Raw genomic sequence first — 274548 nt, 5'->3', positions numbered from 1 at the left:
CACTACCCTCCAGGGAGTATGGTTGGTGTTGATCTTGGGCTCTAATAAAAGGAATTTATAATTAAAATGCCGTCTATTTAATTATGCCAGCTAAATTATTTCAGCATTCATTATTAGCTCCTTTGTAACTTAGCTACACAGGAGTGCGGTCAGTATACAAGAAAGGGAATCGGCAATTTAACCATCTCGGAGCCCATCACTGTATGGTAGTGTGTGTATGGTGGCATGGAGACGTGCTCATCAGTAAGGGCAAAGCATTAGTAGGCTTGCCACTACTTAGCCACTACGAAACGCCGAGTGAATCAGGCCGATTTGAGCGTGATTATGATTGAGTCTAGCACATAATTAGTAGCAAACGCATGACAAACTAGCACTACACAAACGACAGGCTAAAAAGTCTAACCCTATTGGTCATTAACTAAACATGACACCTCTGAGAAAAGCTCGTTTGGTGTTATTTCATTCGGCTTTGTGGCAGATTATGCTAGAGAATATATGGAATAATTTATTGAAATCGCTATGAAACAACCATTTCCATTATGATCATTTAATTATTAATTTTTTTATGTATAAGACCCTAAGTAAAGATTTATGTTGATACTCAACCAAGGAAATCTCATACACATACTCATGGCGTAAAACTAATCGAACTCATAAAAATATCTCCTGAAGAAGATTTCCCTGCCTCAGCGGCCGGCAAAGTACGGCTCTTTGTTGTAAATAATGCACTCCATGCTAACCTTTCGGAAAGTATGACACAAATTTTAGATGCATTTGGGCCACATTGCTGTTTTCATGAGAATAGCCCAATGAATTCTACAAATTCTTGTAATTTTCCTAGAAATAAGCTTGTGCCATATGCCGAAACATATGTATATAAAATATATGCTTTCTATGCCATTTTTTATTATTTATTTGGCATTGGCCGCATCATCAATAAAAATGGATCAATCAAGTAGATTGATTATATCAAGTAAAAACTAAAATTGCTTTTGTTTGACTCTGTAATAAATTCTTGATTTTGGAAACAATTTTTTTTTTAAATTTATATGAAAAAATCATTTACTTTGACCCTTTAAAAGTTATTGTTTATGTAAGTAATGAAGTGGTTTCAATAAACCAACAATCGATCGGTTTCGTTAAGTTTAAGTTGACAGTGGTTAAGTTGCAGGGGCACTCAAGTTTATAAGTAGAAGATGCGAAAAATAAAATCCTACTTTTTCGCACTTTAGAAACGAAAAGTGTAACTAACATATATAAACAGCATCCAAACCAGGAAAGATTCCGAGATCCCTGAGTTTGAACATTCATTCATTGAGTATATTCATTATATTTGACTCTTTGTTCCGGGAAGTTTATTGACCACTACCTTCAATATTTTCGTATTCATTACAAACCAAAATACTGCGCCTGGAATAAAAAGAAAATAATACACCAAATAATCCTTGTAATAAGCTTTTTTGGTATTAGAATAGAATTCACAATAACATTATTCACCCATCCCTACAAATAGTGGAAGAATATTGTACAAATTCTACCTACACTGTAAATCATTTCCAGCGTTAAAGGTATATTTTTCCACTACACCAAACAAACCTATAGATCTTCCAAAATCCTCGAAATGCTGCCCAATGCTGCTACATAAATAATATCCTTCGAATGCTGCCTGAAAAGCAATTCGCTATTTCACAAAGCAAATAGTGTTTCCGCACGCGGCCCTCTTTCGAGCGCGAAGACAAATGTGACATGGGGCCAACTGATTGTTTGCAAATCCCGCAGAAAAAACATCTGAGATCTTCCAGCAGGTGTTGGTGTAATTCGGTTTATAGCCCTTCATGCAATGCTGTTGTTTTGTTCCTGTTTTAATACTGGCAATTTCATCTTGAATGCTACTGTTTCGCAACAAAAGCACAAGCGGGACGGACTAGTGTCAGGTGCATTTAATGCATTGCTCGATGTATATCTTAATTTTATGACAAATTTGATTCTTATGTTTTATATTACCATTTCGAAATGCTAAACCATACTAATGGAAATCACATTACGTTACACATGTGCTTTAGATGCAATCACACCTGCAAAGCATAAGCAAAGCACTAAATTTCCCTTCAATCGAGCATCAAAATCCATCGGGTGTCGAATGTGAAATTCGATATTACGCTTAAAATTTAATAAGCTGCGACACTTTCTCATATCACCCACAACTCACAACAGCCCGTTCGATCGATCATGAGCAGTCGGGACAAAAATCGATACTATTCCACAACCACAAACTGTGAGTGATAGGGCTTTTTGCGCCGCGCCGGTGATGAATATCGGGCCCGATTAGCACGGCAAAACCCGTAACCGCAACCTCGCACTGTCTGGGCTTTCGGCAAATATTGAACCATTACAACCGGTCGCCAAAAAGACCTACACCGATACCGAGGGAGGACAAATTGCTCTACCGATGGTTGATGAATTTGCTATTTTAATTACAAAATTTCGTTTGCGGTATATTCGGGCACAGCTGCACACGATATTTGTTTTTCAATAATTTACAAGCTTTATCATGAAAATCTCGCAATGCGTTCAAACTTTCTCAAAAGAATCTCATCAGTTCAGTGAATATGGCTTCTTTAAAGTAGCCATTTTAAAGTAGCTTTGTTTTGCACAGCATTGGCTGTATCTTTTGATTCTAGGCAATTCTCCGGCATGTTAGACCTTCAGTCTTTACTGTATCGATTTAAACAAAAAACCCACACACACGATTCCATTCCGTTTCCCAGAATCAACATCAACAACTCAACTCAAAGATCACTTACTTCGGGTGCTGAAATTGGGACGAACAAAAAGGAGAGTTTCACCATATCAATGCCCATCATGCTACGGTACTTCAAATGTTGGAGAAGATTGACGCAAAAGAATTCTTTTGGGCATCTTTCACTTCTTGTGTGAGCGTTATAATCGGGACCGTTCGTAACAACGATTTTTATATTCCTGGAATTTGGATTTTTTGGTGATGGAGCTCGTTCAAATCAATGGTTTGTTGGCGAACAAGATATTGGAAATTGAAAACAATTTGTATTATTGAGATTGAGATTTACTTTTTCAATATGGCGTAATGTTGGACTTCATATTCTATATCCAGATTTTTTATCTAGTTTCAATATCTCACCAACACAAGCCCGTTTTGTAGCTTTAGCTTCCAATAGAATGACGTTTCGTGGACTTTTCTAATCACACCGTAAGCCTTTCATTTCCTTTATTGTACTTATTCTCACCGGAATTTATTCATCGTGAAGTTGTCTTTATGCGCCCATACAGCAAATGTAGGCCATACATAAATAACCTCGGTAAAAGATCTTTGTACAACCGTCCTACAAAACGTTTCGGAAAAGCTCGATCAGTTCAAGCAATAGCAAAGAAAACAAAAAAAAAGACACCGCCATTTTCATCTCTTGATGAAACCGATGTTGCTCCCCTTTAGGGAACTTTCACATCTTTCCGACAAGACCAACCAACCTTCAAAGGGTATGATTCTTACAGTCAACAGCACGGCCGTGCCGCGAGACGTGAGAAGAATGAACAGCTTGGAGAACGTAAAGAACAAGAACAAAACCCACACCAACCCTATACAACTAAGAGCCCTCGGAGGCCCTATGGTACGGCAACGGCATTAATGATTTCTGCATGGTACACTATTTATCACACAAATCTCATTTGCTCGTTTCACTAATATGATTGATCATAAAAAAAAAAAAACACAGCAGAGCGGCTTCTGTGTTAATGATATTTTATGATTACTCACACCATCAGTGAGTGCAGTGCCACCACCGATGGCGAGTTGGGAAAACTTACATAATGAAGTTGCAGTAATTATTCCTTGGATCTGGTTGAATACGTACTTCAAGGAATAGGTGTTGGGAAAGCGTATAATAGAGTCATAAGTAGGAAAATTAAACATGAAATGTTTTGTTATTTGATGATACTATTTATAACATTTTTGAAAGCGGAGTTTTGATAAAAACATACGCTTAATAGTTCGAGTGAATAATATGAAGAGACTCCTGAGAGTTTTCTTTGTCTAATTATTAAATATTCAAATCGGTTCAATAATTGATTTTTTGATGCCCAAAGTTTTAAAATGCTTTTGTTTAGTTAAATTCCTCAAATTTTACTCACAAAACTAGACAAGTAACGGACGAGCAAACAGGCACAGTATTGACTTCATTAGAAAGTTCTCCCTAATTCCTAGGAATAGCAATTTCGTGGTTCTGAGCTAAATCTTAAACCTAACGTTGTACAGTATTCCAATCTCAACCATGCGATCGATAACAGCTTAGCAGACAAACAAAGTTTAATATACAGCTTGACCCATGACCCATGACCACGAAAGATATTATGCCAAGTGAGAGAAAATTTTACAGAAAATTCAACAGTCAACATCGTAGGAAAGTTTTAAAAAGTGATGTTGGAAATTGATTTTCAAGGTTTTATCAAGATTTTTCAAATTTTATATTTATTTCATGTAGTTATTGGGTTTGACTATGTTTTTTTTATTTCCGTATTTTTTATATTAAACAAGAAAAAAAACTTGGGGCGGCCCGGTGGTGCATGTGAAAAACGGCGCCCGTCCACACGGTAGGAGCGGGTTCAAATCCCATCCGGACCGTCCCCCGTAGCATGGACTGACTATCCTGCTACGTAGTAAAATAAGTCTTCATACTGCCAGGCCGTTCTAACCGAGCAAAAGAGAAAAGAAAAAAACTTGGGGGCCGCCTCAAGTGGTGTGATAAACGGCGTCGATTCTACACGACAGGACCGGAGCTCAAATCCCATTCGGACCTTTCTCAGGAGCAAAAACTACCCGGCTTCGTGGCAAAAAGAAGGCTTGATACGGCCTAGCCGTTTTTAAGAAGCAAAAAATGGAAAAGAAAATTCTTCTTGGAATATATTTCTGAAGAAAAAGCTCAGCATGAAATAGAGTTTTTATTAATTCATTTTATTAAACATTTTTCCCCTGAACACAAAGCTCAAATTAATTCATCTTTTGTTTTAAACGGCGTTTCTTTGTTGGCTCTTTTTTGCTACCGAGTAAGGCATTGAAATGAATTTAAAGGTAATTTCACATAATATAGAAAGAAAGAAAAAACTCAACACCCGGGTCGGCTTTATTTTGTCTTCCAATTTTCTCCGTCCGTCGGAGACGACGTTGCTTTTCACCATGCAACCATATTTCCATGGCCAATCCTTCCTAAGCCTCACGAAGGGAAAGCCAAATGCCATCACCAAATACATACCACCAGCAGCTCGCCGTGTTACCCGCTGGTAAGCACCTTCACAAAAAACGCCCAACATTGGTAGGAAGCTGCACGAACGTACTTCACTTTTCGGTTGTTCAGCCCTTACGGAGGGTAAATCGAACGGGTACACCGAATCGGGAACAAGCGCGTGTAAGTTCAACTTCAAGCTCTCAGCAGGCGACCATCATCATCCGTACCCCTTTTCGGTCGGCTTTCTTTTCTGCTTGCTGCTGCAAGTTCTGCTTCTTATCCACGTCGACGTGAGTGCCGGTTCGAGCAGCACTAATCCTTTTGTTGATTTCTTCGGAAGGTATGAGTGCTCTTACATGTAATGTCAATAATAAACGTCGATGCTTCAATCGTTCCGGGGCACGGTTGACTGTGCGCATATAATGGGTTTTCCATTTTTTTTGGTCCCTCCTTCTGTGACAATATTGACGGTAGTAATTTAGTTTGTGCAACGTTTCGTTGTCCGTCTTCTTACGTATGTTCTGCGTTTTGTGGCAGTTTTCCTTTTCGTATTCGGGAATGGTTTGATTTGACATTTTTCCTTAAATGGTGCACACAAGCGGACAAAATGTAAATGCAGTTCAAATTGAATAATAACCCTTATTGAAGAAAGGAGACCTAATTTTTAACATAAAACTAAAAAAGAATCTCCAAAAGGAATATTTTGTAAATTAATTTAATGCAAAACATTTTCCATTTTCTCTCTCCCTTAAGCAACTACGATATCGCATTTAAATCTGTATTCCATTATAAACATAAAACATCGAACAGAAGCGGCAACTATATCAGCAGTCCGTTAAAATATTGACTCTTCACTTCACTCGTGCACCGGTTTTACAAGTAAGAGAAATAAAAATAAAAGACCTCATTATGCGCTTCGTTATTACTCTCCTACGTAAGCAGATCAATTATCGTCCCACTCCACAAACGGTCTGCTACCGCTTGCTGTTTGCGTTGCGATTTTATGTCGACCATTTTGCATTCCCATAATGGCGCACACTAATACCGCTCGTTCGCCATTTGCCAGGAAGCTTAAAAGGATCATTTCCACTGTCAATGACGTTGGCGCGCATACCGATCGGATTATTATTAACCTACGGAATGACAACTTTCACCTCCTCTTCGACTGTTTTCACCTGACTAACAAATGGGTATTCAAATTATGAAGCTCCAATTGTTTCCGCGTTCAATACAAGCGAACAGTAATAAACCGTGCGCGTTTGTTAACGCCTGTGTCGGTGTTTTTATTTTCCATCGCTTTCTTTTTTATTTTACTGGTTCACTCGCAAAGGACACGCCATTTTCTAGCGGGGTCACGTTTATCAATCACGTGCCGGCTCGCCATTCATCAGTGGAAAACGTGCTGCAATGTGGCATAATGATCGGCCGTGAATCACCTTGTAATCTGGAACCCCCCCAAGCCTTATGCCGAAGTAGATCCAATTATTTACAAACTGACCATCTATTATGCATTAGCGCCAGCATCAGCTTGTTGATTCAAACATGATCCGCCGGTTCGAAAGAACTTTGGTTTAGCACAACGGACAAGCACGGACTGTTGGCTAGATGGGCTGTGAATTCGAGTCACGTTTTCGGGTGTTTCGTTTCGAGAGCGAAAACAAATCAAATTGGACGCCGGGGAAACGAATAGGTGAACGGTTAGCCTATCTTTTCGTATGGTTCGTGCGACACTTTGCCACCGAACAAATGATGACGATGCTGTTTGTAGCAAAACAACTGTTTGATAATGGACGAAGAAAACTTTCGATAAGTAACAGGTCATCTTGTTTGTACGACCTGTCTGGGAAATTTCAATCGGTCCGTTTCAAAACAACTTACATTTGATGAGACAATTGGAACATACATTGCTTCGGTGAAACTAAAGCTTTGCATGTGCAATGAATTGAGATGCAAAAGGGGAATACAAATTTTTTCTATGTATTTTCTTCCTAAATAATTTGTCATTTTGTTGATAAAGTTTTATTGATGTCAAGTTTTAATTTTATGTTTATGATGGGCATTTATCTAATTTTATGCTTTTGAATTAATGGACTATTGAGAGAGGGTAATTATTTTTCAAGTAATGTTTTGCAAATCACAATAAGCCCACATTAAATATAGTTAAATATCTGATATCTATCGAAATTTCTCATGCAAAAGGAGTGATTATTATCTTGAAAATTCTTTTGAACATTTTAAAACTAATGTAACTTCTCCTGGTACAATTTCATTTAATTTAATCTGTAATAATTGCACATCAAAACGGTTTTACAATATTTGTATTAACTTACAACATATTCATAACTGAAATCAATGAAGTAGAGAATATCCCAGAAGAAAGGAAAGAGATAGACAACAAGTAATAAATAAAAAAGAATTTAAATACTTATTTTAAAATACAAATCTTTAAAAAATAAAATGTATAAGATGGAAATCACATGATTAAACAACTAAGAAAATATTAAAAATATGATGATTATTTAAGAGAGAAAAGGGAAACGAGACAACTGCGAAAGGATGGCAGGGTAAAACTAAAATACAAAATTCCGAAACATACGAAGTACGGCTCTACGAATTTGGTTCTACTAGCGTGGGCTTGGACGTTTTTTCATTTTATATTAAAATAATGTAAACTACGGTATCAAAAATGTAATATTTGAACTATCGTGTCAGTCGTAGTGATGTGTGATTGTTATTGTGTTGTGTTATTGTGCGACTATTATTTCACTATCAATTTCAGCTTAGATAACTCGAAAAAGTTTCTTTTCAAAGTGCCATTTAACTCTGTTGTCATGATTCTTTACGACGCCTCGCTGATCAAAGAGTTATGAAAGAGAAATTTAAGTCACTGTTTCAGTGTTTTTCTTTTCATTAATGTGAGTCGCTTAGTTGGAAATATTTCACATTGGTGAGTTATTATTCCAATCTCCAGTGAGTCCGATGATGCGACAAAATAATGGTACCACAATATAAGAAGATATCAACCTTAATAAACAACTCAATAAATTTTCAGCACAATCCGACCATATTTGCTAAATTTAAGTTTGAGAAGAGGAATAATAAATTGATACAATATTTACGTAGTAAATCTACAAACAAACCCAAACTAATGCTATTGGAAGTCTTGGAATTGGAATGTTTTCTGAGAACAGTGCGTAGAACATTCGTTTATGAACATTTCGATATTAAATACCAAGAAGTTTCATGATTTGCTAGGCATTGCTTCATATTGACGATGAACTATTCGTAAATTTCGTAAAACATAAAAGTTATTTGTAGAGAGTTACGTCATCCGAAAGGCTTCCAATAGTTAGAATCGTTGTTAACTATAATTATGAAAATCATAAAAAAAGTTTCGTAGAAACACAGAAACAAATATTTTCACTACTTTGAAGTTACGTTTCCCTAGACCTGAATGTTAACACATCATCAAACGGAAATTGTACAACGCCGAACAAGTATGAAATTCCGAAGATTAAAGTTACGCGATAAACAACTGCCAAACAAACCAACGCCGGTGCATTCTTCGCATGCAACAACTATGTAATAATACGACACAGTCACCTTAATTGAGTTGGCCCCAATCGGTCTCGACGGCATCCCATGCCGCGTAAGAAAGTTTTAGTTCCAAACCTTACCCCTTTCCCATCCTTGCATTTATACCTCCATTTCCAAAAAAATGTCGAACCATCAAACCATCTCTAGAAAGAAGGTCAATCTGTCCTCTCTCTTCAACCATGTTGTGCGGAACAAAAGCGATGAACGGAAACGTTCCACAGATTACATCCGCATTTCGGGTTGACCATCAAGTATCCAAACATTGCTACCATTCTCGCCAACATTTCCCGTTTCTCCCGGACACAAACACACACACACACACACACACACCTAACGAACTGACCGCAGGAAATGCATTCAGGAAACGTAATCCGTAAGCATCATTTTTGCTCGAATTGTTCCCGCTCGGTCACATCGGTCGTCCGCTTTTTCCTTGCGCCACTATTTGTGAAAATGATTGCTATTGCTATCCCGACCGCTCCCTGCACTGTGCAGGGAGCCCATTCTTTCCGCGAATCAGCTCATGTTAAACTTGCTGAAAATATTCGCATAAATGTCGTTGCAGCCTCGTTGCATCCCCCGGTACACGGCACGAGAACACCGAATGGTCGAACAATTTCCGACCAACTACACCACAAAACCTGCTTACACTAGCAGTACAGTACGCGCACCCGAACTCACCGAAACTTCGCCCGTCAAACCTTCGCCCATTACGACCCAATGAAAGGCGGGGGTAGGAGTTTAGGGGTGGTTAAGGTTTAAAGGATTCGAAGGACCTTTCTACACCCAACCCTGCGGGGTGAATATGCATCCGGCACGAGCATGTGTAATCCTTTTCCAGCGCTACGTAAACAATGACAAAATGGGAGGGTGGGTGTGGAAGGATTCACCGGAACCGTAGACACGATGACCGGGTCGGTCGGTGGAACCCTTTCGTAAAGTTGAGTGGAGGACTTGTTTTTTTGCTTTTCATTTCACTTTCCAGTTGTTTGTTTGGCCACGCTACATGTCCCTTTTTGACGTGCAATAAGATGGCGATGGCAACAGCAAAGACAAAAAAAAAACGAACAAACTCTTCACCATCATTCGCGATACGACCGATGCTGCTCCTAGGCTGGGGTTTTTCAAATGGGTGATTTCTCTTTTGCTATTTCGTGTTAGATAACGCGCGTGGCTGCCTGGCTGTGGCATCAGTTTTGCATCTTGCCTTTTGCACGAGCGTCGATGATCAAACAATGCACCGATGGTACCTGTTTCCTGGACAATGAACAGCATGTCAAATGGATTATGATGAGCCCCGGGATACATGACTCGGGCGTGTAACGAACTTGTGAGATATTGCAATTGTATTCTTTTGTAATCTGCATATCGTTGCCGCACGTGCATGACGATTCTATAAGGATGCAGAAGAATTATTTGCTCCAGATAAGCGTCTTTTCAAAGACATTTGTAATCTTACAGCCATTTTTGTAGACATTCCTTAAGAAAGCGTTATCCTTGAACTTTATGAAATATTTTATTGTACATGAACAAAACTGGTCTTTATTCTTCATTGTATAACGAGCATCGCATTTGGTACTGCTTTTATTAATTTCAAAAATAGTTTTGATAAATTTATTTAAAATCTCCAGCTTTACTGTTAAGCAACTTTTCAAATCATTTACATTATGATGAATAATATAACGGACTAAATTTTTGAAAAAAAAACAGTACCAATTTATTTATTTTCAATCCTTATGTATGTGATAAACGCCGCCGATCACACGGCAGGACTGGGGATCAAATCCCATCCGGACCGTCTCCCCGTAGCATGGACTGACTATCCTGCTATGTGGTAAAATAAGTCTTGATACGGCCAGGCCGTCCTAATCGAGCAAAAAAAACCCTAAGACCGGTCCAAATGCCGTCAAGTTAAAACAACTAAACATATAACACAAATATAAGTTTTTTTAGAAGAATCGTTAACAAACATTCAAACAAAATATTTTGTATCTGTGAATCGGCATATATCAACAAAGTTCCTAGTATCTCGGGGAATAACTATTATGTTAGCTATAACATTCAATAGTTCTACCATAAACTGATAAATAACAGAAACGAAATTGTTGTCAGATACTTGAACAATCTCGCGGGTTTTGGACGATTTTTTTTTCGTGGTTTAGACGGTGAAATAGTTACCGCTGGTGGTTGTGGTTGTGCGTCGAACAAGGACCATTATTTATTTGTCCCTCTATTTCCAAGTTTGTCCCTCTATTTTCCCCTGCAGATCCACCACTAACAACTTACACTTAACAAAATCAATTGCCTATCAGTTTATGGTACAGAGTGCAATACTTGTGTCAACAATACTTTTGGGGAAAAAAACAATTCATGCTATAATATTTCTTTGCCACTTAGGGGGTAGGTGAGCCAGAAGTACGATTTTGACTGAGTATGATTTCTTTGCGACTCATTTGTATACACTGATGAGTCCTTGTAAAATTTGACTCGAATGAAAGTCCCATTTGAATGCCAAATCTCACGAAGATTCTCATAGTGAAGATTAGTTTTTTTTTATTTTCGCGAATGATAAGGTGGAAATTGAAGCCATTTTCATAGGTCTTATTTTGCTTTTGAAGGGTAATATTGGAATTATTTACATTTTTTTATACCGAAGAAAGAAAAAAAATTCGTAGTATACGTAGCAAAAATACACAATAATTTTCGCAATTTGGTAAAGTGATCAGTGTAAACAAAACAAAGTTACAAAAAGTAAGTAAATCTGTACTTAAAGCACTTTTACTGTAAAACGAATAAGTTGCAACACTATATTAAACAAAGCGATAGTATACAAATTTATGACTCCACTATAAAAAGTAATGTTGTAGTTGTTTTCGTGTAACATGTACGAAATGTTCAACTGACGTGATAGAATTCCTCTCAACTTTCAAAATAAAATGAAGCTGTTTCACTCCTTCGATTTTTAATAGAAGATAACCAATTCGTTTCTGTAACACCCTGTTCATTCTCATCCACATTCCACCAAAATAGGTGACGAAGTATCAGCAACGGCTAATCAAATCAGATAACTTCGTAACGCTTCCGTTCATGTTCGCAACTGTCATATGCAAAGTATCGCATGAAATGAAGAGAAAATTCCACAGCTTTTTTTTCTACATTGCCTCAACCACATCATCTAGCCACAACACAAAGGACACTTTCGGTATTTCATTTATTCAGTCGATTGGACAGTCAGGCCCTCATGTAGTTTGGGGCCTCTACCGTTGCTTGTTTGTGTGAAGTTAAGCAACGACTGAATATGCAATCGTTTACAGACCAAAACCAATGTCTACATTATGCTCGGTTTATCTTTAACTACTAGTACGCTAGCTGCTAGGCATCGTGTATCGTATACCAACGACTCGTCCCACGCCTAGCCAGAAGGCAAGACTCGCTACATTTCGCCAACCCAATCCGAACACTACGCATTTATTTGTGGTGATACTTTTCTTTTATGGAACTCAATTTTACCCACCAACTACTCTGCTCTTGTTTCGAACTCATTTTCCGCACCCTTAGTTTCATTGCGCGCGGTCCTATATTGGTATAGAGCGCGATCTCTGGTACGATTTACCCATTGCCTCCTCAACCATTATTACCTCCGATACGATATGACATGCCTTTCCGTTTCGCCACGGAGGGGATTACGACGATGTACAACGATCCGGTTCCGGTTCGGTAGTGGCGAGACACTAGCTTGGCAAACAACCACAAAAAAATCAACCAAGGGACACCCGGAGTTGTTCCTTTCTCAAGGAAGGAACGCTTGTCATTCATCAGGAGCCGGGCTTTGGAAAAGAGGGGAGGGGGTAGAAAAGAAAGAAACCACCACCCAGTGTTGTGGTGGGTGGTAAAAAAATGTAAGCAACAAAAATGTTGCCAACATTCCAAACACACGCATCGACCCCTCCACACGGGAAAGGAAACGACAGTTTGCTCATTGGCCGCTTCCCACTATGGTGTTGGCGTCACTCGGTCCGGCATAATCCCGAAAGCGCAATTCATAGTGAATTTATAAGGGCTGGATTTATTATCACTTTGCGAACCGCTGGAATGGTCGCATAAATTTTCCATTTTACCAACCAAACCCGTCGTGTACTTCCCGGTTTCTTCCTGCGGGAATGCTGGAATGGTGGTTTTTGGTGAATGGGTGTTAAACGGAAAAGAAACATTTCAAAACAGCACCATTTTCCTTCTGTTCTATGCTTCCGTGTAAAGTTTTAAACAAAACAACTAGTACAATGGTAGAAGGTAACATCATTGGCGAGTAAAAGATACATCTGCTACATTTCTTCGTAACATGCTATAATTTAATTAAAACAAGTGTTAGTTTTCCTTTTCTGAAAGCTTTCTTATATTTTGCTTTTGATGCATCATGTTTTTTTTTGTGCACAAATAAACTTTTTCGCAAAAGAAATAGAGAGATCATTTTGAGAAAAACTTAACGAAAGTAAAACATGTATTTTTTATTAGATTCAGCACATTATGTCAGCATATAAAGAATCGAGCTTTCATGTTCAAACAGCTTACACTAATTCATTTTATTAAAACAGTGATGTAATGTTCACTCAAAAACATGTAAAGAACATTTTCTTTTAATTTAAATACTCATGTAATTTTTAGTTAAACCAGGTTGAAAATTTAATTGCTGCTTAATTAAATTAGCTAAATAAGTTAATATTGAAATTAGTTACGGAAACTAAAACTACGTTTCATATATCTCATGCAGCTAACCGTACAATTTTATTGTTCAAAACATATTTTAAGAAACAAAATTTGAGAGAAAAAATTGATCAAAATATTAATTGTATAACAAATTTTGGTGGCTACAACGATGGTGTATGTGATAAACGGCGCCGGTCCACACGCATGGACTGACTATCATGCTACGTGCTCAAATAAGTCTTGATACGGCCAGACCATTCTCAAGAAGTAAAATAAAAAAAATTAAACCAATAATTTCTATTCTTTTTCTATCTATTCTTTACGAAAAGAAAAAGACGAAAAGCTAAGAGAAAAAATGCAGTAAATAATTAGAAAATTGAATTTCTATGAAATATTTTTGCAAAACATTAAATTTATAGCGGAATGTTGCTAATTGAAAGAATTGTTTGAAAATCTTGTTTGTGAAATTCATTTTTATTTCAATTTTGACACCTAATAAAATCTCTATTAAACTAATATAACATTGTTTTGTTTTGTTCTATAATAAAGCAACTGGTTTGTAGTAAGAAACAGGTATTTTAAAAACATTTGGAAAAGTATTAATCGTTTAATTTACATTAGCAAAGTATTCTATATAAATAGATAAGTGTATAGTTTATACAATTTTTAAATTTACAAACTAAGTTGGCAATAAAATATAAAAAAAGATATTTCTTTTAGTCACATTCTTCCGGATACAAAACAAACCGTGTAATGTAATGTACAATTTAATACATTTTTTATTCTATAGATATACATAGAAATAGAATTCCAATTGCCTTAAGCATTGATGCAACTGACCACTAAAACAGATCCAACAAAAACACCAAACCATGCAGCAATAATCAACGAAACTCTTCCAATATGTCAAGCTTTGAGCTTCGTCCCACCAGCTAATTGAATAAACAGGATCAAATCAAAGGATCAACAAAGAAAAAAGAAGCAATAAATTGCTTTAAGCGATTTTGCCTTTCCGTCAATAATCATCACAGCAATTGCTTTTGTGATCTTTACCACAAAAATACAGCTGTTAATGCAGCTTTTGCTGATTGGAACAATGGCATTAAAGAGAGGAAGAACAAAAACTATTCTTCACCCTGCAGGCTATCGGCGAGGGTGATGAGCTTTCACTTTGATGTGTAAATATTTGATAATCAGATTACATTCGCTTTCCCAATGTCTTCAATCAATGACCAAGACATAAATCAATATTGAATGAAGTTTATTGATTGCCAAAGTTGCATTTATGAACAGCTTTTTTTCTGATGCTGATTGCCGTAAAATAGATCGCTCTCGAAAGGGTAAAATATGAAACTACTCAGAAACAAAAAAAAACCAAAACCACAAATAAACCCTTTTTTCCTCCGTTCTTGAAGTGCTCCCTTGATACATTCTAACCAATCGTATCGTTTTCTCTACTCTTTATGTTTCCTCTTGACACAAAATCCAATAATCTGTCCCGAAAAACCGATCGGTAGCGTGGTTTCCATCAACGGAAAAACAGCAAATCACCCGGAGCGAAACAGAAATACGTATGACTTTGCGTCACACGGGCTTTTTCGATTTAATTTTTCACCCTTCATTCTGTTCCCTGTAATTGAAGGTATAACATCTCCCATACGCACACTGCCATCTTGGTACCTTTCCTTATCCATTTCGTTTCGGGATTTTTATTCTTTTTTTTTGCGACACCAAAGTTACACGATCGGGGGCCGAAAGCAATTTCGACACAACATTCTCTTGCTCGCATTCCACCGACAATGGTTCCACCGGATGAGGAAAGGAGTTAGGCCGGATGCGTTACCACGCAAAGCAAGGGAAAGGCACAAAAAAGACCCACCGGACCGGAAGAAAGCAAATGCCACTGGGAGTAACCAAAAGAAGAAAAAACGCCACCGATGATGGTAACGCGCGAACGTGCCACATGAGATGGTCTCAAGGGGACCAAACATTGGACCGGGCGGTCTAACATTCCTAGCGGACTTTTCCATGTGGCGCCCCGAGGGGATTTGAAACCAGTGACGGATTGCTTTCTTCTGCGGACGCTTTCTGCCTTTCGAAAGTGGCAATCGTTGGAATTACTCTTTTTTTGTAGTTCTCCCTTACTTATCAGACCGCCATTTTGTGTGCCCCATTCTACACCTCCCATCACTCTATCTACTACAGTTTTTTTACTAGTTTTTTCTTTCTTTCTTTCCACATCCACGGGTATATCAACACCACATCAACTCACTTTGTAACCGTTACGCCTGCCATGAAGTTTGTGGCGATTTGCCTTTACCGAAAGCAAAACTTCCGCCGAAACCGGCTGGCAAAAAACAAGCGCAACGTGTACGGATAGCTATAATTTTTATTCCGTAATAGCTATCTTCAGCCATCATTACGTTAATGTGTCCGACAAGCCATTCATTAAATAAAAAGATATGTTATTCAGCGCTGTTACTATCTCTGCACTGTGATATGAATACGAGATTTATGCTTTGCTGTGTACACAACATCTGCATGTTGGCTTTTTGGTGTATTTCTGTTCTTCCTTGTTGGGAAAATTATTATTTATGTATGTTGAGCAGCCTTCTGCTCAAAAAGTTTAACAGTCTTCTGCTAAAAAAAAACAAAAACAGTAAGTTATTATACTAACAACAAAATGCGCATAAAGTTTCATTTCCGTTTATGAATTTTAAAATTTTAAAATTCTCTCATCTTTCAGCATTTTCCGATAATATGTTCGTGAAATATTTTTATTCCATGTATATGTCATGAAATTACATGAAATTAATGATAGATAACTATTTGAAGCAATAATAAAAAATATTAAAAATAAATAGTAAGAAAATAACATAATTCGCGGTGATTGTTTAGGTCTTAAAAGCCTTTTAAAGAGAAAATTAAAAACAAAAGTTTATTTAAAATTTATTTTTCACAATAATGATTATATTACTTGAAGAATAGTATAACTTTAATAAACAAAACTTCATTCTAAATATTCAAAACTAAAGTTGGACACGAATGGACGTTAGACTGTTCACAGCTAAAACTAAAGTCAGTCAGAAATCCTTCCACTGTTACTGTATATTAATCCATGTCCTAAAGACCCAATAACACGCCACGCTCCAACTCCCAAACGTCTAACGTCACTAACAAACGGTAGCGCGATAGCGGCACTGTTGGCTAACAACGCCACAAGATGTCAACCTTAATTCAAAATAAGGACTTATTACTCGACCGCCTTAAGTGTGTCATCAGGCTTCGCTATCGCTAAAACCAATCATCATCGGGCCGAGCCGATGTACGATGGCACGAACCTGAATAATGATTAATTGCTACAGTGCTTCACCCACTCGACCCGTCATGGTGGCTTAAGGTGGCATGCAACCACCGGCCGACACTCGCTACGTATCTCACTTTTGAACGTCGCTCGATAAAGATGAACCACCGCCATGTCTTTACCATCTTTACACACGGCACATGTTTTCTACACCGAAGGCACTACACAATCCTTCTCGCTCTCTTCCTGTGTTAGGTTCAGGGTTTTTGCCATCCGTTCCGTAATACACCAGGTCGACCGTAGACATGTAGCTAAATCACGATGGGAAGTAGCCGCCAGCAGCGGCTAGAATGATTAAGTGTTGCATATTCCAGATAGACAGCATACGTCTCCTTCCCTATCTCTGACCCTCTCCACATATCGTGTGTCAACGGGAACGGACTTCTAAGAACAGGTGCCCGAGCTACGATTATCGTCTGTTTGAGGAAGAGTGGACAACTTCCGTCTTCCTGCTAGTTTGATCAGCAGTATGATTCTTAAGCAACACTAAAGAAGAGCATCTTTAGCTGCTACGGCAAGCAACAAACCATTGATTGCACATGAACAGTGCCACGTGAGCTAACGACGTTTGTGAAACACTGGAGCACATTTTCCGCAGCAGAATAATTATGCGTTGCTACATAAACTATTAATACTCGGTTTAGTTTGCTTTGTACATCATACAACTTTAATATGTTTTGTGTCCAACAAGCAGTTATATGTGATATGTTTAAAAAAAATCAATCTGAAATCGAATTCACCATAATTACTGGCTTCAAATTCAGCTTATAACAAATTAATGCAGGGTTTTTAGCTAGAGTACGATCTCATGAGTATAAACGCGCAAACCGTCACATTTTGACAGCCAGACGATAATTGTTTTGAACAGATTTTTTTTTACAAGTTTTATGTACTTAAACATAATTTAAAAAAAACTTCTTATCTAAATAGTCTAAGCAAACATCGTTTAAGTATCATAATGTACTCACAACATCGTACTTCACTGAAGCCGACATACAGTATTATGGTAAAATGTGCCTGAATTATGATATCATGTGGTTCTATTTGATTATGTTTGATGACATTTCCTTTGTTATCTAAGGCCGTTTGAATGTAATGTGCTGGGATTATTTTAAAAGTCGTTTGCATTCTCATATCATCTCAAAATACCTAAAATGGCATTTTCCTAAGCAGAAATACATTTTTATATTTCTTTTAATACACATTTTGACAGCCCACTACGCTGTAGATATTCTACAAGAAACAATAGTATCAAAAAGCACTGTACAATATAAATAATGGAAACACGATTGTTACTTGAATTTTTTAAATGAAAAATAAAATTCTTCTATAAAGAGTAATTTGTACTTCATCGCAGTTTTATACTCCCATTGCGAAACCCAAAGCAATGAGACGCTCGTTTTGAACCATCTTTCCGAGAACTTCCCATTCATGCTCCAACCGGTCCAGTTGAGCATCATTTTATAAGGACAATTTTCATTAAAACAATAAACCTAACGCCTTTAAGCAAAACCATAATTGAAAAATATTCCCATTTTCTGCACATTGTTTCTTGTCTGCCTTCACACACACACACACATCAAGAGGCTGCTGCTGTTACAATACACCCACATGCCGTACTCGTTGCGTTTGCAAGACCGTGCGCCCCACAAAATCTGGTGCCCCAGTCGTGTTTTTTTTTTTGGTGGCAAAATTATTTACATTTCAAATCAACCATCACGTCGACCGTGTGTTTACCTACCGGTCTGTTCCACCCTCTAAACGGCCAGCAAACGTTCTCAAAACGTTTAATTTGTGTAGTAAAGAAGAAAATATTGAAAATGTACACATCAACGCAGTCACGGTGGAAAAGAAAACTCGCTGGGAATAAGTTTTTGGCACAGCAAACGGCAAACAACAAGTCTCATTTTGCAGATGGCGTCACGTGTTTTTTAGCTTTTGAAGTTTGGACATGGACATGGCGTTAGGCGTAGGGATAGAAAAATGAAACCACCCTCCCCGGGGAGAGGACATTCAACAAATCGTTACTCCCAGTCCTAGTGATTTGTTTGATGATGGTAATGATGGCGATGATGAGGATAGTAATGATGGTTGGAGATATTTAAATCCTCAACAGACATCGTTAGCAAGGTCGTTCTTGCTATAGTTTGGGTTTAAAGTTGGTTTTAAATTTGCTACAAACAATATAGAGTGTTCCAGCAACTAGAAGCACGATACATCGAGTATGTGACCTACATCAAGCTGAAGTAGTTGAGTCGCATAAAAAATGGAACCGGAACTGAATGTTTTTATTCACATCGGGAGTCTTTTCGGCACTCACTAAAATGGCCATATGATTCAAAGTAGTAGATTCTGTCTTGCAGTCGAAATATCCAAAGTTTTGATAGACAAGAATAACAACGGCATATGTTCGCTTAATGTATTTCTTTCCCGATTTAAATACATCGAACGAAGTAAAGTGAGAACGAAATAAAAACGGTGACACTCGATCGATATGACACTGGGTTCTAAAGCGATACAACGCATACGTACAGCTTTGGTCGTGTTGAAACGACTTTTTCAAACTGGAATCACCCATTTCCGGCTGTCAAACTATGTAGCAGCCCCTTTTGGAATTCCCTTTCTGTCATAATATTGCTGCCCGGTTGTACGAAAGAGAATCATAACGATTTTCCTATAATTTGGCAACCGTCGTATGATGGCAGAATTGTTATTTTTAAGCGAGAAATGGTTGAAATTGATGCTTCTGCTACCATTCCTTAACCCGCCGGGCGCCCACCGCACAGAATGGGAAACGCAATTTTCACGCCCAATTTCCCACCCATCAACGAACACGAGGAAGCGGGGCAATTACACTCACCGTACCGAGACGGCGGTCACGTTTACGTTTGTTTAAATAATCGTATGTCAACTCGTAACGTTACGAACGTTACCATGCACACATCCATGCGTACACAGACGCGTGCACGGTTGACAGCTTCCGCTTGCGACCACCCATCGCTTATTTGGTAGGGAAATTGAATCGATTTTAACCACAGCTCAGTGTTTAAATTTTTTCGCGCATTTTTCTTCCCACTTTTTGCTCCTTCACACACTTCATTCATGTGTCACTTCCTCTCACTTTTTCGCTCTCTTTTTTTTTCTTGTCAATTTAGAAGCTTCCAATGCTTTTTGGTCCCATTTGCGTAATGGGTCGTAAAGCTTGTGTTTGGGGAATTAAATTTTCATCAAGCTCGCATGCTTCGTGGGATGTACATTTTTTTTTCAAACTGCATACGTTACAAGCCGATTGCTGATTTTGCAGTTGGAACGATCATTGATGGGTTGTAAATTATTTCACTGTAAATTGAATGACATATAAAAGCTTTTTACAATTATTGAAGTAATGGGATTGCAGTAAAGCAACAATTATATATAATTTTTTTTTTATATTAAAACAATAAATTGATGAAATTCACATAAAAATAAAAATAAACGCCCTTGTATCAACAAAATAAATGCTTGCTAATGACAGAACCAATCGTAACAGCTCGACTGATCCAACGGGCCTAAAACACCTAACTCACCTAAACCTGAAACCATTTTACCCGGTAACGCCTGGTGTTGCGGGCTTGCTGGCTTCGACAGATGTCCACTGCATAACTTACCGGTATTACCGTACCAATCACAATCAGAGTGAAAACAACGCCTACGGTACGGAAAAATGCATCAGGTCACGTACACCCGTACCGGTATACCGCATGAATAATGTACATTCAACTCAATTTGTACCATCGATTCTCATGTTGGAAGTGGGCCTGTGTCATGTGTTGCTGGTATTCGCATTCCTGCTAACAGTCAATAAATATTTAACCAACACACCAGTGAAAAACAATTAGACGAAAGCACACAGTTTCCTTTTAAAACATGCAACAGCTACTAATCGGAGTGTGTGTGTTTGTGTCGACATAAAGACACAAATGGAACTAGAAAGTAAACGGACCATAGTGTCACTTTTTGTGTTAGAATGAATAACAAATGTAAACAGTAACACTAGAACAGCAACTTCACTAGGCAGGCTCAAATCAACATTTTTGTTTCAGTCTTGATTAAAGCAGTGATATTGAAATATTTAAGATAGAAATATTCTCTTAATGTAGAGAATTTAAACACATGGTTATTTAATGCCACCATCTGAAAGTTGATGGAGACGCCTGGTGGATGTTGGAGACGCCTGGTTGTTGATGGAGACGCCTGGTTGTTGATGGAGACGCCTGGTTATTAATGAATATTCAAACCTCAGAAAATGCTTTTTTAACTCTTATGTATCATTTACAATTTTATGCATAGTCTACTTCATTTTCTAAAAATACACTTTGATAAAAGATTGCTCTTAAATTTAAGTTGCTTTCTTCCATGCGTATGAAGAGGACTTTACACAAAAGGGAAAAAAATGTTTTCAAATGCATGTCAAAAGCATCAACACCATTGCAAAACTAAGTTTGTGATGAACGGTATTTGCTCTCCTTTTTTTTAATTTTATTTTCCTTATTGAATTTGTTAACCAATTATTCACAATACCATTCAAACCAACAATGAATATTTATCGTTCGTACCGCAACATGTTTTCCCTTTGTGTCGTTACGCATCTCATCCTGACGCAAACATTATATTCCAATCATGTTTAACTTTAACTTTACTGCTCTACTGTGCCTTCCACCATAAAGTACCGTAAACATAACCGAACCAAAACCGGCACGAACGAACGGTCAACATAAATAAACCGTAAATGTCATCCTGTCGCTTGTGCAAAACGTTCGCCAAAGATTGTTCGATGAAAATCAGCCCACAAGAGCAATCCGGAACCCATCTTTGGACCACACCTTCAACGGTTGTGATGCCTCCAGGGCAAAAAGTGATCCCCGGTACAGAAAGTCGGCAAAACGAGAAGACATTGCTCGTGATAAATTATCAACTGCGGCCCTGAACTCGAGACATGGGAACTCGGGTGGCTCAATCGAACTCGGGGCAGTGTATCGGAGCACAAATTAAACCTTCCGCTCGCACATGCAGTCGGTCAGAAATTATTGGCATTCTCAACTTTTCCTCAAGTTTTTTTTTCTTTTTTTTGCCAACCGCTCCATGACAAACACGATAAAATGCTAGAGATGAGTTGAAATGGTACTGAAGCAACAGCAGAAAATAAATTTTCCTCATCTTCATTTTCTGCTACCTGTTCGTCATCGTTCAGCAACTCATTTTAGTTCTCGTCTTTCTTCTAATGGTTCTATTTTCTAAGCTTTTTTTTGTTGCTTTCGTGGACCCTTTTGCGGTTCGATAACTGTGATTCTTGCTGATGCCTTTTTTCCGCTACAATTGAACAAATAATTGATCTTTGCTTTGCTCGAATGGTTCATGTTTCCACCCTCACGAGTGGCGAGGTTGCACAGTGAAACATATTTCCATCAAAACCACCAGCTTCTGCTTCTGTCGCTAATGATGACGTATAAAAATCGTTGGCAACTGGAGAGTTTTCTCCCGGGGGTGTCACTCCGATGAGGTACCATTAAATCAGCTGCAGCACGATGAACAATTTTATGTTCATCCATCGTGGCACACTTCACGATTGCCGCCTGGGTACGATCTTTGCACTGATGTAATTAACCGTTTGAAGAATGCTTACGATATTCGTTGAGGCGCTACGTACCGCTTCGTTCGCCCGACCAAAATACTAAAAGCACATTTGCTGTAATACGATTTTAATGGCACCATAAAACACATTATGACACAGATTATCCCGTACCACCCCTTTTTCTTACCTCCTAACCTAACCCAAGGCCACCCCCCTTTACTAGCCAACCTTTTGTTCGTACGATTTTCTTTTATTCCTTTGCTTCCACTTTACTTTCCGCAGCAGTTCCTTCAATCCATTGCTTCGTGTTTCACTGCAGAATAAAACAACCTGAGAACATCTTTTGCCCTATAGATTGTAGCAACAGATATCCTTTTTTTCCCACTCCGTAAGGCCACCAACGAAACTGTACGCCACGGCTATTAAGTTCCAGTAGCCTCCCACAGACGACTGATAGAATGTTTAAACCGCCTCCCTTTAAGCTGGCGGCCATCCGTTATGCGGGTGGACAATATTTTACTTGCTTGTCGCCAACGACAGCAAAAGCTTTTGTAACCGATTTTGTAACCTCGGCACGGTACATTACTTCTAGCCCGCCTACCGCCAAAAGTTACAGCGGAAATGAATCGACTGTCATTAAAATTTGCACTCCGAGCTTCCGTAAACATTTAGCGAGCGTATTAAAATTGAACTCATCAATTTGGAAAGGCGATTTTTTTCTTTCCTTTTTTGTGAGAAGCTGTATTCAACAGTTCCGATCCGATGGAACGCTATTGTTTCATTCAAAATGTCACAGAAATGTTTACACGCAAACGCATACCCTCTTTTTGGGTGAAGTTGCTTTGATCTTTTGAGCACTTTTTCGCTGCTGCCTAGCGCCATTTTACAACAGCTGCTTGTACTCCGAAAAAAATATGGAAAGAGAAAAGGTCAAAGTGTATCGTTTTTGATAAGGTTCTATCAAACGAAAGCAACTTCAATTGGCTGATTTGCTTGTCTGGCAATCGATAAAATTTTTATTCATGTTTTAAAAGAGTTGTATTTATTGACTTCGGTTACATTTGATGGTGATAAATGAAAAATCTGTTCAAAAGTTACAAAGATTGTGAATGGGTTCTTTAAAGAAAACATTCACTCTATTTTTATCGGCGAGCTAAAAGTACTAGGTGGTGCTAGAACTGATGACCTTGGACCTACATGTCGAGTTTTATACGTTCTACAATATAGCAGTCTTTGTATTGGCACTTTGATTGTCTTTTCACACTTATGTACAAGAAGTTGTGGACTTCAAAGGTACGAGATGCATCATCCCATTGCGAATACTTTTTATCATTTCAGATATTAAAACCATTCAAGTTGAAAGTTCTCTTTCATCTATTTCTCTTTTTTCAGTTCTACTTGATAGCAAAAGTAACTTTTCACATCATCAGCGTAAACAACATTCTGGATCGATGCATAAAATATGATTACTAAGAAATTTAACTTCAAGTCTAAGGTCAACAACAAGCTAAGTTTGGCTCGTTGGGCTCTATCATACCTTCAAATTCGTTCTTTTTAGGCTTTTGTTAGGCTTGTTGCTAGTTTCCCACGAAAACTGAAAAACCCAATTAGCTTGTGAAGTTATTTTAAGATTGTTTTCCTAGTGAAAGTTTCGTATTCGATACGTATCACAACAAAGTTATCATTTTTCTAGGTTAGATCATGTTTTCCATCTTAAACAGTTTCTAAATTCTTACTCCAAAAGTAACTTACTTTAGACAAAGAGCATATAGCTAAAGATTTCTTTGTTTTTGTATGTAAAATCTTAACGAAATTACCCTGATATCATCGATTAATATAGCAGCAGATCAAAAGTTTCTCGTAGAAACAAAAGAAAACCTTGCGCACGATTCAACATTTAAGCTTTCTAAGATATGTATGCTGGACCCGATGTTTCTGTTGTTTACTTTCCACGCTCCTTAATTATTTAATTAATATTTAAATAAGTTCATTTTACATTTTACATAATATATTTTTTAATTAAATACCTTGTGAAAATTATACACTGCAGCCTTTTGAGGCTGACAATGCCGTTAAATACCGTAATAATTAAATATATAGTAAATAAATAAACTAAATCGTTCAATGAATGACAGAAGCTCATGCGAAAATTTTTCGTTAACTGATTAAGTATTTCAAACAAAAATAGTATACATTTTCATGATTTAACACTAGAACTACTTAGCGTTTTAAGCGTTTTTCGTTCTTTTTTTTAACAATTTTAAACATGTTTAAACATTTTCGAAGAGTTAGAGTATGTTTTGTTGTTTATTGAAGATCTTACTATGGAATATATAAAAGTCATGTTTCAATTGGCTTACGATTGTTTAGCCCTAAAGAAGAAATGTAGGCTTTTAAATTAAATGTTGCTTCTTTTTTTTCGGCCCCAAGTATCAAATTCATAAGCCACGGTTTCTTGCTCATCCTTTTTTTAAGTGAAGAAATGCAAGCAATAATCAAAACATTTTACCTTGTACTAACAAACATATCAGCTTAACACCCGCTAAACCCACACGAATTGAGGTGATAATTTTTCACTCAATCATGCATGGTAATAGCTTTTCCTTTCCGCTTACTCATACACACAAACACACATGCTCGACCAACCATAGACGGTTTTGATTTACCAATTTTCCGATGCCGTCTTGCTGGTAAAAAAAACCACCGAAAGAGCATTTATACCACACCCGACAAAAAAGCTCCTCATTCTCGATGATCTCAACATTTTTGGAGCAATATCTCATTTTTTTTTCAATTGCTCGTTCGTTACACCTCTTGGAACGGTCTTGATGTTTCATCTTTCCTTCGTAGATATCTTTTTTATTTTGTTTTGTGACAAAAAAAGCTTGTTTGCAAGAATCGAATTTTTTCTCCCTCAAATTGCTCTTCAAAGTACAGAATGTAAATATCGTAATGTCGTGAATGTCTTGAAGTAAAAGAAAAAAAACCAGAAAAGAAAACTCCCAAACCAACCTCTTGCACACATTAGCCCTCGTGTTATCTTGTGTGTGCGTGCCTGTGTTGGTGGCTAATGCGGGCTGCTGGATTAAAGCAAACGGCGTGTGAAACCCCTTCAGGAAGTAACGCTGTGGAAAGGCTTTTTCTCTGTGCAAAGTGTATGCAAGGAATCAGAAAAGTAGCAACAAAAAAAACCCGGTAAGCAGCATTAGGCATTGTTCGACGTGTTTCCGACGGCTTGAATCGTGTGTACGAGTTGGATGCTTTTAACGTTAATACTTTCGCTTTGCTAGAACTTTCTTCAACACACATCCCAAACAAAACGGAGAAAAGTTTGCGTGGGTTTCAGTGACACCGGTACAGCTTATTCGGTGTGCCTTTCCTTTCCATTGCATATTATATCTTCCCTGAGAAGCACCAAGTTGGAGGACCAGAAATTCTCACCTCATCTTCAACAAGCTCTAGAAGCCCTGTATTATACTACCAACAAAAAACCACTACACACACACAAAGATACACAGGAAATCCTCAATCTACAGCATGTTCACATGTTCGCCAATTATGTACGCGTTCCCACCGAGCTAATGCATAACAACACCGTGCTAATGTCTACGGGATCATGTCGGTACTTTGTCGGTACGAAACTTTCCTCACAAGTCGTTGAGCTTCGCGTATGCTTTTGCCCTCCTTTGTGCCGTTGTCCTGCTGCACAAAGAGAGGACAAACAAGGAGCGGAAAAAAACAAACTGCACTTCACCGTGCAACACTACTACTCACTGCTGCAAGACCAACTTATGCTAGTTATGCTTACCGCCAGAAGAGAAGTTAATGTGATAATACGTTATGCGGAGTCAACCGCACACACCACACAATTAAATGGCGGTACAATGCGGCCCGGAGGCATACGGCAGTCGAATGCGGTACCGAGCCTCAAACCAAAACGAGAGCGCGCATTCTACCGCCCAGGCCACAGCTGCAATTGGGATGGGGCATTCAGCCGCATTGGCCGGTGCGGAATGGTTTTGGGCCACAAGGCAAAAAAAAACTCAAATTCCCTTTTCCTCAACATCAGGTAACAGATAAGCGAACAAAGTGAAAAGATTTTGTTCATGTTTTTTCCTCTCCTTTATACTTTTTCGTTTTGCTTGCCACTCTCGCAGCTTTCGGCCTAAAGCCCTGGTGAAGTGCTTCAACCATTGTGAGAAGCGATCTATGGGGCGAAGGAAGTAAGTCTTGAGCTCACACAAAAGGATGGATCTCCGTACCGTGGAAAATTTGCCGAAAAGATATTTTACTGAGTATATTAGGGCTATGAAACGATACGATGAAGGGCGGCTTTATTTCGTTTGGTGAGATTTCAATTTAAATCTCAATTGCCTGGTGTCTCTTTCGCATCGTAGGACAATGATGGTTTTAATTATGTTGAACAATGATTTTTACTGCGCGATGGCACAGTAATTGCATGAAATATTTAAACTAATTTTTTTGATTTATATACAATTTTTAAAATTTCTAAGATTAATTCTGCAGAGAACATAGTTTAACTATTTAAGAAATTCCAGTGAAGTAGACAAGTCGGATCAAATGCCTTGGGATTGTCCTTGACCTAGAGCGTGGGGAAGTACTCTCTGCTATCAATTAATGGAGCTCCCATTCCGTTTGTCTAAGGGTTTTTTTTTTATTCCGCCTGGCCGCATTGCTATGTATAAGGACTTTAAAGATCGAAATTCCTCAAAGTCCGTGTACCTCAGTGTCGTCCACTCTGTGCTGCATCTACAATTTTGAAATCTTCAAATCAACGTCTAACAAATAGATTGAAGTTTTCTCAATGCAGACTCTCCCTTTATGCTACAGTTTTGTTTCTTTTGGAAACTTGGTACTTGGCGACTAACATCCACTTAATGCAAACTCGTTGCGATGGACGTAGTTTAACCCTTGGATCTATTGTTGGGAATTTCCCGTCGACGGACTTACTCTGAATCTAGAGATCCTTTAACCACAATGTCTACTATTTTCAATCAAAGATATTTTCTCTTGTTCCTTTTCCATATTTCCATATTCCATTGAAATTTGTTCAAAATCCTCGACTGGTAACCGGAAGACATCGACTGATATGTACTATTCTGTGCAATAAACAATTTCTTTGACGCGTGACGTTTGAGATCGAATGTCACCTTATTTATTGCACAGAATAGTATATGAAGTGTAGACATAAAGCCATTCCTGCGATCATTGATGTCCATCGAATGTAATATATAAATTAATAATACATAATAATAATAAATCCTTTTTGTTGGGAACAATTCAATATACAGGAAAATCCCTTGACACATTAATTCACGATCTGTGGGGAGATCAGGTATGAATTACCTTAGAGTGATGTTAGAATTTTGATGTGATGTTAGATGTTAGAAGGGCGAACACTACACTCTACACCAGGGGTCGGCAAAGTCTGGCCCGTGGGTCAAATCCGGCCCCTTAGACGATTTAATCCGGCCCGCGAGAATTATGTTGTACGATATCAGGGTACTTTTAGTCCTGTGAATCCAAATCAAGACCAACTACTGTTTGTCGTGTCTATCTAATTTTTTTTTAAATCATCTAATCTCTTAAGTAGTAAACCCTGTATCCACATGTTTCAAGATTGGTTTCAAGTATTTGGGACGCAGTTTTAGGTTAATTTGTACTGCCTGACGCTTTTGGTGAAATCTCTGCCGACCACCGCTCTACACAAAATGTCAACACCCAAAAAACAACCCTCACATTAGCTAGAAAATTGACCACCATCCCACTTGGATCACGAAAAAATACGCAGCAATAAGGCCGAGAATACCCAAGATAAGGTTTCACGATTTCGGAGAAGGAAATGTCGCACAACTAGCGTGAATTGGATCCTATTTTAAGTCTCCAATAGTTATTAGCAATACAGCCTAAACATTCTATACGAATACGAAGAATAAAAATTCAATCAGAATGATTGTGTTTCCCACAAATTAAGCAATTTCTCTGCATATTTTAAGGTTTAGAATTCTTTTAAAGAAATTCTCGTACAAAGAGGAAGGCACAACGGATCATGCAGGAGAAAACATTTCTCGAGTGCAGAAATAAAATCTGCATAGATGTGCTTATGCAACTTCTCGCATCTCTCGTTTTGGGAAAGGGAAAAGAAAAAACATATTTTCGCCAGTAGGTCAATATCATTGATGCATTGCACCAATTTTCTATGTCAAGTAGTTGAAATTGTACAGCCACCGTACAAGTGGAGTGAGAGAGAGAGAGAGATAGAAAATGCATCCAAATCGACATGATTGCATTAAGCATATGCACAGATTGAAATACTGATCAAAAACCCGGCTCCAAGTGAGGCTCACTCGCTTCGAAAACGAAGCCAAAAAAAAAGTACAGAAAAAAGCCTCGAAACAAATTTTTGGAATTTTAATTTTATCAGCAAACCTCACCAGCAACTCCGAATGATGATCAAGCCAACTGTTATATACATTTATGCAAATCGATTTTGTCATTCCCTCTAATACCCGCGCTAACCGAACCAGCCGCCTAAAATGCTCAATCATTTAAACTCGAAAATGTAATCCATCAGTCGAAAGGATTGAAAAGCTGCAATCACTAATTCAAACTCCATTCTTTATCTACAACTATTATCTCTATCGTGGTGTGAGATAACCGTACAGAACAAAAAATCCCTCAGAGCACAAAGACTCCAGTACCACGACAAGCCGGCCAGTCGACCTTATCGCGTCGAACACAACGTGAACGTGAATAATCCAACAGTCCAACGGTCACCGTCCAACAAAAGCGAACCCATAATCGTTACAATTTATCACCGATCAACTTCTATGAAATGGGAGTTAGATTCTTTCTAGCTTTTTTTTTTATTTTATTTGTTCCTATTGCCCTACCCAACCGGTTACCCGAGCCTCCCGGTAAATCGTAATCTTCCTCAACCCACTCGACCGTTCAAAGCTTCAAAACCCCCATTGAAAGCGTCAAAGTTATTTTAAATTCAATTATCAACCACAGCCTCAACCAAACAGCACACACACACATCCACTACCTTGTCCCACAGCTGCCAGCGAGCAACAAAGGAGAAAATTGCAACCGTGTGAAAGGAATGAAAACTGAAATAAACGAGATCAGAAAATATTTACCCAAAGCGAAAGCAAAACAAAAAATCAAATCAATCCGGAAACGCACCCAGCGGACCGTGCCATGACCGGAAAGCGGACTATTAAAAATGTATGGTGAAAATTTTATTTCGTAGCCGGAAAATATTTATCTTACTGTGCCTTTTTGGTGATCCGATTTGCACGGGAACAGGAACGTGCGACAGTGATTTGATCATTAGAAGCTTATATGTTTACTTATATGTTTATCAGCGATGTATTAGGAAAGTTAGATTTGTAAAACTTCTTTGATATCCATAGATTTGATAACATATTCTAATTAAAATATTCCTTCTTGGTGTTACAATACAAATTAAGATGCAGACCTATCGCGTTAATCATGTTATATATCAGTCAAAATGGTACAGAAAAAATAAAATCTAATCACGTCACATCAGACTTAGAGATGTAACGCGAAAAGGGGATTTTAGGTTCTTATCTCGTCAGCTTTAATCACTTATCTCGTCCTTTTCAATATTGGAATTTCAGTATACTATAAATATACTACAATTATACTACAAACTTAAGTATACTATAATTATAAGTTCAGGTTTCGGTTATTTGCCATGATGTCCATCTTTTTTTAATGTCCAAGATATTCAGAATTCTCAACTCCAAATAATAAAAATGCTTTCGCTTTACAAAGAGAAAGATATATCTAGAAAGTAAATGGGTGGTTTCACTGTTTTTCGTCCCAAAACGACCAACTTTTGTCCATTTCAATTTCACAAACGAACCATCAAATCTTTTCAAACTTCACAAGAAGAGGCTAACTTCCAGCATCACGCGTTTAACGGAACCGCAAGTTGGCGAATTATTTACAGCAAAAGATAAGATGCTGTGCCGTTTACTACAAATCAAATCTGTTCGATAAGAAACCAAAAACCACTTCCGGCCGGGATGTGCTTTAAGCTGCACGCTCTAAGTCAACAAGAGCGCGCTTTGTGTCGTTACTTTTGCTACAAAACACGAATCCAATCTTCACTAGCATTGCCAAGGATTCGGAAGCCAAAATGCTTACCACCAGCAAAAACCACTCCCAATAAAAAAAAAAGTAGAAAGCAAAGAAAACAACGACCCAACGAACGTTTCTTCATGCTTAGGCAAAGCACTCAATAGCAAACAATTTCCTCCTTATCGATATTTATTTATTAGCAAAAGACACACCGCGAAGAAGTGGAAGCAAGCTGGACCGAAAAAAGGGAAAGCGGTCCAATACGGTGGTGGAACAAACACAAATAAACAAACGAATGAACCAGGAGCCAGAGCGATAAGATGGCTACGTTTGGTTCATTGCTTTGCCAACAAAATCACCCCTCCCCAAAATGTGTGGAACGAAAGCGAAAACCCATCTATTCTTTCGGGGAATGGGTTGGTAAAATTTTCCTCCAGATAAAAATCAAGAATCGAATCCGAACGAATACATCCATCAATTAGCAGCGTCCATCAAGCTCGTATAGGCTACCTGAACCGGAAGGGCTGAATGGTTCACGAATGATTATCGCGGAATACTAATCGTGCCGCTAATTTGCTGCCGATTCATTCGTCCGTTCAGGTCGAGGAAAATTGAATCAAATCATTACAATTATAGGTTTTAGCTTTAGCAGCATCTGAGCTCGATGCTCCAATCTGAACCTATCTGAACCTCTCCGTTGAGCATAATTAATTCTGTGTAAACGAACAACTGCGAGTGCACTAAGGCAAAACTTTAAACCACTCACTCTGCACACGGTGCCATTACTTCGATCACGATCGGGTACGATCCGGTACGTACGGGACCAAAAGTTCGTTCTTATCACTTTGCCGCCAATCGACGGAAGCGGCCGAAAGCACATCGAGCGATCGAATTAAACTTTGGCCGTGCGAAAATCATGCCTTCGCTAGAAAACTTTTGCACCTGTGCGCTTTTAATTTTTCCAGCAAATGGGGCAAAGGCACACTGGTGGGGAAGGTGGGAAAACTTTCAAACTTGATTCGACGTATTTTTTCTTACCCGGCTTCTTCTTTTTCCGGCTTCCTTCCGGCACTAGTGTGGCTCTAGTTTTCAATTCTACACGAAGCTAATAAGAACTGGCCGAAACTTGAGCTACCCTGGGTACCGGGTTTCGAGGTTTGGTGCACGCAAAACTCGGCAACGTGTGTAGCTTTGGGATTTTGGTGAAATTAAATTCGTTTCGATGTGCTGCAATTGCACAGGTGCTACGTACGAGTGATGATGCTGTGCGAACACACATCTAGTTCGAACTTTCGCTCAAAAGCTCGTATAGCTCAAACTTCCAAACACGACCGTGTGTAGTACCGCTAATCCATCCATCCGTTTGCGGATCCACCGTGACAGGTGTTGACAACCCCAAAAAGGACTAATGATGACGCACACATGGGAAAGTTTTCTATGCCCGCATCGCACTCGGTTACCGGTAGCAAACGGGAATCCTTGGTAGCAAACGAAAATCCCTTCGATGCGGCAGAAGGGAAGCTCCCCACTTAACGGAGCTTAGCTGTTCCACAAAAACCGTGGCAGAAAAACCGATAACCCGATAGCGAATGTTTGAACAAAAGCCTAATTTAGACTGAGCACAAAGCGAGATCGATGCGATATGATCTAATGTAATGAAAAGTTTAAGCTCGACTCCCGTTTACCCAATGGGCTGATTTAAACTTGGTTTTCACCAACGACGGTGGTGATGGTTAAGCTGGTACAATTCATTGGCACAGCCACAAGATAACCAACTCTGTCTGGGCGTTTGTTCGATTTTTGTGCTGCGACAGCAACGCAAACATTTACGTTCGCAGGGAAAGTACATTATAAGTGAGCTATTTCTAGTTTCATTTATAGGAAGTTTTAGGTAAAGTGCTAACTCGGTATAATTTGTTTCCTACTGCTGAACTTACAACATAGAAATTTATAGTCAACTCTAGAACTGACGTATCTTTTATTGGTTATTACTAAATGATTGTAAAGAAGTGTTAACCAAACAGCGGTAAAATCGTTGCATCCGAAAATTTATTAAGATTAGAAATAATAGGATGGCCCGGTGGTGTATGTGATACACGGCGTCGGTTCCACACGACAGGACTGGCCATCAAATCCCACCAAGGCCGTCACGCCGTAGGAAAGACTAACTATTCGCCTTCGTGGGAAAAATAAGTCTAAGAAACCAGAAATGTATGGCATGTCCTAAGAGGTCGTTAACCCAAGAAAAAGAAGAGGAAGAAGAAGCAATTAATCAAAAAATAATGCTTATACCGATATATTGGTCACGAAGAGCGAATTTCATTTTCAAAAAAAATAATATTTTGAATTATATTTCATTATTTAAACAAAAGAACACAGTAAAGAAGCATTAAAGTAAAAAGTCTGAAATAATGTATAAATTATATCAAGCTAGGGTCTATAGGACATAAATACTCTATCATTCCTTATATAAAATTAATATGAGCAAAATTTGCAAATAAACAAACTATTTTGGGCAAAAATAATCATCTCCGAAGAAATTATGTTATTATTAAGTCTCTAAAAATTGTTAAAGTTGTTAATACAGTTTTTGTTTGAAATATTACAAAAAGTAATATGCTCGGAGTATTTGTTTTTATTAAACCAATAATTCTTATCACGCAAATAATCCCTACTTTACGCGAATTTCAATAAAAGAATAAATGCAATTTTACCTTTTTTGCTTCCAAACATTTCGCTCGATTAAACTTAGGTGTGTTTGTAAGTAATTTATCAACTTTTTTTAATTATGGATTTATTGTGAAACATTCTTATCCAATTTATATTCAAATGATTTTCCATTCAAAAATAACCATTTATTTTTTCAGAACATTCTAGGTAAAATTCCAGATCAAAACATCAAAACATTCCGAGAAGAAAACTCGGCATCGTTCAAAACAAGTCATAGTAAAATGTTGTCGAGTCTAGAGTATTAAAACGGGTGAGGCAGAATTTATCATCCACATATTCTGTCTCAAAAATTTCCTGAAGCAAACGACAATCTGACAGGCCTCGGCCGAATTTTTCTCATAACAGAATACCCGCTTCCTGCACTTGACATACTTTGACTTATGACTTTTCAGTTTAAAACTTGCCATAATGTTGCTCTAAGAAATAAACGAAGCCGATAAAAATATACAACAATAACTGTAACCTGTAAGCCCCAACCTATTAATACATCAGATGAAAACTGATACGATTAACACAGATCATCATAATTGTCCGTCATTTACCAAAAGCGCCAACTTTTGAAAAATTGTTCAAAGTTCCTCGTTGCTCGTGTAATAAAAAATACTATCGTGTAATAAAAAGTAGTATCCCTTTGATGTGCTATTTTCCATTGATTTTTTGGAATTATTTTAAAAAAATCCATTTCCAATAAAGCATGACGCTTCAATTGAAAACATAAACGAATGGAATTCGAAACCACGAAACTCGTTCATAACAAAACAACACAAAAATGTTTCATGCTGAATTTTATAATATCAGCAGATTTTACCGTACAAAAACGTAATTCATTTTTAACGCAATTTGCAGAAACACCATCCCCACCCACAGCCGTCAAAGAGTTTAATGAACTCCGCTTGCATTCATAAATTTCATCAAAATAACTCACAACAAGGTACGGTGTGTAAAACTGATTTATTACTACATCATACAGCCATGAGTAGGCTGTTAAAATAAATCGTTCCACGAAGCAGAAAAAAAACCAGCAAGAAGCGTAACAAACTTAAAATACACACCCTGCCGCGCTCGCGCACAGGATATAAATTAGAAATGATCCTTTCCAGAAACATCCCTATCCCGTGATATTCTCTCTGTTCGGTCCTCACAGTCCCCGAGAAAAAAAAAGCTCGAGGCGATCGTAACCCACGGGTACCAAAAAGCATCTCCACAGATGGCAGATACGTAATGCTTAACGTTTGACGTTAAGCACAAGAAGCATCCTTCTTGTGCGCTGTAAAATAAATACAAACCCGTGTGTATACCCTGCTAATGTCAAGCGTCAAGGTACAATTGGTAGAATAAAAATGCGAAGCAAAAAATGTAAAGAACTGTAACCACCATGGAACGCTACTTTTGCATACACTGCTCTAGTACCTGACCTTCCCCCGAGCACGGGCACAACGAGCGAAAATATTTAACCGAAGACAACACACGAAACCCTCACGGTGGAATGTTAATGTCATGCTTCGAGGCTAAATGGTGCTAGAGAAAGTGATGTACCAAACCCCACCCAGAAGGAAGAAAGCAAAAAAGAAAAGAAAGTAGGAAAATAATAGCAAGCAAGTGGTACCGAGATCCCTTTTTTTGGGCTGAAGCATTAAGACATCGTGGAGGTCTTAAGACATCTCGTCCGAAAGGGTAAAAGGTATCTTCTCATTGGGGGTGGATCGGGTTTTTTTGCTGTTCTTCTTCTACTGAAGCTTACCATCGTTGACGATGGTAATAATTCACTACGTGAATCGAGATATCGTGCGTCAGGAGACTGATAACTTGGCTATTTGGTGTACTCCTTGAGAAAAGGGAATTGTTCTTATGCATAGAGTTAAAATTCAATTTCTGTTGAGGGCTTAGTGATTTTTTTCGCTTCGATCTTCACCCTTCTCGGTACTTAATGATCTTCTTCTTTCACCCTATATATAACAAATCGCTAATGTAACGCTCGATCGACGACGTTTTTTTAAAGCAATACTAAAAACATGACTGTACCTCCTCGTGCAAGACAAAAAAGCCCGAAATTATACGCCTATTTCTGGTGAGTGACAGGCAGAAAAAGAAGAAATAGAAATCTAATTTTTCTCATCCACATGGAAGGTGAATAAGCATTAGTTGTGGTTAATCTAGCCGGACGTTACTCCTCAAGTCGATGAAAAATCGTATAAAGTGGTAATAATTAATAAAGTAAGCATTATTCAGGTTCAGGAAAAGGATTAAGCCAAGACAAAAACTCATTTATCCAAGAGCCACAGTGTAACAGCAGCCTAATAATACTGACTTGATGTTGACAACTTATTGTATCGTACAGTTCAAGGACATGCCGGAAGGCATTTGGGAATTACGAAGAGTACAACCTTCCCGAACGACGCTGTGGACAATGTTCAATACAAATCAATGTACGCCGCAAGGATATCTTTCTAACCGCACTGCAATGTGACTTCATATTTACACTCTTCTTAAAGTTGCCGACAATCGATCGACAGTGGGGAGGTTGAAAGATTGAAGGTGAGAGATGAACAGTCCGAGAAGTTGTTTCTACAAGCAGGAGCCACCATCAAATTGACCCAAATATTCCAGGAACAACAGCAAAACACCTTTCTCCAGTATCATGTATTGCATTCCTACGGAAAAGTTAGGTTCTGGGCAATTAGGCTAAGTACACCGTCGTACCACGATGCATCTTCATGAAGAACCTGAACCGTGGAAGGGTACATCAACCGCCGATGGAACAACATTAGTCATTTGCTGTATCGATTTCGACACCAGCAAGAGCTTCAAGCATCATACAAAATATTAGTGTTGTGCTTATTGAATCTTTTGAAAAGTGTCATTCATATGAATCTTCAGTAAAAAGTCATTCAAACCATGAGCCAACTCCCAGAATATTATTCAATTTTCATAAATTCAAATAAATACTGAAAGATTCATAAATCCTTTATTATTCGTCGCCAACAAACTTTATTATAAAAAGCTGACCGAGGTACGGATGGGGGAAGGGGGCTCTTATTCCAAAAGTGACGACAGGGGAAGGTGGGTGACCACCACATAAATCGTCAGGCTGTTCCGAAACTCTAACGCTTCATAATTCAATTTAATTACAAAGATTCAGAGTCATTCATTTAGTTCAAGAATTCGTTCAGACTCACCCAACACAACACAATATGCTTCATATAGGACCAAGGTTTATAGTTGAAGGTGGCATCCAAGAAAGACTAATAATAATTTTCGGTGCGATCAAATAAAACAGACATCGTCAAACATCATTCGTACTTTCAAATTTGCAATAATTCCTTAGGTTTTGTGTACTTAAACTGCTTTCGTTCCCAGAGTTTGCATCGGGTCATTAACTAGTAGTCTTAATAAATTTTCCTTTCACTAGTAACCGTAGGCTACCGAAAACGATGAAAAAGTGTGTTCGCAAATGGACTTACCTTTTCGCTAACCTCCTGACTGGCTTCCAAAATACAGCGGTAAATCCGAGCCTCGATATCAAGGCCAAAACATCAAACTCACAAAGCCACTCGTCGTCGGGCCCTGCGGGATGTGAAGAAATCCGTCTCGACCGCCTACATTAACATCGATGCTGCATTATCCATCGATTGATTTTCAATGTACCGAAAACAACTCACAACTTTCATAACCACCACTAGGACCACCTCACACTGCCACTGCTGTGTCGCGGTTCGGTTTCTGCTTTAACTCTCCCAAACGCAACAGTGGGAAAAAGAAAGTCTTTCCCCCAAAGAAACTTTCCTCCCAGAAACCAATTCCGAAACACCACTTTTGTAGCAGCACAGGATCAAAAGCCGTGAATGTATGCTGATGATTTTTTTCGTGTTAATGTACCACCTTTCCTTATTAATGCCACCTCATTTACTGTGCGGATTGCAGACCCATCCAATCGTTAGCGCTGCGCAGGATGGCTCGACGTTATATGCCACACAATCACTTCACTCTTTTTTCCACAAACACTTTGTTACTTTCCTTTTTAACTACGATTCACTCTCCAACCCCACCATCACACGGGGGGAGTTGATAGCTTCAATCACTATTCAACAGAACTTTCTAAGCGGACGTTTTATAAGGGCTTAGACGATCTGGCAATACACAAACACACACACACAGTTTCACATCAATCACATTAAGCGCACGAAATGCGCTAACGCATAACACACTACAACACTACAACCCGAACCGATATTCACTGTCGCACACGGAATAAGGGAAAATATTTACAATCAACCACCGAACGGTAAACTACATTTGCATTTTAGGACATTATTTATACATTCACTGCTTCATTAAAACCTTCCGATCGAATGTGTGTGTGTGCGTCGGCAAAACTCCTACCCCCCCCCCCCCCCCCCCCCCCCCCCCTAGTCCGCGATCGGTGGGAGATGTAATCTAGAAGGCAAATATTTTTCCCACCTGGCAATGGTATAGATTGGGGATGGAAAACAGCCGGTCGATCCCATCTCACAACCACGCGCCATCTCTGCAGGGAATTCTTCCCAAAAATCTGCCAACTACCCGGGTACGGGAGACGAGAAGCCACCGAACAAACCACAACCCAAGGCAGGCAGTACATTGTTAGTAGCCTAGTTGGTAGTTGCTACTGTTTTTTGGTGCTGCTGCTGCTGCCGGCAGTTTGTACGGTTTCTACGTCATCAGTCTCGCCCACCCTTACGCGTGGCTTGCAGAAGGGCGCTTTGTCAACTCTGAAGCTTTCTTCATCTAACGATTATTATCCTGTTGAATAATTTAAAAGCACCGAGCACTACTACACAATTCAATAGCAAGAGAGAGAGAGAGAGAGAGATCACCTCACAAAACGGTGGCCCTCTTCATCCGTTGGACCGTTTTTGGCCCTTTGTGTCCAGCTTTACTAACAAAGTTAAGACCCGCATCCAAATCAGCTTCCCCCATACACACACACGTGCACATACACGTCACGACCTGCGTTTGTTTCACTTATATTCCCTTTTTCCCAACCCCACACCATACAAACTTCAACAAATCTCCCCATAGTGTAAGGTACCAGGCGCCTCCATGGAACTATCTTCTTCCAAAAAAAAAAATCACTACACCCATGTTTTGTCACGTTTTGCCAGCACATCTCACAAAACGTGCGTATAACGTCACCGCGTAGATGATCCGTCGATGCACGTCAAATAGAAACAATAAACTCTTTAAAAAGAAAACAAAAAAAAACCGCACCACAAACGAACCTTTCTGTATGTTTGTCGCGACAACAAACTACGGCACGCGTCTAATGCACGTCCTGTTCGCTAACGGCGCGTAACGGTTTTTGGCCACAAGTGTGTGCGAATACACCGTGCATGTGCCGCCGCGATAAAGGCGAAAAGGGGGCCCAAGGTTTCGTGGGCTTTGGACCACCGCACCGAGTACACCACCGATCCGATACGATTCACGTCCCGACGAGTACTGAATGTGCGCTGCCGTGCACTGCTACCGTTTGCTGCTGCCGCTTCAAACTTCGATATGAGAGTCATCCCGTGCAGCAACACGCTTCCCGTATTTTTTTTTCTTTTTAGTAGGAGGAAGCTGGAAGCAGAACGGCACGAACGATACAGAACGGACATCGATCGTTTCAAGCAGCGTTTGGAAGCAATGTTTGTAAGAGGTTGGAACTCCCGAAAATGCGAATTCTTCTGCATTTGATTCGTCCTGGTTTCGTAGTACACCAGCACCAGTACAACCGGTGTATATGTGTTCATTCGTGCGGTGAGTTCCGAACGGATGAACACCGTATAACACTCATAGCATACGGTCCGGTTCGGGTTTTGGGTGTCTCAGCTGCTGCTGCTGCTACTGCTGCTGTATGTGTGTTTTTGGGAAGAGGCAAATAGACCCATGTCTACCTCCCTCTGACCTGTTGATTCTGATTATCTGCTTCTATTTATCTTATCTTCAGCGCGACGACAATGCACTAGGTAGCGTAAAGGATCGAGGCCACATGGTAAACTGTAACCGTCCGCCGTGTGTCGTGTGTACGAGTGGTATTGTTTGAATTTGGCTTCCCGAAAGTGTGTGGGTGTGTGTGTGTGTGCATACACCCTTTTGCTAATAGTACACTGTTTACTGCGGGGCACTGGTATCATTCCACTCGTTAAATGTTCTATTTGTTGGGTAAAAGACTGAAAGAAAGAAGAAAAAAAAACGATGAGCAAACACACACTCAAGATCAGTATGAGGCGAGAAAGTAATGAAATATATTCTATTATATCCTTGGAATAAATAATCATTCCGGGCGAACTGTTTTATGAACTATGAGTTACAAATATAAAATAAGCTTTTTAGACGCGGTATAATAAAAGTTAAGAAAGTAGATTATTTTACCTTCCTTTGAACTGTAAATATCAAAAGTAATTATTAATATTTTGCCTTAACTTAAAAACTTTTCATTGTTTCTTATTTTACCTATTATTTTCTACATCAGTTAGTTGGTAAAATTCAATTAAAATAACTTTTATTAACATTTTTACAATTTACATTCTAAGAATGTATTGTATTTTCTATCAACTGTTACTCGGAATATAAACCTTTTTTTCTAGTTTTTCGTCATTGTTAATTTTTTTTTCCATATTCGTGGAGGTATTTAGCCTGACCGTTCTTCAGCTATGAAAAATTTAGATAAAATTAAATTTGAATTTATTAATAATTTTCAGATATTGATATTTCGTGTCCCATGTTATTGTTGTTTGTTAGGCTTCCTTAAATGAGTAAATTAAAAAATATTTCACTCAAAAGAATTGTTCCATTGCATGGGTAGTATTTTACCTTTTTTCGTAGAACAAAAATTGATTGAAAAGAAATTATATTTAACTAACTTCTTATTGCAGTACGCGAAACTACGATACTCTTTATCATTCTTGCAAGATTGAAAATTTAATAAATGTTTTATGTATCCGATGTTGTCCGATCGCTACTGATCACATTTTCTCCATTTTTCATTATCGTTATCTCTTCTGCATCGTTATCACAACTCACCAACACAATTATCTTTGGCGAAATTTCTGTTTCTCAACTTCTCTTATCCTTTTGCAAAGACAAAGACGAAGACTATCTTCGCTCCCTTCGCTCAAAACTCATTCTCATATACTCGAAGATTAATGTTATAAATATATTCCTTAAACCATGGACGCATGGGCGCAAAATTTTGTTTATTATTGTTAATGACTCTTGAGAAAATAAAACATATTTTCCAAAAATTGGAATAATAATCTATCCTGGATACTACAACCCAATAAATATTTAAGCATTGACTTCAATAGACGATATTTTAGCCTTAAACAATTCCTTTTTTTATTTTTCATTGAGGCAGCTATATAAAACAGGTTTAAAAAATATTCTAGCTTAATATAGCCGTTTAGACATATAATTTAAAAATTAATTTAAGTACCCTAAATCTTATTAAGGTACTATTAGTGAGCTTTTTTTTATTCAACAATCATATTTCGAGATAAGCTGGTACCAATTTATAATGGCTGCCAGACGTTTTCGTGAAAAATACTAGGTGCTTAACTGATACTTTATATGCCCATTATTTATTGTGGTCCTGTTCAAAACCTAAAAGCACCGAAACGATCCTGTAAAGTTGCTTACTTAAATTTCTCTTTATAACCACAGATAAACAATTGTTATTTGTCACCAATCTATCGCAAATTATACGGCCAATGATTTAGAAGAAAGCAAAACAAGTTCCACTTTGATGCGCTATGATAAATTCTTTGCGGTGAATGAAACTATTTTCTGCCCCGCTTAAGAATAACTCACTGACATTGATCTTCACACCTACCTGAGTAGTGGGTGTAGGGTGAGGAGGGGGGGTGGCAAATTTATTCCCATGCCAGTTAACAAAAACGCTGTCACCACGATACCTTCTGTCATTCCGATGGATCAACAAACGTTATGAATGTTTTGTTTTCAACCAAATATTTTACCCCCAAACAACCAGAGTCCGCACATACACACAGCGATCGTAACCCTCTCAATCTCTCTTGTCATAATCGAGAAAAAAATGGCAAAGAGCACCCAGCGGTGCGTAACAAAGCCGTCGACAACATGGTTAGAATGGTTCTTGGTCGGAACGGACCTTATTTAACGCACATCATCAGTCTTGAAGTGCCACACCGAGCACACCATACATGCCAAGCTATATTTAGTGCACCAGCGTCAAACACGTCCGTGCGAGCGTAGAAGAGAGAGAGTTGAAGAGAGTAAGATTTTTTTTTAAATTATAACTCATGCTAATATTTCAGCTCAGTTTGCTTATGTGTGTACCGGTAGGATCATGGGATCGGGTGGCAGATCATAGGCCACCCAGACCCCAGTCCAGTATCGAGATCGCGCTCGACAGTGTCAGTCAGGGTGTTGAGAAAAATTCGCTTAAGGTAGTGTCAATGCGCCGTGTAAGGACTTAAGCGCAACAACAAGTGGAAAGCTTTTTCCGGGGCGAAGATTTACTGGCCTATTACACAATGCCACCAATTCATTCGAGTTTCATTGTCGAGGGCTGTTAATGAAGTCTCGTTAAGTTGCAGCAACTGTCCCTAAAGGATATCACCTTGTTTGTCCTCAATTAAGCATAACCGTCTAGAGTGAATTCTACTGTATATAAGTCTGTGTGTGTGTTAATTTGTTTTCTGTTTTAGTGTCCCTTTAGTCCCTTCATAGTTATCAAACCTTAACGGTGCTCTTACATACATCTCAACTTCAGGTCGTCCCTCTTACGTAACGCCATCTTGTTGACCCTTTTGTGTTTCTGTCTCCAAACGTCGGAGGACACTTTATCATACCTTTGTGTTTAAAAAAGATCGTTAAAGTGACAGCAAACAGTGTGAAATCCGCAGCGGCAGTTCGATAAGCCTAGAATGATGCAAACCCCGGGATACAGTTACTGTGCCAGCGCCATCCGTTCATACCGGTGCAAGATGAATCTAATTATATGTCAATTAATTAATTACACCACACTTACAGGCAGCAAACAAACCCGGTGAACGTGTGAAAACCACCCCAGCTGGTCAGTGCTCGTACCGGAGTAAGTGTTTAAATGGATGCACTACTATCGCGCCTGGTGGGTGGATAATTTGCAAGTGTCGTGCTGTATCGTAGTAACGCCACGTGACTTACGGTTTCGGTTTCGGGAGTTGTGGAGTTGTGAATTCCGTCGAGTGCATTTTCGGGAGTGTATCGCTAGGTGAAGAAAAGGCAATTTTCGTGACGTTTAATACCAATTTAATAACGTGGTGTTGGGTGAATTTGTACGCCTGTTTGTGTGTGTGTGTGTGTTTTTGGGTGGTTCGCATATATGCCGTTTGGGATGGAAACGAACCAACGTGAACATTATGTGACCATGTGAAATAATTGCTCACGGACCAGTGCCACGGGATCAACAGTAATCACCAAGCGGATCCGTCCGTTGACGCAACCATCCGCATCATCATCGCGGTCCTAGCAAAGGGTCGGCCAACATAGCCGCTCTTTTATTATATTTAACACCTGCCAGCTGCCAAATGAGCACGTGATGCTGATTATACTGCTTTGCATTTTTGGTGAGTTACATCGACCTAATCCGCGCAGTTGTCGTTTTTTTGCGGGGAAGGAAGAAATTAAAAATAGCTTCCACACAAAACAAGGCAATACGCTTGTTCCGGGCCACTGTATGATCAATTGTGATAAAAGCATAATGTTTTTTTTTACACGAGACGATTACTGTAGTGTGATCCGTTGTTGTCGTGTGTGATAAGAAATGGTATGCTGAAACCTTCACCTCATCGGGTTGGATTGACGAATGGTTCAGTGATTTCCTTGCTCGATAACGTTAGCGCAATTCACTGCAGGTAACACATCACTCAAACCGAACGACAACTCGTTAATCGCTATAATTGGCGGAGACAAATGGTGATCAGCCTACTGGGAAATGATAACATCGACTAAAAAACGACAGTCGGTGTTAATCACGACCTGGAACTGATCAATCAAACCAGCGTTCCTAGACCACTGGTTTCCTTTATGAATCATGTGACTGAATGAAGTGTTTTTGACAATGTCTAAGAAATTTAGTAAAACTCTGAAATTTTGAATTTGATCAATTGGTCACTTTTTTAACTCGGTCTTAACAAAGTATGATGTCAATATTGAGAAAATCTGATAGGTAAACATAATCAGGAAAATCAAAATATTGTCGGCTTGTTTGGTAGCCAGATGCTAGAAGCTTGAGAAAGAGATGGTAAACAAATTCATTAACTAATTACAAATTATGGTGTTAAAGTTCAAAGAGTGTACTCTACCTCATACGATGACGCAAAAAGTAAACATGTTTTACTGATTGTCAAGTTTTACAAAACAGTTCTGCCCATTATTAATTTCCGGATTCTCGCGATCACAAATTTTCCGCGCGTTTACTTTCGATCGACTTAAGTTGCCCGGTGTTTGCGTACGAAGCAAACAAATCGTGCACCCTGCTAACTACGCTAACCCACTTGTCGTACGATTCCGGAACATTTTCCACTGTCCGGAAGCCAGCAGCAAAAATTGAACTGCCGAAAACCGTCAGGTCATTTTCCACTGCATGGAATCCAGCTGCGAAAAATGAACCGGCAAGCACAACACACAATAAAGACGATCACACGGTTCAAGCACTGAACCCTCGCGGAACACTTGCCACTGCGTAGTGGCCAGATGAAGCAAACACAACACGCAACACGGAAAACACCACTGGAAAAAGGAATTATTGCGCGGCCGATAACAGTAATTCGTTTTTGTATATTAGACTCGGACCGCGAAAACACGTGAAACTATTGTAAACATTTACTGTTGTGACATTCTGTCATGGGGAGGGTAGTATGTTCGCCCAAGTACTGCACTCTGTATCATAAACCAATACGCGATCGTTTTCGTTAAGTTTAAGTTGGAGCTGCAGGGGCGCTCAAACTTATAAATAGAGAGACAAATAAATAATCCTCTTTCTTCGACGTCCATCCATCAGCGGTAGTTATTTCAAAAGCATACGAACCAGGAAAGGAAATCGTTCGAAGTTCGGAATATTTTTCATAAGGATATTTCAACTGCTGCCCAATGCTCCGAATAATCCTTCAATGCAGTAAAAACAATCAGGCATGAATTAGAGAATCGCTATCATGATTTGCCACCAAATGTTTAACCTAAACCTCAATAGATCTTATCCCCATGGAATAATTTATATAAGGAGCAGTTGAAAAAAACACCATTAGCGTTCCCAGTACAACAAAAGCCCAGTTAAAAGATAAAATTAAAACAAATTTTGAAGAAATTTGCAGATCATTGAAGATTTGTAAGATCAGGAAACAAGATTGCTCCTTTTCCTCCCTGTATGTGTTAGTTTCCTTTTGTAAAATATCTTAAAAAGATAAACAGTTTCTAAGCTGTAATTAAATTATTCTTGCGGTTTGTAATGTTATTTTTTTATGATTTAATTTTTTTGCCATAGTGTTGCCATTTGTTCGGTATTTAAGTAGTGCTAATTTCAAAATATTATATTTGACTTATATTTTATTTGGGTAGTACACTTAAGGCATTTGTGTCATATTTACTATGTCAAAATGTATACTAAAATGGCTTCAATTGTGACTTTTACAATTTCCTGCAATGGGATTAAAAATTTAATATCTTCTTTGGCAACTTTAAACCATTAAGCAAATTACAATCGTACACTTAATAGACTTTGCGTAGTAATAATCCAGAAAATGAAATTTGCCCTTTATCCACGCAATTCCACTTAACTGGATAGAGCTGAATCCCGATGAACAGGGATAATCGATGTTGCAGTATAATTTAAGCATTCCAAGAATTTCGAAATAGTAATATTTAAACTATAATAAACCAGAAACAGGAGCCAGTGAGTTTTAATGATGGCTTGCAAGCATCAAATGAAAAATAAACTTTTGTTTTTAAATCGATTTAATTGATTATGTTTTATGTTGCATCAATATGAAATTATCGGTAATATGGCAACGCTCACAAACTGTAATTAAATAATTAAATACTACTATGAAAACAAAAAAAAACAAACTACACTCAACAATGTACAACACAATCACGAAATTATAAAGCAAATTATATGCTGCGTAGGGTGTAACCGATCACGTACCAAAAATCACACTTTTTAATTAGCAAAATTACAAGCCCATTTTCACACCTTACCACGCCACCAAGGCCACCAACATACGCAACAGAAACAGCATAAAAAAAGGAAACCCAACATCGAAACAAACACCATTCGAGCTCGACTGCACTCATTAAATCAATCAGTGCTACTATCTCGCACTGTACCTTTTCTGCCGAAATCCCTTTCTCACCCTCGTTATGTGGTTTTTGTGTGCAGTAAATTTATGTACAAAGCGACATAGGCCACATAAATCTGTTCACACACGTGTTCTCCAGTGAGATGCAACCACCCCCAAACCTACAGATGCAAACGCCCCAAAGCGCCAGAATGCGTTTAATCGCATCACGTGGTAGAAACGAACCGGTTCCATTACGAGCCAATTTTGGGTTCTTAACATGATTCAACCACTTTAACACACAGGAACACATTTCCCTTTCCCGAGAAGGCCAATAAAAATGAAACACCCAACACTTCGTCCGGGTGAAAGGTTCGCCCACGAAGGGGAAGTTATTTTCGATTGTGATTTTACAAAAACGTGACTTAATCATCGGGTTTTACTACTATCGAAAGCTTTTCTTTTGCGAACAATAATAAAATAAAAAGCCAACAAACACATGAAAGCAAGGATATACACCCATGGGAGATTTGACCATTCCGAAAGGGTGAGATCACACATTCGCCCCGGTGTTATGATTGGATCCCAATTTTTCACCTATTACCTTTCACTCACACTTTCTCGCTTGCTCACTCGTAGTAGAAATCGACAATAAAATCCCACACCAAAATTAAACAGCTCAGCACGTAGCACAATTTCAAGCACAAAAGCATTTACGCTTTAAGTTTTAACGCACCTCCACTTAACGGACACTTGTCGGACAGGTTTTCCTGTAAACAATGCTGCGAAAATAAATGTCCTATCTTACGTCGAAAAATGTGAAAAACATTTCTCAGAATTATGCAAACCGCACAAAGTTTGGAAAGTCCTGTCAGAAGGTTACGCGAACGGTTTTTTTTGTTTGTTAAAGCCATGTTAAGTTGAACAAAACAAAATCTAAACTATTTCTCACAAACAAGCCGCCACTCTTAAAACACATTCAATCAAAGCTGACCTGTTGGTATTTGCGCGGTCATACTTTTCATTAGCAAGGCGGAAAATCAAACAGCGTAAGGAAGGATAAAAAAAAGCCGAAACAAAACGCATAACAAACCATTTAATTTGGTTTCACACCACCAGTAGGTGGATATTGTTTGGCTTTGCTTTGAATAACATCGCTAGACCGGGTCCGGGATCATACATGGCTATGGGTTGTTTGTTTGCAGGCCTGTTTACGATCACGACCGGGCACATTTCGAGGACACGATATTTTTTTGGCGAAACCTTACACGAACCGATCCACCGGTCTACCTATTTCTGGTTAAGAATTTTTGCAAATTTCGCATGAATTTTAAACTGCATGACACCCCCAGGAGAGGAGGAAGGACAAGGGGGTTGAAAGGACTACATTTCGATCCGATACAATTACGAACACCATCACCGACAGTTGCCCACAGGAGGGACAGTCGTCACCGCCGGCTAGTGAAGATTAATGATGCGCGTACCGGGAGCTACGAGTGTGTAGCTTTCGCCAAAGGAGACGCCAAAAAACCTGACCCCGTGGACACGACCGACCGAGCGAATGATGACGTTCGGTGGTCTTGAGAATGGTACCGAAAATAACAATTAAAAAAAAAATTACAAACCACCCGATATATCATTAGGTGGCGTAAGGTGTGAGTCTGTGTCACGCACGGTCCGTAGCATCATGTAGCATCAATGATCACCCACTTAAACTTTGCCCGTAAATCATGTGCGATATTTATACTTCTATAAAAGTGTATATCATATCAGACTAGAAACAAATGTTTTCCGCTCCTGCGGTTGATCGTGTATGCCCCTTCATGCATCGTACAGCTTTGCGATGGCTTAAGCCAACTATGACGCATACACTTTTTCATATGATTGACGTTGGCGCTACGTATACGCGACTGCATGCGGCGGAACGAGTCTATGTCCCTGATTAATTTCACAAGCCTACACATGAAGAGTAATCGAATAAACAAAAACAGGATAACTGAGGAAAGTAATTCCATTATTGATTCAAATAGTTTAAATAAATTGAAAACATTTTTGATTAAATAAGTTTTTGGTGATTTTTGAATTCTCTGAACGACTTTTTAGCTATTTTTACTCGCATGACTAGAGGAGCTCCAATATGATTATCTCGCTTCAGTCAAACGTCTTAAAATGATTGATTTGAAATTGAAAAATTGTCTACCATAAACCATGTATTACTAAATGCCATGTATTTAGTAAACAGTTAAACAGACATCAAACATCAATACCAAATTTTAACATGTATTAAAATTTGGTTTGGAATTTTAACATGTGCCATTAAATATTCGTTACCTATTTATCCATTAAATATATATTTTTTCGCTTAAAGCGGCCTGGCCGTATCAAAACTTATTTTACCACGTAACAGGATAGTCAGTCCATGCTACGGGGGGACGGTCCGGATGGGATTTGAACCCGGTCCTGCCGTGTGGACGGGCGCCGTATATCACATGCACCACTGGGCCCGCCCCATCCGTTAAATATTAAGCTTTTATTTTCACGTTTCAAGACTACGCCTAGTTCTTTAATTTTGTTTTAAATTTGTTTTAAATGTTAGTTTATGCTCTTATTTTCTTTTGATTTACTGAATTTGATTTAATAGATTAAGCGAATTAAATTAATACGAATTAAAGAATTGAGTATTTTTCATGAAGGATCAAGAGTTTCTTCATCTATGGTCTTCTTGATGTTTAGTCTCCTTGCTTGACCCAAATTTGGAAAAAATAATTAGTTTTTTATTTTTTTTATTACGGCCTGGTATTGATAAAAAAAAATAAAAAAAAAATAAAAATAATCAGTTAATATTACAAAAAAAAAATACTTAAGACATTTTGAGAAGTCATCATTTTTTAGTTAATTTATCATTTGCCATAAATTAGTTCTAGTCCTAAACTTGTCCCTAGAGGAAAGAACACAGAGCAGAATGAAGTTTGACTAACCAAGATACAATATTATAAGAAGGGAGAGGCACAAACAAACAATTACCGAAAATACAAGTAGATTGATAGAAAAGAAAAAAAAGATGGACAAATTAAAAAGGATTAGTAGATGAAAGACGAGTTCCGAAAGATGATAAGGAAATAGAAAAGTCAAAACAAACAACTGAACAATCAAACTGGAGAAAGCAAGCAAGTAGTGAGCCGTTATCAATCGGAATCTTCAATTGGTTATGTCGTTGATATTAGAGAACTGTATTTATTATTTACCTATACAGATAAATATAACTCATAATAAACGATTCCCTTCCAGTCTCGCAAAATACACAGAACAGCTTTGTGAACCTTTTTTCGAGCGAATCGTAGGGTTTTTTTTAAATATATTTATTATCATTTTTAAGTTAGTTTATGTTTACACTTTTGTATGTTACACTAACCTTTTCACTTACCAAACAGACACATTTTTTAAATTAATATTTAGGTAATTCTTTTCAAACACACAAAAGAAATGCAACAATTCCGGTTGACATGATTTTTTATAATCCCATCATTTGAAGAAAAGCAAATAAAATACAACCCGATAATTCAACATAATTAGCACCGGCTAATTGGTAATGAATTTCATAAAGACCTCGGAAAAAAAACTGTGGAACTTAACCTTTACCGCAAAAAGACATTACACGATTATAATTTCTGCAACACGCCAGCCATTCAAGCGAACGGGTATCGAGCCTTTAACAGCACGCCCGTAACCTCAATTAATCGCCCTCGGTGCCCAATGTCACGCAGTAAACTCCACTTTTGTTTCCCCAAGGCACAAGACCTCCCGCCATTTGGGTACGGTGAAACATCCGGTCGCTATTGTTTCGATACAAACACACCAATGGCTTTAATTAATTTACTTTAACCCTGTAACCGGCGATATCTTTGGCCGTGCGGTAAAGTCCTCACGGTCGGAATCTGCACAAATCCTACCCAATCCATGGTGGGAGGCCTAACCGAACCCAACGGGGGGAAGAAAATGGATCGCAATAAATTTGTCCATACGCACGCAACTAAAAACCGCACGCACCGCGGGACGGTCGGTGACAGTTTCATGACTATTGCCACACCGGCCGGTCCAAGACGTGTGGGTAAACACCACGGGCTCCTCGGGCCTCATCGCGCAATGGGTTGCGTTTTGCGTGAGTACACCGGTATGTTTAACCCCATCGACCCACATCAATAAAAAGCACGGTGGTATCAGGATGTGTCGTTCCGTCTGTTGGTTTTTGGACGTACGTCTGATACACCTTGGTGAAACGTGTCCTGAAGATGTTGGGCGGGAGTTACGTTCCGTGCGAATACGGTATCAAAAGATGCCAGATGGAAATGGTGCTCGAAAACAAAAAGTGAGATTTGTCGCATAATGATTTTGAGGAGTTGGAGACTTTAAGCCCTAGAAAAGACTTTAATACTTCAAATTGAATGATGATTTAAATGATTGCATTGAACGAAATGCTCTCCTGGTTGATTTCTAAACCTAAAGGAGTCGTTTATGATTGCTACGAACCTAACAAATTCTTTATCTATAATAAATATAAGCACCAAGAAACGTTTGTTTGATCAAAGTCAATGTTTCCGGGCTCATTTACCCGGAATCTGACGCCTTTTTGATATGCTTGAACTATTTTGTAATGAAAAGGTTTTACTGCATCTCAACTTTCAGAAGTAATTTCTGTTTTGAGTTCAGAACCATTGTCTCAAGAAGTGTTTCATCATAATCATTTATCGTCATTTAGACATTGGAAACGATGCACGTCTTTGATACCTAACGCGAACGTTATCAGATGTTATTAAACTGTTACGAATTACGCAAGACACGGAATGAACTTCGTTTTACCATAAGGGATCTCAGTATCTAGATTTGTTAATGTTCACTGAAACTTGGTAAGATGACTCCATGGAGCATACGCGTAGCTTTGATGCTTTTCTCTGATTACACATTTAACCGTTTTGTCTATAATTTAAATCCTGTTTATATACTCTGCCAGTCTAATCTTTTCGAGAATATGCTCACCAACTTACATTAACCTGGATCGTTTATAGTATTCTACGATATCAACCACATTCCATCGGGTCAAAGCGTTTCTCTGCCAGTTTTAAAGGAATTATCTGTGCGAAAAACGTACGGGTTCATTTAATCAAACCATCGGATCTTAGATGAAATAACCCTCAAAGGTTAGTGAGCCTAACCATCGAGATTAAATTCGACCGTTTTAAATAAATTCAAACGATTAAAAAAATCAATAGCTACCTCTTATACGCGGATTCTTACGTAAGTGAGTTTAAAAATTTGTTAGCTCAACGATTTTATAGCACAAAATTTAAGCAAATATGTTAAAATTTGGTGGATAATTTCTTCAAATACAAACAAATAAATTTTTACATTATTTGTGTAAATGTTCTCCTTAAAAAAACGCGTCAAAAAGAAGGTTTCCTTACGAGAAAAGAGTGAAGTTGATTCTATAAATGATAATTTGAAAAGGAACTGCACCTCGAAGTCGACATACTCTGCGGTCCCCTATACACTATTAAAGTAATAATTATCACGGTGATTGCATCTGAAACACTCTGTCCAGCGAAGCACCACAACTTCTCAACTATCGAAGTATGTTATCCTAAAACTTGTGAGGATCAAATTAAATGCCAACAATTAATTCCTAGCTTCAAGCCTTTAATCAATAAAAATGTACAATTTGTACAGCGATATTGGGATTGGAATATTTCCAGATAAGTCCATAGATCAGTACCCCTCACTGTAATTCATTCATCCAATATAATTGGTGGGATAAACTAGAAGTATTATACTATGAGATGGTGGAACAATGAAATGGAACATTTTCCAAAGGAAACAAAAAAAATTAGAAACTTCAAAAAGACGATCTTGCACATTTTTATTGGGCGAGATGTGTGAAATTCATTACTTCAACATTCTTCTAAAAACAACAGTTAAAAATTCATGCCTTTCCCCAATTTATTGGTAAGCAATTAATAATAATTCTTTCAAGATGATCTAAAGAATAAATAAGCGAGATCACTTAAAAAATAGAACTTTTAAAAGGCATATTCGCTTCTTAATTTACACTTCAACTCCGCGGTATATATTGGACATCTTGACCATCTTAATTGTAAAACTTCTAATGTAGTTAATTATTTTGTCACCTTCAGGACATATTCCACCACTGTGAAATGATGCCAATCAAACACACCAGATCGAGATGAAATTCCGCCACTTGGTGACAGTTTTAACGGTGTGTCTGGTTATCATATTTCCCACCAATTCCATTAGCGTTAAAACTAACGAGCTGTGAACGAATCACTTCACCGACATCGTGATGAGACACGTATGTATAGAATCGGAAATCTTTCTGTCGCAACAAGCTTTACCCGTTGACAATGCTTGTTAACCAACAGGAAGAAAGAAAGTGTGGAAATGATCCAACAATGCACGAAATTTCACACTAAATAAAAATAGAACTTTACGATAGAGTTTTTTTTTGCTTCGCCTTTTTTTCGTTTTTTTGTACAACGTACCTATACTACTTTTTCATACAGTTCACATACTTTCATACACTGCAGTAAATATGCTGCAAAATAAAGCGCACGTTTTGTGGGCCCGGGGCCGTTTGAGAAAATGAGGGACACATCACACACTGATTACACGAATCAAACGACGGTCCATCTTAAAATAGACACCGCCCATTAGACCTTCTCGATCAAACGGGACTCGATGCCTTAAGACGGCGGCTACACACAAACGCACCACACCTAACGGAAGAAAACCACAACAAACGAGCCAAATGGTTAATGTGCGTAAAATATGCGTCTACCAGTACCGCCCTTTGTCTTCGTCCGCCACACGGCACACGGTTCGCCTTGATGATGTTTCGGTAATTGGTTCTATCCGATGACCGGGAAGACCGACTGCCAACGACATTCCGCTGGCAAGATGGATGAGACCAGCCATTGTGTGCCGTACGGTTGTACGGTTGTAAACTATGCCTTCGTCTTACTTTTTAAGGTACGGCACAGACCGGTGCGAGTTAACACGCCATTAAGACGCACGGGACCGTCAAATTAAACAACGAACCACGTTCAACGTTCCCTCCCGTACCACCGATCTACCGATCTTCGGGACTCTTGCGTACACCTGAGTGCAGTTTTCTTGCTCTGCGTCTTGCTGCTATGCGCAGGTCTTGTTCTCTTTGGTGAGCTCAGTGCTAAAAGTCAAATGTTTAATCTCGCTAGTTGCCATCACCCCATTATTCTTGCCGCAGTCGACCTGCTTGTTTCGTCGGCTAAGATCACTGGATGGATTGGTTGTATCATGGGTACTTATCAAACGGAAGAGACTGCGAGCGGTCTCTCTTCAAGCGAGTTAGCACAACCATACGACATACAATTGCGGATTGAAGTACTTCGGTCCAGCGTTGGCGCACCTGCTCACTTGTAAGTGGTGTAGGAAAGGTTGATGAATACTAGGCCAGAGATTTGGCACACGAATATAGGGTGTGTCAACAAACATTTTACACTAGTTATTCTTTTTCTTTACATATTTTCGATTGTTTTTTTTTGGTAAAACTTGAATCGAAATTTAAATAAAATGTTAAAATAGAGAATAATTTCTTTAACTGTTCCTTCCAAATAATTAAAATTAAATTTCTTACATTTCTGTGTCCCTTTTTTCTGAATATCATTTTCTAAGTTTACAAATTATTGGACTTCAGAGCATCAAAATTGGTAAATAATAAATAATAATTGAGGAGAAAATTAAATTAAATAAATTTATTTTCAATTAAATTCAATTATTTCATGGAAACAAGAATAACTGTAGCGAATAGATGAACTTAAAAGTAAAAGCATCAAAATTTTAAAGTGCTCTTAAACTCTTCTTCTTCGTGTGTGTGTGTGTGTGTGTGTGTGTGTGTGTGTGTGTGTGTGTGTGTGTGTGTGTGTGTGTGTGTGTGTGTGTGTGTGTGTGTGTGTGTGTGTGTGTGTGTGTGTGTGTGTGTGTGTGTGTGTGTGTGTGTGTGTGTGTGTGTGTGTGTGTGTGTGTGTGTGTGTGTGTGTGTGTGTGTGTGTGTGTGTGTGTGTGTGTGTGTGTGTGTGTGTGTGTGTGTGTCTGTGTGTGTGTGTGTGTGTGTGTGTGTGTGTGTGTGTGTGTGTGTGTGTGTGTGTGTGTGTGTGGTTATATCCTCCTTTGTTGGGTGTACTCTCCGTTCGCCCATCCATATTCAGAGGTCACTCCAAGAGCTTTCGACATCCAAGAGTTACATTGGTGGCTACGAATTTGTGGCTTTCCTAAACGCTTATTTAGATTCTTTTATTTCAAAATTCTAATATTTCTAATAATCAGTTTGGCCGTTCTTCCATCTTTATCTTTAGAATGTTTTTTCTAAGTTTTCAACAGGAATAGCCCTAGTGGCGGATTGTGCTTTTTACATTAGAATAGCATGTGTCTCAAGCGATCTCAGGCTCTTTGCAGAGGCTACAGTTCACACCTTCGACAATTCCCATCCTATGTAGCCAGCATTCGGCAAGGTCATGTACTGCTAAAATGCTATTAAATCTATGTCCTAGTGTAATGATATGGTCTTCAAATTTGATTGAAATTCTTCAAATTTCCCGTCCGTTTTTAGGACATGTCCCGATATCAACTTTTTACGTCTTCTATCATTCTATAAATAAAGCATTCTCCATTCTAATGTTATTTTTTATAGCATTTTAGGCGTAGATATTCCTCTTTCGTAGTCCTCTTTTGGCTAGTTGATCAGCAGTTTCATTACTTAAGTGGTCTGGAATCCGATGGTTCAGTGATTTTTTCTAATTTTAATACGTATAATTCTTTTCAACTCTACAACTCGATGAGTCAACTGAAACCTAAATATCATAATACGAAGAAAGCAAATAAAGCAAATAATTGGTTAAACTGATCATCAAAAAAGAATAATTTGGTCTAATTTGGAAAATAATTCTTCTCTTATATTTCTGAAGAACGACAAGATCAGCTTAATCTAGGACACAATTAACATTGACTGCGAGAAACTTCCTTCTCCGAATTGCGCAAAGCTGTAAATATTCTGAGTTACCCTGTGTTTTGTGCCAAAAATTCATCAAAATTTCTCTGGATGTACCTTACACTAATAATAATCTCGTTTGTAATCTAACCACAACGTAGCGAAACTAATGCTCTTAACCTGTCTGTTACCTTCTCTTCTTCCCCCGTTTGTCAGGTTCGACCAGTGCCTGGTACGAAACCGGCCCATGGAGTACCTCCACCCGGCGCTATTACGCCACCCAGGACCATCCATCCCAGCGACAATGGACCGAACCGTACTTTGACCTCAGCGTTTCCCGCAACGTAACGGTGCGGGAAGGTGAAACGGCATTCCTTACGTGTCGGGTGGAAAATCTGGCCAAGTACAGCATCTCCTGGGTGCGGCACCATGATCTCCACATACTGGCCATCAACGCGGACACGTTCACGTCGGACGAACGGTTTCAGGCACTGTACAACGACCAAACCGAGGAGTGGACGCTAAAGATAAGGAGAACGCGCCGGAAGGACACCGGTATCTATGAGTGCCAGATATCGACCATGCCGGTGAAGAGTTTGCAGCTGTATCTGATTGTTCTCGGTAGGTGTGCTTTGTGGAGGTTGGGGTTACTAAACAGGGGTACAATGATGGATCATCACGCTACACTAATGCGCCAATCGACTGTATGATTTCCAGTAATTATAACTCTCCCACCAATTTGGTTTTATTTAATTACCTTGCAAACGAAGCGTTTTTGGGGGTCACCAAATGGTACCGTGCATGGAACTGGTGTAAATTGAATCAGTTCGTGACGATTCCGGATGTGGACTATGCTTTGTCCCGCGGGAGGATCGTACAAGATTCATAAATAAACTTAACAATCACACTAAATCACACAAAAAACTGGGACTCACTGGAACAGGATATATGTAGCAGGCACCGGCACATAAATAGACAAACCACAGGGCGCCAGACTTCCTCCAGCCGGAACCACAAATGTGCAAATGGGGAAATGAATTCCCAAAACCCCCGGTTCACTTTTCATCCATATTGTGGGGGAAAACCCCTTTTCGAACTAGTTGGTGATTGGTGACCGTTTTGCGCGATTTCGTAAAAACACCACATCGAAATGGTTGTACATTTTTGGAAGTAAAATTCTTCACCCAAAGCACGTATCCCGCACACGACCACCGACGATGTACAACTGAAACGTGCATCATCATCCATCACACATCGGTACGGAACGGTTGGCTAAATGTTCGTTTTATTGCAAACAATCAGCTGGAGCTATTTGGTGTGCCGCTTCCACTCATCAGATGGGTGTGTGTGTAGTGCTGTGGTCACAAAATCACACATTATACTCGCTGAGCCCTTCGTTGGTGTTCGCGCAGTGTTCATCGATAAACACCAGAACATCAAGATTGTTGAAAAAAATAAAATAAACGTTGAAATAAACAAACGCCCTCGTACGGCGAGCCCGCAATGCATCTTAATGCGTTTGTGGAAGCCAATTTTAGCAAACCTGCACTGGAATGGAATTTACTTGGTTCAATCAGGCTTAAGCTTGTGATTAGTCATTATTCAAGACGCAGGTCAATACCACAGAAAGTATTCATATGGTTTGATAATAGTTTTCGAACGAAATTGGTTTAATCAACTTTAGTTATATTATTAGAATAATCATTGAATCACATCATTTGTGGGTTTAATCAACTGCTGTGTTCTTGTTACAAGCGCCTGGAAGTATGCAATACGATTCATTTCTTAAATTATCCAACAATAAATATAAAACAATAAAAGTAGCTAACTGATCCGGAATCATAAAGAGAAAAAAATGGTTCTTAAATATAAAACATGTTTTTTTAGCAAACATTGCATACTTGCAGGTGTTTTGAATCCATTACAAACTATTCGCATATGGATGAAATACGGCCCGGCTGAAGCTTTTCGGGGAAGAAAATAATAATTAATACAAAAAATTTGAACAAACAACATGTTCTAATATCGACCAAAAATGATTTACTAAATATTTGTAAAAAAAACTAAAATATCTGACAAACAATTACTCAAAAATGAGTATTTTATAAGGATTCGCAGGAAAAGATAAAGTGAATAATACAGAGAAAAAAATCTTTTTAAAAATTTATTTATAATTCATTATTACGGCAGTTAGCCGTAATGTTGTATGCCCCAATTTTCAGTCTCAAAAATTTCAAAATTGTTGATAAAAATATTAGTTATATTAAAAAAAATAGATTCTTTTTTTTGGAAATTAAAAATTAGCTTAAATTATTTGATAAAAACTTCCACTGGTAAGTGAAGGTCGTGTTAAAAAGCATCTTCTCTAAATATTTATACTATTAAATTTATCAGTTTATCTAAAATTAAGTAAAATAAAATATATTCATATTACTTAGAAATCATTTTCACCTTCCTGGTAGAATGCCATTGCCGATCCCTGCAATAGCCGGTTAGGCAAACATATTTGCTAAGTAAATAGTAAACATTCCAGTGCTCTTGGTTGACTTTCTTGCATTCAGTTTTGAGTAGAGGTGACACAATCTTTCTGCAAACATTGTGCAACTAGCCAATCTGCTACTGTTGTGTGAGATGTTTTATTTTTATATCAATAATTCAGGCAACAGAGATGCCGGCGCTGCCATTCATAGAAATAGCATTGAATTTATTCCAAATTCTTAACATCAAAACAACATTGTAAAGATCCAATTATTTCTGTTACGAAGCGAATGTTAAATAATCGATAGAAGATACATTTCCAAATGTAACAAGCTTTCTCCGTTTACGTAGTTTATGATGAAAGTTAATTAAACATACCAACATTCCGGTCATTTCTTCCGCAACCGAGTAGCTTATTTTTGGAGAACGAGAAATGATTGGTATATTCTATCAAGCCACACTATTTCCACCATTTAATACGCTAATTGACGTCAGTTCTCAGCAGGAGGGAAGAATTTAAACCGAGTAACAGAATAGCGACGACCGCCTACAATAATTCTCGCGGCGTCAAAATGTCGCTATGCTCTAATTTTAACAATCAGCATTAGACTGGATAGGGCGTTGAAATGTGCGATATTTCAACAAGTTCTTTGTGTAAGCATTTGAAATGTCGTATCAAATCGAAACCAAAAAACTACACAACAGCTCAATCAACCCAGGATAGGATAGGACATACACTGGCGAAGCAACAAAACCACTTAACGGTGGCAAGTTTCGTCGCTCATATTACAACCGCTGGTGACATTTATTTTGACTCTCACAGCTTTATAAATGTGATGTTCTGACTTATTAAACGGTTAATTTACATCACCGTTGACACATGGGACCAAAGCCGGAACGTGGGTTAAGTAAAACAGAAACAGAAGTCTATACTCTACCCGAAACACCCACCCATTCGGAATGTCTGTGTCCGTCACGTTGTTTGGTACGCATTTCGGAAGTTCCAACCATCTCGGAATGGTTGGTCCAATAAATTATGGCTCATTTAATATTTCACCATGCCAATCTGGTCTTTCAAGCATTCAAGGTTTGTTTTTTTTCTTGCAAACTTCTTCCATCTCCATCCACTCACGGTACCAGGGCCACGGTTGGGTAAAGTGTGCCACTTTCACCAGTATTTAATTTATATTTAATTTCCATAATTTAGACAACTAATGACCTGGTGGTTGACATACGACCAGAAAACCGTGGCCCCGTATACTGGAGCTAATGCTACAATGATGATCGATCATTCCGTGCCACCAGAAAAGCGAAAGAAAGCCGGCTATCGTAAATCTCTCGTTCTTTTGCTTCGCAGATGAATCGCAGCTAGTCAGACGACAGGACGACATACTTTACGACATTCCACCATCCTCCGGAGAGCATTTGGAGGGTCAAAAGGTGGGAGACGCCTACAACCGGATGTACGCGGATCGAGTCAATGGTATTGGTGCTGCCGGTGACCCGTCGGAGTTTATCGATTAATACCGTACCGGTGCTTAGATTATCTCTTTCTAGCGACCACTACACAAATCCTCGAGGGTACGATCGTGTACGGGTACAAAGGACAGAATGTCAATCTTACCTGCATCGTCAATCACAACTACGACCGGCGACCGAGCCATATCGTGTGGTACCATCAAAAGGACGTACGTATACGCCGAACGATGCCGACGGTAGTGTTTTTGGCATAACCAGCGCTGACCATTATGTTACAGATCGTTGCCTACGAGTCGCTACGGAAGCGTGGACGATCCTCCCTGAACAGCATCACCTCGCATCATCTGATACGGAACGCCGAGTTTGATGACGCTGGAAACTACACCTGCGCCCCGGAGCTGTATGCAAGTGCCAGTACGATTGTACACATCCTAGACGGTAGGTTTGACACCGGCGCCATCGCACGTGTCTATTTTTATCCGGGCCGCATTTATTTGCTATTGCAGGTGAAGAAGCGCAAGAGTCCAACAGCTCCAACCGCAGACGGATGAATGTAGTGATGATGTTGCTTTGCGGAACGCTTGTAGTGCTGAGCACACTATACAATCATCGCGATAGGATGAGTTAATACACTGCAAATAATGGTGTGACAATATCATTGTACATAATGTAAATAAAAGACGAAATATCTTCTCGAACCTTTTTTACTTTCAAACTTTGTTAGTATGACTATTACGGTAAGTAGAGTTTGATATCAACGAGATAAGGTTACATAGTGCATCGTTTGGGTGTTTTATTAGGATAATTTTTCCTCATACGTGTTGGTTTTATCGTGACGTATGGTACCCAAAAAAAAGGGAGTTTTTTCATTAATTTGCGTTTCATACATTTTTTTAAAGAATGTGCGCTACAAAGCCAAGAACATGGTTTAAAAAAAATTATTTACCATAAACAGTAAGAAAATTGCAATATATTAGCTATGCCTTCCGTTTCAAACTGTTACAAATGATTAGGCGCCTCCTTCATGTATTCTAGCGTGAAACATGTGTTTACTTTTGAAACGCATATTCAGATTTTTTTAAATAATCTTCGAAGCACCACCCCATTCAAAGCTACTACACACTCGTTTAGAAGTCATTTTGATAGTAAATTACAAGGTAATAAGCTATAGAAATAAAACAAAAATGGGACAAATAATTCCGAGTTCGATTTTGAAGTTCTACCATGCTTCGAGCATGGTGATATTTCCGTTACAAATGTACCCAATTTGAATATGCTCATTCGCACGGATAATCGGGCATTGAAGATCCCGGTTGAAGGAAGGGAAATCCTGTCACTCGATTGTCAATTTACTTATGCTTCGTATACACGTTACAGTAGGATGGCGTAATATGATTCGTTTTTTCGAACGGCAAATAAGAAATACGAAAAAGAATCGATAGTTTTAGTACTCCTTTTTGCCATATGTTATACAGGAATGCAATAAACTGACATAAATTATTGTTAAAAGCTACTAAACTCACAAAAAATCATGTTTCATTTTCATCCGGACAAATTTGACGTGAATGTTTGTAAACGCTCATTATGGGAGTGTAAACGTGCCTTAATGTATGCTATTTTTTGCAATTTCTGATTAGTTCAGTCGGAAAATGTCGGACGAAGTAGCAAAAGCGCAGGCAGCCGATGCCGCTGCAAACGATACCATTTTCGGGAAAATTCTTCGTAAGGAAATCCAGGCCAAGTTTATCTACGAAGATGACAAGGTAAGTGGACATAATGTCCTTTCATTGGTATACCATTTGGTATTGATCTTTCGTCTCACCTGTTCCTTCTCTGCAGTGCGTTGCATTTAACGATGTTTGCCCGCAAGCACCGGTACACTTCCTCGTAATCCCGCGGAAGCCCATTTCGCAACTTTCCAAAGCCTCGGAAGAAGATGGAGCACTGCTCGGACACATGATGCTGGTCGGTAAGAAGGTAGCAGTGGAGCAAGGACTAGAGGAGGGTTACCGTGTCGTTATCAACGACGGTAAGAACGGTGCACAGTCCGTTTATCATCTACATTTGCATTTCCTGGGCGGACGTCAGATGCAGTGGCCTCCCGGGTAATGTGTCGCGCATTTGTTACGGTTACATCGGATGCATGAATAAAATGGCAACGGAGTGGTTACGTTGAATAGCATTATAACATTTATTTACATCACGATAAGCTTTCAGTCACAGGATTAGCGTTGAGATAAGTGAATGTAGGATTTTGTGCTGTAGATTGCAGTGTGGGAAACGTGCCAAATGGCCCAGCCATGCTGGACGTGTAGTTCGTGGCATATTTTCGCCCCGTATCTCTGCTGTGATACTTTCGCTCAATCACTTTGTCGAAAAACCTTGCAAGTTTCACTGAATCGGTTGTGCCTGCAGCCAACGACCGAGCTTCGTGACAGTTGAGACATATTTCGTCCGCTCCACACTGCTCCGCTATCCCGCCAGCAGACGTGCGATTTACGATCTTTTGCTTATGGCTCTCATCCAACACATCCAGCTTCGTTCCGATCACCAGTATTGGTATCTGACAATGTTTAAACTAATCAATCATTTACGTTACTTTTGAGCATCGATCCTGAACCGTAATGGGTTTGCGCGTGGATTCAAGGTTTACCTGCGTCGAGCCTAGAAACTGTTCCGGATCCATGTCTATCGTATCGCCACCCTTAAGCGCATCCTTTCCATCTTTGTTTAGAATTTCCCCCAGCCATCGTTGTAAATTTTCCTGGCTTTTCCTGTTGGTCAGATCGTGCACGAGAATGATGCCATGCGTTGGGTTGTAAAAGACGCTGCGGGTGTTTTTGTGACTGATAGAACCACCCACATCCCACAGCTCGACGAAGAACGTGTTCTGTGCCGGTGTGCCTTCTTTATATTCGTGTAATTTCACCTCCACGGAGCAGCCCACCGTCCAGCCGGGTGACGTGAGCGGTTCATTGTTAGCGATCAGATGTGTAAGCGATGTTTTGCCGACTCCTGAAGCGAAAGTAATGGGTACAGAAAGCAAAAACGTTAGCACTATACATAACTATGTTTCGTACACTGCAATGTCTGTACATTTTTAACAAATATTCGCACATTTTACGATTTAAAAAGTTCATAATTTTGCATTCATATGCAGTTGTCAAAAAACCAATAACAAACAACCAGTGATGCTAGCACACCGGCATGCGGTTGAACAAACTCAGCGCTCTCTCTCTCTGTCTTGCTGGCAACACTGCCACCATCGAAATGCCAATTTTCAATATGGCGCACCGTGCCGCGGCACGGTTCCAGTTCGGTTAGCCAAAAAGCACTAATTTTGTCACGGTTGCACAGCACCGGGAACTACCAAATACTATACAATAGGTGCGTAATGTAACCCATTACCGGAATCACCAACTACTAGCACGCGAACTTTGTCGATAGCCGCCATACAGTGAAGTGAAAAATCGTACAAGCGCCGAACCTAGCCTTCGTGAAAACGAACAACAAACTGAGCGAGAAGCACACACAGTCATCCCGACGCTAGCCCAATATTTGACAGGTGTGTCAGAGTGTGAGTGTGCGTACGTTGATGCGTAGCATGGTAGTTGTGTGGTGCGCATTGCTGAGCGAAAATGAGCGAGAGCGAGATTGAGAGAAATCGTTTGTTTACATTTTGTTTGTACCGTTGATCGATCCTACAGTTTGTCTACAGTGCATTTTTTGCAATACATATTTGAATAAATTTTAAAACAAACTCTTTAATTTGACTATAATTATGATAACTTTTTTAAAGGAATTGAAATTTATCTTGTAAAGTCCTTTTTCTTTAATGTGAAATCGACAGCACAGAACACCCTCGAAAAAGTTTCATAATTTAATGCTCTTTTTCGATGTCGATTTAATTTGTTTCTCATTGTTCTTTTGTTTATCAGATCAAATCACGCAAAACTATTAGCAAAATGGGAGACACACGGTATGTTACCGAGATACCGAGCAGTCTCAAACAGCTGGCCCGATTCGTAGTACGAGGGTTTTACACGATCGAGGATGCACTCGTGATTGATATGCTGGTCCGGAATCCCTGCATGAAAGAGGACGACATTTGTGAACTGTTAAAGTTTGAGCGTAAAATGCTACGCGCCCGAATAGCCATTCTACGCAATGATAAATTTCTACAAGTACGGCTAAAAATGGAAACCGGTCCGGATGGGAAAGCACAGAAGGTAAACTATTACTTCATCAACTACAAAACGTTCGTGAACGTGGTAAAGTACAAGCTCGATCACATGCGCAAACGGATGGAAACGGAAGAGCGGGATGCGACCAGCAGAGCGAGCTTTAAATGTTCTAACTGCAAAAAGACGTTTACGGATCTTGAGGCCGATCAACTGTTTGATTTCACAACGAGCGAGTTCCGCTGCACGTACTGTGGCAATGCGGTAGATGAAGATAGTTCCGCACTGCCAAAAAAAGATTCAAGACTGCTACTAGCAAAGTTCAACGAGCAGCTGCAACCTCTGTACGACCTGTTACGGCAGGTGGAGGGTATCAAGCTTGCACCGGAAATACTGGAACCAGAACCGGTAGACATAGACACCATACGCGGGTAAGCTAAAATCACGAGTTTAGGAGTTTTATTACCATACATAACTTACGGTGTCGTATTTTTAACGTAATTGTCTTACAGAATCGCAAAACCATCCACCAAAGTGCCCACGGAACAGTGGTCCGGCGAAGCCACACGATCCAGTGGGTTTGTCGTTGAGGAAACGCGGGTAGACATTACGATCGGTGATGGCGATACGCTCGACACGGCTACGCAGCGTAAAGACCGGCCCGTATGGATGACCGAATCGACCGTTATTTCGAATGACATGGACGACAATTCGGTCGATGCTATCCTGGAGAAAGCTGCCTTTACCTCTACCCAACCTCAATCGATCGGCAGTAGCAGTACCGGCACGAACAGTACAACCACTAATGTCATGTCGACCCGCAGCAGAAAGGATGCGGACGACATTATGTCGGTATTGTTGCAGCACGAAAAGCAGAGCGCCAACAACGCGGCTAATGAAGCAGTGCGCGGTCTGGGACAGAACAACGATGGTAACTCGAGTGATACTAGCGACGATGATAGGGATATCGAAAATGCGGAAATACCGGACATCGAACATGTGGAATCGGTATCCGAGGACGACATGCCTTCGGTATACGTAGCAGGAAAGCCATATCCGTTGGATGAAATTGATGACAAGCTGATAGCGGACATGACGCCACAGGAAAAGGAAACCTACATACAGGTGTACCAAGACCACTTCAGTCACATTTATGATTAATGATTAGACTCATCAAAACAAATAAATGTTAAATTTGAAAACTAGCGCATTAAAACAAAAAAAGAAGGTTGCGCTGTACATGTTCACTACATTCGCGCCATTCCGCTCGCCTTTTATTTTTTAAATTCTAGAATGACATTTACGATGCGTTTTCAGCCAAACTGTCATTCGATTTAAGTACGCAGCCGAACATACTTCTGCTCCGAGTTTGTTTACGAAATTTGTAGCCTAAACGCAAGTGAATTTAGTTTCTCAAAAACAAATTATGTCTCTGGTGGCTTACGAGTACAGTAGCGACGAATCTTCGGATAATGAAGAACCGGAGGAAGTGAAACAAACAGTGGTTAAACACAATGGAACTCCAACCGTCCCCAACAAAACCGAACAAAGCTTACCCGAGCCCGACGTTACCGAAGCGCCAACGAATCATCTGCATCTTCCAGCACCCAAAAGCCTGAACGATCTCAGTGTAGTGGAGGAGGATGACGAATTTCTACACAAAAAGGCAATTCCGGCTAACATTCCACTACCGCAGCCACCGTCCGCTTTGAGCATGCCCGCGAAACCCAAGGTGCGCAATGGAAAAGTACAAATTACCATCCCCTCGATGAAGGACTTCTTGGACGGGGACGATGAGCAGAATACGAAGAAAGAAAAGCCGATCATAGGAGCTGCACTTCCCAAAAAGGCAAATAATCTTCTAAGTATGCTACCGAAACCAAAAACAGCGCTTTTTAACTCAAAACCGATGGGAACAGCATCCGCTTCCGGCAGCTCATCTTCCGGTCCCGCTACAAGCGCCAGCTTTAGCAAACGTCTCGTACCGGACTCTGTTGCTAATCGTCCCCGTAATGTACCCATGAGTGCGACCAAATCCAACAACCGTACATCCACCGACCCGAGCACAAGAACCCTCAAAGCTGCCGCACCATCGACGCAAGCCGACAACAGTGATGAGGACGATGACGGAGACGACCAGATGGTGGATTTCTTCTCCTTCAACAAAGTGGATGAACTGCCAACGGTCAGTACGAATGAAATCACTGCAATGGTTGCTAAAAAGGCTGCCAAAATAGCGGAGAACGTGCGAAAGTATGCCGAAACGGACGAACAATCGGAAGCCAGCGTATCTGCTACATTCGACAGCGGAAATGATGAGGCGCTAACTCACCAGACAGCTACCGCCTCGGAAGATTTGGCTAGCGAGACGGCTCTGTCCGCCCTTATCGGTGGCAATCGTGCTAAGCGGGCCCGTATCGAGGAGGTCGATCTGATCGAAATCACATCGTCCGATATCGTGCCATCGAAAGAGGACTTTTTGCGACGGCAACTGCAGGATGAAACGGGATATGTACCGACCGGACATTTGGTGGGTGATTGGACGTGTACCAGCAAACGAAAATCGCACATTACACAGCTAGCAAGCAAGGCTCAGGCTAATGCACAAGAGCTGGAAGCCATGTGGGCCGCGAACCGACAGTCCCGGAGGCAAACTCAAAGCAAATACGGGTTTTGAGAATTGTTTTCTATTATTATTAATCAGTAAAATAAATTAAAGTGTATACTCAACTGTTTGTAGCACTTTGTGTTAATCACTTAGTTTGTTTATTGACAAATTGATGAATACTGGATCGGTTAAGAATGGGCGATTTATTAACACGGTCACAAGCAATTGCGTTAAAAATGTAGTAAATTATAATAGTAAGACATCATCTCGTAGAAAATAAGGATCCAAAATTACACTACTTTAGCTTAACCTAATCGTACTCTTCAGAACGATCTTACAAACGTGAGAGAATGTCATCCGAGTTATACAAATGAACACACACAAATAGCATTACATAGATGTATAGCTTTAATATTTCTGAAACTGAACCATAACCCCCCCGGTTACGATAGCAGATCGAACAAAGTCGAAACATAATTTCGCCTGCCCTTTTCTATTTATTTCCATGGATTTTCATTACGAAATTTAAATCTTTTCTCCCGTTTCACGTGCGACGTCGACACTACGTTGACTCCGGCAAACGCTTCATACACAAATATTATTTACGAGGGACTACAATCCAGGCGCGACCGTCCACCCCGATCGTATTCGTCCTGTTCGCGCAAATCATCTACGGCGTCGTCCATGTTAAGATGGGCGACGGAACGGCGACGGTACGAAAGCGTAGGAAAGAAGCGCGAAAGATGTGACGATCGCAGGCCAAAATCGTTTCGATAACTATTCCGCATGTGAAGGTTGCGTCGCACGTACCGCTTCAGATCGTGCGAGTCGAAGATCGGTGCCGTCTGTTCATCGTTCAGCCCCTTAGGAACCCAAATTTTGATATCATAGTCCACACCGGAGCTGGCCAGTATCGGAAATTCCGGGTGCGGCTCGAGACAATTTACTACCTCGTTGGAATTGCTTCGCAGCCAGTTGACGATGGTTTGGCTGCTCTTTTCCCACATGTAAATCGATCCACAGTCGCTACCAGAAACCACGTACTCCGAATGAGGTCCAAAGAAATTTACACCCTTAATCGTTTTTACGTTGCTGGGTGTGGAAAAGGATTCCAGAGAATAAAATCGTGCCGAAAGGAATTAAATCAATCTGCATCATAATTACCTGTGGCCCTTGAACCGTATCGATGTGTCCAATGGTCCGTCTGCTGAATTCAGTTTAAAAAGGTGAATATCGCCTTCGCTATAGCTGGCAAGAATCTCCGACCCATCATGGTTGTATACAGCGCATGTAATGCTCGACATGAGTCTCTATTGTTAAACAAACAAAACAACAAAATTAGCATTAGCCTGCCGCAAAAAAAATGTGAAAAATTATACAATCTTGCTTACTCTTTCCGCTGGTTCCCCTACGACCAACATTCTCTTCGGCTGTTGCGCACGCCGTAGATCGTACACTCGTACTGCCGTTCCGTTACCGGCAACACAAAACTCCGAATCGTACGGATGGGTCGCAATACTGTACAACCGCTTGCCGACATCGACCACCGTCTGGACCTTACCCTGGCGCATATCGCACAGGCGCACCGATTCATCCTCACCGGCCATTAGAAACACGTGTTCGTTGCGTGCCGGTATCGCCACCTTATGGATCGCCTGCGACGATCGAAAGATTTGCTTCGTGGTGGAATGACCCGACGGTAAAACGATCGTGTGGCGCACAAATCCATCGCGCCCGGTCGATATGATCTCGATATCGCTATCCCGATATCCCTCGCAAACCATAAACTTGGTCTGGAAGACGTTGCTCTTGTGTCCGCTGCGTATAGACTTCAGCAGCTTCTTCGATTCCCAGTTCCACAGGTTGATGCGTAGATCATCCGAACCGCTGGCCAACAATTTGCCGGATGGGTGAAAGTTTAAGCAATTAACACAGCCCCGGTGATGTGTCAGTCTGTGCATCAGTCCCAACCGTTTCACCAAGTTTACCGAACCGTAGGCACGTTTTTGGAATTGGCTCGGATCGTATTTTCCCACCGTGTTGGGCATCTTGTGGAACCGTACACCATGCTGCCGCTGGTATATTTCGCGAACTATGTTCCACTGGCATCTGATAAGGGGGTGAAGAAAATATAAAATGAAATTTCAAACAAAATTGCGCTCTCAACGTGCGAGCGTACTTTACAGAGGCGGTCTTAAGACAGTCGAGACTGTCCACATTCATTTCATCTCGCATAATCGAACTCGGAACATAATCGAACTCGGAACCGCTTGAGCTGAAACAAAAGAAGATTGCGTGAGTTCAAACTGTGGCGATTGATGAGCAAATAAAATTGCAATCTCTCTACTTACTGTCCGTAAGAAACGGAACTTTCCGAGCTGGACGTCAATGTAGATGTAGAGGAGGACGTGTTGGACGATGAGTCACTCTCAGACCCGTTTTCTGCATCGTACGGAAAATTCCCATTTGCTTCCTCCTCTTCCTCGTCATCAATTTCCGCTACGTCGATGCTATCTATGCTGTCCTCGTTGCTCTCGTATCCACGGAAAACGTTCGGAACAAACAGCTGCGCTATATCGTTAACAATCTGGGTTGCGAAGGAATGATGGAAGGAAAAAGAATAGAAAAGAATACCCATCAATACAAGTACATTTTACAGGCAATGAATTACCATTCACTAACCTGATTCCTTATGCGATTGGATCGCGATGAATCAATCGGATCCCTAACGGCAGGATTTTCATCAACCGGCTCATTTTCCGGCACGTTTTCATCTGCACCGTTCCGTGCCCGATCATGCCGATTAGTCAAACGGCGCACATTACGGCGCAATCTTTCGACCGATCGTTCTAGATTTTGTATAAACGCATCGTCCGCCCGGTCTTCTTCGCTTTCGTTGCTTGCATCCCCGTGTTCACTGCGCGGTCGACGTCTGGGTGAATTGGCAGCATCCAGCATCATAGCACCGACATCAACCGCTTGATCCGGTTGTTCACCAGCGGTCTCATCAATGGGCCCATCATTTGGACTTAAAGAAAGAAATATCATTTTTTTATTGTAAACATACTACCCTACGTGGTGACGTGGATCGGGAAGATTACCTTTGTGAGGGACAGTTTTGGATCGGTACCGCGGAAGTGGATGCAATATTGCCGGATGACGTTGATGCACCGGACGACGACGACGTTGAAGGTTGCTGCAGGTCTTCGGTTTTAACCTTCTTTCGTGGACTGCTGTCTTCGCCTTCATTATCGCTACTTTTGGCCGAATCTTCATCCATTGTTCCTGTGTAGTCGCCTACTTGATATATAACTGATGGTTAATCGAATAAAACACCCCGTCGAAAGCATACAAACATTTGCCGGGTTACTTTGTATGCCCCAGTAGCTCGGTGTTCATAGTTTTGCTATCGACACCAAGGTAAGTGGCGTAGAACGAAGCTGGCAAAATAGTTTTGCATGCGAAGTGATACAAACCTGTTTAGATGCGGTCGAATTTATGGCCCGCAGGTATGTTACGGACCACGGATGAAATTGAACTATCTATGATCGCTTTCAACTCTAAAATACACGTTTAAACAGGAAAATAAACTCAGCAAATTATTATTACGCACAAAAATGTTGTTGATTCGATTGCTGAAGAACTGACACATTCCCTGTGTTGCTGACATTTGTATTTTCCAGAGCTGCCGCATCATGGTAAAATATTTTATCACAAGTTGAAATTTATTTGAAATAATTAAAAAACAGCCATTAAATGCATTGGTTTACACTGATAAAAACCTTATCGGTAGATGTTATTAATTATTGTCCCCATTTCAAAGATCGACTGGAGCAGTTTTGAAAATATGGTATAATTTAACCACATGTGTAACCATTATGCAGCGCGATTTGTTTGGAAAGATTTGAAATGCCATCTGTCATCAGGCCGTAAACACATTTCGCGAGCTGGTTTCCCACATGTTTAGCCTGAAATAAATATCCAAATCAATTCACGATGGATTCTCTGCTTGAAACATTGAAACAGCCCAATGGTAAGTGCGTGATAATATCCTTTTCTTTACTGTTTACTTAAATCTTTCCATTGCTTGCAGCCCCTGAACCATCCGGCCGGTTCATTGCACATTTGCTTAAAACTGAGCTGAACGTACTACTGGAGTCTGCCACTTTTAACGATGTCCTCTCCGACAAAATACACCAAACGGATGCTACAAATGAGGAACTGCTACATCTGGCCATTGGTAGCTTAGTCGCATTTTTGCAGTACAATTTTCTCGGTCCACGAGAAAAACACAACCAATCAGCGTTGCAAACCTCCGACAGCCGTGCGCAACTTATATCGGACGGAGAAGAACTGAACGTAAATGTAGTGCGTGCCGATTGTTTATTGGTTTGCAAGAGGATATTTGACCGCTTGCTTCATGAAGATATTGAGCCGAACAAATCCACCCCATCCGGATATTGCTTGCGGCTCTGGTATCAGCGGTATTTGCTACTACATCAGCGATGCATTGATGACCTTACGCATGACCTGTACGAACGATTCAATGCAAACGTGGTTGCACTCGAGACGGCCCTTTCTACAGCTGAGCAGGCGATAAAAGTCGAAATTTATCTAGAAATTATGTTTGGATTCGTTCAATTCAAGCGCATTACCAAGTTGGAACAATGGCTGCAGAAGCTTGAAACGCTTTCGAATGTAAAGCTTTCGGTGGAGGGAGTATTAGGTGTGCGCACAAAGTTTCAACAGACTCCACTGCCCCAGCTGACGCTGCGGCTGGAAGGTGTCAGCGAATTGGGGTTGCCGGATGCCATGGAAACACACGGGTACATGAAATTACCACCGATTCTGAAGCTGGAAGATGAAGTACGTCTGGAAAAGGTTAAATTTTTGAATGACCACGAGAACGAAGACCTCCAGCTGCCTGCACTGGTGCAGAACATAGTGCTTGGGAAGTTGTAAGTATAGTTTTTGTTTTTGCATGAAAACGAATAATTTTGTGTGTATGTTTCGTTTTTTTCTCCATTAGATACTTCCTGTACGTTACACAGCCAAAAGAACAATTGACGTTGGAAGAGATACAACCCTACATTACTTCGCTCGTGTATCAACGGTTCGGACCTTGGGCAACACGTGTGGCCACCCTCTTCATGAATGCTTCGATAGAAGCCACTCACAAGCGCACTGTCGACCGGTCTTTGCGACAGATTGAGGAACTAATACAACAGTTCTATGCTCCCGATTATGAAACAGCCATTCCAATCGCCGATCGTCTCCCACTTGTATTTAGCTCTTGGCCCATTTCCTACTGGCAGATGAAGGAAAAGCTAGCCGATGTGATGGTTAGTCTCGGTATGATTAAGGGCGCACTTGCCATATATGAAGAGGTGCAAAGCTGGGAAAATGTGATCGAGTGCCACACCATACTGGAGATGCGTCATCTTGCTGCGATCGTCATAAAAGAGCTGATAGAACGCAATGGGCCCACGGTGCGATTGTACTGTATGCTCGGAGATGCCACGGATGATGTCGAATGCTATCGACAGGCTTGGGATTTATCCAACGGAACAAGCGCCAGCGCACAAAGGCACTGGGGTAATTACTACTTCGTGCGCAAAGATTATGCATCAGCGATCGAGCATCTGCGACGATCGATTGAAATCAACTGTCTGCAGGAACCGACATTGCTACGGCTGGGATATGCAGCACTTCAGCTCGAGCGCTGGCAAGAGGCTGCCTATGCCTATCGGTTGTATACGTCCTTCGAGAATCACGGGTTCGAACCGTGGAACAATCTCGCCAAAGCGTACATCATGCTTGGGGAAAAGCCCCGGGCGCATAAAGTGCTGCAGGAAGCGCTCAAGTGTAACTTCAGCAACTGGAAGGTTTGGGAAAACTATCTGCTTGTCTGTGTCGATACGCGTAATTTTGCTGACGCACTAAATGCTTACGAACAGCTGCTAACGCTGAAGGATCGCTACTACGATAAGGAAGTGCTGGAAATCATTGTACGAGCGATCTTGTTGGGTGACCAGGATGCCGATGGAACGTCATGCAGCCGGTTGAAGCAGAAAGCACTTAATTTGCTTGCACACGCCTGTGCTCAGCAGCCCAACAATGGCTACCTGTACGAGTTGGCCGCAGAGTTGGAAGATGCGGATTTGTTGAAACGCTGCCACAAGCTACAGAACGCCTACCGAGCATACACGCAATCGAACAGCCAGTGGTCGAAAGCACCTGAAAGCTGTTCCACCGTGGTGAACCTGTGCGTGGACCTTTGCGAGCGTAGCTTGAAGGCGTTCGTGGATGGTAAAGCTGATGGAACGCGACTTGTACCGTTACGGGCCCAACTTGGCTCCGCCCGGTTAACTGGACAGGCGTGCTTACGTTCGGCCAACGCTGAAGCTTGGCCTGTGTGTGCCGAACCGCTGAATAAGCTGCAGGACTTGGTTGACAAGCTTACGATCGAGCTGAAACAAGCAATGGATGCTTAAAGAATGTGTGTGTGTGTTCTTCTTTTAATCGCTAAGCGAGCAACAGTTTGATTTAGTTTTACTTTTGATTTTCCGCCACAAAAGGACTTTATTTAATGTAAGTTCAGGTTGGTAGTAATCAACACACGCACGGTCTGATCGAACGATCCGCACACAGCCAAACCTTGTCGATCGGGGCTCCAGTCAAACGTGTGTACAGGTTGCGTGGAAAGAGTGGTAGCATGAAGCATCTCCAACGATCCGGCTACACCTTGCTCTTCTCCATCGGCTAATGTTTTGGTTCGTTTCTCCGGATAGTGACTAAAATGGGTATGCAAATAAATATTGTGTCGAATTGCCTTATCAACCCGCTGGATGGTGTATGTGTGTGTGTGGTCTACTTACTAAAGCCATATGCGAACGTTTCCTGATCCACCTCCGGTGACAAAAATATCCCTATTCTGTGGCAGATGCTTCACAGTCCAAACGGTCGATTTGGCTCCACTGATCACACCATTCGTACCGAGCGATTGGCCAACGGTTTTCTCCCTCACCGAGGCGAATCCTTTCTCCGAATGTTGCGTCCGCATATCGTACACGAACAAGCCACCCTCCAGCGTGCTTACGGCCAGCTTGTTCATGCGTATATCCTTCCGATCGAACTCAACCGAACAGATACCATTCTTGACGTTCGTTTCCCAGCGTAGTTTCAAGTTGCGCAGGTCGATCAGCTTCAGGTCACCGTTATCGTACCCGGAGCAAACTAATCGTTCCACCGGATTGTACGAATCTCCAAACCCAACCGCCCAACAGTCGCGTCGTTCGTCCAGATTCCTGCTCGCCGGACATATGTTCGCCACCGGATCGTTCGGTTGCCTTGGATCCCATACCTTCACCGTACCGTCACGCCCACCTGTAACGATTTCCGGCGCTCCACAGTTTACCGTCGAACCACCGATTGCATCGAGTGTGTTGATGATTCCTTCATGAGCGTTTACCTCATACACGGGCGCATCAAGCCGGTCCAGATCGTAAATCGTTAACTTGCCAGCAAAATCACCGACCGCAAGAAGCTCGGTACGAAGCTTGGATGCACCGAACGAGCAACATTTGATCGACTTATCCTTTTCCGTCTCTCTGACTAGATCGAGTGTGCCACGGTTTAGTTCGTAAATTTGCACTGTTCCCGTGCCTTTCGGTTTCGAACCAACTACCACGAACTTGGCTGTACAGGGAATCCATTTCACGTCGTACACCGAATAGTTGAGCGATTTTTCTATGTGCGATATCATCTGAACGGAATCCATGGCTGCGAGGCAATGGTGCAGTTCATGCTAGCTGGACGTAGAACGACGAAAGATCTAGAAAAAAGTAAGATGTACCTTTTTTTGGTGAAAATATCAAACGCAGTTAGCTACCGGTAACCGTCGTTGCTAGGATTTGTAAATAAACACACGTTTGAACGTGGTAGTGATGCACAGTGAGCGTTTTGTTGGTCACATTCTGGGACGTATGCAAGCGGAGTATACACGACTATGGATGCGTAGCAGAATAAAACAAGATGTTTTTCCGCTTTTCCGATGTTTTACACGATCAAAATGTACCGTAAAACATGATCAATAAAAATCATTACTGTAATAACTTTTTTAGAATATATTCCAATGGACATTTCGTAAAAATATCCCACATGTCTCGGTTCTTTCTCGCGAATGTATTGCGCACACGTGTAAACACAGCTTTCAGCTTTATCTAACCTGCATCTCAGTTGCCGCTGAACACGGTCAAACATCGTTCTATGCACATACACATTCTTGTTCCGTCAGTTGGTTGGAAAGGACGTACCGCAGCAAAGCTGTTCTCATTCGTGTTTCAAAGTGAAGGTTTCCGTGTGAATTCTAGTGACCGCCAGAAAGCAAACGTGACCGAATTAAGGATTTCAAACATCCTCGCAACACTTCGGCTTCTGTTCGTACGAAATCGTGCGTGGAAAAGTGATCATTTTCCGCCGATAGCACGCTGCGTGCACTATCGTATTACACCGTTTCATACACTCACACCTATAACCACCGCTGTTAACAAACATTTCTTCTCGAAAGGACGAGCTGCTCCTAGTCAGCAACTATTCCGGTGCATCGAGCAGAAAGTGGTGTTGTGTGCGATATAAAGTTCCGGTCGTCGCGCGAGTTTGGATACCGGAATTAGTTCATGGTTAGTTACATCAATAATTGTAGTGTTTTATAATATCATTGCTAATATAACGAGTTTTCAGGAAAAGGATCATATCTAGATGTTGTTTCTGTGTAGGTTGCTTTTGCTAGTTTCGTTCATTTTCGTGGTCGCGTTGTGAGGTCGCATGCTTTGCGGTCGATTCGTTCTCTACACACCGTCTTCATTTTTCTTTTCACGCAGTTATTTGCTTCACGTTGAAATTTCCTTATTTTTAGAATTGCTTCTCAACAAGCGCGAGCGAGCGGAAAATGATGGTGAAACGCAGTTTTAAAGAATACCTACCTATTTTCCCCGGATTTGTGTTCGTGCTGTGTGATCTGTGTGGAGTGCAAGTGTTGCTGCTGTTTTTGAGGCTCTTTTTCGGTAAAGAAAAACAAGCGAAGACGTTCCATGACCAGAGGCAACGCGTTTACTAGCGAGTCCTTTTGGAGGAAAAGGAATCGTCTAGCGCCTACTTGAATGTGCGTGTAGTTGGAACCATAACCTCGCTTTTCTTCTTGCACGGCAGCATACTTTGATTGTAGACGAATGTAGAAGTGGAGAGTTGGCGTTATGTGCAACGTTTCCGTAGAATATGATGGCACATGTTTATTGAAAGTCCGTTTAAATCTAGTTCTTACTCCATCGTACAAATTTGGTAGTGATATGTAGTGCTGTGTGTAATAATATCGTAAGTGTGTAATTACATAATCAGCACACACGCGAGTGGCGCTTACATTTTTCCGGCAGGAAACATCTTCCTCAGCACAGGAGTTCTTTGTTGAGAGACGTGTGGAAAGCGGATGCCATTATGGTTCCTATTTTCATTCCGGCAAATCATTATATTACATGAAGCTTTCCAACTGCTAGAAGTCCCGCAAATTTTCCACTTCCAGCGGTCGATTTTTTCCAGTCACGAGACCAATTTTCCGCTATCAGTAGTGCGTGCGTATTGGCGAGTGGTTTTGTGTGTTCGTGCTCCTGTGACGTCTGTGGAGTGTTGTTGTTATTTTTTTTCTCCCCCTCCCAAATCAATCGATATTTCCTTCCTGCTTCGCGAGTTGGAAGCAGAAAACGTTTGCTTCCACCACATGGTTGCTTCCGCGCGACAATCCGCACAGAATGGCAAATGGAAAGTTGTTTCGCGGACGTGCTTCAGCCGGCAATTTTCCTCTCAACCCAGGGTTTGCCCTTGAAGAGACTCCCGCGAAGGCAACCCGATCGATAATTAAGGGTAAAGGGGATTTGGTATGATATTCATACTGGGAATATACTGGGAGAGTTGAAGGGTTTATTGGTTTTGTGCGTGTGTAAGTGCATACGTCCTATGCAGAACAACAACAGAAAAGAGGGTGTTGGTAAAAGGGCAACGCCGGAATCTCTGTCCCGTGGGACGCGAAAGAGGTTTCTCTTTTCGCCACAAAGGAATACAAACATTATGGAATGTTCTAGAAGTTTTTATAGAGTGTCATACGGAAATTTTTGTGAGTATTCAATGTAATTTTGGATAATCCTAAGTTTAAACATTAAAAAGTTTGCGAACATTTCAACGCAACATTAAAGATATGTCTTTTGAGTAAAAGTACACTTTTCATAAGATGTTTTTCGGTTATTCTCTCTCAATTTGTGAGAGGATCTGTTTGGTGGAGTTGTGAAATTTACAACATCCACGCTTTCATGTATTCCTCTGTAGACGAATCCAATGCTTACTATGTTGCTGCTCACGTGTCAGGATGTCAGGACTTTTATTTTTGTTTTTTGATAAGAAATCAGCTGTTGAACTTTATTTAGCTTTGCATGGTGGGAGTTTCTGTATTTTTCTGCCAAACATTGCAATTTGAAGAGACGGAAATAATCTTCCAGCCACAATTCCAAATAATTACAACCGATGGAATTATTTGGTTTTGGTACTGTTAGAACATGGAATTTGATGATGTACAGAAGAGGTGATATAGATAGGTCATGCCTCTCATCTTTATGATAAGTTAGGAAAAATTACATGTTAGCTATTTTGTATGCATCCGTACTTCCCTGACGGTCTTTTCTCTGTTACGCACGGTAAAGATAAAGACGGTAAAGATATTGTGCCATAGAAAAGAAAGCGATTTGCGTCATTAATAGATAACTTGAGACATTCACTCAAATTGACACGTATTTTGAGAATATCGCTTGAGATATGGCCCTAAGGATATCTTAATTGATGAATATTGAAAATGATCCTTACAGCCAAATGTCTTGTCCTTCTGATATTGTTTTATCTCATATTTCGTTTTTATCTTGGGTTTCGATTAGCAATATCTCTCTCCAAATTGCATTTTTGCTGCACCTATAGACATTAGGTACCGACAATGGTTACTGAACTGATCAAAAATGGAGTTGCAACATTAGAAGAGATAGTTAGAAACTATTAACAGCTTCTTCTGAAATGGGAAATCAACCACTGATCAGTTCTTCACCAGAACTGGCAGAATTTGGAAGAGTTAGAGGGTCAACCAGTCCAATATTCTCAGCTCTCCGTTAACTTCAAGGCCAGTACAACGCTCCTCGTCAAGCTGATCAACGTCACATACCACGAGGATTGAAAATTCTCAGGGCCTTTTGCTGCCTCCATTGGGTCTGGAAAATATAATTATGGATCTACTCTTCGACATAGCGACTTGGAGATACTGGCATTCGCTGATGGAAATAGACATAATTAGTTTACGGTTCTTTTATGCTCTGACGGTTTGAATCACTCTTACGGCAGTCCCACATCTCCTAACAGTTGTCTTCTTCTTTTGTGGCACTACAACCTCAAGAGGTCTTGGATCTACCATTTCTAGCATTCCTTTGACTTTATTTACCTATCCGTAGCAGTGTAGTCAGTCCTGCATACGTTCTGGATGAGATTTGATACACGGTTCTGTCTTGGAGGATCACTGGAGCGATCGTCGTAGTGGTTGTAGCGCCGAATAATAGAAAAAAGTCAGAAAAAAGCAGTATTCATACCGAACATCAGTGGCTGTTAAAGCTGTAAGACATTTGATATGTAAACATATTCTAGACAACCTGTGAAAGGCAAAAATTAAAGAATAAACAAAACAGCGATTATAGCTCTTATTCGCGCAGACTCAGCAATGTATGCATACTTTACGATCGTCGCCTTATATGCAGTGTGTAAGTTACTTTGAAGATGTAATAAATCTTTTAACCGCCCATAGTCTTCATCACTCTACCCCACTGCGCGATTGTCCACCATGAACAGGTTCGATAGAGAGGGAATATTTTGCATGCGAAAAGCAATAAACAAAATTACGAGCAAAAACTTGTATTCTTCAAATCACAATGTGCAAAAGACATAGACAAGAGCAGAGTCCAATCGTCTTTATATTTCTTCCCCTGTTCTGCCTTGTCTGTGGACAAGTTCCTAAGCTTTTAATTGTACAGCATGACCGCCAGCTAACCTTGACATGGCGCTGAGTGGCTGCAGGACAATAGTTATTCCCTTGATGTCCTCCTTGAGGCCAACATCTTGAGAAGAGCTGCGTGCACGTTACAAAAACGTGAACAGAATCATGAAACAGTCACAGCATGTGTTGCAATGTTGGCAATGTTAGAGAAAATGTGCCCCCAGCTGGCTGAGCAGTAAGGTTTTTTGGAATTTTCGATTTATTTTATGCCTTTTTGTTGAATTTTTCCATACCTTTAGTTTTCTTTTTTTGTGTCACCGAAGGAAGCGATCGATTGGCAAAGGGCCAATAATGAAATTGTGCCAATGTGTGTATGTTGCTACGCTGTGCCAATCCGGAGGTTAACGAACTTCAGAAGCCAAACAGTGTTATGTTTGTTGCGTCGCGTATTAAGATTTGATGTCTCGTCTGAGTCTGGGTGCGATATAAATTATTCCGACGTCGTCTACCGACCGACCGAACGGTGCGCGATTTATTGATCCAACGGGCAGACAGGTGTAACTAGGTTTAAGTGTTTAGCTAAATGCTTGATTATATGAAATGTTGGTATGTCTGGAAAGCTGTGAGTTAGTAACGTTATGCAAATTGTTTGAACTCACTTGTCTATAACGGTCGAAAGCAGGGAAGCGTTCCAATGTCATATCAATTATCCTAACGCAGTCACATGCAGCTGAGTATGGGAAAGAATTGATTATTTGATTGCCAGTACCGACAAGAATGAGATGATAAAGAAAATTGTCAAAAATTTAGATCCGTGCGATAAATTTACGACTTCTCGCAATTGGACAAAGATGTATATTAGGTTGGACTGCGCTGGCCTGCCATATTCAATGCTAAATGTCTTTGGATCTTCATTTGGTAAGGCAATTTAATGCTTCTTGTGAGCGTTTTAATGGTTTTTTTAACAAAATGTTAATTTACAATAACTGTTTTATTTTCTTTGTAGGTTGATCCAGCTATTCGCTTGAGTAATTGTAGTTCACATAATTTCCTATCGTAAATACCGCACAATTGTTACTTCTGACATGAATCCACCTCGCGGAACATCATTCAGAATCTACGCAGTTTGAATTATCACATGGCGCGCACTGCTGACGATAGTAGTAGTATTACGTGCCTTTCCAATGCACTATCGATGTCGTTTTGTCCCGAGTACTACGGAATGAAAATTGCATAAGTTTGTGCAAACAAATCTGTTAGTCGTATAGATATCATTCCGCCCAACCTACATCACCCTGCCATACGTGTATCGTACACGTCGCACGTTTGTGATAGAGCTATACGCGAGTTCAATTTACCATCCATGACCAAGGCGAGAAACGACACAATTTGCGAAGCGGGGACATTCCTCGTGTACCGGAGATGCACGTTACAGGAAGGAAGGGCGCATAGGAGTTGATTAAACCCGATTCCATCAAGCGTGACGGTTGTGGATGCGCAATTGGAGATAGAAAATAAGTTACATCGTTTAGGAATATTTTTGGATCGATAGAAGGAAAATAGTGAACGTACTAAAATTCGAGTATAACTCAACGATGGCACACTATTATCGTGGTAGCGAACTATCAAACTTAGGACAGATTTTTTCTTCGTAATATTTTCACATGGTTATGAAATATCAGCTCGTTTTGCAAATGTGGAATGTTTTCGAATTGAGCAATTAACAGACACGTGCGAAATTTACGTACCATATCTGACCTAGTTGAAAATCGATAATTTTTATGACGATCGCGATCACTTCCCAAATTCACAAATATTCAAGACTATTCTTGGGTATATTGATGCTATTCTATTACTATAGAAGGCATATACTTTTGTATTTTATCGCACCTGCCCTTTCTTCGGGCTTGGAGATACAGGTTCTGTGTTAACACTATTGAAGCGAAACAAAAAATGATGTTTTGTGAGGAAGCTTCTCGCTTCTTTTGCACTTTAAAATTCCTCTCGTGGCGAAATGACAAACGCATCAGTTGAACCGTTTATGCTGCCGTATGTAATGTCGCTCGTACGCCGGGGTCGAACTGGTTGAACCGGCTTCTTTGCCGGCCGGCCGGCACTTTTCGCTCCTTTCGCCGTTGAGCGTGCCAGAATTGAGACTTGTCTAGACGAGAAATACTGTGCGACTAGCCATTGCAATGGCCTTCTGGCTACTGACGTGTCGCGGCAGTATTAGGCGTGGATGTTACTTAAAATAGAGAATTCAAATCATCATCACCATGTATTGCACATGTAGAAGATGCGGTAAAATCACTTTTACGAGGAAAAAGAGCACTCATCTTCACTTCATCTCGTCGTGGTCTAATTCTGATGATTTGTCTGCATTTCCTCCTCTCACCGCAGGTGTGTAGACCGGTTTTTCTTGAGGTGAGTGAAGAAGCGCGTTGCTTCTAGCCGGTCGCCCGTTGAACAACTTCGTTCTGACTTTCCAGGGTGTTGGGAAGTTCAACGGCCATGCAACGAAGGTTATCGCACAGTTATTTACCATGTGCGAAGGTTGAAGAAAATTGATGAATCAGGTATTATTTTCTTGTTCTCTGTACTTGCTATGATTTCAAATAGTCTCATAAAATTCAACAAAATTAAATGTAAATTGGATTCTGATATTGAGAAGTTCAAACTGATGTTAACATCAAATGTATTTCACGCGTACCACGACTAGACCAGTGCATCAACCACGGGTATAGTCTCGTGCTTCTCACGATCGCATTGCCCACCCGACTGACCGACCTGCACGATTTGTGCTGCTTAGCGGCTGATCAGTAGTGACGCTGCAATGGCAAACCGGTCGGCGACGTTCTCTCTTTCTCTCGGGCCACTTATCGGCCCCGCCGACGGATCGAGCGGTCGTGATAATAGAATCCCCAGCTCTCGCGTACGCGCCGGAATACGACGATGCGGTTGCTCAAGATGTAGCACGCATTCGACACCATTGTTCACTGGCAACACTCGAACTTGACGGTTGTGTTCGCTCTTCTGACGCTGTTCGCGAGTACACACGTGTGATTCTATACGGACTCCGGTTTATGCTCCTCTGTTTCTGCCAGAGCTAAAGGTTTAGTGTAGCGTTTAATTCCGGTTGTCTCTTTTGCAAGTAAGTGTGAACGGCAGTGTGTATAAGAGAAATTGGATCATGTCCGGTGTGTGGTTAAGTTGTGGTCTAAAAATCTCCTTCGTAAGCGCTTCTCGCGCTCAGGATCACTTCCCTTTCACGATTCCAAATTGAAGAATGATTCTCCAAGACCTACGCTAATTGGAAGACCTTCAGAAGTGATCTACCGAGAAAAATGGAAAACGAGGAATGAGAGCACATGTGTGTTTGTTTCGCGGACGGAAATAGATTTCGTTAGCCCGTGAGGGTGAATTATTCGAACAGTCGTGCTGAGTGAAGTCGTCACGAAACTTTGCTTATGAAGGGTGTTGCGTGCAGGAAGACACATGCATATCCCCAATGAGGAGCTATCGGAACGTTGGTTCTGTAATAGATTCTCTCTCGGTAGTTGGTAGTTGTATTGACGCTGATGGTTGTAATTTTATCCCCCCTTTGGTATGTATCGCACGTTTTGCACATTTTTAACCACTGTACGCGTGAATTGCGTCGATGAACGGTTGACGAATGCGCAGCAACTCGTTGGAACCGGCCGGCTTATGGTTGGATGCGCTGGACTTTGGTCCCCACCCTTGTTGAGCGGTACCAATAAAAGTTACACTGTGAGCGTAACTACATCATGTATGGCGTCTTTGGCAGTATGATTGTGAAATATCTGATAGCAGATCATTGTTTTATATGTTGCCAATACTTTAATGTTGCTCTAGTAAATAAAGTAGTGAATAACTACTGAGAATAATAGTTAACCATTGCTATCCAACAAACTTTGCCCTACGAATTGGTTTCATGCATGACTAAGGGCAATACCACGACAGCACGAGATGTTGTCGCGCTATTTTCTTATCAAAAATGCTTTACTTGCCTACCGTGGTTGGTCTGTTGATGCAATTGGTTTTTGTGGGATGTGTGTATGTGTGGGTCAGGGTTGAAATTGTGCTGCACATACAATACGTCGTGTAGAAGAAAAAGACAAACAAACCATCGTACGAATGCGTTAAAGTGATTGTGAATGTGTGTGAGTGTATGTATTAATCGTATTTTCCCTACCATGGGACGGTAGGGTTGCAGAGGAAAGAACGAAACATGATATCATTGCGATAAATTTAATACTTTTATTACGCCATTTGTTAGCCTTCATGCACCGCGTCGTATCAGTGCAGGAAGGGAAGGAAGAAGAGCGGGGATGTGTTTAAAATATGTTTGGAATTTTCCATTAGGGTTGAGAGGTAATTTATCAAAGCACAATTCAGCAACTATAAACCGCATTGTAATGATATTATGCTTCTTGAAAGTGAATATGAGCGAAAACACGCAATGTATTAAATACTGTCGATCGACTACCTTTCACTGCGAATAGAGAGTTAGAGACGATCTTACGTTTATTGACACAAGTATTGACGTTGCTAAAATAACATTATTTAGCACGCTAGAGCATGCCGTTAGTTGGAGTACCATTTTCTAACGGCAAAACGGTGAATGCAGTTATGCAGTTTTCCAAGCGTGTCGCCACGTAGGTCTGCACGTTTTGTTTATTGGGTTCGCATATGTGGTTGGTCGCATTGTGCTGTTTGCTTGGCTGCTGTAGAAATGTAAATAATTGCTTACTATTTAGACTTTCTTCCTTTTGCCGGCGAGTATAGTGAAGTGCTGTTTAAATAAATGCCCTGAAGTAGCGTCTACATTCTCTGCACCACGCTTTATAACGAGAAATAAACACATTTCAATAAAAAATATTTATTACTGTTTTGCGCGTTACACAATGTATGGAATGCAAAATTAATTTATTAAAACTTTAAACCTTTAAAAGCGTATTAAACTATGTTTTGTTGCAAGCTGTGAATGTTGATCTTTTATAAGCGATGATTGTGTCACCGTTCAAATACTCAAACCAGTATGTTTATAGTAGTTATTTCAATTTTTCTTTCGCTCCCACGACGTCCCTTAGTTTATCAGCAGTTCCGTACGTTGATTGGCGGTAAACTTCCGCCTTCGCTCTGCTAGCCCTTTGAGAGTAAACCCTCTAAATGCAAGTCTTACTAAACGTTGCACGAGCTGAGCGCCATTCGGATCCTTATCGGCACGTGCTTCTTTCAATGCCACTGATGGCGCTGTTACAGCTGACCCGTGAAAGAAGGGAATAATTACGCGCGGTGTCGATGATAACCTCCCCAACAAGTACCCTCTCGAGCACAGGATCCTGCTGTCGTCCGAGAATAGCACGATCGAATCTGGGGCAAAGTACCTTTTCCTCGTACGTTTAGCGCACTTGGTCACTTAATCGGATCAACTTCGCTGGCTGGTTCAGTGCCAGCGAATGCTCTGAACCATTGGTCAGACCGGAGCTAATGATCCTGCTAATGAGCCATTAATTTCACTTACGGAAAGGGACAATATTTTGTGGGGTGATTTATTTGAACTTTCATTTGTCACTCCCGGAATGCATGATCCAGAGTTCTGGATGGGTCATCGTGGCTTAATTGATGACTAGAGTTATTTAAGGAAGGTTAAATCTAAATTTTTAATGAGCGTTTTGTTCTTGTTTTTATTTCTTTATTTCAGCATACAACGCATTAATCTCGAGCATCTATCATCTTACTCAACATCCTCAGTCTTCCGTTAGTTACTGCTGTGGTGTAGTCTCATAGTCACAATACTGTGCTTGGACATAGTGTATGTTCGATAGACTTCGTAGTGTACTTGAAGCTCAGTATATCAAGTGTACCATTGTACCTAGTACATCAGTCTGTTGAACTGTCAGTGTCGTGTTCTGTTAGTGTCAGTAGAGTATACTAAGAATATCTTCGTCATAAACATTATAAAAAACATTTAACCAATTAGTGTAAGTGAAATTTGTTGGTATTTCAAGTGCATCGAGAACTGTAGCGCATTATAGTTGTGCGGTTCTAGTGTGTCAGTGAATTGAATTTGCATCAGAATAGTGATTGAACGTTATTGAAACAAGTCGCTTAAAGCACTATTCGTACACATTTAATCTAACTTGCCGTTTAGAATGGCCCCACCCAACAATGAGTGTACGTATGAAGTAATCAACAATGTCGCCGTTTCGGATGAGCTGGCCCAACGATCTACCGAAAGCGACGAGATGCCCAAGATGCAGATGGACTGGGATACTCCCGCCGCTCAAGGGCTTTACGATCCACAGAACGAGCACGAAGCCTGTGGCGTTGGATTCATTGTGTCGATCGAAGGAAAACCGAACCATAAGGTATGTTGTGACTCGATCAATACTAACACCTTTTTATTTTGTTTTTCCACACTCATACCTCATTCTCGTACCTTCTTCTTCGTCTTTTTCTCAGATCTTACGCGATGCTCAAACTCTTGCCATACGCATGAACCATCGAGGTGCGTGCGCCTGTGATAACGATACCGGCGATGGTGCAGGTGTTTGCACTTCGATTCCTCATCAGCTGTATGCCAAGGAGCTGTAAGTATTTGTTATTTGATGGCGCCACACGCGTCGCTCCGATCTTTAAGCTTCGCTTGTGTTCTCGTCAGTAGTGCAGTACGCCAAACAGTAGTTAGATGGTAATTCATGTACAGCGTCTTCCAACCGACATCCGTCGCGACTTATTGCGTCGTATGCGGTGCACAGTGTTGTGAATTCCTGTCCCATGTTAGTCAGGGTTGTACAAGTATGATGCGGAATTTATTTGTCTCTTGCGCAATGACCCGGTCACGTTCCATCCATACCGGTTTGAGTGGGATTTTAGAACGAGGGGAATTTTTATTACCTCGTGTGAAGTTTTTGCCAAGCTGGATAAGGAATTTTGTCATCTCTTGGAGGAGAATATAGGTTTACTCGAGCACCGACAGTTGGAAGCACTTTGTGCAGATTGTATCTTGTCTGCTTGAAAAGGGGTTCGATTGTCCTTGTACAGGATGATTAAATCATTACATGCTGCGTTAATTAAGTTTACTACTTTAACCTTGAATGTTTGTATGTGTCAACTGTCATCAGTGGATTCTTGCTCCAATTACACCGGTATCTTGTAGACAGAGTTCCTTAATGGAGTTCCTCTTCCATACGACCGGTTTTTCTGTATGTTCCGTCGTGCTATGCGAATTCTGAACCACATCAGAAAATGTTAAAACAAATGTTCGCTAAGCCCACCACTTTTATTTAATTTATTCTTTACTGGTGGCAACTACTATACTCCTACAGCCGTCATTTTACAAGCGATGACAGTCCTTAGCTGACGATAAACTCCGATAGTAAAGCCGCATTCAACTAATTCGATGTCGTTCGCCTTCTAATGACATTGCTCTGAGTATTTAGTAGCAAAACCACCATCAACTTAGCGATGCAATTAATTTTATCCATGATTCGCACTTAATCAGTGGTGTTGTCCTCATACTCTTTTCATCTCGTCTGTGCTACGTACAGCATCCTCTCTATTTCTCCGCTGTGCCCCACTAATACATGGCCGTCGGTCATTCGATAGGATTTAATTCGATTAAATGTTAATATGATACCGGCATATTGTGGATCCTTGGTTGGCAGTATCGAAGGTTCCTAATAATTTAGGTTTGCTGATTATTATCGCACGTGCTCTGTCTATTGATGGGGTCGGGCATGTTACTTTGGGTTTTGTTTTTGTCTCATTCAAATCCTGAAGGATGCTTGTGTGACTATGTATATACACCGAAAGTAGTCAACTGACGCAAGTTGACTTTTCATCCGTGGGTTGAAACGAATTTTGTGTATTTTCTAGCTGTGTGACATTGATGAATATTGCAAAGAATGCGCTGCGTGGTTCGGGTTTGCTTCCGGTTGAAGGTTACGAACCGTTTTAACTCGAGCTAATGAAGACGAGTGAACCATTTTATTTTTAATTTTAAAAAGTTTCAAAAAAATCAACGAAACTTATGGTTAAATAACCTTCTGTTGATATCCTATGTTTTGATAAGATTTTTCTGCTAATCAGTGTGGATTTTTTTGTTTCATTTTATTTTTATCCCTTTTGTCCAATCGTTTTCTCACATGGTAGGTCGACAAATAATGTCGTTAAACTTAAATCGTTCGTATCACGCCAAGGTTCAAGGATTTTGTTTTCGTAGCGTCAAAACAAATATCATTGTGTTTGCAAAAAAAATCTTATTTTTAAATCGTGCACAGATGGATTTTCAGGATGAAATAAGAAAAAATAACACGTGCCCCTGTTGGCTAACATGTTTTCGCATTAAAAAGTGTTTTGTTTACTAAGTGATGGGAGATGGGCGTAGATAAATGGACAAAATAAAAGGTAGAAATATACATAGGTAGTATAATTTCCAAAAAATCATTTGAGTTGTATTGCATTATGCTCGATAGAGCTTACGATAATCATCGCAATCATAATTGGACTAGACAGACAGAAACTTGATAAGCAAAAAAAGGTTTTGACAGATTGTGCCTAATAAGATGGACTTCATCTATAGCCTGACGTCGGTACCATTTAAGTGGTCAAACCAAAATGGGCAAATGATTGATTGATAAGAACGTGATAGATTTGTCTCGGTTTGAACAAGCGTCTGTTGATTGTTTTGCTTATTGGTTTGTCTGTTGTGCAAATAGACTAAACGGAAGAAAACAACGCAATAAAAATAGGAAAGCAATCGCAGCTCGATTTAAAACGACTCAGATGGAAAAATTAACAAATTTGAAGCAATATTGCATCATTCGACGTAGGAAATGTAACCAACCAATAATAAATAGTTCACAATAGCCATTAGACACTAGACGCATTACAGTAGAAGTTCTCTTTTCTTCTTAACCATCTGCCATTTGGTGTTTCTAGTGTTCTTTCTATTGCAGATCACTGCCAACATGGAAATCACTTGATTCGACCAAATCTTGCCATTAATTAGAACGAAATGTTTTTAATGGTACTTTGCTCCCTCTAGAGCACGTGCCAAGAGATGCCAGTCGGCATCATTTCATTGCTTCAATTGGCAGTGCGCGCACAGTCGGAAATAGAAGCTTGAGCCAATGTGTTTTTTTTCTTCTTCAATTGCTCACAGCAGCACATTTTTTGTTGTTTTGAAGTTAAATCAACGAATAATACTTTAATCAGCAGATGATCAAGCCTTTCTAAGATTGTGGTGTATTACATCTTTCCTAGACGCAAAACAACAACCACAACGGATGGTTGTGTGGGTACACGTTTTGCAGACACAAGACGATCACGTTCAGCTGACGGCGCACGGTTTTAAGACTAAATATTTTTAACTATAATTACCTTTCGCCCCTCGACAAATGTGCGGAACCATCTATTCTATAATCCTTGCAAGAAGGAAAACGCAAGAGGGTGTGTGGGGTGTAATCAACTGTCCAACCCGCGAGGGGTTGGGTGTCGTGTTTTTCAACGATTTTTTTTGCTGCCGAGTGAAGTTATTTTTCGTTTTCATCATTCCTAGCGGATTTCAAATGTTATGTTGTTATTTTCATCTTTTGCATGGTGTGTTTTGAACAAATAATTACTACCCGTTGCTCGATCGCCCACATGTTCTAAATGACATGCTTTGTGGTTGTGTGTTTGTGTATTATTTATTTAACTTCTAACACGTTTACGGTTCACACGTTTTCATACGTTTCACATGAGTTTATTTAAAACACGCTACCGCAACACTTTTAGTGACGAGATATTGTTTTTTTCAGTTAGAAGGAAGATTTTATCAATTAAAATGTACATTTTGAACAGAAACGGAAATTTTTAAAAAGTTTGTTTATCATTTAGGTTTAAGTAAAGACAAATAGAAAAGGAATTCTAGAATATAAACGCTTTGTAGTTTTTTTCGCTGCCTTTGCGTTCTACCTACAACGATCATGTTTTTAGAATTGTGTGAAATATATAACCAAATAATACAATAGAAACACACAAATTAAACGCGTCCCCGTAGAGAGGTGGTTTTGAGTATGTTCTGCCATACATTGGACGAAAACACACCACCTCCCAATGAAGCCCCTTTCCGCCGAGTTTATGAATGCACGAGCAGCCAACTGCCTGAGCACACAGAGGACGGCAATCAGAATCACGCACGTAGCGCGTGATCGCGCATTTGCGTCTTCCCGATGTCGCAGTTTTTTTTATTGTTATTACCCGGTGTCGCTCAAACCGAATCTCTATTGCTGCCGCCGGTCGGGCTAATTTCTTATCGTCGGCGGCGCGAGATCTCTTGGGCTTTCGGGCATATGAATGAAAACGAATGAAAGTATATCAAGAACGCAAATGAAGATCGCTTGATGTTTAATTTTTGTGTTTTGTTTTTTACTCGTCACTCACTATATGTAAAGTAGGGTGCAATTTCTGAGGTGCAGATAGGTGCAATCCAAAAAAAGTATAACCAACTTTTTTAATGTCACATTACAATTACAGTTGACATTTTGTGTGTCGGTAGACATGTTGAAATCATTCCCACAAATTCTTGCAAACAAAGTAATATTCGTTCGCATATTCAAAATAACTTTGTTAGTCCAGAAGAACAGGTTCATAATTGTTACGTCCATGTTGTTAGCACTTCTACGCAGATAAAAGCTGTTTTTCGTCCATCGTCAAGGAGATGTCATCGTTGGGGGTGTCGATTTTGGTGCGACATGTCACAACATTTAATTTTCGGAGCAACGAATCGTTTGCCTCTTTCACAATATTGCAAGACGAAAAAGCAATACAACAGAGTGTAGGATGATGCTGACGACAATACGAGGGTCGTTAGTCTGAGATGTTTCTATTGCACTTTGGTGCGCATTAGCATGTGCAGGCAAGTTCCCGAGATACGCAGTTCTCTATATCTTGATATACGCGGATTCATGGATATGCGTGAATTTATAGCACAATGTGCATCCAGTTAAGTTTACAATGGTTGATAATGACTTCTAATTCCAAGCAATATACCTATTTATTGTAATTTTTGTAAATTCCACACTCGAAATGTTGAATACATTGTGAGCAAAGAAGAAAGTCGACTCTCTACATTTAATGTATAAATTGCGAAATTGCGAAGGGATACGATAAACGCGGATCTCCACAGATCTCCTTGGTTCACTATTATAGTATATATTGGGTATATAGGATTATACATGAAACAATGAACTGCTATAAATCACTTCAATTTTTTATAAAAGGTATTCTGTAACAAATGAGCTATGTAAATATCTGCGTATTTGTATTTGTGTAGATTGAAAATAGCTGTTCTTTGTTTACTAAAATCATTCTTACGACTCGGCATGCATAATTATATGACGCACGTAATTTCACAACCGATCGTTAATTGGCAGCATATTTTGCTGGGAATGGTCTAGTAGAATTCACTCCAGACACTCTGTTACATTAACGCAAGGTGTCAATTGCTTGAAACAACGCGCTCTTCCGTCAGCCATTGATTAGCATACTCGATTTCCAACGAGAGACATATTGCGGCCTCGTCGTTTATTTTGGCGGATGATGGTATGCAAGCCTGAGTTTTCATTGTAGTTTTCTCGTCAAAGGCACTTGGTGCCGCTGATGGGCCCATACCCGTACACCTACTCCATGAGAAAGGAAGGACAAGGTCATTCCAATGTCGTCCGCCTAGACTATCGGTAACGAAGGCAATCTACATGTGTCGTACAGTGCCGACTGCACAGTAGCGGCAGATACTGGTGATAATGATCACTTCACTCGATAACGAAATGATCACGAGAGAATGTATCAATTCCTGCACGCCACTTGCTTGTGATCTTTCTCCACAGTGAAGTTTTTGCTTGGGTCCCAATTATAACTTCACTGTTTTTAATCTAGAGTAAGATGTTGGGTCGCCAAACATGAGTGTGTCAAGTGATTCATGCTCCAAATTCCAATTCGAAAAATACTTCGGAAGAAAAACAACATCGAATCTCCCGTTTCAGGATCCTATTTCAAGAGATTTCAAGTTCACGCATCAAAGTCGTGCAAGAAAGTAGACAAGAGGTTTCCTTGGGGAGAGAGTGTAACAACAAAAAAAAGCATCCAACGCAATAGTGTCGTAACCAGCAGCAGTGATTATGATAAGAGAACGGGGGAACGAGCTGAATGAAATGCCGCTTGTCTTTAACCGCTCGGAACCGGTGCTCGGATGACCCGTTCAGCTACATAGAAACGGTTTTATTGTTGGCTAATTATTTTGATAAATTTCAACATAGCTTGAGGCGAGGCGTGTAAGATTACCAGTATCAGCGGAAATTCGATGGAAGATCGGTTAAGTTGATTCATAGAAAAAAGGGTTCAAAATTCCGGTGAATTCTGGCCGTAAGTGAATTGTGACACACATTTCAAATATTTGATTAATTTCTGAAAAGGGTAGGAATATAAAAATTTTAAATATATGATATTGTATGTTCGGTTGTTCGAAACGTTCGTCGTCTTCAAGTTGAAATCTCCAGTTTTGGCATAGTACCCTGTACAATTTGTACAACTTATTTATCGTAAATTTGCAAAGTTACTTTCGGTTTGGTCTTGAATATCTCGAGGAGATCTTCGAATGTAAATACAGTGTATTAGTAAGAGAATAATACCTTACCAACGAACTGTCTCACAGATAGAAGAAGACTTCATTTCTCAATAAATAGTACAGATATTCCATTCCATGTTACCCTTTATTATATGAGTGCGACACGTAGACCGGCTTCCTAACCTCAGAATTTTTATTTCTTCAAAGAAATATTACTCTCAAACATCATGTTCATCGAGTTAATGTACAAATAAATTGCATGTCTTAGCTATCTCATAGTATCTCCTTCGGAAAATGAGATAAAGTAATTGGAAATTTTCAAAAAGATAACTTCATCAACGTACATGAAATGGTGGTTACGTGTTTCAGAACACAAAAGGCTGACAAAAATGTAAAATATGACCGTGACACATCAGAGATTACATTCGTTTGTAAAGGAAGGGTGTGTGTTCGGGTGCAGATTGTTTCATTTCACGTACAAGTTAAACGTGTGATGCATATGATGAGCTGTACATTACTGTACCATTGGTGCAAAGAGAAAGAGGGTGGTCATTTGCGTCAATTGTTATGCATTTGTTCAGTCTCTCATGTGGTGCTTTTGTAAATACAACAGATCAATAACAACTTGTACTTTAACAGTTGATAACTATGATGCAAGCTGCATAGATAGAGAGACTGCATTTGCTCAAGAAGAACTAATCGCCGATGAACATTTCATGACGTCAGTAGCACATTGTTTTTGATTATTTTCATAGATTCCCGATGGTGTGACTGTTATCATAAAGAAAGCTTGAAGACTATATTTTTTCTCCAATGTTCAATAATGAAAATTGTATGAAATGAATCGAACTAATTCTATATTTACGTTTATCGTTTGCGTTTTATTGCAACAGGGCTTCTCAAGGCATCGATCTTCCCGCGTTTGGCCGTTACGCGACGGGTATCTTCTATCTGGACAAGACATCGCACGAGGAAGCAGAAAAGGAGTTTAACTCCCTGGCCGAAAGCCTCGGAATACAGGTGATCTACTGGCGTAATGTTCCCACCAATCAGGAGGCAGTCGGTGCAGTAGCACGCAAAAGTGAACCATTATCCCGTCAGGTGTTCGTTACTGCCGACGTGGACGAGGAAACGTTTAAGCGACATGTAAGTAAAGCTAGTATAATTGATAAGATCTAGCGCAATGTACTAAGGGTCATTTTGTTTTTTTTTTCTCTCTCGATAGGTCTTCATTTTGCGCAAGCGTGCCACGCACGAGCTGCAGCGCCCAGGCCGTCGGTTCTACATTTGCTCACTTTCGCCGAAAACGATCGTTTACAAAGGTCTGTTCACGTCGGACCAGCTGTGGGAGTACTATCTTGATTTGAAGAATCCCGATTTTCTCACCTATCTGGCACTGGTGCACACACGCTTCAGCACCAACACTTTCCCGTCCTGGGAGCGGGCTCATCCGTTGCGTGTGTTGGCTCACAATGGTGAAATCAATACGCTCCGTGGTAATGTGAACCTGATGAAGGCTCGCGAAGGTGTTATGAAGAGTGAGCAATACGGTGACGAGCTGAAGAAGCTCTATCCGGTTGTCGAGCCCAACCTATCCGATTCCGGTTCGTGTGACTGCGTGCTTGAATTTTTGACTCAAGTTGGAAATCGATCGCTTCCGGAAGTAAGCTAACACCGCCGAATTAAAGTGCGATGGATGTTTTATGTGTGTTTTTCTTTGTTGTTACTCTGTTATAGGCTGTCATGACGATGGTACCGGAAGCATGGCAGAACGATCGTACCATGTCGCAGGAAAAGCGTGACTTCTATCACTGGTCAGCGTGTGTGATGGAACCGTGGGACGGTCCAGCACTGATATCCTTTACCGACGGGCGTTACATCGGTGCCATTCTTGATCGTAATGGTTTGCGTCCGTCCCGCTTTTACGTGACCAGGGACAACCTGCTCATCATGGCTTCGGAAGTCGGCGTTTACGACGTAGATCCCAAAGATGTTACGCTAAAGGTAGAATCATTGTGTACTTATGCGGTTTTTCTTTTTGTAGATTCGTTTAAAACATGCTCTCATAAATACAAATCGAATAAAGCCTCCACCATCATCACCACCACCACCATCTCCACACACACGCGCCAAACAATCGTACCCATACCACCGTCAAGCGACTGAAGCTCCCTGAGAAGAGGAATACCCGACTGATGTGGACCGGAGAAGTTCATATCAACGGCGGAATGTAACAACTGACTCCGGGGGATAGTTTGACGCCATCGAATCATTTTTTCAACGATTGTTATCGGTTTCATCACCATCGATTACAGCGATGAGCATAATAGTGAGCAAAAATGTCCAAGAATGGCACTAACCGAAAAAGTGATAATTGGCCTTCGAAACAGAGACATAGTAACAAATTATGCAACGTACCATGGACACTGTTATCCAAACATGGACGTCTAATACGCTCAGAGCCACATAGAACCAAAAAAAAAAGTATTTTCCATAGACAACCCAAATGGGGAAAGGAAATAATACTGCGAATGTGCGTAAATACTTCCGTGTGTGTGGAAAACGAACGGGGTGGATGTATGTGTGGCTGGGTTCTCTCGCGCTCGTCTCTGTTCCCTGGTGGTATCCGGTGGATTCCAAGTCTTCCAAAGTCCCGTTTAGTCGTTGGGAATGTCCCGGGACAAGTGAGCGGTAATGCTTCTCACCCGTTAGCTCTTAAGGCATTTTTCATTTCTAGTCTTGTATGTTTTTTCTCTTCTTCTTATTATTCAAGTTAACCAAGTTTCGTCCGAGATCGTCACTATCGCGTTTCCTTCCTTCATCTTCGTACCGTCTGTTGCGCGCATACAATCGCATACACACACAAAACAAAACACATAATAGCGCTATAGGAACCAAAAAACACGTTCACAGTGCAAAGCAAAACATCCATCATTAAAAGAGATTGCGTGTGTCGCTAATACTCGTCTAGCCAGCCATTCATTTGATTCGAAGGAAAAAAAACAGTAGTGTCAGGATCACCATCATGCAAAAAAAACAAAGGCAATATTCTGCTTCCGTTACCTTTTCGATATGCAAACTGATGCTTCCTTTTTTTCTAAAGAAATAGTCAACAACTGTTCTAATCATACCAATGTTTCCCTATTCTTTTCCCTTGAAAAATCGCATCGCATACGACTCTCTCTATCTCCTACTTACTGCTCAATTCCACGTGCACAATTGGCATCCTCGATGTCAACGACGGCGGCTGACGTTAACGGGTTCCCGAATTGTAACGCTAAACACACATTTGCTGGATTTCACGTAAATTGAAAATAATTTAATAACCTCAAACAATTGCAACACTTTCGAACAAATCTTACCACCGTCCAATTCGTTTCGATGGTGTAAATTCGGACGAAATGTTGTGATGGTCGTATGATCGGTGTGTGAATCCTTGTGAATGCGCGTTCATCGTCTAATATATACAGAGCCGCTTGAAGCCGGGTCGTATGCTGCTGGTGGACACGGAGCAGAAGGCGCTTATTCAGGACATCGAGCTGAAATCGGAAATTGCCAAGTCTCGCCCGCATAGCGAATGGCTGAAGCAACAGGTAGGCACAAATATGCGGCTTACTTTTACGGGGTTTTTTGTGTACTTTCAGTGCGGTGCACGAAGGGGAATTGTCTAGGAAGCATCTTACGGATGACGGCTGGCTACGAAAGAAAATACGTTTTTTAAATGTTTGTTAAGCATAGGCGTGTTATTTTTATTCAACCCAGGACGTATTACCAAGAGAAAACCATGCAGTTCAGCTTTAGTTGCTGTTTCTTATTGTATCATTTAAACACGTCAATTTTTCATTTTGTATCCTAGTATTAATTCATAGTTCTGGATCATTGTGTGGTAATTAGCATCAACTAACATTGTGTCATTCATGCTCACGAATTGGGTTTTTCATGTTCCGTCGAAAATCTTCTTCCTCTGATAAGTGACATAACCATTTTCATGGAAACAATTCGGCACTCTTACTAATCTGTAAAACTTATTTTCTTTTCTCTTTCTCTCTCTTTCTCTCTGCGTCGTTTGGCGACTTACAAATATTCTTCATCCCTCGCAAAAAAAAACTGTACTTGCCCACCTTATTATCAATCGACTGTAATTGGTGATTTATTTGTGTATTGATTATCTTGTCGTCGTTTGTTTGTTTATGTTTGTTTGATGATCATTTCTGTGGTTTTTTTTGGTACTTTTACTTTTGAAACCTTTTGCACATCGATTCACACATAAATTCATGTCATCAATAAACATTAATGCGGGATACGTTCGGTTATGTTAACAATAATGGTCACTTATCACAACCATCTCTCCTTCATGTAATTTTATTATTGAATGCCAATGCAACAAATTCGAATGCAAATGCTCTACACAACTATGAAAATTAAACAATCGTCGCCTTTGCAACAATCATCACGACACTATAGATGGTAAGTGGATTATAAAACAATCAGTAATAGCCCTTCGTGATTACTGAGTGTGCTCGACGTGCAACTTAATTATGCTTTATGCTTTTTAAATGGGCTTTTTATTATTATTTCGCATTTGGTTGGCTGCTGTATACATTTTACCCGTATCAGTCCGGGATCATTCGTCGCTTCTTAATTATGATAGAGTATAACAAGAAAGTTCCAAATGAACGTTTGCTTCGCTATTTTTGCTATGTTTATGTTTGATTCGTTTAATTTTGCATGTTTTTATTGTTTGTTGCATTATTCTTAAATGTTTTTTTTTTGTTAAAAGTTGGATAGCAATTGTTTGTGTTAAATTAAAATATATGCTTTAGTAATGTAAGCGCTAGTTTTATGTATAAAAATGTGTGTTCTATTTATTAAACCTTCTGTTTTTAAATACCACTTTTTTCTAGGTTTTCTAATTCCTGGCTGTGTTCAGTGTGTTTTGCTTTTGTTGTATTACACTGTTGCTACCTCAGTCGAACGTGATTGTTTAATGTAAATGTAAATCACTTCTTTCAGATCACAATGGATGAAATTCGTCGCGAATCAGTCACAAAAACAAATGGAACTGCCGACACCAACGGCAATGGTGACAATCAGTTGGTAGAGAAGAAAGGAATTCTGGATCCACGTCTGCAGCTGTATGGCTACACAACGGAGACAATTCATATGCTGCTGTTGCCGATGATCAAGAACAAGAAGGAAGCGTTGGGTTCAATGGGTAACGATGCGCCGCTTGCTTGTCTGTCGGCCTTCCAACCATTACCGTACGAATACTTCAAGCAACTGTTTGCGCAGGTTACCAACCCACCGATCGATCCATTCCGGTAAATTAGAATGTTTGAAATCCCTCCAGCAAATTGTACATTATTCTTTGCTTGTGATCTTTTCAGTGAAAAAATCATCATGTCCCTACAATGTCCGGTCGGACCAGAGGCAAACCTACTAGTGGCCTCACCCTCGCAGGTACATCGCATCTGGTTGGATAATCCGATCCTAAGCATTCCGGATGCTGACGTTCTGAAACGGAACCAGCATCGCGGATGGAAAACTAAGGTTCTCGATATTACATTCCCAGCGAACGAGGGTCCACCGGGTTACATAAACGGGTTGCGACGCATCTGTACCGAGGCGTACACGGCTGCCCAGAATGGTTACCAGCTGCTGGTGCTGTCGGATCGTAACGCGTGTGCCGAACGGGCACCAATCTCGTCCCTGCTTGCCCTCGGTGCGGTCCATCATCATCTCATCGAAACGCGCCAGCGTATGAAGGTGGGCCTGATCGTGGAGACGGCAGAAGCGCGAGAGGTGCACCATATCTGCGTCCTGCTTGGCTACGGTGCCGACGCAATCTGTCCCTATCTCGTATTCGAGATGGCAGGAGCGCTACGCGACGAATGTGTGCTAGATCCTGCCCTAACCGATGATGCGATTTATCGTGCATATGCAACGGCTGTCGAGACCGGAATTTTGAAGGTGATGGCCAAAATGGGTATTTCGACGCTGCAATCGTACAAAGGTGCGCAGATCTTCGAGGCGGTCGGTATGGGTGCCGATGTGATCGATTTGTGCTTCCGTGGTACGCAGTCGCGCATTGGCGGTGTAACGCTGGAGGTTTTGGCACGCGAAGGTCTCGAACGTCACGAGCTAGTGCACGGCACAAACCATACCGACGCAAAGATCCTGCGCAATCCCGGTCAATTCCATTGGCGTGCTGGTGGAGAAGGTCATATCAACGAGCCGGGTGCGATTGCGGCACTTCAGGAAGCAGCCGTCAATGAAAGCAAGGGTGCGTACGGTACGTTCCGCGATACGACCATGCGCAGTGTGCAGTTGTGTACGCTTCGTGGTCAGCTGGAGTTTGTGAAGGGACGTCCGCGCGTCGAGCTGTCTGAAGTGGAGCCAGCCAGCGAGATTGTAAAACGATTTGCCACGGGTGCAATGAGTTTTGGTAGTATCTCGCTGGAAGCGCACGCCACCTTGGCGATCTCAATGAATCGCATCGGCGGCAAAAGCAACACAGGTGAAGGTGGTGAGAATGCTGACCGTTATATGAATCAGGATCCGCAGCATAATCGTCGATCGGCCATCAAGCAGGTTGCGTCGGGTCGATTCGGTGTAACGGCTGCGTACGTGGCAAATGCCGACGATCTGCAGATTAAGATGGCTCAGGGCGCAAAGCCAGGCGAGGGTGGAGAGTTACCCGGATACAAGGTGTCGCAGGATATTGCAGACACGCGCCACTCGGTACCGGGTGTGGGTTTGATTTCACCACCACCGCATCACGACATTTACTCGATTGAGGATCTGGCCGAGTTGATTTACGATCTAAAGTGTGCCAATCCCAAGGCACGTATCAGCGTGAAGCTTGTGTCAGAGGTGGGAGTTGGTGTGGTTGCTTCCGGCGTTGCGAAGGGCAAAGCGGAACATATCGTTATCTCTGGCCATGATGGTGGTACTGGTGCTAGCAGCTGGACCGGTATTAAATCGGCTGGTTTACCGTGGGAGTTGGGAATTGCCGAAACACATCAGGTGCTGGTGCTGAATGACCTTCGTTCCAGGTAAGATAGAACTAATAACTGTACAGTCTTTTCGAGTATAAATGATTAATTGGGAACCATTTCCAGGGGTCATTTTGTTTGTAGAACTGACCTATATGATAAAGTAAAAAAGATTCCACATCTACTTGTACATATTCCACTTCAACTTGAAAGGAATTTAGAAATGGCTTCAAATTTACCACTGGAATTCGAAAAGACTGTACATATATCACAGTAAATGTGTCGTAAGAAATGTATATTATCTTTCTTACTTCCATTTTTCCAGAGTGGTCGTTCAGGCTGATGGACAGTTGCGTACCGGTTTCGACGTCGTTGTAGCAGCATTGCTCGGTGCCGACGAGTTTGGCTTCAGTACGGCACCATTGATCGTGATGGGATGTACGATGATGCGCAAGTGTCATTTGAACACTTGCCCAGTTGGCATTGCAACTCAAGATCCTGTGCTGCGGGCCAAATTCGCTGGCAAGCCGGAACACGTGATCAATTACTTCTTCATGCTTGCAGAGGAAATTCGCGAAATCATGGCCAATCTGGGTCTGCGCCGCTTCCAAGAGCTGATAGGTCGTACGGATCTGCTGAAGGTGCGCGAAACCGTATCGCACAAGGCATCACTGCTCGACCTGCAGATGTTGCTGAAGAGTGCGTTGGATTTGCGTCCCGGTACGAACATCGTGGGTGGATCTTTGCGGCAGGACTTTGTGCTGGAGAAGCGTGCCGATAACGAGCTGATTAATCGCTCGATGGGTGTCATTGAGGGCACCGAGACACACAAAACGATTGACATGAGGATCAACAATGAGGAGCGTGCGTTCTCCAGTACGCTTAGCTATGAGATCGCACGACGTTACGGCGACGCGGGTCTACCGGAAGGGCGCTCGATCAACATCAACCTGACCGGATCGGCCGGTCAAAGTTTCGGTGCGTTCCTTGTGAAGGGTGTCAAAATGACCCTGCAAGGTGACTCAAACGATTACGTCGGTAAAAGCCTTTCCGGAGGTACGATTGTAATTCGACCACCGGAGGGCACTACCTTCGAATCGCACTTGAACGTGATCGTGGGCAATGTGTGTCTGTACGGCGCTACCTCGGGCCGTGCTTTCTTCCGCGGTATTGCGGCCGAACGATTCTGTGTGCGCAACTCGGGAGTAACGGCCGTGGTGGAGGGCGTCGGTGATCACGGTTGCGAGTACATGACGGGCGGTATGGTGGTCATTTTGGGACTGACCGGGCGTAACTTTGCTGCCGGCATGTCAGGTGGAATCGCGTACGTACTTGACGTGGATGGAACCTTCCGTTCGAAGGTGAATCCGGGCATGGTAGAGCTGCTAGGACTCGAGCTGGATGAAGATCGCCAAACGGTAAAGGATTTGCTGCAGGAGTTCGTCAACGAGACCGGGTCTGAGGTGGCGAAGGAGTTACTCTCAAAGTGGCCCGAACCATGCCAACAGTTTGTGAAAGTATTCCCGCACGAGTATCAGAAGGCACTGAATGCTTTGAAGGAGAAAACGGTGGCCAAGGCCATCACAGCCAACGGGCATTCGAAGGAACCGCAGGTAAAGGATATCGAGGAATCGATTCAGGATGGACAGCTGGCAAAGAAGAAACTCGACCAGGTGCTGGACAAGACGCGTGGTTTCATAAAGTATAAGCGCGAAACTTCCGTTTACCGCAACGCAGCCGAACGTCAGCAGGACTGGAAGGAGGTGTTCAATTTTCCGCACGTACGCTCGCACCTGAAGGTGCAGGCTGCGCGTTGTATGGAGTGTGGCGTACCATTCTGTCAGTCGAACTCGCACGGTTGCCCGCTCGGAAACATCATACCGAAGTGGAACGATCTGGTGTTCAATGGTAATTGGCGCGAGGCCATTAATCAGCTGCTGCAGACGAACAACTTCCCCGAGTTTACGGGCCGTGTCTGTCCGGCTCCGTGCGAAGGTGCCTGTGTGCTCGGCATCTCCGAGCCGGCCGTCACTATTAAAAACATCGAGTGTGCGATCATCGACCATGCGTTCGAGCAGGGTTGGATAACGCCACAGATACCAAGCATGCGCACCGGCAAACGTGTAGCAGTCGTGGGTTCGGGTCCTGCAGGTTTGGCAGCTGCACAGCAGCTTAATAAGGCCGGTCATCAGGTGACGGTGTTTGAGCGTAATGATCGTCCCGGTGGTTTGCTACAGTACGGTATTCCCACGATGAAGCTATCAAAGGCGGTTGTACAGCGTCGTCTTGATTTGATGACGGCGGAAGGTATCGAGTTCCGCTGCAACGTACACATCGGGCGTGATGTGATGGGTTCGCAGCTAGAGCAGGAATACGATGCCGTTCTGTTTACGACCGGTGCTACCTGGCCCCGTGATTTGAACCTGCCGAACCGTGAGTTGAAGGGTATTCACTTTGCGATGGAGTTCCTGGAAGCGAGCCAAAAGAAATTGAACGGTGCACGACCGGATTGGATTTCTGCCGAAGGCAAGGATGTGATCGTGATCGGTGGTGGTGACACCGGGTGCGATTGTATCGCAACCTCGTTGCGTCAGGGAGCTAAAACGATCACCACATTTGAGATTTTACCTATTCCATCGGAGAAGCGTGCCCAGGATAACCCCTGGCCACAATGGCCTCGCATTTTCCGGTATGTATTCTTAGGTTGGGCTGATTTAAGATCTTGATTGTATTAACATTCTAAACGATTTTTTTTATATTTCTCTAGTGTCGACTATGGTCATGAAGAAGTGCGTGTGAAATGGGGCAAAGATCCTCGCCAGTATTCAACCACAACGAAGGAGTTTGTCAGCGATGGCAATGGAAACATTAAGGGCGTTAACACGATCCAGGTTGAATGGACGAAAACGCCCACCGGTCAGTGGAGCATGAAGGAGGTGCCTGGATCGGAGAAATACTATCCTGCCGATTTGATCCTGCTGGCCATGGGTTTCTTGGGTCCGGAGAAACAAGCACCTACTGAGATGAGTACGTGAAAGACCGACCATGCGTGTATGACGAAGAAAGTAATTTTTATCTTTTCTTTAGATCTGGAACTGGACGGACGAGGAAACATTAAAACCTCCGTCGGAATGTATGGTACGGCCAATCCAAAGGTTTTCGCTGCCGGTGACTGTCGTAGAGGCCAATCGCTCGTCGTATGGGCCATTACCGAAGGACGTCAAGCTGCTAGACAGATCGATACGTATCTGATGGGCAAACCGAGCGCCCTTCCTGGTCCGGGCGGTGTCATCGATACCACCCGATCACCGATCGCTGTTAACGCCTAAACGAAACGCAACGAAGCGAACGCGTTTCGTCAAACGTGGGGAAGTGTACGTGCGATTAACCCAACAGCCCAACAACAAGAGAACGAATCATGAACAATGCAAGGAAGAGGAACTCCTTTAACCAGGAGGCTTTCTACTTGATCACTTTTGTGACTCGGTTACTTAGAAATGAGCCTAGTGTGGCATATTTATTACGATGCAACGAGTGACATTTATTTCTTACTTGTTACTGTCGGCTGCGCCTTCCGATGGCTTTCGCTTCTATTCTTTGCGGCGTGCTCAGGCAGTAGCAGAAGCGGCCAAGCACGTTGAAATATGTTCCGAGATAAGTATGATACTGCGCACAATGGTCTGTAATAGTAAGGATAGCAAAGGAACAGCTTGTACTTGTAATGGTTTAAAGTACCAAGTATCTTTTATTACAGTTGTATCGTTCTGTGAAAGAGGGAGGAGTAAAGAACAACAAAGAGTGCAAGCAAGGGAAATGGCGGTGACGGCGAACCAGACGCGCACATTATCAAAGAAATTATTATAAAACGAAAGTGAGACATGGAATTACTTTCTGACTTCGTCATTCCTGTGCTTTATATATATACACATACACACACGCAGCTTAGCGAATGCATTGCAACACTGTTCAGTTTCTGTGCAAATCGTGCATTTTTTTGTTTATAACATGCATCCTAGTGTACAGGTTGTTTTTTATCCAGCCAATAGTTCGTCCGTCACCGCCCGTATCGATATCGTAGCGACCGCCCGTAAAGAGTGCATTTTAAGGAATAATTTGCGTTCCTAACACATCAAACGATACCATATTTAAATAGGCAAAAACAAAACAGGCAAAAGCGAACATAGTCGTAGAATGAAATCGAATCCACCCATGTCAAAACCTGCTAACCATGAAATGGTGAGATGCTTGATCTTAGTGTTTTGTTGTTTAGGTTTAGGCAAAGCGACGGGTCTACAGACAGAAGAGTTGTAATGTCTCTGGTTAATAAGCAAGTGAAATGTGGGGATTAATTTATTTCTATTTTCTTCATTACATAGCACATCGGTGCACTTAAGCACTATTATAGCCATGGCGAGAAGTGTACGTCAGTGTGAACACGTGTTCTCGCTTAGCTCGCGCCATGTTCAAAGAAACAGTTCACACTCCAATCGCAACATGACGCATATCATGCAGATTGGTGTGTTTGATGCGCTCGAGATATGTAATTCAGTGCACGAGATGTAAGGAAATGTTATTGTATTAAGGGAAGGAAGTGTCGATTTTTACTCGAGAACAAATTGTTCATATTTTGTTGTTGTTTGTTTTACTTTTACCTTTAAGTGGGGGTGAGACTGTCCAACGGTGATGGCAGCGATAAAATATTTAAGCTAAGCTTTTAGGCGCGCTAGTTTAAAAATGAGTGCCGTATCCCGTTTTTGTACCATCCGAGATCTGTGTTATAGGTTGCTTAGTGCGCGTTAAAATAATATCAAAATACTAGAGAATGTTAATGCCGTTTTTGTTGTTTTTTTGGACAAAATATTTTCCGTTTTCTACAGCCCCTACACGAATTTTTTTCGAAAGCTAGTCTAGAAAATATACTATATTTCTTTTTTTTCTATTTTGTTTTTATTTCGTTCACGATCTGTGATCATTACCATACAATTTATCACAACCATACACGATCGAGGAGGAAATGAATCTTTAACACAACGCACCGTAAATCTTACCTCAACTATACCTGTGTGTATCTTGTAACCCAGTACCACCCTTCCGGTATGAATCGGAAATTTAAAACTATATCAATTTGTGAGTTCCAAGGCACCATTCATTCTATGACATTCGTGAAAGATTAATGCATCTACCGTAGTGTATGAAAACACCCGTGGGAAAAAAACCATCCGGCAAGGCCGGCACATATATATCCGGCCTTTTGAAGTCAATTAGACAAATTATATAGACACACACACACACGTCCGTTTGTATTGTAGTCACTTTCATTCAGGACGTTTCGTTTCATCGGATCGCCTAAGAACGTTACGAACGTGTTGCACTGAACAACTGATCCCAATCATAAAGGAATGCAAATCTTCCAGTTAATGGTTTTGACCATCTTCTTCATGCTCAGCTCAAGCTGTGGGTGTGCTTTTGACTAAATCATTCACTCTCGGGCACGCACGGGAATAAAGACATCCGCAGACGAGTAAAGCGTGAAGAAACACATGTGTTACGAGTCGAGAAATTCAAATCCCGAAGGGATATTAGCGGTACCAATGTGGACGTGTTATGACAATAATTAGCGTGGAAAAGGATAAGATTGAATATATTACTAAGCGATTGGTGGGGTATTAAAAGGGGTGGGGAAACTAATCGTAAACAAATAAATAGCATCACACAAATATAAGCAACTATGAAGAAATAAAAAATGTTCCGTTTACTAAACTTTGCCAAGCCAAACAAACTAGAGAACAACACCGTAGCAAAATGTTCATAATCCTTAATGTTTGTTGGAAAGACAACTTTCACCACCCATTAACCGATGTGTCTATTTACCAAAATACTGCATAAAACAATTAAAACGTCGATGCAACAGTGGAGACGGAAAACATGAAAAACAAAAATATTATGCTTACAACCTTAAACACATCTCAAATGAAACATTGTTTCAATAGTTGGTTTTTACAACAAAAAAAGACGACAGAAATCCCTATTTTATCATGCAAAACATGCACTCTCGATAGAGAAAAAAAACTATGTTATAACATTGTATGCCATGCATGAAGAAAATAATGATGGAAAATTTAAAACAAAAGCAAAAGAGTCAAATATGAACTTCTAATTGTTGAAAAGAAACGAAACGGAAACCATCGATGAAGCAAAACTGGAAAATAAACAAAATTTCAATATTTGTGAGGTGAAATGAACAACAAAAAGAGGAGATCTCATCATCCATTTCATGCGATGTGAAATCACAATCATAATGGGGGAAAAATAGTTGTGCAGAAGGCGCATGGTTATACTTATATACATATATATATTATACAATTTACATCGTTGTTAGTATTTGTCCGGAGAATGCTGCATCAACTGCGCTTATGAGATATACACACAAAACCACAAATGCTTAACGTATTAAATGCTTATACAGTTCTTGTAATGCTTATCATATTTACAACTACAACAGTGAGTATGAAAACTCACCACGCAGTAAACAATTACATGGTTTTTGGCGTAAAACAAAGCGCCTTGCATAATCTCTTTCGATTGCATCAATGCGTATCAATTTAATGTAAAATGACAACATTAATTTTAAAAGTGTTTATAACTGTAACAATACCATGTTTTCCAAACTTCGCATTCATTCGTTCAGGCGAAAAGATCTTCACAAAATGATGCTTCCAAATGCAAAACAAAAAAAATCGTTAATATCAAAATATTTTAAATGATTATAAAGCACAGCATATACTGTTGTTGAATTGTTCTAAAAACTGTGACCGCTTTGAAACTGGTTGGCAAAAACAAAGACACTTATGGCATGTTTGTTCCATTTGCAAAAATGTACACATACATATAAACTATATACACGAAGCTGTAACGTATCTTACAATCCTGTTCAATAAATGTAGAAAAAGAAAAAGGGCAGAAGTTTAATGTTTGCTGTCCAAAGAAAAAATAGTTCGGTAGCGCCCGTGTTTCTTCCCTATCAAGTAGGCATTGAAGTAGCAGAAGTAGGCATTGAAGATCATTTCATCCTTTTTGTACTTCACTAGTTGCTCAGATACTGCTCAGTAGGCTTGCCATCGTTGCAGACATCGAAGAAGTCGATCAAATTACGTTTTAATAATTGTGCAGTGGTAGTCCGTCATGGCATCGTTGGGTTCCAATCGCTTCAAACAGCACAAGACTAAAAAAGTTACGAAACGCACATCATCCAATCCGCTCAATAATCTGCCACAGCATCAAATAACCGAACTGTGTGAATTGTTTCGTCTAATCGACACGAACAACAAAGGTGTGATTGAGAGGGAGGATGTACGCACCATGCTGACCCTGTGGAATGATAGTGCACCGACAGAGAAACAACTAGACGGGATGCTAAGTGATGCCTGCGGTGTCGGGCTTAACCAAACGCTCTTCCTTACATTGTTTGCGCAGAGGCTGAAGGAAGTAGATACACCGGAAACAATCAAAAACGCCTTCCAATGTATAGACATCGAGAACATGGGAACGGTGAATGCCCAAGAATTGCGGGATTTGCTAGTCACGAAAGGTGAGCATCGTTTAACGGATACGGAAGTGGACGAAATCTTCTCCCGGATGACGTTCAAAGATGGTCGGTTGGAGTATGATGCTTTCACGAGGATGTTCCAGAATTGCCAGAATAACAGCTAGACAAAGTTGCTGCGCTTCAAACTCAATAATAAAAGAAGTTCAAATTCAAGAGTTGCGTCTCATTAATCACAAAGTTCACTCACTGTTTCAAGTTCAAATTGCGCCGAAAAGTGGGTGAAACAGTTTTTGCACTCTGCTCAAATCTGAGCAAATTGCCAAGTGTTTTGAGGTCGGTAGTGCGAATCTGCTAACACTCGGTTTGGAACAGCGTCCAGCGAACCGTAAAACACTTGTGTGCCCGGTTTCACCCGGTTTCGAAAAACGCACTCGCACATGAGTTCGGGTGCGCGAGGGCTACTGTTTATCTACTCGTGTGATTGAGATTTATTTAAACACAGCTTTATTTTTTTTTCTCCCCAATTTTCATCATTTCCTTTATATGCCGGTACCATCGTTACGCACCGTAACGCTGCCTTTCCCCCTGCAGGGAAACCGAATGCATATTCATTGGGACATTGGGTCGGTTAAAGATGCTGCCGAGATGCGACTAGCGGGTATGAGCATTACTAATAGCGCAGCAATGGATGCGGGGGCAATTTCGTTTCCGACTGGCATTGAAAAGAAAACGAAAGCGCAACGAACCGCAAGATCAATGAAGGTGTTATGGATAAAACGCGGGGTAGATAGACGCGGTGTACCGCATGGAAGAAAGTAAAACGTTACGGATCTGTAGAAAGGTGCGCGCGACAAGATGAATCAACACGCTTTTTTCAAGAAAAAGCAAATTCGGTATGTGAAATGCTGGGCTTTCTTGTGATAAAAATGTTGCGTTTGTTCCAGTATTACAAATTAGAAGCTGCTTATTGAACCAGCAAAATTCCATTCTGCAGATAAGCGGAAACTTCCGCATGTGAAGCCTAGTAAAAGATAAATTGCTTAATGATAGTATCATCGATCAACGCAACAGCCCAATAATCATTAAACCCTATGCACAACGACTTTTAGTAGCTAGCTTCCGCATGATCAGCAACATCATCTCGCGGCTGTGTTTAGCTTCCGATCACGGTGCAATGCAGTTTTGCAGTGTGTCCCTTCCTGCATGATAGGTGAGTTAAATTTGTTTCCACTTTCACTACTCAAACAGCTGTGAGCGAACTACGACTTCTTGCCGGTACGTTGCGTTGCGTTGAGTTCTGCAATTGCACAACGTCACGAAAGGTGGAAAAGTGATGGGAATAGGAGACAATCTCACATCTCACGAAATGTTTTTGCTAGATCTCGTTTTTTTATAACGTAAAATGTTAAAGAATTCGTTAGAATTAGTCATATGTTGGTAAGTTTACACAACAGTAAACATATGAAACGTTCGTAATTTGTAAAATCAAAACCAAAGCTCAGCAAGAGTCACAAACCTGCTTAGGAATTACGTCCAGGAACGCATGGCACAGAAAATCGAATTTCTACTTCCCAATAGTGTTTCGTCAAAAAATTATCAGAATCTTTAAAAATTAAAAATATTTTTAAAGAAGGTATTCAAATCCAGCACTTGCCCAATCAGATTTTGAAATGATCAAAAATGAATATTAAAATGAATTGCGTTTAAAATTTGGTGAATTGGGTTTTGAATGCAAAATTTTGTCAATAATTTTCCAATAAAAAAAACACTCTAGAGAATTACTGTTAAATTATGCAAACAATATCTGAAAAAACATTTTCAGGAAATCGACATACAGGCCTCCAAGAAGTACTGGGCACCGATTTGCAAAACTCGTCTAAAAACTCGTTTGAGAAAAACTCGTCTAAGCATTGAGAATCTGCTTTTCCGCCTGGAGGGAACTTTATTCTTTGGACTGTAACTTGATATTTTTACCAAATATTCCCAAAAATTGAAGCTTTGAGAAAATGTAATAAAAATATGCATTTTTCCTCTCCTAATATCAACAACTTATCGATCTTCCACCAACAGAACCAGCCATTTCCATTTCGCTCTTTGGACGTTCGAGATAATAACAACAACAAAAAACCCCGATCTTCAAGTATTAGTAGTAGGTATTGCATAAATAAAAGCTAATCCACCCTTTCCACCCAAGCGCCGGGAAAGCAGCGAAAACAGCACCCCAAAAGCAACATAACAAAAACAAACCTTTATTTCGGTTGTTGTCGTTGCGCACGTGCAATGGTGGTGGGAATTCAGATTGGGCTCTCCCACCACACCGAAAATGCAAACCAAAAAAAAAAAACACTTCGTTGGTTGCAAAAGTGAAAAGTGAAATGCGAACAGCACACGAGGCCACGCTTGTATGGAGAACCCCAAGACGATCGTGTGGGTCGTGTGTGGATCGGTGAAGTCATCGCTGTCCTGGATGGTGGTTTGTTGGTGGGGAGAATTGTAGCGTTTGCTCCGGCGCCGGTATTACCACATGGCGGCCGATACCGGAATTGACTCCAGCGCAGTCGATGCTCGGGAACGGTGAAGTCAACATGCGATCGGTATCCGGTCACGAAGTGGCTGCACGAAAGTGGGTTAGTGTGATCAAGTCGGAAGGTAGGATGCGTCGTGCGGTACCGCTGGTGGTGCAGTGTTTGTTGCTGCTGATCGTAACCGATCGTGCCAGTGCTATCAGCTATCGGAAGGATACGGGGTAAGTAAATGTTAGACAGACGAGAGGAAATACATCGGTGGAACAGCTGGTAGACTGTGATGTAACGCAATGTTTCCGCTTAGATTCGTAACGGATGGTATGGATCAGTTCGTGTTCCGGGAACCTTCGGCGAGTGCGAGAGATCCTCCCTCCGGTGAACAGTTTACACCCATGTACACACACATCAACCCACAGGTGAAGCGTTCCGGAAGGGTCCGTTTCAGTGACAATCCCGACACCGCACCGTTTAACGGTGGCGTGAAGAATAATTTCTTCGGAACAGGATCCGTAGCTAGCGGAGGTTCATCACCAGCTGGATCACCATTTGTACACCGCGATCGTGACAGTGATCAGTTCTATACGGTCGGTGCCTCGATACAGTTTGCGGGTAGTGGTGGCGATACAATCACACCGCCACCACCGATCGCTCCGGTAAACAGTCAGCAGAAACCGAAACGAAAGAAGAACAAGTACAAGTATGTAGCGAATGATAAGATCTACAATGCGGGCGATGGTTCGGAACAGGGTCAGTTTTCTCCGTACGCTACCTACGGAGAATCACAGCGATATTCTTACCCGCTGCAAGGCAACTATCTGACACCGAATGGAGCACGTCCGCAGGGTGCACAGTATGATCCAACTATGATAAACTATCCTGAGCTACAGAAGCAACAGTATCCGTTTAGCATTGGAACACAATTCCCCGGCAGTAACTATTACAACAGCCAGCAACAGACAGTGCCCGGTGGGGGAACTGGTCCTTACAATCCTTACCAGTACCAATACCCAGGAACTTACGCATCAGATTCACCGTACACCAACAATCCTTATCAACAAGGATTCTACCCACCACAACCACAACAACAAATACCCAGTTCTTCAGGTTTTGGACAACCGCCCAACGCACAAAGTATTCTCGGAGTGCTGCAAAGTATCTTCAATTTTGCCCCAGGTACATTCGGTTCGCTCACACCCGCCCCAACACGTCCCCCCGGTACTGCGTTCTCAAATCCCCAAGGACCCGCTAGTAGTTTTGGTGGCGTTGGTGGACAGTTACGACAAGCGTTAGATAACATTTCCGAAAATGATGAACTACAGTGCGTTCCGAAGCTGGTCTGCATGATGTCTCGCAGTTCCAGTGGGCAAGGATTTAGTAGCTATGTGAACAGGGGTCTACTGTCCACGTAAGTAGTATACTCACGGGTTTTGTTGTCGCACCGAGCTATATCCAGTTGTGATCTACTCTTCTTTGCAGCATTCTCAGTGCCGTTCCGGACAGCTCACCATGGTTAAAGTTTTCGCGGGCAGCACTGCTGGGTTATGGAATCGGAGCAAACAGCTGCGATGCTTACTATCCCAAGTGTCCGAAGGATGAGATGGAGATTCTCTACTACTTGAACAATCATCGGGGTGGATTTTTCCGGTTCTTTAGTAACGGTGAACAAGGTCAACAGCAGCAGCAGCAGCAATATGGGTAGATACCTCTACAAAACAAAAGGAATCATTGAATGTTTAGTGATGAAACCAAACTAAAAAAACAAATGACCGCAAGACCGTACGACTACAATAATGTGCCAATCAACGGGTTGAGATAGGACAAAAGCTTCCGTTGTTTGTTCGCTCTCGTCTGTTCCATACGCAATCTTATTTATTGTTCGGCACTAGCACGAAATACATGTGTCCCTGTTTATGTACATACCTACCAGAAAGCATGTAAAGAAGGTGCTGCAGTTTTTTTTTTTTATTTAGAGAGTGTTACCCAAATCTAGTGTAACTAATGTGGCGCCTACTGTTGTGGGAAAGTGATTTAAAGTGGAAACGCTTGGCTGTGGGAAAGTTGGGCTACTTTGTTATCACACACGCTGCTGCAGTCCACATTTCAACGCTAGCAAGCAAGTGGCGGGAAAAGCGTTCGATTGTGTTTTCGCACAAACCATTCACACATGTTTATGCAATCGATTAACGATGTGTTTTTTAAATCTTCTATTTAACTGCGCGATATTTTCAATAATGAACCCACTGTGTCGGTAAAAATGGTTGTTAAAAATATTGAAACAATAAATTTAAATTAAAAATGATCTTAAAAAAAATTAATCATTGACTGTTGTTAAATTACAATAATTTCATAAGACCATTCATCAGCCAAAAAATTTCGCTTTGCATATATCTGCAGCACCAATGGGCACTTTCGCAACAAGAGTTCAAGCTACCATTTCGGGATTCCCGGTTGTCGTTGGTGAAGCAACGACAGCCAAAAATCGTACACAACACAATCTGAAGCTCACCTGCGGAGGTGGACACACCGAGGGTTGTTTACTTTCATCGACCTCATCTTAGCGGTAACAGTCCCGCGGTTAACTCTACTCGTTTCGCTGTACACCTGAGATGATGATGACGCATCTCTCCTTCCACGCGGTCGCTCTTATTGCCTTCACGGACATGAGTTATTCAATCCGAGCGGACGTAATAGTGGTAGCGCTAGTGCTCTTCCGAAATGCGCTAACAGGGATGTATCGGTTCCGAAAGATGGACTTATCACACCCAGGCGTGGGGGATGGATGTTTTCTGCATGATCTTTCCTACTATCGACGAATTGTGTCTAACCAATCCTATCGAATCGTGTTCAACCTCAACCGAAAAACACAGGACAATAATGTGTATCATTATTGGAGCCAATCAGCTAGCACGGGTATCATCGGGCAAAGGTTGTTACTGTTTGTGCAATACATATTGGCCAACCGTGAAGCTGGATCTGGGTGAGCTTATTAGATGAAGGAAATGTGTATTACTTCCTACAGCCGGCGGAATCGGTGGGCAACAGGTGAGCAAGACCGTAAACATGGAAGATAATAAAAATCAATTACATGACGTACCCCGGGAACCGGATAATAATGTTGAGCATTGGTCGAACTGTGACTTAAGTGTTGTTTGGTAAGGGAAGTTATAAAGTGTTTCTACTATTGTGCGTGGTGTGAAAACGGTTGACGATAACTTGTCGATTCGATTCATTGCCTTTGATTGGTTTCGTTATTATTGGCAGTGGTGGAAGATCTAAAACAAAAGGAAAATAGATAAATTAAGAGAAATAATTATATATTTAATGCAATAAAAATAATATATCCTTAACATAAATTGAAGCTTGTTTTCACAACACGCTGTTTTCCTTCACATTCATTATTGATACACGTTGTCCGTTAGGTTTCTCCGGGTTAACGGATAGCTCTTATTGCGCATGTGTCCTCCAGCATCCAAAGGAATCGGGATAAACACAGTACACAGTATAAAAGGAGCGGATAGTACGCTTTCTTGCCTTCATTTGGGCACGTGAATTTTAACGAAATAGTTCTTTGCTACACCTTCTGATCCATAAAACTTTTAAGTAAGTGAGCTATACGATCATTAGTGCTGTGTTGTACAAAATCTTCTCTACTTATCGTAGAAGCATACGGTGAGATGTGAGCGCTACAAGCCATAACAACAGCAGGGCCCGATTCCTTCTCTCAATGACAACAACGGAAGGACCGAGTGGTATTTCTTCAAATGAAATACAAACAAACGCACCGAAAATCAACCACCCGGAAGATGCTAAAACGGGCAGTGTTTTCCGCGGGTTAAACTCGCTCCTTCGCAGCGCTACCGGACATGACGCACAATGCTTTACATCCTTCGATGCGTTTGTTCATCGATGCATGTACCGTCGAGTCGATGGGGCTGCTCTCGGGGTAGCACGGGCCCTTTTCGGACTGGCCATGCTAATCGACATACCAGAGGAACGGGCTGGTGGTGATTTGGATCTTCGCTGGGGTGAACCCCGCGACTGCCGGTTTCCGCTAATCCATTCGATGGAACCACCACCATCGCTACCGAAAATGGGTATCATTTACGGGTTGATGTGGGCCGGTGCGTTAGGCATTATGCTTGGATATCGCTTCCGTACATCCGCTGCCATCTTCACCGGGACGTATTGGTACATTTTTCTGCTGGATAAAAGCGCCTGGAACAATCACAGCTACCTGTACGGGTTGCTCGGGACAATATTCCTGTTCACCGATGCGAACCGATGCTGGTAAGGTGGAAGTCTAGGATCATAAGGGGAATCTTCCACTAAAACACTTCTTTCCCTTATTGCAGGTCCATTGATGCATTGCAAACCGCGTCCGAAGAGCAAACGGTTCCTTTTTGGAATTATTTCATTCTCAAGTTTCAGTTCTTTGTGCTCTACTTTGTGGCCGGATTAAAAAAGCTATGCCGTGAATGGCTATCTGGATATGCAATGACTAATCTAAGCTATCATTGGGTGTTTTTCCCATTCCGTGCTTTGCTCGGACCAAAGCTTACCGATCTACTAATTGTCCATTGGTTTGGATGCATCTTCGATACGACGGTTGTGTTTTTCCTGATATACGGCCCTACGCGCAGGGTGGCCACCCTTTTCGCAAGTGCATTTCATCTGATGAATTCTAGGCTCTTCCACATCGGTATGTTTCCGTGGGTCTGTCTATCCCAACTGCCTCTTTATTACAGTTTTAGCTGGCCTCGAAGCATTCTATTTGCGAACAATGCTCAAATATCTTTAAAGAATGAACATACGCAAGAGGAAAGCTGGGAACGGGTAGGACATCCTGAAAACAAAAGAAAACATAACCATCATCGTCGTAAGTGGACAATGGTGACCATGTTGGCGTACTGTTCACTGCAACTCTTTCTACCCTATTCGCACTTCCTCACCAAAGGGTACAATAATTGGACAAATGGTTTGTACGGTTACTCGTGGGATATGATGGTACACGCTTGGGACACCATCATGATTGGCATCCGGGTCGTGGATCGTCAGAACCCGGAACGCGTACATTATGTCGAACCGTTCGCTTTTACCGATAACGATCGTTGGACGAAACATGCCGATATGGCCGTCCAATTTGCACGATGCATCGAACGAAACATTCAGCAGGAAGCGCCAAAGATATGGACCACAGCAACTGGCCCGAGTTCGATTGGAGTACCGGCACATCCAAACGTTTCCATCTATTTCGACATTTGGTGCAGCATGAATGGACGATTTCAGCAGCGTATATTCAACCCAAATGTGGACATTCTGCAAGCACCGTGGTCTCCGTTCGAACCGGTCGAATGGGTTCTTCCCTTGCTGCATCAATTCAGCGCACTGCGCGATACGCTCATACGTCGTAAAACGGATGAAGTTCTTGGCTGGAGTAATCATTCGGATGTATTGTTCATTGCCGACTTTCCCGGTCTAACGTTACGCAACTACGTTGGAGAAGATCTGTACAATGTTTCACTGACCGTCCTGCAGGGTACTGTTCGGTATGAAGCATCTCTGGATGAAGACGTTCCGAAAAGTTCCGAAATCCTCCATACCGGACAAAGTGCATCACTTCCAGCGGGTACCTTCCATGCAATTGAAACGATCGGTGGGAAACCATCCTGTTATATGTACACGTACGTAAACCGCACCAAGGAGCTGGAGGCTAGTCGGAATGGGGCAGATGCGATATCAAACCCCCCGGCTATGCTTCCGCTCGGTGACGAGTTGCTGCATCGTTGGGAGAACTTTGTTCGCTTTCTGCAACATGTTGGCAATTCGTTGCTTTATGAGCTGTACGGTGTACCGATGCCAAGACGCCTGAAGGAACTGTTTGCTGATGGTTAGTGCATAAGAAAGACGTTGTGTAATATGTGTTGTGAAAATGGACGAGATAACGATGTGATTTTGTTTTGCAATTATTTCATACACCGCGAATGCTTCAAATAATAAACCTTAAAAATTATGATTAAACAACGTTCGATGTATTTTTGACTCTAAAACAAATTACTAGATTAACTATTAGTGGCGCCAATGTACTTACGTGAGGCAATTTTTACTGATTTTCTAGTAACATTTTCAAACACAAACAATTCTGCCAGTTCTCGTGTTGACACTTATCGTTTTCCTGTCAAAGCAGCTCTCGCGAGCGATGTTTGCAAATTATGCTGTCAGTGCGAAACGTCAGCTGAAAAATGGCCGCGCTGCTGCAAGTCGTATCAAAACAAGCTCCCCATTTGAACCGCAGCCTGTTGGAAGGTGTACGACTTTCGTTTAAAAATCATCATCCGCTGTGTGAAAACTATTGCCGGCTTCACTCACGGGTAAGTGTGGTACGATTTTATCTGTTCACGTACGTTTTATTCCAACCTGCTTGAAGCAGGCGTTCAGGGAACCACCTGTCCACGGTACTCTCGCGTAGTGCGTAATCCCGTGCTGCTCCAAGTCGCGCATGATAGTGTGTCCGGGAGGCTGGCGGTGGCTGGTAGAGAGTGAATCGATACGGGATGTGCAATGATTTGTAAATTAAATTCCCTCTTCCAAACCTTCCCACCTGTGACTGATAGTTGATCTGTGTACAATTTCAGCCGTGATTCATCTTTTCGCTCTCTGCCAACCATCGCCACCAACACTGCACGTACCCGATAAAACAGATAAGCAGCCAAAACCACGCTCTTATCAGAAGGAACGCGAAAAAAGAGCTTCAAAAACTGCCTCAGGGTCAAGGCCAAATATTACGTCCGTGTGGATGCAAACAGCTGCCGGCTTACATAACGCCAGACGCAATGACAGCTGACGGAATGACCTCGATACGCAGCGCAGGAAGAAAAGGCGCAAAACATCCCAAAGAATGTGTGGACCATATAGCACTGTTTCGGTGGCTAAAACGATTGGGATGGAGGAATGAAACGGTACTAAGAATAGCCAGCTTTGAAAACACGGGCAAAGGATTGTACTCACGGAAGGCACTAGAAAACGGAGACTGCCTCATAGAGCTGCCGTACGATGCCATGATTGGCCTAAATGTTCTCGAACAAGATGATGATTTCCGCAACATGTTCGATGAAACAGCTATTCAAGAGAGTGCTCTATCCCTGGAAAAGCTTCCCTTTCAGTCTTTGCTTGCATTTTATTTGTGTGTAACAAAGTGCTCTCGTTGGGACGCCTATCTTCAATCACTTCCAACCAACTTCACGAATCCTTACTTTTGTACAAAGCAAGAATTGGTCCATCTATCAGAAGTATTGCTACAAAGAATGGTGGAGCAAAATGGTCAGATAAAAAGCGGTTTGGAGAGAATTCAATCCGTCCTACGGCCCGAATGGAAGCTAACTGTAGAGATGGAAAAATTTAAATGGGCTTATTTTGTTATAAACACACGCAGCGTTTTCCTCGATCCTATGGCAGTTAAAATGATCAACAGCTTTCTACCGTCCGGATCGCTGTTTGAAAATTTCCTAGCAGATGAACCTTCCATGGCACTGGCACCGTTTCTGGACTTTTTCAACCATCAAAGTGGTACGAAAACGAACAGCGAACTATCACTATCGATCGCACAAATACGCGATCGATTACTAAACGAAAAGCCGCTAGAGTTATGCTACAAACTTCACACCGACATGCCATACCGACCCGGTAGACAAATTTTCATAAGCTACGGTACACACAACAACACCAAATTGTTGCTCGAATATGGATTTTTCATTCCCTCAAATCCGGACGACTTCGTGGAGCTTACGATCGGTACGATTAATGCTTTCATCAAGCACGATCCGGAATTGCGCTGTTTACGCTTGCCGCGCGAAAAGTATCGCTTTCTGGCCGATCATCATCTGGACGAACAGTTGTTTTTCGTTGCGGACGATCTGCTCAGCCACAACCTAGCCGTCTGCCTGACGGTACTGTTCGTAGAGCGTAACATTCACCACATGAAAACGGTCGCATTCGCAGCAACTCCGCCGCTCGAACCGATCCGAGCAATTGCACTTCGATTGTTGGACTTTTTACTGCTAGAAATCAAACAAAGCATTGAAGGATTAAACGCACTTCCGGAGCTTAGTCCTGCCGGGACCGCTTACCGAGAGTACCGTCGAGAGTGTGGAGTATTTTTAAATAAAATTAAAAGTAATTTTTGAGCAATGCGATTGTTTTTCTTCACGTCAATTATTCTGCATTCTTTACAATTAGCAACTGCATGTTAGTGCGGTCGTTGTCACTAGCTGGTACAATGACAACCGGAAAAGAAGAAACATGGAGCCTTGGGCTCAACGGCGAAGCTACTGCACGCAAACGACATCGAAGAAGAATCAACAAGCGACCGAGAATGCCCTGCTGAATATCTTTCAGAAGAAGAAAAAAGGTAAGACGAAAGGATCCTCGCAGTATGCAAATTACTACTTCACCTTTCAGTTAAATTAGAACATTAATACGCACCTTACCGTTTTGTAACTTTACATTAAATTTTCGCATTCCACATTACTGACCCGGCGTGATGCATCCTGTTATTGATTTGCTGTGTTGCAACATTTTAAAACGTTCTCACACTACGGGAAGGTTTAAATGGACTTCCAGACGTAAATTGAATGTTCCATTTCCCGCTCCCGGCAAGAGTGTTATGAGTGAGAGATAAGTTAGTTATTAACCTACAACAACACACTGTAATAAGTTGCTTAGTACGACAACATACGAAACAAAGTTTTTACGCAAGATCGTTTTGCTTTTTTGAATTGTTGCTTTGTCCATCCGGTTTGTATGGCCATTTCATTTCTGTTTCTTTGGCACATACGCACACACACACACTACTCTAAACGGTCATCCAGATCAGACTATAACAACTCGTTTACATTTACACGAAATTGTTCAAAATTTTGGTCCTGTACAGCTGTTTATGATTGAGTCGTAATGCACAAATTGAAGATCGTATCCTCTGTATGTTATTTGTTTGATCATTTTTTTCCTTTTGTTTTGGTTTTTAAGTCGGTTTATAGCCAACAGCATTACGATGTGGGTGTGTTACGTTATTCTCTGGTACTTCTTTTCTTTTTCTCTTTTTTTTCCTATTGCTGTTTGCAAATTTTGAATCAAACATGAAATGATCCTTTGGCCGATCATTTTACGCACTCGGCAACGAAATGTGAAAATCAAACGAAACGATCGAATCCTCTCGCTACCTCTCGCTAGGTGGTGTTTCATCTTGGGGAAACCGTACCATTCATAGCGACTCACCGGCGAGTAGTTTATCGAAGGATATGTCTCCCGACAGCCCCAAACGCCAACGGCTGCAACAAGCGCAGCAAGAACGGTACTATCGATCGCATTCATCATCACCGCTCACGGGGCAACTAGCGAAACCACCTAGCATAACTTCGAACGGGTCCTTCCTCCCATCTCAACCCTCACTGCAAGCACCATTCACGAAACAACCACCACCCATTCGTCATTGTTTCCATCTAGGGCACCATCCGGCGTCGGGCGAATCGATCGGCACGTACGATGGACCGGAAATTACCGCCACGGATATGATCAAAGCGATGGCGACCTACATCTGGCCAAAGGACGATGCGATGGTGCGAAAGCGGTAAGATGAGTAGAGAGGAAAAAATCTGTAGCAAACAAATGAACCTTACTTTACTTTTTAGGGTATTAATTTCTTTGAGTTTGCTCGGCGGAGCAAAGGTGCTGAATGTGTGCGTTCCGTTCCTATTTAAAATGGGCGTCGATAATCTGAACCTGTTAAGCATGGATACGGTTCCGCAGGCCGCCTCAGCATTAACGATATCCGTGCTGTTAGGATGTAAGATCATAAGAAAGTTTACTGTGTTTTGCGAGATTTTAATGCAGTTCTTCTTCCACAGATGGTATTGCACGTGCCGGTGCAGCTGGTTTCAACGAGCTGCGGAATGCAGTGTTTGCACGCGTTGCCCAACATTCGATACGCAAAATTGCTACCAATGTGTTCCTACATCTGCACAATCTCGATCTACAGTTTCATCTAAGCAAGCAAACGGGTGCGCTGTCTAAGGTACGGTACGACAGATAAAGGGAACCCGAAACAATTCAATTCATGGTTTAAATTTGTTCTTCTCCCAGACGATTGATCGTGGCTCACGAGGCATCAACTTTGTGCTGACGGCGATGGTGTTCAATGTTGTACCGACCATGTTTGAGCTGGCGCTCGTATCAAGCATACTCGGCATAAAGTGTGGCATGGCCTATGCTGCCCTTTCGATGGGTTGCGTTGGTGTGTACAGTGCGTACACGCTCGCGGTAACCCAATGGCGTACCAAGTTCCGCATCTTCATGAACCAGGCGGAGAACGAAGCGGGCAATAAGGCGGTCGATTCGCTGATCAACTACGAAACGGTGAAATATTTCAACAACGAACAGTACGAAGCGAATCGCTACGATCAGGTGTTGAAGAAGTACGAAGACGCTAGTCTGAAAACTAGCACCAGTTTGGCACTGCTAAACTTCGGCCAGAATGCCATCTTTAGCGTGGCGCTGAGTACGATTATGGTGATGGCCGCAAACGAAATCGCACAGGGCCGTATGACGGTCGGTGATCTGGTGATGGTGAATGGGCTGCTCTTTCAACTGTCCATCCCGCTCGGATTTCTCGGGAGCGTGTATCGCGAGGTGCGTCAGGCACTGCTCGACATGCGCACCATGTTTACGCTGATGGGCGTCCAGAGTGCGATCCAGAGTCGTGTTAACGCCCCACCACTAGATGTGCGACGCGAGACGGCATCGATCGAGTTCCGCAACGTTGGTTTCCGGTATGCGCAAAGTAACGACATTTTTAAAGATCTTTCCTTTACCATCCCGGCCGGTAAGAAGATAGCCATTGTCGGTGGGTCCGGTTCGGGCAAGTCGTCGATGGTGCGCTTGCTGTACCGCTTCTTCGAACCCACCACCGGCGAGATCCTAATCAATGGGCAAAACATTCGTGAAGTGGATCTGCAGAGCTTACGGCGGGCGATTGCCGTTGTGCCGCAGGATTCGGTACTGTTTCACGATACCATCCGACATAACATCCACTATGGTGATTTGTCTAAATCGCAGGAAGATCTTGAAAATGCTGCCCGTATGGCGGATCTCCACGATTCGATACGGCAGTGGCCGAAACAGTACGATACGCAGGTTGGTGAACGAGGCCTTAAGTTATCGGGTGGAGAAAAGCAACGGGTAGCGATAGCGCGAGCGATCTTGAAAAATTCACCCATCCTCATATTCGACGAAGCAACGAGCAGTTTGGATTCCATCACTGAACACGTGAGTAGCAAACTTGGGATAACAAAGCAACATTAAAGTTGGACGATTTTTTGTACCGGCTTTTCTCTTTTGTTCGCAGAACATCCTTCAAGCATTGGCACGGGCAACGGATAATCGTACCAGCATCTGCATAGCTCACCGCCTGTCAACTGTGATGGATGCGGATGAAATCTTAGTCCTAGAGAATGGTCGTGTTGGTCAACGTGGCACTCACGATCAGCTGCTAAGAAGCGGAGGTCTTTACACAAAGCTGTGGGACACCCAGAATCGGTTATACAATATTGGTAGCAAGAAAACGAACGTTGAGGAGAAAAAGTAACGAGCGTAGAAAATGTTTGCTTGTACCACCGCAAAGGGTGCAAAATTTAACGGGAAGCGTTGTTGACTATTTTTAATCCCTACCACTGATGTTCACTTAGGCTCCAGATTCCACTAGTAGAACAGTTGATGATATGAAGAAGTAGATCAATTGGTGATTATTTTGATTGAAGCGATTTCAGTTCTCGGTGACTTTATTAGGAAGATTGATATGTCCAGTGTACAGTGAAAATGAACAAATAAACTACAATATGTATAAACTCTACCGGCGCACCCCCGTTTACTTATTTTCAATTGAGAGCTGAATGAAAATGTGCTTATTTTGAATCAAGCGAATTCAAATTTTGAAATCGAAACACACAGCACCGACTGACAGCATTTTCAACCGGTACTCCCGCGCAAGCTGTCTTATCGTTTGACAGCTGTCAAATCGGCGAAAAACACATCAACTCGGAGAAAGTTTGCAAACATTTACCACGACGCGGTGGACGAAAATTTTGTGAAAATCACTGTTGAAACACACGTTCGATCACACAATGGCCGATGTGCTGGATATCTACAACCACGAGGAGTTTGAGGTGGACGAAGATGGCGACCAGGGAATCGCACGGCTGAAGGAGAAGGCCCGAAAACGGAAAGGACGCGGTTTCGGCAATGAAAGCATTCCCCGCGAAACGATTGACTACGAGCGCATGCAGGACGATGAAGAGGAAGCGGAACCGGGCCCACAGCGATCGGTCGAAGGATGGATTCTGTTCGTGACATCGATTCACGAGGAAGCGCAGGAGGACGACATACAGGAAAAGTTCTGCGAGTTCGGTGACATCAAGAACATTCACCTGAATCTGGACCGTCGGACCGGCTTCCTCAAGGGTTATGCGTTGGTGGAGTATGAAACGTACAAGCAGGCCCTAGCGGCGAAGGAAGCACTGAACGGTTCGGAGGTGCTTGGACAGACGATTTCCGTCGACTGGTGCTTCGTCAAAGGGCCAAAGAAGCTTAAGAAATCTTCCGACCGGCGTCGGCGATAGGAACATTAGAATCCGGAAACCTGCTAATTATCGTTTAAGTAGGTAACACATCCATGCATTACAAAACCACAAGAACTCACCTAGCACGAATCGTTCGACGGTTGCGTTGTACACCCCAAACACAAAGAAGAGAGAATGTAATATTCAAGTGTAAAATTTGAATGAAATAAATTAATCAACTATCTAACATACCTCGTATGGGAGAATGTATTTCCGGATGTATTTCCATCATTCTTTTCGCATTAGAACAAGAAAGAGGCAAAACCGATACGTTTGATTTTTTTCATCCGTTTCTCATTTGAACCGTTTGGGCCAGGTAGCAATGCACCACTTGTCGGAGGCATCCTTCTTGGTGGTTTTCCAATGCTCATGGCATCCTTCAGCAGAATATCAAATTCTCGATTGTTGGTCGCTTTCGTACCGGTAGCCGTAGACGCCGACACGGCACGACCAACGTAGCTGTAATCGTAAAACGAAGCGCGTCTTATTAATGTCATCGCAAAATTAGGCATAAATTTCCGTCTTTGTTTATCTTTCTTACGTTTTGCTTTATTTTAACCCATATCACTGTCCCCTGTTGCGCGTCATAAAGGGTCATATTGTTATATCATTTCATAGTTAGACGTTATTTCACTTAAATCTGTGCCAGTTGAACTCAGTGCTAGGGTGTGTAGTAGTGCTTAAAAAGTGCATCCAAAATATATCCTTACACATTGCAACGTTATCATCCCACTTGTACACGGAACTCCTTTTACGGCAATAAGCGTGCCAAACAATGTTCGGTTATTAAGCTGCGTTCCCATCTGTTTCTAAGCTACATGCCCGTGGTATGCATTCCACACATATTTGGGGGGTTGTGTTCTTTTCTCAGCTTCCCTAACAAGAAGTGTATTTACAACCACTTAAAGCACTTTGTGCATGTGAATATTCTATGTGTAAGAGGCTTACACCGTTTTTAAATACTGCGCCGTTCATTTTGTTTGCACACATTTTGTTCGACTTTTAACACGTACACACCGTAAAGATCGGCGAAACTGGTTAGTATAGCAAGAGGAAAAAGGAGGACTAAAATAGTACAAACTACGACTACGATCCGTAGTTAAGAATCTTAGTTTTGCTTAACATTTTACTTTTGTATGTACTTTCTATCATTTAGTATCCGTTTGCACATTGATAATCATCGGTCAACAAGGTTTGTGTCCCAATCGTTAATTCCAAGTTGTAGTTTAACGATTTTTTGTCGAATTTTCCCTTTAAAATGAAAGCACCAATCGATTTCATCATGATACAATTTGTTCTTATCTATCAGCGCAAGTTTAGCGTCATCATTAGCCCGGGAATAATCTTTCCTTTTCGCTTCATTTTAATAGTATTGCCAAGAACTAAAAAAAACACTTCATTATATGAATATCCTAATCCCTGGTAACGTCCGGTAACGCATCTGCCCGTTACATTACATTGTATGCTTGATACTAATGGAAAAGTTACTAAGCACTTGTTTAGCTGAATGTTAGTGGTCTTATACTACTTACGCAAGGTTAGGAGCAATGCAATTATCGCTTTGTTTTGTTTTTTTTACAGAAAATTGTTAATAATGGATGAAGCTAACGTTTTCAGCATTACAAACTAACGATGATGAAAAAATAAAATAAAACAAAACACATTTCCTTCATCCGTGCATTTATTGGGCGCAACAGACTGTTGTGTGTTTTTTTTTAATTCACTGAATCCTTCAACAATCTACACGTGGCGAGAACATTTCAACGCCCGTCCCTACATATCAACAACAGAATAAAATAGAACTATTGGGCCATTCTACTAGGTCATTAAATCCATTCATTGTTACAGTGAAAGGTGAGAGAGAAAAGAAAAGAATGAATGTATATAAATAAATATGCCGTTGCATCGTTGCTTTATTTGCAGTGAGCAAATCAAGCTGACACTGCCAACAACCGCCGCTCAGGGCAGAGTTTTCTATTCTGGTTTGCTTTTTTCTTTTCTACTAATTAATTAAAATAAATGTATGTATACTCATATATGCTTGCATTTTGATGTGTGTGTTTGCATGTAAACTACTATTATCCTTTTCAAAGATGAGCCTCATCTTTACACTGTTTGACTTTCCTCTGGAAACTATTACAAATAAGGAGTGCGGTCTGTGAAGACAAAACAAAAACCTTCTACTGACGCATTACTCAACATACCCGCGCGTACACTGCTGCAATGATGCTAATAACAAGCGTTTTACTTTGCATGGGTTGTGTATTTTCACAGCGTTTTACTGTTTGATTTCATTCACTTTATAACGTGTAGTAGGGTTAAATGTATTATTGTTTTCATATCCTTTCCTATCGCATTAAATAGAACTATTAAAACTAGCGAAAACTTCATAAATAACCGGGCAGGCAATAGGGCAGCCATGGGGGCCGCACTTATTACTGCCGTGTCCTCGTAGGATGTTGAAGGATATCCTGTTTCACTTCGTAATATCGTAGAATATAGTCCAGCGGTTTGGCAGACAAAACCATTTCGTGCCGTTCGGTCCCTGTGTCGTTTGTGTTTTTGTGTATTTTGCCGTGTTGCACACTGCTGCTGTCAACGTGATCGTTATCGAACAAGGGATAGGAAACATCATTTAAAAAAAAAGATCAACGCCACGCGCTCGTCTGCTTGTTCCTTTTTAGTCGGTCGCCATTGATGTGTGGGGATTATCATGTGATTTTGATTTGTTGCTCCAGCAGTAGCAACCTACCCAGAGAACAACCGTTCCTGTTTTCTGCAGCACGTATCAAACACATTTACAAGGCCATCGCGTCGTCCAGCAGATTTTTCAATTCCTTCAAGTGTTGGGCCTTCGAACCCGTGGCGGTAGATGCACCACACGGACGTCCAACGTAGCTGTATAGATGTATAGGTAGGTAGTAGATCGCAAAAACGTTTGTCGTGCCATTTGCAGTCGTTGACAAAAAAAATGGGGAAAATTAAAACGAAAAATAAAGTTAGTATTTGTCCTTAACCGTGTAGACGAAATAGTAAACAATGGGAATTTTAATTTTCTATAGCAAAATTTAGCAACAATGCATCGTTCAATCAAATGTGGTTGTTAATTCGATACAAAACACAAAAAATATATGATTTGAATAAATGAATCGGGGGGTTACGATTGTCATGGAAAACGATGTAACATGGGTGGGATGAATAAACAACATTGAATCTGAACGAACGAGTAACGAAAAGTGATAACAGTGTATATTGCGTGTAAAACAGAAATGGATCTTCAAACGGTAGATACAACATGACAACAATTACTGCAAACGTAAAAAAGCATTATTGTTTAGAAGAGATCCAACCCATACAGAAACAGACAAGCAGGGAAAACTGTCACTCAATTTAAAGCGGATTATTTTACAGATGCATAAGCATTACATAGTGCAAGAGATTGTTAAGCAAACTATAGCTAGTGTCAACCATGATTAGCTACATTTACATCTTCAAAGTATCACGACATATAGATAATATGTAAATAAACTAAAAATAGTTTACATTATTCGTTAGTGATACTTAAAATACAGAAAACCACTAAATACATGCAAACATAAGAGTTAGTAAAACAAAATTTATATAGTGTTGATAAAAAAATAACAAAACAACAAGAAAAGTTAAATATAAAAGAATAATAACATATAACGCACATATATAAACAGGAGAAATAATAAATATGTGCCAGTTTGATTTAAACTAATGCACTACAAATCTTATCTAAGTGCCAATTAATCTTTAGTGCAATGAAAACTAAAGATGAAAACAATATAAAAAATGAAAAACCCACAAAGCCAACCCAATACATTGTAAAAAAAAGAGAAGTGCTAACAATGCGCAGCGACGAATACAATCACACATACAAAAGCACCTTTCAAATAATCAGTCAATTGGCTTTATAATTATGGTAATTGATGATAAAATAAAGAAAAACATAAACGCAATATGAATGGAAAAATCAGCAACAAAGAATTCATAAAACAAAAGCAAAATTGTTGACGAATTTACAGAATTTTACATCATCTACTGCGCAAAGGTCACACGTCAAACAGCAATAAGCAAGCATAGCGCAGTAGCCGCCCGCTTGGTTAACGCAGCTGCGGCTACATTAGAATAATTATACTATTACGGGTAGTAGTAGCTAGTAGGAATAGAGAGAGATTGGGTCTGTGTTTTTTTTTGTTTTGTTTTTTTGAGGCCCCTCACCTAAGTGGTCGCGATGAGATTCGCACTTTGCGACCCTTGCTGGCCGCGGAACCGCTCGTCGGAGAGTTAAATGTACCCTGCGGGATATTGAATCCTTGGCCGGTTTTCTGCTGCACAAGCTTTTCTTCTTGCACGCTGTCAATACGGGCATGAGGAGTAGGGTTGTGGTTATGAATATTGGCACTTTCGCTACGGTTATCGTTAGTGGTGGTGGATGATGGGAATGTAGATGAGGAGGATTGTGTTTGCTGTTGGATTTGCGCCGGGCTGGCGGTGGCGGTAGTAGTAGTAGTAGTAGTAGTAGCGGCACTAGCATTGGTGGCATTGGAACTTTCCGAGTTGCCAAACCCAAACAAACGACTAAACCAAGAACTTTGGGGCTTGGGCGAGTTGGTGGAGGGCAGGACAGTTCCGTCGGGCACCGTAGTAGTGGTACTAGTGACGCTTGTCGGCGAATGCACTGATGCCGCTGACTCCTGTCGGGTATCGCTGCCAGCGGTCGACGGCCGATTCTTAGGTTTGTATGCTTCAAACAAATCTTTGTAACCACCTTCATTTGCTCCTTCGTCGCCCTCGACGCTGCAAAATGAAGAACGAGAGGGAGGGCCTCGTGTTGGTCGATTGGCTTTGCTTTTTTTCTATCCGAATTCAAGTTCGTTTAAATCGTGAAGCATTTTTCATGTTATGGGTGAACGGGGAAGATAGGAAACTAGTTTGCCTTCGCTTACGCTAATTTAGAGAAAACGTAGCTTGAAAGCGAATGCAATTACCACCTTTTTGTTGTTGTTGTTGTTTAAAGAAAGTAGATACTCCATACGGATAATGCAACTTATCATCAAAGCTAAAGAGCATTACTAGTTCATTACGTTATCACAATCAACGAATGGTTTAATAAAATAACACAAAAGAACAAAGTAATCACTGCTATTCAAACCAAACCAAATCAATCAAACATAATAAAATAAACATAAAAAACAAATTAAAAAAAAAAACAATTCAATACTAAGGATTTCATAAAGTGTATTATAAGGAAGTAAGGGAAAAATAAGACATTATAATCAATCGATTGGACTGCAAAACATGATTTAAAAACACATGAAAACAACTCTATGGCGTTATCTAAAATCGAGCGAAATGATAACGAAAAGTTGTGAACAGCAGTGAGGGACTGAGTGAAATTGTTTGCTTGAAAATTTTGAATTAATACTTTAACTTAGTTCATGGCAATTTACTATAGATGGCGCTAGCTTTACTTTCCGTATAGGGAGCTACTAAAAAGGATTTAGTGTACCACGGCGGAAACCTTCAAATGTGTTGTGAAAGAAATTAATCGCTATTTGCCAATAAGCTATTAAAATAGATTGAAAGTGCGTCTGTTAATGGAATTTTCTATCCTGTCGACCGTGTTTTTATTCCTACCACAAATTTTAGCTGTTTTGAAGTTGAACATTCACCCGCTGATTAAGAGACACTAATTTTAAAGAGAGGATCCTGAAATTCGACATACGCCTGACACCAAAGACTATACCATTTCCAAACACAAATAATCTGTCTAAATAACACTACTTTCATCGTAAGGAGAGAATTATAACAGATAATCTCATAAAAGAACATTTTATCATCTAGAAATTTAGAAAAGAACTTAGAACTTGCGCTCGTTTAGAATATGTTTAGTTTTTGGCCCTATTTCCACAAAAATATATATTGCCACGAATTAAGTTAAGTACACAATTAAAACTGCAGTAAAAGGATCAGCATAAGCCTATTGGCATATTTGAAAAAATTTCTACGTAGTAGGTTTTGTAGAGCTTCAAACCCATCACCGAACTAAAATAATTTTAGATATATTTGTACAAATGGCCAAATTGTTTGAACTATTGCTTATGTTAAGCAGCAAGTATGCGCGCTCCTTTTCCTGTATCCCGTATATCAGTGCATCCGTCACACAATTTGCATCCCACCACATCCCCGAACTATCGATTAAGTGGTGAAATTTCCTCTAACACATATCTCTTTACAGCCAATTGTGTACTACATACGGTACCGTCTACTAATGCGTAACTCTACTAGCATACGAATAAAGAACAGATAAATAGAGCGAAGAGAACAGACATAGGGAACGAAGTGATAGAAAGGAAAAATAGAGAGCATCGCAAAGAGAGCAATACGGTGGTGCAGTAGTAGAAGTAGTAGTAGTAGATTTAGGGTGCGCTTTATCTAAAGAAGTAAAGGTTTTTTGTTTATTTTTTTTTATTGGTGAGTATGGAAGAGATCAAAAATAGAGGAAAAAAACAAGTGGCACAGCAGTTCAGTACTAAGGGGTGCAGAGCAGGAAGAAACGGAAATGCCTTTTACCTATTCAAATAGGAAGGTTTGTTTTGTACGTGTTTTGTCTAAAACATTTAAATAGTGGATGAGCATGTAACGTAGACAAATATGGCATGATGGAGGAAAAGGAACGGAAGGCGATGGTTTAGTGTACGGATGTCTTGTATGTAGTGTTGTAAGTGTTTGTTTATACCAATTGAATCAATAAAGATCCTGCAACCAAACCGCAGATAGGTGGAACGATGTTGTTTTTCGGTTTTAAAAGAAAACAGGGTAGAGCGAGCATAGGAGAGAACCCCATTCCGACAAATCCGAACCAAAGGAATGTTTTTGTTTAGTGTACATGTGTTTAATGTGTGTTCGTGTCTGCCGTATGTATGTCGTTTGTTTATGTATTATTTTCTTAAGGAATGAACAGATGGATGGACAACGAACACAAAAAGAAACGTAACCGTACATGTTCGTGGCCAGCGAAATAAATGCTCACCTGAAATCACGAGTCGAGTTGATCGCGGTGTCGAAGCGTGGCTGCACATACGTCCAGCAGCCTTGGTTCTTGTGTTCTTCCTGGGCCCACACGAGCTCAGCGTTCGGATATTTGGCGCATTCGGCCTTCACCAGATCGTAAGGGAAGGGCGAAATCTAGAATGGGAAGATTTGGTTTGAAATGTTGCTTTTAGCGCCACAGATGCTACAGTCTTGATACTAACCTGTTCAATGCGGCTGATAGCAATATCGCTATCCAACTTGCGGTCACGACGAGCCTTCAGCAAGTCGTAATACACACGACCGGTGCAGAAGATTACACGCTTAACCTTGTTCGGGTTTTCGGCGGTCAATGCATCGGGAATCAATCTGAATGCAAAAAGAAACAAAATACGATTACAGTGCATTCAACAGTAATCACCTTTTATACACCTTACCGCTGGAATTGGGTTCCATCAACCATCTCGCTGAAGTTGCTTCTGCACTCCGGATGACGCAGAAGCGACTTGGGTGTCAGCACAATCAATGGTTTGCGGAACGGTAGCGCAATCTGTCGGCGCAGCAGGTGGAAGTAGTTACCCGGGGTCGAACAGTTCGCCACAATCCAGTTAATATCGTGCAGCTGCCGAATGGCAAACTCATCCGACTCCGGCGGGAAGTAGTCGGGATCGTCCGAGCACATCTGGAGGAATCGTTCGACGCGAGCCGACGAATGTTCCGGTCCCATACCTTCCATACCGTGCGGTAGCAGCATCACCAAACCACTCTGGCGCACCCATTTCGCCTGTCCCGACGACACAAACTGGTCAATAATGCACTGTGCGGTGTTGTTAAAGTCGCCGAACTGAGCTTCCCAGCAAACGAGCGCGTTCGGGTTGGTCATCGAGTAGCCGAGCTCAAATCCGAGCACACCAAACTCAGACAGCGAGCTGTTGCAGACCGTGTACGGGGCCTGGTCCGGGTAAAGATGGCACAGCGGCCTGTAGGTTGCCTTATCGACGTGTTGATGGTGCAGCACGTGATGACGATGCGAGAAGGTACCACGCTCGACGTCCTGTCCGGACAGACGGACGTGAATGCCTTCCTTCAGCAGCGAACCGAACGCCATCGCTTCCGCCAACGCCCAATCGATGGTTTTGTTTTCCAGCATTTCCTTGCGAGCGGCCAGCACACGCAGCAAACCCTTGTGGATGACGAATTCGGCCGCGTTCGGTGGTGGGGACGAGAACCGGTTGCCGATATGCACCAGCGTCTCCTCGATCACACCGGTCGGTGCAACCTTCAGCGGGTCCTTACCCTCGAAAAATCCGGACCACGGGGAATCGATCCAGTCCTTGTACTTGATGTGCGTTTCGGTCTTTGCCTGCTCGAAAGCTTCCTCGCAAATCTTGTCGTACTTGTCCTTCACGCTCTTAACCTCTTCAGCCGTCACAACGCCTTCCGTGATGAGCTGGTTAGCGTAGATATCAAGCGCCGGCTTCGTACCGCGGATCTTCTTGTACATCAGCGGTTGCGTGAACATTGGCTCATCAATTTCGTTGTGTCCGTTGCGACGGTAGCTCACGATATCGATGATGACGTCCTTGTGGAAGGTGGCACGCCACTCAGCCGCCACCTTACACACATGCATTACCGCTTCCGGATCGTCACCGTTCACGTGGAAGATTGGCGCATTGACGACGCGTGCCACATCCGTACAGTACGGCGATGAGCGCGAGTGACGGGGATCGGTTGTGAAACCAATCTGATTGTTCACCACGATGTGGATGGTACCGTGCGTGGTGTAGTCGGGCAAATCGGACAAATGCATCGTCTCAAACACCACACCCTGTCCGCAGAAGGCCGCATCACCGTGCAGCAAGATCGACATCACCTTTTTGCCCTCGCCATCACCACGGTAGAACTGTTCGGCACGCGTCTTACCCTGGACGACTGGATCGACCGCCTCCAGATGGGACGGATTGGCGACGACGGCCAACCGAATATTCTTGTTCGTCACACGGTTCAAACGCTCAATGTACGTACCGAGATGGTATTTAACGTCACCGGATCCCTAGCGGATGAAATAAAATGAAAATTAAAACATCTGTCCAACGTCCTCGCGGTTTTCAGTTTTGTTTGTCTTCCTTTAACCTACATCATCAGCAGCCTCCAAACCAGCAAACTGCGTAAAGATCTGATGCAGCGGCTTACGGCATACGTTGGCGAGCACATTCAAACGGCCACGATGTGGCATACCCATGATGATTGACTCGACACCCAATCGGGTCGACACATCGATTACCTCCTTCATCGCGGGAATCATAATTTCGCAACCCTCCAGACCGAAACGCTTTTCCGACGAGAATTTCTTCGCCAAGAACGCCTCAAACCCGGTCGCACGTGTCAAACGGGCCAGAATGAGACGCTTCTCCTCGTTCGTGTAGGTCATAATGTTGGGCGTTTCGAAACGCTCGCGAATCCAGTTACATTGTTCCAGCGAGTTGATGAACATGAACTCTACGCCGATTTTATTGCAGTACGCTTTCTCCAGCCGGCCAAGAATATCGCGAAGGGGCAGAAACTTTTCCTTGCCACCGATGAACGTCGTGCTCGGCAGCTTGAAGACGCGTTCCATGTCGGCTTCCTCTGTTGTACGCAAGCATCCAAGATGGAAGTCAATTTGCAGAGAAGAAAAATTTAAACGTGTTAGCAATTGGGTTTTTATCACCTTCCATACTTATTATATTACACAAAATACACCACACACCAAAAGCAAACCGAACAACGCATTTATTTTTGAACGTGGACATGTATCGAATGAAAAAAAAAACATAACGAGCGTTGATTCGGTATGCTTGAGCCAATGTGTTTTTCATTTACATTTCTGTTGCTATTCTACTGTCCTGATGAGAATAATTAAAATGTTGCAAGAACTGAACATATTTTACTATCGTATTAAAATGTACTTCATGTTTTAACACGCTTTAGTTCAATTTGCAAAACTTTAACGTAAAATCCTCACAGATTCCGTTTAATTTTATTCAAAAGGAGTATTGTAAATAAAGAAAAAAAAATAGATTGAAATTCGGATAACTTTTTGTGTCTTGTTGGAGATGAGAGCCGATTATTAATCTACTAAAAAGAAAAGAACTTACTGCAAACAAAATGGAAAAGTTTACCATGGGAAGTTATGTATTTTTCGCATTAGTTTGTTGTGTGTACGGTTTTAGAACTCATTTAGGCAGGCACTAAACCTTCTGCGCAAAGAGGAGCCAAACGGTTACCAATACATTTGTGCGAAAAAGCAACGAAAATATCTTTCAAACTGCATTCTTACATTCCCAAGCGGTGCAAAAGGAAAGATTGATAGAGAGAGAGAAAGAAAGTAGAAGAAAAAGATCATGGACGTGAGAAAAGATCAAATGCATCAAATCAGAGTTACTACACTCGGCAAACACACGAGCTTGAGCGTTTTACGTGTACTCTCTGTGCAGTGTACGCAAGACAAGTTGTTTTGTTAGTATTGCTGTCTGGTTAAAAGTGTGAAAAAAGCAATGCAAATATACAAAAGTAAAAGCGAACTAGTGCTATAGCCTTTGCAAGCAGCTTATAGCTAAGGGAAAAGATCATAGGGTTTGGAAAAAAGCATACACGAAATAGAAACAAACAAAACGTATGACTCAAACAAATAACTGAGGTAAAAGTATACAGAAATAAAAAGGATTCTATTATGTACAAAATGTGTAAAAGCATTGGCAAGTAAAGTAAATCTTTAAGTAGATAGAGCCCATGCTCTACTGTGTTTTGTGGTGTTCTTCCTTACTCATCCCCAACAGCAGTAGACGATCTTCATTGCTTACACACTCCAAGATCCGTTGGTGTACTAATGATCGAGTAAATGAAAAGGTGCACAAACAAATGCTCAAACGAAAAACATCAAGTGAAGTATGTGGGAAACAATGGCATTCAAAGAAGAAAAGGAAACAGAATCAGAAATCAAACATAATTAAGATTAAGTTTCATTGTTCAATTGGCAATTTTACGTCACAAAAATAGTGTTTGCTTTTACTAGCTGGATTTGGCACAAGCTTAGCATGGTTTTATTGAAGACAGTAGTCAGTACGAAACCAAATACAGGATCAACCTCGAAATGAAGCATGGAACATGGTCGAAAAGATACATAAAAAACATTATTGCCATAATGATGATCATCAATGAAATGTTTTGAGAAACAGATGATAACTGGAGGAAGAGAAGATATTATGAAAATGAAGTAAAGATAAGAAAAGGAACACAACATTCCAGAAATACAATGAAACAGGCACGTCATGTGAAGGTGTGAGATGAATGTATACGCCCTACACGCGTGAGTAGCAGAGGAGAGTAAGGTGGTGGACATCTTGGTGGCTTACGGCTCTACACATTTACATATGTCTCCTTACGATCCGCGATCGAATACTCACCGAAACGGTAGGACGAGTACAGCAACTCTGGTGGAGTTTTATCGTCCAGGTCCGCACTATTGATGCCGAGCGGGTCAAGACGGGCCACATTATGCCCTCTGATCTATACATCATTACATAGAGACATACACACACACACGCATGGACACGTACATAAACAAATACACGCACGCGCGCGCACACACCACAATGTGAATGCCCACGGAGTACCCAATTTGGTGTGGTGTGTTGAGGTTCCGTGGGTAGGTGAGTTTGCAATTGTTGATCATCATAATTACACACGTAGCGGTGGTGTTGGTGCACAGAAAATAGAAAAATTTTGCAGTTGGGTTAGGTTACGAAAATCGGATGTAGCGGAGCGCGAAGATGTTAAAGTATGTTTGCATTTGTAAAGAGTGGTAATTGAAAGAAAAACCACGCGCACGGATGGTAGAATGAAATTGAATTTTAAACATAGTTTTTACACATTAAAGTATCACCCGGTCGATTTCGTACACAATATGTACAGCAAAGTGTCGCACAAAAGAGAAAGAGAGAAAAAAGGATGGAATGAAGAAAAAAGAGGCAAAAATCAGTCATATTTGCGTATGCTAAAAATGTTATTACTATTTACGATAATGTTTCATTTCGGAATCATATAGATCATTGAAGAGATTAGCTTTATGAAGTTTGTGTCGACCAATCGGCAACCGAAGGGAAGATTCACGGCGAAGGGAAAGGAGGGAAATGTTTTACAACGAAAGGATATAACAGAACCAAAGTGTTTGCAACGAAAAGCGGCAGAAGTACACAGATTTATAGCATCAAAACGTAGCACACACACACACTCACAGGACAAACAAAACGTTACGGAAGTACATCAATTTGCACAATGAACATAAATACAAAATAAAACAAAACGCAAACAACTATCCGCAATGAATTATTCAGCTCGGACACAGTGGTTGGAAAGTTTTATGTCGATTCTCGGTTATTCGAATGTCCAAATCAGTATTAACCAATTTAAATACATCTTTAAACGTGTCCCAGCAAATAATACGAACGCGGATTGTAAAACACTCACAAAATTATACAGAAAAACGTCACTCGAACAATAATTAGCAGGTTAGTGGTTGATGCCCCTTACGTTTACGTTGGGTAGATTATATCGAACGCTGGTTTGTAACCAATTATGCTTAGGTTATTTGTTTTTACCCCTTAACACTACAATACCAATTCTCGCACAATATCCTCATCTAGTTCGATCAAAATGGTTTTAAAATTTCCCGTAAATCCAACCGATCTTAAAATCAGGCCAAACTTTATGTTATCCTCTCTGCATCATCCGAATCTCAATCCAAAATCGCGGAATGGTTAAATCATTTCTCCATAAGTAAAAGCTTAAACATTAGATGCATGTACAATATTAGAGGCGAAGCTAATTATTATAGTAAGTATTAGCGGGAGGTAATATAGTAAAAAAAATATGTTGTAGTAAGTAAGTAAGGCGTTTTCATTTACCGAAGTTCATATAACTGCGGGTAACTTTTTCATTCGCACGCAGATTCGCTCTCTCCGGGTTGATTTCGGCATTCAGAATGCCCAGCGGATCAATGTCCGCAACCAGGTGCCCACGGGACTGCAGGGGGTGGTAAGTAGTTTCGATGAAGTATTGGTGATTAAATATAGAATATGTTAATGCGCTTGAGGAATGTGTTGGCGAGTGGTTCCTTTTCTAGGTAAAGGCAAGACAGTTGTATGCTTTTCCCTACGAATCTGGGAAGTATTTAAATCCATCGGTTATACCGAACTACAGGCATAGATGTTGGTTAAAATTCCCACCAACTGAATGTTTTTTTTCAGTATTTTCAGTTTTATCTTCATTTGTTTGTTATAGCTACGCGAAACCACTTGGTTAACTGGATGTACATATGTGCTGTTATTTTTTTTTGTTTCCGAATTATGTATTGCCTTTATATGGAAAATGTTCTAAACATTACGTCATATGAAATCCTTAAATCGATACGAAGAAAAACGCTAAAATTTCTAAATTTTTGAATTTGCGAATAATTTTCAAAATCATATTAAAAGTTCAAAGAAGAAAAACTGACGTGAACAATCATGCAAAACAACTTAAATTGAATTACAATTACACAGACCGTATAATATTTAAAAGAGATAAAAATAGATAAACTTAAACAAAAATCTTCCGAGGATTGCAAAAGATCAATTTACACCAATTTAATCAATGTTATTTTTACACTCTGTTGCCCAATAAATAGAAAACAAATAATTTGGTTTTGAGAATTTCAAGGAAAGTAGCTGTGTTAAGCCATCGGAAGGGATATAGAAAGGTACTACTATGAAGAACTATTTAACTGGCCGCCAAGAATAAAAAAAGGGAAAGGTATAAACGAGAAACAGGTGGCTGGGTCTAGGGAGGACACATGACACACGAGAGAAAGAGGACAAGTGGTATATTTTATGGCGAAAGTTGGACGATGTCGAGAAACATTCCGAATCACCATGGAGTAGAGGTCGGAATGAGGGCCGGGATCAATTGAAGTTAGGGTGCGTAATGATAGGTTACCTGATAGCTACGAATGATAGCTTGCACGGCAAGATGATCATCGATCAGCTTATCGTCGATACGTCCACCAACGGCAACGCCACCGCCTGCAACGGCTGGCAGCGAACTACCGAGGTACTGTGCGGCAGGGACATGATTCTTCGGTACCGGTGCTAAGCTCGGTGGTGCTGCGTAGGAATTGTTGCGGAAATATGCATCCCAGGACTAAAATGATCGAAAATGTTTCATTAGCTAAAGACGCATTGACCGTACACTAAAGCCTTCTTCTATCCGTACCGCATGCACGGAAGCCGGATCCCGCAGCCAGGCATTATACATATCGTCAATGTAGTTTGACGAAGAACCATTCAGGAATGGTTCAGCTGCGGCAGAGTTGTACAGCTTCACAGACGAAGCAGCAACCAGTTCCGTGGTCAGCTACAAAGAAAGAGGAAATACGCAAGTTGCACAATTAATTTTCACGCACCATTTAGTGATCCACAACCATATCTACCTTCGATGCCGGTTTCTTCAGCAGAAACGCTCCGAAATTTTGCTGACCCATCGGGTTCACCATATGGAGAGCTGTTCTTGCGCGATGCATTTTGACAGGTTGTTTTGTCTAACCTCTTGAGCGAGATGGTAGCGAGAGGCACTAGTCCAAATATTTAAACGACGGAAGATTCCGTGTGACCCGTACCGAAAAAACGGTGCGTCGGTAGACGACGATTTGGATCAGATTCTGCGGGAAGGAAAGGAAAAAAACCACGATAAGATTCACAATTAAAATTTTACGTTTAACTTTAGGGACAAAATAACAAATAATGAAACTGTTCTAGAATCATATTTCCAAGCCTACTACAATTATTTTTTCTCGTACTGTGCGTGCGGTGCGTTTTGTTTCTGTATTTAGGTCCTATTTGTGTGTGAGAGATAATTAAATGCCCTTATCAATGTTGTCGCATTAAACGGCGTATAGTACACACGTTGTCACTTAATTATGCTTATCTATGTATTATAGAGCAAACTAACACCACACATTAAGGGAAGTCTCTAGATTGAACCTTCATTTTAACCTAAAATTGCTATGAAATCAAGCTTCATATTATAAACCTAAATAGTTTTTTAAATAGATTACATATTCGTATTAAAAATTAAAAAACAGTAATTTTCACAACTAACATTACATCACTTGCATCACACTTAATAATTGTCTAGCGCTTGACGAAAAACAAAACTTGGTCACGGTCAGCTGCTCTTATCGGGCACTTAATAAAAGTACATTGAAACAAGGCTGCGCACTATTAACTCACACTGGTTGAGATTTAATATATTTTATATGAGGTAAATTCTTACGAAAAAATTGCATTAAAGTTAAATTACATTAAACAATTGCATTCAATAAAAAAAGAAGGAAGGAACAGATCCACCATTATTCCACCATTGTTGGATGCTGGACAATATTTATGATGCTATTTTGCAAAGAATTTACGAGCTCTGGATAACAATAAAAACGTGTTTGCAGCATCGTTGTAATAAAACGACCTTTTGTGTTCGCCGATCGTTTGTTGATAACTAAATTCCGTAAAAAAAACATGTACTGAATTTAAATTACAAAGTAATGATCTTCATTAAACATTTACAACAAAACAATTTTACTTGAATTTTATTGCAAAAAGGTGTCCTCAATGCCACGTAGAATTCATAATATGATTACATAAGAATTTGCAAATTCCATTAAAAAAAAACTAACGGTCAAATTATGTTTGGGCAAATGCGACTAAACGACTACAGGTCCCTAGCGTTGGAATGATAGCTTTCAAACATCGTGGCCACTTTAGCACGATTTTCCCAAATCACATGAACGTTTTCCCTCTAGCACGGTTTTACGTTCGTTTCGGTTATAAATAAAACATTAACATCGACTGAACACAACGGTAGGTGGGTGGCGTTTGGTGGTTGTGATGATGGTCAATAGCCTGCTCCCTTTACTGCCACCACCAACCCCTCCCTTCTTCCGACAGGGTGTGTGTGTGTGTCTGTTTATCGCGTGACGGTAGAAAAGCAGAACCTCGAGAACACTCTCACCGAACCATGCGAACCAAGGTGCGCGAGACTATCGTGTGCGACCTTGACATTGAACCGCGCGAATACTTGCACACCATCCTGGGCCGGGCCCTCTAGCTCTCTACTCTATTTATCGATTGTTGTTGTCAGGGCAGACCACGCTGGCAGTGTCACTGTGTTGCCGCCTTGGAATCGATACCAACCTGCTGCAACCCTCTTATCAACCGGATGGACCGTCTTATAGTTTATGGATAGCTGATTATCTTCTGTTTACTTATTGAAGCAGACGCAATAAGAACTGTACCATGGAAGATACAAATTATGGTTCAATGACACTGAAAGGACGAAGATCAAGAAAGTAAAGCACGCAATAGTACACCAAAATGCATTTTCAAAACCGAACAACAGTTGGTGGAAAAATAACACATTCAAAACGACGTGCGTCAATAGAGCGAAATAGAAATGTCACGACAGCGGTTCAATACACAGCTCCAAGCAGATCAGCTTTCCTGCACGATCGAAATGTGTGTATAATTATCGCCGTTTCGCTAAGAACAGGTTATCCTTGAGGATCTGCCCGAAGAGACGTTCCCGTATTGCGCAGTATTACCTCTAAATCGTCATTGGTTTTGTCAAAATTACGAGAAACAAAATTCATCGTTAAATTGCTCAACAATTCTATAAACTTCCTACAACAAAACAAGATATTAGTTATCAGCATTTTTATGGCTGTTTTGCAATCGAAGATAGAACACATCCAGGATGTTACCCTTCCCTTATCGATCAAATCGATCGGCGTTTGATAAAAAGGGAAAACCGGCATCATTTCGTCATAACATCTGCAAACTGACATTCTTCCCAGCACTCCCAGCCGATGACATCATGTGCCGGTTCTCCATCAACCAGATGACGCACATACCACCGCTTTTTAAGGCTGCGCACATATTTCTCTTGCACGCTACACAGACGGCGCAAGAGTGTATGCGTCACACGCGCGGCAGCGCACTGCGGAGGCGCGCGCATTCGCTAATCAGCAGGAGCACGTGATTCACTCGCGCCATCATCACCCTTTTGCGTTTCTCTTCCACATTCTTCTTTTTGATACCCGACCAGGGTTTTCATGGGATATGGTTCGGTATCAGCAAAAATTACCGGGCCAGCTTTTTGCGCAGCATAATGAAGACCGAAATGATGATCGGGCAAGAATCGACACCATCCGGTGGAATTGTTTCAACCGGATAAAACTGGATGTGTTTCGCGAATTTCAAAAACCTGTTTCAAGTAAATTGACCTCCACACGGCGATGCGGTTTTTGAAGAACTTCCCCTTACCGGGTCGAATTCCCGGCGCAGATTGCGATCGTTGACTCATGGGGAAGTCGATAGTTTCGCGGAATTGATTCACAAACTAGCAACCGGTTTTATTGACGGTCTTCCGCTTTTTTTGCACAACTTTGTTTTCGGAAGAAACCCAGATCACACCGGCCGTTTAAACGATCCGAAACGAAACGAACACACGACAGTTTTGGCCTTGTCCCCGTAAACTTTTGGCGAAGGTGAATTCTCTACTGACTACTGCTGCGTTCCCTGGTACATTTGACTGCAGGGGCATTGGCAAGGAATAAATAAAATTGGGCACGTATGAACGTATCACTTTCGATTTGCACGCATTGAAGATAGCGAGTCTTTTTTTGCATTCCGTACCAAATGGCACGTGAATTATGAAAGGTGTTGTCCATGGTTTTACATCACTAGCTCTTATCTGCCTACGTCGAACGGCGCGTGAAACCCGGAGCTTTCATTCTCGGAGCTATCTGACTGATAAAGCACACCTTCAGCAATTGCATTTTAAATTGTGCTTCCGTTTGATAATGAAGCAGGCGTTTGGGCAATAACAACCTACAACGATTAGATAAAGTTATAATATGATTCAGACGTCAGTGATAAATTAGATTATAAATCAAAAACCATCCAGCACTGGCATCTTGAAGTACAATGTTGGAGTCCCAAAAAAAAGGGCCAACCTTAACGGAGCGTCCGACAAGAATGCGAATGTTCTAGGGACGACAATCGCAGCGCGGTTGCTGCGGTGGACGGAACATTTTGCATAACCACTGAACCTTGCGCTAAAAACAAAACATCTGCGGTCACTAACACAGCACAACCCTCTAACTCTCCCTACCCCTCGCAAATCAATCCGGGCCAACCCATCACCAAAAAACACAGGCGGCAACACAGTCAGCCTTTGCTAAAACACAATTTCTATTTTTGTACAATTTTCAAAGAGAACATCAACATCGACCGAGGGACGATCCCTTCAGGGAGCCGAGGGTGGGCCGCGTGTTTTCACCGTTGGAAACGGGCAAATAATCGGCGATCGCAAAACCTTCACATTTGGCGGGGGGAGGTTATCTAAGAGAGATCAAGTTCGATCGTGGACTTTTTATTGTGATCAGAAAAGAACAGCTTGCGAAACGCTAGTGCGAGCGAACAACAAATCAAACGATACAACGTATTGCTCGAACGGAGATGGTAAACTCATTGTTAGTTTGGGTTACGTTTGGAATTGTCCTTCGATAATTCGCATGCCGTTTTTCAGCCATTTCAGTCACATGAGCCGTAACTCTCCATCGTATAATAGCGGCATTCAATTCCAATCCAGCTCTAGCTTTGCAATTCATTCCACTAATGGGCGCAGACTCTTTTTTTTTCGTTATGTAACACGTGAAAATTTTCTTTAAGAAAACTCCATTCATATAGCTACCACCACTAGTCCACGCTGAATCTCACTTTTATACACATTGAAACATATTATGCGCTGAGATCATACGCACAAAAACCGATCATCACTTGGTACCGTGTTTTGGATCAAACGAGCTGGACCGATATGTACGTTCCGTCCTTACAAATTGCTCTTTTATCACCTTGAAGGACACACAACATACGCTAGGTGCACACACTCAAAACACCATTCACGTACCTTTCACGGCTAGTTCAGCACCGAAGAACGGATCTTGCTCTGTCGCGGACTTTTCGAATGTTCGCGCAACGACAGCTCGCGAGCGACTGGCATTGTGTGTACGATGATTTGGCCACGAGACAGATAGATACGAGTGACCGCACCGGGGGTGAAAACAAATGTACTAATACATGTCCACGTGCCCTAACGGCACGACCGTACAGAGGAAGGGGGTGAAAAGATTACGTCCCCTACCAAAGGTTTGTGCGTGGTTCAAGTCAACCACCGGGACATTGGGTTTGATGTAAGAAAATCCATAAAACAATAAAGTGACTCTTCGCTAATATGTGCTGCCGTGACTTCCCGTGCCCGGTGCAGAAGGTTCCTTCAAGCGAATGACATCGTTCTACAGCAAGTCTCCAACGGCGACGCGAAGTGACGCGTACTAAAACGCGTTGCAGTATCTACGGGGACGATGGATACTACCGACATGCACACGTTGCACTTTTCTGTTCGATGTGTGCCAGCTCACATCGAACGAACGAGAGCAACTTGAAACGTGATCAATACGTTCGCTTGGGATATGATCGCGATCGTGGATTGTAAAGAGGCAATGATTAAAAAATGTCGATCGTAAAATAAATATATTTGGATATAAACAATGCGTTGTTTACGTTTTTTTTCGAACAACGCAAAATAAAAGTTATGTAATAGGTGAAAAAGTTAATGCAATTTTTTACAGAAAATGTAAGTAGATCGCAAGTAAGATCTAGATCAAGTACGTAGTATCGTGCATTGGAAGACAATTACAGGTATTCCCCGATATACGCTATCAATGCGGACCGGAGGCAATCGCGTATCTCGAATATTAGCGTATATCGAATTCTTGGTTTGATGATAGATTTCTTTGTATATCCCCATCTCTTTGCGGATATTCTGACTTACATTACTGAACATTTTTTCATCTTCGTCCATTGGCTCTATTTCCGATAATGTTCTTTCCATATAACTGTTAAGTAATTGTTACTGCTAGATAGAAACTCGTCACGCCAGGCTTTGAAGATTTTTTTGTAATTTTGCTTCTTTGTTAACGAAGTTAAATGTCAGTTTCGAAAAAATCGCGTATAACGAAATCGCGTATATCGAGTATGGCGTATATCGGGGAATACCAGTATATTTTATTATTTCTTTGTCAGTCAGCCAAATGTAATGAAGATTAGCATTTAGCAAGGATTACTCAGAGATTCTTTAGCTTATGTTCTGTTTTATCAACACCTAATAATAAGCACAAAGTGTTTAAATACATTAAAATCCATCGACAAGCTAATGCTCCCGTAGTTAACAAACTGCTAGTTTGTTTACACAACAACTCCTGCAACATGCTTCGTTTGCATAATTGAAAATTGCTGTGCGAATCAAAATCGGAGAACAATAACCAATCGCTCTAGTATGTGTGCCACGGTCAGCCGAACCCGGTGATTTTGAAGGACGTTTTGGTAATTCAAAGTTACGGCAAACCCGTGTAAAACACTAATGAACAACACAGCATCATTGCAACGGATGAATAATGGACGTTTGGAAAAGATGATCCTTAAACATACGGAACGGTGTGCTTATCAGTGTGCTTGCTGCTCGCGTGTGACAAAACCTTTGTACAATCGTTCCATTTTCGTTCCAACCATATGCATTCCGTAATGGATTTGAATGTGGACAAACTGCGTAGTTACGGTTTGCCTGTGCTCGTGTATCTCTTCAACCAGATTCATCCAGAACGGAAGGTGATAATGCACGTTCTCGGTGTGTCACTTTTTTCCATCTTCCCAACCAACCGTCCGGTCACACGACAACACGACACTGCCAATTATCATCTTTTGTCGTGTCGTGCTGCCAATAGGAAGATTTTTATGTGTCAGGATCAATGATCGTCCTTATAAAATTAACACCTCTACGCAATGGCAATCTTTCCACCCGACGCATTCAAGCTGATGTTCGCTTTACAATGTTAAGAACCGCTCTTGGAACCGGTTCGAGCTGGCCCGGAACACGACATAATCAGTCGACCGACTGATGAACATTACCAGCAGCACACAGGGCATGTGTTTTGATGGAAGATGAAGGGCGTTCATTAAACAATTCGAGCGCATGGTGCTCGTTCCTTTCTTCCTCCGCAACGCCAACCCCCAGCAGCATCTTGGCCGCTTATCAGCTAAACAGTGTGTCCGAAAGGAGTCAATCACCGTCCATTTTCACGGAGGCTCGTCTAGGTGGGCAATAATAATGCGGGGAGACTTTTGACCTCATTAATCAATCGTTCGACTCGATGTTTTTCTGAAACAGCTCTTTTCGGGGCTAGTGCGCCATTATCTTCTACCAAAATGTGAATTTCAAATCTTCTGTTAGTCTGAAATAGGAAGAAGAAAAATACTTGTCTGTTAACGTAATATACTTCGGAACGTTACACAACCATGGGGAAGAACTTTTTTTCACCAACCGGAAATTCCCGTTTTCATGTTATTACATCCGCCTGCTCGGACAAATGTTTGCACAAAAGTCTTCTCCCACGTGTACTTGTGCTTCCTTTGCCACTGTCCCAGATAACCTCTTCCTCTAGTTGCATTTTTGCTTCTATCCCAACTGTACACACAACCCGTACACACTTCAACCGAGTGAAAGGCGCCGTACGGTGACGTTTTTCGATACAGGTGTGCGCACGTTCGTCTGCTCTCGATTGCTTTGCGGGCGGTGCTGCCACGAAGCCACGGTTTCATCAGCCGGTGAAATGTGATTAATTGCATCACATTATACGAATGCGCGAGTGCGCTAGTCACAAGAGTGCAACACCCTACTGGCTGCGACACTGGCCCACATTTTTTGCACATTTCGCACACCAAGCCGCGCGCACATACACACGCTTACTATCTGCTTCTGCCCTGGTGCATTCAACACAAGGACACATGGTTTTGCAGCCGCAGCCGATTGTCCTTTTCCGGCAGAAGTTTTCACATTACATAATGTGACTTATTTGACCACCGCCTTTCTAACAAACCTACGCACGCACGCACAGTCCTACGAGTAACGTGTTTAGCAGTTGGAAATAACTTAACAACGTTTAAATACTTGCAGAATTAACGCAAATTGTGGAATAGTTAGCAGAAGAAATTTTTCCTTTACCTCACACGCACGCACGCACCAAACTTCTGCTTCTTCTTCACTGAGTTTGACAGTTAGCTCTTTTTAGCTTTTGCTTTTTTTAAACGCGTGATATGTCAAACAGTATACACAGTAGGGTTGATTTCTGGAAATGCATCAACCATCAAGGGCTTTAATGGATGAAGTGGCTTCTACACGCGCAAATTGATTGCACGAGATTCCAGCGAGACAATTAAAAGCATCGTATCGTTTAATTTTTGTATTGTCTCTCTCTTCTTGGGTTAACGAGCACTAAGGTTATGCCTGCCATTTTTGGATTACGAGACTTATTTTTACTGAATAGTCAGTCCTTGCTACGGCGGGACATCTGGATGGGATTTTATACCCTTTCCTGTCGTGTGGAACCGGCGCCGTTTATCACATACACCACCAGGTCCCGGCCGCCCCTAGTCTCTCTCTTGTTGGCTTTGACGACCTCTAAGGTCACGCCGGCCATTTCTGGCTTACTCGACTTGTTTTACCGCGTAGCTGGATAATCAGTCCTTGCTACGTGGGGACGATCCGAATGGGATTTGATCCCCGGTTCTGTCGTGTTAAACTGGCCCCGTTTAACACATCGCCCTAGTACTAAATACTAATTTAAGAAAATTATTTTATGTTTGATCTTGATTTCAATTAAAGAATTTATATTTAAATTGACATGAAAGAAAAAAGAAAAAATGAAGCAATAGGGATGAAAAACACATTGACGTGGATTATCCATTAGCGTTCTTCAAATTCTGGTAAATACTTCAACTTTGGAAGTGTTTATTAGTAAGGGACAGACTTCATCTTATCTAATGACCAGTAAAGTACTTATGAAAAAAAAAATCTTTTTCATCGTTTCCCCAAAAAAAAGGTTGCAAATTGATTTCTTGCTGTAATACACCACTTCGAACATCTTCACTGCATTGCAAAAGATGAGCTCTTGAAAGAGCAAAGCCATGCTAATGATTTGTCAATCCGGGTAATAAGCTCCATCCCGCTTGCAAAGGTTTAGCAAAAAAAGGTTCAATGATGTTTTGCGCCTTTTTTCTTTGAAAGAAGAAAGTGAATTCGTGTCCCCAGCGGTTTCTTTTTGAGGTAGCATTCATCCTCAAACACCCCTACATGCCATGAACATCTTTCCTATTAAGGATTTCCTCAGCCCAGGCATGATGCTATGTTATAAAATACACCTTAATTGCAATGTGCGCAATGTCTCTAATCGAACAGCCAATATTGGCGCCCAAAACGCAACATGGTTGGTACACTCGTTGGTGCATCTTGCCAATGCGTGTCGCATCTCAAGGCTTCACTTCTGCGGTGCTTCACAACAGGGGGGGCCACAGAATTGCAAACTCCGTTCCAAGCTGTAATGTAAATTGTACGGAGATTATCCCTCCCTACGCATTGATGGGGGCTTGTCCGTGTCAGCAAACGCTGGAACGCTTGTTAGACTTTTGCATTAGCATTATCCCGTACTGAGAGTCATTGATTGAGACAAGCTTCCAAATCCGGTGGCCAGACGCCAAGATGCGCTGGAAAGGAAGATCAAGCAAGATCAGTCGTTACTCTCTGTGCTGCTTGATCCAACGATCGTAACCGTCCCCATGGTGAGGGTAGGCGCAAAAACCATAAGAAACAACTCGCTTCAGCAAATATATACACACATACAGCTGGTGTGTATGTGCGTTACGATAGCATGCGATAAATGCGTACCCAAAAATGTAGAAAGAAAAAAAAAGCAACAAACCACACACGACTCAGTATCGTGACACATACACTCACTCATGTGTGTGTGTGTGGTTGGAACAGTTGAAAGTGAAATTGTTAACCTGTCGCACCGTGCCGATCAGGATTCTCTCCGGCGTGTGGCACACTAGTGATCGTGATTCCATGCCGGAAGGTTCGTTCGAAGAAGCTCCATCGTTGCGTTCGGAACGTGTGCCAAAAGGAAAAGCCAAAACCGAAAAAGTGCATTCGCGACTGTGCAGTAAAAGTGCAGTTTCGTAAAATAAAAAAAAAACAGTGAAGGAAGCAGAACTGACCACGAGCCTTTAACTGGCGCGAAGTGTAGTAGCCTCCAGATTAACACGCACGTTTTGTAGTGCGGTAAAGTTCAACGTACCGGGAATGAGACGGAACCGTTCCTTCCAGGGTTCGACGGCAGTGCTGGTGCTGTGGGCCGTTGTTGCCTGCAGCGAACTGATGCTGCACCCGGTACGGGCCGATGCACCGAAAGTGAGTTCGATGTTTATTTGCAATTGCCCACCGTCGATCGGTTACCGTACGTGAGGTGTTATGTCATTTTTTTGGGGGGTCTCCATGTAATGGAGGGTTGGTTTTTTTTGGGGTGTTTTATATTTACGAGGTCGCGGTCGAAAAAAAATTGCACAATGTTTCATTGCTGTGAATTTGTGTTGGATTGTGCTGTGGAACATTCGGTGCCATTAATTACATAAATTCATTGAGTAAAGATGTAAAATCAGTGTAAAACATTGCTAAAGTACAAAATGTACGAAATATGTATTCATATATGTATAATAAAATATGCATTTTATTTTACACTTTGTCTAACATTTTTGCATGTTTTCATGTTATTAATTTGCTTCATTAGTATTTTCTTAGTTTTCCTCTTTGATTTTATCTGTTTTCCCTTATGTTTAGTTGTTTTAAGGTTTTTGTATTTTAGGGTTTTTTAAATCGATTTTTTTTAACTTTTTTTTATATATTTTTTAAATCTTTTTTCGTTTGTTAAATAAAAGTTCTTGAAAAATGTTTTAAGAAAATTTAAATAAAAACGATCTATTGGATCTTTACTGAAGTTTAAATAAATTTTAATTGTTTAAATTACTCTTTACTATTTTTTAAGTTGTTCTACTCTTTGTATTTACCAGTTCTATACATTCTTCTTGGCTTAACGACCTTGCAGGTCACGCCGGCCATTTCTGGCTTACTAGACTTATTTTACCACGTAGCCGGATAGTCAGTCCTTGCTACGGGGGAACGGTCCGGATGGGATTTGAATCCGGTCCGGCCGTGTGGACTGGCGCCGTTTATCACATGCACCACCGGACCGCCCCAGTTCTATACATTCTACTTTTCTATTACCACTTTCATATTTGTAGAAAAGCAAAAAATAATTTCAAAACATATTAAAATATCGATAGTACTGATGTAATATCGTGAAGCATGAAAAAAACGAACACGGAACACAAGATAACAAAAATTGCGGTAACACTATTAAGTTCCAACACGATTAATCTCGATTGTAGAGCCGTGCGAGATGTAGAGCAAAACTGCTTTCTTGCGTGACTTTCTTTCGACTTGTTTGGTCGGATATTGGATTCCGTTACCAGCACAATCGGTATCGGATTCGGTTCCTCAAATTTTACCCCTGCTTTCGTAACACATTTTCCACCCGCCGAACTGATTTTCAAAGTCAACCAAACCGTTCGGTGGCGGTATACCGCTTGCAAGGTCTTTCGTTGGGTGGTGTGCTTCTTGCTTGATCCAAGTCCCCACCCCACCGAAGTATTAACACCCTTGGCGCATCTTTTGCACCACTAAATGGGCTGGCGCCTTTTGTGGGGAATTTTTTTTTAAATATGCGTGAATATTTATGCAAAACACGCAAACAAACATGCGTCCACATATGTGCTGCAAAGCGATCTTGATTATGATTACTTCGCTTTGGATTAAACCGAACACGATTCGTTGGGCGATCCTACTCCATTATCTTTTGTCGAAAAAAAAAGACAAAAAACTAAAAAAAAACATGGAAACAACCTTGGCACCGGTGAACCGTTACTGTTTTAGTGCCGTTGGATTTTACCGGTAGATCACCGGATCAGACTGCAAGCTCGATGGCTAATAAAGCGACTCACCTTGACGAGTGAATAGATGATAGTGAAATGTCCAAGGTTTTTTGTGTCTTAAAGCGCTTGCGAATACTTTCGCTTAAGCGTGCTCCAAGTAGAAGGACAATCTTGGGTTTTAGTTTTGTGTTTTATTTTTACTGATAAGATAAAATTAATCAATAGTAATTTTCTTTTCTTTCAAATTCCATCTCCCATAAATGTCCCTTAATAACCCGAAAGTTTGTTTCCAAAAAAAACTGCGAAAGTACACACCTCCAATAGGTTCATTACATCATTCGGAGGGCGCCGATGGAACTTCCATCGCTAGTGGTTGGTAACGAAATTCGACAAAAATTCACAACCATTCTCCACCAGCTAACGAACCGTGGAGGAAACTCATCCACCGAAACTACGGATCGCGTAAGACAAGTTTACGTGTCGCCGTCCATCGGGCAGGAAGCGCAATAATAAGTTTGCTATGCGAAAATGGCACGACGACATTGGTGACTTTTGCCAGGAAAATGGACAAAACGGGTTTTCTACTTACGGTGGGTACTGGGCTAAAACAACAACAACAACAGAAAAAATGAAAGAAGTCAACAAATGTGAAACTTTTTTCGTGTTTAACTTATGGTGACGCTTTTCACTTCGTTGCGTTGGGTTGTAATCATGAACCATGTAGTGATTACATGGGACCTTTTTGTATTGATGCGGTTGGTATTATGCAGGTGGCATGTAGTTCTTCATAGCTTCTTTCTTCTAAGTTTTATCGTGAAACAATCTGGCAACATGAAGGCAGCTAAGTGATCGAGAGCTTTCACTTTTCTATTAAGATATCATTTATTTTTTTCATTTTTTTGTTGTTATTTTGTTATTTACTGGAATTATGTAACCGGGTTATTAAACATGAAAATGCCCCTGACATCAACTCAGTCTGATAGTATACTGATAAAGGTGTTGGTAGTCAGGAGTGATGCTGATTCCTAACCAGAATCGTCCCCAAGTAGGCAGAACGCCATATCCAGCTAAGCTAAAGAATACATTAATTTCGACACATCCGATTATGATTTATGTCCGATCAACAATGGACATAAATTAAAAAGAAGCAAACAGGAGTATAAACTTATTTTGTCCAAAAAAATTAGTTTATAACAACTCTTAAAGTTCCTGAAAAGTCGTGTTGGAAGATAAATAGCACCGGGTCAAGTTAAGCGCGCTATGGGAATTCTCAAGATGAATGAACAATCTGGGAAATACTGTTCAGTATAACCAATCCTAGAATTTAGGATGTGTATTTTCAAATGTTGCAATGGTGTATGTGATAAACGGCGCCTTTCCACACGGCCAGGACCAGAGTTTAAATCCCATCCGGACCGTCGCCCCGTAGCAAGGACTGACTATCCAACTACGCGGTAAAATAAGTCTCGCAAGCCAGAAATGGTCGGCAGAGGTCGTTACGTCAAGAAGAAGATTTTCAAATATGTAGGTTTTTACTTCTAAAACAAACCGATATCGATCATGGCTTTGATCACCGCTCATTTAACTGGGAGTTATAAAGAGAAACTTAAAATTACGCTTGGCGGAATAGTAATATAATGTCACGGTTTAATCGAGCTTTGAACCCACACCTGGTCGTGTTGTAAAACCCTGTTTTGAAGATTCTACTATTGAACAGGGTAATTTATTTGAGACAAACAAGCCTATATAACCAAACATATCACAAAGAATTTGAGAATTTTATGATCAACTCAACAGTTTTTACCTTAATTCAAGTAGATCAATTAGATGATCGACATCTGATTTGTAGCTCAATATTTGTTTCTCTAGTTTGTTTAATTATATTATTTTTCCTACACTTTTACATTGAGTTTGTTTTAATTATAATACAAAAGTTCATCCCATTGCTTCTCTTTTCATCCAAAATCCATTCCAGAAACGATGTCTCAGCAAACCAACCGTCTCGAAGAAGGTGGACATGGTTATCCACCAATGTCAGGAGGAAATTAAGTCAAACTTGATCGAAGATGCGCTAAAGATTTTCACCGCCGAGCACGGTCAGCAGTGGCACGATCGTCGAAAGCGGGATGCCGATGAAGGTGCGCTGGATTTTTCTCACCCAACAATTGTTTCCCACGAGGACAAATGGATTGCAGGGGTAAGGAATCTTTAACGAAAATCAAACTCAAGATCGTTGTTTCAACTGGATATAAATCACTTCCCTTTGCAGTGTTTGATGCAGTGTGTGTACCGGAAAAATAATGCAATCGATAAAAACGGTTGGCCCACACTGGACGGTTTGGTCAGCCTGTACACGGATGGCGTAAATGAGCATGGTTACTTTATGGCCACACTGCGCGGCGTTGATCGATGTCTCAAGGGTACGTCGAAGAAGTATCAGATCAAACGGAATGATGCCGCTGGTAAGTGGAAATTCAATTTTCTCGCACCTCAAATTGAATGAAATGAAGAAAATATTTTGATTGTTTTTTTGCTAAACATTTTAGAAAACTTCGAACAGTGTGAGGTCGCGTTTGATGTGTTTGATTGTATTTCGGACATGATTACGGACTATTGCAGTGGCCAGTCGGAGAATGATCACTAATGGTTGTGATGGTGAAAAACTCGTCTAAAAGGTTTCAAATCAGTAGATGTAGCATTCCTTGTCAATCGATCGGTTTAATAAGGTGTTAAGATTAAAATTAAAAATAAGATAGCGTTTAATGAAAATGGCGAAAGGAAAAGAAATGTGATTTTATGTTGCTTTTATTAAAAATATATAATAAATCAAACAGGTGTGACATAAATTGAAGCTCCAACAGGAAAACAAAATTAATGAACAAAACGGTCTCCAGGGACCAGGAAGTGTGTAGCACAACTAACATCTAAACAAAACACAAACTGTCCACTAGACTCATCAGTTTGATGATTTTCCGGGGTTGTTAAACAGTGGCTGACATGGTTTTAGCAAGAAAATGGAAGCAGTTAAAGTATTTAAATGAAGAGTACATGAGCACCACTGGAGCAGTGCGACGCATTAAAATGCTAATTAGCTTTACCCTCAGTTAATTCCACTCAAAAAGGTCAAGACAGTGATGGAGCCAGGTGGACAGTTTTGGCGCATAAGGAAACATGGTTTACGAGAAGCTCATGCAAATGTCTACGAACGGGGAAGCAATGGAAACAATGGAATAGAATCAATGGCCACATTTGCCTGGTATGATATTACTTTTTTAATTAATTAACTAAATTGGAAGTATTTTAAAATCACACATGTGTAGTTTTTTTTTTAAACCATTTATGTTGCAATGCGATCAGTTCGTTAACCATGTTAAAGCTTCACCACGTTTTGGCTTCAAGCTTTCAGTTTTAGCTTCAAGATTTTCAAATCTCGTTGACAGTTCACGTGACAGTTAGTTTCAACGCCAGCTTTGTGTTTTTTAAGCCTCCAAAAAGACAACAGGAAAGTAAGGAACACATTTTACTACACGCAAGCTTCCTCAAGAACGGTCCCAATTCAGGGCCACCGGTCGGCAAACAATGGATTCTTGGCGGCTAAGTAAACAATCTTCAGCGAACACACCGCTCGGTACACCGAACCGCAACCGATTACGATCGCATCCGACACAAATAATTGCATTTGAGGTTCACCGCTTCTCACGGTTTTCGGTCCGACATGGTCAACAATTTGTCATCGTCCAATAAAGATCCTAAGAACAAATGGGCAACCGTAAACGCTAATCGCTGGGAATGGTAACCGATGAAGTTTCGCAACGGCGTTGTAAACTGTGACATTGTACCGTGTGCAAGATCGTACCGATAGCGACATTATCCAATTAAATCCTTCCGGTGCAAAGTATCAGCGAATTTTTGGTAGGTAGCAGTTACATTTCCGGCGTTTAAACAAGTCAGGTGATGAAAATTTAATTTACTATACCTATTTATTCTTTAAAAATAATTCACTGCTATGAAATTTTTGCCTTTTAACCATATTTAAAATTATTTTGGTTAACATATCTGTAAATTTTGAAAGTTCGGATCGACCCGCTCGTCACGAGGCGGAGAGGAGCACAGCGAGCTCGTTGGCTGGATCAGATGGAGATCGGATGCAGCTGTGGATGAAGGACTGCAGCCCTTGACCGAGTTTCCTGGAAACGGATTGGCGACCAAGCCATGTCTTTGCGACGTGCTCGACCATGAGCAGGCAATGCAAGAAGAAGAAGTTTGGAGATAGTAAAATTGGAATCCATTTCTTGGTTCTGTTTAAGTTGAATTTTCATATATCGAGGTAGAAGTGGAATTCTTCCCCAACTTTATGATATTTTTATTTCTAGAATCTATGTTCTGTAATAAATCCAATTTCAAATTATTATTAAAAGTTTTCTCAATTCATACATTTGATATGGAAAGTCTGAATATTAGTCGATAGGCAAAGGTTCCAAAAAAATTGGAAGTGATTTACATCATCCTCAAAATATTTCAATTTAACGTGAAGAGAATCAAGAAATGGAAACATGAGAATTGTTCTTGTTGGCTTGTTGGTTAATTTTTTTTGTGGTTAGCTATTCTCATAGAATTCACATAATGAGGAATACCTTAGTGTAATGGAATGTATCTTAGACTATCTTAAACTTAATTTAAAATCTTTCCATCCTTTTCAAAGTTATGCAAAGTGAAATCGATTCATATTGAAGTTTTCATAACTAACATACATGTAAAAACTTTTCTGATATGGCGGAAGTGTCTATTTTTTTTGTAAATCATCAATTTCATTTTGAACAGCATCCAGGAAGTGGGAAAGATTTTACATCTATCTCTATATATTCCCCATAAACTTGAAAGTAATCTAGAAAAGGCTGTAACTTTATGATTGGAAGTTCAGTCAGCGGAAAAATTACTTTCGAAGATCAACGAGGTTCGAGTCTTTTAATAAACACTAGTATGATAGGTGATTGTAGTTACGATGTCTTCCGTAATTTCATTTTATATCAGATCAAAAGTTACCGAAAGGAACTACAACATTCAAATCATCCATCGTCACGAAAGATCATGCTATAAATGCTATAAAGGACTATTTGTTGCACCAGTATTAAGACACTTCTCTGAGGAATACTTTGGTCGCATATGTAGATATCGGACGATATTGGAGAAGCTGATAACCTTATCAGACGTACGACTACACTCAGTATTGTGCTACAAGCGAGACTACTTCTGCTCCAATAATTTGACCATGTTATTAGACGTAGCCAATACATACTTTTCCAGCTTCAAGATTTATCGCGTTAGGTTTAGTTTGGTTTGATAATGAATATATCTTAAAGAAGGGAATAATCATTGCCCCTGCTAGCAGTAAACAAATGCTCATAAATGCCTTGAAAGAAGAATTTTATTTAAATAAAATATCTATAAGTAAATGACTCCATTGTGTGTTCTTGTTTATTGGTAAATCATTTGAACCAAATTCTTATCCAAATCCCTAAATCAAAAGAAAAACTAACAACAAAACGAACGTAGTTTTCTGAATTACGACTGTCATAAATAATCAGCTTGTAGAATTATAAATGCATTAATCAGCTTCATTTCAACCTATCAGATATGAGCATCTCACGCATGCCTAACTATACAAACTACGAACACAACCTATTTTAAGTCCATTTGATCTAATCAATTTTACACACATGATCACATTGAAAGGCGGATGAAACGATAACGAAACAATAATACGTTTGTGGTAATTAAGAAATGCATTGCTACAGCACGTGAGTGATGAGTTGTACAGATAATTTAAACGCAATGAATTTAATTTTCGATTTCAATTCAAAAATTGAGCTTGTTCAAAGGTTAAATTATTTGTTTGCAATGAAAACAGTAATTGACCTTTAATGCAGAGCAATTTTAATTAATATTAGTCAAATATTAAAGTTCAAACAAAGTTCAGTAATTATCGTCACTTTTCCTCAAACCAGATCTTGTCGACTGTGAGTGTTAATTTTACCATTTTAATCGTGGTGTACGATGGAAAGGCGTTGAATGTCCAAGTCGAACACTTCGTTCGTCTTAAACTATGAAACACCTGCTAATCTTCATCACCCACGTTTGAACGTCCGGTTTGGTAGTGTTGCATATCAAGCTAAGGGATCATTTCATAGTCATAAATCATCGGCTGATTTTAATAACAAGTAACGCCCTATTCCCCCCTCTTTACACCCCTTGACTCAACTGTTCACATTATCCCAAATGGTAAGTACACTCGGATGGCAGGGTTATTATAACGTACTGCTTGCTGTAAACAAGCAACCGGATGGTTTACCATCCGGTTTGGTGGAAAACTCAAAATCAACACCCAAAACCTAACCACTTCCTCGCGATCACACAAAATCTGGCTGTCTTCGGGAGACCATTGTCTGGTCAGTCCTAATATGCTGTCGACCACCGCAGACTTTTCGGAGGTACGAAAATTTAGCAAACACTACCCAACTACTACTGCTAGTACTAATACTACTACTGCCGCAATCAATCATTTCCATCCCGAAGACAACACCACACGGCCATTTACCACGGCAAAGAAGGAGGAAATCCTGCCAAAATAATCGGACAATCCGACAAACCGCTCCAATGCCACGTGCGATGGCACGCGAGTCTCGTCCATCTCGGCCGGGAGCTGTCGGATGGGTCATGGTTTCAGTTCTGTAACGTCCACCAACTTATTCGCTGACGGCTACCGCTCCCTTAGAATGTTTGGCGCGTCTGAACCATGGCGTTTGGAAAAGGGAGGGTGTGTAGATCGCGATCGCGATCGCGTGGAAACAATTGAAGACGCAAAAGTCCCGCCCATGAGCGAGCCGTTTCATTATGACGGTTGCCCTTGACTTGTATCTTCGGTGCGGGAAGGCAAGTCCATAAAACAGACAACGTTGTAGCCGGTGGTCAACGGTTTGACGCTTCTTCTTGTAGGTGCATCGATGTATCATGCGTTCGAGCAGACTGTGGCTTGGTAATGTATCATGTACTTATAAACCGTTGGTGTCTAGAACGACAGACAGAGTAATGGAAAATTATGCATGTGATAGAGTGTTTCACATTATGAAGGGGATTGTAGTAAATGAATTTTTTACTTTAGAAAAAAAAATAGTATTTTATGAATCCTTAAATTATGGCATTCTTAATGGAAAATATTTTTCACAATCAAACAAAAATCACAGGCTGAATCTTTAATTGAAAGAATAATACAAATCAAAATGCACCAAATCTTCTAATGAAACTTTCTTTTGCAAAAAGCGATCTTTAAAGTTAAAAAATTGAGAAATTGTTGTTCATAATTTTGAACTAAATTTGCTAAAATTGCTAATATTGCTGTAAACAACGATTGTTATGTTAGGGATGGTGTGATTACGTTACAGCAAGTGTTCATGGTAATAAAAATAAATGCTTAAATGGTTTTAAAATTATGTTAAAAAAAACCTGCCATAATTTTAAATTATATAAAATTCACTTCAACATTGTTTTTATCTATATACTAGCTTACCCGGCAAACCTAGCTTTGCCCTTAAACATGCCTTTTGTAATCAAAGCAAACATTTTGAGTGTTCAATCTTGCTTGATTCGTGTGATAGTATTAGAGTGGCGATTAGAGAATATCGTTGATTATTTGAAAATTCTTTAATTTTTGCCATTCTTAATCCAAATGATATTCCAAATCAATGCAATTTTTTCTTTTCTGTGGCTCTTCTTCTTCTTTTCTGCTACTTCAGGAGAAATTTCTGGCTTTCCTTGACGATTGGGATTTAATACCAGGCCCTTCCGTGTAAGGCGCCGATTCCACATGTACCACCTAGCCGCAAATCACTAAATAGCATTTTAGTTTTTTTTATTATTCGCACACTTGCTTTTTACTTATTTATCACTCACTTTACGCTTCAATGAATAACATTACACAAATAAATCGTCATGTGTACCTACTTTGATTTATTTGTTCGTTAGAACTTTTTTGTTTCAGTAGTTATTCGTGTTGAAAAAATGGCTATGCCTACTTGATAACTCCCATAGGAAAAACAGAAAAGAACTCATAATATTGGCCAGAGGCCATCTAGCGAAACGAAAAGTAGCGGTAAACCTATTCTCATACCTAACGAACGTTCAGCGAAAATTTCATACAAATCGGTTCAGCCGTTTAAGAGGAGTTTGCACACTAACACCGCGACACGAGAATTTTATATATATACATAGATTAAAACTTTTATTAAAAGAATTTTTGTGTTTAGAATTTTAAAGATTTCATGGAAGCTGATCGTTGCTTAAAACCGGGACTTACTCACATTAGTACACGTGTCTACGCGCTTTGAAGAAGGTTAATTGTAGCTTATTAATAAAGAAAAATATAATAAAATTCTCTAGAAAGGTAAAAGTTGCAGAAAATATGAAAGATTACTCATTTATCTCGATACATTCTAGATCATTATGAAGAAAAAATCCAGAAATTAAACTTTCAAACCCTGTAATGAAACGAATGCGAATTTAATTTGAATATTGTTGCTCTATTGTTGAATGAGGCTTTCGAGCGTGATATTATTATATTGGTAATATGCTAGATAAGGGAATAATTAAGAATGGGTCCTTTTAAACAAGGACTGACATTTTTGAATATAATTTCTGCTTTAGTGTATTCCGTTTTTAGAATTTATTATAATCAACCAACCAACCAATCAGTATAACTCAACTAATTATTAATTAAATTATTTTTTATATTTTTGATAAGTATTTTTTAATATTTAATCAAATGTAAAGAACCAAACAATTAGATGTTGGAAGCTTGGAAAAATAATAAAATAAAGACACTTTTTTTGTTTTTTCATACAATATAATACGTTCTACAAAATAAGCTTATTATTAGAAAAACAAAACATGTATAAAATAGAAATGAAAATTTAAATATTCCATTCTATTTCAAAGATTTACGTTTGATCGTCAACATTTACTTCACAGACATATGAAGCTGCCTCCTTCAAGCAAATCATCATTCCTTCAAACGCCCCCTTCCCCCCATGGAAGGTGACTGCCTGCGCATAAAGATAAACATTTTATGAATGAAAACACAAACACACTAACTATCTTACCTCGTTACAAACATCACTCGCACCGCTCGTTCTACGTGCAAGCAAAACGCATTCATGCAAAAATCATGACCTGTACACATTCCGTCCCCATTTGGGTTTCCTCGTCTATCCCACCTTCAGTTGATCAAATGCTCGAAGAAGGCGAAAAATAAAGATCGATATCGAGCAGCCACCATCCGCCGGCTGCTCAACATCCACAAACGGCCCCCCAAACGCTAGGGTGAGCTTAGATTTGGGCTGGGAATGTTTGAAAGATTTGCCACCGGGTCGCCAGCCCATTGTGTTTGGGGTACGAGCGTAGAGTCGGTAGGGTCTAGAATGGTGACCGCCTTGTACCAAGGCACTGGCACACAAAACGCGTCATAGAACCATCTAATCAACACGCATGCGCATGCGTGTTTAACGCCAATGGCTTTAACGCCTTTAACCAGTTGGTAGGGATAACCGACTGACTTTGTTCCTTAATCTGAAAATCTTGCCCCAAAGAATCTGAAACCATAACTGGGGTTAAAGGAAGGTACAGAGGGGGGAGATTTGAAACAGGTAGCGGGCACGTGGTTGATTCGTTTGGTTGTGGCCACCGCGCCACCATCGGATCTTGCAAGATCGGAAAACAAACACACAGGCGCCTCATCCTCATCTGGGGTGGGTGGCATCTCATTCGGGGTGGTTTGCTTCATTATTGTTTCACCCAGGTGCCCAGGTACCTTTAGTGTTTAATTTTTCTTCCATCTTTTTTTACTTTGTTTTTGGGGCGGAAAAGCACCATTAGCGCTAGCTATGGGTGGGTGGATGGACCTACAGGGTAGGTCAAAGTGTATATAAAGAGGTGTGATTTTTCGCCGCACCGAACAGTTGATCGGCTGAGCTGGGTTTGGCACAGTGCCTTTGAACGGTGGGTCCGCATCCCTAGGGTGGAAAATTCGATGCAGTAAGAAGGAAAACAAAGAGCAAGAATCGTCAACCAGGATTAAGTGTTAAAATGTATGCACTGCACGAATGGGTGTTACGTTATTGTGAAACATGCTGTCAATAAGACTGTGCAGTTGGAATATAAAATAAGGAAAGAAGTGATTAAATATAAATTTTTAAGGCAAAGTTATAAAAAAACGTTAAATAATAACAAAACGAAAGTGAAAACAAAATATAAAAGTGTGATAAGCATAAAACAAAACCAAAAAAATGAAGTTGATCGTGTTTGTCAGTGTGGTGCTAATTCATCTGCTACCGGTGCAATCCGATCAGACCGATTTTAATCACATCAATTCGGATGGCTCGTTTGCGTTCGGGTAGTGTACAGGATCCTTTTTTCATATGAACCGTGTGTTTACTCTACGACGTTACTGAACCTGTGTCTATTTGTTTTTATTTTCCCAACTTTGCGCTTACGCTGCTGCGTGTCCGAAGTCTGAAAAACTCCGACACACCCGGTGCCCACTATCATACGGCAAGCGGCAACCCGAAGACGATCGTACGGGGACGCTACGGAAGCCGCCAACCAGACACGGGGCGCGTCGAGGAAACGATCTACACCGCTGGACCGCGCGGGTAAGTGATAATGCCCAGCCCAAAAACAAAACAAAACAAAACAAAAAAAACAAGTGAAAGGTGTCTCAATGATGAACTTGAATTTTTATGAGAAGTACGGCGGGCGAAGTGAGATACACTAATTTAGCATTTATCACACCGTTAAGAAAAGGCATAATTATTTCGAGGTCGCGTATCACGATTGTGTGTGGGAGTGAACTGGCGCTGGATCTTTGCACCCCCCCGGGGGTGGGAATGCTCCAATGGATGATCCGGACAGTGCGAGTTGACCTTCATTTAGGATGAGGTTTTAACCGTGATGGGCTCAATTGTGTTTTAGGGTCCATTTTTTTGTTGTTTGCTTATGATTGTTTTACCCATTCTTAATAGCCCGAAACCGATAGTTTGCATTGTTAGCTGAAGGAAGAATAATCCGTTTAAATTCGACAGAATGGAACAATCTTCATAGCATGTGTTTAGCTTAATTGTTCAACCGTTTTGAGAATGGTTTCAAGAATTAAAAGTATAATAATATGATTGCCAATTCACCCGATTCTGATTTGGGTATGATGATTTTGGTAAACATTTCGTTCAAATTTAAAGCTTAAAAAGACTTCAATGAATAAAAGACTACAACACAGGTGAAAACGACGAACCTCGTTTGTAATTTCAGGTGTTTTTTTCCAGAAAAAAAATTACAGGAAAAACTTCTTATTTCGTTTTAGAAGGTTTTTCTTTATTATTATCTTCAATGTTATTCCATAACTTTCCAAAAAATCAGTACACTTCGTTCATAACTATACTTTGTTTTAAATTTTTTTATTTTAGTATTTTATGTACGACGATCAGTACACATTGGAATGTTTAGCTATTTACTAAGACTAAAATATTCAAAAGATTTCAAAAAGAAAGACAAGCGCTAAAGTATTGCGTTATAATACACCATTCACGATCTGGCCTATCATAAGGATGACATTTTTGTGCATATGGACAGTCCAGATTTTTTCAAAGGGCTTTGGTCATCTGCTACCATTTGAACATGTTTTTTTTTAGTTTAATAAAGTCTCACAAATTTATTTTTCCACAATATAATACAGCTACTGGGTAAATACAGCTCATTATTGAAGTGAATACATTTGATTGTGATTGTTCTTCCACACATATGATGTTGAAATTAGGCACGTCCATCCTTATCTTCCTCATGAGGAGTTTTTTTAAATTTTAGTTTAAGTAAATGCAATACTCTGTTACATATTGCACACCAATTTGCTCATTTAAGAACTCCTATGAATCAATCTGCGCTGAAAACAATCATTCTGTAACAAAAGACTTAAAGCGACGAACCCCTTTTAAATTCATTTTTGTAGATTCCTGATAATAAGCATTATTTATAAGATATAAAGTCGGTCTTCAGTGAATAAAAATGGAAATAAAATAGTGAATTCAGTGAATAAAAATGAAAAAATGGAAAATAAAATATTTTCGTTCTTTAAACTCTTGTTTTTTTTTAATTTGTCATAGCTTCCGTGTCCGCGGACCAAAAATTCATCGCAAACAAAGCTTATCCCAAGTGCAGCGTGGACCGATCGGCACACCGGAGGACCCACTGGCTGACCCGTACGATGATCCAAGCTATGATTTCCAGTTCAAAACACGAAACTACCAGCGGCGGGAAGGTTCGGATAGTAATGGACGTGTGAACGGTCTCTACACGTATATCGATGACGTGGGCGAAAAACACTCGGTACGGTACTCCGCCGGTTCCGGCACTGGCTATGAGGTAGCCAATCCCGTCCCGGATGCACCGAATACGATCGCCTACGAAAGTCCACTCTACAAGACGCACAAACAGGTGCGTGGGAAAATTGCGTTTGAAAACGGCCCAAGTGGTTCCGGCCAGTACAAGTGAGTACAGGCGAATTTGTAGAGGTTGTTTTTTATTCCACTTATGGTTCCCATTTCAGACTGCTTTCTGTAGGGCCTGATCAGAGACGAGCGGAAACAACAGGTCCGGATGGTGTGACGCGCGGTTCCTACTCCTATCTGGACGATAAGGGTGTGCAACGAACGGTGCAGTACATCGCCGGTGCCGGTATTGGCTACAAAGTAGTACAGAGTACGGTTGGCGCTGGAACGCATCGATTACCACAGCCCAACTTCGGCATAAATCACGTGGAACAGAGTGAAATTGGGGACAATAATAATCCCTCGTACCAGACGGCTCCCTCTGGTCCAGCCAGTGAACGTCCCGGTACGTCTGGGGCTGGATATGATCACGTGGCACGTCCCTCAGCTGGTGGATATGACGGAGGTGGCTCAAATCGTCCAACTGCTCCTGGTGGATCGTACGATCCTCCAACAGGTCCGTCCGGTGCGGGTAGTAATTACCCGGACGGATCTAAGCCAGGAATACCGGGCTATCCGGAAAGCAGTCGACCGACGGGCCAAGGATACGATGAGGAAGACTTTGACAGCAAGCGTCCAACGACGAGTTCACCAAGCTTACGTCCACCTACAACGGATCGTCCAACCGCTTTAAGCGATTCGAGTGAAGCATCCCGAGAGAAATATCCACTTCCGGACGATCCCTCGGACCATGATCTCGGTGGTTATGGAGATGATAGTATCATAGGTTTACTTCCACCAAAGTATGACTATGAAGCGGCCGGTCCAGTTGGTCCTAGTGGGGCCGATCATGATCACGATCAATCACCCCTGTCCGGACCGTTCGATGTGGCCATCTCGAGTGGTCCATCCGGTCCCGCACCGTACCCAAGCTTCGGTGAATCAGCACCCGGCACGAACGCATACAATTCGAACGATTTTTCCGGCTTTCCAGAGGTAACGTACGATCAGAAGAAGCTCGAAGACGATCGCAAGAAGGATTGGCGTGACTTTGCGAAAGATTCCACAATCATTAAAAACGTAGGCGATTGGTACGTGGGGCTCGCACCGGGTGCTTCCGTCCGGGCACACATACAGAACATTGATCTGCTACCGTACGGTGGCCGTGCACCGTCGCCTGGTGATGCATTGCGGCGCGATACACAGGCGCAGGCTAAATCGGGTCACACCGGCGGCAGAAAACCGTACGATCGGCGGTAAATGAATGGCGGTTTTGCCGATAGAGGATGGAACAGCTTTAGTTATGTAAATAAATTATTGCACATGAGTATTATAGTAATAAAGTCGATCATTCGATCGAATGCGAAAGCGTTTTGAATTAATAGTAATTTTTGAGTTGTATTTTTACTTCTTGCGAAAAAATAGACATTTTTATTAAGAATATATGAAAATTAAATTAAATTAATTTTTAAAGACAAAAAATTTAAAACTAATTTGTATAAAATTCTCAACCAAGATAAAACATTCAAAAGTACAATAAAAAAAGAAAATTCTTTCACAACATTGTAGCAAACATCTGATTTGTGGATCATCATCTTTTAACACCTTCCATCCATCCAGTTGCCAATTTGTCTGTTCCCGCCTGACAAATTGAACAAGCATTAATTACCTTCCCGGTTCGGTAACAAAAAAGAAAAACCCGTGTATCAATTAGAGAGTTGCAAAAACGGTTGTGTATGTACATATGTAAAACTATTCATCAGTTACATGCTTAACAGCATGTCAGGTTGTTATGGCAAAAGCGACTGCCGCTGGCCGTACACTTGTTTCACACCGCATTTGAATACAATCGATGCGCAACATGTAGTCGCGTTGGCGAATTGAGCAGCAAACATACAAGCAAAAACGAAAACGAACTAATCGATCAATACGAATACACAACAAAGAATCGTTTTTTTTGCTGTACAGCGGAGAATTTGAATGTGTGAAGGGAAATATAAAAACGTATGACATTACAATCATTGTGGTTCCAATGGCTGCCAACGGAAGCAAGCGATGAAGATAAGGATTGAAAGGCGTCGAAATAACATGTGTTTTCTTTGTACAGAATCATAATTGTTTTTGATACGTTCATCAGTTTTTTTCTAGTCTTATTGTAAGTACTTGCTTTAATCTAATGGGAGAATTATTACGCTTTTTTTTGATAATAAAAATAAATTTCCATACAACCTTCACATCCAGGAACCTTACGTGAGTATAAATTATCGTCACTCAACAAAGTGCAATTAGCTGCTATTACTAAATCAGGGGGATTTGTCGTCAATTATTAAATTATACCCATCTCGGTGGCTGGTTCATCCCGAAACGCTACTTCATTTATTGTTTTATCCAATAAAGATCCTGTATTATTACCGCTAAAGAGTCATAATCAACTGTTCGGATGCTGTTGTTGAAAGTAAAATTAGCAGGAAAACAAAAACACAATTCTTCCCAATGCCATCCATCAATCTTCGTCCCCGAAGGCTTCATTTTGTTACAAACTACCATTGCTGAATCAATCGATTGAAGTACAAAAGGGATTATTAGATTACGCTGTGCATCTTAACCTTCTCCCCGTTCCGTTCAATATTAACGAAGATGATCCACAAAGATTAATCGAGTAAACCATCCCTCAAGGCAGTATACTCCCGGGCTCTTGCAGTAGGGCCAATTATTGTGCTAATAGTGCACGTTGCATACCGAAGAATTATAGACTGCCCTCGGAAGCGATCGCGAACATGCGATCGTTCACTTGGGTTGTGTGTGGAATCATCGCCAGTGACGTTACTGCGTGTATTAGACGGAACCGGCTTTAAAGAATGTTAGAAATGGTTAATTACCTAAGATGTATGACGAATGCCGCAAGGGATGTTTTATTTTGCTGTAGAGAATCACACGCACACACACATGATGATCACACCCGCACATCTTGGGGGGTGGTTGAATGATCTGCCCTATATCACAATATCGACTATTGGTTTGACACGATTATGACTAGACGATGCAACTCAATCATACCGGTTTCTCCTGTATTAAGTCATCTGATTGGAGATGGTTTAGTGAGGACACATACACACACACACGTTCTAACGCACATCCGTATCGATAGGGTGCGTTACTGTAAACTTGCTTATAAAAACACCCAACGGAATGATCGTAACCGACAGTGTTTACAGGTACAGTGAACAAAGCGTGCTAGGGCTCAGTGTTCTTATCACCATGGCGTACGTTCATCCAGCGCTTTCCTGGATGGTGCTTATATTGGTGGTAGTGATAACGAAGCAAGGATATGGTTGGAATCTTCCAAACACTTATTACCAAGGAGCGGATACTGGTGGTTACTTCGGAGGACGTGCCGCAGGTTCTGTGAACAATCAAGGTCTTGGAGGTGCTGGATCGTGGAGTGCAGGAGGAGTTGGTAGTAGTGGTGGTGGAGGTTTCCAAGGTCAAACCAGTGGAGGTAGTACAGTTGCTAGTAAATATCGTACAGTGTGAATCCATTTGGAATTAAATACGATCATTTATTTAAGGCGCTTCAGGTGGAATAGATCGTAGTGTGGGATTTGGAGCTAACCAGTGGACAGGTGGTGATGGAAGTAGAGCTCCAGCAGGTGTTGCAGGAGGAGTATCAACAGTTGGCGATGGCTTTGGAGCAGATGGAACAGGTTTTCAGCAGGCAGGAGGTGTTAGTTCTGGAGCTGCCTTAGCGACAGGTAATGTAAACTATTAAAGATAATCTTCAAGTGAATCACTATATGATCACTAAGAGAGTTCTTATCCTTTTTTTATAAGGTTCTGGAGGTAATGCTGGTTTTAATAACCAAGCAGGTTTGGGCATCTTTGGAACATCCAAAGATGGGGTTGCTCAATTTACTCCTCACCATGCCAATGGACCAGTTCCTGACACTAATGGTAAGTGTTGTGTGTCTACTAAGCAATTGCGTTTTTAAAAACTTCCTTATATTTAGCTTTTGTAGGATCTTTCGGACCATCCGGATCAGGATTTGGAGCTGGTGGACATTATCACGGTAGTCGACCGACTACCTCAACCTACGGTGCCCCATCTTCTCAGCCATGGCACTATGGAGCTCCAACCAATTACGGTGCTTACGGTGCAGCAAGATGGCCCTGGCACGGTAATGGTTACGTTTATCGAGTTCCAGTCGCTCACATCAATCCGGACGGAAGTTACAGTTTTTCCTACTACACACCGCACACATCCCGGGAAGAAACTGGACACAGCAATGGACATGTCGAGGGCACGTACGGTTTCCAGAACGATGGTGCAAAGCACAATTTTTCCTTCAATGCTGGCCCGGATGTAGATTTGCGGTTAGGTCTTGGTGATTCCCGAGCAGGTGTTCTTAACCCGGAAGAGTACGGACCACAGTCAGTTCATTCACGGGCGCGTTTACCGGTAGTGCCACAAACAACCTTCCAGCCAGGTGTGGATGAACAGACGGCAACAGATACTGAAGGAAGAACGCAAGTTCCGAACAGCTGGTCCAGCAGAAGTGGTGTTGATGTAGGTGCAAATGATCAAAATTCCCTTTCCGTTGTTGGATTACCGAAAGCATCGACAGAAGCAACTGTTACTACTACCGATCGCAATCAGATAGTGCGAGGATCAACAGACTCAGTTGGTGTAAACGAGCTGGAAGGACGTGTATCTCAACCGGACGGAGCGGTAACAACTGTCCCTCCACTAGCGGGATCAGTAGAACAGGTCGTGACGCGTCCCGAGAATGAAGTACCCTCCTTCAGTAACGAAATCGGACAAAATGATATGCAGTACAATGGTGTAGTGGATGGTGGTTATCATCCGTTTGGAGCAAACACTCCAAATACCGGTCAGGATGGTACAGTTTCGCCAGATAGATCGTATCGCTTTGGCTATCAAACACCAAACGCAGCTCGTGAAGAAGTTGCCGATCACACGGGTAGCGTTCGTGGATCGTTTTCGTACAACAATGAAGCGGGCCGTAATGATCTGCAGTACGTTGCCGGAGCTGGAATGGGCTTTCGTCCCACTGGCGGAAGTTTATCCGTACCGAATGGTTTAGCAGGAGCTGGAGCCGTAACCGGTGGTCCTGTTAGTAATGACAGACGTTATCAGTTTGCCTATCGCACCACGGATTTTGATCGTGAAGGATCCACAGACGTAGCTGGCAATTGGCAAGGATCATATCAGGATGTGGCAGGTGCTGGTACTGGGTTACAAACACCGGGAGATAGTCTTTCGGTACCGAACGGGCAACGGGATGATGCGAGCACTGGAGTTGGAGGAACTTTTGGAGGATCTAATACGGGGCTTGAAGGTAGTGCAGTTACTGGAAACCAAGGGGGACAAGGCGTAGGAGGATTCTTTGGAGGATCTGGCAGTGGTTTTGGAGGTACTGGAGTTGCTGGAAACCAAGGAGGACAAGGAGTAGGAGGATCCTTTGGGGGATCTGGCAGTGGTTTTGGAGGTAATAGAGTTACTGGGAACCAAGGAGGACAAGGAGTAGGAGGAGCCTTCGGTAATTCTGGCTCTGGTTTTGGAGGTACTGAAGTTACTGGAAACCAAGGAGGACAAGGAGTAGGAGGATTCTTAGGGGGATCTGGCAATGGTTTTGGTGGTACTGGAGTTGCTGGAAACCAAGGAGGAAACTTTGGAGGTACTGGTACTGCGTTTGGAGGTACTGGAGTTCCTGGAAACCTAGGTGGACAAGGAATAGGCGGAAACTTTGGAGGAACTGGCACAGGCTTTGGCGTTGAAAGAGGTGCTGGAGTAGGAGGGAACTTTGGAGGATCTACTGCAGGGTTTGGAGGTGATGGAAGAGCTCGTGCCTTTGGAAACCAAGGAACACAATTCGGTCCGGGAGCAGGAACTGGTGCAGGAATTGGAAGTGATGGTAGACCATTGGCATTTGGAAATCAGGGAACACAGCTGGGTGGTGCAGCAGGAACTTCTTTCGCAGGATTTAACACAGGTTTCGGAGGTGATGGACGTCCGCTGGCTTCTGGCAATCAAGGTGCAAGAGGAACCTTTGGAGGTTCCGATGGAAGATCGTTTGCATTTGGCAACCAAGCAGGGCAAGGATTCCCATCTTCGGGTGCGGGATCGACAGTGGGTTTCACCGGAAATCAGGGAACCACACACAATCCTGTCACTAGAAGCCCAACGGTGAATGCTTTCAACGGACCGTCCACGGGGCAATGGAATGGTTCACCTACAACAAGGGGTTCTGTATCATCTACAGAGGACGAAGTGGATGAAAGCACCACCATAAGTGATGACGATTCTGAACAAACTACTACGTTCGGAGGTTATGGAGATGTAGGTGGTGCAGGGTTGTTTACTAATGGAAACCGTCGTTTAGTACAGTGAAGAGGTACAAACATGTATTTAACGAATGTTGTGAAATAAAATATAATTCTTGAATTCATAATCTCCTGTTAGTCACTTGAACATTTTGTACTCAAGAAACACGTCTGATTAAATCAAGCACAACGCTAGAGAATGCTGGAAGTGTTAAGCTAACCGTGCCATCTGCACTTACAAGAACACGAGTTCCAGTACATTCCGAACCAACTCGTTCACCGGAAATGATATCACAATACTCGCCCGCAGGAAGGCACGTCTTCCACACACCGTCATAGGTTTTTATACCGGCATTAAATACCGCAAATCCAACACTTCCACGACAGAAGGCAAAGGTTCCACTCGTAAACTGAACATTCGTAAGCGGTGCCGGTGCTACTAAACTCCGAAAGCTAACCATGCGTCTTACCACTGGCCAACGATGCTCACAAATCCATCCATTCTGGCAGGAAGCATCATTGGTTGGGTTACCGGGTGATAAGATATTTTCCCGCCCGTCTGCAGGAGGTCCTTGATTGGTGTCGGTAAAGTTGTAGGAACTCATTAGCCGCACAGTACCATAATCAGTAGCCAGGGTGAATGCGATTGCTTGGACGTACTTTGAACCATCCTTGAAGGTAAGTATCGAATCACCACCTGCTCCGTGACCACGCTGATTATCGTGGTTATCAACAAACACTAGGGCCGATTCTGAGGGTATGAGACCGATCTGAGTTGCATTATTCTTGGTAAACATCTGCAATGCGGATGCATCCAGTGTGCCACGGAAAATAAGTCCGATAAAGAGAGAATACTTAAACTCGGTCACTTCCCCAAGAGCGGTGTACTGGGAGCTAAAAGATTAGTAAGCGTCATTAGGAACGATGGTTTTACAATAAAAGCAAACAAAACATTTACGCAGTTACAGCTTCGTTGCCAAGATCGATCACTTCCTGGTAGATGAAAGGGGCGGCATTCATTGGAAAATCAAATGCGACCTTCAGGAAATTCAAGCGGTGATAGATAGCGCTCAAATCTTCCGGTTGCATGTGTTTGCTTGCGTCCATCCTAAAACCAGCTACTCCGAGATCGATCAGTTGGTTCATAAACGTAACGATACGATCCTGCACATACGGTTCCGCTTGATTCAAATCTGGTAAACCGTTCAGGGCACAGTCCCGCACATTCGTTGCATTCTGATAGTTCTGGATGGTACAATCCGAATGGAAATGGGTTCGATTATACGGTACGGCTGGATAGTCTCTATTGGCAGGATCACTTGACGATCCTGCAGTACCGTGCAGTGGAACACTACTACCAGGAGCTGCCATATGGTTGACAACTATGTCCACATAGACACGCACACCGGCATTATTGCAACGGCGTACCATAGATGCAAACTGTTGTTCATTGCCTGATCGCGAGTTGATCTTGTACGAAATGGGCTGATACCTTTCCCACCAGGGACGGTTCGGTACAATCGCGTACTCATTAACTGGTGATACCTGCACCCCACCGTATCCGCCTGGTTCGAGAACTTGCTCACACTCCAGGGCAATATTGTTAAATGTCCATTCGAATAGATGTACCATGACGTGACGTCCGGGATAATAGTGAGGATCGTTATGATTTACGGGAGAGCTGGAATCCTCGCGAGCCAAAATGTTCGGGATACTGGACAACCTAGATATAGCTCCGGGTATAATGTTGGCAAGCGAACTGCGACTCTGTGTGGGAGTTTCATCAATTTCCGACGAGAAGTTCACTTCCGCATTCGATGCCAGCTTGAAGCCACTCTGCACAGGATTAGCATTCCATGCACTTGCAACGTTAGGAAATAGTGAAGCGCGTTGTCCGGTTGTTGGAATAAACCTAGCAAATTGGTCAAGAACTGCGGATGGGTTGAAGATAGTCCGAGAAGCGTTTGTAGCAATATTTTGGAAATCGTTGGCTGCATTTTGAATGCGATTAACACCATCGGGAATAGCGTTGCTAAACGAACGTAAAATGTTGGTAAATTCCGATACTCCCGGAATTTGTACACTCGATGGTGCTGAAGGCAATATTGATGGTATTTGAAAGGGAAGTGCATTCGTTTGACTAGGCAGGAAACTAGCAAACGGATTGGTAAACCGCTCGATTAAGCTCGATACCGATGGGGATGACGATCCACTACTGCTGCTCTGCTGGGGAGCTTGAGCTTCGAATGAAATGCGTCTCGATTGTGGATCGATTGATGCACTCAGAAGGCTGCTTGAAAATCCTAAAGCACCGCCATTATCAAAAGATGGTATGATGAATGGACCTAATTGTAGTCCATAAATTGAGTTGAAATTAAAACTCCAATTCACCAAAAGCAACACTATCAAACCGAACGCTGCCATGATTGTGAAAATAGTACTAAAAGACGGATACGCGTTTGCACGTGCTTTTATAGGAGAAAAGCACATGTTGGTATGGTAGTTTCGCGCAAATTGTTTGCACAGGTTGCATGTGTTGCTGAAATGGAAAAAACTAATGATTGGTGATAATGATATTCTTTTACAGTTTGAATTTTAAGCAGAATGTTTGAGTTTATCATTCATTCATCGTAAATTCAACATTATCGACTAGACTCACCAGCGGAGTACGCACTGAATAGCAAAGAACTAAAATGTTTGTAAATGTTAAAATATTTATGTTAGAACAAACATTAAACATTGTGTCACAATGAAAGAAGGAAACAATCCTATTCTATGCTTTGGCACAATTCCAACAAAATTAATAGTTCCTTCACTAGTTGCTAATTAAAAATGATCATTTTCCACCTCCAACACTTTTCAATCAATCCCCTCATTACCACAGTACATGTTTAGCTGCAACTGAAAACCACAGTTAAACCGAGTATGCAGAGCGGTAAAGGAATTTGACAGTTGTCAACACAATACCGCCTCATGTGTTTGTTTACAGTTTTTTTCATTCATTTTCCATAATCACGAAGACTGTTTCCCTTTGCCCGGGGCTGCTGCTGTGTTGCATTTTAAACCAACTGAAATATTCGTAATAAGAACTCTGTTAAACTAATATCAAACTTACCTAAACAATGGTGCGAAAATTAAAATTCCATGAGCAAAAGTTGCTCAAAAAGGTGGACTTCTTCAACTGGAAGGAAACGAACAGCTTGCAGGAATCCAAGGTGATGCGCAAGTACCATCTGCAGAAGCGTGAGGATTACACCGCTTACAACGCGGTGTCCCGAAGCGTTCGTGAGCTAGCAAAAAAGATTGCTGACGTCGATGCGAAGCATCCGTTCCGGACGGAAATGAGTGCGTTGCTGCTGGAGAAGCTGTACGTAATGGGTGTGATACCGACCAAGTGGGATCTGGAAAATGCAAACAACATTAGCGCATCATCGTTCTGCCGCCGCCGTCTTCCACTCGTGCTGGTGCGGAACAAAATGTCGGAAAACGTGTCGCATGCAACAAAAATGATCGAACATGGGCATGTGCGGGTTGGTGTAGAGGTGGTAAAGGATCCGGCCTTTCTGGTGCCGCGCACACTGGAAGATTTCGTCACATGGGTGGACGGTTCCGCCATTCAGAAACATCTGATGGAATATAACGATATGAGAGATGATTTTGAGTTGTAAATATAGATCGAACTGTTTTTGTAAGTAGCCAACGCCTTTGTTCGTCCCATTCATAATTGTATATCCGAATTCTTTCGTTACGCACAGAAAAAAAGACAATATTTCTCTAGTTTTGTTATTTATGTACGATTTTGCGATTAGTTTTTACCACAAAGAATATTTTCGTCACGTGTCAGTATTTAAATAAAATCGCAAACGATGGAAGTTTCATTCCTTCCATTAATGTTACACTAAATTAGTAAACTAATTCAAACAAACGAACGCGAATGTTTAACTCCGTGCTACAGGCGTAAAATAACGTTTAGTACCGGTGACGCTCTTTGTGGTATCTGTGGTATGATAGGCGTAACAACAGCTGTAGGTCCGCCATTCAAATAATACGATTCTGAAGTTTACGGAAGATTTCGTCGAGTAATGGATCATACCCAACTGCACCGACGATCATTAGTGAGCTGCGGAAACGATAGAGCAATGGTGGTGACACTTGAATCAAATCTGCAGTTGAACAATTAATGCGCTCAATCGCAACATTCTAGCCGTGTGTAAAATTTCCCCTCTAAGGTACACTCATACTGCTGCACTAACGTAACACGCACCCTGTGCACTTTCTTATCGTAATAAGTCTGCCTAGTAAATCTGCTACCGATTTGGCCTCGTTTTGCAGATAGTTGCTCGTCTTATGCCTGAAGGTATGTACCATTCATCTAACCTACGACCGATTTCGATTCTTTGCCGGCCTCACCGTTAGCGGCCACATCTGCACCACCGTTTGCAGCCGTCCCTTTCTTACCCGGACCGCTCTGTGGTTTGCTGGAAACACTGTCCTCCTCGTCCTCGCCACCGTCACCGGCCGCATCAGATCGCTGCTCCAGCCCATTCTTTTCCGTGTGCCGGAACTTGTCGTAACGCTCCAGGTTCGTTTTGTCGTCATCTTCCTCCTCGACGTCATCCTGCACGTCACGCAACAGATCGCCCAAATCATCATTGTCCACTACCTGCCACATCAGCTTGTCGACCTGTTCATCGGTCAGCGTACCGGGACCATCGGCACTACTGATTACGGTTAGGTTATTGCTTCCATCAAGCGATATATTTGCCTCGCATGAATCAACACTTGCCGCATCGTTCAATGTTGTATTCGTGTTGCTGCTGTTTGAGACGTTCGATTTAGTTGTGTTAGTTGCTGTAGAATCGCTTCCTGTGGCATTGTCGTGCTTCTTCTCCGGCTTGTTATCGCTTTCGGATTTTATCGACTCGCTCGGATTGTTACTGGCCGTACTGAGGCTGTCAGTAGACGGCTTCGATTCACTGGTACCAGTCGAATCGTTAGATTTCTTTTCATCGCCTGTAGAAATAAAATATCATTAATGCCACAACTCCGACCAATACGTATATCAAACGTCGCAGTGTTAAGCCTTACCTTTCGTTCCTGTCGCTGCCTCCTTGTCACCCTTCAGCTTCTTCTTGTGGATCCGTTCCGCCTGTTCGCGCAGCTTCTTATCCTTCCGGAAGCGAATGTACAGCTTCAAATGAGATCTCTTCTTGCAGTGTTCACGCAGTACCCGATCCTGGTTTTCTGCACGCCGTGGCAAATACATATTGCACAGCTCACAGTATTGCACCTGTACCTTCTTCACGTGCTCCTCACCGATGATCATTTGGTTTTCATCGTCCTCATCCTCCTCATCGTCGTCCTCATCATCATCATCCTCCGTTCCAGCGCGACCTCCACCACCCTCACCGAAGCCACGCTTTCTTGCCGGCGTCGTTTCTGTGCCAGCACCCGGGTCACAGATTTCATCCACCTTGCCAACTTCATCGACGATGGTCAAACTGTCCAGATCGATATCGCCGGTATCGGGTGGATTCTCTTCGCCCGACTCTTCTCCCTTCGTAGATGAAGCGTAACGCTCGACGCGTGCCTTAATTTTCAAATGATCCAACGACGCACGATGCGTTTCGAACGCCATCGGGCTTTTGAAGCCGAGGTTACATATGTTGCAGTACGGCATAAGGAATTTCTTCATCATTTTGTGCCCTTCGGACTGCTGATGAATGGCGCGCTGTTGTCGATAATTCAGCCGGCACAACATGCAGAACCCAGGACGCTTGCTCTCTTCACCACCCGTTCCGTCATCGGATTTTTCATCCTCATCCTTTTGAGCATTACGTTGCGCGGCACGCATTTCCAGCAGTCGCTCCCGACACTTTACCGCCAACGTACGCATTTTCATTTTGTGAGAACGCGTGTAAAGATGCGTTTGGTACTCCTTCGAACACAAAAAAAAAGATGCAACGCATGGAATGAAAGTGAAAATTACTATTTACACGAAAACAACTATTGTCCCGGTTTGCTTACCTTGAAAGTTACACACTTAATCTTGCAGTGCACACATGTGAGCTTGATGAAGTTCGACGATCGGTACTTGGTGTTGATCTTGGTCGATCGCTTATTTTCCGATCCCTCGTCCGAGGCTTTGCGATCTCCCTCGGCGCTATCCTTAGTGTCTTCCTTCTTAATTGTTTTCTTAACCGATGTTTGTTGTTTTGCTCCATCCTTTTCCTTTACTTCGCCTTCTTCACCAACGGTGGTACCTGAGCACGTGGTTAAGCGAAAATATTAACTTCATTTATGACAAAAAAACAGACAAGGGTCTACAAATATGAAACCGTTGTTCATTCATTCGGCTAAACATTGAGTGAAAAACATTACCCAACATAAATACGAAAACGCCAAAGAATGAATCAATAATTGGATTTAAATCTTTTAGAAAAAATCGTTAGCATTTCCATAAGCACTTTCGCATAACAAAATCTAACTTGTCGTGAAACTTTTTCACTACTTGGCCTATATTGTTACAACCTCTAAGAGAAGTAAGAGATCACTTTGCGATTGATCTTCATGTTTTAGATTTGGGAAAAATTTGCGATCCTCGTGGCACAATTGTGTGTGACTCACATTGACATTACATTGAAGTTTTAATGTGAAACCATTCTTGCCCAATAAATGTTTAAGGTGGAAAAAATACAGCGTTTTCATATTTGTTAATCTAGCATTGAACCCCAAAGCAGTTATACGTACTGGTTTTGTTTGCCTCATCTTCATCTTGATCCTCTTCATTGCGTGCGGACGATTTGGACTTGGTATCCCCAGCATCGTCCTCATCATCCCATAGTTCACTCTTTTCCTCCTTAATGTCCACTTCTTCCTCATCGTCTTCCTCTGCAACGTTGGCGTCAGATTTCTTAGCCTTTTTCGATCGCGAAGGCGCCGCGCCGACATTACCACCATTGTCTTCATCATCGTCATCATCATTCTCCGACGGTGACTCATCGTATCCGTCTTTAGCCGCCTGAAGCGCACGCTTGTAGAGAATTCTGGTTTGGTGTGAAATATATACCGTATTAATTATTCATTTACATCACCGGTAGATAACGTCGATACGTACTTCTTCGATATCTTCATGTCTAACGTCCGTTTGGACATCACGTCGCCGCCACCCATAATCCGGTTTCGCATGTCACCCCGACCCCTGATCGACGGGTAGCGCCGGTTGTGCATCGTCATCGGGCGCATATCCGTACGCCGGTGGTGCCCACCCATGATGCGTGACGTCAGCATGCCCCGCCGGCCATCGGAGCGGTAGTGCGAAATTCGCCCTCGCATCATACCACCACCCCGGCGATGCATTCCGCCACTGCCCATGAGTGAGCTACCGCCAATGTGTGACCGATGGCCACCTCCCATCGGTGGACGCATCATCGAACGGCCGCCACTGCTGCTGCTATGGTTGCTCCGCATCGCCACCGAACGTGGCGGACCCATGCTGGTGGAGCTGTTGTCCCGTGACCTGTAAGAACTGCCGGAATCACCACCGGCTCCGCCACCGCTACCACCGCCTCCACCACCATGGCTACGGCTGGCACTGCTGCTGCTGCGATGATGATCGAACTTGCTGCGGCTCGAACTGTCGGCGGTGCCGGACGACGACGAATGGTGCTCATTGCTACCACGCTTGTCGTACGACGAGCTGGAACTGCCTCCCTCGTGGTACCGGCTAGACGATCCGCCACCACGGCCACCAACAGTACCGCTACCGCTGCTGCCATAATCGCGCCTCGAGCTTCCACCCTGCATTTGGTCAGGCGTCATCAACATTACCACCGGAATACAGCACCGTGCATGATGACATCCCGCGATCGCGAAACGATCACCGTCCGATGTGATGTTGTTTTCATTCCCATGTGTTCGTGCATTCCAACGCGTGCATTAAACCACGACGTAAACACACACACAAACAGTACATTCATGTGATGGGTGGTAATTTCGTGAATTAGTTGAAGAGATGTTGTACATTAGAATCAGTTCATTTCAGATTAAGGGAAGTTGATCTTTGATTTGGTTTTTTTTTAGGTTTTTGGTTAAAATGGGTCCCCTTTCTTTTGGTTTCTGTTGGGATATTTGGGGTTCGTTTGCAATACTTTTACGGACACAACAATCCGATTCCGTTGCATTCGTGTGGTAAAAGCGATGGAGAGAATTAACTAGCCATGTGGGCTAGGATCGTTTGCAAATGATCCATTTTTGCTGCTACACGTGTGAGCCTTTTTTCCGATGTTCCATTTCGCTTTATACTTTCGTAACAAAAAAGCTTTCACCAAACGCACCAAGAGCTAGTCAGTATATAATTTATGGCATGTGTACTCTACTTGTGTTGCTTATCGATGTTACATATTCACCAACGACTCACAGCTTATCTCTCTTTCTCTCTCCCACATATTTTCCACGTCCAGCCTCATTTTATGGATGTCCTTTTAACAGTGAAATTTAGCACCTCCGCCATCATCACGCTTAACATTCTTTTCCTCCTCCTTTTATAAACACATGCAGCACCATCGCGAATAGCTTTTTATACAGCTAGAACAAGTCTCCTGTTTCACTGCCTTCGATAACAATATCGCGGAGCATGCGAAGGTCCTACTAATGAACAACTGTGTGTATATCGGTTTGTCATTGTTCTCGTGTAACCATCTTCCTTATATCCTTCTATATTCGTTGCTTTGATAAGGCGCTTTACCACGCTATTATGAAGATTGGGCTGTAATTGTTGTATGAGTTTAAAGTTCACATACTGTACTGATGTAGAAAATGAGCGCCCGGAGCGAAAAAGCTGTAGAGAAGACGCAATAATACACGATACACATTGGATCGGAACACAAGGTACAACGAAAAAATTATGCATCACGAGAACAACTCTCAGGCGGCCAGGCTCGGTGATTTTTTTCTTCTCTGTTGAACAACGCGTACGACCGATCGATGTAGATCGGTGATCATTTGCCATTCACTGTGGCATTCTGTGGCACGCGTAACGCTGATCACTCTCACATGGCTCTTTCTGTTTGCTACATTCCATCATTTTCATGTTGAACCGGAGATAAAGTGGATGGATGCAAGATAAACTTAAGAAGGAACGCCCGACATACACAGTGCTCCTTTGTGCTGCACTTAAACGTTGCAATTACATTTGTCACAGTAAACCGTAACGACTACGAAGAGAAAGGATGCGTGTTTGCGATTGGGCCCTTCCTGTCAAAGATGCTCGATGCTCCTGCAGCAACAGCGGCAATTATGTTTCTCTGTGTGTAGGTTTAACCTTTGATACTGCTTTACCTCTTTACATCGTTCGCTTTCTTGAATGCGTTTTGCACCAAGAAGCATCCGTTGTTTATAGTAAACAAAACAATCTGTGTTCCACCTTCTCGCTCGCTCCCCATTCTGCTTCCCAATAGAAACGCGCAGCATTATCAAAACCGACCGACAGCCCGGGAACCTACCGCCATTAGGTGCATCATTTCCGGTCTAAACGCTAACACGGTATTATTCGTCCATGAATATGAATATGACACCATCAAAGGGGCGACCTTGCTTGGTTGCATGCCTGCCTTGGTTCATTCGTTTTAGATCAGAACCTCGTTTACTCTGGGAAGGATGCCACAACAGACAAATCCATTCCCCTTTTTTATTGCTTATGTTCAAATGATCATCAGCTGTAGCAGCTTAACCTCGTGTCTCTTCTTCATTGGGAATAACTTTACGGACATGATGTTAAACGCGAAATAAAGAAAAGTATCATCAATTAATATGTGTCCGGAAAGTAAATAGGAATGTAAAAGGTATCGGTAAACAAGCGTTTCTAATACATTACTCAGGGTATAGGGAAAGATAAACAAAATTACGACGAAATAGATTTTTTTTTCCCGCAAATGGAAAACTAGTGCTATGTGTGTCACTAAAACATTACTACGAGTATGGTGTGTTTAACCTTTCCATAGGACGGACCGGAAACTTATGTTGCAGAAGGCCAACAATGCCATTCGAGGCGGACATTGAGCATGAGCACTGATTTGCGGTCGCATTTCGCTTATGCAACGTGATTCTTACACTCGGAACATTTTAGCCAAGTCAATTTGTTGTTGTTATCAAAAAAACCTCCGCCTACAATTACCTGAGTGTTGTGATCGCTCCGAGGACGCTTCCGATCCGGTGAACGACGGTCGCGATTATCCTGACGCGTACAACGAAGGAAGGGAAAACGTATTTATTCATTATTGAGCTGTCACGAGATATCAACCGTTTTGAAAGGTGCGGTGGATTATATTTAAAACAATATGCTTGTGATGGCAGGCATTCCACTTACCTCGTACTTGGAAGAGTTCGAACGCTTGTAGTTATCGTTGCGACTTTCGTGCCGAGAATACCTTGAATCTGACTCATACCGGGACGAGTTCCGGGAATCGTATCCGCCACCTCCGCCACCGCCACCGCCACCACCACCACCACCACTGCTACTGTACCGACTGTTTCGGTTATCGTTCCGGTTGTCATAGCTGCTGCTGTTATGATGATTCGAACCATGGTATCCACTTCCGCCGTGGTACGAGCTACGTCCAGCTCCCCGAGAGCCACCACCCCGCGAGTGATAACCACCCCGCACACCACGCAAAACCATTTTCACAACCTCTGGTTTCACTTCCTCGCTATCTTCCTTCTCCCGTAACACTCCTTCAGGAACGGATTAAACGGTACGCTAAAACGTTCATGAAAAGGACAAAAAAGCGTTTTAATTGTGTGTACGTACAAAATGTTAAGATTTGATTCTGTACAACAAATTGTAAATCAAAGATGTTCACAATTCTAATATGGCGGAAAACCGGTGCTATAGACGCCGCCAAGGTGAAGGCAAAGTTGGCACCAAACACCAATTACCTGCTCGATAAACACGCTTCACTTGTGGAATTTCAAGCGCGTTCACTTAGTTCCGACAAATACTACTTATTTCTTGCAGTAAATTGTCTGCAACACGTATTTTTTGTAGGTAAAATCTTGTTAATGCAAAATGAGCACGGAGAAAGAATTTTTCACGTTCACGAATAGGTTTTTTGGCAGGTTAGTTCTTGGGATGCACTTTGACAGCTCAGTGTATGGCACATGACAGATGGTTTTGGAACAAATAAAATGCACCAAGGGCAATTAAAATTTCAATAAAAATGTTTATAAAACGAATGTAAATAAGCTCAGGTATTTTATTTACGTATATTTGATTTTGAACGATAATATTACAATATTAAGACGATGATAACGATTAATATGTAAGTATATTATTTTAGCCCAATAAATGAAGATCCCTTGCCCGCTATGCACTGGAGCAAAGAGAACGTCAAATGCGCTACCGCGACTCTCTCACATTGCTCTCTTTCTCTATTGTCATTCGCAAGCAACGGGCTCGCTCTCCCAGCTGGGACGATCCGGTTCGCCATCCTGCACTAGCACACGTGCCAGCACGGTTGAACCGCGCTCTTTAACGAAAGCTTAACGAATCCGGCTTTTGTGTGTGCGTTAGTAACCAGAATCAGACGGGGCCCGCTGTTCGTGATTTGCTCAACACAACATTCAAACAACAACATCTGACTTGCGAGGAATCACACGAATGCACCGTGCGTGCGTGATTGCAGCGAAGCCGGTAAGCGAAAGTGCAGTAAAAACAATTCTCGGGAACAGGTAGCGGCTGTTTGCTAGTGAAGTGGAAATTCTGGAAGTGTTGATTTTTTTTAAAGTTTTCCAAGTAACGTTCGTATATGTTGTGCAGTTGGTGCGAATGTTGTGTGTGGAGTGTTCCGCGATTTCCAAAGCAAAGTGCGACCGATTGTCGCGTGTGCAATATCCTTTCGGGCCACCAAAATGCAGATGATGGCGATGTTGACGATGATGAGAGACGATGATGTTGCAGTTTCGGTAGCAATAACGGCCATGGTTGGGTGCGTGCATGTCACCGACCGAAGGACACACGCGATCGACTAGCAAACATCATCGTAAATTGCCGTCTTGCCAATCAAATGTGCTCAGTGTTTCCCATTTCGATCGATTTGCAACCAACAACCATCGCGAAATTTGCTCATGGAAATCAATAATATTTAACCCTTTTAATTCGTTTTTTTATTATACATATGTTGAAAAGAAAGATTTAAATTGTTGAATAAAACATGCAAATTATCCAAATTATTCATATTCCATATAATATATTCAACGTTTGAGAATATCCCCACACAAGTATGCAGTTGCGAAGATGTGTTTGTTACGATTTCCTCGAAATAGCAAAAGAAACGGTTTTACAGCAGTGTGCGACAGTGTTCTATACTCGTACGATCGGACAGCAAACGTAGCGCCGTTATTTGTCCATTATCCTGTCCGCCGTTGCCATCCTTGCCGCGTGTAAAAGTAGTGGTGACAACTGACCGACAAGACAACCGGCTTTTTAACTGTTTTCTGCAAAAAACCCAACCTTCAACTTTTTGGAAAATCTATCGTATTGTGCTTATTTAACTGCCAACAATTCTGCTTCACAAGAAAATTTTATTCCGTTCCAAAAACTGTTGAAAAAATAATGGACAAGATGGAATTAGCGCTCGCTCCTGCCGTGTAGTGTTATTTGCATTATGGCGTCTGTTCTGTAAAGTAGAAGGGCAAATTTTCATGGAAACGGTTCCAAAGGTTCCTGTGATTCCTACCAATAATTTGAGTGGTTTTATATGAGGAAATGAAAGAAATTTGTGCAAATTGAGAAGTTTAGGTACAAAAGGGCAACTTTTGTAGACTATTTTTTCCTTTTTGTAGCATGCGTTGATTAATATTTTCCTTTCCCACAGGGTAAATTCGTTTTGTTTTCCCAAGAAAGTGTGTGGTGCACGTTGTGAAGTGTGTTAACTGTTTTTGCATCCGTTGTGACAGTGCGTGCGTGTTTCTATTTTTTTTTTTCGTTTGGGCAATTGTGTGTATGCGAAAGTGTGTGGCCTTTTTTGTCTCTCTGTGTCGCGTCAAGATGCGTCGCAAAGTGCTGTTTTCGTGTGATGTGTGTATGAAAATAAAAGTGTTGTGAAGCGATTTGTTTCGCTGCCCTATACCGAAAGGGGCGTGCTGGAAAAGCTTCCCCATAGCGAAAACAAGAAAAGCAAAGAAAACGAAGTGTGATTTGTGAAAAGAACGCGCGCGTGTTCATGTGTGTGTGTGTGCGTGCGTGTGTGTGCCGGTACGTCTAGTGTTTCCGGAAGGTGACATCTTGGTTCTTGCATAAAAAAGAACACACATTCAACATGTCGAAAACAATCGAAACCCATCTGCAAAGCAACGAAGTGCGAATACCGAAGAAATCAAACGAATTCAATATGACCACGTCAGCTGGTAGTGGTGGTGGTGGTGGTGGTGGCGGCGGTCCGTGTCAGTACTTCAAGAGTTCGTTCGCCCGGTCGCTATCGTTCAGTCAAGGGCCGGGTGGTCCACCGGGCAGTGGGGTGCGTGGACCGTACGGGGGCGCAGAACAGCACTTTACCCGTTCGCTGGATTTTGATGTAAATTACGATCCGATTGGTGGTGTCGATCGAAACGACACGGATGGAAATGATGGTGGTGGTGGTGGTGTCGGCTCACACCAAATGATGATGATGATGGGCACGCCATCCTCCGCCTCGCCCGTGTATGAGGAGGAAGGCGAAGGAACGGTGTCACGCGGCGAAAGTGATCCCGATCCGGACGCGGTGTCTCTGGGCGGGATGAATGGAATCGAGACCAGCAACGGTGGCATTGTTAAAACGCTCTGGAACTACGCCAAAGGACAGGTAGGTTGTGCGGGTGGTATGAGGAAGGAATGTTGCATCTAAATTCCCGGTGGATTGTTCTGCTATCGAAGCGTTAGTTTAATTATGTTCTGTAGCTAAATGCACTCGACAGTATTTGGAATGTTTCATCTTCATTACATTGGGGATGCACATTTCGAGTCTTTGCTGTACACACTTTAGGATTGAAATTTATTTTTGTTTTGTTTAGTTTTCACCTTTTGTTAACACGTTTTTTGATCAACGTAGGAATTGGAGTTGTTCGTTTTAGCTTATTTTCAAAACATTATTAATATAATAATATATTACATCTATTGCAGACAGAGATCCTAACGTTTATTTAAAATTTTGATAATTTAAAAAAAAGTCCAATATTTTTTTTTCAATTTAATAGAGTTGAAGTTCCGGTGGAGCTTGATTGAGGTGTAATAACCTATCTGTAAATTCTTTATATTTTATTTTCATTTGTTGGATAATATTTGGTGTCCAGGTCCCACGGACATGATATCATAATATTGACTTTAATATAATACAAAAAAACTCTAAAAAAGCTATTTTTGTATTTAATTTCTCCTCATTTAATAAAATGTACTTTTTTTCTGAGAAGTGTTAGAAAAATAATCGTCATATACCATTGTATTCCAAAAATTTAAAAATATTTTAAAATGACAAATTCAAATCAAGGTTTTTTTTGTTCCAAAATTTGAAATACCTCATGAGTGACAAAAAGCGTGTAATTTTGAGAAAGATATTTTTGGCTGGTAATTACTAAGAATTTAGTATGTGAATCAAAAAGGTATGCAAAATTCTTTAAATTTAAAACTAAAATTGTGTGAAGAGTTTCTGAAGAAAATTGCTAGTCAATTGGTTTATAGATATTGGAGAAATTCGGGGAATCTCTTTGCAAGTCGTTATTTTCCAAAAAAAAAAGCTTTTAAAAATTGAACGTATGAGTTATGAGTTAGATTGCGATTCATTTACATTCTCAGCATTCAAAAAGAGTAGAATAAAATTTGCAGTTTTGCGTTTTGATTGAGTGCTCTGCAGGATGCTTAATTTGGGGCATGCTTTTACTGCATTCCCGATTGCAGAATTGGAATACGATAAATTCTGGATTGACTTTGCTGAAAGCTCTATCTCTCAGTCATGGAAGGACATTTTTAGTATCACACAAGAGCATCGTTTCTTATGTACCAGACATTTAAGGATTTTTTAAAAATCGAAATTAAATCCAATTTGAAAAACGATTTGAATTTCAAAGACATTTTGTGTGTGAAGATATACCTATATCTTGGCACAAGTGTTACCGTATTGGCAGATTTTTTTAAATTATTTTATTAATTTTATGCAACTCCTTCCTCAGTTCTATGCCCAATATCGTACAGAACTTTACATAGAGAATGTTTAAAGAAAAACAAGTAAAAAATCTCATCATCTAATTTGGTTGAATTATAAGCAATTAGCGTAGAAACACTAGATGTACATAATTGACATGCCTCGAATGAAGAATCCGCATCTTAAAACCAAACACAAACCACACACATTCTTATTAGCTTGATCAATTTGTTTAGCATACCTATCGGGTACAATCTCTTCTAGCGCCAAGGGAGAAGGTATTTAACGTTTAAATGCGCTTTTGTGATCTTGCGTTGGGGCCCTTTCCAATTAGCACCTTTATTGCGCTGGGAAAAGGAGTCTTAGCAGCAGCCGTATCTGGCGGTAATTATGGTGTCTTGATCTGATATCTACAACCGTTCTTAGGTGTTTTTTCCCTTCTTTATGTTGCGATTTTTGTAATAATGTTATCGCTTTCTTAGCCCTTTTCTTGTCCGAAGACACGCGATTCGGGTAGGTTAATGTTCATGTTGCAATGCTGAGAAGAATTAATCTTGTGCGGCTGTGTGCAGAGAAGCATTTCAAGATTTGTTTAATTTTTTTTAGCTTGTTCTTAAGCTAGGTATCAATTTATTCTATGATGTTCCTATCCCAGGGTCACATTTCATGGTTATATGAACTGGATAATATGTTCTGAGAGCTATGAACTCTGGTTAGATTTTATATTTGGATGTGCTTAAACGAAACGTTAGTGAAGGAAAAATAAGTAATTTCCAACGAGAATGACCAACGGTGCGAGAAAATGGCCTTTTATTAAACGTTATAGTTTGGCATCACCCGTGACGTAACCCGTGGCAAAAGAAACTTTACCAAATGCAACAAAAAGATGTGTGCAGTTTGCTGCAGCTTCCCCAGCACGATTTGTTTGTGTTTGGTAATATGAGCGGCTCATCTGCAGGAATGCAAAGTATGCACTCGATCCCGAGGAGCAGCAATCTCCATTGTATAAGAGGTGTGCAGACGTTATTTTTATAGCATTTTTTTTTGTTTGCCTCTACGTTTGCCTGTTGTTGTTCTTTTGTTGCATGGAGGTCGCATGGTTTTCGGCCACTTTCATCAAATGCGTGCCCATCATCAATTTTCCATTTGCCCAACCGTGGACAGGGCAAGAATGATGCTACGAAACGGTACGCAAACCCACCAGGGTTGGGGAGATTTGTGCATTGGTATGTGTAAAAGGGCGGCACAACGTTGCACAGCAGTAAAAATAGAAAACGCAATTTTGTGTCGCTTTTTCCGAGTGCTCCGGCGCGGCCCCAAGACCAAGGAGGTGAAAAAGATGGCTTGCATATATCGCACACCATCATTACGGGGGCCCCGTACATTGGCTTGTTCGGAGCACGTGTGGAATCATTCTTTACGTCGTTAAAAGGAATTTGGGTAAGGTTGTGAAGGGAAAATCGTTCTTTTTGAAGTTTTATGTTTTTTGGGGGGGGTTTTTTTTACAAAAAAACGATAAATATTTGCAAAGATTTCATCACCAGAGAAACTAACGACATTAATTTTTACAGATATTTAACACTTAAGTGACTATTTTGTGTTTAATTTTGTTAGGAAATTTTTTTATATAAGGAAGCTACCTCAGGTTGAAAAACTTTTTATTTCGTTGACTTCTTAGCCTTGAGGAATAGCAAAAGAATTGAATCAGACTAATATATTTAACGGTTGGACTACTAAATGAAATTAAAATTTAATTTATTTGATTGAAGAGGTGCTTAGTATTTTACCAGAACATGTATCGCACTCTGTACGAATATGCTAGCCCAAAGAGATTCTAATGATACTCAAGTCCTCAAGTCAAGCAATCATATGACATCCAAACCACTGTGCGATTTGGAAACGATTTTTGTCATTTACGAGTTCTTCTTTGGTTTAGTTTGGGTGGCGGAAATAGACTTTGTTGGACGACAAAATAAAGTCCCACCAAAAAGAGTTTCGCCTCTAGAAATGATACCCTTCTTTTAGATGAAAATAATACAATGCAATTTTGCAAATATTTTTCTTCATTCTTACATTTCAGAACGGAAAAAGATTTTGAAATGGAAAAACGTGCTTGTCATTTAGAAAAAGTTGAAAAAAAACTTATATTAATAGAGTCAGAAAAAATCCAATTATATGGCAAAAGAAAGAAAATTAATGTATGTAGTTGTGTACGAAATTCAAAATTTAAACATTCGAAACAGCTTGAGTTATTACACTTTTAAGGTGAAAAAATTCCATTATCCATACATAATGTATGCCATACCCGGGTATGCCGGTCTTAGTTTTGAGGGGTGTGAAAAGAAAATCACGAAAAAAATATTTGCGATCAACATAAAAATAAACTAAAAATGCGTTCTAAAAAGAGGATTAAATTTGCTAAAGACACAAAAAAAATCCGCAGGATATCTTTTTTCTGGAAAAAGTTATTGAAGTTTGAAAATGAAAAACATACACGCGGGTAAGCGGTCGTAGACATTACGGTTAAGTAGAAGAATAAGGGCCTTATATCTATTGCCATACACTATAGTAGTATGAAAAAAAAGTAACGTCAGGGATTTCTTTTAAAGGTAATTGACAGAAATGAAATTTAAAATTAGTGTATAGAATTAATTATGTCTAATTACGACTACTTTACGATAAGATAACTTTTGAGGCCTGTAATGGGTCCTTTGGGTCGCTACGTCAATTGTAACGTAGAATCTCTGACAGTAAATTGGTGAACTTCATAAAAAAACTTCATCTGTCAATTATACCTCCTTTCATTCTATATCCACTCTAACCAGGTATTCTTAAATCTTAAATTTCTTTACAGGACATTAAATCCGCAAACAGTAGCCCCGCCAAAAGAGCCATCACGCTAAAGTCAAACGGTACGCTCGGTGCACGAAAATCCATCGAAGCCAACGAAATAGAAGTTTTACGTCTTCGCAAGGTAAGTTCACAAAACACACACCGGTACTTTGAAAACGTTAAATACAGTTTAATGCATTTTCCAGTGCGCATACATATATACATGAGAAGAAGTAAAAAAATAGCACTTTGGTCCTTATCGTAAAAGCATCGTAAATTGTTGGTGGGGCCGGCCGTATCGTTTGCTTATGCAATGTAGAAATTATTTAATGATAACAAACTGACGGCGAATTAATTGTAATCGCATCTTTCAGCGCACGAATTCGCAGTAGGTCGATTTCTTTTTTGTTGTTGTTGTGGTTTTTGTTTTTCAATGATTTTGCACCGGCGATAAATAAGCGTGCGGCTGCGTCTCAAAACCACATCTTTATATGTTCACCAGAAACAGTGAGCGCATAATGTTTGCACTGTTATGTTATTATATCTTGATGTGGCCCCCACACCCCAACCTTGACACGATATCGAATTTTATTTTATTTTTGTTGCTCTTTGTTTTGATCCTGTGAGTGCTGGTTTTGATAAAATTTTAGTTTTTTTTTCTGGTAACAGTATACGCATTTCTAAATAGGTGTGAAACGTTTCCTTTTTTTGCATTTTGACAACTTCACTTTATCGACAGTGAAATAGTGTGTTGTGCTCCATACGTAATTTGTCGTTTTTAGAAACTTTTATCTTCTTTTGTTTTTTTTTGTGGTTTGGTCCGAGTTCGATTTTCAAGATCGGTCACAATCGTCGTTCGAGTTTTAGTTGGCGAGTGTAGCGTTTTTTTTTTGGAATGTTACTGTACAGATGCCTTACTTTGTGTTTGTGCATTGTAGGTTACGTATTGGGGGCTCTTCGTGTTTGGGGTCTTTCGATTGATTACGAAGCATTATTTTCACCTTCCCCCGGTGGATCATCTTTTCCACCATGCCAGTGTGTAGATGCTACTGTGCGGTGTGTTTGTTTATGCGTTAATTGTATTGTTTTTCATCGAGTGTTTTTCCCATCGAGCTCCAGCCGGACGAAGATGGTTGGAGTCTTGTGATATCGCGCTCGCACAGGAAGCATCGTGCCCGAGAAAACAATGTCAAAGTAGTAAAGTGAGACGAACGAAAAAAAGAGAGCTGGAAAAGCGCGAAATTAACGCTCACTGGGCGGGAAGGGGGTTTCCACCCCCGGATTCAGGGCGGGGCGGTTTTCCCGATGCACGGATTCACGGTCCACTAGTAACTAGTGAGGATTGAAAGAGAGAAAGACAGAGCCATGAGACAGTTGGGCCGTCGTGGTAGTAATGAACTTACCAATTAAGTAATTTTTGAAGAGCCTCCACATACCTTCGAGCGAAGAATTTCGTATCTTTGTTTTTCGCACCCCATCGTTTGTGTGCCGTTTGGTACCAAAAAGAAACGAACAAAAAAAACCGATGTTCCACTAACACATCCTCCTTTTGGGTTAGTTTTCCGTTCGCTTTTTTTTGTCTTCCTTCGTGTGCGTAAAAGGAAAATAGTTAAAGTAGCAAATCTTCCTTTTTTAGCGGAGGTTTGCAATCATGCCTCTCACTCGTCTCTTTCTCCACTAAAGGGTGGTGGAACAAGCTTGATAAAAGGGGTTTGTGGGTACCGTTGTTTGCGATTATCTGCGGGTGATTTATTTTTCTACGCCTTTTTTTCGGAAGCTTTTCGTACGCGGTTCGTAATTTTTGGTGGGGATAGTTTTTCGCCCACTGCACGCGCCCGGCTAAAGACGAGGAGTTGAAGGAGGCAAACAAAAAATACAGATGACTGTCGTTCCACTTATCTGTGCCAAACTTGAGCTAATTTCTGAAATGAAGGAAGTGGTTTATTTTAATTTCTAATACACTTATAAAGTTTGTAAGCACAACGGTTTGAAGTAGCTCACTTCAAAGCTTACGTCAAATAATTTAAAACCCAAACTTAATTTGATCTAGTATCTTTTTGTAATATTAATTCATGCATAAACATTCCATTTATAAACAAATTCCTTATTGGTAGTTCTTTCCGCAAATGCAACCTTTTAAATGGAGCTGTTCAAGCACATTCTTGTAATGCTTGTATATGATTAAGCACACTGAAGGTCAATAAACATCCCCTCTAAAAGATACAGGTTCAATTTATGAAGACATCGTACCACGACTATAAAGGGGGATCATAAATCAAATTCGATCTGATTTTCTTAACAAGGGACTAAAAAATGAAAAAAAAAACTGTGAGGAAAGGTGTTTTAAAAAATATTTTACGGATACATATAGATAATTGGTCTATGGCACCTCCACTCACCGTATGATTCGAATCGTTTACGAAATTTTTGCCCATTTATTGTTTCTTTTTTTTTTGTTGGCTTTTTTGTTTTACTGCTGGTGGACAGTGTAAATTTATCATAAATTAAACCCTTCATTGCGTATTGCGCGGGGGAGCTGTGAAACATTGGAATGGTGATAATTTATGCTATAACGCCCGCCCGCATGTGTGTGTGTGTGTCTTTAGTTAGTGCTATAAATCAGATTGTGACTGACAGGCCAGAGGCCAAACTAACCATCGGTTTTTACCCTAGGCCAGGAAGTGGAAGCGGAAAATTTCAACGATCCGGATGAGTTTGCGATATGAACGAAAAATTGATTGCGCAGCATATTTTCTGAGAGGCCTTTTAATTAAAACAAAAAGCCTACGGAGAGCAAAAAAAAAACCACAAACCTGACTACGGACTAATAAAACAGTTTTTCCTCGCCCACAAACACACTTGAGCTCGGTAGATAATCCGAAAATAGGCTTTAACCTTCGTCCAGTCGTATCTCGAAAATAAGTTCTATCGATAGTGATCTATTACGCACCGCACCGTTTGTGTGTGTCCGTTTTATAATTGAATGCGATGTTCTGGTTCAACAAACGCTAAATAGAGAGGAATGTGTAGTAGATTGTATGCGGAAAATATTGCCCATATTGGTCGGCGATTTCCTGTCTTTTTTTGGGAGTTTGATGGATGAATTTTTGTATTAATAAAACTGTCCATACAAACACGCCGTTTATATCGCTTAACCTCACGGTTACTAGTTGTGTTCAGTTTTTTTTGTTGAAAAAGTAAATGGCACGTTTGCCAACTGTAAAGACACGCAGTCCAAATTTATTGAAGCAAATTTAAAATTGGACACACAACTGTGTAGTTGGCACCGCGTTTCTTTCATGTCTAGAAATTGCATAAAATTGAGTTTCTTGCTCATTGAGTGGATGAATCCTGGCCGAATAGTCAATAGGATTTACTTTCCAATTTGTGGTTAAAGGTTGCCAAGTTCCGTAGACGTAGCCTAGTTTTTGGTTTTGTTGGCGTCACATTCTATGCGAACTTTGGAGTTCAGATATTTTTTTGGTCACGTTTGTTGGCAATACTTGAATTGAAATTAGGTATAAGAATAAGGACAAAATTTTTTTTTTGGAACGAATTTTTTATTCATAAACTTACAGTTGAAAAGTAAAACAACGAAAAACCTAGAAGAAATTCAAATCAACAAAGACCCCGGAAACGGGGTTTGCCTTCGTTCCCACGGTTCGGTATTCTACAACAAAACGTCGTCTCCCTTTGACAAAGTGAGATCGTTTTGCGATGTCCTTGGCTAAGGGTGGACACAGACACTCGGAGTTCGTGAAGCCCTTAATACTGCACCCAGCTACACAGCGTAACGTGTAATGAAACCGTGTACATCAGTCTAGTCCGGGACCGGTATGCTATGCTTAGATTAGCGTGAATGCAATAAGCACTTAAATCTGGAAACTAGAAAGTAGCAAATGACCTCCCGTGTCGTCTCGAGTTGCGATCGGAATTGCGAGACACAGGTTTTTATTAGCTTTACGGATCCTTACTCAGGGCACTTGTTGTTGATGGTGCAATAGAATTGGACGTTCACGGGATTGGTTAGGAAAACCTAACACCGACAATCTGCACTAAAGATCGAAAGGCTACGCTGGCCGTAAGATAAATTGCCAGAAGCGTTGGGTAGTTGGCAGCAAATCCTCTCGGCGTATCCATAGCACACCCATTGCTGCCCACGGATTTTCGAAACGCGAACGATTGGGAACTGGAGTGGAGTTACCGTTTGGTCAGGTTTTCGCCCAGATCGCTGGAATTCGTACATCTATTCGGTAGGGCGGTTGCCAAAGTTCGTCGGTACTGTACCCGCCTCATCAAAGGGTGTATCGTGTAAAGAGATGCCGTTTTGGTGGTATGATTTCGTAATTAAGTCGTGGCAATCGATGGTGGAGCGGTCCATCCTGCAGTGGTGTGTACCTGGTGTGTATCTCTCGACTGTAAAGGGAGACATCACTCGAGTACATAAGTTGGGTGTGCGATGCTAGGGTCATGATGTGTATTTCTAAGCTGTTACACCGATACCGCTCTGAAGTCTAGCGAGGTTTTAAAAAATTGCGAAACATATGGGAATGTGCGGTGGAGTATCGTTTGGTAAAGGACCGGTAGAGATGCTTCTACCACTCGTCATCACAGCCCGGTAAGATCTTGATCGTTGCGGTTCAAGATTCTGGTTCGCTGTATGGTCACGCTCCACTGCAGCTGGGTAGCTTACGGCGGGGTCTTCTCATACCTGTACAAGGAAGCAACGCTACTACGACGAGTGAATGCACAAATAAACAATGCGCCGCTTCTGGGTGTATCAGCTGGAATATATTGGTGCTACCTGTATCTGTCGTCTTTAAAGCACAGGTGTAATCTGTTGACATACAGATGTTGTATGTTTGAAATCTAAAGTAATAGGATGAATAAAGAGGAATATTAGTAGAATTTTAACAACTTGTTTATTACACATTTTTCCAACTTGCTTTTGTGAATATGAGGAACTCCCTTTTTTGCTGGTAACTTGGAGATGGTAACTTGAACCCAGTATGCATCTAATAAGAATCCAGTGCAAAAACAACGGATTTCAAACTGATGTAAAATTGAGCGAGATACCTAGATTATTCAAAAAGATGAACATAAAAAACTCACAACAATTGAAGTTTCAATTGTTTGGATTTAGTCTTAGACGATTCAACATGAGTTAAAATGTTTGCCTACAAACTATTTCAAACTCTTCCAGAGTTCTATATGTGGGAATGTACAAGTATTACAACTAACTATTAAATTGCATTGATCAGTAAAAAATGCATTCGATCATTCTGAGTGAAAGAACTCGACCGTGAAGTGTTGTGTGTGGAGAAAGGGTAGAAAAAAAGCAAAAATCATTCTTTCAACCACATTGGGCGCTCCCGTTGGAATTTTGACGTTAGGGGTGAGCTTCTGCATTTGGCCAGCCAGGTGAACCCTGCTCCCAACTTCGCCCTCCCGATCTGCCACACTGCCCTTCACACAGTTGCCTTTGCCGCACCTTCCGCCCGCTAACGTTGATCGTACGTCGCTGTAGTGCGGTGCCGGGGGAGTAATGTTTCACGACAGTGAATGTTCGCTGATGCGCATCGATCTGTGTCGAATTTGATTTCGAGATAGGCTTAGCTAAACAACGAGCGGAACGTTCGCCCATTGCGTGTTGTAGGAAGGAATGGGCTGGGTGGCGCGGCCTCTGATATCATACCTTTGCTTCTGGGCGTGTATATGTGTGGATGCACACCTTCAGTGATTTGTATGAGTGCGCATACACCGGCCAAAATCATCAACGGGAAAACACATGTGGATTCTTTTGGATGTTTATTTTTTTTTCTTCATTTAAGTAAAATTGCATTTTATGTGCGTAAATGTTGGTGTGGAGAAGCATATGTGTTTGTTGGAAAAGGATTTGTATGCGTGTGCACGTGCGCACATCGCAAACCACCGAGACAGAGACGCGCAAAGTGTCGAAAACGCGACAGGCCACAGCTGTGTTGTGTTTGGGCTGACAGTGGTGGCCAGAATTACAATTTCGCTTGAGTGACTCCCCGAAAGAGGTAGCAGTAGTATGCCGATTTCATCAACAAACATGGGTGGCCGCTTTTCTCTCTCTTTCTTTCTTTCCCGTGTCATTACCGCTGGAAATAGCTTGGCACTTGGTGGTGCGCACCGTAATATTACCGAAAAGGAAAACGCGCAATGCTGCGTGTTTTGGGTGTTGTTTTACCTCTGAGTGTGGCACCAAGATCGGCGCTCCATATCGATGTGTTGTGTGATACAGATTGTTTAAACGCGACTGAGCACGTACGTTTGATTGTGCGTCTACAAGAAAACACCTGCCTCTGGTGTGCGTTTTACTGGCTTCAGTAGTTTATGTTTCGTGCTGGAGGGTATCACAAATATCGTTCGCGCGCCATGCTTTTCACGAATAGCTATTATCTTAAAGGTTAGCACTATCTGTTGCTGTATTTAGTTGCATAATAGCTAGGCCGCCAGTTTGTGATGTTCTAAAGTTGGAAGTTTGTTCTACCACGATGTATAATATAAGCTACCATGCAATCCTTGAATAGTTTTTATATTACAGGAGTTTGAAGCGAAATAAATAGAGTTACAATGGTTGAAAATTGAAATAAAGTTACTAGTTACTGTTTACATGTCTTTTCTAGTATTGATTTCCTGCTGTGTCTAGAATAGTTTTGGAGATACAGATACAGAGATAGGAAAGATACAACTCCGGAAAACTTGGAATAGTAGCCTTCAAATCGATTCTGGAGCTGTTTCTTATATTGGATCAATTTTGGAAAACCTATGGAAAAACTCCAGATCAACCCAACTCCGAACTTTCAAATTATTGAGGGAATATTTAGATTTTCTCTCACCAACAAGTGGTCCTTGGTAAAATGATCAGAACTGAACTTGAGTGGAATGTTACGAAGTAGTACGAACGAACTGGAACATTTCGAAGTACTATGTCATAGTTCAGCACAATCTGAAGCAATTTGAAGAACCTTGAAGTAGTTCCGAACTATCTGGAGCAATTGGAGACATCCAGAGATTCTTTCGGCGGAATTCCACGGTTTCTTTGGGAAGAACCCCGAGTCGACCACGAGGATCTTTTTGAAATTGACTTCAGTGCCGGTGATGAAGTTGATTTTAAATTCATCGCAGTTAGTCTTAATCAATAATCAATGCATTTTGACGTGTCATGTCAGTACTTACCAACGAAGTGATGTTTTACAATAAAACTGTTTTCAAACTGTACATATAAATACTAATACAGAAGGGGTATGATCTGTACGTCACCCTAAGAAGTCGTGAAATATGGTGTGAAGAAAGCAGTTTGTAAACCGTTTTACCTTCGCGTACCATTTGCTGGCAAAAAGGTAGTAAATTTTTATGACATTGAGTGCGAAACAAAAAAGAAAATCCGACACAAAATGGAAGAAGGATGCCACTCCAGTGAATCCAGCCTCTAAACGGTTTTGGTTTGCTCATTTGTCGGATGTTTGCATACAACGCTGTGTGTTTGTCTGTCCAATTCTGCAACAGAAACGAAAACAAAAAAAAACCATCCCATTAGAAAGGGAACTAAGTATGGAGATGATGGAGCGAAGCAATCGAAAATTGGACGAAAGGTCAGCACCTTTGATCTCGATTCCGAACACTTCACACAGGCCTGTGTCCGCGCTTACAGCTCCGGCGATGATGGTCGTTGCAATTTGAAACCATTGTTGTGTCGATGAAACAATTCGATTCCATGCCCATCGTCACCGTTCCCCTTCCCCAAGGGTGGTGGGGTGTTGCACACGTGGTCAATGGCTGAATGCGTCGCAAGAAACAATTTTTGTGCTTAAACGTCCGCAAAGTACCCCGTAAATCGATTGATCGATTTAGCAGTGCACAGAGGAAGGCGCATTTTTGCATTGATGCGTGAGAGAGACGGATATTGTTGGATATTTTCGTCCGATCCGAGGTCCGAGTTGGAGTTGATTGGCAAACGCGAGTCTGGCCTATGGTGGTCACCATGTTGGGCTCTGGTAAGAGGGTTGGGGAGGGAACCGTGATGATGTGAAGGAAGGAGGGCGAGTTGGCCTAAAAGGAGCCATCATTTCTGGTAACGATCTTTTCCTCCATCAATCAGGAAGTGATTGTTAGAGCGTTAGAGGGGGGTGTAGCCAGCTACCAGCACCGTTCGAACGCTGCGTTCCGAAAATTGATTGCTTAATGACCATTTAGCTATTTCGGGGTCTCTAGGAGGGGCTGGCTTCTTCTTCCTTTCTTTCCGCCTTTTGCTAAATCGACATCTTTTCAAACTTCCTCTCGCGGGTTCGGTTCTGCACGTTTGGCTAGGCGCGATCTGTGTATGCGGTAGTAACTGGGCTTTTGGTCTCGGACTATGATGTGGTTTCGCATCATTTCTATCTCTTTTGTGTACACCCTTGCCTCCTGCTATGTAATATTTCGTCGGAGTAATGAAATTTTAGATATTAAACTTTGCCTATCCACTTTATCTTACTCACTGAAAATACTACACCCAGCCTGGAGTAGTGGGTCCCAAGATGTATAAGGGATGTAACACTTAAATTTGACCCTTGTAAATCATGCCACAAGTTGCACAAAGTGGCACACACTGTGAAGCGATCCTCCGGTAGGGGACGGCCGCTCTTAGATAGTCTTTCATTAGCTATCGTTAAGCTAATCTCGATCTCAATTTCCTACATCTTTTTTCGACATCAACTGTTAGTGGCATTTCTCCAATGTATTTTTTTTGTTGCTAAATTATTATGACGCCTTTTTATTTATGTGCTGCAGAGTGTTTAGTTCAATCGTCTTGTGTTTTCTTTTCAATTTGCCACAAAAAAGCTCACTTTAGGCTTTCATGGCCATTTGGAAAGGATGTACTGCAGCGGGGGGAGAAATGTGAAGATTGAGATTGGGTTATTATGGATGGGAAATGGGAAAATATTTAGGTTCACCGACGATGGCCTATTTCAAGCAACTCTTATGAATGTGTGACGCTAAAAGGGAGGAGAGTTTGGGCACAGTTTGGGAGAACAGGAAAAAAACGGGGTGGAGAAGCCATTTTATTAACGAATGAGCACGATTATCTTTACATCGGAGGAAATTATTACTTCTTTTGAACGGGATCTACGCCTAACAGGATATTTTCTCTTATATTTAAGATATTGGCGTTTTTGGCTTTTGCAAGACGGTAGACGTTAATGATTTTATTATCACATTTGGCATCATTTGGAGGCTGTCAAGTGTGTGATGTAACAGTTTAAAATCCTGTTATAATTATGTAAAACAATGTCAAAATCAAATTATGTGTCTTTCTCAACTGTTAAATTGCTCTAAAAAGACAAAAGTTCCAAAAATGTCTGGCTGCTTCGTTGGTCGTTTCCTGTACGAGCGTGTTGTGAATTTTTGTCGCGGCCTGTTATCTGCAATGCGCAGGACATTATAAATTCTGTACATGAACTTTTGGTGTCTTGTTTTAGAGTTTAATGATTGTGTGTATGTGTGTGATTGGGATGTCTGACTTTGTCCGATGCTTCGAAGGATTTTCATTTTAAATCTCCGTATACTACTGTCTGGATGGAGGTGTACGGCCACAAATATTGCCGGACAACAATTGATTTTTTTAAGTTATGAATTTGGAATCTGGAACACGGACACTGGGTTTTCTACTTATAAAGTAATAGCCTTATATGTTTAAATAGTTCGAAATTTCAACCCTTTTTATAACGCGAAATCGAGGTTTTATTGAAATATTATTGAAATATTCGTATTAAATTTTTTTATTTAAAAATTGTTTGTGGGGCATGTGGTGCATGTGAAAAACGGCGCCCGTCCACACGGCAGGGACCGGGTTCAAATCCCATCCGGACCGTCTCCCCGTGGCATGGACTGACTATCCTGCTACGTGGTAAAATAAGTCTTGATACGGCCAGGCCGTTCTAACCGAGCAAAAAAAAAAAAAATTGTTTGTACGTGTGATTCATATAAATCTGTCAATGATTATAGATGAAAATGTTCAAGAATCGTCGATGATTCATATTTCGGTCTCTAGGAAAATGTAAACATAATAAAAACAAAATAAGTCATACATTGTTGTGTGCTGTAAAATCCCCCGTAGACTACTTTCAACCAACCTCCACAAACATCAATACCGAACGTCCGGCAAAAGCTTTCGTTAGCAGCTTTAGCGTCATGTTTGATAGTGCAGGAACATGAGTGGGAAGGAAACGAAATCACCACTGGTTACGCGTTGTATTTCCAGCCTCCAGCCAATCAACCTGTTCTACATCCGATTCGGCAACACATTTTACCACATCAGCGAAGTTTGCGTGAGCATTACTTCGAAAGTGGGGTACAGACGCCGCAGTAACGTCCGTTCAAGATCTCGCGGATTAATCAATGAAGCTGATGTGTGCAGATACGTTACGGTTAGCCTCAACGAGCGTAGTAAAGCTGTTTGGAAGAACTTCGCTGATGCTTATCTGTATGTGAATGAAACGCCTTCTTCGCACCTAATTTCCGCCAGGCAGCACATATTTATGCTTACGTTGGTGAAGAGCATGCGAAGAAAAATAAATACATTTGTTTGGGAGATGGTCTGGGCACTGGTTAATCAGCTGTGGGCTGCTGGTTTCCGGAAGCGTTAAGGTTGCTGCGAACGAAGGTGCAATAAAAGAAATATTCGATGAGATAAAATCTTGCCCAACAACTCTGCTTCCTACATATGCTGCAGCTGGTGACAGCACGATGCACAAGCGCCAATATCCATCGTAGTAATATAGGGAGCTAAATCGCTGGACATACAGCCATGTACCAGGGAGAGAAGTATCCGCAAGCGCAAGCATCTAAGCGCGGCAAATATTCATTGCGTGAGCGCACGCGCGCAGACACACGGCACGCGAAAGATGACCGCTGGTCCGAAGACCGGTTTCGTTCTTGGAAGGCGAAAGTAAGAGATCATGCGCTATAACTCCACGTTTGGGAGTACGATTCCGCAGTATATCCCCCACGCCGCAAGAAACATCTCACTTCCTGGTGGATGATCCCGCAAGTAGTCGATCTTCCACAAGGTAGACAAGGCGGATGGCGGTAAGCGCTAGTACCGTCGAGCATCGTTCAGATGTTGTTTTAGTGGCCGCATTGCATCCGAATGATCGCGTGCGTGATTGCGCGTGAGTTTATAGCAAGACACGCTAACGAGAGCATCATTGCGTTTTAAAGGAAGAATTGTACGAACGGACGGTTCCTCCCGGACGTACCGGACTTGGTAGCTCTGGTACCCGGTTTGCTCGATATATACGTTGGAGTGTCAGCACGAAAAAGATAGCTCTATTTTTGGCTTATCTCATACCCAACTCGACCCGATTCGTATACGTGCAGGTTGGACGTGGGTTTGGACGAGGCCATGTCTGAAGTGTGAGTAGCACGAGACTTCCCCAGTGCAGCGTTTATGTTTTGTCCAGGGATGGTTTATTGGACACAGCAGAGCATAGATCAAGAACCTAAGAGTCAAAAGATCTAGAATGGATTTATGGTTTCGTTGTTTTTATTGTAATGAAAGAATATATACCCTATGGGAAGTATTAAAAATTTGAATGACCAACCACGATCAGATGCGTCGAGAGTGTCATAAAAATCTCTTCCGGAATGCTGGTCTCGTGCAGGCGCTTGAAGAGCTAAAATAGAGGGAAAAAATCTCGTCGAAAAGTCGTCGAGAGCATGGACTTAAGCCGCGAAACGATCGTAACCGTAGCTTTCGTACACAAAGGTTGGCAGTATGTCAAGATGCTGTCAAGAACACGCAGATGCGTCTCTATGCAGCAGCAAACCCCCCCGACACGCGATGCAAAGCTGCTCTTTTGATGGGCAATAAAAAATCTATCGAACCGCATCGTTCTCGTTCAAGGGTAGAAAAGAGGATAGGTAGGTAGGTAGGTAGGTGTTGGCTAATCTGTAGTGAACGAATAAAACGTCCGATGCCACGTGCCTACAAACGACGTAGCCGAAAGCCCACGTCTCATGTGAAATTGTGTTGGGTCTGCGAAGCGTCTAAAATTGGGTTCGATAGCCATGATTCTGTATTATGGAAAACAGACGGTGGAAAAAGCATTTTGTGTTTAATCGATTCTATAAAACAAGCGAAACTAACTTCAACTCGTGATACGATGGCAAGAAAAAAAGGATTAGGGAACGAAGCAAATTTGCACGTTTCAACCGTGCTAGTATGGTGGTTTCGTTTCGCTGACCTTTTTTATATTGGCAAAAGCTGTTGCACTGGAAGTTTATGATGCATATTATAGTATGCTTTATTGAAAATGACTTCATAAGAACAGTGTTGAATTTTTTGCCATTTGTGATTTATACTACAGATGTTGTGTTTCTTACGTCTTGAATGCTGAATTTCGTTAGTTAGCTTTATGAGCCGTTATGCTCCTTGAAATTTATATTAGAAGTTAGTGATGCCTGGGTCCCATGGACTTTAATTGGTAGAATATACTGAAATTAATAGATCAAATGACTAGGCACTAAAGAAACGGCAATTAGGCTATGGTAAGTCCAAGATAAAATAAGTCTTGTAAGTGCATTTTATTGCTGACATAACTTTTTAGAAGATCTTAAAACCACGAAGCTCGAAGTTTTGGAAATATTCATTAAAAGGAAAGGACCTTTTGAGGGGTTATTTAATATTTAATTTTAGTGTTTTTGCTTAAATCCTTATCATCTCAGTATTTGGAACTCTGTTATAGTTTACACTTGAGTAGATTATTCTCTAGTGTATAAGGTGCAAATTGATGATGATTTATCTATTTCTCGCACGTAATAACGTTTCAGTAGGAGAAGATGCCAAATAAACTTTTAAATCAGATAATCAGCAAATTGGGAAATCGTTCATTTCATTCCTCTTTTCGCTAGTCTACATTACGTCTGATTTTCCCTTGAGAAAGACTAGTCTAGCGGGTGTATTTCTTGGACGTGTCTGCTCGAGCAGTAGAGAGTAGTATTATGGTGCAAAAGGATGATGTTTTATATGCCATTTGTGTCGGTCGGTGTTGTTGTGTCTTCTTTCCACCTATCGTCTAGCAAAGAATAGTCGGCAAACTTTGCCATCACGTCGTCTGTGCACATCTCTCACCTTCGCCGGCTGGATATTTTCGGTGAAGTTTTCTTCCGGTTGCTCCTCGTTCGTCTGTGGTCTGTCTGGTCGGTGTCTAGAAATACGAGCACCGTGTCTGTGAATGCCTTTTTGTCCGTTGTGCTACTGGATGTCGGAAGTCACGTACACCGGTGGTGGCGAGAGTTCTCTCTGCCAGTTACTGAATGTTGCAACTCATCAACTTGTCATGACCTACACCCGCTAATACCGTCTTCCGTTGATACACAATGGGTTTCCTTATTATGCTTCCTGATAAACGTGTTGCAACATCTTGAGAATCATTGAAACGCTCCAACTGCTGTTTTCGTAACTTTTCTGTATAGCTGTCGTCAAACGTTTGAATTGTTTCCATAATTCGATGCGTTTAAAAGTGTTTTTGATAAAAGTTGAACAATAATATGTTCTATGATAAAGTTGAATTCGAAAATGAGTTAATGGATTGGTGCGTTCTATCTGAATAAAAAAATGGATTGATAAGACATCCTTAGCTTTCAATAGTTTATCGACAAGTTTATAGGATGATATACGATATTTTATAGCACAAACAGTGTCTATTCACCGATCAGAATATCAAGCATCGTTCCAATCTAGAGTACAACCCGGAACGATGATCACTGTCACTGGCGTTTATCCGGCGGGCTGTAAAGAATTTAAATGAGATGCGGCGCCATTATTGTCACTGCGCCAAGACAAGATGTGCCGACGCGTTTCATGCAACGGTTGGCACGGCTGGCACTGGTCGGTGTGTCGTTATGCAGGGCAAGAAATGCATCGCATAAAATCTCAATGCGTTAGTAGAACGCATCTCACACAGAGCAGGAGGGTGAAGTGATTTCCGAAGCTTGTGTACGGGCAGAACTGCGGCAATAGACGGGTCCCTCAGTTGACAGTGTTTAGTGTTGCTGATTAACACAACCCGCATGCACCTTGAAATGGAGGAGGAAGGTGTTGCATACCCACCCACGATGATGCTGCTAATGCTGCGATGGTACGGAATTGGAGGCAGAGAAAAATATTTGATCTGATTATTCCGCGTGATCTAAATGTCGCCATGGTGAGCGTCCCATGTCGCTTTCCATCTTTCCTGTAGTCATCTTATTATTGAATGCTTTTTTCTAAGATGACAGTGTACTGGCGCCGATTTCGAACCACACCGTAAAGCAGACAGGAGATGTAGAAAATTGAGCTACAAAACTGTGGGTTTTTCTGAAAACCATGAACCACAAACGCTTTTTGATGCGAGAATGTGGGTTTGTGATACGATTCTAGTGAAATGCGATATGCAACTTGTTTCTGGATGGAATGTGATATGTTTCAGGCGGTAAAGAACGCGCTGGTGTATCTAGGAGCAAAATTGATTTAATTCGTTTCGCGTGTCAAATTTGTTCCGAATGAATTCCATTTTTTTCCTTTTTGGCAGAATGATTAAATTTTAAATATTTTTTCTTTGTACGGTAGATAACATGACAACATATGTTAAATTCCTGTCTAACCAGTTGACCAGAAACTATCTTACACTTGAGGTGTTAGGAAATTTTTCTGACATGGACACGCTATTTAACATATTTGAATAACAATAGATCGGTTGTTATGCAAACGTTGCATGGCTTTCTGCCGTCCCAACCATCCCGAGCCACTTGATGCTTTCTCCTGTGCAGGACGGAGTCAGGTCGTCCAGAAGCCGCCAAGATTTAATCTCCCTCTCGGCAGCATCGACAGTTCTCCACCTTCCTTGCAACCGACAGACCACAGTAGCTTTGTATGGTGCTACAGTCGAAGGAAACGTTAAAGTACACTTTCGATCATTTAATAACACACACCCGCATCAACTGGCCCATCGCTCTCCATTTTCCCCATACCATACCTAGTTAACTATACAAATGTTTAACGTTTTCTTCTTGTCTTCTGGAGCTTGTTTTGCGGTTAACTATTCAACGAGGGGCGCCTGTGGTTAGCGTTACTAGAGCCTAGAGTGCGCGGGGACACGCTTATACGGCTACGATTCATTTGCAAGGCTTCGCGCGAGTAATGTCTAGATGCCAGGAATCGCCACTTCCGACAGTTGAATGCAGCATAACGCGAGATAAACTATCCGGCCATCGACCGAGAAGACGTACGATCTCCGACCTGACTGTTTGTCACCGGTTTCATTGCGGCGCTACAAAGCAGCCGGATTGTTACCGCTACGAACACCCTCGCTTCATGCATAGAAGTATCTCGTAGCCTTATGAATGAAGTTTGTTGAGGGGAGAGTGATTTGCTTAAGTAGCGTGTGGAAGCATTGAAATGATGCTCTATACCGGTAGGAAAGATGCTAAACCGTAATTATATTTTTAATTTACTGGAATTTTAATGTTTTGTGTTTTTAAAATGGTTTTCTTTTGTAAAACATTTTGCATGAGCAAATAATGTATCAAATAATATTAACTAATAAAACATTAACAAATGGATTTATGAAATTTAACACTTCCATGGATTTACATGAAGAGATTGTTGCAATGGAACTTACTTTGTATGCCGTGCTTGGTGGTTTAGTGGTATAGTGATAAGACTAGTGGACTAGTGTAAAACGAAGCTGAATGCGTTCTTTTCGTTCTTATTTATAGGTTATCTTTCATTTTCGCTTACAGTCATTTTGTTGACCTGATGCTAATCGTCAAAATTCTCTGATGGACCGCGACTTAATTGTAAAACACTACTATCTATTCGGCTATGTGGCAAAAAACAGTCTACAGTAGTAAACCAGAAATAGCCGGCGTGACCTTAGAGCTCGTTAAAGCCAAGAAGGAGGACTAACATCGAAGCCTGAAGATGTCATCGTACCCACATCTCTTTTGCCGTATCCTCAAAGTTGCATATTTTGAATAACTTGGAAAGGTTTTAATTCTGGGAAGCTTAGAACTCAAGTAGATGATATGAAGGAATGGATGGAAACTCTATTTTTTCCTTTTCTCCAAGTTTCGGGAATACATATATATCGGGAAAGATATATCAATTCTTAATAAGATTTCCCAATGCTCTCTTAACCCACAAGACGATTCTTCGCGCTTGAGTTTGTGTGAACAAAGAGGAAGTGTTAAAAAGACACCACTCGAAGCATCCGGAACTGACCATCATGTAATCGCGACACCGCTCGTTCAAATACCATAATAAGCCTTTCGATGATGGTGGATCATGATCCACAACATTTTTGATGCGCACGGCGTTCGATCGTGTCACGAATTCGATGCGGTCATCCATCCTTTATAGCTCCCGGAGTTCACAGGTTACGATTAACGCGCGTTGCCAGATTTTCCTCTCACATCCGCTTCTGTCGGAATGCCATGAAGTACAACGCTTCGCCTCAAACCGTAAACCCCGATAGCGACCGTAAATCGATGGCGGAAAAACTTCACCAAAGATGAGTGCCCGGATGAGAGCGGGACGTAACGGAAGACGAGCAGAGGCGGCAGCATATCGATTTCCTGCGTGTTGTTGTGTATGGCGGAACAATAGAACGTGTGCGTCTTGTGAAAGTTAGATTTGGTAGTAGCAGGTTTGGGAAAGGATTAGTAGAGGTACCAAAGTATTACAACACCAAACCTAACGATCGCACCGCGCTGCAAACAGCGTACAGCTTGGCACTGTTTTTGGTAGGGGTGTTCGTTGTTGTCATCATTGCCACTGCCGTTTGGTGGTGATGGCTTCTGCCGTTACTCCCCGGTAGTCCAATGATTACGGCAACATTAAACACAACACGGAGATAGATAGGTACGGCATAACCACTGGCGGTGGAATATTGTCGCCTTCCCATAGGAAAGTAAGTGGCATCAGCAGACGGGGGTTGGCTACCGCGTTGAACTTCTTGGTCGCGATCGGACGCGCCTCATCAGTGTAAGCGTGCATCTGCGGTGGCATCGTCTTTTTTTGCTTCCACCACGTGCGGCGGAAAAACTTTTCCCATTAACACTATTCGCTTCAAACCGTGTTCGTGCAAATGGCGATGAAGGAGAGGAGTCTTTTCTAATCTCTTGACCTCTGGCGACATTATCATCGATACACACGGTACGGAGAGCGAAACAGAAATAGATTCGGGATGGCGCCCTGTTTGGTGGTTGCGTAGGGGAAATGTAGGAAATCATGTACCGAAACATGTTCCGTTGGTACTTCCATTCCCGATCCTATTACCAAGGTTTTAAGTTTAGCCAATTTCTCTTCTGCAACTGGAGAGCTTTTCTTGTTGGGCACATACTGGCTGTCCACTATAATGTGTATGGAGTGTGGTAGTTTAATTGAAATTTGATTAATCGTTTACTGGTGAAGATTTATGTACAGACATGCATCTGGACTGACATTAGTGTGCTTTTTGCTTACGTCTGCAGCAACCAGCTCAGCTTGTGTTGCGTTTTTGCAAGCTGTTCTTTGTACAGTATGGCTTAACATGGAAGGCTTTCCAAGTTGTCGCATAATGTTGAGAGATTTATTTTAATGATAGCTTTGGATGGCTATTTATCGAATCGATTACTGTATAATGGACAGTTTTTGGTTACTAACTTTTAAGCTCACTTCCGTACGATTCACTTGCAAATTGATTGTCCAAAGAGATACTACCGTCCTTTTGCCGTGGTATGTTTTGTAATATTTTCAATCTACACAACAAACGAAACACAAACACCAAAAAGGTCAATTTGTAAAAATAAAACAAATCGTAACATTTCCGTAGATAAAAATGTAGCAACTGCTGATGGTAGATAATGGTTATTAGAAATGTGTTGCGGGTTGTACAACGGTAGCTGTTATGATGCGTTGTTTGTGATGCAATCGTTGTGCATCAAGCAGCAAGCCCTTTTATGTGATATGATTTCGTTTTATTAGGGGTTTTTAACGTTTTTGTATCTGTCCCTAGGAGGAAAGGAGCCAACTAGACGCGTTTGTTTCCCGTCTATACTTTTAATCGACCATTGTTATACGCTCTGGTGGGTAATAGATTCGGGAGAGTAATTTTCCAACAAGCCTTTTTTTCCTGTTGTCCGAAATGCTTGCTTACCAGGGTGGATGGTTGTTGTGAGCTTGATATATGGCGTTTAGATCAATTGATCGGACATCATTTAACATAAATTATGCTAATGTAATGTTGTCCATCGTAGATTGTGCTGTATAGATGAAGGACAATATTTTGTGTTGGATATTGTATAGTATTAAACAGAAAAATAGCAGGTATATCGTTACATCGCATTATGGAGATTTGCGTATCTCGAATATCCGCTAGGCTATTCCGGGTTCAATATTGTATATAATTGAAAGTTTTAGATACATCAGCTTCACTTAATTATTTGTAATGCATTTAGCATTTCGGGAAACATTTTGAAACTACAGTTTCAAACAAACTTTTGTTTATTTATTTATTTATAATTAGTGATTACGGCTACGACCGTATTGTCAGCCTCTGAAGCTGAAGTAATACAATTATCACAAGGCATTTCCACCTTGTCCTTTGCCTTATCCCGGGCATACTCGGTTGTGATTCTGGGGTTTGTGGTTATTGCTGTTTTTGTTGCTATTATTGTTATGGGTTGGTCCGAAGTCCTATTGCTTTGTGGCCTTCATTGTATTCCTTATTATTGTTGTATAGTTGTGAAGAGTTGCTGATGTTGGAGCTACTATTCGTTGGTGAACAAACTTTTGTTTATCAAACTGAAATACAAATTTTGATCCAACCATTTCTTGTATCCAACTATTCGGCGACTACTTGAAATAGAATGTAAATTCGTGGTAAGACCTAAGATATTGAGAATTTCAAGATATTTTGATTTACTTGCATGTGATAACAGTATGAAAACTGTGGAAAAGTCATTTATCATTTGTATATTTATTTTATAATAAAAAATAACGTAGTCTTATCATTTTGAACGATCATGCAGCAAATTGTTCATCCAATAAGGTAGACTGAGGTAGACTTCTATAGCACCTCCTTCACATAACCGGTACGCATACAGATTCAGTAACTGTTCTATGAATCCTACAGAAAAGGAAGTCTTTGATGGTACCGTTTCACTTTTTATGCTAGAATTAAAAAAAAGAATCACCCCCAACGCCCAGACACACGGCACAGGGCGTCCGTTTTAAAAGGGAAATTTCACGCTGGACAATTTGGATGGATACGTTGTTATATAAGCATGGGAAAAGAGTGGCTCTCTGCACCGCAGAGAGAACGGGCGGTTATGAACGACGATACTGCAACGTGTAAAATACATGCTATGCATAAAATATATTGCCACCGTGCTGAGAAGAACTGGCATTGCTTCCCGCACCTTTGAATATATGGTGCCCAGACTCGGATTGTACACTGGGACGGACTGGTTGTGTTGAACCTGTTGTGTGTCTGTGTTGGGATGATGGTGTGGTGTGTTCCGCAATAAGCTGAAATCTAGAAGGCTACAAATTAATTGTGGTCGTCCGCATAGACACACGAAACGCTATCGCTATGTTTCTTCTCTCTGTCGGTTTTTCGGTTTCGGATTTAGGTTGCATTTAGGCGACAAGTCACGTCTAGAAGTCGTAAAATGCGAATGAAATTATCCAATGAATCAACGAGTGTGTTGCTCGTGGTATGGCGTACAATAGTGGTTTGGCTTTTTTTTTGTTTTTTCACGCGTGATCATGATAAAACCAAAATCAGTTTGTGTTGAGCTTTTGTGTGGGGTTTTCAGGTTTTTTCGTTTCTTGTGGATATGATTTGAAATTTAAAAATTCGTTGTTTCAGGTCTTTTTTTAACTGTCAAATGAATTCCCCGAAGTGAGGTGAAAAACATTCGGAAGATATATCTAACTTAGTTATTCTTGAAGATTTTAATTGCAATAATTGCAGAATTATTCAGTCGTCTAAGTTCTCAGATTGGGGTATCTTAAATGAAGATTTTGGCAGATTCCAATGTTTATGTTGTGCGCTTTCTTTCCTTTTAGTGACTAGTACTTTCTATGTCATTGTAGTTTCCCTAATGACATGTTAAGTCATAAAATCTCTACAACCTACTTTTGTTGCTCCGCGGGATGACATCGAGCTACGCGACCTCTAATCTTTACACATAGCCAAGAAGAGCACACATGATGTAATGCAAATGAGCCGTGCGAGGTATTTTTTTTTCTTCTTCGTTTTCACTTCACCATTTTGCCATAAAAGGGAAACTAATCAAGCAGTTTTTCGTCGTTGTGTAGCAATGCAAAAGCTAGTAGCAGAAAGATGCCATCTCCTACCTGTGTCTAGCACCATAAAAGTCCGCAAAGATGCTGCAAAGTCTCGTTTCGCCTTTTAAAGTCTCTCTGCATTTTATACGCCATACGCTCCGGATTTTTTTGGGGTCAGCTTCATTTTCGCTGTTTGTGGATGTGTTTTAAATCCTTCCTATGATTTGAAAGTGTCGAGCTTTGCGCGGTTAATCGGTAAGTGACAAAACGTGCGCGCAGCGAACGCGGGAAGCTGGCGGTAAACATCGGTCGGCTCGTTTCCCGATGCTTCCTATGAAGATAAGTGGTTTATCTGTGGCCAACGGTGTTTTCTTCATCGCCGGGGATATATTACTGGGGCAGTACAATAAATCGGCTACTGCCGGTTGTTGCTTTTCGGAAGGTTAGGTTTTGCACATTCGACAGCCAAATTTGGACGAATCTTGCGAGAGATTGCGATGGAACCGCAAAAAAAGCGAAAGCGAGGTCGGTCGTGATGATGGAGGCAAAAGATGAAATTGGGAGCAAATCGGTATGTCCCGTACCATGGGTTGGGTGTGACAAACACGGTAAAAGAGAGGGGAGTGGGATGCTTTGGCGAAGGTTTCGTATAAATCGCGTAAATCAAAGAATGCGTCCTATTCCGCACCACGTGAAGGGGTAACTTCTTCACTCTTCCGTTTAGCAAAACGTTGGTGTGTGCCGATCGTAAATTACATCGTGACCATGGAAGAACTGACCCTTTCTACGGGATGATGAAAATACATGTTGACGGTAGCGAAAACTCTCTTTTTTTTACCTCCGACCTCACGTCCTATTCGTTTCCCATTCGTTCGTGCGACGGGAAGATGTACGATGTTGTGTGTGGTTGAAGAAATGAAAAAGGAATTGTGAAATTACAGCTTCTAGTTGGATGCATGCATAAGTTACATGCCCAATGTACGGTCGATGGGTGATGAGCGGAATCGAAAAGTTATACTCTTATGCATCCGGTGCTAGATTTTTCTTTCCTTCTCGAGGTCGGTTTGCTCGGTTCGACAAATGTCGAAAGAGGAAGAACATAAATTTAGATGCGATTTGTTTGTCGGTTGATGCCGGTTCGCTCTGTAACGTTTTGAGCGTTTGAGCGCCACCAGCCATCCCAAAATCTTTTAGTCAATTTTCGAATGTGTAAAACAATTTCCGCTCAATATTCGTTTAGTAAGAAAAATGGAAAGCAATGAGAAAAATGTAAAATCAGGTCAATAGGTAAATTTAAGGTCATCCATTTTTGAGGAATAAGTTATACTTTGTAGCAATGGTAATAAGTTAGTCCGTGCCTGCAGGCTTCCAGTGACCATGTATTAAAAAAAGCTGTGCATTCGATTATTATGGGAAAAGTAAAAAGAAACGATTGGTCTATTTCTGACAAAGATGTTTCTGCGGCTTTTAAGATTGTACTAAATTTTTATGTCGAACAAACAGATTTTTTTTGAGGAGTGTTTTTGTAATAGACAAACATCAACGATCGAAAAATTTAAATAGGTTATGTTTTTCAATGAGAAATAATTTTTGAGGAACATAAAGTCTGAAATGGGATGCATCAATGGTTCTATTTGATGTTTATCTGATTGGGTTCTAAATCCTAAGTCCCCAAGGCCACGTCCGCTAAACGTCCAGCTGAGAGTACAACCGGACTCAATAAGGCTTCTTTACGCCTTCTACTCTGTCACACCAGGATGTAAATTAAAACACAACACACTGATTAGTCACGTTTTCCAATCACTGGCAAAAGGTTATCCGATTACAAGGTGCAGAGAAAGAGCGAATAAAAGAGACATATGTGGAGTGTAAAATATTTTTTAAAGTAATCGGTCAGTCGTGATCTATCATCGTTTGGGAACAGAGAATCCCACTTATTGCAGCTGCAAAAATCGAAATTGTAGTGTGCTAAAACATGGAGAAAGCTGCAGCTTTACTCTCCTGCAGTTTTGATGAAAGGTCAAGTGCAGCGTTTGGTTCTTTGTTATTTTTTTTTGCTTTGCATCCAACTGAAAGCCGGGGCGAGAGATGATTATGTAGGTACTATTTTCGCAGGGCTTTTGCAAGGTGAGTGAAATTGACCGATTTTTGCTCTGCCCCAGTTCGAATGTGAAGACCTGCATTTAACGTCACCCCGTGTGTTCGGCAGCTTGCACTTGGTGGTGTGGTATTGATTTTTCGCTTTCGTACTGAGCTTTTTCACTCGACCTCTGCTAAATTAGGTTAAACTAGCCTCCGCATTACTAGTGGTAGTAGTGTTTACTGTTTTTTTTGTACATTACGGGTACGGTTGCAATGGGAACGAAGTTTCACACTTCCGGAAAAGCTGTGGCAAAAAAAGTGTTTTTCTTGAATGTTAGAAAATCGATTCAGGGTATGAGCGGGGTACATAACAAACGTTTGATCGTTGGTAATTCGATTTTAATGAACTTGTGTTAAGTATGAAGGTCACTTTCGGTATGGAGTTTCACTCAAAAGACGATTATGTAGAATTAGGCCATGTAAAGTGGCTTTAATTTAATATTTTTAAATAAGTTCAATAATCTTGAAAGCGAGAATAAGAGTTGCATAACTATCTACGCTTGGATTGATTCATCTCTCTTTCATGGAAAATTGAACCAATTAGAAAAAAAAGAATTGTTAATTATTTTTTTGTATGTGAAAAAAATTAATTGGATTATTCAATAATTAAATGAGAATTACTGTTTTTTTAGATTATTTCTGTAAATTGGCAGATAGTTTTAGTTTGTTTAGTTTCTCTGATCAGTTTAGTACCAAACCAAGTTAAAAAGATGTCTAGTGCATATACGTTTACGATACAGTCATTTAAGCAAAGAGTGACACTTAATGTAGCAGCAATACCTTACAAAATGGTCCTCTACCAGATACCTTTCTGGCGTACTTATGTTGGATGAGATGCTCAAATTTAAAGCCATTAATATGCACATGCAGATACACAGTGTTCTCCTTCGTTGAGTAAAAGAGCTACCGTTTTCAGTGCAAGTCATTAAAGACCGCATCATTGGTACTTCAACGGAGAGTAAAATATGCGTCGAACGTGCGCGTCACAGAATGCCTCTCCAAAATGGTAATAATGTTAATAATAATTTACGCTTTCATTAGCAAACCATAACGTTCTGGACTTAGCAACCGGTCCCGAATGAGCTTGGCTTTTTGGGGTGAAGTCAGCCAAGCAAGGGCAAGTTGTGTTATCCTTGTTTACGATGCAGCTTAAGCACCTGCAGTTGCGTTTATCCCGCATATTTATGCAGTAGGTAATGTTCATTTAACGAGTGAACATCATTGCACATTCTGTTAATTGACTTGAGATAACGAGGGTAACGAGCTATCGTGTGTTAAAAATTATCCTGAAAAGAATGTGATTTTATTGTCACAAAACTGTAAATAAAAATAAATATTATTAATTAAATTAATTGATGCCAATGCTCATAAATGCATATATTTTCATTGCTTTATTATAAAGTTATTCTAACTATAATTTTTATTAATATTGAAGCTCTCTTTTAATTTTTTTTTAATTAATTAACTTTGTATTTTTCTCTCTATTTTTAGGTAAGAATCAATAGCAGTTTGAGGAACGTATGTTACCAGGTGACTCTAAATATTTTCTTTTTTTGCTGTAAACGGACATTGCGAAACCATATGGTATATGAGCAACATGAAACTTGAGATCAATTTCCGTGCATGAAACGCAAACAATAGACGCTGAAGATGTGATTTGGACCGGTTTTGCATCCGTTATTAATATTTTGTGTTAAATGATTGACGCGGTGAGAAAAAGATAACTTCGGACAAGTTTCGACATCCATGAGGGAGGCTTTTTGTTGCTTTTGCGCAGTGATCATGATCATGCTGGACGATCCCATGGTCGTATTGTTTGACTTTCGGTCTAGAACACTGAGAATCATGGATCGAATCTGATCTGGAAACTGACTTTTCGTAAGCAATAATAAGAGTGTTTATTTAGATTATCTGAGAATTAAAAGCAATGTTACTATCTCCACTACGCGTTGTGTAACTATCCGTCATTAATGGTTATAAACATAAACAATGTAACGAAATTATTAAATATCGTTTACCGACAAATATATAATTTTAAAACGGTAAAAAAGCATAGCTGCGTAACTTTAAAATGCAGTCAATGTCAACTATAACCCTCACTGGTGCGCTCTTACTTCAAATTCAAACAAAGCTTGACAGCAAGCAAAAAGGTGTGCCATGCGGTGGTGTGGGTACTTTGACAATCATTTTGGGGAAAGGCTTACCCGGTACCGTTTTTTTTCATGCATCGTGAATATTCTATGCTTCATTATATGCTGCTCGCACCGGTTATGAACGTTGTACGTCCGCTCGTTAAAAAGCCTAACCTTTGTTGCTCCCGCTTATGTATCTGTTCCACAGCGACGGTGAATTTTTTTTGTTGCTGTAATGAAGAGGGGTTATATTTTTTTATCGTGACATATTCTATGCGTGTACGCTGTTTTTACTTCCTCACGAGTCACGGCGCGTAGAAAGCCGAACGGAAGTAGGATGAAGCATAATGATTTCCCTTTGAATGTTGCTTCTATGTGTGCTTTTCTGTTCAATGGTTGAGTAAAATTGTTTACATTTGAACGAAATCATTAACCAGTACAGCACGATTATCATGAATTACTGTTGTACTGCTATATAAAACTGGACTGGAATGGAATTCCAAAACGGTTTCACGGGCAAACTTTATTTTAAAAGCTGAAACAACAAATTGCTTATTCTAACGTTCTCTATCCAGATTTTTTTCCCTGCAATACATAAAGCTGGGTTTGAAAACTCGATTAGTCGTAACAGTGCACAAAAAATGCTTTGCAGTAGACTGATGCAAGCGTATCCTTTACTCTTTCAATTGAATGCACATTCGTGTGTCTCGTCAGCAATCGAATGTCTGCATGATGTTGCAATGGATGGTTCTGCGCAGGCTCTTGATGTTGCCAAATCCGTAGAATACGGAGATCATTGGCGTGCTTTAGGCTTGTGTTATGACGTTAGTGCATTCGCCAATGGTGTTTGGGGCTAACTTTTCAAACTTTTTGCGAGCAACCAGCATTGAAGGAATGATTATGTTATGTTATTTCAAAATCTACATGTGTGTTTGTTCCGAAACATATTTTGAAAGGAGAATATTCAATATTTCTCTTCCGCATTTGAATAGTGCAACAATAATCAATCGAAGTTCATTCGATTTTCTTTTTCATTCAATTAATTTCACCTACACCGCTCGAAGTGGCAGATGCATTTATGTATATGACCCTTAAGCTAATGGTTTGTCATACTTGACTGGTACGATTAATCGTACCTCATTAAAAAAGGCCAATTAAACTCTCGACGCCTTTGGCGCGTACATCAATCCTTTGGCGCCAACGAAACCGTTCAATCATTCGATCGACACTACTAACCGGGCGCGGATGGTGTGTGTAGGTTGAATGGCAATCAAAACGCACACGATGCCTCTGCAGCATATATATGCTAAGCCGCCTTCCGAGTCAAGGTAGGTGGGTTCCGTAAGCAAGGAAAAAAAACCAAAACTTGCAGAAAGGAAAAGTGATCTTGATTGGGTATGCTGTACATATTCTGCAATTAATCAGCATGCGTGGAGAAGAGCACAAACGAACGTGGTTCGAGGTGTACACGTGTGGTGGATGTTCATGCATAAAAGTGCATTCATTAATCGCATCTGATATGTTTTTTTCCTCCTATGACTTACGTTTTCATAATCGAAATTCCCTCCCCTGCTAAACTCACTCGATGAGAAGCGTACCGCACTTACTTCGCTCGTTGATCGATTTGATTGCGGCTTTAGGTGTGTGTGTGTGTGGCTTAACGGTGGATTAAATCATGTTGTTAATCCTTAGCTATCGCTTACCAAAACGGTGCAACGGTTTCTTGCGCTGTGCTTACACATCATGATTGCATACTTGGTACAAGATTCGACGATTGCAAATGCGTAGGTTCTTTGCTTTTGTTTTTAGATTTATTACAAGAGCTTGGTAATCAACGTATGGAATTATTATTTAATAAATTAATTGTTCATAACTTTTCGTGAAATTTATCTCACACTAGAGAAGAATTTTGATTGGTAGTTACTTAAAAGTTACATGTTTTGTTTGGAGTTTTTATTGGGGGTTATTTAAGATATTCATTCAGAAGCTTTAGAAAGATCTTTGTGGTTAATTCTTTTTTAATGGTAAAATGTTTTAATTATTGAATTATCAATATTTTCGCGAGTAGATTTCCTCATAAACTATCCACAACAACAAAAAATCATAGAAATATGTAAAAGCACACAGTGTTTGCAGTACTAACGGTGTCACTAACGGTGTTAGAAAATATTACGAAACTAACTAAGAAATAAGAAAATATTGCTGTACTAGATCATTTGAGAGAGATGGATTAAGATTATTTTTAAAATGGTGGAAATTGAAATTCGGAATCGAACAAAAAAAAACCTAAAAAAAATTAAATTTTCAAATTTGTTATAAATTTGCAAGTTAAAATATGACGTTAAAATGTCAAGTTTTCGAGAAATTACGGCTACCGATAGGCAAATTATTGATTTCATAAAATCGCATATGATCATCGAGAATTTGCATTTTTCCAAAGAAGTTAGTTGAGATAGTAACTTCATTCGTTATATGGTTGAAAGTTTTCAAAAATTTTATATCAAAAATTGGTGAAACTTAGATCTTAGAGATGCAGCACACACGAATTTAAGATTTTAATGTAAATTAAAGATATAAGTATAAAATTTTAACAAACCAAAATGATTGGTCCTGTTGTGCTAGTGTTAATTTATTGTACCTACTTTAGTGGGTAATGAGTAATTCTCTCAAGTTTCTTAATAATGTCTTAAGGTTATGTTCAAAATTTTCATAATTTTTTTTACATATCAACACTTTTTAAAAATATACTGTTGCTCATAATATCTTTCGCTACGGAGACCTTCAACAGCATAGCTTTGAAATGTCCAAATAGGAAGTGTGATAACAATTTTTGTGTTTTTCTATGTTATCTTCCTGCTATGTGCTTTTTTGTGTGTTAGCACACGTGCCTAACACAGTAGATTCGGAAGGTTTCCGATGTCTGTGAAAACAAAACGCATCTCAACTGGTTTTGTATCATTCTTCCTATTTGCTTGAAACGTGCTCAAAGATTTCAAACATTCAGATAGGGAACAAAATGGTCTTCTGGTAGTCGGCAGGTGTGTCGGCTCACTTAGAAGCAGTGCAACTGAAGTGCATTTTTAGTGCAAAAGTGCATACCCAATTAAGAAAACATTCGTCAGAGACATGCATTGTGCATCTTCGTTGTGAGGGGGTGTGTGATAGGTGTGATTTATTTCATGTATTTCTTTGTGTAATGTTCACTCATTGCACTGTTGTTTGCAGAAGGAAAGGCAACTATTGGAGCATTTTGAAGGTTATTTCACGATGCTTTTTTATAGTTTGGTAAGATATTTTTTCTTCAATACTAATACTTCCACACATGACTATTGCAGGCAGTGGTTAGCCTCAGCATCATCATCATGATCTGGGTTTCCCGTCAATCGTACTGTGATGGTAGTAAGCGATCATAAACCGAAAATCAATCGCGGAAACTGCGAAAAAAAAAACTCTCTGACTGGTGATGATGCTGCTAACCCCCAATCACGGTCGAGAGAAACAATAACTGTGCATTCGAAGTTCCCGTAGTTTTCCGCCCGCGAAAAACACTAAGCCGGTAGGAAAAACAGAGGATGAGAGAGGAAAGGTTATTGTTGTTAACCGGCTGTCCGCAGTCTACAATAGTGCAAACGTAACCATACCATACAATTCAGCACACAAATACACACATACACACACCTTAAGTTCGCATCATCCGGCAGGCAATGGCATTCCGGCATGCCACTGCAGAGTTTTGGAGGGAAAAGAAAGAAATTAGCGATCCATAAGGGACGCTCTTTCAGTTATGCTCCACTTGTTCGCACACCCTGTACGTGGTGAGGTGGTGGATGAGGGAGGAAGAGAAGGTGTACGAGGAAAACAGATAAAACACAAATCTTACGTTGGTGTTTCGAATAACGATGGCTTTTCTTTCGGCCGGTACGTGCATGGAAAGCTTTTCGTTTGTTTTGTTTCGAATTCAATTGTATTTTTGCTCGACGTAATTTTTCCAACCGGGATTGTCGATTTCCTCGTGTACAGCTGTACATCTCCCGCATGCATTTATTTTTTCTTTTAACATTTCGACGGGAAAGAAAAAGGAATCCGTCTTCGTCGGGTTGGGAAAACGAAATGGTTGGGTGGTGATGTATCGATCTTCTCAAAAACCCCGACGGGATGAATTACATTTACCGTTTTGTTTCGGGAAGATGATGATCTTCGATTGTTGTGTGTGTGCATTAGAGTAGCATACTCTTTCTGTGTTCCGTACATTGTTTTTAGGTGGAAATAATACAATTGTAAAATAAATTGTGCATCAAATGGAATGGTTTAAGGGAACAAAGGGAAAAAGAGCGTAAACGGGGTGGGGAATGTAAAGAGCAAAGTGCAAAAATGTACCGTTCGGATTCTATCGATGTGTAAAGTGAAAATCATTCTTCCGTTAGAAAGACATGGAGCTCTGTTGTAATTTGATAGCTACACGTGTTTTGTTCGATTCGCGGCTTCGTATTATTTTCTTCGCAGATTATAGATGGACGCGTGTGACTTAAGTTTTTTTTTTTTTGCAAATGGATTCGATGGCGGGAAATGTCTCTCGTCTTACGCTGTGCTTAATGAGCCATTTCGAAACGTTAAACCGTTTCTTTTGTCAGTAAATTGAAAATGGTTTGATCTTTACGATCCATTTCACCTAGCGAGTCATTTTATGCTCTTCTCCCCCCCAAGAGGGTGCGTTGTTCTCGATCGTGTTTTCTGCTGCCCGATGGGAAGAGTTCATTTCTGTTCGATTGTTTCTATTTCTAGCCTAAGTGCCAGCCCAAATCCATCAATCCTGTCTGCAGGTTGAAAAACAATGAGCAACATTTTATGCCGTATTGTTGCACACCTTTGCTCGTAAATGTTCTATAAGTCGAGGTACACATAGAAGAGGTGAGAAGATGACTTCCCAACCATACACATTATCGCTCAAAATGTGTGTGTGTACCATCATTCGTTTTTAGTGAAGGGTTTTGGGAAAATGGTCCAGCAAAAGCATCTTTTTGCATTGTTCTGGGGGGTTTTTTGGAAGCATTTAACGGTATCATGCTCTCACCTTGCAGTTGTTACACCTCTGGTAGGTTATAATTATTGCAAAACGATCGTCATCCAAAGCTGCTGCACAACCCCCGTTAAAGGGCGCTCATATCATCTTCAGGGCGCTGAGAAATGGGTCTGTAGTCTGCTGCACATTGTGTGTTCTATTGTGTTTATCGGTGCAGCGTGAAATCATTTTACCCTGGTGGCTTATTTTATTGAGCCATCTTCTCCCTTCCTATGTATATGTGGTTCGGGTCGAACGCCAAAGTGTAGTGTAGTGATGAACCTATTTTTCTCAGACCCATTTTCTGCACTTTTGCAGCGCGATAAATTCCGCTCCCAGGCAAACTTAAGCGTTTTTGGTATTTAGGATGCATTTCAGTGATTTAAAGTGCCCTCTCCCCCATCTTGGGTCCCACGCAGCTGTCAGAAAATAGATAATGCATATGAGGGGGATATTTTCGAAAACTGAGTTGAAACAGTTAGGGGGGCGGCGCATTTTGCAAAAATCTGGAGCGTATAAGCCTTATCTTGTTCCCAACGTAAACTCTGAAGATGAAGGTAAAAGAAATGCAGTTATATGGTGAGATTGATTCATTTCCTTATGCCTGAAGTCGGTAGGTGGCGATTGGTGTGATTTTCGATGTGAAATGGGCGCGTGTTCCCATGTCTTTTGGAGGTCGCACCCACCTGTCATCTGTAGCTGGTAGTTGTCTTTTAATGTGGTGGAAGTTCTTCGAGTGATGTGTCATTTGAGGTTAGCCGGGCATGGAATTTGTATCATGTTTCCCATATCATATGCTAATGTTGTTTCGTTGTGCCGAAGAAGAAGATTTTAATTTTGCTTCACATTGATTGTAAGCCATTTTTAATTGGAAGTTGTTTCTTGTTGCCAGATTTATTGTACATATGATATTATTAATTGTAAGAAACTCGCGAAATGATGATTTTATATTAAAATTTAATATGAAATATACCGACGCATTTTTTAAGTGTCGAAGTGTTTAAAGATTAAGGACTATCTGGTTATTCTGATTTAAGAAATATATAGGATAATAATGAAGTTCCAACTCAATAAGTCAACTCTCTTATAATAACCTGAAATCGTGTAGTTCAAATGTCTAACTGCGTGTTTTTCTCAGCCGTTTTGTCATTTTGTCTACATTTCCAGAAGACCAGTAAACCAATTTACTTCAAATTTTCATCGGATGCTCTTTCACATAATTATCTCGTACTTGAGTAGAGCTTTTTCATTTGATTTGGAATTGACTCCTTTTTTGGGTTATAGGAAAAAAACCTGTTATGCCTAAATCGCCAGTTTAAAATTTGCAGCCCAAAAAAATAAAAAATAAATAAATTTACCTTAACATTAGAACTACCGGACCAGTCATTTTGACCGAAACGCTTCATTTTCGTCATATTATTTTTTGGGGTTAAACTATCCTAAGGTTGTTGAAACATGAATTTTACATAAATATGCTAACGAACGATCTAAAATAATCAATAAAATATACTTCAATTCTTTAAAATTGTTTAAAAATTAATCACGAACGAAAAACGCTTAAAACGCTTGGTAGTTCTAGTGTTAACACTAGAACTACCGGACCAGTCATTTTGACTGGAACGCTTCATTTTCATCACATATTTTTTTAGGGTTAAACAATTCTAAGGTAGGTGAAACATGAGTTTCACATATATATTCTTAAGTACGATCTCCAATAAACAATAAAATATATTCCAACTCTTCGAAATTGTTTAAAAATTAACCACAAACGAAAAACGCTTAAAACGCTTGGTAGTTCTAGTGTTAAAATTAGCGCCATTTTGTCATTATTTGAATTTTTCTAAATTCGATTATACCAGTAATAGATTTAAGTATTAAGTTTAAACCTATTAAAGCGCGCCAAAGAAATGCTTATAAACGTATATTTTTTATTTTTTGATAATTTTTTCATTCGCTTTAATATGTGTTGCAAATGAAATAATGTAATAGTCAGCTTGGGAGGTATTTCCTATAAAAATCTCAAACATTATTAATTATTTTGAATTTACAACTACTACTTATTGTGCAACCTATCTTCAAGACCTTTTAACATTAGATCTACTAAGCGTTTTGAGTGTTTTTTTTCAATTGGTTATTACTTTATACATAATTTTAAAGAATTGGATTTTATTTTAATATTTTTTTAAATAGAATAGATTTCTAAAAAGCTTTTTTTACTATTTTAAAATTCAATCTACAGAAAATTAACCCAAAATGATAGTAAATGAGTTGTTTGTTGCAATTTAATATAGTTTAAGTAATTTAAAAAAATTGTAATATTTGAGTAGTTTTTCTTTTGCGCTGTTGTTGGTCAACTTTAAACACTGTTGTACCCGTTCACAGCATGTCTCAGCGTGGGGTGCTGACAATCGTGCAAACACCTTCCCTTGGAATGTTGGTGTACACAGAGAGAAGTGTAAGGGCCACCCATAGGCGACGGATGACGGTGCATCCAACCGTAACGATGTTGGCGCCCCATTAACACCGAAAAATAAATTCCAACCATGGTGAGATGATCAATTTTTTTTCGGTAGCACGTTTTTTTTTCAATTCCAAAACAAATCGCCAGAAGAAGAGCGTTTGTTCCAATGTCCGGCGTTTCGTTCGCTTCCGGTTGAGGGTGTGTGTTGTACACTTTTCTTCTGCTCTGCCTTAACGAAACGCGGCCGACAGGAATGTAATATACGTAGAAGAACAGTGGATCCAGCAAACGCATAAAATGCCATGCATAGCGAAAGGGTGTAAAAACAAATGGGTGGTAAAATAACGTTCGATCGTGCCATGGTTTGGGGGTGTGATGAAAATTTGGCACTGAAAGTGCAATACAAAACCCGTTCGAAATCGATTTGCGGTGGCTTAGTTTGTTGGTGTTGACGATGTCGATTTTTCTTTCGAATACAGTAGCACATTATTTAATTGAATGTAACAGTTTGGTGGTATTGTTTTGTTTTTAATCTTTTTTTATCCCGAGCTCCTAAAGCAAACGAACTATTGAAGTCTCTGATTAATGTCAAGGTATTAAATACTGTTTATGGGCTTGTTTTTAATATAACTGTCAATAAAATGTTTTATTTTGGTAAAGGGGTATTTCCACAATTGATGTTTTTTTGGTTTTTATTTTATTTATTTTTTAAAATTTCCTATTCTTGAATGTAACTTTTTTTCAAATCATAAAATCTCATAAAGGACTTAAGTTGCCTTTTATTTAATTAAATAAATCAATAATCCAATTAAATAATCAGTCTCTAATCAAATATTAACTATATAAATATTTATGGCGGATTTGAAAAAAAAAACAGTCTAATATTTATCATAATATGTTGCAACGTCTTAAGTGAATATGTATTTTAAAATTTCAAATGAAATACCAAAAGTGAAACGTAAATAGTAAAAAATATTGTTAATTTATACACAGCACAAGCTACTTATAATATATTTGATGTAGATCATTCGCTTGAACATGTACTTAATTCATGTTTGACACTGAATCATTAAAGTGCTTCCGTTTTGACATTTGAAAAATTGTTGAACCATGTTGTATGTTTAAAGTAGTTTAAATTTCATGTTTTCAATTTTCGGTATGATTTCTAACATTGCATCGCCGGGAGGTGTCAAAGGAAACTGTTTTTAATAGCTTTTTTGTTAATTTATTCAGTGTGAACAAAGTCGTCTCATACCTTCCGACATCTCCTGAGACACAAGCACTGCCGAACAGAGGAAGTTGGTGTGTCGCAACTCTTCCACGATAAAGCACCTTTATTGATGAGCCTGTCAAAGAAGATTATCCACCGTTATGCCACCACCCGCCAAAATTATGCCCATTTTCACCACCCACCCCAAAAGACGCTCGGCTGTGGCTTTTGTCTAGTGATCTTATCGGGTTTTTTTGGTTGGGATATCCTGTTGATGCTGGTGTTGTCGCCTTTTTTTGTTGGTTAGCACTTTACGACTGATAATGGCTTTTAGATGGGTTTTGATTTTCCTCAAGAGTAATATTTGAACTCCCCCCGAATCTTCCCTCCCTCTTTACTTTTCTACACCTGCACTTCCTTCCCATTTGGGGTCTTTGGTCATCTTGTGTCCGGTGTTTGACGAAATCATAAAGGAAAGCCGCACGTGTGTGTTTTGTGTGTTTTGTTCGTGATTCCACACTTCCAAACATCTTTTTACGCGCACGGTAGTGCGATAGTAACAAAAAAACAAAAAACAAAATATAAGTTTTAAAACACAATGTGGATTATGAGAAAGAGACACCAAAGCCCTTGAGGAATTTTGATCATTTTCTTTCCCCAACGGTATGTGGCGGTTTGGTAACGATCATCCACCTCCCCATATGAAGGTCATCACGATATTTGATGTACGTTACCTTTCCGTCATCTGAAATGTGATCCGGATGTGTGTGTGTGCCGTTAAGAGAAGAAGGTGTCCATATTTGGAGCAATTTGATATAACATGCGGTTAAACTGTGGTAGAAACGGATTGCGTACAACACACTTGCCTTCACGCATTCGGTTATTGATTCTTGCATCATGGACGAAGTGGCTAACCGTTTGCTAACTGGGAAAAGGTATCTTTGAGATGTTACAGATCTTATTTTTATGTTTAGAACCCGAATTCTTCGCTGTTGTTTTCAAAGCTATTTGAGAACGATAAACCAAAAATATTTAATGTAGCAATATATTCAATTTGGAATAAAATCCACTAAAAATTTACGGTTATATTTTGCCTGATATATATGTCATGTATAGTGGGCCAGCCCGATAATGCATGTGATAAACGGCGCCAGTCCACACGGCCGGACCGGGTTCAAATCCCATCCGGACCGTCCCCCAGTAGCAAGGACTGACTATCCGGCTACGTGGTAAAAATAAGTCTAGTAAGCCAGAAATGGCCGGCGTGACCTGTAAGGTCGTTAAAGCCAAGAAGAGAGAGAGATATGTCAAGTAGGTCTTTTTCAGCAATGACATATACAGTGAACGCAAAAAGTATTTGTCTATCGAAATTTATGTATACGTTTAAATGCAAAATGAGTATACTAATGATTATAAATATCTAAAAATAATATTTTTTTCATCATGTCTGAGTCCACTATGCGGTGCTCCCCTTACCAGCGGTGGCCCCGGCTCAGCGATACAAATTTAAAAATGTTTCAAAAAAAATCATAGTCTTTCCTGTCCAGTTCATATCGCGCTGAAACCGAATCCTAATGGCATCGATGATTGCAAATGATTCTAAATACAGGTGACTGCCAATCGAATCCTAACCGGATCAAGTTCTAATCGAGTCCGATCCGAATCCGCCTGTAAAGGAATCGGATCTGCGAATTTTCTTTGTTCCCAATGTGCCAACACTAGATCAAGCTCCATTGTTCAACCATCTATTGACCTCTTCTCTGCCACTAAATCCTTGGGAAACCTACATCGAAGTAGTAATCCTACATCGTTTACCGAACAAAATCACCAGTTTATTATCCGCGAAATCATGTAAAATTCAAGAATAAAAATATATGTAAATTTTACACATTTGAACAAATATATTTTGCGCTCACTGTATGCTGATTTGCTAACGCTGTTTTACATGTTTGTGCGTGTTTTATTCTTAAGGTCGTTCACCGATTGGCATCAAATTGTTTGGTATAAATAGACAATTCACCTTTTTGTTCCAGACACAATCGCATCGATCGGATTGTGTAACTTGCACTTGGAAAAGTACGTTTACTTATTTTCCCGCTTTGGCGATTTAAAATAGAATCAATTCGTTTTGCAACACGTACCAATTGCCAAATAGTGATTTGACTACTGTCTGAAGGAAAAGGTTAGTTATTGTCTCATCGGTTGACGACAATCCAAAAGGAGTTTCAACCGTTTCGGCTACATGATCCGATGAATTTAATTTATTTTTAATGTGTTGGTATTTGAATTAATTTTGCAATCGTTAAAGCAAAGCGCTTAAGTAAGAGATTCTTTGGTGCAATTTATACATTTCGTCCATTAATTTCTTTGCAACCCATTTTCGATGCTGACACTTTCATCGTCATTGCCATATTTTTTGTCACTGTCTATTCGCTAGTTCTGTTACTTTTTTATTCTTGATATAGGTGGCAATTTAATAATGTTGTGATGTTTCTCTCCGTTTCTGTTTATACAGTTTAAGCTTTTTAAGTTGAAGGTTGGGACGGTTTAAAACTGGATTTTTTCCTCCCAAAAATATTGTTTCCTCGTCCGAGCTTAAGCGCGCGTATGTTTGTCCCATCTACTACATTCTGCTAACGCATGTTAAACGGTTCGTGTTTTACGAAACACGTTGTCTGTTCGGACGTTGTAACAACATGCTTCCGTGGGAAGAAGCAATCTGGCCGACGTGTCTCGTGAAGAAACTTTCGTACGGTAGTAAGAACGGTGAAAAGGAGAAATTTGTGTCATTTTACATGAGAAAAATTGAAAGTTCGAACACGGTCAAGTTCAGCGTTTTCCGCCAGGCTAGTGAAACTGTCATTAATGTTCGTTCTCTTTGGTTTTTATGAATTTAAGTTGTTATTTTTTTCATAAAAATAAATTGAAAACGTTGAAAGCACTCATGCCTTAGAATATTATTGAATTATGAATACTAATATAGGGTGTACAAGTAAGTTTCCATCGGTTTTTTTCTCTCAAAAATTAATTTCTGTTAAAAGCATTGTACATTAGTAGCGTCAACTTTTTTTGGCAGCTTTAACAAATCTCAAATCTTAGTCAAAAAAAAAAAATCTCGCTTTGTGACCTTAAAGCGAGTCGAGACTATTCGTGATTCCCGTGATTGTGACGAACAAAAAGAGTTCTGCATCGATCGAATGGTGTTAAGTTCGGACTGTGTAAGGCAGATGTTTTGTATTTCCCGTCCGCTCTTTTCCACATCGTTTTTGACCGCATTAGCAGAGCACATGTGTCAGAGCAATATCATGATGGAAAATTACTTACTTGGGCTCGGTTTGATACCATTTCCCGGTGATGGTTTGACCACTCGGTGGCAGTTCGCAATATATTACTTCGTTCTGACCTTCACCATATGCAGAACAAAACTACACAAGAATATATCAAATATCACAAATTCTGCCTCATAAGCGCCTTGGATCTTACAGGCCTCAGACTTTTTCTTCATAGTAAAGAATGTTATTAGACAATATTATTGAGTAACGCTTCTCCCAAATTACGCTTTTTGGGCTAGAAATTCATCATGATCTCACTCTAAAAAATATACGACTCCAATAAAAATGTTCAAATATAATAAGGCAATGTATCCGATATCGAACTTCAGATATGGACTTATTCTAGACTTGTTTGGACTACTGCACTATGGACTTATTTAGTTCCAGTAGCTTCAACTTTTGTAAAACACTATAAATTTACTTGTACATTCATTAACTAACTATTGAATTCTCTTGGGAAAGTCACGCGGTGCCTAGGTGTGATCTAGGCCATTCCAATATTCAGCCATTCAAATAACTTTACTGATCTATACCTAGAAGAAGGTGAAACTATAAAATATAGCAAGTTTAAAGATATTAATACTATCAACGAGCTATTTGCAGATTATATACATAGCAAGTTAAAATTGAAAAAGTGGAGGAAGCAACGCCTAAACTGCGCTAACTAATTCCCCTTTTGGGGGAGCGCACGGGTTAGTTTTCCGGTTTGCATCAATATTTCTCGTACACTTTCATTTTCACTCATTCACTTGTACGTGGTGCGCGAAGCTGTAGCAGTTCTTCGGGAATGAAATGGTTTGCCTTTTCTGTAGTGCACCACAATTCACTCTTCTGATCCACTTGCTACACAAGTGAAAGAGATGGAGCACCTGGATAAAAACAGGTGCGATGTGTACAGCATAATGTGGAACATAATGATAGAGCTCTCTGTGTACAAAGAAGCTTTGAAGGGGCTAGAAATAAAGACCAATCATTGGGTGGATCTGCAAGTGTGTTACTGTAGGCGTAGTGTGTTATGGAGCTGGAGAAGTGTCTCTTCATCAGCTGGAGAAGGTACTCATCATCATTGTTGAATAGTATATTTGAGATGTAATAGAAAAAAGTTCCAAAAAGAGTTTTGCAAATAAAGTAAACATTCTTTTTAGGTATTACACATACGAGAAATAGTTATGCCGTACCTATTATCTAGGTTTACTATAAAATCTGGTTTGATTATACGTTTTTCATAACGTTTAACAATTCTTTTTCGATTTTTATGCTGTTTGAATATCTGTCAGAAAGATTACATTTTACGTTCCCGAGCAAAAGTGCTCATTCGTTTTTTTATCCTTGGTTTGAAATTATTTAAACAACCGGATGTCGGAGAGAGTAATTCATTACTTGAGTTTTTTTTTCACCCCCTAACGTTAATGATCTTTTTCGTTGCTACAAATGAAGATTTACCTGTGTGCTTTTTTTTTTACTCTCTATTTGTCGTAATTTAGTTCGGAACAATCCATCGCGTTGCATTCAATGTGACGCAGTTCTCACGCATTTTCTGTGCGACAAAATCGTTTGCTAATGAGTCGCAACGAAATCTGCTATCTAGAGTGGACCACCTCTGTTTCGAAGAGGTTGGTTGGTGCATGTCTTCGGTTAACACCACTTCCCGCTACTATCGTCGAGTCCCGGGGGGCCGGTTAAAGCTAAAAGTAAAGATGTAATAGAAAATACGCACAGCACAAAAAGTCATCGTCGTTGTTGGTTTTTTTTCTTCCTGTTTGTGAAGTGTTCCTTTTAATTGCCATAATTTGGAAAACCTGATCACACCGCTATTGGGAGACAGTGCTGCGTTTGGTGAATTTTGTCTATGATCGGTTGAGGTTTTTGCTGGTGGTTGAGGTTGAGGTTTGACGCACTTTTCTTGCTGTAACGTGTAGATAAAAGCACATCGAATAGCCGCGGTAGATTTACCGGGAAGCCAAACGAACCGTGACGTGTTAGGGGTGCAGATATTCGGCAGAGTGATGCTTTAATTGCTTGCCCGAGTGTCGGTGGGATAAGTTCAAAAACGTTCCCTCGCTGGTTCCGACAGATGAAATGTTCGTGTCGTGTCGGAACATGCGAAATAATTCAGACGAAATTAAGAATATTCCACAAAAAATGCACTTAATTATCTACTGGATCCTTGCCATTCATCTGATTGCTTTACCTACTGGGTGGTCTTGTGCTTGGAGATGAGTTTCCTTTGAAGTAGTTTTCTGTAGAAACTTAAAGTTTTTTTTTGTGATTATGAGTTAACAATTAAAAAAGAGCACTTTGTGTAACAACTATCTTATCGTAACATTATACTGGGAATCGCGTTATTTAATGTTATTTATAGTAACTTTAAAAAGAATAATATCAACAATGAATGTATTTGGCTCATAAAACTTAAGAAATGGATGGACAATCAAGAAATGGGAATCGTGAAATCTAATGTCTAGATGAGAAATACTGAGATTCAGACAATTGTAATAATACTATTGTGATCCATTTTTAACGACTTCCGTTTCCAAAGCCATTGAAGGAGGTGTTGCGATAAAAAAAAGGAAAGATCAAGAACCTCGCCAAGAATAAAACTTACAGCAGGTTGTTTATTGGATACTCAGCTAGACATTACCCCTGTGCTTCTGTGTGACCTCTTTCTTGAGGTGAAACCATGCACTCTGTTTTCTGAAATATACGACCCGCATTTCTGTTCGAAACAATCGATACTGTTTTTACCTAGTGTTTGGGGATAGAGTTGGGCAGAAGTGAAAATTCCCAACCATAAAATTAAGGGCGATAAAATGTACAACACAATAATAGCAACACACATCCCGAACTGGGATATACAAACAGTTGCTGCGGGTGCTTTCGGTGGCAACCGAAGGTAGCAGCATTCGGGAATTCGCTAAATCTTGGTAATAAATGTATCTAAAATTAAAACCGTATGCACTTAATGTGAAGTGCTGTGCTGTTGAATGTTCCAGCCTGTGAGTTTGTATGGTAGAATCCGGAATGACGATTGGTACTTTGCACTTTGTATTTGGTGGAATTTCGTTTGCGCAATTTTCAAAGCAAATTTTCACCCAACGGACTTCGTTAATTGATGTCAGATATAATTCTTAACGTCGATTATCCAAAGAGGATTTCAAGTGGTAAATATAATTCAATCCACTTAACACATAATCTCAATGATCAAGATTGAAGTTTGTATGGTACTAAATCCTATAGGCTTGTCGATTAAAACGAAAATGTTTGAAATCAAGATATTCAAGATTCTGGGATATATTTTGAACGGAACATACCACTAAACAAGAAATGAATATTGGATATCCTCAGGATTTATTCATTAGGCACTTCAACTTTTTCAGGCATATTGTAGGCCTACGAAGTCTTGACCTCGCATTTATAGTTTTTTTTTTCACTATGTTTATCTACAGGAGGAGCAGTAGGAGATTCCTCAATAAAAAATGGATGAATTAATTGTAAATCACCAGTTTTGTGGCGCAATGTAAGGACTATTCCTGAATTTATCAATATTCAATTGATTTACATGTCTTCATACTTACATTGCACTTTTACTTCATTGCTTTTACTTAATCAGAAAATGAATTATTCCATCGAAATATGTTATATATGTTACGTTGAGTTCATATATGTACTTATGCATTTTCTCCTATAAAAAAGGGAGGGAAAATTAATATTCGTTTTCAATTCGTCTCCAGTAGAAAAAATAAACAAATCTTCCAAATACAAATGTGTTCACCAGGTGTTCACCAGGTGTTCACCAGGTGTTGTTCCGTCTTTCTTGTCAATGTCAACACCGTCGTCACCATCATTTACTGTATGCCGCTTCATTCCTTACCATCGCGTCAGTTTGTAGTGGCGCACCTCTAATCAGCAGCGACGTCGCCTGTCGTCGAATTCGCGCAGGTGGAAATGCATAATTTTCCGGTACCGTTTTTCTCGTTCTTACCGGTTGGTACCGTAGTTCGCTTTCCAGCCCCCGCGGTCACACCAAACGCGACTAGTGAACTTTCACTGTCGAGCTTCGTTAGTTACTGTTTTTTCTGTTTGTTTTCTCGTTGTTTTTTTTTTTTGCACGCTATAACAATTTTGTTTACTTAATTTATGTCGCTGTTGTGTTTCAGTTTTTCCATACGACGACCTCGACAAATGTTCCGGTGGAAGTCTCCGGATGCAGCAGCAGCGGGTTTTGCTTACTGCAGTTGATTTTACAATTTCAATACACGGAGTGCCACAATTTTCCTCTGTCTGATTGTATTTCCCTGTTTGGTTTTGTTTTGTCTTTGGCTGTTTGATAAATCGTGCGACGGTTTGGCGACAGGTTGGCAAAATTAAACGTATCGCGTTGAGGTTGAGGTTTTTCCTGCTTTCTTTCTTCAAAAAATGGTAATGATTTCACTGAGCGGCAGGATGAGGGTAACGTTGGGTGTACATTAAAGCTAGAAGAAATTTGTATCACCACTCGTCGACGACGTAACTCTCATTGCTCCCTGCTTCTTGTACGTACATCTATGCGGTGAAAGAGAAGTTGCTTCCGTCAGTTCAATTGGATACACTTCTTGGCAGTAGTGCGGTTGACAGTTGGCTCCATCCAACCCCCCTAAGATTACCGAGCGTATTTAGTGGGTGGTTCGTTTTCAGTTTTCCTCAGTGCGAAAAAAATGTCCCCCCAAGAAGAATAGCATACCAGGGAAGGAAAAAAATGGGCAATCGGTCGGATCAACTCATTGTTTGCGCTCGTAAATGCCAGTGCCAACATTCATCTTCCTTTCCTGTCAACTGATTGTCAAGGCAAGTGATTTTGATTTTGTATCTCCACCGACCTCTGCCGGGTGTGTTGGGAGGGTACATCGTCGTATGTAGTTGTACTTTTGAGGCAAGTGAAATAAGATAAATGAACCGCGTACGCTCCGAGTAAAGGGATTTGGGTGTGGAATGTTTTGGAAGACAAACAACAGACAGACGGACAATCGCATACACACGGTTCCACGGGTTCACATCGCGAATCTTCTTGGGGTTTGTAGCTGCTCGAGATACCGAGAGTAAGGAATTACTCTGATGCAACTTGATGATGCCTGGAGAAGATGAACGAGCGATTATTTGGTGTTTTAATGTATGTAATTTTTTGTTGCAATTTTTTACAGTTGTAAATTACTGCCCTAATGAAGTTAGTCTCGTTTGGTCGTGCAGGAAACGTACTTCAACTGAGAAATATTTAGATACAACATAAAGGGGTAATTCTGTTTCTCCTAACTCGTGCATGAATATTTCAACATAAATTATTATTGCAAAATAAAATTGCAATATTATAACTTTGCAACAAATCAAAAACTAATCAGAAAAACTGTTGTTTATTCACATCATTAAGTCTTTGTTTCATCATGTGACAAACTACCGAATTGTTCATTTGATACAAGCGTTAAACCATATTTAATTTATCCAGCTCCTGCTTAGTGTGGTGCCTGAAAAAAAAAGACAACGCATTAATGTTGTATTTCGCAGTCTACTTCTAGTAAAAAGGAGAACTAATTTTCAACGAGATCAGGTGTGTTCGCGCGCGGAACCCTTCACTACTTTAGGATTGGGAATTTTATCTCGTGTTGTGATGATGGTGGCATTTCCATAGCGACCGAAATGAAACTGAAAGGTGTTGTGTTGGGTCATTACAAAACCCCTGACGCGGACACACTTTTTCTTTTCATTTAATAGTTTTTCTTTTTCTTCACTGTTGATATAAAAAGCAGTGAACATTACCCCGTAACTCATGGATTATCTCTTTAGCGCCGGAGATACCACCGCCCATGAATCATGAACATTTGGATTAGTGTCGCATGAGGTCGACGTTCTGGTAAAACATTGATGGTTTTTTCAATGGGGGAAGCTGGTGGTTCCATCAGGGCATATTACCACCCTTTCGGGTCTTTGCAAATGAATGAAACATATTGGTAACACCACCCATCGATACCGTGATTGACGATGAAGCGTGTTGATTGAAGTTTGTTTTATTAATGAAGAATTGTGTTTTTTACATTATTTCTTAAGAAGCGGATCAGACAGGGACGAGAATGTGTAAATATACACCAGTGGCGTAATTTGGGTCACCGCACATAGAAAACCGTCATTAAGGGGAAAGTAAAATAAAAAAAACCATTTTCTACAATTTTATTCCATTTTTAAATATTTTCCAATATCACTTGTACCTGGACTTTTATTGACTCATTGGTGCAGATTATTATTATAATCATATTTTTTGTAATAATATTATCATAAGTGTGCTAATTATTGTAATGAAAAACGCGCAAAGTATATTCTATTATCAAATTTATTTCATGATGATTTGAAGTTGAAAGTTCCACACGAAATGACCCATTTTTGTTGGACCACCCTTCAAACTATGCCCTCTTTGACAGAGTGCTGCCTAAGTTATGTCTCTTTTTTTTAGAGTTCCTAAAGTTGTTTAAACTTAAATTGAAACTGACATCATTTGCTAACTTGTGTTAATCTGCTATTATTTTGATCGAACAATATTTAGACTCAACATTTTTTCGATCTTAATTCGGTTGAACGGTTGAAAGTAGAAAAACAAACTTAAAAAAACAACCATTTTTAAAAGTAAAAGAATGCTATTTGAAATATTTTAAATATTTGTATTTTATTTTGATCTAATTTTCAAGAGCTTGTTTATGTGCATGTCACAGATAACGATCGGAACAAGTGCTTTTGTTTTATTTTCATTCGCAGCCGCTATTGAATGTTTGCATTTCAATTCTGTATGAAGATTGAGATGGGATAGTCAAACGCGTTTAGATCTGACAGCCTCTGCATATCATGTCTACAGTTCGAAAACAATCGAATATTCAGCTGTCAATTGACGTGGTATCCACTTTCAAAATCCATCCATTGATACGTTTTTATATATATATAAAAAATACAACAAGCATCTTTCATGCACGAGAAGGATGTTTTTATATGTTTGAGGTATTGTGTATTCATAATCCTCTTTGTCTTGAAATTGCGAGGCGTCTTTTTTATTGAAGCATTCTACGCGTTAAGAAAAGGCTGTTCAAACAAGCCTGTTTACTCTAGTTGTTTTTCCTACAAAAGTAACAGTTTCTTGCACGCCAAATTTTCGAATAACGTTCAACAATCGAACGGCTGTAATTGAGAACATTCAACGGATGGGTGTTTTGTAATTCGTTACCATCGCGTTTCGCTTCAACAAACCGAGAACCCGTTGTGTAGCTTCATCCGTTATACAATTTGCAAAGCTTCGTAAAAAATAAGTACTTCCAGTGCGTTCGTATCATTGATGAGGGACTGGATTTATAATTGGTTGATGAAGAATCTGACACTTCATCGGTAAATAATGCTTTTAAATTTAGTATAGTGCGAATAGTTAGTTGTGACTTATGGATAATATGGAATCACCAATTGGGAGAGAAAATAAAATTAATACAATCGAGTTCACTAATTTGTGTGAAGCATTCTATATCAATCGTAACTAATGCGCTACTTGTTTATATTTTTGTTCGAATTTCGTTAAGCTTCTCGCACCTCGTGTGTGCTCGGTGAAGCATGTTGTATATTTTTGCCAATAATCATTTTGTTCCCCACACACCTCTTGTGCTACGGTGTGGTGTGGGGCGCTGGAAGAAAAAGTTTCCTCGTCACGCAAAAAAAACCCAACATTCGAACTTGACTTTGGGTGGTTGTATTGTATCGTTTTTTTGGTTTTGTTTTCCAACCGATCATTACAATCGATGACGGATTGGTCATAAAGCGTACGGTAAAATAACTGCAACAACACACTGTTCTGCCATATGTGCACGGTGCTGTGTAGTTATGTGACTACACTTTACCCCTCAATTGGTTTGAGAAGGGTTTTTTGATATATATGAAAACACAAGCAACATCACCCCGGTATAGACATCCGCGAAATACAAGGGGGCGATACACCTTACGCGGTCGTCCAAGGATGCGAACAATTAGCCAAACGACCTTCCGGTGCTAAGGCTGATTGAAAGAGCGAATCAATTCGATCTTTCAAACCAAACAAAGCATTTAGATGTTTGTACATGAGACAAGCGAAAGCGAAAGGTAAAATGGATTGCAACGGTGCACGATTTATGGTGGATGATGATATGTTATTAGGTTTTATTTTGTTAGCTTAGTTGCTTACATCACTACTTTAAAGATTATAAATCAAAATATAGAAAAAAAATTAGTATAAAGTAAAAAAAATCGTTACATAACTTGCAAATATGAACAACTTCAGTACACTGAGCTACAAACCATAGTTTAGTCTGCATCTGCATCCATATTTAGAATAGTTCATTTGGACCAGATTCGATTGCTTCCTGTTCGACATTTTGCAATATATGGCGAATACCAGGCGAACCAAACCTGGCCTTGGCATATGCAGTGGATGTGCATGTGTGTTGGCCAAATCACATAAGGTATCTGTCTTGTCGCGCAAAGAGGTTGTAGAAAAAAGTGTTCCAATTGCAACGACACGATCGTTCGAGATATTTTCTCCTTCACAAAAAAAATATTGAAGAATGAGGAACCATTCATCGATGGTCGTAGAAAAAGATACCGGATTGGGTTGAGTGTTTTAAATGTCATTTAATTGTACAATCTTGGACTGGAACTGGTCGTAAATTAATACACAAAACTGTTAAAATGACAATACTTATTTTTTATTTGAATGTTTTTTTTTTGTAAAATAAAAATATTAAGACAAAATTTCTCACGACCTACACATGGTCGAATAGTTTGTTGTGTTGTCCAATACCTTCTACGGCTAATGATAAGTTCGAAGAAACTGTGAACTCAGCCATCTCCGTTTAGAAATACAAACAAACGGTACACGTTACTTGTTTGATGATTGGGTGGGAAAATATGACAACAAATCGTTTCTTGTTCTTATGACAAAGGGGCCAATCGGAGAAGGTCACCATGTCAGCAAGATCACGGTATGCTTGGTGAAGTTTCTCTTCATTGACTTATTTTTCAATTATTATGTTGAGAATAATTATGCATCCACGATATGGGAAGGGGGAAAAATGGAATAAATCGTGAATGTAAACTGGAAGTTGTTGTCTTTCCGTAACTAGGCATCATCGTTTTTTTTTTGTTGTCGTTGTTAGTGCTGATTGATACAAACATGCGGGAAAAAGATGTCATTAATGTTGGTGTTTGTTGATTGCCGCAATCTACCTGTCCGTTTATTTTTGTCTTCGGTTGTGTCTTGTAAAGCATAGGGGTAAAAGGTGAGTGCTTTGAATGACTTCCAACGAGAGGGCGAAGTTACTATAGTCATACAAACTCACGATAAACAAACAATTGGTATTTGGAACCATTTTCTGTTTCCTTTTCTTTTTTGTTGAGTTCTTCGTTCGAATGTGGGAATTCTGTAAATGGTTTGCCGCTGAAATGAATGTTAAATTTTATGTGATGTTTATTTCCCATGTTTGGGTTCGCTTAGTTTGTGTACTGACACTTATTTTGAAGTGAGTTATTCTTGTATGTCTTCGAATATTTTGGTGTTTGTGATTCATCAGTTGCAAAAGCGTCATTCGTACAACGGAAAGGCCTCCCAATCTACTATCATATGTGCTTTGGTCTAATTTCGAACGGGTTTTCTGGCGGTGAAAACTCAACGGTTTTTAACTCCCACGAAAAATTCCGGCAAAAAAGCAGCAGAATATTCCGCCAGCAGTGAAGAAGATACCGTTTTAAACTGGAGCTTACGCGATGGTTCATGAGTAGGTGTGTTTCACTTCCCTTATACAGCTGCTATAGACGTTGTAGAGGATTGAGTTGAACGATAAAATATTAGGCTCCGGAATATTGAATCTGTGTCGAGAACTCCTCATGTAAGTGGTAACTGATTGCGATTTTATCACTATTTTATGCATCAACAAACGGTGCTTTATCTTTATGTGTCCGCAAAATGTTTAAGGGACTCCTCAAGAAAGCTCACATCTTTTCATGGAAATGGTGTCTACGTCAGAAGATAAACGTAACGAGTAAGAGATCGTTTTCTGTCAGTTGGTGTACACATAATTACTTTGTGTTTTAAGCCACATATGTAAGTCTCTCAGTCAGATGAAACATTTGACCATTAGCTTAATTTTGTTTAAACTAAAACATTTAACTGTAGTAATAGGTCTTATAATTATGTTGTACCAAATGAGTGTCCAAACACCTTGAGGACATGAGGACATGGTCGCGTGAAGCATTTTAGCCTAATTGTGTGGTGGATTTGTGTGGTGTATGTGGAGTAAGCTGGTGTTAGCTGACGTTGAATTCATAAAATCTAGCTTAAGTTTGTGAGGGTTGGATATCCGTAAGTTTTTAATCTGCAGGGTTTTTTTCATTTTCCTTCCGTAAACTGTGTCACTTAGCTGAAGAAGGTCTGAAACTATTTCATCGCGATGTGTATCATTATTTGCGATAAAGGCTATCATCGAAACTATGTTTCGAGCTTCCTGCTCTTCCTAAACCATTCAACCATATTACGCACATTTTCCATAAAAAAATGGCCATTTGGAAAACAGAGCTCGATTATGATGTGCTAATAATACCGATGTGCCGGTTTTGCCAGCAGTGTGTAGCTTGTTTTTCTTTTTCGTAAAAGCTGTTACGACAAACCCGTAGAAATCGGTTGCCCTAGTTTGTTTGTGTGCTTTACTCGGAGCGATTTTAAACGCCCGATGCCTGCCATTTTTAATATCCTACTCTGGTGGTGTGGTGCGTGTTTGCATCTGTTAAATTATTACCCTTCAAAACATCGTAAAGCTCTACTTCAACTTCCAATTGGGAGCGCAATATTTTGAAAGGTAGGCATTACACATATACACATTATCACTAGTTGTGAAAATATATGTATTTTTCATTTCATGACTACCGGTCTGTCTGCAAAACTGTCATGTTTGTCAGTTGCGATTTGCGTGCGAAATGACGCGGGGTTTTTTTTAATGAAACTGCGCAAACTCTCGTTAAATTAAATTGTATCGATAAATAAGTGGATAATCGTTGGATACTGATTACGTCGTTGGAAATTATACTTGCATATGGTTGTTTTTCATTTGTTTGAAGAGAGTACCTAGGGTTAAATTAGTGAGAGTTACCAGTATTTCTGATACTTCAAGAGATATTCTTGTATCTTACTCTAGCTATACAACATTTGCTGTTTTTAGTAACGAATTTTCCTTTTATTTTCTCTAATTTCAGGTACGTGTTTTTGAAGTATTTTACCGTGGAAAAGTGTACATCATGATCACCATCGTACTGCATCTATAGGAAACATGCAGTTGTGTTGATCTAACCAATTCGGATTACGTCCCTTAGCATGGTTGGAAGTAGCGACGTTGCATAACAATTCTACTCTACAATTATCCGATCATCTGATGACCTCTGATAGTCTCTGTTCTCTCTAGCTTTCCTCGCCTCGATCGGCGGTACCCGGCGGTGAAGTAACCGGTGTGCTGTACGGTATTCAGTATACTTGCCGCCGCCATGTCTGTGATTGTCTCGTCGGCAGGAAATGATTACGAACGAGCGTCATTTGTGCATCCATTTGTGCGACCTCGATACGTTTGATCCAAATCAGGAGTTGACCTGCTCTCCCCGCAGCGTGCGCCCGAGTGCTACAGTTGTTGTTTTGTTAGCGTTGATTATTTCCTCAATTCTTTTCGAATGGCTTTTCAAACTGGCCCTTTAGCGAGAAGCAGAAGTTATGTGGAAGCTGGTGAATGTGCCCCAGTGTGATGTTTGATGGAATTGGTTGAGAGATTTAGAAGGAGAAGGTAGTCTTGTAAAGGTGTTCGATCACAATCGTCTAACCGTACTCTGCCCTTCGGAAATCCCTTTCGATAAAGATAATCAATGGAACGAGTGTCTGATAGATTCAAAAATGCATGCCTTGGTAATTGGAGTTATCATGTTTTTGGTCTATAGCGACTGGTTAGTGATCAGATATTGGGTTGGGTTTTTTACCATGAAAAGTTCAGTATTTACGAGGTACAGGAATTCAGTGATGGAGAACATAATATTTTATGAATTTGGCTAAGTAGCTGAAATCTGACACATTTCATTTTATCATGCCTGTCTATCACAGAGAGAGAGAGCTCTTCTGTTGAAATTGTTCAAATTGACTCCATCGTTCGATTATGATATTGCAAAACCACCCTAAATCGCCCAGATATAGTGGTGATGGGAAGAAGCGGTTTGGTTGCAGCTTTTAAGTGTATTGGTTTCTCTCTTGCACAAGAGTTTCAATCGAGTCGAGTCAATCGAACTCTAGTACGGATTTCCCTAGGGATTGATTTGTCTGGTGCAAGCGAATTCCTCCCGCTTTGGGGGATAGTTTAAAATTAGCCTTGGTTGTTTGGAATTTATAGCAGTGTGCAGTTGGAATTCTGTTGCTTCTCTTGATTCGTAGTGGTTGGTGCTGTTCGATGATAGGGGGTGATTTAGGGTAAACGATATCTCGCCCAGTAGCCCAATAGTGATGGGTTAATTTTTGGGGGCATTGCAACAGCTGCCTTGGATCATCGATTTTCGGGCACGTGAGTCCATGTTGCAGCATCATCAGATTACCAGCGAGCGAATTGCATGTATCTATTTGGAGCAAACGGGGAGATTCGTTCGTGGTTGGTGAATGGTTGATGCTAGAGAGTCCGGTGTGGTAAAATGGTTTGAAACTGAAATCATAGCTTCCGGTGCTGAAAATCATTAAAGGTTATGGTACAAACATCATCATCATCATCACATATATTCAATTGATTAATGTTTCTAATAGTGGCGATATATAAATTTGAAGTATAACCAAGAATTAGATTCTAATGCAAAAACTTATTGTGTGAGTACAATCAACGAACAAAAAAGTAATATAACCTGTCCTACGATTAAATATGAACACCTTTCAATGCCTGTTGGGCATCTCACTCTTAGACAATAGTTCAGATTATCGGACTTTACCGGATACGCCCTTATGGACCTTCTTGTTAAATTCTTCATGTATTTTCAGTTCTTTGTTTTCAGTTCTATTTCTTTGAAGACACTGAATCACCACACTCCGCCGCACATTAAATGAAGTGTAGCATATAATCTAGTGAAGGTTAATCGGTTTTGTTGTGCATGAGGTGTTTAAACATTTCTTTGCTAAGGTAATTTCTAATTAGCACGCATCGCAATGTTTACTGTAATAAGTTGATTCCTAGGTTAGGTTAAAGTACCCAACGTCGTCATTGTTGGTGTTTTAAGAACAATATTGAGCGAAAGCTGTGTTTGTAGAGGATTATATTTTGTTTCGGTTCATAACACCGTGACGACAATTCCTCATAGTCATTTTGCAAAGTAGATTATTATGCAGTACATTCTTACTTGTATGTTTTTGTTTGTAGCTTGATAAAATAATTATTTTTATCTGAGATGTGTCTTGATGTATCACATTGTTTGTAAAAAATAGGCTAATTTTGAAACCTTATTTAGATGGTTACCTCAAACAACACCACGCATTCTTTGGGCTATTTACTACAAAGTATGACGAGTGAAATCACTTACAGTTTTCTAGAATGTCCTGACAAAAGTACGTAAATCATCATCCTGTCTTGACATTCCTGTGTAACTTCATCAGCAAGCTCATGATAATTCGTTGCAATAATCCTAAAACCATTGTAATATACCATGGTATCTTGTTGGGACATTCAATCAGTGCTTCCGTTGTTATTGCCTCTATGTGCATCGGTGCACCTTACTGCGAGGGAGTATAGATTAGAAAAGTGCACGTTTTAGACGTTCCCGTTGCGTTCCGCAAATCCCTGAAGACCTCGGTACTATATTTTGGGCAATGAAGATAAAGCAAATGGTGGTTATACGATGTATGAACACGCTAGCAAAAGCAATCCGTTTTGAGGAAATGGTAATTAAATCGTGTCAGAGTGCAGTTTTTTTCTATACTGGTCACTATCTGTGCAACGTTGGAATTCAACGTTGAGAGCAATGTCGTAGTGCAGGTTAACGTAATGCGGTGGTAATGCGGTATGATATCAAACACATTTAGAGCCACTGTATCGATAAACTACTGAATGTTTCTCTGTCTAAATATACTATGAACCCAATAACTCTGAGTTTGTCCAAAGGAGAAATTGGTCTGAAACACAACAGTTCAACCAGGTAGTAGGGGAAGTTCAGCCCACGTTTGCCTTGTATTTTAATGCATTTATTTATGCGGTTGTTTAATGTTCGTTTTATGTTCTAGCCCCGTATTAAATATGTAAACCAATTTCAAAAACGTTTGTTGAAATAGGGTAGAAAAACTAAACCTTAAAACGGTAGAATACATTTCGCCAAACAGTCAGATTATCTACTTCCTGAGGTTCGTGGGAGAGCTTAAGCAAGCCGTACTGTCTGCTGTCGATTGGCAGGTGGTCGATTCGTATGTGGGTGTTAATTCTCATCAACCAGCAGCGACTAGCGGGCAGCTGCTGGCCGTCGTCTCACCAGGTAGTACTGCACCCTGGTGAGGTCCCGAACGCTCCAAAGGTGAACGTGCTTCGACGGTGTGTGTTTGTGTGTCTACATAGCTTCACGCAAGACCTGCGATGCATAACAATTTGATATCCGCTGTCGAGGGTCGGAAATGCGCCTACCGTTGGTGAAGGTACTGGTCTACAGCAGTGGAAGACACCCGCGCACTGTAACCGGCAACGATGTTGGCAAATTGTTTGTATACCATCGGCGAGATTGCACGCTACGATTCTCAATTTTGTGTTCGGTAAATGCAAGCCGAAAAGTTCTGCAATCGTTTTTTCTTCTATATTTTGGACAACAGCACTGGAAAGGGAACGTTACGCTAACTAATAAGATTACGATAGTTTCAATCGTTGCGGGTCGCTTCTTTCGATGGGCTTTTAGCTGAAGAAGCATTACCTGAACGAGTGAAAGAACAAACTTAGTTTCGCTTCTTTTCATGTCTTTACATCTTTTATGATGTCCAGCAGTACGATGCACTCCGGGGGAAATTCTCGCCTATTGGACATACTAGCAAAACCATCATCTAATGGCGTGGAGTCCACACTGTGGACGTGAATCCAAAAGCAATTTTATAGAACTAACCAATAGCCCCGCACCAAACCATTCTTAGATCTCCTACGATCAGTGTAGTGGTTATATTTTCGCTCAGGTTTTGCTGATGATGATTTCACGCTTGAGAGTACCGTGCGAGGAATGGAAGTAATTCATTAAATTGGTCTGGAAAGAGTAGCGAAATGAAGTGCCACGATAATGATTTGTGGGAAGCGGGCGGACGCACATGTGCATCATCGCAGTGAAGGTGGAACGGCTTTCCAAGAGGGGAGTGCTGTGTAATGAGTTTGGGATGAAATTTCTTTGCTGGAGTTAGTGGCACGAAGAACGACAGGGGCAGATGGTTCCCATTATATGCAAAATTAAAAGCACATTGTTTGCAGGAATCATCGAAGTTATCATGCTGGTGGTAGCGATATCTGCACACACCATTTCAGAAACCCCCCGCCTAAGGCACAGGTAATATGTGTGGATCACTAAGGTCTACTAAGCAACTGAATGGCAAAATGTCTGGTCAATTGCTTCTTGTTCTTGTCGAGTTGATTTTCATTTCAAACTACATTTATCGCCAGATGTGTGGAGGTGCCTTCTATTTCATATCATGAATGCTGGTTTGCACAAAGACTTCGGGAAAAGATTCTTGCCCTTTCTTTGTGTCGGCATTATAAATTTTTCCCATGTATGGTCGTTTAGCGGCTACCGTCTCATGCCTGGAACGAAATCTCGACTTTCAATTTTCAGCACAAAGAACTCTTGATGGTTGCTGGCGCTGTCGACTTCATCGTCTGCCTTAATGCTGTATATGATGCGTTTTTTTGTGCTGTCTTAGGTTTGTTACAAGATGTGAAGACTAGCACGCTTTCACTTAGTCAGTACTCGCTCAAGGCCATGAGAAGACATCGCAAGTAGTAATAAAAAAAAACTATTTATGAATTGTTCTTGAGCGGCAAACAGGGAAATGTGCATCCATGATGAAGATGAAGCGCTCTAGAAGAACTTCTAAGTCGGCCATCAGTTCTTGGTGCAAGTGTTTTAAAGTGTTTTCAATCTCGTTCCGCATTCTAGGACAATGAAGTGGTTCACTCTCACGGGAATGGATCATTGGGAATGATTGGTTGCCCGCTGCACTAATAAATGTTATTAGTAAGGGGAATTCTTGGTTATTTATATGACAAACACTAATTGTTCGAGTATTATGTTAGTTTTATGCTACTAGGAAAGTAGTTTCATATTTTTTGGGAGCTTTGTAAATTATTGTCTAATCGCTGATTTAATATCCATTACTGTAATTAAAAACCATTAGTAAGTTTTTCTTTTATTCTTCGTTATATTTTCTTTCCTCTGCGCTATAGCTGACGATGAAGTGAACAGTTCTAATCGATTTAGCATCGCAATCGTTAAACCCTCTGCATCGTAAGCGCAAAAATTGCTCGAATTGCTGATATGTACCATGCGCGTGTGGTTGGGATTTTGCTGTCGTGTGTGCATTAGTTGCGCCAACCATTTGGCGACGCTCGAGCAGCGCGTGTCAGTTATCACACCGACTTGTCTCAGTTATCATAAGTTAGGAAAGTGAAACCTATGGTTGGCATTGGACACATAGACCTTGCGTCTGCTGCTGGCACATCTGTACGGCTTCACTTGCAAGTGTTAGCACCGTATCGCATTACGGTCATGTGATAGAACTCGACTTTTGCATTAATTTCCTTTTTATAATATAAAACTGCTCTCGATAGCACTAATTTCATATCGCGCAGTGTGCAAAAAAAAGGTGTCTGAAGGTCTGGCAAAAGTTTAGCGTACGCTGCACTGTGGCATGTGTTTGCTACACGAATCTGCTCCGTCCGGTGAATGTATCGTACCTGGTAATATAACGCATAGTAAAACTTGTTTTAACACTCTCCATTTCTTCGGCTGCTTCTGGTTCTCTTGCAAAAAGGGGAAACTTCCGATTGATCTTCATCGAGCAATTGGTTCAGTGATTCGATTGCGGCACAGCAGAAGAAAGTAGTATCACAGGAGAAAAGGTATACATAAATCATTAGTTTTTTTTCATAAGCAAATGCTAAGCTGTTTTGCGTAAAGATTTTTACTGCACCGTGAAAACATTAGTTACAGTGCAAATGGGTTGTGAGGCGTCTGGAGAGTGGTATAAGCCATTAGCGATAAATTTTAAGCAAAACAGTTCGCGATTGCAATATGCAGAATACCGTGGAATGAAATGAGCTGCCGTTGCGTTGCATCGTGTATTTTTTTGCTGCTTTTTTTTAAACAACTATGTAAATCTTTAGTATTTTATTTTAGTATTAGTAGTAAAATTACTTAAAATTATTAAAAAAATTTAGTATTAAAATTATACCATATTTAAAGCAGACATAATTTTACATTAGTTTTAAAAACTTAAATCATATTTTCAACGGATTAAGATTGCATTCAGACACTTGAAATAAAAAAACATTAACAAATTTGTTTACAGGATTTTTGAGCTCAAGTAGGAAAGTTCAAGCCATAACTCGGTTCTTTCCAAGTTCAACTACAAGATGTCAAAGTAGATCTATTCTTGATCTATAGATCTATTAGAATACTTCGCAAATTTGTCTTCATTTGTTTTCATCAAGATACTTCTTAGTTCTTGCCTCCCAGAAATGTTTTTTTGCTGTTCAGGAATAGAAATTTAATTTCTTTTCATTATTTTTATTTTATTATTTGTTATTGAGGTATAAATGTTTTATTTTTCCATTTGTACATTTAAACAAAATTAATTTAAAACGACCTGGAAGAACCTGCGTTTGTTTGTAATAATTTTCTATTAAAACCCGTTATTCGAAAAATGATCATTTTCCCTCATCGTATTTTATGATATGGAACGGTTTGTTTATAAATGTCCACTTTTATATATTGAGTAATTAAATGAAATTATATGGGTCACCAGGTGCCCTTGTCGGACCATGTCCCAATGCAGACCATGTACGATCTCCGGCAGCCAGTTGTCGATGTCGACGAATTTGTTGTAGTCCATTTCTGGCAAATTCTCAGCGGGGTATAGCTTTCGATTGGCCCTAACAACTCTCATCCAGTGGAGATTGCCGCCAGCCAACCCTCCTGCAACGACCGTCGGAGGTCAGTGAAGGTGTGGCATTATATTTTTCCCCTCCATATACCTTCGCAATGGGTTTGTGAATGTGGGCGCTTAATCGGACGATATGTTTCTGCAGATTGGGTTAGCTCTCCCCATCGCTAACCCTATAGCGATTGCTTTGCTTTTGAGGACGGCGAAATTAAACAGCTGAGAAAGATATTATCCGATCCGAGATTTACGAAGCGGAATAGATCAATGTGGTCGATTATTTGTGTGCGCGCCGCGGTATGGATGGAAGTGATGAAAGAGCGTTGTCGTTTGAAAAATATGGATTGATTCGGTAGCAGAAGTATCACAAATTTGAACTGGCTTCAAGTAATCTTGCCCTTTTAAGGCGGCTCGAAGTATACGCTCTAATCTAAGGGCAATTTGTCAAAGTTTGTCGTAGCGGGTTTATCGATTTTTTAAACCGTGTCTTGCGTTCTATTCGAGCCTTATGGAACATGTTTGGATTCTATAATTTATCAGATAAAAAAAATAATTTCATGTCATATTATTATTGGGAAAATTCTCATATTAAAAAATCATTTTTTGTAAAATAATTTCAACAGATTCTATATACTTATTCGTTTTTGATTGATTATCGAACGTTATTAAGAGTAACGAACTATATGATTGAATCAGTTCCCATTAATGCGTTGCTTGTACAAATTAAACTGTGTAGGCGTGTTCGACGCCATGGGGGCATTCTTGTGAAAGGAGGAAAACGGTACTCAAGGTCATCAGGCGTCTGTCTGTTTCAGCCCACGTCTAAGACATCGAAAAAGGTCCCCGTTCAACACACATTTGCAGCGCACTCGGAAGAGAGCGAGAGGCAGTTCCAAAAACCATCACGTCCTTCGACCTGCGAGTGTAACAGTGACTGAAATGCGCTTGACGCGAGGAACCCCTCCGCGCACCGTAGCAATAAATTGTTCGCCGTCGATATGATTGTGGCCTGTCGGTGAATTTGTTTACCTACCGACGGGGGACGCTTCGATCTTCCACTCCAGTAGGTGGCGTCTTGATCGCCGAAAGCACGTGGTTGTGAGAATTAATAGGTGAATGGGTTTATTAATCGATTTCCACCTTCACGCGCCAATCGAAAGATGTCGATGGTTGTGCCTGCCAACCGTGTACTCATTTTGTACGGGCAGGTGTTCGTGTTGGCGATTGGCAGTTAATTAATGAATTGTCCGCGTCTAATTCGGCAGCGGTGGAGCTTTTTTTCATACTCGTTCCGCATCCAATATTCGACAAGGAGGCGGTTTATGCGAGTTTGTGCAATAGTGCGTATCGATGTTGATGGAGCCTACGATTTAGTGACTTCTCTTTACCATAAGTTGTTGTCCTCCGTGCAGAAAAGATCGATTTTGTTTCATGACTTTGTTGTTTTTTGGACATAACATATGCGATTCTCACTACTTTAGAGCTTAATTGTGTTTTCTGGAGGTGTTTGATAAATTGAAACTTTATTTAGTATTGTGGAGGTGTTTGAAAAATGGAAACTTTATTCTTAAATAATCGATTGGAATGGATTGTATATGGAAACGCTTTAAAAGGATGTAGCTTTGTACATTGAACGGGATCTGCAAATATATCTTGAGTTTGTTTGAAAAGCATAACCTAACATCTGTGTATCTAAACTGATTTGTTCGATCGTGATGGTAACTCATAGCTGCATTGCGCACCATTGCACTATAACAAATGACCGTATCAAATGTGTAGGGCTCTCACCGTAATCGTTGCAATCCACCACACGTTGTGAGGGTGCAAGCAATTGTTATGCCGACTGTTAAAATCCGACCAGAGGAGATGTGTTTTGATGGAGTTGGACCCCATCGGCGGTGCTAAATAAAGTAGTACACTTTATTGAGCACTTCGGCCACATCTTGCCTCTGACCTGGTCGGCTCTGTAGAGTAGACTGGTGCGCTAGCTCTTCAAGTGAAGGAAACGAAAAAAATCAACCAGTATGTAACAAATAATTACAACCCTTGTAATGGGAGGCTTAATTTATCGCTGCAAACAACGGAAAGGTGTAACCGTGTTAGTAATACCTCCGGTTGCGGCCCTGCAGTTCACCTGTAATCACCCTATTATACATCCCCCAATGGATGTACGCCTTTTTTCTCGCCAAGTGGCACAGCCCCCGGGTAAACCAATCCGTTGACACATTGTCGGCGATAGTAGGTGCTGCATATATTTGTACTGCTGTACTGTTGTACCGATTGTATTGTCCGTCTAGGAAGTAACCAACAAAATAGATCCGTTGACGACATGCTTGTTTTCTCGTTTGGTGCTTACGTAACATGGATCTTTCCATGCTGCGTTCAAATGCATTATGCTGCATTTTCTTTCTGGGAAATTAAATTTCATCTCATGGAATGCAGGAATGATTGTACGGCAATAAGCTTTATCGTTTTTTCCTTTCAAAATGTGGAACAGCTTTGATTTATTCGCTTGTAGTGCATTACGAATTTGTGTTCTGAATTACAGGGTTTAAAAATTTATTTTTCACTGTCAAGAGAGTTTCTCATTTCATTTTAGGGTTATTTCAGCAACCAAGAAAATTAATTCTCCATAATTTTTTGAATGAAATTTCGGAATGAAAAATTCTATTAGTAGTTAACAATAGAACTACCAGACAAATCATTTTGAGTGGAACGCTTCATTTTCATCACATAATTTTTTGGGGTGCTAAAGAAGTTGAAACATAAATTTTACATGATCTAAAATAAACAATAAATTGTATATCAACTCTTTAAAATTGGTTAAAAATTAATCACGAACGAAAAGCGCTTATAACGCTTGGTAGTTTTGGTGTTCAAAATAAGTTGTAAATCCCTGTAAAAATGTCCAAAACTGTCAATAAGTTTCATGATATTGTTAAACGTATTTTGCAGGACGGTACCTAAACTACTGGGGGTGACCTAGTTGTTTTATTGCTGCCAATCGCAGGACAGTTTCTCGGTCATTAGGACAGGTCGTACGGTGCAGTGTATTGATTTTGGCAGCCCTTACTTTTAGCATTGCATGTCAAAACTGCATCAACCTTAAACGAGTGTGTTACGTGACGAAGCATCTAATAATGATGTTTCACTTTTGTTCGTTTGTCCCAGTTTCTTTTGTTTGTTTGTTTTCTACTTTTCATTTTAGATTTTTATATACTATTTTAAAGGTTATGTTATTACTGTTTAGTTTTATAATCACATTTTTATTGTATTTTTTATATTTAAAGTTTTTTATTTTATCATATTTGTATGTTATCAATTTTATATAAAACTTTCAAAAAGACAATTGCCAAAAAATGCTCATGTTTGCTATCGTTTCGTTTTTTGTTTTTTTGCGAGATCAATAACAAGTTGGATAAGAAACGATATTATGTAGGCAAAAGCGCACCTCCTTGAGCTATCTTTCAGCAGGAAATTTAAAAAAGGTGTGAACTGTTAAAACATAATCAATCACATCAAGTTGAACGAGTTTTGGCATGCACCGTGTCTCGTACAAAAAAAAATGTATCACGAGCGACAACAGCAAAAAAAAATCTCCCCATCAAGCAAAATCTGTTTAAGATATGGCAAAAACAGCTGACCATATTGCTGTCCATCATTCAATTTTGCGGGAATGTCACTGGGCTAACAGTGTCCAATAAAAAAGTCATAAATATTCACGTCGAACTCGCCCGTCGGCCGACTTGACGATGTTCGAAAAATGTTCGGTCGTTAAGCCGAACACCACTAATCGGATGACCATTTTGATTTCAATTTTGAGTGTTATAAAATTCGAATCAGTTCGATCTGTGGAGGTGTAGGAAACGTGTTTCCTATTGTGTACAGTAGCAAGATAATGTCAAGTGTTATCTAGCGTAGAAATCATATTTGAACGATTTGGAAACGAATGTTTCATGTTGACAGAATTAGTTACCACACGCTAAATGGTGATGATCAGTAACATAAAAATTCATTCTTTGTTGAATCGATTAATGTTAAAGTTATCTCGCTGTTAAAATGTGTTACACCATTAATGACCATTAAACAAGTAGCGAATCATTTGTAGTTGTTTGCATAAATATATTTCATATGATTATTCCATCAATTTGCAATGAAAACGAGAGCCAGCAAAAACAAAAAAATTGCGAATCAGCAATAAAAGGAAAAGGTTCCGGAAAAGAGTGCAACTGGCAAAATTTTTGTGCACCGATTTAATTTTGCTGGCAAATTTTTTTTTAAAGCGTCCCAAGCATGGCTCCATCATATCTGCGGGTTTCGACAAAGCGGATGCATCCGGCGAATACATTTCATTCAATTTTTAATGGGTTTTTAAGTTCTCAATTTGGCAATGGTAAATTAATTGCCTATCTTTTCCCTCTCTCGCGTTGCCGTTGCTTGTTTTGGGCGGTTGGAGAGTTTTGTTATTGTTTATGTTACGAGTGGTTTGGATGACTGTTTTGTTGGTTGCTTTTTTTTTTTGTTAGCTTCTTCTATTTTGCTTCCTCCAGTTTGTGCGAAAACATACTTTTTCGTTTCATCCCCTTTCTCGCTTGTTACAATTCATCCGCCCGAATAGAGCATGAACTTTTACCGCGTACAAATCACACAATCCTCCCACGCATGGGAGAAAAAGCACACAATTCGTTTTACGATGCAATAATGTATCCGTGTTTACTGATGACGCGCTGCTGCTGTTGCATTGTAACGTAACGATAATCGGAAAACGGTGCGGGGGTGAAAATCATGAATTAAAGTGTATGTGTTTGTGTGGGGGTGGATCTTTTTTTTTTGAACTATTTTGAATGAATCAGCGAAAGTTTTCCCTTCGGTTTCGTTTTGCTAGTTGCACCACCGAAAATCGTCTTTATTTTCAATTGTGCTTATTGTTATTGTCCACACTGAACTCACAATGTTTAAAACGGCTGCTACCAGTAGAAATGTAAATGAAAATAGTTTAAAATTCAACCATAATCGGCACCTTTTTGTCATGGTTTATATTTGTTGGCTTACGTAACATTTTAAATTAATAAAAACATTTTATTATTAATTATTCAGCACAACATTAGAAGAATGATGCGTTTGAAAAACAGATTAAAAAAAAGAAGTAAAAAACGCAAAGCTACGCAAAAAGCAAATGCGTAAACAATACCAGTTCCCCGTAAAGGTATAATCGTATCTATAAATATACTATCTTCAATTCTCAGCTTGTTGTTTTTTTAAGTTTTATTTTCCGTGCACAAATAATGGTTCAGTGTATGCCTGTTCCGTTCCCGTTCAGTTACACTGAAAAAGTTGTCTTCCTTGCGCGTTGGGTGATGTTCTTGACCGTTCCAAAAATGGCCATAGAGTGAAGCTTATTTCGCGTTTTTATTTGTTTCATTTATCTTTTTCGCACGTCCGATGACATGGCGCGTGCTATTCCCCTGTGTATGCTTTTGCACAGGTGACTTGTTTGATGGGTCTCAAACCAGTTTGAGATGTAGGCTTGAGATGGGTTCTTGTTTGATATTACTAAACATCGTAGTTATGTTGCGCTTTTTACTTCGAAAATTTTCTATTTTTGCTTAAAATGTGTGTGTGTTTTTTTAGTAAAACCTTATCTTTTGCCATGGTAACATCACAGTGCATTAGAAGATTCTAAACACCAATTCGTATTTGTTTTACAACATGATTAAAAAAAACCGTTTTGTGATTTTTGTAAAAAAAAGCTGCTTAATATCCTCACACATAACAAATATGTTATTTTAAAAGTATGCATATCTAAGACTACGTCAAAAATTTTACGCCAAAAATAAAGTTTGACAGCTTTGTGAGTTTATAATTTCAAGCAAATAATTTTAATTTATTTGATAATACTTTTTAATTACAAACAATGAATTGTTCAACCATCTATGTTAATTTTCTCCATAAGCAAAATCGCCTAAAAACGGAATACATTTCGAGCAACTACGGAATAATCTATAACTGTCAATTTGAAACGAAATTACACCGGGAATGGAAATATGCGAATTTTTAGGCCGCTATAATAAAGCATATGGGATAAAATTTTCAGGTCTCACAGGGGAATTGTTTTTTCAGATCTCACAGGGCTAACCGATTTCCAAAACATTATTTGAAGAATAATATTTTCAAAGTTTGAACATCAACGAGTTTACTTTTTGAGCAGTAACTTTGAAATTTTTCGGTAAATTAAGTTAAAATTGTTATTAAATATTCCTGAAATAATAATATCCAAGAAAATGCTTTTTAACGACCTTACAGGTCACGCCGGCCATTTCTGGCTTACTAGACTTAAAAACTGCTGACTGTATTAAACCCATAATTATACTAAAAATATGGCAGATAATTTTTTTTGTTAAAATAGCTTTTAAGAATATTTCGTCTATCTAAAACCAATGTTCGTGTACGAGGTAGGACCTACCTAATTAAAAACATAATGTGAAAAATTAAAAATTTGTTTTTCACAAACCATGACTAATAATTCAAAACTTAAACTTGAAACTTGGTTTAGAATTGCAATTAATGTAATAAACCAATTCGCAAAGGAAATCGGTAAAGATAATTGCCCTACAATTATGCCTCATTCGTCGTTTCTACGTAGCGTTTATGAGTTTGTCTACCAATTGAGCAGTCGTATATCGTAGACACGTATGATAATGTGTTTAAATTATCGAAAACACCGATTAATCGTGCTTTTGGTGTATGTGCGACAATGTACAATGTACATGTGTATATTCGTTCAATGAAATAAATACAATGAATGCAAGGGACTTAGTGCTTTTCTTGTCATCAGAAGAATTTAGGGTGAATGAAACAAATGGAATTTGTTAAATAAGCAAATTGTGTGCAAACAGTATCAAAAAAGCTAGCAACCAAAAGAACCAAAAATGCGCTGTTAGTTGTTTTTGCAATTAATATGCAAATGTTGCGTCCTCAGATAAATGGGCCTTCGTATATAACAAAGTCAAGGGTACAGAATTGGAATTTAGAAAGAAAGACTTCGCCGCATTTACTTAACATGTGTAGCGAGTAGTTTTAATGGCTATTTCTTCAACCGGAACACAGTTCGATTGCATTTGAATAAATATCAGCAAAAAAAATGATGTAGGTTTGGTGACTGCTTGTTCATTTTTCGTTATAGGACGGAAACTGAGGTAGCTAAGCTTTTACAGGTGATGATGAACAGCGTTGCTCCATAGGACGTTTGAGCGTAAATTATCAATCATCCAGCACAGGGAGTGATTTATATTTTCCCTCATTAAAGTAGGAAATCCGCCGTGCCCTGATTGCGTATGCTGATTCCGATGGAAAGACATAGGCAGGGTTGCGCTCACTCGGGATGATGATGATTGGCGAGAGAGCGCAAAAAAAAGGTCCACGTTTTAAAATAGTTGAATTGCACGCGCAAAGTATGGCCTTTCTTCCTTTTGCTTTTGCTGATCCAATTGCACAATCTGCAAGGAGTAGGGCTCTAAACTGAAGCTGAGTGTTGTTGGGTGGTTGGGCGCATACTACCATCGTCGGTACGTTTGTTGTCTTGTTTGGTGCGGCCAAAATCGCGGCAGCTATTCGGGCGCGTATGTTTCTCTCCGCCCGACTGTAATGGACTTGTTGATGATAGCGGTATTCGCCTTTTTCCATCCCGAAGCAATAACCCGCCCCACGGCACAAGCGCTAATTAGAGTTGTAAATATTTATCATCATAATTTTCCTATAACTCAGTTGTGAACGGCGCTAAGGTGCTCCGTTGCACGGGCTGTTTTCCTGGTCAATTGCTTGAAGTTGTCTGGCGGCTGGTGCTGGGTTGTGTTTCAGGGTACGCGCCCGGTGTGTGCACCTAGGGATCGAAGAGTGTAGCCAAGGTGACGAGTGTGGATTTAATTATGATTAATTTGTGTGCGTTAAAAAGCAATGCAACGAAGAGCCCTGCATAAGGATAGCTAGCGACGGTTTTTCTTTCCACGAGGAAAGTGTGAAAAAATAATTTATGCTTTAGCACATCTCATCTCAGTCAGTCGTTTGAAGTGTAAAGGTAAATTGTGAAGTTAATGTTTTCATCAAATGTCATCGCGCAATAGTGCGCAAATGCATCAAACTTAAGTATATGGGGATGTAAGGTAACTGAGTCACTCAGAAACTAGTCTATAAAAAAAAATTTAGTAATAAATTATAGGAATCTATTCTACTAATTATATTTTTTATATATCTGCTTCATATTTCATTTTTTATTTTCCAGCAAAATAAAAAAAAAGATTAATGCATGTTAAATCATATAAACCATATTCTAATGAGCGGCAATAACAGCTGCAAGGCCACATTAGTCAGCTGGCTGGCCTTTCATTTTTTTTTGGAGAGAAGCCTAATTGGAAAAGAATCGGTTTATAAAGCCATTAGATTCATGCACCGAACGCGTGGGGCCTCCTGACCCGTGGCTTTACAGTAAATTGCTGGCACGCGATTAACGGCGCTGTTTATCGTCGACAGTCGATACCCGATGCAGAAGAAGATAGCTGCTGCTGACCGCTTTGGGACTACGAATGAGTGGATGAAGCGATAGGCCAAAGCATAAGCCACCACCACACAGCGGACCGTGCTCCATTGGTGAAGGCTTGCAAAGCACAACAACGATAGAAATCATATGTGGGCGCATTTAGCCATTGCGGCGACGTTAAAAGAAGCCATAAGTTGAATAGATTGATCTCGAGATCTGTGGTGGTCTTCAGATCGGCAGCGGGATGCAACATGACTTCGACTGGAGTGAAGTTCTCCGTCGTTCGATCGTGCACCCGTGGACTCCCACAGCATTCGGGAAAGACGAAGAATCTGGTCGACCTTCGTCAAGTACAACCTGGTTCTGCCATCTTGGTCAGTGGAGCAAAAACACGGAGCGCATCGAGTTACCATTATTGGTGGGTAATTTACTCTTTGAAAAATTATCGTTTCGACCCCTGCAGGTCGACGTCTGTTTGCCATCTCGTACTCGGTTTGGTGTGGCTTTCGTGTGCTACCTACATGTTTAGCCTTCGGTCGGAGGGAAAAAGTTGAACACTGGGCTTCTTCACGACACGCGAAGTCCATAAACAACTCGTCGGTTAATTGATATAGGGTGATTTTGTGGCATTGACATTGGGAAGATGGGAGAGACGGACAGTGGAGCAGTCTTGACCGAACCGAGGTGGAGAAAAAAAACTAAAGATCAAGCAGGGATAAGAAGATTGAATGGAGCAGTGTGAAAAGATAAGCGAGATCCAGAAAGAGATAGCTTCAACCTTTCACCCAAGATTGGCGTGAGGTGGGATGATGGGATCTGGACTTGTTCCAGATTAGCAAAGGAATCGTGATCGTGATCTCTGGTAGCGCGTGTGGGCATCAGGAACGCCTGCAGGTGAACGGTGGGAGCGTTTTTACATATTTCCGAGAGCCGCACGTTATAATAAACACCATTTCAATTCGCGTAAGGTATTGATCTGTTCGAATCGTAAGTTACATCGAAGTCCTTTTCGTCAGTAGGTCAGTAGTGTCATGGAACTGACTGAGGAACAATATTTGCGTTTATTTGTATATTGAGCTCTTGGTGCAGTTCAGTTAATTGTTTGACTTGCGTGGTGGTTAATATTTCTTTTATAGTATTTTTAGTACACGCTTTGCTTAGTGCTACGATTATAGCAAAATTGCCATAAAATAGTTAAATACTAATTTTTGTATGTGTTTTCTTTGGTGCTTTACCAAAGTGTGTGATTTTCCGAACAGAATACATAACTGTGTAACTTTGAGACCTATTACCTATTTCTATAACCTATTTCTACTGATTTGAGTGAGTGCCTTCACGCTTCGTATCGTCATTGATCGTGTGAGAAAGATGTCATGGTGGTTGATGGTATACGTAAGGTGTGCAATGTTCTGCTTTAAAATTAAGTGAGTTTTACGAAGTGTGTGTTCCGCAGTAACTTATGATTAGCTCATAACTGTACTTTTTAGTCATTCTTGAAGGTTGTTGTGGAGAAATTAGGTACTGTTGTATTTTTTTTTTAAGATTATGTCATTTTGATTCCGTTAAGTGTACTTAATTTCATCGACAAATAAAGTAACATTTTGAGAGGGTTTTCTAGGGATGATATGGAGTTTTAAGAACTAGTGATATGTGTAGACTAATTTTTATTATTATGTTTTACTATTTTGTAGATAAAAAAAATAAATAAATCAATTTCGTGTAATGTAACGTGAAATTGCTGCTTTTATTGTACGCTGTTGTCATAGCTGGACTTTTCGTGTTCCCGTTTACTGCTTAATGCATGTACACAAGTCATCTTCGTGTAACGATTATTCGCCCTAAAAAAAATGTTTCTGCTTTATGATCCATCCATCGAAGAAAACATTCTTCACCACATCACCGAAACGTCTTTTATGGCTGGTCAAGTTATTTCTCTCTTTCTCACACACTCACTTCTTCATTGCTGGAATGTTATAAAACTTCTCTCTGACCATCAACCCTGGTCGTGGTCAACTGAGCTGCGACGATGAACGCCATGCGGGACTCGGGAAGACGTACATATTTCCTTTCCCGAGAATTTTCGGGTAGGGATAGTTTGGGGTTATTTTTGCCATCAACCAACCGAGCAATCTGTGGTTTTGCTAGTGAAGGAATGCTAGTTCTATCCGAGCCTCTCGAGCGATCTGACGATCTTACGCGTCTTTTGTGGGAAAATAACAGTGCGTTTTAGATGGTGATGATCGATATTAAAAAGTACAAGAACCAAGATTTGACACTGCGGATAAATGTGTCTTGTCCTACTTACATCACATAAGTTGAACAAAGTATCGACTCTTTCAAATTTTGAAAATTGAAAATGAAGTGATAGTATCATCTTTATCTGTTTCCCTAGTGTGCATGAACATGAAGACATTGAGTGCGAGTTAAAGAAAATTAATTATTGTGTAAATGGTTTCAAACTTGTGAAATTGTAAAATATGGCTTTAACGAGTTCTTCAATGGAAAAGATACTTCGCTTTCGTATCAAGGTTAGTATTCTATCTAACATTTTCTCACAGCTCTTCCCATCCCATTCCGTATTGTTACTCTAGAACCCAAACAAATGTTCTAAATCACCTGCATTAATTATAGCGTGAGAGTAGATGGGAGAACCGAAAATCTGTTTTCCACAACTTCCCTACCAAAAAGTGTGATCATATTCAGGAAAAAAATCCCTGCACTCGTCCAAAACCTACCGGCGATCGAGTTCGCACGCTTTTTGGTTGGTGACCTCGACTGTTATGGTATTTATGTACACGAAACTCTGGTCCCTTTTGCGTGGCTTGTGCACATGCGCGTGTACAAGCCGCCCAAAGAAGTTTGCCCTAAGGTGTTCTACTTCCTTGGTGTATGGCGCCAATGCGTGTGAGGTGATGTGTCTGTCTGCCAACATCATGCCGGGTGCGTATTTGTGTGTTTCTGTTTTGGGGCGTGTGATGTATGTCTCGATGCCCTTCCATACTCACCGCTTCATTCATTCATTTGTGAGATTTTCCGCATAGTTTCGATCATGTGCCACGAAAGTTCCATTGGGGGTCCCGCGTATGGTTGGTGTTACCACTGCGCCAGTTCTCACCGCAGTTCGTTGTCTGCGAACATTAATTAAACTAGATGAGTTGATCATCCTCAACCAGCGATCGTGTGGCGCGCGCTGTGTGGCTCCGGTGAGCTGGAAGTGAAAATTTATTCACCATTGTGTGTTAGGTGCGATTGGGAAGACATTCTTGAACCTTGATTTATTCAAAGTCGTCTTGAGCACTCGCTCTCCCGATGCAGGGTGCAGGATGACAGGGTGTTCCAAGTCGCTGTAAGCCGATTTGTAGGGATTTGTTCGATTCGACGGTCTGGTCTGGGTGGTGTTTCCTGACTGTTTTGGCCTGAAAAGGCGAAACAATTGTCGGAGACCGGGCAGGAAAAAAAATCGGCATCGAGGTCAGCAATGTATTGCTTTCCTCCGGTATGTATTACCTTTCATAGAGTCGCGAGAGCTCGCAAGGAAAGGTGGTTCATAATTGAGGAGAAATTTTGCCAGCACCGAAAACGTGCCGCACAAATACTACCCCCCGATCACGAGCTTATTCAACGTATTTTAATCTGCTCAACACATGCGGATGGGTTGGTGCGTATTGTGTTGTGCAATCGTTGGCGGATGATGATTAGGGTTTTAGGAGCAGCTTGCAAACGAGATAGATTTCCAACCACTTCCAATTAGATCGATTGAGCTGCGGTGTTTTTGGTGGTGAGAGGAGGAAGGATAAGAAAATTTGACCGAAGTTATTTTATTCAGCATGCACCACCACAACCTCGTTTTAATGCTGATCTGTTAATTATCTTTTGCGCGAGAACCTGATATAATTATCGGCCGATTATCTTAAGTTCGCTTTATATATCGATCGATGGTTTTCACCAGAGTGTGGGTCGTCTAACGACCTTTGTGAGTTCGCAGAGCCGCCCCCCCATACTTGGCATGATGTGTTTGCTACTTTATAGCTGCCGGTTAGTGACGATTATCGCTGCCGCATCGTATTTCTTTCGTTGTGCAGCATATTCGCATAAAGTGTATACTGGGTGGACGAGTTGAGATATGGTTGAAAAGCTTAAATTTGGGTTTGCAAAAAAAAGCTGCAGAGTACCGTTTTGCGGGATGGTAAACAATAAAAGAAGTAGAGAAAGATCTTTCCGTGCCCGCTAGTATGAACAAAAGGTAGAAAAGTGCCTAATTGTAATGTACAAATAATCCACAGCAGAGCGTGACGGGTGATCTAAAGCTTCCAGCAATATATGTGTGCCATCGGCTTCCAAGATATTAAAGAAGGTGTGGTACGCTTCTAATGCTCTGCATAACATATCAGGTGTTTCCAATGGTGTGTAGACCCTTTAACATAACAGAGAACGAGTCATCTACAGCTCTTCTGGGTACAATTATTTTTGAGCAGATTTTGTTGAATGGCTAGAATACTCCCAATAGCTGTGAACTCACCTCTATTCGTGACCGTGATTATTTGGATCGTCGTGTGTGCCGTCGAAAAATCATGGCATAGGTGTAACTGGCTAGTTGCCATTTGAACAGCAAACAGCAGCACGCAGGTTCTCCCTCATATGCTTCTAACTACCTCTAAAACGGGCTGCGTGTCAAGCTGAATTGCCACAAACAGACCATAACCAAGGGTTTTGGAGGGAGGAGGTTCATAGCTGTTCCGGACCGGGTAACATCCCGGTTTTGTGCGGATGGTTGAAAAGTGCCAAGTTCTCTTATAGTTTTGCACGTGCCGCTTTGTCTCTCTGTCTAGCGCCTTCTTCTAGACTAGGGCTAGAGTCTTGTTTGTCGCCGCACTTGGAAGCTTCGAAGTCTGTTCGTTTCGTGCGATAGCTTCAAGTTCAACGACACTTTCGAATGTGCTGGTTGGCTTTTTTCCGCCGTTCTTTTTCACCACTCACGCAAATTCTTGCTTATTGCTGCCCTCGAGGGAAACTAGACCAAGCATGAAAATGTGCAGAGTTGGAGGAAGCAACAAAAGAAAAAAAACTTACAAGAGAGGAGTTTTGTTTTCTTCTTCTACATGATAATAATCGCAATTTTCGTAATTGTTTCGAAGAAGTTACGGTATTTTTTGGATTGCTTTTCATGGAGTTTTAATGTCTAATGTATGAAGTCTAGGATAACTTTTACTTGACCTACGGACGATTGTATTCTTAAGAAACATTAAATTTTTTACATTACATTAAATATTCTTGTTTAATACCCTCGCTTATGATCTCGATTCTACGATCATACGACAAAGAAGATGTTACTCAGGTTTACACTTCGTGGTTTTAAAATGTCGTCCCTTGCAATCTGCGATTTGGATGGGTCAGGGATCGCCAAAGAATTTAGGTTAACTTTTGCTTTACCGTTCCCGAATTTCCACTCCCCGGGCGCCCCCGTGTTGTAGAGATGGAATAACCGCAAAGTAAGCGCGCATATGTTCTTCATCATCTCAAGAACATCATCTCATCCGGTTCCGTGCCAATCCCAGTCGTTCTTCGATCCCGTCCCATCGAGTTTCTGTGGTTTACCTCTGCGGCAGGAATTTACCACCCATCCCATCGCAATGCAGACTAATGAAAATGACACAAATTAGGGATGATCGTTTGTCACTATTAATAAACGGTGCAGTATTTCCTGCTGAGCTTCATCTTATAGGCGCTGTGGTTAAGGTGATGCCGGTATCGTAAGTAAACCGGCTGTAAACCACAGCCGCCGACCGAGAGCGCGTAATTTTTGGGTCGAAAAACACCTTCGCTTTCATAATTTTGTGTTCTTGTTTGTTCTTGTTTTTACATTAACAGTTTAGAATATTTGAACGTTGTTCAAGTTATTTGATTTGTAGGGTTAACTTTGATACGATACGTTTCTAATTTTATTTTTTCTTGAGTTATCGCCCTGTACTTAGGGTGAAGTTGTCTTGTCTGGGTTGCGCCACGTACAAGATCCAGCGGTTTATGCAATCGAATCTAGGTTATGATATTGCTCGTGACCCATATAAGATGTTATTTTATTTAATGGAAACCACTTTACGCCTCCTGATACGTTCCACACTGGTTCGGTAGATAAATCCGTTTTGAAAAAAAAAGTGTAGCAAGATGTCATTCGTAGGTGGTGTTTATTAATTGATATCCATTTCTCAGAGGCAGTTGGCGCCTTTTGCGATAGTAAGTAAAGATTTGTTAATATCTTACGCCATGATGTTTTAAGTCCTCTTCTGTATGAATTGCAAAATGTTCTCTATTTCGATTTCGGTGATGAATGTGATTCATCAATTAGACAACAATAACATTGATGTTGTTTTTTGAACAAAAAATATGTATGTACAATTTCAAAACAGTATTTATGGGTTAGATACGTTCAGAAGTATATTTTGAAAAGGTATATTTTTTATATCTGACCTAGGACAGGAAATCTGGCTTGGTACCAAACTTTAACAATTGGATTAATTTCACGTTCATCAACGTTTAACTGTCGTTTTTGGAGTGAAGGTTAATGCGTCCGTTAATTACCCAAGCCTCCAATGCCAAAGTCAGATAGATATTCGCTTTTCTCCATTGTCAATTCAATCAATTGAAGGCTGGATCCATTTCCATAATACTTCACGGCGGGTGGTGAATCGGGCTGCTCCTTCTCTCCGTTTACAGGGTGCTGAAGATGTGCGCACTATTGCTACGCAACACAACCATGCGTCAGCATTGAAAGATGTTTAGAAGGAGAGAAGGGAGGTGCCTCCTCGCCCGACTGGTCGAAAGGTTTTCAATCACCTTGCAGTAGTGAGACAGAAGTAGAAGGAGACAGAGTTGGCTACTAACTAACTAGTCTAGTAGCCTAACGACCACTGCTGCCCATGGCCAAGGAAAAGCGTCACATCCAAACGAAATCTAGACTCGTGTTCGTGAACCGGCTTGGCATGCCATCAGGATGACGAGAAGCGCACACGTTTCTTCGTCCGGCAACGGGCAAGTACCAGCGCCTTTTGTTTGGGCGTGTATGCGAAGCTAACGGAGCGACTTTACCGAGAGACCTACTAAACCGGTGAAGCAGAAACTGACCTCCTCATCGAAGGTGTAGTGTGTGATACCTTTGGCAATGGCCGTTGTCTCAGCTGGATGATTCGTATAGCCAAACCCACTCGCGGGTTTTCTTTAGTGGACGAATCTCCTTCAATGACCGTACACAGTGCGTCATGTGTAGCACACGATGGTGGCGAAGAGCCTGACGAGCCGAACAGTACATTTGGGATGACTCAACAGCAATGCTGAGTAGGATGTATTCGTGCATCTGAAACATTTAAAATTAATATATCGTTGTGATGACTTTACCTGATAAGAGTGCCGGATGAATATTGTCTTTCTGACATGTGAAGTGATAAGTTGACACTAAAATGTAATAAAAGTACAGAAAATATTTCAACCCAGCAAAGGTTGTTCCAAAACCATTATAAATACATTTGATAAATGGTAGTTTTAAATATCTTGGGAGTTTGGGAAGTTTGGGAGTTTGGGATCTTGGGAGGATTTAATTCAGACATTGGATATGAACAATTTTTTTTTAAATTTATCAGTAAATGCAACCTCCTCTGAAAAGGTAATTTACGAATAAAAGCATGAGAATTCATTTATAGTGCTTTTGCAATGCCATTAACGAAATACAACACTTCGACCATAACCATTTGAAAGTCTCGTCTACGTTGATGTTGAGCAGCAGTTGCACTTGCATGTAAGAGATATGCCACTTTCTTTCACAACAATGATGTCCTCGTTGTTGATCAACGACATCTGTCCTATATTCATAGTTGTTGCCGTATGTTGTGTATTACTCAACAAGTTGTAGTATCCTATGCTTCATCTTTATGTCATCGTCTGTGGTTATGAGGAGGAAACCTTGCGTCTCATATTATCGCCACTGTCCTAGACACTGGCATTCTTCAAGTATCTTAGTGTGTCTTAAGAATAGATCGGAGATCATATTAGATCACTATTATAGTACCACTGTTATCACATGGGTTTATTCTTTTGGTCATGGATCTAATTTCTAGCGCTTTATCCTTACACATATGTTGGTTCGTGACCGTTCATGCGCGAATAGTGGTCGCCCTATTTTTGGTGCGCCGACTGCATCGTTGCGTCTTTTTTTTTTCGTCGACAGCACAACTGCTGGTATAGTGGAAAACTATCTTCAGTAGAGGCGGAGAAGATCAGTTTCGATGGTGTTGCCATAGGATCATCGTCGTTTTATCACGTCTGTTCTGTTCTCTTTTTTGGGAATAGCATTAGTGTGTGGAGCATTTGTGTGACGATGATAGCACTTCTTCGCCAGGTTTAACATATTACATTTGAGGGCCAAATGGTCTCGCTACCGACTCGTTGTCAACATGGTCGTTCTGCATTTTCATCGATGGACATAAATTGCCCTTACCCTTTACAGTAAGGAATGAAATTAATGCTGAATGGTACGGCATCGAACGTGTTAATGTCGGTGAGGCGGTTTCATAAGTGCATTTTTAAGGTGTTAAACGTGTATTTTATGAGGACCGTCTGCTTTGGGGCTTTGTATTTCTGTCCTGGGGTCTATCCTCTGAAAACCGAGATCTTTTGTTTAGATCTTTAAGGTGTAAAATGTGTTTACACTGCGCAAAATTAAATTTTAATGTTTATATATTAATGTAAGCATTCTTCAGCTGTTTCGTATTGGTGGTAAAACATATGAGGTGTTGTGTTGGAATGTAATGCAATTATCGTTACTGCAAGAGCCCCAAGCTTAAGCTTAAGGTAAAACGGTGGAATGGCGTACAAAATATGTATTTTTGCAATGCAATGGAACTGCGTTACGGTCGGCATCCACACACTTTGGCGAGACTGTCGATTGGTGGAGATCGGTTGGGTGTTTCTTGTAGACTCACAGCACGCCATTTTGTTGCTGTGAATGGTGCTCTCAAAACATTCGATGACCTTTTGCAGAAAATGGAAAAATATTATGTATGTAGCATTAAATTTTAAATTTAAGCAAAATAAATAAAACTTATTTCTTGTTTTTGGCGAATGTTTCGTTTGAATATGAAATTATTGAAATATTTTCGTCGGTTGATTCTTCTTGTACCGGTTTTAGCTTTGGCTCTATTATTTTTTTTTGTAATTTAATATCGTACAAATAATCAAACCGGTTAAAAGCAGTCACCTCCATTGAAGATTGATGTTGTTTGAACCTCTGATTTGGCCGGATCCAGGAAGATTCGAACGCATTTCTAATTACGGAATAACGTATGCTTCCGCATCTGTATCCAAACGAGCACAGAATAACAAACCATTTTCGCCAATATTGAGCAGCGATCGTGCAAATTAGTGCGTGGCAAAAACCTCTAGCCGTGCCTTTCCGTCCCCTTTTCTTTTTGTCAGCAACAGCTTTTGGGGCCATTGCATTGACGCGGCCTCGTGAACCGCGAAACGGGGCAAGCGCGAACCTTTCGCGCGAAGAAAGAAGGTGCGAGATGACCGACGGTGGTGAAAAATTTATTGCCAAACCAAGCTGTACTATATCACTTTCGTGCACAGGGAGATCGCCGCTGCCATATCCTGCCCTGCCCGACAAGAGAAACCATCTTCCGGTATAGGCACACGGCTAAAGGGCTGAGGTACAGTTTTTTTTGTTCGTTCATGCGTTTGAAAGACTGTGAATTTTTGAAGTGTATTTGGGTTGGTTGATCGCCAATATTTATGTTACGGTCTCTATCGTTCGCTCAGTAGTTTAAGGTTACAGTGGAAAATAGCATCAACCAAAAGTGATGATTCTGATTTTTTTTACTACAACAAAATGTTCAGGTATTGATGTTTTTAAGAATTCATCAAAGTAGGAAAACAGGTGAATATCTCAAAGACACACCCTGTAGTAACTGTCTTGAGGAAAATTTTTTAAATGCCTGTTTTGTTTAGAATGTTGTAGGCGATGGAATATTTAGACAGTGTTATTTATAGCGTTTTTCTTATATTCGTGATTAGTGAGACTTCTAGTAAAGTATGTACAATCAAGAAAAATAAATTAATTCATTATAACTTCTATTTCCATTTTGAGCAAACAACACTGTGAGGAAAGAATTAGTCTACAATTTTATTTATTTAGTTGTCATTCAGTATTCCTAGTACGATTAGAAACGTATCTCATGCTCTATCATATGATGAAAAATTTCCAATAATGGAGAGGTGTTAGATAACTTCACATTATGATATACAATAAAAAAAATCGTTCACTTGCGTCTCGCGCATTGCCCCTAAATGTGTCTGTACAATGCTCGTCACATTTTTCCGTTCGCTTCAAAATAGATAAATGTTAAATCCATTATCATATTACAAAAAAGAACCAATCATTTAGGCATTTAGAGATGACTTTGATGATAAGTGAATTGATGTTTGAACTATCTTGAATGGAATTCCATCCATATCTAAAGTTATGCTTTTTTCCTGTTAACATCATTTCCCATTGCTTCACCACATTTCTCCATTTCATCGGGAATGATCGTATTAGTATCGGCGTTGATCACAATAATCGAACTTCGTGACAATTCACACCATCCCCAGAAGGGAGGTTACGTGTGTTGCGTTGGTGCCGCAGGGTATGTCAGAAAATCAATTCTACGTTGAGAAATGTCACAAAACCTACCCCTTAATTTGCTGCGGACGTTTTCCAGCGGGTGAATTGAAGGTGGAGCAAATAGATAGATACTGGACAGATTGCTAGGTTGTCTTAGCGAGATGTGTATTACTGTGTGTTTATCCGTGGTATGACCATTTGCCTTCACGGAAATGAAATGATATGTGAAAGTCACGTGAAAACCGACACACGAAAGTCCGCTGTCTGGGCGTCGACGCACACACACGCTGACAAGAACGGTTCATTGTTTCAGACCGAATCGAAGGTCAGCGCGAAATTACATGCTTCGAAAGGTGTTTCCCCGTCACATTGGGACACGATCTGTCGTTCGGTTTGTCTGGTGGAATTATTTCTTTTTTAGAACCTCAAAAACGGGCCCCGACTGAAGGCAGACGAGACATTGGAGAAGAAGGGCGCATAAAATTCCTGTGGTAAATAATTGAAATAATTTCAAGTTTATGGTGCGTGGACAAATCCAACGAACCACACGTATCTCAGCCGTCTGGGAAGGAATGAGAAATGTGCATTGCTCTTGTGCCGCCTCTGCTTCACGATGGTTTGTTCATTTTATCCGTGGGAGAAAGGTCGCGAAAGAATGGCCAAACTAAAATTTCTTCCTTTATCTTGTTCCTTCGGATTCCTTTCTTCTTTTTTCATGCGTCACGGTACATTGCAATTGTGCAATGTTTCTTCAACAAATTGGGTCGTGCTGGTTGTGGATTATTTTTTCTTAAATATAGCACATTTATGGGCAATTAGATGAATGGTTTCATTTTATTTATGCTTCATTTTGCATTTATTTTGGATCACAGAGGATACTTAAAAAAAGCACCGCTAATAAACTCCATTCCCTCTCTGTATACCTTCTTCTAGTAGGACGACATCTGACAACAGGGTGACAAATTACTTAATCGTTTGGAATGATAGCATTCTTCAAGTAGAAGGAAGCAAAAGCAAACGAAACGGAAGAATTGCGTTGCAATAAGAGAGCCAAAACGGGAAGGTTATGCAACGACGGCGATGATGAACTTCAAGAATGGAATGTTCGCGTGCAGTTGCAGAAGACGAGCTAATTAATTTTTCGCTGATTTAAGTGAAGGAAATTTTAAAATAAATCTCGAGACAAGGAGTTCCGCATAACAGCACAAGGGGTTTATAAAGGATGGGCAGAGTACGGTTCGTAGCGTTGCTGCTTTTAGCGGAAATATTATAATTTGTTGTAATTAATCACTATCGATCAATGCACTTTTGCTTGCAGTCTTATAAGTGAGAGTTTGACACTTGCTCTTCACCACAGACGCGTGATGGACAGCAGTCTGGGTCTGTTGGATGTGTTCAGTCACCAGATGTGGACGTTCAATTTTTCCCTTCTTTGTGAAGATTTGAACGCTAAAATGATCTTTTAATATGTGTAGTTTCATATTTTACATAAAAAATTGGTACATTAGCACAAAACTATTTTTGCAATTACTACTTTTTTATTCACAACTTTTGAAACAGTTTTATTTAACTTCATTCCATTACCAATTTGTTTTCAATTTAAACGAAAGACTGACCTTTTCAAAATGCACACTTTAACCTCTAGTTACGGATCATGGAACGTTTGTCATTTGTCCGATTTGTTGCACCTTCGACCAAGTGACAAATCAAATTGGTCCCAAACCTCACAGCTTCTTCACCCGCTGCCTCTCGACACGCCAGTTTGATCTTACACAGTACGTGCGCGCTGATTTAGAGGATAGCATCAACTTCAATCGTACGGTGCTGCGTGTTGCGCTCATTAAATGCAAATTTGTTGCAGTCGTATCCGTTGGCAAGCGTGACCGACGCCAAAGTCTACCCATTTGCTCGACCACCAAATGGCACTTGTGCACTATACGCTGTCCATTGAAATTTGTGCGGATTTTTCGGTGCTTCATTGCAAGTACAAACGTACAAACTCTCTCACGCAAGACCTAACCGTTGCAGGCAGAACAAATGAGTGGTTTTATGTGCTTTTTGCTGTTGTTGTTCTCTATCATATAGAGTTCTATAACCGTGCGTGTGGGATGTTATGCTTAGACAAACAAAGAGTTTGCTATTATTCACGGGTACAGCGATGACATGGGCTACGGTTAATCAGTGGGTTGTGCGGCCTTAGAGGTTAAGGTCTCTGCTTTGAAGTTATGCAAGAAAGCATTACGCATACATATGTCCGGTTGGAAAATTAGCTTGCAGTCTGTTTTGGTACCATTTCTTTGGAAACGTTTGCAAATTTCGACAATCTTTGAGATTGGAGACAGTTTCTGAAGAACGTGACATTTGGGTTTTTTTGATTTAGTTGCTTCTATCTATTTCGTGCTACTTCGCTGAATTTCACATTACACGCATGTTGCATTGCAGCATTTATTCGAATCATTTGAAACAGAAACAATCATTGTTTGGGAAAATAAAGTAAAATTAAAATAATCAAAAAAACGTCCTCAAATAGTTCTTTTCTTCTAACGTAATTTTTTCCCCTTATTTTTCTCGTATGTTACAGGAATGTCAAAACCTGATTGAGGAAAATCGACGGCTTGTTAGCATAGCGAGTGGCGCAGGTAGCGGTTATGCGATCAACGGCATTCTCAACGGTGGTGGATCCGGAAGTCTCTCAACGCTGGGCATGGGTGTCCCGAACGGTGGAAGTTACAGTAGTGTTGAATCTGTGATCCTGCAAACTCAAGTCGAAACGCTACAATGGCAATTGAAGCAGGTATGTAGAAAGATGGCAAAATTTGCCTTATACTAAAACAATCTATTATCTTTTATCGCATCATTTAAAGAGTAAAATATTAGGAAAAAAAACTACAAACATTGAAATTTGTTAGTGGATAATCGAACGAAATAATTGATTAACTACATTTACATCACAAATCTAATATAATAGACTAGAGTCACATTACTACACTCCCTATTGCACGCAGCGTAGGGTTTTGTTTCGAAACGAGTTTCAATCAATAATGAGGCATGCCTAAGTACCCGAACCCTTCGGTATTGATTTGAATTACAAAACGTCGTGTTCATCTTTAAGCCCTTGTGCAATGTGCCTTCAACCAGTGGAAACTCCGGTAGCCTAAGTAATGATCTGTAACAGTCGTGTTGGTCACGAGATATGCAACGACATAGTTTAACACAGCAATAGGATTTCGTAATTAAGCTCCAAATCCTCCCCCCACCCGCATCGTGACCAAATGCGTGGAAAGAAAATCTTTTTTTTTTACCATCGCTAAGTAGTGACGTAGTTAATTAGACGTGTTGGAGCTAGGGCAAGCTTTTGGAAAATTGGCGAGGTTAGAAACCTTTGCTAGAGAGTAGTCATATTCTAGCAAGGGCACCAAAGCCACGATACTGATTAAGATATTCGACCAGCGATGCTACAACCCCCAACAACTGCTCTCAAGGGTGGCAGCAGCTGGTAGGTAGCTTTATTGTGCATCGGTAAGTAAATGGTTCTATTATTCAAACCGGTGACATTTGGTACGTAACAGTGAGACAGAGATGGGAACGATGGGAAAAATGGTCGCCAGAGGTAGCGTACATTTGCTGCAGCGCGGTTCAGTGATTCAACGGTCGGTTGACCATCTCGGTCAGCATCGGTATGTCTCTTTGTAGACACGGTCTGGTCTCTGGGGTATTAGCATTGCACTGTTAACCGTTCCATATCTGCATATGAAGAGAGGGTAATTCATCGAGGGACAGTTTTAGAGGTTAGCCGGTGTTGCCTTTTTAACCATTGCCATCTATTATCGCATCAATCTAGTTAATTATAATTTTTATTAGCCTGTTAACGTGTGATTTAAAAAAAAAAACAACTCCCCAAGAACAGCTGGATTTAGGATTTCAAGCAAACAGAAGTTTAGTGACGTAAAACTGCTACCTAAACTATCGTATATTTGGGTGTTGGTACCACTTCAAAAGAACACCATTCATTCAAAATATTGTAAATAAAAATCATTGAAGTGTATACGTTGAAACAATTTAATTTAAACATAACCTTCTGATCAATCGTATTTCTTTCATACGTTTTGCAATCCCAGAAAATGCGAACATGCAACGATTAGATAAAAATTTACTCAGCTGTGTTTATGTATGTATCGCAAGAAGCCACGCAAACGGGTAACATCGGCTGATGCTGGAATTCTTTGAAGTAACAGGCACATTTACTCTTCAAGTTATTTTGTACGATTTTCATTACATCAGATATTGCAGGTGCATTCAAATCGAATGTAACTTCTTCATATCTTCGTTCGCATGATCTCATACACAGGTTTCGAAGCTACCAGTCATATCAGACGCTGAAGATCAATCGTACGAAATGGTGCGCAATGTTGCGCTACGGCGTTTCGCTCTGTATCAAAGGGCATTTGTGTCAAATTCTTTTTTTTACTTGCAACTTCCCGGGGGCAAAGAACAACTTCACATTAAGAGTGTTTTCGCAAGTTCGTAAATCATCGGAATGGTAGCAGCGTTTGTGTGATTTGCGGTAAGGTTGCTATACAGTTAGTGTTTGATTTGGTGGAACAGATGGTTTCTAACAACAGTGTCGGTGGGGTATGGTTTCTTTCCTTCTTCCGTGTGCAGAAGATAGGGTCCAGGGTTCAACTTCGCGGTCTGGCAAGTTCACTATCCACCCGCGCAATGCTTGCATTTGCTTGTTTGTGGAAGTGTGCTGCCAGTATTTGAAGCTTGGCAGCTGAACCTGTCGAGTGTGTCTTAGCGGTGATTGTATCCTTGTTCCAGGGTGAACGAATGTCGAATGCCAGCCGGCGAGAGAGTACAAGTGCGCGCACAGGCACGTTGAAACACCATCCCATCACACGAATCACACGTTTGCCTCCATTACCTCCATTACCTTGATAGGCTCAACGTCGTTAGCCGTGACTGATGGAGACGCGATGCTGCGACAGACGGCGACACCGTTGGAAAAATGTGCTCCCGATTCTCTGCTCCATTTATGCTTAATTACTGATCGGCAGCTATTGCGACAGCCGCATGGTACAGCAGTGTGAAGAGGGATGCGCGCGCGTGTAGACATTAAGCTGGTCGGGGAGATGGTAAACAGCCAGCTTGCTGCCAAGATGATGAAAAGACATTTTGGAGCTCAGTTTCCATTGGAAGAGTAACACGCCGGTGACGGTGTTATAGCAGGATCCCGTATCAATGATTAGGCGGTTATGAAGAAATTTAAGAGGAAACTGACTTTTAATCTGTTGCAGCAACACTGTGGTGACATTTAAAGTATTCGGAATTGAGCTGTTGAAATACATCAATACTTATCAATTATGGAGTTTCTCCTTCGTTAGACAGTTTCTTTTTTTCATTACTAGTAAAAGCGATTTGAATCAAAATTTGAAGAGGAAAAAGTATTACGTTGGGATTGGTGAAACGATAGAGGCACCAAACTAAGTCCAACGCCAATTACCAACGCATCTCGTCATCTTCCTAACTAGGCCAAACAAAGAGATATCTTTGTTTGCTGTAAGAAACTTGTTCCCGACCATAAAACACCCGGTACGAGTCATTGTAAAATCGAGACGTTCTTCAACATGCAAACATTATTCCGGTAGCGCTAGCTAACAGTGCCCGGGAGCATGTGTGTAATTCTTCGGCATTACCCCGCGTCATATTTATGATGCGCGCTTGGCCTGATGTGTTTTTGGTTGTTTGGATCTATTCTTGGTGTTTGCATCTCGACGACGGCGACGACGACATTATGAGTCCGATTTCTGACTTTGATCCTATCCGATGTTGGCTCCATTCCCCCATGGCATGTCCAATCGCATTGAGAGACACAGGCGAAGAAAAAAGAAATAGTCCCTTGAAGTAGTCGAAAAACAAATCTCCTATCCCATATACAAATCCACGAAAGTTGAAGCATTTGTTTGGAAAATAGTGGTAATGGTGTTAGACTTATGGTTATGGCCGGTGAGAATGATCGTTGGAGCAGTTGAAGGGAATGGATGTGGGACAAACACAAATATGAGATGTTAAATGAACGATAAGATGTGTGATGCTTTAAAATTGAAGAAAATAAATCTAATATAAACGTTCCTGTAATACGCTCCTCAAAATTATAAGGCTTACAAACTGGAATTTCTAAAAATGGATATTACAACTGAATTTTATTAGGCAAAACACGAGACAAGTATCAGTTGAATAGTGTATTTTGGTGCTATTACTGTAGTGCATTCATAAATCTTGTCTAAACCGCAGAGCGACACTATTCCGGAGTGTGCGTTGTAATCCAAGAAGTTGTTCCCGATTAAATGAGAAACATGGTTCGTTACTTAGCATTCAAGTTCTTAACCAAAGTGATTTTTTTTATTTCTTATGAACCACCCCACAGATATTAGATTAACCGCAACAGGAATTCTTAAAACTGTGACTTATGCACTTACATTCTCGCTTCGTTCTTCGTTTTAGGTCGACTCCAGCCGACACATGTACCGGGCCGTGATGGAAGAAGTTGTACGGTTTCTGGATCGCTGTTACCGCTCGCTGGATGCACTGCAGAGTGGGCAGATCGGTCGATCGAAAAGCGTGCTACAGGTGTCGAAAACAAGCGGTGTGCAACACCACCATCAGCACCAGCACGACTCCGACAGCAGCAGTGCGAGTAGTCCGCGAGCGCGCAGCAGCACCAATCTGGTCGATGTTCAACAGAAGCCCTACACCAAAGCGGGAGGAGCGACAGGCCATAATGGGCGCCTAGACCATCAACAACACCAACCGTCATCGCTGACATTGATCAACGGTGCCGCTGCGAGTCAGCATGCCGCACATTCAACTCTTCACGAGGACGATTGTGTCGTTCCGCCATCACCTGCCAGCTCCTATAGCACCTTTAGAGATTTTACCTGGTAAGCATCCTGCAAATGATCGTTTAGCATTTTGCAATCCCTTTCCGCTCTGTACTGCATTAACAAAACTGCCTCGATACGTCTCAGAAAGGAAACCAAAGGGAAGTTTATTAAATTGAGATGAATAAGAGTAAAGATTGTGGGAAATTGGTTGCTCTTATTCATTGGATTGTTTGTTATGAATGTTACTAATATGTGTATACATATTTTATCCTGGTACCGATACTCTCATGCTCTCAAAACCAGTAAGCTACTTTAATCACTATCAACCTTTTCCAAGGGTATTAATGTGACACTGTACCTCGTGTTTCGAATGAATCACGTTTTGCATGTGTGAACGCCCTACAAAATCAACCTATATTAGTAAGAATCAAAACATTGAATTCCTGAAGATTGCACGCACGCACTGCACTATTGTGTCACTGTAAATCGAGCGAAACCAAAAGTGTATCGTATCCACTGAATATCAAGAAAAAACCGATACACCACTTGCCATCATGTTCTACTTATGCTTCTTGAGCACATCGCATTATTGGGGACTCTTACTGTTTTTGGTGGGTAACCGAACCAATGCTTTTAACTGCATCGATGGCTGCAATACGCCTGGTCGGCCGTTAACGTCTCAATACATAAATCGGGTGCTAATTTATTGGACACATACGTTAATTGCCTGTCGTCGTCGCCTTCGTCGTCACTGTCGTCGACGGCGAGAAATTCGGCACTTGCTGATGGGTCGAGAAATTCCACCGAGGGAACAACTATCAACGCTACTGGGATGAAGAAGAAATTGTTGGATTATTTTCCGTTGTGTAGATGCATTCATCTTCTTGTAATGTCCATGTGGGACAATGTGGATCTCGAATATCTGTTGTGCGAGAGAAGGTGTCTTGCGACAATACAAACGAGAAGACATTTTCTGTTCCTTTGTGTTACAATGATTTGTTTTAAAATAGGGATTGGGGTTTGTTTTGAAACGGTGACGTTAAAAACACACACATGATTAACGGGTGTTAATGCATTTGGAGTCTTCATTAACTTTGATTTTTTTTTGTTATGGTACCACTTGTGGACTTACAATTGCTGTGGAGATGTTCCTATGAACAAATCTCATTGAAGCACTTATATGTTCCAAAATTATTGAGCATTTGAAGTATATTAAAGGATCCTATTGCTCAAGGTATTCTTTTCGTCTATCCTACTAACTATCCTGGACAGGTTTTCCTGGACCTCGTCAATTGTTTTCAAAGTTTACAAACATAGTTTGCTCAGTTTCGTAAAGAGTGAAGCGCGAACAGTAAGGACACACAGGCCACTGTGTCAAATCCCATTACGAACCATTAAATCCACGACATCCGGACCAAAAACCTGCCGGAACTGATGCATGGGCAACAGAAATAGGCACGTTGCATCGAAGCTGTTAAAATCTAACGCAAAATGGATGACAAAATTATCTTCACATACGAACAGTCACCCACCGTATGATGGCTCGGTGTCCGTACAGTGGCAGGTCATTTGCGTGCGAATCGATTTGTCATCATCAATCATGGAGTTTGCGCCCTTATATCATCCATGCTTACCCACGCAGGAAACGCCAGTCCGCCTGGGAAGGATTTAAGAAGATCAACACTTGCTCCCAAAGTGTGCGCCTAGGAATTGCGACCATCCGTTTGCATTTTCCCGTATGCAATCGGAATGCGTTTGCCTGTGTACGCATCGATGAATCAGTCCGCTCGCGGTGTATGCCGCCTCCGCCATTAACGCGATGTTAATCTAAGCAATTTCGATGCGCCAAAGGTGACAGGTATACGTGCGCCGTCGTCCAATGGTTCATAATTTATCTGGAACCCAGGTCGGTTCCGTATGCGTTTGCATGTTTTGAGATGTTTTACATAAATCATCGCTGGCCTGTTCCAGAGTAAAAACTGTGGATGGTTGGACGAATGAAAAATGAAGATATGAATACTATTTCATTCACACAAACCGATGTCGGTCGCGTGGCATATAGGTATTTGCTGCATGATTCAAATAGATCTTGTTTGATTTCCGCACCCAATTCGATTGTTTTTCTTTCCTTCCCGCTTCTCGCTAGGGTTGGAAGGGAAACATCATGTGGTCAGTGTAGAACGAGGGTGCGCACAGATGCTGGACTATATATTTACGAGGTTTAGCCGGTCGGTCGGGTGATAAATTTCACTTGATCGTCAATAATAAAGCTCCTCCCGTCTTTGCTTGCCGTTCCCCACCAGCAACTCGTGAAGATGGTCCAAAGGGAAGGTTTTTTTTCCAGACGTTCTTCTTCCTTCGTATTGCTATATCTACCGGATGCTACCGGACATGGACGGTTTGGTCGTTTTGTTTGTATCGTAAACTATGTATATACGGCAGTTCGTTCTGCGACGGTGGGAAGATCGTCGTGAAATGTAAGCAAACATTGACTTGGGGCCAGCACATTTTCTTCTATGGAATATCTCAGCCCCGTTTGCTGATGGTGTGGATCGTTGAAACAGTAGCAAGAAGTTTCGTAATCGTTTGCGATAAATGACCCCACCAAAATGATGCACCGGGGCACATAATTTTCGTTGTTGACAAACTCCTGCCGGTTGGAATTATGTTGACGATCGGATTGAATTATTTAGCGCGCTTTCACTCCATAGAATCAGCTGTTTATTTACACACCTTCGACATGAATAACATCTTTCTCGAGCGACATTAATGCGCTTGGAGAGAGAGTGTGTCCTAGTGCAGGAAAAGAAACACTAAACTAACACAGGTTTATTATGACACGTTTTGTTTTATGTAATGGCCAATATTTCTAAATGCATAAAAAGTTTTAAATAGAAGTTTATTTTTTTCTTCTAAAAAGTGAAAAAAAAAAAAACACATCGCTTGCACTTTACTTTCATGACCAATGCAATTAATTACGAATGGTAAACACTGGCCAGTTGCGGTTGCTGGAAAGTAAGTGAAAATGATCTTTTCTCTGGTGTGTGCAGTTCTTATTTTTAAAACACATTTATGCGCTCCAATTGAGTCGTCTGTCAACTCGGGCATTCGGGGCCGCCGGTAGTGAACCGCTGCCGGAAGGCAACCATGGTACCACCAGTAGTAGCTGCTGGTCAAATTTTACGACCCAACACTTTCGCTCTCCGAAGAAGAGTGTTCCCCTCATGTGCCAGAAATGTGATACTCTTTGGCGGTTGGTAACCGATACGCGCAACTGCAATGACCGCAACGGGAATGTGTGTTAAACGAGAACGATGGTGACGACGGTCGTATATCTTTAGCGAAATCAGTTCAAATATAAATCAAGCCCTCCGTTTGGAGCAGCGCAATATTCGTCTAAGGTCTTCTCCTCATAAGTAGCTGATTATCCAATTGCCAACCCCAATGGTTTGGGGGAGTCGGGTGATTCCTTCGCGCGATGGTGTCGAAAGCGATTATATTTGTCTCCCGTAGCAATTTACTAATGTGTACTGTTTATCTCGGATGTTGTGTCTGTGTGTCTACATCACCTTGCTGTACCGTTTTTGTTTTCTTTTTAGGCGACGCTCACCGAAACGAACCCAGACTCTGCCAATTTCCAGCAACGAAGTTGACCCGGAGAAGCTGGCCCAGGAGGCGTTCCGTTTGCTGCGGACGGTGCAGAATCTGCTCAATACACAGGAGCCGACGCTGGCCCAATCGACGAACGCACTGGACAGCCTGATCTCGGCATCAACGGCGGCATCCAGCTGCGGCAGTAGCACCACGCTCACCGGTGTCGGTCTATCCGCTTCCGGCGCGATGCTCGGCAGCACACCGACACTTACCGGAACTGGCGGCTGTGGCATAGGTGATGGTGGAGGTGGTCGAACCGTAGGAGTATCGAATGGACATGGAGGAGGTGTAGGTGGCGGTGGAGGAGGAGGTGGGAATCACCCGTTAGTAAACACCCGCAGTACGGTAGGCTTCAATCGGAAGCTAAATATGCGAGGAAGTCGTTTGTCGGTACGGAGCAGTACAGCCGACTCCGTACACTCGACATCGTCCTCCACGAAGACAGAAACGGACGAGGACAATACGGATCGTCCTTCGCCACCGCTTCTGTTGTCGCATCATCACCATCTGTTGCATCACCAATCGAACGGTGTTGTTAACGGTGGTGTTAATGGAGGAGTTGGTAGTGTTGGTGGAGGTGCCACTGGTGGAGGAGCTGGTGGAGGTGGAGGAGGAAGTAGTAGTAGCAGCTGCAGTAGTAGTACCACCTCCGGCAATGGTAGCATCAATGGTAATGGGCACCATCACCATCATCATCATCACCACCATCATCATAATCCGGCCCATCGGTACAGTGCCAACATTGAGCGGATTAAGGAGATGATGATTGCCAGCTCGGCGGAGGACGAAAGTGGCTTTAGCTCGATGAACTCGTTCCAGGAGATTGGGCTACCGTTGATCAACTCGACGATGCTGTCATCGGTGGGCAGTAATCACGGTGTTAGCAATGGATCGCTTGGTGATGGATCCACGTCCTCGACCGAAGGTGTCGCGAACAGCAGCGGTGGTGGAAGCAGCAGTGGCGGCATCAACAGTGGCTTCGGTCTGTCGGAAGATTCGTCCGAGTTGCGTGAAAATACTGTCATCCCGACAGCGGCCATTAGCGGCGGAACGAATGCGAACGGCAGTGCCAACAAGCTGGGCATTCCGGCTTCTCCTTCCTTGAAAGCCACAGCGAATCCATCCAGTGGCACAAATAGTTCTACTGCTGCCAGTAATAACACCGGTACGTGTGCGCCGGGTGGATCACCGTTGCGTGCGACGCAAACCGCTAGCTACGAGCATCATACGCATTTTATCAACCATCGCCGTTGGGATTCGGCACCGGTTGTGCCACCGAAGCTGAAGATACACGCCAGCGAAACCGACACCGTGTCACGGGTTCTTTGGGTGTAGCAGAGATAGAAGCGACCGGAAGGTGTAGTCACCGAACGCCGTCGCCCCGTAGGTTTCCTCGCATTTCTTTCCCACTGCATTTGTGCACTGTGAATACGGATCTCTTCCGACCCGACCGTCGTTGATTAGGAGAAACAGTATGTCTTTTTCCGTGTTTGTAGCATTGTAGCTTTTTGTCCATTTTACTTTACTCTGTAACATCAATTTTGTTTGTACCGTTTGTCCGTTTAGTGGTACAGTTTTTCTTCATCTTTTCTTGTATATAGTTTATTAAGTGGGCAGTACTTTGCGATTGTTTCTTTGTTGTCTTGAATTCCTTCATATCTGACTTCTGATTGTTTTTAATTTTTTTCCAAAGAACAAACGCGAAGTGAGGATAGTCGGCACATACTTAATACTAATATTGTATCTAAACCCCGTACGTAGGATGAATATCCTTTGCATTTAATTAAATCTGATATCAACAGTCGCTATCCCGTAAATATGTATCCTAATGAAATAGGGATTGTTTTTACAGCGAAGCATGTATAATTACATAAGAACTATATTTCTACACGACAGTTTCAAATAGTTTTACACCCGTCATAACGGCTAAAACGGAAGATCGTACGGAGCAAGTTATCGTCATGGGTACATTTTTAGCGATTAAAACAATTAATCGATTTGTAAGTTTCTTTATTTTCCTCTTGCGAATATGATTTGGTGTAGTTGCAGACTAGCGTATGCAAATGTACATTGAAGGTAAATTAACTGAATGAGGTTACTACACATACCTTTCCTGATATGCTCCCTCATACTTGACACGCCAAGTATTCTGAGTATGTCGAATATAGTAGTAGTGTGGTAATATCAACCAACGTAAAATATTGATTGACGATAAATAAAGTAAGTGCTGTATGAATTATGAATAAACGTGTCCAATAAGAGCAGGATATTGTTTTCTCTGTTTTTTTTATATACAACCACAACCAAAGCTGATAAGGAATGCAAAGAACAATAGTTGAGAGAGACAGAGAGAGAAAGAGAAAAAGCAGATGAATATAATATTAACACAATATGGCTTCCACAAATATGGTCGATAAATAGATAAGTAGTAAGATCATCATTAATTGATTTTTCTTCTATTTTTTTGCATCGCAAATAAGAGTGTAATTCGTTCTGTGTAAGATTCCTGTTTTTAAATTATGATTTTTTCAAAGTATATCATAAGCATCATATGCGATAATTTTAAACGTGAAACTATTGAATCGTTCGAATAAGTGTCGTAAATCACTAGCGAAATAATAAGGATTATGGCGAAGAGAGTAAACTAGTTTTCTAACCAGCAAAAGGATAAAAAATATCTGTAGAAATAGTAACAATGGCGTATCGCGTAGCGTTAGATGTAGATGATGTCAGTATACCCCAAATACCGAATACGTCCAGCATTTAAAAACGCGAATGTTTGTTTTAACGCAACCTACGACACCAGCTACTAGAAGAAGGACTAGAGGACAATAGCTATTTAACTTATGAAAAAATGCACCATGCAAACGGCAGCATAATGCTAAAATGTGATTAAAAGTTTCATATAAAAGAAAACAACAGTACGAATGAAAAGAAGAAAATTGGTTTACACAGGAATATCAAAAGAGGACGAATTAATTGAACGTCCGAAATAATAAGCCAAACGAATGCAAAACACCACTGCAAACATTCAAAGCATAGTCTATAGTGGATGCTAAACGATTGTTTCGATAATTAAACCAGAACAGGAGAGTAAACTAAACGCCTGCATCCTTCATGCAAACGATCTTTCTATGTGTTATGGTACAAAACTATTGGTTTTTATTTTTCATTTGATACAAGTTTTATTTTGCTTCTTGTTTATGAAAGTAAATTCTACAGCCATAACAATATCAAGTTAAAAACTTTGTAAACACAAGTAAATAAGTGATGCTTTTGTAGCGACTTGCGAGATGTGAGATATACACATTAGTCTGACGTTATAAAGCGATTCTTTGAACTGAATGTAACTTTTAACGAATGCGCTAATTTCAAACATTTTATAAAACAGAGACAGTGTTGAGGGCAGCAACGCTATTCCAATGTTCATAATTTCAATCACTGCTAACGTTTTTATCACAGCTACGTATTACATTACTATCGTTGGGTACATATACACTGAAAGGTACCACAGCAACGAGAAAAACTCTACTTACCATCTGCCGCTAACACAACCACTACTCAAACACTAAAATAAAGGAAAATACCTAAAACACGTAAAAGGAATATAGAGATGTTTTTTTCATTTAACAAATATTAGAAATCGTGCGTTATATCACATATTTGTAAAAAAATAGTACAATTTTATATTATAACTAGCTTACCCGGCAAACCTAGCCCTTAAACATGCGTTTTGTAATTAAAGTTTTCTAGCAAACAGTTTGAATGTTCAATTTTGATTCGTGTGGTGATTAGAGAAAACTGTTGATCAATTGAATTGTTTTAAATTACCTATTACTATTCTTGATCAAAATTATATTCCTAATAAAACCAATTTCTTCTTCTTCTGTTGTGGCACTTCTTCTCCTTTTCAGGCACTTCAGGAGGTATTTCTGGCTTTCTTTGACGGTTGGAATTTAATACCAGGTCCTTCCGTGCAAGGCGCCAATTCCACATGCAAATCGCTAAACAACATTTTTTAATTATTCACACACTTATCTCGCTTTTTATTTACTTCACACTCACTTTACGTTGTATTGAATAAAATTACGCAAATAAATCGTCATGTGTACCCACCTTTTTTGATTTATTCGTTAGAATTTATACATGTGGGAATGGGAGTGCACAACCGGATTTCAATGAACTTATTGAACTTATACTTAAATAAATTGTGTTTATCTTTATACCCTTCCATACTTATGTATAGATAGCTATAGATGGTGTTTGTTATTAAACAACGGATTATATATTTACTCAAATCTCAAAATTACTACGAATTTATCGTGCTAGCCGTTAGATTTTAAAAGTACTCGAATTCGATTTGTTTGTTTCATGCAGTTTCCGCTCGAGAACTTTTTTTATTTGGGGTTTTGAACTTGGGAAGCGAACTTGAAATGTTTCAAGTACGCTTGAGAAACGTTTCGAAATGAAGCGTTACCAAGCGTTACTGTTAAATGAATTATTTCAACACTAACGCTAGAAATGATGTTAACCCTTTCATGCCAACCGTAGTTTTGGTATAGTTTTTGAATTTCTTTGCTATTTTAGATAAATGTAAATTTTCATATTTTCCTGTAATTAATTTTGAATATTTCGCTAGATTCCATCCGTATGCAATATTTGACTATGATCTGTAAGGAAGGGTTACCGACAATCCATTTACAAATAAGCGACATCGCACGACAGCGTGCATCGCGTTAAGAAATTCCCTTATCATCTTCCCGCCTTCAAAGTCGCATTAGCCACGTGAATGTGTGCGTTCAGTCAGCGGCCAGAGAAGCGAATGTGTTGGTAACAGACCTACCTATCATACTTTGCGTCGGTGCCCATCGTATCGTGAACCACCCTGGACCACGTGCTGCTGAATTATTTATCGAAACCGGTGGCACTGCTTTTGCCAGGGGTTACTACGGGCTCGTGGAATACTGAATGAAACAAATAAACCCGCCCCGGTTATCCCGGTGCGTTTGTAAGAACGCAGTAAGATTGACGTTTGACCAGCAAGGGCTCATACGGTGCACAGGCCCACGGACAACCCGGAAAGCAACTGAAGAGAAATAATGCACTTCGCGAGAGTATAAATAACGAGAGACCTTTTTGTGTGTACACGCAGGCCAAATCCGTGGCACATGACGAACGCAGCTAACATGAACCGGGATCGAAGGTCGTTCGAAGGGCGCTGACAGTTAGACGATGATATTGGTAACGTCAACCTACAGCGACCACGTGGTCGTTGAGATTAGTTGTTTTTTTCCCCTTTCTCCAGCGCGCTAGTGATCGCGTTCATTATTGAATCGTCGCAGGGGGTTTCATTTTGTGAGGTTAAAATTCCATTCCCGTGGCAAATCCATATGATAAAAAACCCCCTCACGTAAGCGTATTTTCCATATGTCGAAAGGTAACACAAACATCAACCAGTACGAAAGCAAACAAAACTACGTGTAGATACGTAAATGTGTGATAAAAAAGTTTGCTGCAACCCACACACACACATACGGAACGAACACGAAATTGAAAGTCTGTTTTTTTTCTTCTAAAAACCTCTAAAACAAAACAAAAACACAAACCACATGCGATGACGTCACTTTACGTGGAAAAGGATGAGAGACGGAATTGTTTAAAATATTATTTTTAAAAGTATGATCTCGCGCCCAATCCGATGATGCATCAATCTTTTGGCAGAAGGAAACGCAAACGCACGCGATCGGGATGATGCGCAAGTCTCTTCCATGGTCGATGGCGCATACGCAAATGAAACGCGCGTCGCAAATGGTGCGGTTTCGTTGTTTGTTCGGTTGGCCTAAGTTATTGGCTTAAGTGGTCCTGATGATCAGTGAACAACCAACAAAAAAAAAACATTATTCTCTCTGAGAAGAGATAAAGAAAGAGAAAAGGAGAGCAATACGCAAACTAGTCTCTCGTTTCACTGCCTAAAATTGTGTGTTTCTTTACCGTAACGGGGTGGTGGAATATGTCGTGGCGGTAGCTTTGGCGTGGCGAATGATAATGACGGACGAGCCTCACGTGACAACCGGTAGATGGTGGTCAAAAATATATGATCGCTTTGCTTACGGTCTTGGTTGTGCTGTTCGTTTTTTACACTTCATTGGTTTGTTGGTTTTTTATGTATCTTTTTCTCATTTCATTTCTAATGCTTACACACATTCTTTAACCGTTTTTAGCTTTTTTCTTGAATCGTTCTTGCCAAAATATTTCAATCAGGGTGGAACAACCTTCTTTGCATGTAATATTTCGAATTTTATTTTACATTTTGTTTTATAATATAATCAACCATCACAAGTTCGTTTGGTTATTGTGTGTTTTAGTTTTGTTTTATATGTTTAGTTTGGGTTTTTCATTTGATGACCTTTTATTGCAAGTTTAAAATATTCTAAGTATATCATTAGAAATTGAAAGTTTCTCAAAAATAACAACAATACATAAAACTTTACAAATAAAACCTAAAAGTTCTTATTTATCAAAATATATTGCAAATTGATGGGTTTTTTATTTCGATATTTTCGGGTTTAAACTAATTTAGATTTCACATTGCAAACATTTATTTTACTTTATTTCGAGATCAATTCAAGACTTCACTTCACGGATTAACTAGTAAAGTGTGATTTAAATGGGTTAATGAGGAATTATGTTTTTGAAATTGTTCATATTTGAAATCGAGTACTTCAAACCATTAGCATTTCATGAAAAACGATTCAACATTCATGATTTCGTATTTGATCATTTTTTAAGCAAACATATAATTTCTTTTCCGTTGTAAGATTTTCGGCGTTCAGTCTTCTAACATTTTTTCTTTATCAATTGATAAGTATTATTTTAATAGTTTTGTTTCATTTCGACATTCAATCTACTTAACAACGCTTTTAGTAACTTTTAATATCATAAATGGAAGGTTGTGGATCCCTGACATGAGCCAATGCTAGAGAAGCGGTTAGAAACAGGCAACATGCTTTCAACGATCAGCAATAGACAACCGGTCTGTGAAGGAGCGGATGTTTATGCGTATTGCAACGCAGTAAGACTGTTTTTTTTCTTGTTGAAGCTAAACGCGTTA

General features: G+C 40.7%; 21 protein-coding genes across 36 annotated transcripts; 15 read left to right on the top strand and 6 right to left on the bottom strand.

Moving 5' to 3' along the window:
• The first annotated feature begins 41682 nt into the window (after nt 1–41682).
• On the top strand, nt 41683–59397 carry LOC125772062 (uncharacterized). 3 transcript variants are annotated; one of them, XM_049443396.1, is made up of 7 exons: nt 41683–41838; nt 42425–42999; nt 54959–55363; nt 58578–58703; nt 58763–58908; nt 58978–59137; nt 59206–59397. In XM_049443396.1, exons 2-7 carry the CDS (start codon nt 42972–42974, stop codon nt 59325–59327), a joined length of 987 nt encoding a protein of 328 aa, XP_049299353.1. In that variant the 5' UTR covers nt 41683–41838; nt 42425–42971; the 3' UTR covers nt 59328–59397. The 3 variants fall into 3 exon arrangements, with proteins under 3 accessions (XP_049299353.1, XP_049299352.1, XP_049299354.1); XM_049443395.1 differs by having other exon boundaries at nt 42100–42999; XM_049443397.1 differs by having other exon boundaries at nt 41683–41856.
• Nucleotides 59398–60305: 908 nt separating this feature from the next.
• Nucleotides 60306–60876, top strand: LOC125772075 (adenosine 5'-monophosphoramidase HINT1). Its single transcript, XM_049443430.1, has 2 exons — nt 60306–60462; nt 60539–60876. Exons 1-2 carry the CDS (start codon nt 60349–60351, stop codon nt 60806–60808), a joined length of 384 nt encoding a protein of 127 aa, XP_049299387.1. The 5' UTR covers nt 60306–60348; the 3' UTR covers nt 60809–60876.
• Nucleotides 60877–60899: 23 nt separating this feature from the next.
• LOC125772068 (rab-like protein 3) lies at nt 60900–62222 on the bottom strand. 2 transcript variants are annotated; one of them, XM_049443422.1, is made up of 3 exons: nt 62108–62222; nt 61353–61714; nt 60900–61277 (listed from the first exon to the last, which is right to left on the bottom strand). In XM_049443422.1, exons 1-3 carry the CDS (start codon nt 62151–62153, stop codon nt 60900–60902), a joined length of 786 nt encoding a protein of 261 aa, XP_049299379.1. In that variant the 5' UTR covers nt 62154–62222. The 2 variants fall into 2 exon arrangements, with proteins under 2 accessions (XP_049299379.1, XP_049299380.1); XM_049443423.1 differs by having other exon boundaries at nt 60900–61262.
• On the top strand, nt 61832–64132 carry LOC125772057 (general transcription factor IIE subunit 1). Of its 4 annotated transcripts, none has more exons than XM_049443389.1 (3): nt 61832–62086; nt 62638–63311; nt 63393–64132. In XM_049443389.1, the coding sequence occupies exons 2-3, from the start codon at nt 62665–62667 to the stop codon at nt 64039–64041; spliced, it is 1296 nt and encodes a 431-aa protein (XP_049299346.1). In that variant the 5' UTR covers nt 61832–62086; nt 62638–62664; the 3' UTR covers nt 64042–64132. The 4 variants fall into 4 exon arrangements, with proteins under 4 accessions (XP_049299346.1, XP_049299343.1, XP_049299345.1 ...); XM_049443386.1 differs by lacking the exon at nt 61832–62086 and adding an exon at nt 62130–62264; XM_049443388.1 differs by lacking the exon at nt 61832–62086 and adding an exon at nt 62172–62276.
• Nucleotides 64133–64201: 69 nt separating this feature from the next.
• LOC125772058 (proline-rich protein PRCC) lies at nt 64202–65615 on the top strand. The gene has a single exon (XM_049443391.1). The coding sequence runs from the start codon at nt 64307–64309 to the stop codon at nt 65555–65557; it is 1251 nt and encodes a 416-aa protein (XP_049299348.1). The 5' UTR covers nt 64202–64306; the 3' UTR covers nt 65558–65615.
• Nucleotides 65616–65873: 258 nt separating this feature from the next.
• LOC125772043 (DDB1- and CUL4-associated factor 8-like) lies at nt 65874–69152 on the bottom strand. Of its 3 annotated transcripts, none has more exons than XM_049443365.1 (8): nt 68965–69152; nt 68590–68800; nt 68171–68516; nt 67840–68075; nt 67668–67763; nt 66880–67597; nt 66653–66798; nt 65874–66580 (listed from the first exon to the last, which is right to left on the bottom strand). In XM_049443365.1, the coding sequence occupies exons 2-8, from the start codon at nt 68766–68768 to the stop codon at nt 66091–66093; spliced, it is 2211 nt and encodes a 736-aa protein (XP_049299322.1). In that variant the 5' UTR covers nt 68769–68800; nt 68965–69152; the 3' UTR covers nt 65874–66090. The 3 variants fall into 3 exon arrangements, with proteins under 3 accessions (XP_049299322.1, XP_049299321.1, XP_049299320.1); XM_049443364.1 differs by having other exon boundaries at nt 68590–68788; XM_049443363.1 differs by having other exon boundaries at nt 68590–68785.
• A 224-nt stretch (nt 69153–69376) lies between these two features.
• Nucleotides 69377–72344, top strand: LOC125772042 (tetratricopeptide repeat protein 27). The gene is made up of 3 exons (XM_049443362.1): nt 69377–69521; nt 69582–70446; nt 70518–72344. Exons 1-3 carry the CDS (start codon nt 69485–69487, stop codon nt 71980–71982), a joined length of 2367 nt encoding a protein of 788 aa, XP_049299319.1. The 5' UTR covers nt 69377–69484; the 3' UTR covers nt 71983–72344.
• Nucleotides 72075–73483, bottom strand: LOC125772059 (dynein axonemal assembly factor 10). Its single transcript, XM_049443392.1, has 3 exons — nt 73380–73483; nt 72367–73322; nt 72075–72282 (listed from the first exon to the last, which is right to left on the bottom strand). Exons 2-3 carry the CDS (start codon nt 73266–73268, stop codon nt 72075–72077), a joined length of 1110 nt encoding a protein of 369 aa, XP_049299349.1. The 5' UTR covers nt 73269–73322; nt 73380–73483.
• Nucleotides 73484–73749: 266 nt separating this feature from the next.
• On the top strand, nt 73750–102126 carry LOC125772032 (uncharacterized). Of its 3 annotated transcripts, none has more exons than XM_049443307.1 (12): nt 73750–74169; nt 83284–83950; nt 84045–84172; nt 91086–91338; nt 91418–91855; nt 91930–92196; nt 93663–93785; nt 95206–95513; nt 95580–97247; nt 97513–99876; nt 99955–100214; nt 100275–102126. In XM_049443307.1, exons 2-12 carry the CDS (start codon nt 83735–83737, stop codon nt 100514–100516), a joined length of 6267 nt encoding a protein of 2088 aa, XP_049299264.1. In that variant the 5' UTR covers nt 73750–74169; nt 83284–83734; the 3' UTR covers nt 100517–102126. The 3 variants fall into 3 exon arrangements, with proteins under 3 accessions (XP_049299264.1, XP_049299262.1, XP_049299265.1); XM_049443305.1 differs by lacking the exon at nt 73750–74169 and adding an exon at nt 80534–80709; XM_049443308.1 differs by lacking the exons at nt 73750–74169; nt 83284–83950; nt 84045–84172; ... (1 more) ...; nt 91418–91855; nt 91930–92196 and adding exons at nt 92374–92883; nt 92966–93495.
• A 2243-nt stretch (nt 102127–104369) lies between these two features.
• Nucleotides 104370–104897, top strand: LOC125766909 (myosin regulatory light chain sqh-like). The gene has a single exon (XM_049433006.1). The coding sequence runs from the start codon at nt 104370–104372 to the stop codon at nt 104895–104897; it is 528 nt and encodes a 175-aa protein (XP_049288963.1).
• A 1707-nt stretch (nt 104898–106604) lies between these two features.
• LOC125772053 (uncharacterized) lies at nt 106605–109664 on the top strand. The gene is made up of 3 exons (XM_049443380.1): nt 106605–107479; nt 107563–108663; nt 108735–109664. The coding sequence occupies exons 1-3, from the start codon at nt 107295–107297 to the stop codon at nt 108955–108957; spliced, it is 1509 nt and encodes a 502-aa protein (XP_049299337.1). The 5' UTR covers nt 106605–107294; the 3' UTR covers nt 108958–109664.
• A 1060-nt stretch (nt 109665–110724) lies between these two features.
• On the top strand, nt 110725–113357 carry LOC125772046 (vitamin K-dependent gamma-carboxylase). Its single transcript, XM_049443370.1, has 3 exons — nt 110725–110858; nt 110919–111545; nt 111611–113357. The coding sequence occupies exons 2-3, from the start codon at nt 110983–110985 to the stop codon at nt 113148–113150; spliced, it is 2103 nt and encodes a 700-aa protein (XP_049299327.1). The 5' UTR covers nt 110725–110858; nt 110919–110982; the 3' UTR covers nt 113151–113357.
• Nucleotides 113358–113466: 109 nt separating this feature from the next.
• On the top strand, nt 113467–119157 carry LOC125772039 (iron-sulfur clusters transporter ABCB7, mitochondrial). 2 transcript variants are annotated; one of them, XM_049443360.1, is made up of 7 exons: nt 113467–113626; nt 115491–115662; nt 116757–116880; nt 116942–117096; nt 117158–117324; nt 117393–118574; nt 118654–119157. In XM_049443360.1, exons 1-7 carry the CDS (start codon nt 113498–113500, stop codon nt 118891–118893), a joined length of 2169 nt encoding a protein of 722 aa, XP_049299317.1. In that variant the 5' UTR covers nt 113467–113497; the 3' UTR covers nt 118894–119157. The 2 variants fall into 2 exon arrangements, with proteins under 2 accessions (XP_049299317.1, XP_049299316.1); XM_049443359.1 differs by having other exon boundaries at nt 116484–116880.
• A 147-nt stretch (nt 119158–119304) lies between these two features.
• Nucleotides 119305–120133, top strand: LOC125772073 (RNA-binding protein 8A). Its single transcript, XM_049443427.1, has one exon. The coding sequence runs from the start codon at nt 119429–119431 to the stop codon at nt 119921–119923; it is 495 nt and encodes a 164-aa protein (XP_049299384.1). The 5' UTR covers nt 119305–119428; the 3' UTR covers nt 119924–120133.
• A 16-nt stretch (nt 120134–120149) lies between these two features.
• Nucleotides 120150–139140, bottom strand: LOC125771944 (2-oxoglutarate dehydrogenase complex component E1-like). 5 transcript variants are annotated; one of them, XM_049443148.1, is made up of 12 exons: nt 139022–139140; nt 134490–134717; nt 134273–134413; nt 133997–134200; nt 131428–131530; nt 130788–130847; nt 129120–129610; nt 127420–129035; nt 127207–127351; nt 126984–127138; nt 124169–124303; nt 121587–122821 (listed from the first exon to the last, which is right to left on the bottom strand). In XM_049443148.1, exons 2-12 carry the CDS (start codon nt 134577–134579, stop codon nt 122722–122724), a joined length of 3240 nt encoding a protein of 1079 aa, XP_049299105.1. In that variant the 5' UTR covers nt 134580–134717; nt 139022–139140; the 3' UTR covers nt 121587–122721. The 5 variants fall into 5 exon arrangements, with proteins under 5 accessions (XP_049299106.1, XP_049299105.1, XP_049299107.1 ...); XM_049443149.1 differs by lacking the exons at nt 121587–122821; nt 124169–124303 and adding an exon at nt 120150–120382; XM_049443150.1 differs by lacking the exon at nt 124169–124303.
• A 3534-nt stretch (nt 139141–142674) lies between these two features.
• On the top strand, nt 142675–149270 carry LOC125772013 (general odorant-binding protein 70). The gene is made up of 4 exons (XM_049443289.1): nt 142675–144412; nt 147965–148186; nt 148259–148451; nt 148536–149270. Exons 1-4 carry the CDS (start codon nt 144305–144307, stop codon nt 148631–148633), a joined length of 621 nt encoding a protein of 206 aa, XP_049299246.1. The 5' UTR covers nt 142675–144304; the 3' UTR covers nt 148634–149270.
• A 6368-nt stretch (nt 149271–155638) lies between these two features.
• On the top strand, nt 155639–164983 carry LOC125766908 (uncharacterized transmembrane protein DDB_G0289901-like). The gene is made up of 9 exons (XM_049433005.1): nt 155639–156430; nt 156549–156689; nt 158190–158573; nt 158633–159769; nt 160277–160299; nt 161662–162012; nt 162083–162265; nt 162345–162464; nt 162521–164983. Exons 1-9 carry the CDS (start codon nt 156324–156326, stop codon nt 164920–164922), a joined length of 4848 nt encoding a protein of 1615 aa, XP_049288962.1. The 5' UTR covers nt 155639–156323; the 3' UTR covers nt 164923–164983.
• LOC125771949 (alpha-amylase A-like) lies at nt 164969–167509 on the bottom strand. The gene is made up of 2 exons (XM_049443165.1): nt 165814–167509; nt 164969–165749 (listed from the first exon to the last, which is right to left on the bottom strand). Exons 1-2 carry the CDS (start codon nt 167343–167345, stop codon nt 165014–165016), a joined length of 2268 nt encoding a protein of 755 aa, XP_049299122.1. The 5' UTR covers nt 167346–167509; the 3' UTR covers nt 164969–165013.
• Nucleotides 167510–167844: 335 nt separating this feature from the next.
• Nucleotides 167845–168555, top strand: LOC125772016 (U3 small nucleolar ribonucleoprotein protein IMP3). Its single transcript, XM_049443291.1, has one exon. It carries the CDS (start codon nt 167978–167980, stop codon nt 168521–168523), a length of 546 nt encoding a protein of 181 aa, XP_049299248.1. The 5' UTR covers nt 167845–167977; the 3' UTR covers nt 168524–168555.
• Nucleotides 168556–168624: 69 nt separating this feature from the next.
• Nucleotides 168625–175978, bottom strand: LOC125771945 (uncharacterized). Its single transcript, XM_049443154.1, has 8 exons — nt 175791–175978; nt 175222–175611; nt 175030–175089; nt 171973–172655; nt 171606–171901; nt 170883–171118; nt 169944–170793; nt 168625–169868 (listed from the first exon to the last, which is right to left on the bottom strand). Exons 2-8 carry the CDS (start codon nt 175531–175533, stop codon nt 169228–169230), a joined length of 3078 nt encoding a protein of 1025 aa, XP_049299111.1. The 5' UTR covers nt 175534–175611; nt 175791–175978; the 3' UTR covers nt 168625–169227.
• Nucleotides 175979–176346: 368 nt separating this feature from the next.
• LOC125771947 (uncharacterized) lies at nt 176347–271043 on the top strand. The gene is made up of 6 exons (XM_049443157.1): nt 176347–176544; nt 177728–178693; nt 182880–182999; nt 259481–259693; nt 263404–263840; nt 267383–271043. Exons 2-6 carry the CDS (start codon nt 178172–178174, stop codon nt 268770–268772), a joined length of 2682 nt encoding a protein of 893 aa, XP_049299114.1. The 5' UTR covers nt 176347–176544; nt 177728–178171; the 3' UTR covers nt 268773–271043.
• Nucleotides 271044–274548: the final 3505 nt, after the last annotated feature.

Source organism: Anopheles funestus, chromosome 3RL (genome assembly GCF_943734845.2).
Source record: "Anopheles funestus chromosome 3RL, idAnoFuneDA-416_04, whole genome shotgun sequence".
NCBI classification, from domain to species: Eukaryota; Metazoa; Arthropoda; class Insecta; order Diptera; family Culicidae; genus Anopheles; species Anopheles funestus.
This window is presented reverse-complemented; position numbering and strand designations above follow the sequence as displayed.

Bases quoted from the DNA above. Each gene is read 5' to 3' on its own strand.
- LOC125772062 (XM_049443396.1), top strand. From the start codon at position 42,972: ATGCTGATTATACTGCTTTGCATTTTTG. The intron at 43,000-54,958 runs GTGAGTTACATC...CCCGTTTGTCAG, and splicing joins TATACTGCTTTGCATTTTTG to GTTCGACCAGTGCCTGGTAC. The intron at 59,138-59,205 runs GTAGGTTTGACA...TTGCTATTGCAG, and splicing joins GATTGTACACATCCTAGACG to GTGAAGAAGCGCAAGAGTCC.
- LOC125772075 (XM_049443430.1), top strand. From the start codon at position 60,349: ATGTCGGACGAAGTAGCAAAAGCGCAGGCAGCCGATGCCGCTGCAAAC. The intron at 60,463-60,538 runs GTAAGTGGACAT...CCTTCTCTGCAG, and splicing joins TTATCTACGAAGATGACAAG to TGCGTTGCATTTAACGATGT.
- LOC125772068 (XM_049443422.1), bottom strand. From the start codon at position 62,153: ATGGCGGCTATCGACAAAGTTCGCGTGCTAGTAGTTGGTGATTCCG. The intron at 61,715-62,107 runs GTAATGGGTTAC...CTTTCGCTTCAG, and splicing joins GCTAGTAGTTGGTGATTCCG to GAGTCGGCAAAACATCGCTT. The intron at 61,278-61,352 runs GTAAACCTTGAA...ATGATTGATTAG, and splicing joins AGTTTCTAGGCTCGACGCAG to TTTAAACATTGTCAGATACC.
- LOC125772057 (XM_049443389.1), top strand. From the start codon at position 62,665: ATGGGAGACACACGGTATGTTACCGAGATACCGAGCAGTCTCAAACAG. The intron at 63,312-63,392 runs GTAAGCTAAAAT...ATTGTCTTACAG, and splicing joins GACATAGACACCATACGCGG to AATCGCAAAACCATCCACCA.
- LOC125772058 (XM_049443391.1), top strand. From the start codon at position 64,307: ATGTCTCTGGTGGCTTACGAGTACAGTAGCGACGAATCTTCGGATAAT.
- LOC125772043 (XM_049443365.1), bottom strand. From the start codon at position 68,768: ATGGATGAAGATTCGGCCAAAAGTAGCGATAATGAAGGCGAAGACAGC. The intron at 68,076-68,170 runs GTTAGTGAATGG...TTCGCAACCCAG, and splicing joins CCAATCGCATAAGGAATCAG to ATTGTTAACGATATAGCGCA. The intron at 66,581-66,652 runs GTAATTATGATG...TTCCACACCCAG, and splicing joins ATACGGTTCAAGGGCCACAG to CAACGTAAAAACGATTAAGG.
- LOC125772042 (XM_049443362.1), top strand. From the start codon at position 69,485: ATGGATTCTCTGCTTGAAACATTGAAACAGCCCAATG. The intron at 69,522-69,581 runs GTAAGTGCGTGA...CATTGCTTGCAG, and splicing joins AACATTGAAACAGCCCAATG to CCCCTGAACCATCCGGCCGG. The intron at 70,447-70,517 runs GTAAGTATAGTT...TTTCTCCATTAG, and splicing joins AACATAGTGCTTGGGAAGTT to ATACTTCCTGTACGTTACAC.
- LOC125772059 (XM_049443392.1), bottom strand. From the start codon at position 73,268: ATGGATTCCGTTCAGATGATATCGCACATAGAAAAATCGCTCAACTAT. The intron at 72,283-72,366 runs GTAAGTAGACCA...TACCCATTTTAG, and splicing joins AACGTTCGCATATGGCTTTA to TCACTATCCGGAGAAACGAA.
- LOC125772032 (XM_049443307.1), top strand. From the start codon at position 83,735: ATGGCCCCACCCAACAATGAGTGTACGTATGAAGTAATCAACAATGTC. The intron at 83,951-84,044 runs GTATGTTGTGAC...TCTTTTTCTCAG, and splicing joins AAGGAAAACCGAACCATAAG to ATCTTACGCGATGCTCAAAC. The intron at 84,173-91,085 runs GTAAGTATTTGT...TTATTGCAACAG, and splicing joins CAGCTGTATGCCAAGGAGCT to GGCTTCTCAAGGCATCGATC.
- LOC125766909 (XM_049433006.1), top strand. From the start codon at position 104,370: ATGGCATCGTTGGGTTCCAATCGCTTCAAACAGCACAAGACTAAAAAA.
- LOC125772053 (XM_049443380.1), top strand. From the start codon at position 107,295: ATGCTCGGGAACGGTGAAGTCAACATGCGATCGGTATCCGGTCACGAA. The intron at 107,480-107,562 runs GTAAGTAAATGT...GTTTCCGCTTAG, and splicing joins AGCTATCGGAAGGATACGGG to ATTCGTAACGGATGGTATGG. The intron at 108,664-108,734 runs GTAAGTAGTATA...TCTTCTTTGCAG, and splicing joins AACAGGGGTCTACTGTCCAC to CATTCTCAGTGCCGTTCCGG.
- LOC125772046 (XM_049443370.1), top strand. From the start codon at position 110,983: ATGACAACAACGGAAGGACCGAGTGGTATTTCTTCAAATGAAATACAA. The intron at 111,546-111,610 runs GTAAGGTGGAAG...CCCTTATTGCAG, and splicing joins ACCGATGCGAACCGATGCTG to GTCCATTGATGCATTGCAAA.
- LOC125772039 (XM_049443359.1), top strand. From the start codon at position 113,498: ATGGCCGCGCTGCTGCAAGTCGTATCAAAACAAGCTCCCCATTTGAAC. The intron at 113,627-115,490 runs GTAAGTGTGGTA...CTTTACAATTAG, and splicing joins ATTGCCGGCTTCACTCACGG to CAACTGCATGTTAGTGCGGT. The intron at 115,663-116,483 runs GTAAGACGAAAG...ACCTCTCGCTAG, and splicing joins CTTTCAGAAGAAGAAAAAAG to GTGGTGTTTCATCTTGGGGA.
- LOC125772073 (XM_049443427.1), top strand. From the start codon at position 119,429: ATGGCCGATGTGCTGGATATCTACAACCACGAGGAGTTTGAGGTGGAC.
- LOC125771944 (XM_049443148.1), bottom strand. From the start codon at position 134,579: ATGCATCGCGCAAGAACAGCTCTCCATATGGTGAACCCGATGGGTCAG. The intron at 129,611-130,787 runs GTAAGGAAGAAC...TGCGTACAACAG, and splicing joins TCTACTGCTGTTGGGGATGA to AGGAAGCCGACATGGAACGC. The intron at 122,822-124,168 runs GTGAGGGGCCTC...ACATCTATACAG, and splicing joins ATCTCATCGCGACCACTTAG to CTACGTTGGACGTCCGTGTG.
- LOC125772013 (XM_049443289.1), top strand. From the start codon at position 144,305: ATGAGACGGAACCGTTCCTTCCAGGGTTCGACGGCAGTGCTGGTGCTG. The intron at 144,413-147,964 runs GTGAGTTCGATG...AATCCATTCCAG, and splicing joins TACGGGCCGATGCACCGAAA to AAACGATGTCTCAGCAAACC. The intron at 148,187-148,258 runs GTAAGGAATCTT...TTCCCTTTGCAG, and splicing joins AGGACAAATGGATTGCAGGG to TGTTTGATGCAGTGTGTGTA.
- LOC125766908 (XM_049433005.1), top strand. From the start codon at position 156,324: ATGAAGTTGATCGTGTTTGTCAGTGTGGTGCTAATTCATCTGCTACCG. The intron at 162,266-162,344 runs GTAATGTAAACT...TTTTTTTATAAG, and splicing joins TGGAGCTGCCTTAGCGACAG to GTTCTGGAGGTAATGCTGGT. The intron at 162,465-162,520 runs GTAAGTGTTGTG...CCTTATATTTAG, and splicing joins ACCAGTTCCTGACACTAATG to CTTTTGTAGGATCTTTCGGA.
- LOC125771949 (XM_049443165.1), bottom strand. From the start codon at position 167,345: ATGTGCTTTTCTCCTATAAAAGCACGTGCAAACGCGTATCCGTCTTTT. The intron at 165,750-165,813 runs GTAAATGTTTTG...CTAATCTTTTAG, and splicing joins GGCAACGAAGCTGTAACTGC to CTCCCAGTACACCGCTCTTG.
- LOC125772016 (XM_049443291.1), top strand. From the start codon at position 167,978: ATGGTGCGAAAATTAAAATTCCATGAGCAAAAGTTGCTCAAAAAGGTG.
- LOC125771945 (XM_049443154.1), bottom strand. From the start codon at position 175,533: ATGGTTTTGCGTGGTGTGCGGGGTGGTTATCACTCGCGGGGTGGTGGC. The intron at 171,902-171,972 runs GTACGTATCGAC...ACACCAAACCAG, and splicing joins GACATGAAGATATCGAAGAA to AATTCTCTACAAGCGTGCGC. The intron at 170,794-170,882 runs GTAAGCAAACCG...TTGTGTTCGAAG, and splicing joins TTAAGTGTGTAACTTTCAAG to GAGTACCAAACGCATCTTTA.
- LOC125771947 (XM_049443157.1), top strand. From the start codon at position 178,172: ATGTCGAAAACAATCGAAACCCATCTGCAAAGCAACGAAGTGCGAATA. The intron at 183,000-259,480 runs GTAAGTTCACAA...CGTATGTTACAG, and splicing joins AAGTTTTACGTCTTCGCAAG to GAATGTCAAAACCTGATTGA. The intron at 263,841-267,382 runs GTAAGCATCCTG...TTTTCTTTTTAG, and splicing joins ACCTTTAGAGATTTTACCTG to GCGACGCTCACCGAAACGAA.